The 254298-nt window shown below is 35.2% G+C and overlaps 6 protein-coding genes across 6 annotated transcripts; 2 read left to right on the top strand and 4 right to left on the bottom strand.

Annotated features, from left to right (window-relative positions):
* The first annotated feature begins 944 nt into the window (after positions 1 to 944).
* LOC129229949 (mitochondrial import receptor subunit TOM22 homolog) lies at positions 945 to 5998 on the top strand. The gene is given in 4 exon segments (XM_054864333.1): positions 945 to 992; positions 994 to 1062; positions 3642 to 3881; positions 5759 to 5998. Coding segments are annotated over 4 exon segments (444 nt in total). The 3' UTR covers positions 5846 to 5998.
* Positions 5999 to 11654: 5656 nt separating this feature from the next.
* Positions 11655 to 43343, bottom strand: LOC129229691 (folliculin-like). The gene is made up of 11 exons (XM_054864053.1): positions 43253 to 43343; positions 39830 to 40060; positions 37356 to 37502; positions 34598 to 34819; positions 28762 to 29026; positions 27412 to 27569; positions 24646 to 24759; positions 23145 to 23373; positions 20143 to 20245; positions 15610 to 15712; positions 11655 to 13777 (listed from the first exon to the last, which is right to left on the bottom strand). Exons 2-11 carry the CDS (start codon positions 40058 to 40060, stop codon positions 13676 to 13678), a joined length of 1674 nt encoding a protein of 557 aa, XP_054720028.1. The 5' UTR covers positions 43253 to 43343; the 3' UTR covers positions 11655 to 13675.
* A 10320-nt stretch (positions 43344 to 53663) lies between these two features.
* On the top strand, positions 53664 to 116667 carry LOC129229718 (sushi, von Willebrand factor type A, EGF and pentraxin domain-containing protein 1-like). The gene is made up of 19 exons (XM_054864082.1): positions 53664 to 53778; positions 55813 to 56019; positions 58658 to 58831; positions 59716 to 59889; positions 66460 to 66639; positions 68263 to 68351; positions 72474 to 72618; positions 82245 to 82418; positions 88541 to 88723; positions 92324 to 92503; positions 94898 to 95077; positions 95870 to 95967; positions 98351 to 98492; positions 101247 to 101636; positions 106764 to 106922; positions 108182 to 108319; positions 110097 to 110303; positions 113080 to 113289; positions 116438 to 116667. Exons 1-19 carry the CDS (start codon positions 53688 to 53690, stop codon positions 116635 to 116637), a joined length of 3321 nt encoding a protein of 1106 aa, XP_054720057.1. The 5' UTR covers positions 53664 to 53687; the 3' UTR covers positions 116638 to 116667.
* Positions 116668 to 119285: 2618 nt separating this feature from the next.
* LOC129229717 (sushi, von Willebrand factor type A, EGF and pentraxin domain-containing protein 1-like) lies at positions 119286 to 156684 on the bottom strand. Its single transcript, XM_054864081.1, has 9 exons — positions 156591 to 156684; positions 153429 to 153602; positions 149379 to 149747; positions 145865 to 146032; positions 140018 to 140146; positions 131741 to 131911; positions 127381 to 127557; positions 122920 to 123114; positions 119286 to 119738 (listed from the first exon to the last, which is right to left on the bottom strand). The coding sequence occupies exons 1-9, from the start codon at positions 156682 to 156684 to the stop codon at positions 119545 to 119547; spliced, it is 1671 nt and encodes a 556-aa protein (XP_054720056.1). The 3' UTR covers positions 119286 to 119544.
* Positions 156685 to 157345: 661 nt separating this feature from the next.
* Positions 157346 to 196876, bottom strand: LOC129229716 (complement factor H-like). The gene is made up of 7 exons (XM_054864080.1): positions 196797 to 196876; positions 190834 to 190979; positions 190040 to 190213; positions 183769 to 183945; positions 170708 to 170881; positions 160399 to 160478; positions 157346 to 157498 (listed from the first exon to the last, which is right to left on the bottom strand). Exons 2-7 carry the CDS (start codon positions 190949 to 190951, stop codon positions 157346 to 157348), a joined length of 876 nt encoding a protein of 291 aa, XP_054720055.1. The 5' UTR covers positions 190952 to 190979; positions 196797 to 196876.
* A 3273-nt stretch (positions 196877 to 200149) lies between these two features.
* LOC129229715 (protein lev-9-like) lies at positions 200150 to 228461 on the bottom strand. Its single transcript, XM_054864079.1, has 6 exons — positions 228344 to 228461; positions 218695 to 218883; positions 214317 to 214526; positions 211948 to 212121; positions 201657 to 201830; positions 200150 to 200367 (listed from the first exon to the last, which is right to left on the bottom strand). The coding sequence occupies exons 1-6, from the start codon at positions 228390 to 228392 to the stop codon at positions 200150 to 200152; spliced, it is 1014 nt and encodes a 337-aa protein (XP_054720054.1). The 5' UTR covers positions 228393 to 228461.
* Positions 228462 to 254298: the final 25837 nt, after the last annotated feature.

Raw genomic sequence — 254298 nt, 5'->3', positions numbered from 1 at the left:
CAAAAAGTACCATGCCTTTTAGTTCTTTTTTTTTTCTGCCCCCAACTTTTAAGCCCCAATCGCTGCCCTCTGCTCATTTAATTCCAATTCCCTTTTAATTCCAAGAAACAGTGATAAGGAAATGACGGGGGGGGGGGGGATATCAGTTGTGGAGGATGAAAAGTTTTGTAATGCAAGCAGTTACTAAGATATTCTGTGAAAAGAAAAAAAAAAACCAGAAGTGCTACGATCGCAAGGGAAATTTTTTGTGAAATAACTGTCCGTTATTCGGAGTGTCCGTTATTCAGAGTGAATTGCATGGAATGGCCTATATTGAGGGACTGGGACTTGCAAAAATGTCCGTTAATTAGAGGTGTCCGTTATTCAGGAGTGTCCGTTAAGGGAGGTTTCACTGTAATAAGTAAAAAACTATACTTACTGTATACAAGCTAAAAAAATTTAATAACACTCAAACATACATTTAAATCATAACTAAAAACATTACTAACATTGAATATAAAAAATATATGTAAAATCTAAAAGCGAACAATAACACAGTAGTTCGTTTAAAAAATGAAAAGAACTGCAGATAATTCGACCGCCGATAAGCAGTTTACTGTATCTGTAAAATGTACAAAACAGAATGATTTTTTGAGACAATTCTATTTGCGTTTTAAAATTAATTTTTGCAATGTGTCCTTCGAGTTATAGTCACATTGAGTTGGGGGGAAAAAAGCTCCAATGTTATCCAAACTTTACAGGTCAAACTGCGCATCTAGGGTCAGAAATCTAGGCATCATTGAATCTTTGGTCGCAAAAATGAGACTATAGACCACTTATTTATAACAGTAATATACTGCTAGTTATATGCTTATTTATAATAGTAATATACTATTGCTGCTAACCTGCATAATTGCTAGAGACAAATATACGTATTTCAACAATCTTGTTCTCTTATCCTTAGCATGCCTGTTATTGAAGAGATAGACAGCGGAATTGAAGCCACCAGTTCTTTCGAACAGCAGAGAAGATTCTCCAACATCATCCAGGAGAGAAACGGCAAGCATCATGGATGATGAGGATGTACGTAATTTAGAATTACAAATGTTTTTCTGGTTTTTAATTTAAAAAGAAAAAACAATCCATTGCTTAGAAGCTTGAAAGGTTTGTTTTCTCAAGCCTTTTGGCTGGGTTAAACTCGAGGTTTTTCAAAAGAAAAAAAAACTCCAAACTTTCCCTTTTTAAAGCTAGGGTTCATGAGTTTTGTAATGGAAAGTTTCTTTTTTTTTTCGAATGTTACTTGAATTTTTTTGTTTTTAAATCGGATTTTTCGTACTTTTTTAACACTAGGATTTTCGATATTAATTTATATTACACTAGCAGTACCCACATGGCTTTGCCCGTATTAGAAAATTAAAAGGTCATTTGGTTAGCCTGTATATGTACAAATAATGGATGATGACTTTCTCATCAATTTACTATGTTAATTTGCTCTCCGATTTTATGGTAATTTGCTCCTTCTTATTATGATAGTTTGCTTGTCCACGTTATGATAGTTTGCTCTGTAAAATGTTCTTAAAATTGGAATAGAAAGAGAACAAAATTGAATTTTTAAAAAATCGCTTCGAGATGCACACCCCCCATGCCACAAACTAGATCTGTTCCAAATTTCATGAAAATTGGGTCGAACGGTCTAATCACTATGCAAGTCACAGAGATTCAGACATTCAGCTTTATTATTAGTATAAAGATTTATGCAAAGGCCACCTATATAGGAGTTATTTTTGGCCGTTCTCCGTACAGCCCCGACCATTGAGATTTTAAGAAGGAATAGAAGGTAGGGAGAATGAAGCTAGGATCCCAAGTCACGTGGTATATTTGAAAGTAAAGAGTTGGAATCAGTTTTCTTTGACTCATTTAATGTAAAATGTGTCTCTTATTTGTCAAAGTTCAACCATGCGACTTGCGATCTTTGCCTCAGAATTTCCTAAACCAATGATTGGACTTGCCTCCTTCAGTTACTAATTCCTGCTTCAAGGCTCCAACCTCACTCCCAGTGACTTTAATTTGTTTGGGCATCGGAAGGAAACCTTTCCATGGTGCTCAATGGTACAACTGTGATGATGTGCTAAAAGAGTTTATTACCTCATGATTGACTACACAGGCTGCAACATTCTACGAAGAAAGTACACAAAATCTTGCACCATGCTGTGACAAATGCCTAAAAAATCACAGTAGCTCTGTTGAAAAATAGTGTAAGAATGGTAGATTTTTAACTTAATGAAAAATAATTTGACAAATATATTTAGGCCTTTTAGTTTTATTGGTAAATGAGAACTACAAATTTATTATAATAAAATACAATGAATTTGTTTTGAATAAATGATTTAAATCTTTCATTTTTTATATAAATAATACAGTCAAATTATATAATATTTCTGTGACATCATTGTCAAACAAACTGAAAATCAGTAACTTTTTATGTTGTCCAATTTTTTTCTCCACCCAGGACGTTTTACAAAAAAGGAAACGAAACAGCAACCCAGTTTTAGACATGTTTGAAAAAAAAAGTTTGAAAATACAGGGTTCATACTCAATTTCAGTAATAAAATGAAGGCGTTTTGGAGGAATTTTTTGAAGAAGTAAAATGAGATTTGAAGGAGTACTTATAGGCTGTCCTTAAATGATGCCACACATTTTTTCATCATATTTGACCCCCTTCCCTTTTGTCACAAAGTGTCAACTTACACTCTTACTTCATTTCACCTTACTACTCCTCTTATCACATGTCATATTTTTTATAAACATATTGTTTATAATAACTGTAATGTCACTTTCGTCACCCTCTCTCTTCCCCTTGTCACAATTTCCTGAACATGTCTCTGCCTCAAGGCATGACATCACTTGTGGAAGTGGATGACCCTTTTTACAATATCGTAACTGTGATTTACTTAAAATTGTTTTTTTTTTTTAATGCAACCACTTAATAGTGCATCTACTTATGTATTCTTAAATAGTTAAAGTTAAATAATGATTGGACAAACTGATTTTTGCTGCTGAGAATGTGGTGGAGGGAAAAGCAATATAATAAAACTTGAAAAAAATAACCAAGCACCATGTAAGCATATTTTACTTCATTTATGGGAATTTCTTAGTCATCTAATAATGTTTTCACCTTCAACTTTTTATGACTTCTATGCTCAATTTGTAAATCACATCTTCATGAAAAAAAAATAATTATATAAAATTACTGCATCAAAAAAGTCTTTATACCTTGCCCTAGTGACGATGTTAAGTTGTCGATTGAAGTATTTTAAGTCACTGTCATAGAGGAAAATTATGTAGTCTTGAACTAAAAAAGGAGTTTTGAAGGTGTTCAAACCAAAATGAAGGAGACTGAAGGAGCATACAAACCTTGCTAGAATAACATGTGAGGGCAGACCAACAAATTCAAATCTTCGGCTGAAAGCTAACTAGACAGGCCAGGGTAGTAGTCACTTTTAATGTAATTAGTTTAGCCAGTTTTTTAGACATTACACTAAATCTTTATGTATTGAAAAAGGTATTAGCATATGAGACCTGTCGTAATATTGCATATTTGCAAATATGTAGCTGATTAAATTGCCAGATAACTTTCGATTGTTTTTAAAATGCTCTTTTAGGACCTGGATGAGACTTTGTCTGAACGTTTATGGGGTCTGACTGAAATGTTTCCAGAAAGCCTGAGGAACTTAACAAATGCTGTGTGTCACGGATCCATAGCAGGTGTCAAGTCCATGTATAAATTCAGCCGATCTGCAATGTGGATCTTCTTCTCTTCTTCTGTTATCCTTGTTGCCCCAGTCATATTTGAAGTTGAAAGAATGCAGTTGGAAGAGGTTCAAAGACTACAACAGAGACAGGTAAACTGATAGTAAATAATTTTGTGGTAAATTTAGTTGAACACTGCTCCTAAATCAGTTTCCCAACCCACTTCAGTTGGCCCCTTTGTCTTTATTAGTCACAAAGGAGCCTGTTGCAACCTTGTCCTATAAAAATGATACCAGGTAAATGGTTAACATGAGTTTCAAGGATTGCATTCGACGTCCTCAACCGGGCGACCTGTTGGGAATTCCAAATAATATTATCAATAATTCACGTTTATTTTGATATATTTGGCTTTAATTAAATCCCTATTTTCTTTTATCTTGCAAAGTCACAAATGCTAATTTCTATGTATGTAACGTATTTCCCGATCTTAGACACGTGCATGCCTTACGTCATGAAATGACGAAGTTCCTTTTCCATTTGATTGGCCGCCGTCCTAACATCGGGAAATGCTCATTTCACATGCATGTCTTGAAATACATGCAAATGACTCTGGCTGACTGTATATGTTGCTTCTGTAGCTAAGTTTCTCTCTCTCTTTTAAGGTGCCGTATTTTAGTTTCATAGTCAGCCAAGTCGACTGTTTGCCGTCATGCTCTCGATTAGGCATTTTATAACTGTAAACTTTATATGAAAACCTTAATTCAAATTACTGAAACCTTGATTACTAAATTACTTAATTTGTCATAATGCAAATTTACAAATAATGGTTTTACATGTTTTACTAAGCTATCTATGCTTCGAGAGAACTTATTTTGAAATATCATATTTCATATGTAAATAGCTCGCCTAGGATATCACTGTATTATATCACCAAGGAGGAAATAAAGACATAATTTCAAATACAGGTATTGTTTTCCGAAAAGGACTCCAGTTACACTCTGCAACTAAAAAAGGGCACTAATTAAATTAGTCATCGGTGCGATAACTTCATTGATAAAACCTAATCGCACAATACGACCGATGGCCAACTGCAGTGTTCTATGAGAGCTACCGATGTCGTTCTATGAGCCTCACCGGTTGATCTACTGGTCAATCTCAACTTACTCTGGGTGATTTGTTGATTGAACCACATTACATTTTTGACCAATTATAAGTATTTTTCATCTGCTTGTTATTTATCTTGGCCATGTCTACGCAAGTAACGGGTGATCAACCAAAGCATTCGATGAAGCATTGGTTGTTGAGCAACCGGTTAGTACTGTCTGTCTTTCATGAGAAAAGCTCCCGCTGTTAAGTCTGAGTCTGTCTACTGCCATAGAAACGGACTTCGTTCATTTTCTGCGAGGGTTAGCAGGAGGGGGTTTTTGGCTGCATTTCACCATTCGTCCTCTCGCCTTTGTGCAGTCGTATGGGTTTTTCCAACATTAAGCTTCCCTTGGGAACATGAGACACGCCTCGTTGTTATCCCTTTAAGCCCCAGATTACACGATCGTGCGGGTCGAACATCATTCAAATTTTAGCTTCCTAGATCATTTTATGTAACAAACGCCGGAATCGGACGATCGTGCTGGTTAGCTAAAGATGTGTAGTATCAATTTTCTCAACAGATGGCGTCACTAGTATCTTTCCAGGCTTTAGGAGACAAGAAAACCGTTGCTTGCATGTGCTCTCAAGAAAATATTTCAGGTCTTAAAGGGTTATAGCAACAGACAGGCCAAGACATTTTGGCGGGGACTTTTTTCGTGATGACCGGACAGTAACCAGTAACGTAATAGCTGTCATGTGATCAACCGTGATCGTCGAACGTAAGCAAGGTGGAGGTCATAAAAATTTTGTAATTTTTTTTTTATGTTTGAAGGTACTAATGACAGGTTGAATCACATTGATATGCTCTGACAAAGGATTTTTCATCATGTGTGTAATCTTAAATTAAAAAATGGCTTTAGTGATTTGTATAATTATTTTTTAGATTCTGCTGGGACCTAGTGCGGCTGTTTCTAGCGGAGGAATACACAATTTAGGAGTGCCAATGCCACCTCAAATAGCACAACGATAAATTATAAAAGCAACATTTATTTAGGCCATACATTTGTGTAATTCCATAGTATTTGCTGAACATGTCGAAAGATACTTTTTCGATTGTTACTTTGTGATTCAGTCATTTCTTGTTAATTTGTAAACATAAATGCAATTAAAACGCATTGTTTTATATGAGTCTTCATTTAATTATTTGGAGAAGAATCTTTTATGTAAATGAAAGTTTAGTGCCTGCATATAATTTATTTTCTTACTGTTATCAAAAGTTATTTTTCAGTACTTCACTCACAATTAACAGTACAACTGGAGAAATCCAGCGAGACAAATAGTGAACTTGCAATGATACTTGTATAGGTATTTTAGAAATGCATGTCTATTTCTTTCGCTCTCAAAGTTTTGTACAACTGCATTTTTTCCCTCTTAGACTGTAAGTGTTGTCAAATGTAATCATTTGCAGTCGTGAAATGTTTAAACTTTTTAAAAGTATTGAATTGGTTATAGGCCTTAAAATAAAATCTTAATTTTTAGACTTTAAATCCATTACAGCGTTCTCAACCCACAGAAAAACCTAAAAGAAACGGAATTTTAAAAATTTCCTAAAAACCTAGAAAGCACATGGATTACTTTTTTTTTTTTTCAATTAAAGTTGCCAAAATCAGTGCCCAAATGTACTAACTGCTAAATAAATAAAAAATGTAATGATTATAAAAGTGAATAAATAAAATATAATTTTATTTCAAGAGGGTTTTCTTTTGAGTAAATTTTGAAATGTTGATCACAAAAGCAAAAATTTTGAATTTTTTTATTTGACCTGCATCTTGAACTTTATGCTAATTTAGACAGGGTGGGATTAGTCATCAATATTTATTGTTCAGCTTAACTTTTTCTTTTAAGGTTCAATTAATGAATGGTTAACGAGTCTTTACTTTCCCTTATTTTTATTTATTTATTTATTTTCTTCCCCGCGATGGAACCATGAAACTACCAGGGTATAAAAACCTTACTTTATCACTCACACTTTAGCTTTTAAGATTCAAAAATTGATATTAGGGGACATTTAATTAATTCAGTTGCCAAAAAATTGTGTTTCAAATATTTTTATGCTTAGGTTTGCCTTTAAACTTGCCTTGTTCCTATTTAAAAAAATCAAGCTCGAATTTAATGACACATAATGTGTAACAGTTTGAAAGAATGAGTTTGGTTCCTTCTTTTAAAAAATTTTCAATAAAAGCTAAATATTTTGGAATACATGAAATAGTTTGGATTCTAATCTGAAAAAGAAATACAACAATGTTGGAAACTGATGTTAATCAGAAAGTTCTTTTGCATCTACAAGAGCTTTTCATTTTACTTAGGTGTAGACACCTTTTCTTATAAATTAGTCACTATTGTGCATTCATGAGGAGGAGACAATTCGGAACGCCTTCCTGAAAGCAGAGCTAATTTTAACGCGGGGGTGATCGCTACCGCTTGTAATTGAGACAACCCTAATTTTGGCGGGCATTTAAATTTGCGAAAATGTCTTTGTGTTCTTTCCTTTCCTTTCTAGCTTCGCGTAATTGTCGTTTACGGGGAATCTTTACCTTTTAAACTGAAAATTTCAAAACTATAAATATTGTATTTACAAAAAAAAAGTAAGGTATTTTGTTTTCCGAATGAAACATTTCTATTAAGGATAGGCTTTCTGAATTTTGAATGATATCCTTTTAAACACTATAACATCCTATATTCGAAATTGCAAGTGCTGATGAAAAAAAGGGAGGGGGGGAGCAGGACAATTTCATTGCCACACAGACTGTGTCATTGAAATGCTTAAGGGTTGCATCCTTTTTGAAGACTTAGCATCTCTCTCTATTTCCCTCTCTCTTTTCTTGAGGGGGGGGAGGTGACTCAGCAGCTCTTAGCGGCTGGGTCTTTGATGCATCTGTATGGATTGTACAAAATTTCAGATCATATAGAGTGGATATACAGTCAGTAGATCTACAGTAGCAGCTATTTTTAAAAAATGCTAAAAACATTATTCGAACAAAAGTTGCCTCCCCCCCCCCCAAAAAAAAAAAAACCTAATTGAACCAAAGACGGGGACTGGTCAATTGTTCAAGAAAAGATTTACAAGTGAGAAATAAAAGTAAATGAGAAAACAATAAAAAATCAACCTGAAATTTATTAATGCAATTGACTATTAAAACCAAGATTATTTCTCTATGTATTGCATGAATGTTAAAGTTTAGAAATATGTAATAATTTTCGGTGCTGTATAAAAAGTGCCTTTGGTTGGAATACTGTTTTAAAATTATAGGTTCATCGGTAAGGCCGTCTTAAGAGATGACGACTACCCCCAGGGCAAGTATTTGCCAGCGCGGAGGGGGGGGGGGGGGCAGAAACGAAGTTAGTTATAACACTTCAGTACACAGTAGCTTAACCTCCACACGGATTGTCCATAAAGGATGTTACACTTCACCTTACCCTCTCCCTCGTCACATCTCATGCAATGTTCGATGAACATATTGCTATATCGAATGCTTTTATTTGAACCAAAATGTGTGAAGTCACATTTCTTGTAATCCCCTCCTTCCCCTTTGAGACTAACTGTCAAAAGTTCATGAACCTCGAACCCTCCCTCCCTACCCCTTTCAATCGTGACATTTGTGAACGGCTCCTTAGGTTTGCTCTAAGTCACCAAAATCGCACTAACAATTGTTTTAAGGGAAAAGACCGGCTCCCTCCCTCCCCCCTGGATAGCGCTAGTCACAATGTTTTTATGATCATGTATGTTTTTAACAAAGAATCATATTGCACCCCGGCAAGGAAAGTGACACAATTCAAAATTTGGGAAAACTGTACCGGCTATTGATTTAAAATCTAAATTTAATGCTCTTTCTCGACACAAAAATTGCAAAGTTAGCTCACCTAAATGGTGCGGGAGGGGGGGGGGGCACTGTGCGATATGTTGAACAACTGAATAGGTTGACTATAGCAACGTTTCTTGCTAAAAATTACGCCTTTTACATTCAGAGTCAAGGACAGATCCAGAGACTATTCAAGGAGGGGGCGATTGACTTCACACCTTTACCCTTTTATAGATTCGAAAACTCCCCCCCCCCCCTTTCCAAACACCATGAAAGATCGTCTCATTTCAGTTATTTTGGGAGGTGGGGTCTTCTTTTTCTACAAAATTGCGGAGGAGTGTACCAAACCCCATCCCTTACCTTAACGCCATCAAAGGTGTCCCATAATAGTTTCTCTTTTTAGGGGGGGAGACTTCAATTTTCGAAACTTTCCTGAGAAGAGCCCTTGAACATTATAATTCGATTTAATATCACTAAAATCGTCTAAAATTGAGTTTTTGGAACTTTGAAATACTTCCTGTATAAAGTTCGGATTCCTAATCACTTAAGTGTTAAGATATGTGCAACAATTTGATTTTCCAGACAGCAAGAGCTTCGTAAAACTATTGAAGATAGGCTAAAACAATTTTCAACTTCAGTATCAAAGACATGCCGTGGAAGAGTTCTGCATCTCGACTCAAGGAAGGGGCGATCACCCCATCGCCCCTCCCTTGTGTCCGTCCTTGTTCGGATCTGTATTAGAATACGGGCAACAAACTTTTGCCTATTTTATGATCCCCACACCCCACACGTAACGCTGTTCTGTAAAAGTACTGGAAGAACTGAATTACTTTTAGAGTAATCGAAAAAAATTAAAAAAAAAAAAGCATATATATTTTTTCGTATTTACAAAAATAAATAGGTCAAAACAGTAACATAAAACGTTGTTTCAGGCACTTATTCAAATATTCTGTAGATAACCATATTGGCATGTAAAAAGCTTTAATTTTTGTTTTATTCCTTTTTTTTCATATCTGAAGAATAAAAGCCATATTGAAAAAAAAAAAAAAAAGTATTAAAGTATTGAAATGTGTCACACAGAGTGCAACTTACCTACTGTGGCTTCCAAAATTGTTCGTACGCTTTAAATGTGTGGTTAAAAATGAAGTGCCTAGAAATTGAAACAGTAGTTCAATACTTTTTCATACTGTCTCTACATGATTACATCAACCCAATATTTTTTACAAAATATTGACTGTCTGAAATGGGCCGAAAATGAGGTGACAGAGAAATATTTTCAGAAAAATTCGAAATTAAAGTTGTCGTCTGTCGTTTTCTTTTTTTATTATTTTTTCAATGTAGTGATAGTTTAAAAATCGTTTGGTACAAATTTTTGCTTGTTTACTTCACAAATTCTACGTATTATTTTCAAAATGGCTCGAATTCGCAAAGTAACAACAAACGCAATTCGAAAATGTATTAATTCTTCATTATATGCGAAGTAAAACAGTTCGAAATATTGCAAAAGTAGTTCATTTATCCCATACTACTGTGTAACACTTAAAAAAACGCTTTAAAGAAGAAAATTGGATCGATAATGAGGTGAGAAATGGTTGACCAGCAAAGTTAACAAAATGCGATCAGAGATTTATAATTAGAAAGCGCGTGAAAAACCCACGTTTGAGTTCTGTGAAAGTTTCAGCATAACAGAATGAAACATTTTCGTTCCAATTTCACCTGTAACTGTTCACCGTGTTTGCAGAAAATGTTTAGTTAGTGTAAAAAACAGAAAGTTTAGGATTTCCTTTGCAAACTCAATGATAAATTAACCCGAAACGTATAGAAATACACTGCACATCTTAAAATACTTTTAAGTCGAACAATTGTCTTTGTAGCACACCTTTTTTTTTCGAGAGAGAAGGTGGGAGGTGATTTCTTAAAAAATTATACAACACTCGTCTTCTTCCAGCGCGATAACGATGGCCAACTGGCAACCTTTCTCAGTGTTGGTCTGAAGCCTCATCCTCAAAAGACGCATATAGAATCTTCCGATCCCACGTGTTGGGGGCGTGGTCAAGTCTCAACTGCTGAAAAACGGACAATAGTTAGGGATACAAAGCTTGTTGTCCTCTGCCAAGGTTGAAAAGAGAATTTTAATTCAGATTTACTGATGGGACATTATTTTTTTTTAATATTATTATTACTCTTTAGGTCACTCTTGCTAAATTAGTTTAACATGCTTCATGCTAATACATAGGCAGATTCAATTTTCAGAAAATTAACCATATTTTAAAAGAATTTCTACAAGCAGCTGAGTTGCTCAATTTCAAAGGTGATTACTTCTAATTTAGTTTTTTCTCAATTAGAAAACTCAATGTCTAGTTAACAGTTTTTTTAATTTGCACAATCCTCATATAAATAATAGCCGGTGATTGAGTAACCCGCATGATTCAACAATGAAACTCATGCCATGTCATGATAATTTGATAATGTGTTTTTGTAATGTTTAACATGCAGGGAAAGGCTTTATTGAGACAAGGCTGAACTAGATCCAGTGTCTCAACTGTTTTATCGGTATGACTGTGTCATTACAGGGGAATAAAGAAACGAAAAAGCTGGTGAACTATGAACGCTATCTACTGGAGTTTAGGGTTAATCCACTGGAGTTAGGATTACAATTTCAACTATCAAAATATCACCAAATGGGCAATTGCTTCGTTAAAATAGAAGAAGAGAAGCAATTTTCACCTGTCATATCTTGACGGGAGGACTTTCTAGTTTCTAATAATTAACAATTTTAACTGAATGTATTATGGATACATAGTTTCTCAAAACTTAAAATTGCTATTTCCACTTGATGTTTCAAGTATTTCAAGGAAAAAAAAGTATCAAAAGCAAAATTTTAAAGTGATACATTAATGGTCAATAAACAATGAACATGTCCAAAACAATGTAAAATAAGTTCTATATTTTATTTTCACACATTTCAAAACATATATATTTACACATAAAACATTCACTAATGCAGCATGTAAGAAATATTTACATAATAAATAATTATTGTATCAAATTTTTTATATAAGATTTACATTCCAGTAGAAAAGAAAAACCATAAAACTACCTTTTTAGGCACTTCTTTTTGGTGATTAAATTAAAGGTGCTCCTAAAGGGGTTGTGCCTCTATATAAAAAATATAAACCCTGACAAACTTAATTCATAGATATATTAAATTACTAAGAAAACATATTAATCTATGAAATAAAAGTTTTTATATTAGAATTTGAATTTATTTTTACAAAGCAGACAAGGCATTTTTAGAATTTTAATTTCATTTAGCATGGGTATTGCATGACCCATTGATGATATTTTCTATCAACACATTTCTGAGTGTTTTAGTTACTAGCAATAGAGACAAAAAGCAGCAGACATTAAGCAAGAGAAGACCTACAACTACCAGTGGATTGAAAATGATAAATATAAATGCATAAAGCAGAAAAAAAATGAGTTTGCCATATTGATAATTTTACTATGTTTCAGTTTAGAGCACATATAACCTTGACAGAATCTACAGATAAGCAAATCCAACTTCTGGAGGATTGATGAAAGACAAATCTTTCTTTTGATGGATTTCAGTCCTTTCAACTCTAGAATTATGGCAGTCTTTGTATACCTAATATTACGGTGCGGGTCATTTTGACCCTCTCGAAAGGAATTTGCATAGTTAGCAACATACAGTCGAATCTTGATAACTATAACTCGAATTTAGTTTATTCTCGAATATTTCTTTATCTCGAAGTTTTCATCAAGTCTCAAACTCTTGAAATTGTTGTGGAAACTTCCCATAACTCGAACGTTTTAGCCGCTCCCTTTGGAGTTCAAGTTATGGAGAGTTGACTAAAATATAGTGCTCCAACAGGAAGTTTTGAGTTTCTGCTCTGTTTCAGCATCAATAAGTATGTTTTTTCCTTAAAAGTGGTCAAAATGACAACTACCAACACTATTAAATATAACTCTTTAGTTGAGAATTTAAAAAAAAATACCATTTTCTTGAAAACTGTATACTATTACACAGCATGAAGATTTTGGAAAAGTCAAGGAAGTATTAAGCTTTTTATGAAAATACATAGGAATCAGTTAGCAAAAAGAAATTTGCTTGGGGTCAAAATGACCCCTTCCGCAATTCTAGTGCTAAAAGTTGTTTTGAAACAGAGTAAGACAGAACAAGATAAATTTTAATAAGTGCCAAATTATCTGTGAATGAACTATATCTCAGAATTCAGATAAACTAACTTTTCTAGTTAATTCGCAAGAGAAAACTGCTACTCACTTTATGATGAACAGTAGATTATTCTTAAATTTAACAAAATAATTTATTTTATTTCTTAGCAATCTTAATAACTCAAGTATAAAGATATCCTTTGTTTACTTGAACTTTAAAATAGATTTTGGGATATGTGCCTTTTTTATTAGAAACATTTCAGTCTTGAGTAGAATTTTTTCAGCTTTCGCCCCTGTAGCAGTTACTGTGTGAGCTTACAATAATGAAGCTAAAAAAAAAAAACTTAGTGTGATCTTAGTAGTATATAAGCTATGATTTGTGATATGCCAATTTCTACTTTTTAACAACAATTTTGCTACAATATTTTTCACCACAAAAAGAAAAGAAATATATGTATAACATATTTTTAAAAAAAATGTAATTGGACAATATTTTAACAGAACATAAAGTAACATGCTTTTGTACAAACTTTTATGAATAATGTATATTTGTTATGGACTTATATAAATATGGGGATATATATAATTTATCTCTATACATACATTTCAAAAATAGATTTCAATCATTACTCCATAAGGTAAAAGCAAGTGGCAACACATTCGAAAATTATTTTAAATACAAGTACTTATAAACCTTTTAATTAAAAAATGAAAAATTGCAATGAGATGCAAACTGTTTGAGGCAGTGTTCTTTATTAGAACTCTAGTTAAAATCCTTTCTGTTGAACCATGAGCAATGTTCATCACTTGTTTCTTGTATTCCCATGTATACCTTGTTGTACAGATGATGATAAGATTCTTGTTTTATACTGGGTACTCAAGCCTGTCATCCAAAACTTCAGAACCTATGAATAATAATAATAATAATAATAATAATAATTCAAAAATAAGGAAAAATTGAGTTTGTTGTAGAAAAAGAAAAAAAAAACTCGGTTAAAAATTGTTGAATCGACCGCATATCTCATTCCAGACTGGTTTTTTTGGTGCTTTGGATGAGTTTTTAAAAAATACTTGGAAGTTGCGTATTTTGGTGATTTTTATTGTATTACATGCTTTAAGATATTTTCTTTGGTTGCGAAGGAATTATTTGAATGAAATAAGAATCGATTTTTAGTAAGAAATTATCGGACATTTTTAACCATAAAAGTTTACATAGACTAAATTAAAAACTTACCTAAATCTTGAACAAGTATCTGAAAATGTTTTATTTGTAAATAAACAATATTTAATGAAATTTGCTTTTGTATGGTACATTTCAAATCACAAACCTGAATTTCAACCCCAATTCTATCACGTTTAATATAGTTATTTCTGCTTGGTGCTGCCATCTACATTTTTTTTAAAGTAAAAGGTTCGTAGAAATTATCTAAAAAGGCTAGAAACGTATATAACTTGTACTTTTATAGCTAAGAGAATAAAAAATTGACCCCGAGAGAATCTCAGGCTTAGTTAACTTCACCAAAAAAGGTCACCCCGAGTGACACTCGGGCAGACTTCAAAGTGTTAAATTTTAATGTTGTTCTTTTTTTTTTTTTTTTTTTCAAATGTTTTAAAGTTGATTACTCCAGGTTTTTAAAAGTTATCGTACTGCATAAATTTTGGTATATCTTTTCATTTATACCAAATATCATATAAATTATTTATAATATATTTATAAATCATTTATAATATATTTATATATCATTTATAATATATAAATCATTTATACCAAATATCATAAATACCATTTATACCAAATATCATACACAAAAACAGCAAAAAATGAATTATATATGCAGTAAGAAATATGAGCAAAGTGTTTTTTGAAATGCCAGTAGCAGAAATTGTGTGACGTGAGTGGCAGATTCTTGAGAATTTCTGCAGACTATTTCTTAGTTGGTGAGAAAAAATTAAAATATTTTGAAGGGGAGGGGGGGGGGGTCGGAATCTTTAAATTTCAGCTAATGAATATTCTATTGTATTTTCTGGGATATAACTCACAGGTAATATAATTGTATTAGCATCTCATCTTAAGCATTTCTCGATGCTAGTTCAATTTAATGATTAATCTAACTTTGATTTTTATTGCAAACGTTTTTTTAAATTTTTGATCTGAGTAGCCAGATTGCTCAAAAACAATTCTGCTACTGGGCATGAAAACAAAAGATACAGTTAAAATAATTGTAACATTAAACGAAAATGAGCATGAACTCCACAATATTATAGAAAGAGAAGATATTTAGTGCTCTTTCTCAATATGATTAGCACTAACATTAGCTGTATGCAACACTTTAGTCTAGGATTTAAGTTTGGAAATGTAATTAAGCTCTACCGAGTATTACCCTAGGACTATTTTGGAACTTTGCAATCCACTTGAAATTAAAAAATAACTTTTAAAGCAGCCATACTTTGTTGGAAATTTCAAAATGATTTCATTTCAATATAGGACAATGGGGAGATTCGGGAAAAGCTGTTCAATTTTAGAAGTAGGAACTACTCAGCAACAATATTTTTCATTCCCTTTAATTTGCTCAAAAGTATATTGAATATTGCTCATTATATCTAAATATAAAAAGATTATTTCTCTCTTTTTTTTTTTAAAGAGAGAACATCTACATTTCTGCATAAAAAGTAACGCACCTGGTTTTTGCACAAACATATTGTAAAGTAAAAAAGACAGAGAATCACAAATTGTTACCAGTTTATCATGTTCCTGTGCTCCAAGAACTGTCAATAATTTGTTTGTCTCATCTGGTCCATGCTGTCCACCACGAGAAAAGGCGAAGAGAACTTTCACTTTGCTAAAAACAGAATAACAGTATTTAAAAACAATACAATTTTTCAATACTTTTAACTTAAGAACTACTGTAAACTTTTTGAAATTCATAAAAAAGAGATAAGTACTATCACAAAGAGCACAGCATTTCTTAACCAGTGTTCAGTAAAGCAGGGGTTCTCAATCTTTTTGGTTTGCCACCTCCTTTGAGAACTGACAAGAGGTCAAACACCCCATCATATGTGGCTAATACAAGTGGTACAATAAAAATATAAAGCTGATTTGGATTGCTGAAACAGGTTAATAAGTAAAAATTCAGATACTTTCACACAAATTTTAACATTACTATGCAAAACTACAAAATGGGTGTTCTATAATCTTTGTTCATAAGAGTTACATCCAATAAATAAAATATTTGTTTTTGCATTAATAAGTGCAATATTTTCCCAGTTTCTATGATTCTATGAGGGTACTCATGAACTATTTCTTGGATGCTTACTATTTCCAAATTAAAACCATTTATTTCGGAATAATGCATGAAAATTCCAACAATATACAGTGAACACCGTTTATACGTTTTTGAAGCAACCAATTTAAAATAGCCCATAAAAGAAAAAACGTATAATAGGTATACGTTTAGGTATTAGACTCTGCAGGGGCCAATTTAAAAAACGTATAAGTATTAGAAACGTAAAAACGGTGTTTCATAGAATTTACAAATTTGATCAATGTTCTTTGAAAAACTTGTTCTTTGATACCCCAGCTCTATTATTCCTTTTAAATTCATTAAAATCATTTCTCTTATATACAAAAATACAGTCGAACCTCCATATATCGAACTTCCACATATCGAAATTTTCTATACATCAAAATCCCAGCATATTTCTATGGTCATTATATAGAAAAATTGTTTCTATATATCGAAAGAATCTCTATACATATCGACATTTTTTTCGAGACATTCGTAGGTTTTTTTCCCACTTTAGACTGTTTGTCTCGTGAAAAATGAAGGTTAGAGGAAAAAATTATGTTCACTAAAGGTTGTTACAGAACTCATAAGGAATCTGTGGTTGAAAGGTGTGTAGTTAAGTCGTTGTTCTGTTCTGAAGTTCTTACATTCCCTCAAGTTTATTTCAAATCTTAGTTGTAACCAGTAACGCTGTAAAACCAGTTTCAATTTATCCTTTTTGTCTGTTGATTATCATTCCTAGTCTTCTTAGCTTCAGTAAAAATCATCCAAGTAGAGTGATTTTTTACTTTTCTCTCAATCACATTGTTAAAACGAAAATCCCCTAATGTTGCAATCAAGTTAAATTGCCGAAGAATATAGATGTATGTTGGCGTAAAATTGTAATTTCTGTTAATTTTTTAATCATTAACTTTCATTTAATCCGATGCTTGCATAAATTAAAAATTGGGTTTCATACATGAAAATTAACTTTTATTTAAATGTTTTAGGATACTTTTATGATAAAATAAGATCGTTTAAATATATTGAAATTTCTATATATCGAATTTTTTTCCGGCAATTTGCTACTTTGATATATGGAGGTACGACGGTAGTAATTTAAAATGCAACAATTAAAACGAGTCTATAAAGAGCACTTATTGATCCCAAGTTATTCCCAAAATGCTGCATATCTCCTTTAAGGTACACAGCTTAGTTCTGAACCTTTTCAAAACAAATTTATTTATTCTGCTCATCATCTATCAGACGGGAAATGAAATAAGCTAAGAAGTTTCTTGGTTTTGGTCTAATAATTAGCAAGTAACTTCGTTTAATTTGCACTAACTCTCCGATGAGTCTAAATAATAAACTATTCTTTTGATTTAAAGAGTGCTATTTTAATTTTGTTATCAAGCTATTGACTTTCATTCTGGTTCAAATTTAATTTGAAAACAATCAATTTAAAAAATTATTTTAACGTACAGTATAACTTGGATTTAATGATACGAGATTTCCTCAATAATGATACGTTTCATTGGTCCGCATTTGATTGCATTAAAGGTCTATGTTCCTCTATTTAATGATACAGAATACTTTTTCCAGTCCCTTGACAATCGTTAAATTGAAGTTATACTACTACATTACTGGGTCTTTTCATAGTATTTTTCACATTTATGTAGAGTCCGTAACGTGATCTTTTTACTTCCTTTTACAAAAAAGGAAGTATTGTATTCGCGAAAAAATTTTCACTCAAAAATCGCCCTTAATTTCCATTTTGCTCACCCCCAAATGAATGTTGAGTTTTTTTTTCGATTCGACCACATGCGGAAAAGTGCCTAAGAATGTATAGACACGCGAAATATCCATTTTGACCATCACCGAGGTAATTACAACGACTTTTCTCGTGACGTCTGTATGTATGTGCGTATGTGTGTATGTGCGTATGTATCTCGCATAACTCAAAAATGGTATGTCCTAGAAAGTTGAAATTTGGTACATAGACTCGTAGTGGGGTCTAGTTGTGCACCTCCCCTTTTGGTTGCTTTCGGATGTTCCTAAGGGGGTCTTTTGCACCTTTTTGGGGGGAAATCATTGTTAATATCGATGCAAACTTAAGTGGTGTTATAATTTGGTAAACACTTGGTGATATATCGCCAGTCTTTTGATCGCCAAGTTTTGTCGCCAACTTGGTGACAAATTTGGCGATTTTTTTTTTTTTTTTTTTTTAAATCTGTTTCAACTTGGCCACTGTTGGTGATATTTAGAAGGTAAACTGTTGAATCACATTAAAGTTGCCAGTAATGGGGAAATGACATTAAATTGGAGTAAAAGGAAGTCATGTGATGCACACATCAGCTCGTTTTGCAATAAATTTTTAATTTACAATTTGATTTGAAAATTATTTTAATTTGAGTTGGTGTGTTGGTAGGAAAGCTCAAAATAAAATAATATGTAAATCAGACAATAAATTAAAAAGTTATGGCAAAAAAAATGGTAACATTGTGGACTCTACATAAATGTCTAAATTACCTTGAAATGATCCTAATGCATTCAGCTTTTATCATTATTTCTTTGACTAGGCAGCACCAGCTTGCTTTCACTAGCCAACCATCTACCTTGGTGCATCACAATATGAGCATTCTTTGATCATCCTTCTAATATCTAAATTTTGGTTCAATTTTTGCTCTTTTTGCTTAAAGCAGGGGTGCCCACATAGAGGGGGGGGGGGTGCAGACTGTGCCAGTGAAATTTTTAGAAGGGGTTGTTATGAGGTGTATTTTCCCCTTTTTATGGACTTATAGGGAGTTGGGCTCAATGCCTTTATTTTTGTTTCTTGAAGGATTTCACCAATATTGTTTTAAAAAAAAAAAAAAAAAGATTTAACTTACCTTTTGCCATTCCGGGAAAAACCTTGCACGGGAAATCCCATCCACCTGCCACTGACACTCAAATGTTTGAGTTTGAATCGGAAGTGTTCGGAAAAATTCGTGGCACGCTATGATTGGTTGCCGCCATTCGGCAGAAGTCGGTGAACTTCCGACAAAGCACATGTCGATCACATGAGATAACCATGTTGAGGTGTTGGGTGCTGAACGTCGAATTAAATAAGAGTTGTGCAACCTGCAAGCTGTGTTTTCCTGGGTTGAGCTGTTCTTGCAATATGCAAATAAGGTAACGTCACATTGTTACGAGCACGGTCGGATCTGGCCATAAATACGCAGACCAGCCATAGCTCGATCTCTCTCACTTGTCTTCTCGTTTTGTGTTGTTTGTGTATGTGTTCGTCCATGTCCTCATAAGTTTTTGCTACTGGCCTCTCAGGTGAGGTCTGATTTTTTCTGAATGATTCGTCATTGATGTCCTCAGTTTTGGAAGCGCGTGCTGTTATGGCGTTCATAAAAATGAAAAGTTATAGTCCAATTTAAGTGGGTTGTTTGGTCTTCAAAGCAAAGAAAAGGATCGAGTCCATCTTCGATATTTTCCTGGATATGGTGAATTTGACTCCTGAGGTATGAACTGACCTGCGTGCAATTATGGTGAACTTGCGATGCCGTCCTTCTACCTGTGGAGAATTCACTGTGGAACGCCGACAGAACTTTTGACATCTGCATGGACTTACTGTAAGATCCTTTTTGACCTAGCATAATTTAATATTTTTTGAGGACTGAACTATTGTAATGTAACTATTTTATAATATATGTTAAATAAATGTTTTCAATGTTAAAAAGTGATTCATGTTTTATTTTCTTTGGGCAGACCACTCCCTCAAAATTCAGTTGGAAATGAGTTGCCTAATTTTCAGCTTAGCTGTAGGCTATTAACTCTATAACATCTAAATATATCCAACAGATTAAGGGGGTGCGGCTTTCCTCTTGGGGGGGGGGGCACCCCTGCATAAAGTAATGCCAAAATACAACTCTGAATAAATACTTGGGTTGATTTCATAGAACAGAAAGAATCACTAAAGCTTGTCAGGAAGTCCGATATATAGAAATATATCAACTTACTTCATCCATATCTCTTTTGTGCTGAACAAGAAGCTATCAAGAGCAGTAGACGAAAAAGAAGCATCAGCGATTGCTCTTTCCATATCACATAGTACCTGTGGAGCTAAAAAGTAAGAGGGAAACATTATAAAAAATATTCTAAGCTAAAATATTACTTTTTGTTTTTTTTAACACAGTGCGGGTGGGTATATTTTGTCCAGCAGTGCCATAACTAGAAATAAAATTCGAAAGGGGATAGTCTGACCACCAATGATATGGAAAGGCAACATCTGGTTTATAGGCAGAATTGGATGCATCTATTAGTTTATAGGGGTGGTAGTTTGTTACAGATGTGTGCTTTTGCCTCTTAATTCTTTAGATGCCGTTTTGTAAAAACTACAATTTGTTCAGAGCAACATTTTTTTAAATCTAAACTATATTCGAACTACATTCCCACAACAAAAATTATTGGACTTATTTTTTTAGAACATAATTTTGAACTTACCATCTTGCTTTTTTACATTTTCGGACAAAATGAAAAAAGTTATTTTCTTTCTGTTGTTTCTGACGAAACTGTTTTTGTTTCCCCTCATTTTATGCAATAAATTAATAAGGTCCTAGTGAGATTATAAAACACATGCATCCAATCCCCCACTCTGATATATTTTCCTTTCTCCCCCACTAGATTCATTCAGATGAAATCATACAACTTGGCTGATTGACAAATTCCGTATTTCTTCTGGTCAGACCGTATTTTTTGTGTTTTTCTATCATCAAAAAACAAAAACTTCTGAGTTTTGGGGAGGGATACCTCCCTAATTCTCCTCCCGACTGGTTATGCCCCAATTCACAAGATTCAACAAGTTTTGTACAGTTGTAACTTTTATGCCACCTCCGATCTTTGAAATTTTCTTTAGCTCTGAAGGTTCATAGCCGTGACTGAATATTTTGGGCACAAAGTTCATCATGGTATACCAATTAATACATGACTGATCCACAAAATGTTAGAAAGAAAAATAATCATTAAACTAAAAGAAAAGGAATGAGTATATGCATATTTATACACACACATGAAAAATTTTTAAAATGAAAGGAAAAATGCCTATAAATAAAGATAAAAACACTGGATCTATTCTGTAGGACCAAAAGAACAGAGTCAGAATTTATATTTTACATCTTGCACTTTCCAATCTTGAGGCAGAGCATTGTGATTTTGGCATTAACGTTTTTAAAATATAGTGCAGCTCTGGTAAGTTGAGCTATGACATTGACAACGTTTACCTCTTTCTCGGGTAATGGGGAAGAGTTATTGTCGCTAAATCAAATAGGGTTACTTTTGAAGTAATTTTGCAAAAATATTCCTTCTCAAATCTGCAGCAACAACACCTCCTTTTTCACTAAACTCACCAAAAACAGGTTATCTTTGTCAAGGTCATAGCTGAACTCACCAGAGCAACACTATATACACATTCTGACAAACCAATACTAAAAATAAAATTTAGACCACAATTGAGTAGTTTTATATTTTTACTAGCTGTACCTGACGCGCGTTGCTATGCCAACAAAAAAATACATCATTATACTGATTTTCATGACAATCGGTTGAACGGGGCAGAAGTTGCTACTCTGCGGTGCCACCTGGTGGCGAGTGGCTTCAATGAGCATATTATGCACCTTCTCCGTGGAAAAATACATATATATAGCAATTTTCATAATAATCGGTCCAGGTATCAAGTGAAGCCGTGACTATACTCAAATTTTGTACTCACGCAGTTTGCGAGATCAATCAATCGCTAAAAATATCAAATAGAAAAAGTTTTAAATCCCCCCGTTGTATGAAAAGCCATAAAACAATAAAGAAAGAATTTATTAGTTCAAACTCAAGAAGAATTGCAACAGCTAACTTCTTATCAATGAGATCTTTCACGCGAATTAATTTCTGCAGCCGATAATTTTATTCGTATTTATCCAATGGATTGTGACTTAAATTGGAATAAAAAAGGAACTATCGATCGGATTTTTTTCAAACTGGTCTATAAACATTCCCAGTACCCCAAAAATAACAAACGGTGAAAGTTTCAGCCAAATCTGCCAGGTAGTTTTTGAGTTCATGGATGACATACAGACAAACATTCATTTTTATATATATAGATAACCAGGTACTGTGATTCAAAAATGAATTTTAGTTCTCAAGTTTTTGAGGAAAAAAAGAAAGGAATGAGAAGTTCTCATATTAGTAAGAATAGGAAACAAAACAGGCATAAAAGATTTTAAACCATTCATTTGGATTTTCTATTGAGTAAAATTGAAACACAACATTAGAGACATCATGATAAAAATTTCCGTTAAAACTGTGCAATTTAATAAGTTAAAGTTGAGTAACGAGTGTAGATTGAAAAAGTAGTGGTAATTTTTGAGTGTGCAACAAATTTAGGTACTTTTCCATCAAACTTTTAGCGACTTGTTTACTTTTTACCTTTGTGACAAGAGAAAAATTGCTTAAAGCGATTTGTGAAATCTAAAAGTAACCAAAATGGTAAACCAAGAATTTATAAATTGAAGTTTTTGAATGTCGCCGGCTACAAAATTTTTAGTTCACAATAACGATCAACAAATTAAAATCGCTAAAGAAAAAAAATGAGCCAAGGGGCATACTTTTAATAAAAAAGTACCTAAATTTATTAGTAACACAGCAAGGAACAAACTGAATGCAACAAATAAAACAGAAGTCTTTGAGATGTTTAATTCGAGATATAATCTACATTATTTTTAATTTCAGATTTTTTAAAGCAAGAGAACCCTGTCACAACTAAAAAACAGACAGTTTCGGAAGGGGGAAAAAAATTTTTTTGAAAAAGTATTAAGTTAAGAGACAGATTTATGTAACTTTTGCTTCAGTTGCATTCATAATGTTCCAAAAAATAACAACCATTCGTGATTTGTGTCACTATTCTTTTAGAGATGTATTTAATTAAAAAATTTAAATAAAATAAAATTACAATTGTTAGTAACTGCTAGCTTACTTTTTTCAGGGAGAGTAGCAGTAGTGTAGAACCTAATATCAAAATCTTCAAGGCTATTAGCTGGTTCTTCATTTTTGCTCATTATTTTGACCTGAATGTGCAACTCAGAAGAAGTTACATGATCAGGTATTTCTGTATTTAGTGAAATACCGAGAAAATTACATTTCCAGGAATCTTCATAAGTAGCTGAGTAGTGTATTGGATGATAGCAACCTTGAGGAAGCAAATCCTATGAAAATACATCATAGTGTGTTTTATAAATGAACTATATATTGACAGATATACAGTACAGTGGACTCCGGTTAATTGAATCAACCACTTTAATGAATCAAACCGTCAAAAACAAAACACAATCCACCTTTATTAAATTAGCCGCTTCATTGAATCAGCCGCTTTATGGAATCAAAACTTAGAACAAACGTGATTCATATAAGCGGCAGCCACTGTATTAAAAATCCTAAAAAAATGGCTTACTGTAAAAGCACTTATTTTCGATAGCCGTAATTTTTGCCAAAATGAAAATATAGATGATTTTGTGAGCTGAAAATTTCACGAATTTAAAATGAACAGAACTGATAGTTGAAAAACTTACTATGAAAAAATATTTCATGAGGCTATCTTCATGACAAGGACAGGCTCCTGAAATTCATAAAAGTTAAACATCGCAAAAATAAGTGCATTTACAGTACTTGTCATTCCAACTAGTAAATATGAAGATATCAAATCCCTTTTCTTTTGGAGCACAGTGGCTTAAGAAACTTCTAGATAGGAAATTATTTTACAAAGTAAGAATTTAATATTCATTAGGTTGTGAAAATTAAATTCAAAAAATTTATTTTTAAACACCAAAACTGCTTTTGAACATATTTTTTGACATTTATACAAAAGCAACAACTAGTTGTAGCCATGACTCAAGTGCAAATATAAGTTCAAAATCATATAGAGTTTGCAACAATCCCTTGTTCATTTAAATAGTATTCACAATAATGATACTAATACATTGCTAACAATTTATTACCATAATAGTAATGGTGATTGTTCATAATTTTGGGAAATTTTAGCAATAAATTTGCTTGCATAGAAAGGGTAATGGCGTAAAAAGGCGAACCAGCTGGTCGCCGCAGGTGGCTAGTTATTGATATTACTTTATTTATTTATTCAGCTCTTTTTTTGTTGAGCAAGTTTTTAATTCAAATACATTCTATTTTAAGTTTATTTTTGCATCTGCAGCAGTTGAAGAAAAAAAAAAAGAACAATGCATGAACTATATTACAAGAAAGTTTTTCAATGTGCTGGATAAGATGAAATACACACTATAAAACATTAATTAAACATTCAAGTATTTTTAACAAAACGCGGTACACAAATTAGGTATAAATATTTATGCTGTTTTTTTTTTTTTTTTAATGTACCACTTCTAGTATTTATTCACATGGAGACTTTTATAGTCAAAACTTATGGAGTTTTATTTAAAACATTTTTAAATGAAGAAAATAGATACCTTTAAGCAAGTAATCATTGATTTCATCAGATGTAAATAATTGGATTTTATAATTATTTGGTTTCCAATAATTGTATGGTAAGCAAGGCAATGGAATTTTTCTTTCCCGAGGATCTGGAAAATAATCATTGCATTATTACAACAAAAAATATAAACAGAAAATACAAAAATAAAAATTAATAAAGAAAATATTTAAAAGATGAACAAAATCAATTAATTCCTTTTGATAAAAAAAATACTTCAATACAGTTTAAATTGCGAATATGGAGGACATTCAGTGCAGAGTAGCAGCGCATTTAAAAAGAGATAGTTAACAAGTTTAGAACCCAGAATAAAAAATCCAAAAATATTTTTCACATAGCAGTATATTTGTTATCTCAGTAATTGGAAATTACAACTTTGAAAATGCATCATTTTTTTAAAATTAGGTATTCACTGCCAACCAGCAATATGGACTGTATAGTTCAAATCAGAAATAAATTACTGACATCAAATACATTTTATTTTGAACTAAAAACTAGTTTCAATCCAAACTATAATTCAATGCTCATAATAAGATAAAATTATAAAACACCATATGCCAACTGTTATACAGTGAATATTGGACATTCATTTCAGAAAAAGAAAATAAGCTACAAATCTTGAAAAGGCATCATCATCTCGCTAGTGTTTTTTCTTTTTTTTGATGAGGAGGAAGGCGTCTACTTAATGTTTACAATCTGCCTTTTTTGAGTAATCACATTGCTTATTGTTCTCATTTGACGTCCTATGATTTTATTTTTCCCCCGCCTCCTTCTGCAGCACCACTTTCGACCGGCCCCTCACGATGCTGCTCCTATAGCATACCTGCCAACCTCCGAGAAAAAAAATCCGGAAGATTTTTTAATTTTTATCCACAAGATTTTAACGCAAAATAAAATCAAACAGGACACCTACCCTCTTTACATTTAACAATATATTAGTTATGAATTTCATATCAATTGAAATTACTTTCGTTTAGTAAATATTACTTTAATTGCTTTCTTTAAAAGTTTGGAAGTAACATTTGTTACTCATCTTAAAAAAAGAACGAAGCAAAAACAGCTCGAATTGAGAGAATGAGAAGATAATTGGCGCCGAAATTGTGCCCCTAGTTGCCCGCCGCGACGCTTGCTTTGATTGGATCCCGATGAAGTCATGCGCTGTATCACTCAGTGACGTCATAATCTTGCCTCGCTTCTTCTCGTGCCATTCTCTTACGGCAACCTTTCCTTGGCTACTTGGCCTAAAACGCGGTGCCGCGTTCCACAAAAGCATCGTTAGCGCCAAAATTGGCGAGATAATTATTTTTCCTACAAAACGTGAAAAATCCGGAAGATTTTGCTCATAACCGGAAAAATGGAAAAGGACATAAAAATCCGTAAAACTTCCAGGAAATCCGGAAGGGTTGGCAGGTATGCTATAGCGAAAACCGTCTCCTGGTTGCGCCCATATCCTACACACAACTACTCACACACACACATACCCACACACTCATGCCTGCACACACACACAAACATACGCCTCATACACACACTTGTGATTGCGAAAAACATAATTTGAATTCCAGATGTCAAAATTCAAATTAATTTTATCTTTTTCTAAAATTCTTCTCTATTTTGTTAATTAAAACTTGAGAATCAATCTGTCTAATGACACTGATGTCTTCCTTAATCTTTTCTTATCACATGGTTTCTATCCCAAATAGCAATTTGGTATTTTCAGTAAGTTACCGCCCTATAGCCAGGGCTAAGGCAGAAATACATGAAGTTACTGAAAATACCACTGCCTTTTGCCTTCAATCTTTGATTTGAACCGAACCATTGTTTCAGTCACTCATCTGGTCAGTGCTAATTCTATATTAGCTATCAGTTTGCTTGGCACTCTAGCAAAGTTAAGAGGTTTTCCACCTCCAGCTCAGTCACTTCCTAAGTCGGGCTGATGAGTGCTAATAAGCACGAAATTGCAGTCCTCGCTGGAATGACTGAGCTGTTTTACAGTTTGAATGACATCAGTAACTTTGTTTTTTGTACATTTGGGTGAACCCAAGCATATGTCTTTCCACACTTCTCTGTGCTGTTTAAAGCTTTCCTTGTTTTACTCATTAGTTTCCAAGTTTTTGAAGCATAAAATACTCTGAATTAACACTTGCAACCAATAGTTAATTTAATGAAATAAAAGACTTAAATTTGCAAATTTTTGTTCTTTCTGTTATTCAGAGCAATAATTAGCTTAAAAACTTATTTTGATAACATGTATGTTATAACTGGGTTACTACTTCTTGATGTACACATTTTGCAGCTTAACAATTCTAAAATTGAGAATCAATTATTAAACTGAATACTAAAACGGAAGGACACATCTCCTTACTTTTAAACTGAAATATAAATGTATTTTGTGAAATTCTAAATATTGGTCACACTTGGAGTTATTAAAGGTGAAAGAAAATTAATTTGATGATTTTAACTGAGACAAATTAGAGCAAACAAGATTTCTCAAAAAAAAAAAAAAAAAAAAAAAAAATTTTTTTTAGAAGTCCCAAAAACTCTACTATGAAATACAAGGACCCATCCTGATTGGTGTTTCTAATGTTTTTGAATAAAATACATTTTCAAATTTTAAAACGTTGAAGAAAGTTCCGAAATAAAATGTTTTAGTACTGCTTATTCTTAGCAAACATTAGATTTTTTTTAATGCAAAACATTTTCACTAATAATTAGAAAACCATTAATAACTAAAGCCAGTTACCTGGTAAACTTCCCGGAGAGAAGCAAAATAAATAGATTCGTCACCATTTGCCCATTCAGAAATATGAGTATTATTTAGTTTATCACATAGTTCTTTGTTCAGAGTGTTTTGTTCTCCAGACTTAGTCAAATGTATTTTAATAAAACCTTCATCAGTCTCTGTGTAAAGAGAAAACATTATTGTAAATTTTTTAGATAAATTGTAGCTTTAAAAAGATAATACACAATCAAACTAAAAAATTGTTGCATTTGTTAAAAATATTTATTTTGTAAAACACATTTAATATAATTCTCTGCTACTTTAACAATAATTAATCATATTCATAAGAAAAAAAGTCTCATACTTTTGTTATAAACAGACTGTGATTTGACACTGTTAGTACATGAGTAAACATTCCAACAGAAATATTTAAAAAGGGAGTAAATTGAATTTTTCACAACTTAATCATAATTAATTTGAAAAATAAACAAGATAGAATACAAAATTGAGCTTTTGTTTAAAAGAAAAGCTCTCTTAATACACAAAATTAAGACAGACTGATTGAAAACAGTTTAAGGGAGTATTCTAGTCTAGAAATTCAAAAAAAATCAATTTTCCCCTCCTTCATATTCTTGAAGTTCAAACCTTTAAAAATAAGTTTCTAAGAGGATTTATGGAAATTCAAAATATTTTTGGAGTTATGGTTTTTTTTTTTTTTTTGTTACAATAAATTCTTTTGCTGAAATGAGACTGCAAACTTCAAACGCGTTTTTCTCGAAACTAGTTTTTTTAAATACGGTTGACAAGATATCTTAAGCCCTAATGCACTGATTACTTGAAATTTGGTACAGACTTTCTTAGTACGATCAAAATTATCCCCATGTAGGGGTTTTTGTAATTTTTGATTTTTATTATTTTTTAAAAAACACCCAAGTTCAAAAAGGAACCAAAACATGAACTTTTTTCAAAACAATGCCATTTTGTGCAAAAATTTTCATTTTCAAATCGGCTGGGTCCAGACAATTCTACATCTTTGTTTAATAAGAATTAACCTTAACTTTATATTTCAGATCACCTAGAGGATTCAAATCATGTCAACCAGAAGAGCCCCCTTTTTTTAGAGTCCTCACTTTGCCAGCCTCTAACAGACTTCAATTTTGAATTTGTTTTCAACAATTATACATTTTTATACTTTTAAAGTATCAATAAAAAACTGATAAAATGGATAGTGAAAACAACAACTATTTTTTTTTTCTATTACGCCCATAAAATCACCTTAAAATCAATCCTCTAGACTAGAATATCCACTTAAGGGGATGCAACTAATTAAAAGTTGAAGGAAAGTTTAAATTCGACTTCCAAATTCCTTACCTTCTTGTCTTTCTAAGTCTATAAAAGTATCTTCATTGGGAAAGCTTTCAACAAGTCTTTCGCTTATTCTCATAGCACCGACCCGTAAAATCCAGGTGAAGCCCAAGTGAAGGTATTTAAATATTTCTTTGTCACTTGTTAAATCAATCAAGGACCTTGCTTTGATATTGCCCCGCCTTCTACGAAAAGTGTCGATTGTCATTCTGGTCACGCTGTTCAAGCGAACAGCCCTGAGATTGGCTTCAGATTGTTCAGAGGAGTAAACCTGTTCATAATGAAAGCAGTTATTTACTTTTAAAATATGTAACACAAAATTATACATTGTTAAGATAATGCTGAAAATGGTATAGATAACAAAAAAAAATCTACCAATTTACAAGTTAAAAATTACAAACTGCTTAGAAATAATTTGGAATTAATGCAACTATTTTAAAACTAGAAATGCAATCGTGCCATAAGATTTTTTTTTCTATTGAAAAAGATTTTTTTTCTTTTCTTTTATTTTTTTTCTTCTGCCATATGATTTTTTTTTCTTTCGACTTCACTTTAAATTAATAGCAATGTAGTTTGCATTTAAATTTCATTCCTATAAAATGTGTGTATATATATTAGGGTGGTGCGAAGAAAACAAAATTTTCTTTTGGGAGTTGTATAGCACGGAAAAGTTGCGATTGGTGAAGACTTAAAAAATATTTTTTAAAATTATTCAAATCAGATAATATCTTCCAATCGTGCATTGAACCTGAAAATTTGGCAAAATGGAAAATTTTATGTTTTTTATGGACTTTTCAAAAATTATGCTTCAATGTTTTTTCAATGCTCTACGACAAAATAGCTGCAATTGGTGAAGCCTTGAGAAATCAAAAAGAAATATTGAAATTGAATAATGCCTCCTGATTCAAGAACAAGCCTGAAAAATCGAAAAGAACTGAGACTTTCATCTTTTCATTGTGGTTTTTTGTAAAAAAATGTTCTTATCATTTTTTCTTTCCCCCCCCCCCCCAACATTATAGGGAAAAGCCTTTTAAAAGTACTATATTATACATAAACATTACTTCTTTTATGGATTTTGAAGGTATCTTCTAATTATTGCATAACTCCCATTCTTTAAAACATTCAGCCATTTCCAGATAATAGAAGATTATCAAATATTTAGCAAAATTTCTACGATCCAGTACTCAAGTCCTATTGTTTTAAGTGTGACTTGTTGAATCTAATTTATCAGATTTTTTTTTTTTTTTTTGGAAAACTCGGGCAAAATTGATCTGGATTTCAATGTTGCTCTTATGTAGCCATCTCTTGATTTAAATCCGCGAACTTCAAGCAAAGCCACGTGCCTCCAAACTCCGGACCAGACAAAGACATAGTGAATAGCATTGTTTCATATCTAAATGAACAACGAATTTCACCATACGACTTAGACATCATAGATTATGATGGTACTAAAATTTATACCTGGTGGAAAAGGGGCTCAGTTCGTCAATTCAAAATTTATGTTGGAAGACCATTGCACAATGGGCTATTTGTTCATTTCATTTCATCGAGTTGTCTTATCGTCAATTTTTCACCATTTTAATGGTGAAACAACCAGTCCAAGTTCATTTTCTGGACCAATAGGAGAACCTCTCAGAGGTTGTGAAAAACTGCCGGCACTAGATTTTCAAGTAATTGACCGTACACCTATAGAAGTAAATAAAAAATGCTTGAGTAAGGGTCAAAGGTATCTTTTGTATATATCTCAAGCAACAAGCTTGCAGTTTTCCAAATGATTGCTCAAATCTTAACCCCGCCCCACTCTCACACTGCAGATGATTCACTTTTGCAAATAGAGTCCTTAAACTTTACGTAAATGTAACGACCATATCAGATGCGTCAAAAGATATTTTTACTTTCAGCTTGAACTGTTACAGGCCAATCTGGTTTGAAATAAAGAACTGCAAAAACTTCACAAACGGTCCCATTCATGTTTACAAAATAGTTCAAACCTGTGAATACTTACCTGAAACAAGTTGTTTAACCTGACAGTGAAAGAAACCGGCACTACTCCCGACTTGGAAGTAAAATTATTCCCCTGCCATTACGTAAGCCAGGGCTGTCCAACTGCAAAGAGCCCACGGGCCAGAATTCCGATCACTGATCACCTGGCGGGCCGCAGTTTGAAAAATTTGAACAATAAGTTCTTACCTCTTATACAATAACAATGAATAATAATTCTTAATGTATAAGAGGTAATTAATTATAAAACAATGAAACAGGAGGATTATAAAACAATTTGCTTAAATGTTAATTGGAAAATTGAGGCAGATCCGCCTTCTTTACAAGGGCAGGAGAACCAACCTCAATGTTTTTCGTTGCCAGCAGAAGAAGGTCTATCAATGAACTGTCAGAGAGAGAGCTCCTGTGATGATTCATGATAAAGTTCATTGTCGAAGAAGCACTTTCGCATAATAAATATGTGCTCCCAAACATGGAAGCGACGAGAGCAAATTCTCAATTTCTTTTTTGAAATCAACAAAGGCCGTAGAATCAGTAAGGGGGGTCTTTATTTTCAACCAATTGCAGGCAGGTTTTGGATTGCTTGACCTTGACCTGCAGGTGTCCTGTACCTTTTTCTCTCAAAACAATGAAAAGAGTATAAAAGGGCGATCAAGAGGAAACTTCGGGGACACCGGCTTGACCAAGAAGGGTAGTCTCGGATGTTTCTTGATACCGATAAATGTCGAAAACAGAAATAAGCTGAATAAGAAGTTGGCAGGCCGCCAGTTGGACAGCCCTGACGTAAGCCATTGAAAGATGCGTAAAACTAGTGGTGGTGACGGAAAAAAAAAATGCAAACTCGAAGTTTGCAAATTTAAATCAAGAGGGCTACATAAGAGCAACATTGAAACCCAGATCAATTTATGCCCAAATTTCCAAAAAACCTGATTATAAATTAGGTTCAACAAGTCACACTTAAAAACAATAAGACTTGTGTACTGGATGATAGAAACATTTCATGATCTTCTATTATCTGAAAATGGCTAATTACTGTAAAGAAAGGGACTTCTGCATGGTTAGAAGATAACTTAATAAATGAACATTTATGTGTAATATGGTGCGTTTTTAAAGGGTTTTTCCTATAATTACTAAAAAGAAAATGGGAGAAAAAAATTAGACCTTTTTTTTAATCACAAAGAAAAGCTGAAATTCTCAATTTTTTTCGATTTTTCATGCTTGTTCCTGAATCAGAATGTATTATTTATTTCAATATTTCTTTTTAATTTCTCAAGCCTTCACCAATCGCAACTTTTCCGACTTAGAGCATTAAAAAAAACATTAACTCAAAATTTTTTAAAAATTCGTAAAAAAATATAACATTTTCCATTTTCATGAATTTTTAATTGTAATCCAACCGACTGCCCCAGGTCACATGTGGCTTACCTATGCATATTTGTTGGTCTTTGCCTTTTTTGCTGGAAAAATATTTTAGTTTAACATTGGCAAAAAATCCTTTATACTTATTACTGCTTTAAGTTTTAACGTAACACTATTTAAGGTTTTTTTAAAATTATTATTAACTTTAATTATACTGACTTTGTTATTGGTTGGCTGGTGGGACTAGTTTTTAATAATTTTCGCAAAGAAAATGAATACTAATAGGCATTATAAAGGTTACTCTTGATAAAGTTAAGAAATTAATTTAACAGCAAAACTTAAGCAAGCATAGAGTGAAAATAACATTCAAAACCTAAAGGAAGGGGGGGGGCATAGATTTTAATTTATTCAACGGACTTCCTTTAAGTTTTTAGCATGGGCATCGCCGTGCGGGGAACTGCTGTTAATTTATCTGCATCAACAGAATTTAGTAATTCCCATATTTCTCCTGATGCCTACAATTGACTACCAAGACATTGCAAAATGGAAAAGGAACTTTTTTTAGTGAAAAATGAGTGTGTAATATCTACTAACTCAAACGTGGCATTAAAATTTTTGAAATTAGTTCTAGTGAGAATTTGCAGCAAATTTAACTGAATAAAATCATAATGCCTGTTTTGTTTTAGAGGAATATGGGCAAAAAATGTTTTTCATTTTTAACTTTTTAGTTTAATTAGGTCAGAAAAAGAAAAGTTTTAAACCATTATGTTAGATTATTTAATTTTAAATGAGAAAAGAAACTTAAATTAATAGGATAAGTTATTTTTTCAATAAGAACTAAAAATAAGGAGTAATTGCTAAAAATATTGTTTAACAGTATTGTTCGATTCTAATTCTATTTTACTAACTTCTACTTCAATTTATAGAGGGTGCAGTGTGCTTTCTTGTATAGAAGGATAATAAAAATGGCAATGTGGCTGAAAAAAAATCAATATTAGTGTGTCTTGTTTTAACACATGAAGAATTTTGGTTAGATTTTGTGTTCCTGGATATTTTTCCTTTGATGCAACGTACAAGTATTGTTAAGCATTTATAACCACAAATCAGTACTTTATGTACGTAGTGGTTTGAAAGTGGGCATACCCTATTTATTTTAAACATTATGCAAGTTATGGTTCTTTAATGTATGTTGTACACAGTCCATTTTAAAGTCTTAAAAATCATAAACATTGGTCAAGCACTACCCATGTTGCAACACAGCTGAATTCTGCGCCATTTTCCTGCAGATGTTTTGTAGAGTTTTGGAGTTGTTTTGGGCAAAACATCTGTGAGAACAATGGGCCGAGTTCAACTGTGTTACGACATGGCGGGTATTAAACCAATGTTTATGATTCTCAAAGGCTTCAAACAAGGGCCTATCAACTCAACAGTGGAAGGTGGGGGGGGGGGGGGGGGGAGCGGGGAGGGCAGATCAAAGGAGCCCTGATGGGAGGTCAGTGTGACCTCTCAAGATTTTTCTTATTCGGCACATTTTGTCTGGTGATTCGGAAAAAATGTCATCATTCGGCAAAATTTGGAGCTCTATTTGGCAAATTTATCATCATTCAGCAAAATTTGGAGTTCCATTTTTCAAATTGAGAGTTTCCACCCTCCCAAAAATTTAAGTTTGGGATGCCCCTGGGCAGGCCCATCATTTGGGCAATTAGGGAACTGGTCAATTAGGGGATTTAGGGAGCAATGTAATTCTAAAATGATAGTGGTACCAAACACAATTGGACCCAAACACAACTAAATCCCAATAACTTTCCCTTTTCAATGAGCTCCAAAAGAAGATGGAAACACTTTTAAACTCAGTGACAAAGTTACTACAGTTGAACTCATTGATAAATGGTCAATTAGGGGATTTAGGAAGCAATGTAATTCTAAAATGATAGTGGTACCAAACCCAATTGGACCCAAACACAACTAAATCCCAATAACTTTCCCTTTTCAATGAGCTCCAAAAGAAGATGGAAACACTTTTAAACTCAGTGACAAAGTTACTACAGTTGAACTCATTGATAAATGGTCAATTAGGGGATTTAGGGAGCAATGTAATTCTAAAATGATAGTGGTACCAAACCCACTTGGACCCAAACACAACTAAATCCCAATAACTTTCCCTTTTCAATGAGCTCCAAAAGAAGATGGAAACACTTTTAAACTCAGTGACAAAGTTACTACAGTTGAACTCATTGATAAATTTCGAAATCAAAGCAACCGTCAATGTAAAGTTCTTTTTTTGGAAAGGGAAGGGGGCGGGTGGCAGCTGCCATCTCTTGCCCCTCTGGTTATGCCGTTGACCTTCAAAGTAACTGTGTAAAACAAACACTGAACCATAACTTACATCATGTTGAAAATAAAAGGGGGTACCCCCACTCTCGGACCACCCTGTAGTATAAAGAAATGAGGAATGATACTAAAGTTGCCTGTAAGTGCTCACTTTGATGGCCTTTTCCTGCAACTCATGAATGATCCTTCGCATACTGTCAATAAGAAAATGCCAGGAATTCAAAAGCATAATTTTGTCTCGCATGACTATGATGATACTGTACCAACTCTGAAACCCTCTGGCTTGACTGTCTTTCAGAAAGAATGTATGACTTAAAACATGGCCTCTGTGATCATCTCCGTAGAATATGGGACCTTCCCTTCCAGGACATACCTTGCAAATTAAATAATGAGAGTGAGAAAAAAAGTCAAAACTGGATTCAAACTTTTTTGAAAACGTATTTTAATAAATGTATTCTAACCACCAATTCCAGAGGATTGTGACAATTGTTAGGGGCCCATTTTAAAACACAAAGATAGAAAAAAGACACGAGAAAGTGAATCAGAAAAGTTTAAATGACTTGATGTAAAAATCACTGAATAATTATCAACATAAAAAGGACACAAATTTAATGCTAAAATTCTATGTAAATAAAACACAAAATATATATATATGTGTGCATGTTTATATGTTCCCTATAGAAATCCACAGTTTACGCCAGATCTCGACCAAATTTGGCACGGAGGTACTCGGGCATCCGAGAAGGAATGTAGGGTGGTTTTTGAATGCCAGAAAATTACCGGCTGTTCGAATTTTAATTATAGAATCCAAAAATGGCATTAAATGGCTCTTTCTAAGCAAAATAATCATCCAATTTTTTTTTGTTTTAAAAAAGCCCGCAAAAATTACCCCTGCAGGTTGATTTACTTCCTTCGAATTTCAAAAAATCCGAGGTTGCATTTTTAAGCCTAATGGAACATCAATATCAAATCAGAAATATATCATTTGAAAACGAGATCAATTTAAATTAGCGTGAATAAAAGCATTGAGAAGAAAGATCTGTTGCCATTTGTTTAATTTATTCGTTACTTTTAGATTTGTCATCAACAAAATTTAAGAATTATCATTTCTACAGAAACTTTTACAGTATTCTTGTTGGTTTTCTTCTATAATTTAAGCCTAATTGTTGAACACACGTCACTTGACGTAACTTTTACTTTTGAGGTAGAAAGTGTATAGCCGAGCAAAGCAGCTAGCTTAAAATAAAAAAAAAAAGAATAGAATATTTTTTACTTTTATAAAACAGAACATCATTCCAGATGGAAATCATAGACAACCTCACATTTTAAAATGCAGCAGGTAAAAGGCTTTGACATAGAAAAACTTTTTGACATAGAAAACTTTTTTAATAAGGAAATGTAGTCCCAACTCAATATATTAAGGTTTTCAGTTTAATTTTTGGCACATTAAACCGAAACATAAAGGGTAGGGGAAACAAACTTAACACATTGTGGGCCTGTTTAAATAACCCTCACTTATACCTGTTCTTGATAATTTAAACAAGCATCTTTAAACTTATGCATGCAGCCCTCTGATTCTCGTGGCAAGTCCACAATGTGCTAATAGCAAAAGTGATAAAAATCATTAAAACTGACAAATATTTTATCTTTGATTAAAATTATGCAATGTATATGTATAAATATAAAAATTATGAATTGAAGAAGACAGTAGCCATTAGTCGTACTGAAAAAAAAATTCAGAAACAAACATTTGAACGCAGACACACCATAAATTAATTTTTTCTCACAAAAATGAGAATACTTGAATAAAATGAAAAGAACATTTACCTAACTGTGATAGAATTAATAAGTAACAATTTGAATTAATATTGTATTGTCAAACTTAGTTAACTACATTGTAACTTTCATTCAATGTATAAAAAGTGTGTTTGTTTACCAATTATTAATCATTAAAATTTATTGATGGGTTCCTGTATATCAAAGTTTTTGGTTGGTCTGACAAATATGCAGTATATACCAAATAACAACCAAATACAGTCGGACCTCCATATATCGAAGTAGCAAATTTCAGGAAAAAAATTCGATATATAGAAATTTCGATTTATAGAAACAATCTTATTTTATCATACAAATCTCCTAAAACACTAAAATTAAAGCTAAATTTCGTGTATAAAATCCAATTTCTAATTTATACGAGCATCGGTTTAAATAAAAGTTGAAAAATAAAAAAATAACAGAAATTACATTTTTGCGCCGTCATACATCTTCATTCTTCTGCAATTCACTTGATTCGCAACATTAGGGGGGTTTCGTTTTGACAGTGCAATCGAGAAAAAAGTAAAAAATCAATCTACTTAACTTGAAAGATTTTTACTGAAGCTAAAAAGACTAGGAACAATAATCAACAGACAAAAGGGATAGCTTGAAACTGAATTTACAGTATTACTTGTTACAACTTAGATTTGAAATAAACTTTAGGGAATTTAAGAAATCCAGAACGGAGCAACGACCTATCTACACAGCCCTCAACCCCAGATTCCTTATGAGATTCGTAGCAACCTTTAGTGAACATAATTTTCTCCCCTAATTTTCATTTTTCATGAGACAAACAGCCTGAAGTGGAAAAAAAATCTACGAATATCTCGAAATTTTTTTTCGATATATAGAGATTTTTTCGATATATAGAAACAATTTTTCTATGTAATGAACATAGAAATTTGCTGGGATTTTGATATATAGAAAATTTCGATATGTGGAAGTTCGATATATGGAGGTTCGACTGTATTCGGTGCATCTCTACAGAGTATGAAGTACCAAGCATGAATCTAAAATGCTCAATTATATCAGTTCATAAAAACACACAACTCCATATTCTTTTGAAATGATATTATTATCAATTTTATTCTTACTTCACAACTGAGACTACGAACACACGCTTGCCTCACAGCACTAAATACATCAGGATGTAATGGGTACTGACTGCTCACATAACTCACTCGGGCTTCATGGTCATTACTAATAAAACCTCGCTTTTTACTTGTCATTGAAGTACAACCCTAAGAAAGAGAGATTAAATTTTAGAAAATTAATAAAAATGGTCTAAAAAAGGAATTGAATCAGTAAACTTGCTTTTTTAAATCAACATTTTTCAGCAGTATTGCATAATAGTGATTTCAACATAAAACTATTTGGACATAAAAATACAATTCAAACTTTAGATACGTACATGGGCGGTTAGTGTACCAAAAAAAAGTGCAGGGGGAAAAGGTGGTTAGGTGGCTAGTGCCCATACAGCTGACTTTGTTTCATGAATTGAAGTTTAATGTTAATATTGATTACACGACCACTCAAAAATTCGGAATGCAAACACAAAAATCGGAATGCATAGCCACGGTCAACTTTTTTCTTCAGATTTAATGCTCCATTTTACTTTTTATGAAACACCTAATTACTTTGAAAAAATGTAAAATCTACAGTTATTAAGTCAATTCTTCTGTCTTTAAACATATGAATCAGTCAACTTTATCATTTTTTGATCAATCTTTAATTCTGAACTTAGAAAAGTGGAGGGGCATAGCCCCTTTACTTTTAAACCTGAGGAGGCAGTTGCCCTTTTGACTAACTGTACGAGACCTCTATGTAGTATATATAGTCAGCTTTTAAATTACCAAAGATAAATTTCCTTTTCTTTTCTTCGAAAATCAACTATTTTGAACATAAGTTGCTTGCAAAATGGTAAACAAACAACAATGTTTCATGAAGAAAACTTGTGGTACAGTTGTGATATACCCCCCCCCCCCCCCCCCCCATTTGGCGACATTCGGTTGTTAACACAAAATTGAAATATTTTTCTCGCCAATAAGGCGATAATCTTTTAAGCATGGCATCCCTGGCTAAACTAACCTGTGTTTGGCGACCCGAAGGCAATCTTAGATCTATTCAAACTTGTTCACTTGTAAGCGGTTCTCGTTAGATAATTCTTGTTTTTTTGTGCAATGTACCTTATAGGAATGCTTTTTAGATTCAGTAGTTGTGTTTTGATGAATGAATATTAGAAAATGCCAGTTTCTTTAAACTTGACCGTTAATTAAGAGTAAAATCCAACATGGGGTGTGACTTGGTATGGCGCATTGTTTCATATGTTGTGTTTCAGACTTCATTCTGTTCCTTTAGGTACTGAATTTCTGAAAATAAGTTGATTCTACGATTTTATAAAAATATGAAGGTGTTATTTCATGTAAATTATATAGATATTTTAAGTAGGTATTTTGAAAGCATTTTTGGATAGCAAAATAAATGTATGGTATTTTTGTATTATTTATGTTTGGGATGTTCTGTGAAGACATTTTTACTTTTAATACATCGAAATTTGAATAACTAAGCATTTTTTTTTTGGGGGGGGGGGGGGCTGAAATAGTTTTATTTTGGAGATGTGTTCTGCTTTAAACATTGCATATTGAATCGCTTTGCTCTTTTTTTAGTAAAGTATGAGAATTGTTTTTGTTCTATGAAATGCATGTTGGAAAATAGCTTTTATTTCTATTGGTACATATTTCTTTGGTGAGCTGTGATAGTAATTTGTTGATTTAAGCATTTAAAATACCTTCTAGTAATTTTTCTTTGTGTACAAAAACTTTATAGTTTCTGGTATTTTTGAAGCTAATATTCGAGATGTTTTTTGCTGTAGTTTTATGGTTTTTTATATATATTGTCTTCTGAAGTGCTTTGTTCATGTTTTTTATCTGAATTTTTCCAGCTGGCGCTAAAAAAGCATTGCTAAGAACGATGTATGACATTTGTCGTCATACATTGTTTTCTTGGTGACGCTTTCTTGGCACCAACAGGAAAAAGTCGCCAAGGGTGGGGTATATGACATTAGTTCCAAACTTGTTTTAGTAATGCTTGATATTAATTAGCAACCATGGCTTTTTTTATTTTCAATCAGCAAGGGTCTGACCAAGAACATTTGGGTTCGTTTGAGGATCCTTCACAAAATTCCAACAAGTTAAAAGGAGCCATTCACGAAATTTTGATTGAACTATAATCCAACTTTCAAACACTCTTTTATTAAAAGAGCAGTGCGCAAATCGGAAATATAATCTATATTGATAGATTACTTTTGATTTACATTTTGAAATTTCATAAAAAGATTTGATTTTTCACAATATTTTTTTTTTAACTTCACAAAAAAAGGACCCAGTGAAAAATCCTGGACAAGAACCCTGATCAGATTTGAAGTATATTCATAAGAAAAAAAAATGCCAACAACCATGAGGTCGACTATAATTGCTCACAAAGATGAAAAAAAAAATGCATAAAATTTATGTAGCAATGAATACATGGAAAGTTTATTAAACGATTCATAATTTCATCAAAGCTATACCTCACAAGTATCCGATTTCAGAGGTGGCACAGGGGAATCAGTACCAGACGCTCTCTGGGAGAAAAAAGAAGGACCATACCAGGATTTGGGCGTTGCATCTGATTTGAAGCTGTCCGTGTCAGTCACTTGAGCCCATTGAGTCTCTTCGTTGTCATGGAAAGCTTGCGTGCAAAAAAGAACACTAGGCCCATGCAACTCGCAGAAATTGCAGATTGCAATCACAGCATTCATCTGCAAATCAAATAATTGGTAGAAAACACAGAGAGAATATGATACAATAATAGTACAACATGAGAGGTTAATTTCTAAAAAAAAAAAAAACTTTTTTAAGATAATAGTTTTTTGACAAGAAAAAAGATGCAATAACTGGTTTGACGTGTGAAGACTATACTGTTTTAGAACAATGAATTCTGATCATGATGATGAAATTTTACAAATTAACTCTACATTTCCAGTCTTGGTAAACATTTTATTTTAATAAAATAGTTATTTTATAGTACAAGATGATACTACATATATTTATGTCAAAACATTTCTTCTGCAAGTTTCAACTATGGGTCCTGATTGGGATAAAACAAAGAAAGAAAAGGCTTGATTAAAATTATCAAAATAATGAGTAAATGGCAAATCAGAAACAGTAAAGATGACCAAATACATACAAATTAAACCTTAGGAAACAGACTCAACAGATTGAGGATATTTATTTTAAACTTTTTATAAATTAGCTTAATATCAACAGCATTAAAAATAAATTCAGAAAACATTTTATTAAGTTAATGATAATTCATAATTACTAGTCAATAACAATGAACTAGCAGAAAAAACAATGCTAAAATTCATGCTTTACATATGATTGCATGATTTAGCATCAAATGCTTTTTACGAGATACTCGGAATGTTTACATAAATTGCATTCAATAAGTGAGTTTTCCGCATACAGTAGCAGACCGTTATAACGCACACCTTGGGACCACAGCTTTTGCGTTATACAGGTTTTTGCGTTATATAGATTATTTCACAAATTTTGAAACTAATATTCAGAATATATCTCTATATTAGCACTTCATATTGAGTTTTATCTGCAATGAGTATTAAAGCACCAGTAGTACAATTAGTTATTCACAAATAAATATGTTTCACAATCAAAAGAAAGTGCATTAATCCTGCACTTCTGCTAGCTTCATGGCTTGCATAACAGCTGCATTTTCAACAACCATCTGGTATTTTCTGTTTACTATGAGTACAAATTTTAAATTTAAAAGCTTTGAATTAAGGTGGAAAGAGGAAAAACTTGCAAAATTTAATTTGCCTAACCATTTTTTATGTTTCCAAAGCAAAACAGGGATTTTTTAAGCTTCCAAAACCTACTGTTTACTTCTGAAAAGTTGTGCGTTTTATAGAGAATTGCGTTATATAGGTCGGCGTTACAATGGTCTTCTACTGTATTAATTTCGTACACTGATATAGCAAAGGTGCATAAAGATGAGCATGTTGGCTGCATTAGAGAAAACATAAATTCATTGCAGTGTTTCTTGTTACAGAAATTAAATGTTACTTATGAAATACTCGAATAAAATTACTTACTTTTAGCTTCAGATGAGCTTTTTTTTACTTGGTGTAAGCTGAAAAACCATATAAACGAATTTTATTACACTAAGAAATATGGGTAGAATTACGGTAACCGGGTCGCGGCGATAAATATTTCATTCTGTCAACCCGCTACCTTACCTTGGCGACAGAGTAATTTTGGTAACCCGACACCAAAGCTGATTTGCTACTCGTTTGGCCAATCAGCCATTTCAGAATTCACCCATAAAATTGTAATTTATTTGTCCAATAAATTTTTCTTTTTTTTTTCAATTCCATAGAATAATATTTTAAGTTTTCTCAAAGGTGATTTTTTCTCAGAATTGGCAACATATTGTGTTTTTTTAATTTTTAGATCTTTGAAACATTTTATGAAATTTTACATCGCGAAATGTTTGTCACTTTTAACTCTTTTAAGTTATAGATTTAAAAATTAGTTATTCATACCTTTTGGATAAGTTTTTGGAATGTGTTGGCAGTAAGTTATTTCCTTCATGTTTTATTATTCTATCTTAAATTTAAAATTTATTAATTATCATAATCACTTATTCAGTAAGTTAGAATTATGCTTTTAGTTATAACGTTCTCTGAATGGATATTCTGATGTGATTTAACTTATTTAGTAGATTGTTTTAGGTCTTAATTAAACGGCAAGTATTTTTAATGTCTTTTTCTAAGATTATTTCAGATTAATGTCGTGTTCTATCCAACTTTTGCTGTTGTAAAATTTCGGTAAAAATTTGTTTCATTTTAATGTTCCTTGGGAAATTAAACATGTTGATAGAAAGTGTAGCACCATGAAACTTTTCGTTCACATACATCATAATATTTTATTTCTTTTTCTACAGGAAAAAATGAGTTCAATATTACTGCAATGGGAACGTAAAGAGCAGTATCGGCAAATTTTATTTAAAAAATTTTTTTCGCATTTTCGTCATGGGTTGTACTTCAACTTTCTTGTACAAGCTTGCTTACTTGCTTTCCACTAAAAAAACAAAAAGCTCAAATTCCATCATTTCGCTATTGTTAGTATCGAATCCAAAACACGTTTCTTTTTATGTCTGAAACATTCATCTCTGTAGGTACTGCGTTTTATCTTTCCTCGTTTAAGTTAACATCTTGAAAAAAGTTACCTCTCATTTGTCTTTTCTGCAAACTTTATTTCAAAGTAAGAAAAATAATATAGTTCTATAAAAAAAAGAAAAAAAAAGGCTTAATCATTTGTTTCTTTCCATATTTTGCAATATTTTAAAAAGGAAAAAAGAATTTTAATGCTTTTTTTTTTCTTTACAGTTGCAATCAGAGAAAGAAAATGGTTAATAAACAGTTGTAGTTACCTAGGTGATAGTTTGAGCAATTCGGAGCTCCGCCCCTTGTCTTTGGGTCAACTCTCATTTGATGATTTCTTTTGTTTACATTGGAGTACTTGGTTTACATTGACTCGTAGATGCCAATTTGGCAGCTTTTGAAAAAATACGCCAACGCGACCCGGTTACCGTAATTCTACCGAAATATGTGTCTTATCATGCCCAACAACATTTTTTCATTCGGTTTAAAAGGTATACAAGAGAAATATTTCTTCTTTAATTTTTGATAAAGTGTAATAGAAGAGTTTTTAGAAGAAACAAGCATTGGGATGCACAAATTTTAATTTTAAGCTTACAAGAACAAAATTATTGCAGAAATTACACATGACACGCAAATTTTAATGTTAGATATGTATTCGGAAAAATTGTAAGACGAGAAAAAACAAGAACTTTAGGAATGTTTAAATGAAATAAAACAGAAAAACAAATCGTACTAACATTTTATTTTAAAAATTGTAAACTCACGTACTTCAAAGTATATAAAATCTTTCACCACCGATGAATCATAAACAATTAATCACATGGTACACATTTAAATGTACAAGAAAGTCAGAAATCCACTGGACACGAAAAACAAAATATAAACAATATTTATGTTGCCATTTCCAGACATTAAAACTACGATCCAAACCGCCGGACTTATATAACAAACTAGAGTGCCCTAAGCCGATCGTGCAATCACTGGTCTCCAGCAGTTTTTTTTTACTATGCTTTCTGTAAAATACTTCTAAGTTTTTTGTTCTTGATGAACCAATTATGTTCAGAAACCATGTTACTCTGAAGCCACCATTTGCCCACAGACCGGGTCCGAAGTTTTTTTTTTAATGCTTCCTAAGAATTTAATATTTTGTGGGACTCACCTTATGACCTCCTTGCAATTTGTCATTTGTAAATTCATCTAATACTATTAATTTCTGTGCCTGTCTGTTTGTGAGTCTGTAACCCAATCTTCCCCGGACTGACGACAATGTCTACCAGGTCAATACTGGTACCGTTGGCTGTGGGATATCTCGAGGAATCCATTTCGCCCTGTTTCACGCTTTTTAACCTTGATGGGCAAGAGATGAAGTGCCAGTCATCCATTGGGAAAAAATATCGTCAAATTTCACCAGACAGGCAGCACTGAGCAACCGCAAGTTTGGCGAGCGAAACGAGCTGGTGGCGGAGCCTCCTAGTATTTTAACAACAACCCCTCTGAGACCAGCAGAAGCTGAGACCTTATTCGTTTGAGGGGTACAGTGATGTCGTTGAAGCCAGGGGGATAGTGCTAACAGCTCACCAGTCCCTGGTATTTTGAAGCAAAGACTGGAAAACAGTAAATAAAAAAAGTTTTAAAAAATCAAAAGAAAAGGTTATGAAACATTCAACATTTAGCCCCCGAGACATTCATTTGAATTTTGACGTCTTGAACTGATATTATATGTTTTTTTGCAGTCATGAACTGCAATAAGGGTTCACCTCTTTTGGGTTTCTTGTTGCTAAAAATAAAATGGCTCCTATTGCAATCATACTTGCGAAAAACATAATTTGAATTCAAGACGTAAAAATTCAAATGAGTGCCAGGGGCTGTATGCTGTTTTGGTCTAAAGAGGATTTGGTGCGAAGTCAAGAGTAACGGGTATACAAAATCGATTTCGGAAGGCCATGGACCAATGTTTCTTTCAGGTATCTCTCCAAGGGGGGGGGGAGCACTTCCCTCTTGGGAGGAAGCCAACTTCCCCCTCCAGAAAACTTTGTTTTACACTACCATAAGAACTTTTCTTCTATTTATTTATTTTTTGTTTGAATGAAAAAATCTGGGAGGGAGGGGGTGGCCTCTATGGCTTTTCCATTTTGTCACTGTCAATGAAATGTCCTTCTTTGTCAACAAACTGTTAAAAGCAAATTTTTCTCCTGTCAAAATACGTTGACCTTAGGCAAGGTTGCCCACCTAGAGGGGAGGGGGGGGGGTCATAATGGCGCGGATTGAACCCCTGAAATTTTTAGGGGGGTTGTTTTGAGGGGGCCACCATTGGGTTATTTAGGGGGGTTGCGCCCTTGCTCTTAGGGGGAGAGGCATTCACGCCTTAGGACATGTACTTTGTGGGCATTTGCTACAATCTGGTTGGAAATCAAAAGTACCCAGGATAACAGGGTTAGTCTGAGTTAGAATCAAATCATCGCATGTAGGATGAGGGTATAGTGAGCTGTTTTGAGTCAGCTTTAGCAGGCTGTAATGGAAATGCCTATGTTCATTTCTCTTTTGCTTGAAGTTATAAAACTATTCTGTAGAGGGCTATTTTAAATTTATTTCTTGGAGAGGAGGGGGGGGGGGGGTTCGTGTCCCACTCCTGAAATACGCCCTTAACCCCTCTCCGAGCTCATTAAAGTGCCCCGCCCTCTTAAAAATGCCCTTGTCCCCAAAACTTTTAATCTATAGCTTTATATCTTTCAGGTATATTGATCTAAACGAGCTGTTGTGTGCATCACATGACTTCCTTTTACACCAATTCAATGTTATTTCCCCATCATTGCAATTTTAATTTGATTCAATAGTTAACTCTCTAAATATCACCAACAGTGGCCAAATTAAAACCTGTTTTTTTTTTTAAAAAATAATTTTTCTTTAAAAAAAAATCGTTAAATTTGTCGCCAAGTTGGCGACAAAACTTGGCAACCAAAAGATTGGCGATACATCACCAAGTGTCCACTAAATTTTAACACCACTTGAGTTTGCATCGAAATTAACAATGATTTCCCCCAAAAAGGTGCAAAAGACTCCTTTAGAAACACCCGAATGCAACCAAAGCAGGAGGTGCACAAATAGACCCCACTAGGAGTCTACGTATCAAATTTCAACTTTCTAGGACATACCGTTCTTGAGTTATGCGACATACATACGCACATAAGTACACAACGCACATACAGACGTCACGAGAAAACTCGTTGTAATTAACTCGGGAAATGTCAAAATGGATATTTCGGGCGTCTATACGTTCTTAGGTATATATATGCACGTGTGGTTGGGTCGAAAAAAAAAACTGAACATTCATTCGGGGGTGAGAAAAATGGAAATTAAGGTTGATTTTTGAATGAAAATTATTTTGCAAATACGATATAGTAAAACCCCTCCTAACGGACACCCCCTCTTATGCGAACAATTTTTCATTCTCTGATTCCAAGAGAAATAATATTATTAAACCCCTGTCCTGCGGACACCCTTCTATTGCGGAAAGAAACATTTGTCCCGTTAGTATGGGATTTTTAAGTAATCTCACTTTAGAAATCGCAACTATTGGATAATTTGATTTTCAAGTTGAATTTCTAACGTCTTAGGTTTACAATAAAATACAACGCGAAAATTTTATAAAAAGGAATCAATATTATAATCTCTGTTTAGGGGTTTTCCCTCCTTCCCATGAGGAAGGGGGATTTGAAAAAAATTAATAAATAAATAGTAAAAAAGGCGGAGTCGGAGTCGGACGTTTCAAAATCCAAAAGTCAGAGTCAGATTCGGAATTTTTTCTTCCGACTACACAGTCCTGGAAAAAAAAATCAATAAGAACTCATCTAAAGTTTTTAAATAATATATTTTTTAACCATTGCCTGGCCAATACTAATATATATTCTTTACAAACAAGTTTGAGCTTGTGTAGAATTTTTCATATCATTTTACTCAAATGCTTTGTATAATTTTTACATAAAATGAGTTTTTTTTTTTTTTTAATTTACTATTAGATGATTTTTACCAAACTTTCAGTAATGATGGAAGTATAGCACCACTCCACTGATGGAAGTAGAGCAGTTTGATCTTATAATATCTTAACTATTTTTCACAAACCGTTTTTACTTTCTTCTATATCTAACACGTAGAAATGTAATATTCAAGACAATAGGGAAGTTGCAACCTATTAAATGTTCATATTTTGGCTATTGGATATTGTTAATTGACCCTCAAAACTAAAAAATTGACCATCGCCGAATTTTAAAACACCGTGGTTGATTTTTAATGAATTTTTAAAAATCCACGCGCAAAAGTGCGCTCTTCTGAAACGTCACGAGCCTACGTCACAGGGCGCGAATGGGCAGCCTTCCGCCGAAGATCCCTTGTTTTCGCTAGGGACATTTTGAGCGCGCTGATATTTTTATTTTTTAGAAATTCAATAATCCTTTTGAACACACTATGGAGGCCGGATTCGTTAAAGCACAATCTAAATAATCTTCCTCAAATAATATCAATGGTGATATTCGAATATTTCCGAGAGGATGAGAGGTTTAATGTTCCAGAAACGCGAGGAGTTGAATACGAGGAGATAAGCCTTTTACGTTTCGTCTTCGAAGTCGAATGCACGTTCTTCGGTTCTCCCATTACATGGGAACCGGTTCGCTAGCGTTTCTCTCCTATCGGACGTCACTTCCTATGCCATTTGACGTCATAAGGGCTTGAATTTTAAAAATTAATTTAAAAAAAACTACTTATCGTATCGCAAAATTTTTTTCACCTATGATGTTCATACATGTTACTCTATCATATAAAAATAAAATTGAAAAATCGAAAACTTCCCTGGAAATATCAAATTCTGTGTATGTGTGTGTGACCGATTTTTGGTGGTTATCTGTATGCGTGTTTAGGACTTCAATTTCGAAAAGCTTTCAGAACACTACCTTATCACCATTAAAGACCGTTATAAATTTTGTTTTTAAGGCTCGATTTCGAAACAATTTCTGCGACAGAGCCGTGAATTTCTTTCTTCAATCTCACTATCTAAAATCATATACAATAGAGTTTTTAGAACCTCAATTTCAAAAAACTGCCTGTGGACGGCCGCTGAACCTCTCAGCTCATTAATATTCCCAAAAATCGCCTAAAACTGCCGTTTTCAAGATGCAAGTTTGAAAAATTTCTGATGAAGGTCCCTAACGTCCCCTCCTGTTCTCCGCAGTTATCGCAAACATCGTAAAAGTAGCCTTAAAATTACGTTTCTAGGGATTAATTTCTGAAATATGTCCAGAGAAAAGCTTCCGACCCCCCCCCTCCCCCTTTCACAACATCATGGAAGGTCGGCTAAAATTGCGTTTTTATAGCATCAATTTCGATAAACTGCCAAAAGATGGCATTAAATTGCGTTTTTAGCTCATAAACGCACCCCCCCCCAACATGACTGAACATTGAAGACAATTTTCAATTGCGTTTTTGAAGTTCCGATTTCGAAGAACTGCCACGGAAGAGTCAAGGAACTTCAACTCTGATGAACATATTACCAGAGCCCGTCTAAAACTGTTTAAAGAACTGCAATTTCAAAATAGTTCCAAGGAAGGACCCATGAGCTCCCTTCTCACTATCTAAACTTTCCTCTCTCTCTAACATTACTAAAGATGGCCAAAAACTGCATTTTTAGAACTACAATTTCGAAAAAATTCAAGGCCACAGCCACTGAACTCTCTTTTCCTGGCATAATCGAAGCAATCTGCAATTGCATTTCTAGAGCTTCAATTTCGGAAAATTTCCGTGGGAGAGCCACCAAGCTTTTCCTCACCTTAAACATTATCAAAGATCGTTTGAAACTACAATTTCAAAAATTTTCCGGGGGCGAAAACCCCAAGAAACTTTTTTTTCTGAGTTTATTTAATACTTATCGATAGGGTTCTTATCGCTTAGATCTAGTAAAGATTCTCTCCTAAAGCAAAAGCTGAATACACTCTATGTCTCTATTTTAAAACATATAAGGGGAAAACGTGGAATGAGCACTTGCTAAAGCACATACCTTTGTCTCTCTTAGTTGTTTGCATTTCACTGAGACAGGCAGCAAATAGAACGAATCTGGTAGTCGCCTCAAGCACCTGTAATTCTTGAATTTCCTTCAGATATTATCTTGAATAATTCAGAATATTATGTGAATTTAACTGGAAATTTAGGATTCTAAAAAGTGTTATGTTTAACCTAATTTAAAAATAAGAGAGTGAGGTTTTTTTTGGGGGGGGGGATTTTGTGCCATTGAGCTTGGGGGGGGGGATGGGTACACTTGACTGGGGGACTTTAAATATGCTCGTGGTCACAAAGTCCTCCAATTGAGAGGATACCTCTGGGGGTGCTGCACCAGGGATTGCTCGGGTTTCTGGTCTGGATAAAAAAAAATTCAGAGCTGTCTTTAGGGTTCAACTGGTTAAAACCACAAGTAGTGGTAGGTGGCTGCTTGAAATGAAAAAAGCTACTAGGAACGCGAAGGTGCCGCTTTTTGATGCTGAATACATTGAAATTACAGGAGGGGGGAGGGGGCCCACCAGAAAAATTGTGAAAGGAATGTTTATGTCTTTCTGCAACAGTTACAGAATTTTTGTAATTTATACAAAAAATACAAAAAAAGTCTAAATTTAAATGATGAGTCAAAAAATCACTCTTTTCTACACGTTGACACGAAATGTTACAGATTTTTTTTTTAAAGCCTGATTATGGAACGTGCATCAGTTGACACAACTTTTATTTTATTCCAAACAGGGAAGGTAGTTTACAATGCGTAGCTTTATTTAAAATTCTGGAGCACAAAAATCAGATTGAACAAACAGAAATCCATAGGTTAAAAAAAACAAAAAGAAAAAAAAATCAAACTTAAGTGTCGAATTTATGGGAAGAGTTAATTTGTTTTTACTGGCACAATTTTAACATAATAGGATTAATATTTGATAGCTAATTTAAAATATTAGGAGCAGCATGTTGACAGCTTTGGTGTTTAGTTTGGATTCTGAATTCGAATTCGATTGGGTAAGTTAAGGCAAATGGAAGAACACGCTTTGCTTTTCTAGCGAGAAAATGGTACTATTTGTATTCGAGACAAAGCCAGAAATGGGGGTAGGAAGAGAACGATAAAAACTGAATCAGTGGCAGGAAAAACGACGTTGTATGTAAGTTTTCAACTATTTATTTTTTCAATGGAAAAACGATGAGTATAGTAAATAGATTGAATCACCTGTATATTAAGTTCGTTTACAAGGTCAGAAAATGCGCTAGTTGGCATTGGCTTTGTAAATAAAATTTTTATAATTGATGGAAGAACGTTTGTATGTTACAAACTTGCTTCGGGGATTCCTTGCAATAGGAAGTGAGTAGGTAATTGAATGGAAAACCGTTGTATGTTGCTCTCAGTGGCCTGTTTAAAATATTGCACAAAGCAGATTCGTTTTTTGGCTCTAGTGAAAAGTTGTTGTTTTAAACATACAACCTTTTCCCGCCACCTATCCAACTGTAAAATTTTTAGATCGAGGTAAAAATTTTAGTCTCCAAATTATTTCTCAGAGTTTGTTCAAAAATTCAATGGAACATGATTTCGAAAATAATTAGTCACCAATGTGTTTTTTAGTTGACTGGGCCCTGACTAAAGAGATTTTTCAGACCCTAGAGGTAGATTTTAAGGCGTCGTTAGAAGTTCTGTCTATCGAACATTCATATTCTTATGACAACAAACTACTAACTTTGGTGAAACAGTCCGATTTTTGTTCCTGGAGATGTCGGGAAGTAATGCTCCAAGGACGACTCCATACTTCGAAAGTGAAAATTCTGGGACACTTATTATCTTGATCTTTCTTTCATGCATTCATCAATATATAATAGTTCAGACACCTACTATCATTTTAATGAAGTTTATTTTAGAGCCCAATAAAGAAAAAAATATCATTAGATAGAAATTACTTAATCTTGTAAAGTTTCAATGATTTCAGAACGTACCTTGGCCCCGAAAACATTGTAATGGGTGTCCCAAAATTAACGCAAGATTTGAATTTGCCGCCATTTTTGCAATAAATTGTGGGCAATCTTGAAAAAAGAACAATTTGGCAGCTGAGGGTCTAGGGTTATTACAAATGGAGCGTTTTCGATTCTATAATGCGTTTTCATTATCGAACAATTATTTGAAAAATAATGAAAATTTGGGCGGTGTTATTGGCGCTCGATATCGCAATTAGGTAATGCGCAGGTGGTTGTGGGATTGCTGACATAGACGTTTGACTTCAAATAACCCCATAGGGAGAAGTCTAATGATGTAAAATCACACGATCTAGGGTACAATTCATATCACCGAAACGAGAGGGTACACGAACAGGAAATTCCTTATGCAGTGATTGAATTGTTTCGCTGGCTGTATAATAGCATAACACTCCATTTTTACTAACCCGAAACTCCCAGCTATCAAATTGTTCCTTTTCCGTGGCTGCCAACAATTCACAGCAAAAATTGTGGCAAATTCAAGTCTTGCGTTAATTTTGGGACACTCTTTATGTCTCCCCAGCCTTCATAATTCTTTTAAATAATATTTCTGCTTTTTCATCTATATTTGAAAATATAAAAGGAACCCATATAATTATTAACACAGCTTTTTTTTAGCTCTCCATGTTCCTTTATTTCACATATTTTCACACTCATTTGCATTTCTTCATATTACGTGAAATTCAAACCAAAATAAATTAGAATCATCTATACTTTGAGACTCATTTTCATTAGTAGAACTAACGCATGTAATATTTTGGCAAAACGACTTTTGCTCATCAATAGATTCAATTTTTTTTTTTAACAATGACAATTGTTGTGTCCTGTTATGGCATGACCCACTATTGTCATCAGAATAGCCATCAATTTTTAAAATTTTGTATCTATATACATTTTTGTTTTAATACATTTATACACTTTATTTTCTCAACATTCCTTATAGACACGTTTTATGTCTAAGTATCCTAACTAAGAACAGTGTCCCAAATTTGGAGCGTATTTGCAATTTCTCAAATTTATGAATAAATAGTTAGGTGGAAATGAATTAGTCCAAATAAGACACAGGTACATAGCTGAGATGAAGTGTGAAACAAATTCAAACTAATGCCGCTCAGTTAGCGTAGGTAACAAAAGTTATTTCGATACTTAAAAATCGCATTTTCTTTTCGAAATTTTCAAAACCATAAAAATAACCCATGAGGCTGATGCATCAAAGTTCTACTCACGTAGCCTCATTAAGGTTACCATTCATTTATTCTGTAGCACCATTTATTTCTTACGAATGAAATACCAACAGTTGAACCAGCCCTCAAAACTAAATTGGGCAAAATGTCCCAAGTTAGAGTACTATCCCAAGTATGGGCACTTGACTGTTACGTACAATTTTTTTTTTGGCGTTTTATTTTTAAACGAGCTGATGTGTGCATCATATGACTTCCTTTTACTCCAATTTAATGTCATTTCCCCATTACTGGCAGTTTTAATGAGATTCAATAGTTTACTCTATAAATATCACCAACAATGGCCGAATTAAAACAGGTTTTTAAAAAAAATCGCCAAATTTGTCGCCGTTGGCGACAAAACTTGGCGACCAAAAGATTGCCAAAGATATCGCCAAGAGTATCGCCAAATTGTAACACCACTTGAGTTTACATCGAAATTAACAATGATTTCCCTCCAAAAGGGCAAAAGACCCCCTTAGAAACACCCGAATGCAACAGATAGGGGAGGTGCACAACTAGACCCCACTAGGAGTCTACGTACCAAATTTCAACTTTCTAGCACTTACCGTTCTTGAGTTATGCGATATACATTCGCACATACGCACATACATATTTACATACGTACATACAGACGTCACTAGAAAATTCGTTGAAATTAACTCGGGAATCGTCATTATGGATATTTCGCGTGTCTATACGTTCTTAGGCACCTATCTACGCGTAGTCGAGTCGAAAAAGAACTAAATGTTTATTCGGTAGTGAGTAAAATGGAAATTAAGGTCGATTTTTGAGTGAAAATTTTTTTGCGAATAAAATAGTAACCCTTCGTAATATCGCGCCTCGTTATATCGCTCATTCGGATATATCGCTCTTTTCTTCTGTCTCCCGAAATATTAAAGCCTAAAATAAGAAAAAAACTTTGCTTTAAATTTGAAACCATTTCTGAAAACATATGGTATTGCACAGAGAAGGTCTCTTTCTTCTCTATTTTGTCAATGAACAAAAGGAAGCAATTCTTCTGTATTCCCTGGAAAAGCAGCAGCAATTCCTGTCATCCAAATGTACATACCCGCACAGTATATTTCAGTTTAAGATGGTCTGTAAACTACTTGACATCTTCTTTTGTATTGATACATTGCCTTTACAAGGAGTGAGAGACATCAAGCAAGTGTCATAGTAGCCCATGTAGAAGAGAACATACGCCCTTCTTTTAGTACAGAAAAGATTTGTACTTGGTTGCATAAACCAGGATTTGCATCAAAGAAGGGAATAATGATCTGGACGGGTGAACTAGTTTCCTGGAAACAATCTGGTTTCTTTTACTTTTCACATCCTTTCTACAGCAAGTAAAACAGATTAGAAAACCTACTCGGAATAAGAGGGAATTGGAATGCTCATTCTTATCTCGCGGTAGCTCAGAAAGATCGTCTTCATTCGCCATTTGATGATTTTAACTTTCTGACGGTGAAAATTTACTTAAATTTCAATCTTGTTTAAATTTCAATAGGTGTGATAGTACCCACATCGAAACCATTAGAAACTAATGTCAAAAAGAACGAATGCCAATTTACTTGTATATTAGACATAACTGTTTTTAATGCCCTCCGTTATATCGCGCTTTCGGATATATCGCTCTTTTTCTTTGTCCCCCGAAAAGCGCGATATAACGAGGGCTTACTGTACTTCCTTTTTGTAAAAGGAAGTAAAAATGATTCAGATTTTGAAGCGACTTCGTTGAAAAAATTCAGCAGTCATAGGTTGAAGGTTAAATGACTACGACTTTCGTTTCAAATTGCAAATTATGCTCTGTTTTAATTTATTTAACCGAATTTGTCACAGAGAAATACTAGTATGATTTCATCACCCGGATATCCGTAACTGATAAGTTTTTCGAACTCTCAAATGAAAATCGAAGCTTGCTCACTCGGTAGGAAGATCTATTATGTATGAGATTTTTTTTCGTGATACAGGTCGAAATGCAGATACTGCATTTCGCTTTCATTGCAGCAGGAATATATTTTGTCTCTGCTGAGTTGAGTAAGTAAAGTGCTGTTTATTTTTTTGTAAGTTTAATGTTGGTGTGCAAATTTTTTCTAAGTTATGTTTCCATTAATCAAAATTGTTGAAAGTTAATTCTACAGGCTCGACGCGTCAAAGCATTTGTCATGATAAAAATACCAATTGTGTGTTTAAAATCATTCATTAAAAGAGTATTAAAATGTTTTACTTTTAATTTCACGTATTTAAGTTCATTTATGTATAAGTGAATGTTTCAACGTATTTACGTGTGTACAAGTATACATACGTAAGTTTATCTATAACTATGCATGAATTATACATTAAGTTTCAGATTTTAAACCAATGAGCAGTTTAAATCAACTTTGCGATGGCTCGCTTGACAACCTGGAGCAGAGACAAGGGGAGGGTCATGTGGGTCATGAACCCCCCCCCCTTAACCGTTGACAATAGTGACCGTCCACATTGTGTTCAAACAGTTTATGAACAAAATGTGAACGATTTTAGTACAGTCAAGTGCCCGTACTTGGGATAGTACCCTAACTTGAGACATTTTCCCTAATTTAGTTTCGAGGGGTGGTACATCTATCAGTGTTTCACCAGTAAGAAATAAATGGTGTTACAGAATAAATGAATAGTTATCATTTCAGGCTACGTGAGCTAAACTATGATGTTTTAACTATACGGGCTAGTTTAATGGTTTTGAAAATTTCGAAAACATATGCGATTTTTACTGTGCAAAGAACTTTGGTTACTTACGCTAACTGAGCAACATTAGTTTGAAATTGTTTCTCAATTCATCTCAGCTATGTACATGTGCCTTATTTGGGCTAACTCATTTCTACTTAACTAATTTATTCATAATTTTGAGAAATTGCAAATACGTCCAAACTTGGGACACTGTTCCAAGTTAGAATACTAAGGCATAAATAGTGTCTATAAAAATATTGTGGGAATAAAGTGTATAATTGTATTAAGAAAAAAGTATCGATACAAAAATTTTAAAATAATGACTATTCTGATGATCATAAATGTAAAATAATAAATACCAACGTCAAAAAGAACAAATTGCAGATTACTGCAGGCAAGTATTTCGGCGTTACAAGGAATGCCGAAATAAGATGACGCCATTTTCAATGCAAAAGAAATGAGCTTATGGAAGAAAAGACAGTCGAGACAAAAGCTTTTGCCACATCCTAAAAACAGAATACTTCGTTCAAATGGAAAACATATGATTAATACGTATGCTACTAAAGGTAAAACTTCAAAACTGTCCAAGTATGGGCACTTGTCTGTAATATTTTCAGTTCATTAATCATTTTTGAAATTGAATACTATTTGAAATACTAATTATTTTGATTGCTTATGAAATGAATTAGTAACGTTTTATGTCCTATTAGATGCCTTATTCCTGGCCAATTTGGTGCACTTTTATTTATTGACACCAAGCAATTCAGAGTTTTAACCCAAAACCGCAGGTTCGTTCATAGGGGGGTGAGGGGGTCGTTCCTCAACATAACCCCCCTAAAACGATAGTCTGTATCCGGCCTTCTTGATAATCAATGAAAATGTGTTATACCCTTGCGAACATAGTGCATTATAAGGCTTTCTACATTTCTATTGAAGCAAAACTACACTAAAATATATACAATCGTGAAAAGTTAACCAACTTGATTCAAAGTTAGCCTAAACGGTTCAACGCGTCCCGTGATTTAAACTTACCGAAGCTCCTTTTGCTTACTTTTGATAAAAAGAGATTTGATGAAAGATTTTGATCGCTAACCTTTGATAAACCTCATATTCAAGAGTGAATGAAAATAATAAGAATCAACAAGTGCGTGCCATAGTAGGTGCAGGGGCATGCACAGAAATTTTGGGGCCCGTTACAAATGACTTTTTCGCCCCCTTCATATTGTTTACCCCTATATTTTACGCCTAGTTTTAAAAATATTGGGCCCCCTTCAGGCTCGGGCCCGGGCCAACAGTTGTCCCTTAGCCCCCCCCCCTCCCTGTGCACGCCCCTGAGTAGGTGTTACATGTTTTCGTTTGTTCTAGATTTAGATGATCCAATCTGTGGTCCACCACTGGAAGTCGAGCATTCCCAACCAAACGTGACCAAAGATGACCATCCGGTGGGTTCAGAGATTTCCTACATTTGCGATTTTGGGTATCTTACGGAAGGAAATCTAAAGTCTTCTCGATGCGTTCTGGTGGAAAACGAGCAGCGGGCTGAGTGGACTGAGCCTAAAATTACATGCATGCGTAAGTTCTAAATTTCACTAACTTTCAAAGCATTGTGTTTCAATTTTATTTTCGTACCGTGGAAAAAACCCTAAGATTCTAATTTTATTGTTACTTAGTGGTCGAGACCGGTCTAAGTTCGGATAAAGTATAAGTTCAGATTATTGGAACTTACTTCAATTATACGCTTCAGACTACATGAAAAGGGATTTAACACTTAGTTTCAAAATAGAAAATATATTTTTTAATCGAATTTTGCTTAGGACCAGCCACTCCAGGCTTTGGACAGACAATTGTTGAAATTCTGTTTTCTTGACCTCGATTCTCTTATTTTCCGTACCCCTTATTCATTCATACTTGGAGAAATATTTTTGAGTCTGCTTGCTCAGTCGTAATAATATGAGAGGGAAAGGTATGTTCAGATGATTGGACGGTTCCTTTCATTGGAGTTTAGATAATTGTTGCTCTACAGCTTACAGTACTATGAAAAATAGAAAAGTATTGCAACTATTTGTAGGAACTCGGTGTCAAATTGGATACCCTATAAAACCACAAATCCAACTTTACTTAAACCCTCTGTTTCTATAGTGCAGTAGAAGATAGAGAAATTATATGTTTTTAATCGAAACAATTAGTAGTTATTCCAGCTGAAAATTTCATTACTTATTTTATCTAATTTTTGCCTTTGGTTAAACCCAAGAAATAATTTACATCATCGTGAACATTTTGTACTTAACTCCTGAGTATTTTTCTCTCCACAAACATTTTTAATAGGTAAGTTAAGTGTATTCACAGGCTTCTCTGGCAAATAGTTCGTGGTAACTCTTATTAAGCATAAGTCGCCTTAATGAAACATGAAGTCATGCAAGCCCATTTTGACTCCAAAACATCATTGATTACATCTACATTTTCTAACAGCTGTCTAAATATCATTGGTTGTAACACTCTCGTTAAACACAAACCATCTCGTTCATATTTCGATTTGAAATTAACAAAATTTTAACTAGTATAACAGCGAGAAAATGCAATGAATTCATGTTTTTTTTTGGTTGTTTTCCACCCCCAGCTCAGACACTTCCTATTCCGAACTGATGAGTGCTAATAAGCACGAAGCTGCAGTCCTCGGATGGAATGACTGAGCTGGCGGTGTATTTTGTGTAATTCATGTTTAGTTTGTCTATCCTTAAGAAAAGAATTACATGTCTACAAGAAATGTGCTGACGAACGAACTTCTTCGAACTAGGGGACAAGCATAAAGTTGAGAAAGTGAGCTTTTTCCGTTGCTCGGTTGAGGTCAAAACATCAAAATCTACGATTTAACATTCATGTAAAAATTATAACTATAGTGATTAATATTGGACAACACATTTCCATAAAATTTCTGCTTCCTAGAATCAATGTAGTTAAATTCAAATGAAAGCAAAGTGCTGAGCATGAATATGACAAAAAAAAAAAAAAAAAAAACTTCCTTAGGATTTAAGAAATTCATTGGACTTCCTTATTTACAGATTCAGGCAACACAAACACAAGGAAAGATTTACAGCACATGGAGGGAAAATAGCACAAATCAGGACACCGGTGAGAATCGAACCCATGACCACCGTCATACGAAGTGTAGCTTCTACCACAGCCAAACTCTGTTTCTTTCAATTAATGATTTTTTTTCAATCTTGGGGTTTCTGAAAAGCAGCTCAGCATTAGACCACACAAAAAAAAAGTTTCCTTAAATTTTCGCTACACATTTCACTGTTCATTAAAATAAAAGCATTCACTGCTCTTATTTCTTACTAGTGGCACCCGCACGGCTTCGCCCGTAATAGAAAAATTAAAGGTCTTTTGGTTCGCTTGTATATTTACAAATAATGTATGGTGAATTTTCTCGCCAATTGGCTTGTACCGACGTTACGGTTCCACGTTATGATAATTTCGTATCTCGCCAATTGGCTTGTGCCCATGTTACGGTTCCACGTTATGATAATTTCGTAATTTATGATAGTTTTTTTTTCTTAAAATTGGAATAAAAAAAGAACCACATCGAATTTTCGAAAAATCGCTTCGAGGTGCACACCCCCATGCTACATACTAACTTTGTGCCAAATTTCATGAAAATCGGCCGAACGGTTTAGGCGCTATGCGCGTCACAGACATCCAGACATTATACAGACATCCTACAGACATCCAGACATCCTCCGGACAGAGAGACTTTCTGCTTTATTATTAGTAAAGAATACTATGGAAAGAGAGAGACATAGAACGTGGCGGATAATTTAAAAAGACGCAAAGTGAGAACTTCAGTTCATGTCTTCTTGGTTATAGGGGCTTAAAACAGAGGCGCCCACCTAGGGGGATGGGAGGTCATGGCACAGACTGTGCCATTGGAATTTTTAAGAGGGTTGTTTAGAGGGGATATTTTTTACTTTTTTAGGAAGGGGGTCCTTTGCTTTCTTTTTTTTGGGGGGTAGGGTTGCGATATTTAGGGGGTACACCCTTGCCCTTAGGAGGTGGGAACCCCTGGCTTAAGGTTTCTCCGGTTGCATTCATTAAATACAAATTTTAAAATTTCTTCACAAAAGGAAATGTTTTAGCTCAAATTAAAGCAATAAATTTCACTATTGTATGGTTTATCCCGGACTAAACTTTTTTACCCTCCTGCTTTCAGCTCGATCATGCGGTGATCCCGGATTCGTTCCTAATGCACAACAAATTGGCTTTCTTTTCACTTTCCCCCACGAAGTTCAATTCCAGTGCGATGAAGGCTACAAACTGATTGGCCCAGACAAGAGGTTTTGCCTGGCTAGTGGGCAGTGGAGTGGGAAATTGCCATATTGCCAACGTGAGTATTTCAAAGTTTCTTTTTAACCGTAACGTCATATAATCACACAAGTATGGTAAGTCATTAAAAATATTTTAAACTAGTGGTACCTGCACGGCTTTGCCCATAGTAGAAAATTAAAAGGTCATTTGGTTCGCCTGAATATTTACAAATAATGGATGATGAATTTCTCGCCAATATGCTTTGCTAATTTGCTCGTCCATGTTATGGTAATTTGTTCGTCCATGTTATTGTAATTTACTCCTCCATGTTATGGTAATTTGCTGCTGCAGAGGAAGTAAATGCCCCTATGAGGTCTTAAAATTGATATAGAAAATGAACAAAATTGAATTTTCTACAAATCGCTTCGAGGTGCTCATCCCTGCCCTATGCAATGAACTAATTTTGTGCCAAACTTCATGAAAATCGGCCGAACGGTCTAGGCACTATGCGCATAACAGACATCCAGAGACACAGACTTTCAGGTTTATTATTAGTAAAGAGAAAGATAAAGAAAAGAAAATCCACAAAAATCTTAAAATAATCAGTTGATTCAATAACGCAAACGATCATATTTACCGTCCGAGTTGAACCTCACTTATATACCTGAACAGTCGATCGAACCAATTTCAGTTGGCGTTTTGCGTATAAGGTATTTACTATTTACTTTTGCTTCTTTTTATAGGATTGCGATTAAAGGCAGTTCTTTTAACATACAAAAAAAAAAAAAAAAAACTACACATTCTAATATAGCACGATTTTGTAATACAATATATTAAATTATGACAGGTCATAAATAGGTCCGGAATATGAAACTGAAGCATGAGCAGAATACATAAAATATCATATGTCATGCATCCTATTCTAAGTGAACTAGGGAATGCAACCATATGTCTTTGTTTCAGGAATTAACTGCAACCGTCCAAAAGATCCCGAAAATGGCCAAGCCGTGTATTCCTCCTTAGAATATGGATCTGTTTTACGTTATACATGCGACAAAGGTTACATTCTTTCGAACAAGGAACCCAGAACTTGCTCTGAAGATGGAACTTGGACCGGGTCCGAGGGGGCATGCAATGGTAAGTAGTGAAACCTGTATAAGTTGACCACTTGCGGTGCAGTACTTTGGTGGTCAACTTAGACAGGTGGTCAACTTATAAAGGGGGTAATTTTTTTTTTTTTTGTAATTCTTGCACCATGTATTCATTTTTTGACTAATTGACACCTACTCTTTCTGTTCAACTCACTTTCATTGTTTAGCATTACTTTGAAACAATAAGTTAAGATATTATTCAAATATTTTTTGAGATAATTTTCCCAGAATGACGTATAATGTGTCATGCAAATTTAAAATTTCAGTAAATTAATCAAAAAAAAGTCTTATTGTTTATGAAAAGTTACTCATTTTATATTAATAGTTCCTAAAAATTTATAGCTAATCAAAAATTACAAATTTTTCACTTAACAACAAAAGAAAAACAAGTTTGGAGAATAAAAGGGTTCTTAGTAGTTTTCCCATGTGGTTAAACTCAAAAGGAGATTTAGTTATGCTGCTGTTTCATTTAGTTGGTAAAATGCTGGTCTGGCATCAAAAATATTCTTGGAAAGCTATAAAAAAAATAATTTGCTAAATAAAATTTAAAAAAATAAACCAAGTGGTCAACTTACAAAGAGTTTTTTACAATACCCCAAACCAAACTTGGTGTTCATTAGTGGTCAAGATAGACAGGTGGTCAAGATAGAGAGGTGGTCAAGTTACAGAGGTTTTCCTTCATTATATAAGATAGGACTAATTCCGTTCCTGACAAAAGCGGTCAATATAGACAGGTGGTCAACTTAAAAAGGTGGTCAACTTTACAGGTTTTACTGTATTTCTAAAAGAACAGTTGAATCCTGTTTTTTCCTAATTCGTAGATCAGTCACTGTCATCCCAGTTTTTGATCATAACTATGTAAGCAAAGAAAAACTCTCTCTTTCTTTTTTTTAGAAAGTTTCTTTTTCTCCCAACTCACGTTTTTAGTTCTTTATGTAAAATACTTAAATTTTAGCCGCCTCAAACAATGTGTTAGGGACCATTCATTAATTACGTAAATGTCCCGAAGGAAGGGGGAGGGATTAGAAAAATCTCTACATACCCTTACTTTGGGGGGGGGGGGTCAAACCCATGTGAACGTAAGATTTTTCTAGTCTATATTTTATATTAGAAATTGCGCTGCCAAACCCTATTAGAGGTTTAGCAGGTATCATACTTCATTTGCGTCTGGAATGTAAACATATTAGGCTGAGCTGTTTTTATTTGTTTTACAAAGAATTAATGGTGTAAAATATAACAAAAGAATCGCTCTGTGTATGGCATGTTTTATTTTTAATTAATATCGCATCATATACAAAAAACTGTCGAAAAAACTTTCAGTCTGAGTTCCAACTTTTTAGTAAATATTTCTTTACGCAAAAGGTTTTCAAAATTTTTTTAATAAACGCTTCCAGTGATGTAAGATTTGTTGTTTTAGTATTCTGAAAAACGAAATGGAATCTTATGCAAGAATGGGGAAGGGAGTGAAAAATCTTACTTACCCTTACATGTGAGTAGGTTTTGGTCAAAAATTGCCAAAACCATCCTAACGTAATTAATGAATGTCCCCTTAGCCAGCTAAACTATTTATTTATTTATATATAAGCTAAACAGCTTCACATACATAGAGGACTGTGTACAAAGCGCCTTGCTTCCGGACGCACACAGGAAAGATTTACAACTCAAGAGAAGGAAATAACACCATGACCACCGGCGGGAAGTGAACCCACGACCTCCGGTTTAAGAAGATGAAGCTTCAGACGAAGCTAAAAAGACGAAGCATAGATTATTATACAGCTAATAATTTCCAGGGGCACAGAGCCTTGGATGCCCATGGAAATTATTAGTTATATTTATTATTATTTATTTTATTTATTATATTCGTCAATTTTCAACTTCCATTAATCAACTTTGACTTGAAATGGAACCATGTTTCTATCCTAAATTGGGATGGAGAAAGGTTCAGTGTCCCCGTGGCCGAACGGCGGAATACGTTTGCTCTGACAGCTGCCTGCAAGCGCAATAAAGTGTTCGGAGCCCACCTTAAGCTATAGGTCTCCCAGTAATCTGTTGGAACACCTCGTATTGCCTCTACTGTACACCCTCTATTTCAAACAAATCTAAGAAAGTTCTTCTGCCTTTATATAGGAGTTTAGTAAGACCTCATTTGGAGTATGCTGTTCAGTTTTGGTCGCCTTATCTGAAGAAAGATATTTTTGTATTGGAAAGGGTTCAAAGAAGGGTAACTAAATTAGTAAGGGGACTCTCAGATTTAGATTATGATACCAGACTTAATAGGCTTAACATGTATAGCCTGGAGCAAAGGAGAGTCAGAGGAGACATGATTCAGTTATTTAAATTTATCAAAATGAAAGATGTAAATGGATTAAATTTTTGCGGGGAAAGTAGGACAAGGGGTCATTGTTTTAAGCTATTTAAATCTCAGGCTAACTTGGAAATCCGGAAAAACTACTACTTTAGCAGGGTCGTGGGCACTTGGAATAGCTTACCGGAAGAGGCGGTAATGAGCAAGGGAGTGGATAGCTTTAAGAGGGCCATTGATCTTCATTGGGGACTAATTAATTGACTAGGACCAGCCTAGCTGGGCCCAGAGCCTGTTGCTGGTCGTCACATTTGTATTTGTATTCTGCCAGATGAGCCTGCAAAGTTCATTGAAAGATGTGTCAGTAGCAAGGCGCCTAAAATGCTGTCTACAAATGATATCATGCTTTGAGGGGGGGGGGGTCGTGAAAATGTGATAGTTTCTGACAAGAGGGAAGGAGGGGGTAACAAGAAGTGTAACATGACGATTTTTTAAGGAACATGTTTGAAAAAAAGTGTGACATGTGACAAACGTGGGAGGGGGTGAGGTGAAGTGTCACAAAAAGGGGGAGGGGGTCAAAAATGTTTAAAAAGTGTAACATAATCTATGAACAGCCCCTTTGCTGTATGATTTGTTTGTCGGCAGGAAACATCTGATCGATTCTAGTACCTTTTAGATCAACTTCGCCTAAATTGTTGACTCTGGATCAAGTGACAAATTTGATGTACTGGGGAATCCTGTGCGATTTTGTTCATGTGACTGGTCGAAAAAGACAAGGGAAGAAGACGATTACGAGAATTATGCGTGGAATGTTTGCTGTTTGCAACTGGAATAATGGCTACCTCTTGATTCGTTTAACAAGTAAACTTAGCCGGACAGTTTTAGAAATATGATTTCTTACGTAATCAAGATATGAGTGAAAAACTTATCCATGAAATATCGCTATATATATTTAAGTCTATACTTAAAAAAACACACCAGGAGATATATAGTACGAAATGCATTTACTATTTTGTTTTGTATTGTATTTTCAACTGTTTCGAGCAAATAAGTAAATTTAAGCTAATATTTTTCATTTTAGAACTAAATGTTATGTAAAACGTTACAGTAAAGGATATTTTAAAGAATGACTTATGAAGGTATGAATTGAATTCAAGGACCGTTGATTTCTCAAAGTTAATTCATAACTTTTTACTTCTGGGTACGTGTTTAAAATTCCTGAAAAGCAATAGCGAACAATAGCAGACTCTGTAAATCAATCGCCAATTGAAATCTTGATAAAGTTACTCGAAGTGTATGATAAAACATAAAAAGATTGTTTTCCATAATTAAACAGTTTGTCATTTACAGGATGTAGTTTTTTTCTCAATTCGAGAAACTGTTAGAATATTTACATATGTGGTGCAACAATTTTTCGAACCCTCATTCTTGAAATGAGTAAGATTAAGTTTCAGAATTTTGGAACTCAGTGTGTCAACAATGTCAACAGTTGCAGGAATCTTGATTATTATAATCTCAGAAATGACATTTTTTTTTGTGGGAAGTAGATGGTACACTCCGAAAATGGTGTAGTATCCAGAAAGTATGGTCACAAATGTCTTTGCAGGTAGTGCTGCTGACTGCTCCGAATGTATGATAAAAAATATATAAAACTTTCCTTAATCCTAAAGGTTGTTATTAAAGATCATCTGTACAACTCGAGAAACTACTGCATAAAAACTGCGACTTAGATAGCGGCATAGGACCGCCGCTAGTTTAGCCGAAGGTGGTTAATCTAGTTGCAATGGTGGCTAGTTATTGATTGAAAATTTGAATTTAGCGGTATAAATAATCGTGGCGTATCACTAAAATTTCGTAACTAAGAGCACTTTTCAAACTTTTAAAAGAGGCTTCCAGTATCAAAATGCGAGTACAATCCATTAAAAAATATGTATAAAGACCAAAAGCATTTTGCGCTGGGTCCACTTAATTTTTTCAAATTAATTTTTTTGCATAACCTTTGCTTAACGACTTGATTTTTGTCTTCTTGTTAAAAGTAGCAGTTTTGTCTACATTGCAACTACAGATAAAAATAATTTGAATCGAACTGGTTTTGAAATGAGTTGACCTTTTTCACTTTCCTCTCAAATTCAAATAAATTCGTGTAGTACCTCAATTTTATGGTCATATGTTTCCCATAAAACCAAAAATGTGAGTTCGTTAAACAATCGAAGGGTTGGGGGCAGAAATGTGACAAGCCACTAGGAGTGACTTTTCGATCAAAATTTTTGTTTCTCATAACTAAAATTGAAATAAACACGACAATGGATTATGTCATTTGGAGAGAAACATATCTGGTTTTAGTATTGCAGAATATCGAATGTGTAACACCTTTGAAAAATTCTGCATATGTTTTTATATGTTGGAAATTGGCCTATACTGAAAATTCACATCATGTGGCATATATCACATTCTTGCCCCGAGCCCTTCAATTCATTAACCAAAATTTGTCAAAATAAATTGTTTATCAAGCCAGCATGAATGATTGACGTTGAGGTGCTGATACAGTAGTTGAATTTGAGGTTTAGCGGCTCAAGGATTTAGATTCAAAACGAAATATTTTTGCTACTCAAAATTTTTAGTGTTTCAGTATACTTTTAATGTATTCCTGTTATTAATTTAAGATTTTGTGGTGGTTCTCCACTGCTTTGGTAAAAGCTGTGTGGAACAGCAATACAGGTATAGTCAAACCCAAAATGAAGATTTTTAACAATACATAAAATTTTTAACTTCGAAAATGGAAGAATTAAAATATTATGCTTGGATTGTAAAATCTCGAAGTTTGCAAAATAAAATAGAAGTTTTTAGAGGGAAAAACGACCAAGATTTAAATATATTAGATCTTGGATAAATTTCAGATTCGTTGTGACGATTCAGAAAGCTTGGAAAAGCAAAAAGGTTTTGTAAGAGGCATTACTTTGATCAATGGAATACAAGATGAATCGCTGTAACCCACAAAACACATGACCAGGGGTGCCCAAGAACTACAGTTTTTGCGAGAATCAAAATTCTGAATTTACGGAATGTAATTCGAATTTTTGCGAATGATAAACTAATAGCATTTCAAAAAAAAAAAAAAACGAATTTAAGAATTAAAATGTTGAAATACTGTTAATTAAATGTGCCAATTTAGGTAGTTTTTTGGTAGGTCACAGCTACATCCTGTGATCTCCCATAGTAGTGCTCCTGCACAAGTCACATGAAGGTACCTGTTAGTAAGTATTTTTTGCAAGAATACATTAATTCATTCAGGGAAAAGGAATTTGTAGAAAAGAATAGAAATGAAGCACGGAAGAGCCCCGAGACCTGAGGTACCGAGACGATATTTTTTTAATCTGTACGGTGTAAGCATCTGTCTGTGTGTCTGTAACTCTTTCTCTTCCGAACTGTAAATATCTCCTAGGCCAACCTTAAATACTGTTGAATACAGGACACTCAGATAAAGCCATAACCTCTAGTTGAGCATTATTTTCTGAAGAGGGCCCCTTAAATTTACTCGTGGAAACACTCCCTATGGATATTTTATGCAGAGCGTTCGGTCAACTGCAACCATTTTGCGTAGACAGTTGTTGATTCCTTAAATATTTCTGTTCTAGCAATTAATCTTTCAGAGTTTTCAAGGCAAATGTTCCAGAGCAGAGTTTGAAATACAAGATATACTAAAATAAGAATTACAACTGTTGGACACAAAATGGCAAATGCGCCATGTTATGTCCATGAGTGGCGAGTCGATATTCAATCACTCTGCAGAAAAGATCTCTGCCGCTGCCTTGTCTAGTGGTCAGAGAAGTCTGACTGTGACAGGAAGGTCCGAATCCTGGCTCATGCATGGACTTGCTTTCTCTATCCTGTTCTTGTCCTTTCTTTGAGCGAATACGTTGCTGTGCTGTGAACGGTTGCTTACCCTATAAACGGATCCTTATGGCATGTGTGTACTGTAGAAGTCAGACTTCACTCTCAATTATGATACAGTTGGAAAAGTGAAGCAGCGCACCCCAAATTGCCAACCTAGCTGGCACACGACGACAACAACAAAGGATCTCTAGTTCCACCTTGCTGTTGACTCCACCATTAGCTGGCTTGTATTGACAGTTCAATTTCAATTCATAATATATTTCATGCGATATATTTTCATGTCAACATTAGTCTTTACTTTGGTACTTCCTCCAACTTTTATGTGGATCGATACAGATTCTTTATTGTTGTACTTTGCAGAGGGTCGATGTGACTTTCCTCAGGCTCCTGCTTTCGGCTCCGTGGAGCTATTGGGTGCGGAGCCTAAAATCGGCAGCATCGCCGTCTATTCCTGTGACCCTGGACGCACTTTGAATGGAGCAGAGAAGGCAAAATGTCAGGAGACGGGGGAGTGGAATGTCGATGCACCCGAATGCCTAGGTAAGAAATAGCTTTCAACCTAAGGTTGGAAACATTTGCCTTGGCAACAATGCTTGGTCGAATCCAACAAAACATGTAGAAACAATGCCACACGCTTTAGTCCAGCTCAGGCCCGACTCCTGGGGTAGGCGAGCTAGGTGGTCGCCTAGGGTGGCAGATTTTAGGGGCGGTAAATTTCAAAGTTGAAATAGTTTCTTTTTTAAAGTATGGATATCAGTTTCAGCTAGATAAGTAAGATTCACTACTTCAATGCCAAAAAAAAAAGTAATAATAATAATAATTTAGACTGTATACCAGTGCTTGGACATGCAAAGTATAGTTCGGAATTTAACTAGAAATTCAATTTAATTATAGCGGTGGCAAATTGCGTGATTCAAAAGTCTTTAGAAAATATTACTTTTTGTTACAATGACATAAGTTGCACTACTTTAATGTTGAAAAAGATAACTTAAAGTGTGTACCAGTGCTTGGATATGCAAAACCCAGTGTGGAATTTAACTAGAAACTCACTTTAGTTTTTCTATTTCATTAATTTATTATTTTATATTATTATTATTCAATGGGGGTGGGGGGGCACTTGTCAATATCGCCCAGGGCGGCAGAACTACTTGAGCCCAGGTCCAGGTACGTTGTATATTCGGGAAGGGATGAGGGTGGGTCATTACGCTTGTTTGGATGGACAACGGTTTTTTATCCTTCGTTTTTAGGATAGCCTTTTACATTGTCTTCCTTTTTTTCATTTCGTATAGAAAAAGATTTGAAATACAGTCGGATCTCCATAACTTGAAGCTCATAACTCGAATATTCCTTTATCTCGAAGTTTTTATTGGGCCCAAACTCTTGAGACTGTTGTGAAAACTTTACATAACTCGAACTACCAATAACTCGAACGATTTAGCCGATCCCTTGGGACTTCGAGCTATCGAGAGTTGATTGGAGCTTTGAAGTTATCGTATGCAATTCCGTAAAATTATGAAATGATGGCGCATAACATCAATAATATTTCAATTTAACAGATTAATGAACTGCGTTTTCCGCTTTCTGGCATTAAAAACTGAGACATAAAAGGAGTTGTGGGAACTTGAGAATTACGAGAGTTTGCTGAGATATTAAGATTGTTTATTGATCTCACTGCAACTTCAGCCTGGTGTTTTAGGAGTAAAATATTGTCGTTGTGATAGATCAGACCAGTCACACGACTCCTTTGTTGAATGTAAAATCAAAAAATATTCACAAAACCTAAATTTTTAAGTCAAAACTCATCGAAGATTTAACTTTATTGTTTGACATAAAAAATTTAAAGTTCTGTCGAGCTTCAAGGATTTTTAAAAACTAAAAAACTTTCAAACTTTAACTCAAGAAAATTTCTGCCACGTCATTGAAGCAAAAATGAAACTTTCGTCTGACATCTTTTCAACTTAATCCATGCAATAATGCTTATTCAATCCAAGAACTGGATAAAAAAATCTGAAGAGGTAAACTAAAATTTAAGCAAAATTATAATACTCAGAAATTCGGGGTTATAACTTGGCTGCAATTCTCGATTGCGAAAACTAATTTGCCAGAAATGAATTCAAAAGCTTTTATTTTTCATACTAGATTTGTATATTCTTTTTCTTTCAGAACCATGTAAAGCCCTTCAAGTTGACCATGGTAGAATCGGTAGATACGTGCCTAGACGTAGATACTCAAATCAGCTAATATTTGAAAAGGTATGAAATTTTTTCATCAAATATATTATTTCTCAAAACTGGTTTTTGAGAGAATGCCAGAGCTTCGTTAATACTTTATCAAACCTCATACGTAAAGTATCATTTTAAAGCAGTGGTTCCCAACCTTTTTCACGTCGCGACCCCTTTTTCGGCAACTAAACAACCCGCGACCCCCTATGTGTCTTCCTCCAATATATATACTATACAGCCGATTCCCGCTACAACGCGATTCGACTTACGCGAAATGGCTATAACGCGAATTTTTCCCGAGCAACGAATTTTAGTGCTAACGCGAATTCCTCATCGACAACACGAATGTTTTAGGAAGAAAGTATCGGCTTCGTTTATTGGCTACTAAATATTGATGTCGTCTATGTTCTTACACCTTTTTAGTATCAATGACAGCAAAAGCTCTCACACCAAACTAGTCTACGCATCGCGTTGTTAATGCATCAAATAACCACTCAGCATCTTTCATTTATTTATTTTTTTTTCATTCTAATTATTAAAGTTGATAAAATATAATGACACTTTAGTGCACTCTTTTATCCGAAGTTTGAACATGGGAAGAAAAAGGAAGTTTCTGCCAAAATAAAAATAAAAAAGGTTAAGATTCTTGGTATGCTTGAACAACTACAAAACGTCAACGGTAGCACGACAATAAATATGAGTGAATCTTCCATACATACAATTAAAAGTCAAAACAAAAAGATACTAGTAAAAGTTCAGAATTTTGTTTCACACACACACAATATTGAAGCTTACAGAGTAGTGTAAGCAAAGTAAATATTTATTATGAAAAGGGAAGCTGCTCTTGTACTGTGAATTAAAGAGATCAGGAAGAGAGGCTTTTGCCGTAAATGGAAACGTTATAAAAGAAAAGACTAAGCAATCGTATTTAAAAATGTATTAAAAAAGAATAAGATCATGAAGCACAAATCATCACCATCTTTATTTTTCAACCCATAAATATCATTACTATATCTATTGTACAATACTATTATATAAATCATTTTATTATTACTATATACTATGCGTACCGTGCTGTTTTATTTTATGTCTTTCCCTCCCATCGATCATCCATTTTGTGCATCTTAAAGTATTTTGTGCTGAATAAAACAGCCTTTTTTTCATTTTTTAAATACAGTAAAAGCTCAATTCTTTATGTAAGAAATTGTAATGTATAGTTTAATAATGCTTTAAAACAGTTTAAGGGGTGTTTAACAATATATAGAAGAATTCGATATGTTTCTAAAAAAAATTGAATGCGTGCATTTTTCTACAACGCGAAATTTCGACTTACGCGAGGAATGTTGCAACGCATCTCTCGCGTAAGTCGGGACTCGACTGTATATCTCTGTGTGTGTATGTGTGTGTATCTGTGTGTGTTTGTATGAGTAGACATTGTGTATGTATATTTGACATAATAACTCAAGGAGCTTGAGGTATTTATTCTTTATGGGTAAAACACAATAGATTGTAAAAATTAAAAAAAAAAAAAGATAGTCACTACAATATTAAACATGCATTTTGACACTTTGAAAAATCTTGCGTCTTAGCAGAGGCGAATGCAGGATTTGCTGTTTGGAGGAGCTGAGCTCATGAAAATCTTACATAGTCTTAGTTTTCCAACTTTCATTGAAGTAAATGAAGGCAATTTCTTTCAACAAGGCCGTCGCGAGAACAAAAATTTGCGAGGAGGGGGTTTGATAGTCATCAATATTTTTCAAATTTTTGTATAGCAAGAGAGGGAGAAGGAGAGTCCAGAATTTTGCTTGGAGGGGTGAGAGTCATTACTAGCATATGAGCAATCAAATTAAGAGAATTGGGTTATAAAAGTGAAGAAATATACCTAATAATATGAACCTATAGTCGTAAATGTAACATACGCGAAGGTCTTAACCCGGAAAATGTTCGAAATTGAAGTTCTAAAATTGCAGTTTACACAAAATCTGGTGAAGTTAGGAGGAAAAGAAGAGGTTCAGAAATTTTTATGAACGGTTTAAGATCGAAGATTCTGCCTCTGAAATTTTTTGAAATTGAATTCCTAAAGATGAAGTTTTAAACAATTTTTCACCTTAGGGGAGGAGAATTTTATAATTTTTCAAAAATAAAAATAAATTGCCGTAATCATCTTTGTTAAAGTCAAGGGAAGGAAAGGCGTTTAGCCTACCTTCCCCGGAAATTTTTTTGAAATTTAGGTCCTAGAACCGCAATTACAGGCCATCTTCGCAAACATTAGAAAGAAGATTTGGAGCCTCGCCTCCGGAGTTCTTTCGAAATTGAAAATCCAAAAACGAAATTTTAGAAGAGTTTTAATGACATGGAGCGAGAAAGGATTGCGGAAATATTTCGAAATTTCAGTCAAAAAAAACTGAATATAAAATTATCTTTGAAAACAACAAAAAAAAAAAAAAAAAAGAGGGATTTTGTTTTTTAAATTTAAGGGCTTAAAGGGAAAATTAATGCGATGTTTAATGATGTGAAGGGGGACAATAGGCACTCCCTAGGAATTGTTTTCAAAATCAAAATCCTAAGAAACTATTTCTTGGCTATTTTTGATGAAGTTAGGGGTCGGATTGGGGTTCGGTGCACTTCCAAGGAATATTTCAAAGTTACGTCCTAAGAACGCAATTACAGGACATTTTTTAAGATAAGGTTTGGGGTGAAGAAAATCTCTCAAAGAAACTATTTAGAATGGCAGTTCCAAAAACGAAATTTTAGACAATTTTAGATGATGTTATAGAGGGAGAAATATTCGGTACTCTTTCGCGGAAGTTTTGCAGATATTGAAGTCCCTAAACCAAAATTTAAGATAATCGTAGAGGACGTTGACGATCAGCCACTCTAGTACAGGGAGGGGGGTGATACAGCCCCACAGTTCCTCTCCTAGATTCGCCACTGCGCTCAAGTATTGATGCTACTCCAAAATGATGCTATTTTTTTCTATGTATTTTAATTTTTACTTCCTTTTACAAAAAAGGAAGTATTGTATTCGCGAAAAAATTTTCACTAAAAATCGGCCTTAATTTCCATTTTGCTCACCCCCGAATGAATGTTGAGTTTATTTTTCAACCCGACAACACGTGGATATATGCCTAGGAACGTACAGACACCCGAAATATCCATTTTGACGATCCCCGAGTTAATTACAACGAGTTTTCTCGTGACATCTGTATGTACGTATGTATGTGCGTATGTGTGTGTATGTATGTCGCATAACTCAAGAACGGAATGTCCTAGAAAGTTGAAACTTGGTACTTAGACTCCTAGTGGAATCTAGTTGTGAATCTCCCTTTTTGGTTGCATTCGAATGCTCTAAAGGGGGTCTTTTGCCCATTTTTGGTGGAAATCATTGTTAATTTCTATGTAAACTCAAGTGGTGTTATAATTTGGCGGACACTTGGCAATATATTGCCAGTCTTTTGGTCGCCAAGTTTTGTCGCCAGCTTGGTGACAAATTTGGCGATTTTTATTTATTTATTTTTTAAAATCTGGTTTTAATTTGGCCGCTGTTGGTGATATTTAGAGAGTAAACTATTGAATCACATTAAAACTGCCAATAATGAGAAAATGACATTAAATTGGAGTAAAAGGAAGTCATGTGATGCACACATCAGCTCGTTAAACTATGCAATGATACATTTTTTAATTTAGGGATAATGTCGCGACCCCCTAAGAAATGCTTCGCGACCCCCTTAGGGACCGGGACCCACAGGTTGCGAACCCCTGCACTAAACCCCTCGTAAAAGTACTATCTCGATTGTAAGCGCCATGTATTCTCGGTACTATAACGCTTACTTTGGGTCAAAATGACTTTCCTGAGAAAGCCAAAGTGCAATAGCTTTGAATTCTCCAGATTTCTTCCCTTGTATCGTGCTCACTTCCAAATTTACATCTTGTATGGTTTGCATTTGAATGTCCATTTCTGATGAAATGAAATTAACAATTAAGTGCTGTGGTATTAATAAAAATGTTAAGCAAACATAATACGACAACGAAAGTGCTCTTTTTTATATGAAAATCTTCAAAAAAAATTTTAAGCAAAATATAACTAAAATTATTTTGCTTATAATTTAAAATTATAAGCAAAAGGTATATTTTAGATTTTGTTTGTTGTAGATAGCCATCGGAACGCTTTTAAAAGATGGAGAAAAACTGTTTCTTCATTGTGACTCAGGGTACGATCCGGCAGGCACAACAGACTGGCAGAAAATGTTTATTTGCAGAGAAGGACGGTGGTCCGACGATCCACGTTGCGAACCAGGTAATCTTTGCAACAAATATTTAAACATTTTGGATTCAGTCTGAAATTAATTACGAGGGCTGTCCGGAAAGTAAGTAACGTTGTGAAGTAAAGCACATCCGTCATTTTTTCTGAACAGAGTTTATTTTTACATGAAAGAACGTTTTAAACTATTTTCCAACTAAGTTGCCACTATTGTTCTGACATTTTTCGTGGTGGGAAACCAACTTTTCCACGTGATAGTCAAAAGTGGCGATTGTGTTGGTGTCACTCAAAACCCTATTCAAAAATTTAGTTTGAAAGAATTCTATTACTTACACCTTACAGCCTCGATCTTTCTCGCGCACCTCCTGACAACAGAATTCTTGATTTTGAAAACCGATTTTGGAGAGTCTCTTAGATAGCAAGGACCACACAAGAAATGGGAGTTTAACAATGGCTCTCGTCACTGTGGCCATCTTTCTATAAAGATAGCATAGAAAAACTGCTTTCCCTCTACGAAACATGTCCGAAGAATACAGTTTAAAGTATACTCTTTCATGCAAATCAAAGTTTGATTTGAAAAAAAAAAAAGTTTTCATTTGCTTCTCTTCAAATCTGTACTTACTTTACGGACAATCATCGTACTTCAGACTGCTCAGTTCAGTATCTTTTAAGCCAACAGCTGTCATCTTCATCTATCTGAATTGTGAAGATAAATTGACCAGACGTTCCGCTTTATATCCCATTATCCCTGGCTGAATACTCCACTTTCCTGTTTAACATCCAACATATTTGAAAAATATTATGAAACCAGATCTTTGCGCGACTTCAGTGCGCATTCACTGTCAAGAAAAGTAACGATATCTCGGGTAAATGCTCATTTGCTATTAAATTCAATTCTCGTTTTGTCTCGAATTGTCACAAAACTTAGGTTGAAAATTGTGTCTCCAATTGGTTGCTACATTTGAATATTTTTGAAATGAATATCGAAACTGACTGTTTTATGTTTTTATTTGAACATTTGTCAGATATTTCAGGGTGTTATGCTATCTATCAATCCACAGCATTTACTTTATAAGCACTCCCTCCTTAAATCAGTACCAAATTAGTTTGGAAAAATCACGTTGTAAGGACTCTTCCACCTATAATCACAGACCTGTAATCACATCTTTCTGATGAATTCATTAGAATGCAAACTGATACACTAATGGCAGTTTTTACAAAATGGGTCGTGGCTTAAGAGTGTGAGAACTCTGGAGTTTTGGAACTAATTTGATACTGTTTTAAAGAGGAATGAAGATAATGCTTTGCAAGTAAATGTTGTCAATTGACAGCATAGCAGTTTGAAACCTCTAAAAAATGCTTAAATAAAGTGGTAATTTCATCAGTAACAACGATCAGTATGAACGTAATTAAATGAGTCGCTGATTTTGAAAAGTGCGTATGTCACCAGTAATTGATTTTTAACCGACTTCAAAAAAGGATTTTATGATTTCGTATCGCGGCTTTTTATGTGTATTTTCGAATTATTCCAGCACTACTGGACCGATTTGAAATTTTTTTTTTGTTTGGAAGGGTATACTTCCCAGATGGTCCCATTGTAATTTATTCTGGATCTGATAAGGGGTCCCGGAGAAATCCAAGAAACTTTAAATTTCATTCGTCATGGTCACGTGGTGTTGCTGTGATCGGTGTATTTTCACACCTAAGGTTTTGGCTTTCTCTTGAACGATATTTAATTCTCGCGGCACATGGATGATTAATTTTCTCAACGCTGCGCCGCATGGTTATTTTTTATTATAGGTGTTACTAATGTATTTATTACTGCGTAGCAAAGCAGTAAATTAAATATATTTTGCTACTTTAATAGTTGAGTCAATTACCTTAATATTTTATTTACTAATAAATAACTTTATTTAGGCATTAAAATATAAAGTTCTTTATTTAATATTCCGATTTTTAAATATATTTAGTGTTCAATTGAGGGGGAATTGAATACAGAACACCCCTCCCCCACGATTTAATTTATATTCTTTAATAATATACATTACTAGCTGTACCCGACGCTCGTTGCTACACCAACAAAAAAAAAACATCATTATACTGATTTTCATGACAATCGGGTGAACGGGGCAGAAGTTGCTACTCTGCAGTGCCACCTGGTGGCGAGTGGCTTCAATGAGCATATTATGCACCGTCTCCGTGGAAAAATACATATATATATAACAATTTTCATAATAATCGGTCCAGGTATCAAGTGAAGCCATGACTATACTCAAAAATCGTACTCACGCAGTTTGCAAGATCAATCAATCGTTAAAAAATATCAAATAGAAAAAGTTTTAAATCCCCCCGTTGCATGAAAAGCCATAAAACAATAAAGAAGGAACTTATTTGTTCAAACTCAAGAAAAATGGCAACAGCTAACTTCTTATCAATGAGATCTTTCACGCGAATTAATTTCTGCAGCCGATAATTTTATTCGTATTTATCCAATGGATTGTGACTTAAATTGGAATAAAAAAGGAACTATCGATCGGATTTTTTTCGAACTGGTCTATAAACATTCCCAGTACTAAAAATAACAAACGGTGAAAGTTTCAGCCAAATCTGCCGGGTAGTTTTTGAGTTAATGGATGACATACAGACAAACATTCATTTATATATATATAGATAACTGTGTATGATTTCTGAAGTTTGACCAATATTCTGGAGTTACTATTTCACGATGCCGCCAGTTCAATTTGAAATTAGGTTTACATTAATTAGCAGGCTTGAAAAAAAGGAGGAGGTTCTGAACTCGTCGGATTTGTTTTTTCTTTGTACAATCTTCCATAAATACTAGAAGACACCTGTACCCAGGGGCGTGCACAGGGAGGGGGGAGGGACACCTGTTGGCCCGGGCCCGAGCCTGAAGGGGGACCAATATTTTTACAACTAAGGGTGAAATATAGGGGTAAACAGTATGGAGAGGGGCCCGGAAAAGTCATTTGTGATGGGCTCCAAAATTTCTGTGCACGCACCTGCCTGTACCGATAAGGAAAATCCTTTTTTTTTTGTTTGAAATGGTTTACTTCCTTGGTGGTCTAATGGTAATCAAGTTCAGGTCTGATGAAATTGAAGGAACTCTTCAAATATCCTACTCACATTTAAATCGATTTGTACTTTATTAACTTTTTGTATCGTCTCACTTAGTGAACCGGTTTTTATGGGTTTTTTTTTTTTTTTGATTAGTGGTGGTTTTGTTTAGGGGTGGTCTAACTTAGGTTCCAAATCTTTGATTCACCCTATTTGTTCTTTAGGGAAAAGTTAAAATAATAAATTTCATGCAATTTCCCGTACAAACGATTAAATATAAAACCCATTGATAAACAAAGGCATTAAAACAAAGGTATATACTTTCTTTACTTACAGTTAAAGAAAGTACTAAAAATATATATTATTAAGAGTAATGATAATGAACATTTTGAATTAAGGATTCTCTGAAGCAAGCGTAAAATTCATTCTAGTAGAATTTTTAATCTTTATCTATAGTGGGGTCATGTGAAGAAAATGCGACTTTTATCACGAGTTACATGACACATAAAAACATGCGAAACATAAATTACAATTTACAATATTACAATTCTAAAATTTACAATTTTACAAATTCATACTTAAAGCGATTTTTTTTTAATTAAGTGACTCGTGCATTTGCTTTTGGAAAGCGAACTTTGATAAAGTTGAACTAATGATGAACACAATTTTTTTTGTACACAGTTACGCATTTGAAAAAGCCTTTCTTCACAGTCGTGGGAAGTCTCCGAGATTCTCGCCGTGTTATATACACCACTAAAAAGTAAATAATAAATTACTTTTAAATTAAAAAAAAAACCCGCCTTCAAAAACTACCCAGAAACTAAAAGACAAAAAATAACTTATTACACTTACATTCTATTTCCTACCCAAACATTGAAATGAAATTTATTTTACAATTCCAGTACAAAAATCAACTAAACACCGAATTATAAAATAAACACTGATTTAAATTACTATACGATGAATTATTTTAAATACCTAACTTAATTATATACGATCTCTTAATTTTTAATAACCTTTTGAAGTCGGGGCCTCCTGTAAAGAACTACATAACGTAACTGACAACCCACCGAATCCTGAATTAAACACTAATTTAACTATACGCGAAATTAGTCTTTAAAACTTAACCTACTCAGTTACGTTAGGTAGTAGTTTATAGGAGGCTCCGACTTCAAAAAGTTATTAAAAATTAAGAGATCGTATATAATTAGTTAGGTATTTAAAATAATTCATCGTATTGTAATTTAAATCAGTGTTTATTTTATAATTCGGTGTTTAGTTTAGTTGATGTTTATATTGGAATTGTAAAATAAATTTCATTTTTATGTTTGGGTAGGAAATAGAATGTAAGTGTAATCAGTTATTTTTTTTTTCTTTTTATTTCCTGGTTATTTTTTGAAGGCTGTTTTTTTTTATTTAAAAGTAATTTATTAGAAAACTTGATAAAACCGTTATCTTAAGCTTTTGCATATGTTCAGTAAAGTCTTGGTTAATTTCCGAATTAATTTGGATCAAATACCGAATTTACAAATTAGATGACTTACGCCCTTTTCAAAACCAATCGGTTTTTGGCAATAAAAAATATTTTCTTTGCACTTATTTTAAAGATATTTTAGTTGTATAAATGTTACAAGTATACAACTAAATCAAACTAAAATAAAAAAAAACTAAAATAAACTATTATCAGTTGTATAAATGTTTCTAAATTACATTTCATTGTCGTCGCTGGCGTTGTCAGAAGCCGTCGTTTTCCAAGAGAGGATCCTTTTGTAAAATCCATGGTGTTACTCGGGTACGTGAGGGAGGACCTTTCTAATGTCAGTCAACTTCTTTTCATTGATGGGCACCAGATCAGTTTGCTGGCGTAGTTGGTAGATCGGGGATGTTCTTGACTTTCAAGAGTTTGTAACTGTTGTAGTTAAGACCTTCAGTTCGGTCAAAAGCAATAAGGATCCAGGTGTTGAAGAACAAAACACGTACATTTTGTTGGAACTGGCGGAGAATAAATCGCGATGATCACTCTTCTGGCCCGGGCGGGTTTTTTTTTCAAAGGGACGCAGGATTTCTTATAAAACTCTGGTCCCCATTGACTGAAATCTTTGACTTCTTTGGGGCGTAGCACTTTGACAGTGAAGAGATCCTTTCTGGTAGCCAGAATCATTGCATGATTCTGGCTACCAGAATCAGGGACGTAGACGTTTTCTCCACTGGAATAGTGGTACGTTTTCGTGGGAGATGATTTAATATGCTCCACCATTCGGTTGATTTCAATGGCGGAAATCTCAAAATTTGGTCGAGGATCTTGAACGCGCAGTTCTTTTAGAGTGTCTCCTCTTCTTAACAATCCATGTAAACGCCTTAGCTTCTTTTCGAGCACGCTGTGAAGACTGAGAAAAACCTTTTGACAAACAGGTACTTTTTGGGAGCCCTGCATGACATGATAGCTGAAAGTTGACTGCATCACTCGTGGTTCTCTCTTCTGGGACGATGTTTTTCGACTTCATGGTGATCAACGAAGGACTAAAAATAGACGTCTTGTATTGTCTTTGATTGCATAGAGTACAAATTAGCAAGGACACCGTCACATTTCTCTTCAGAAAGTGAATCAAAGCATGTTTCTGACTCCTTTTTTACGTTTTTTTCATCTACTTTGTCCATCATTAATGTTTAAAAAAATTAAGTAACCCAAAACAGCATAGATAATGACGATGCAATATTGGTAAAATGATGATGCAATATGGCAAAATACTGACGATTACCCACAACAGTTCATAAAACACTGTACCACAAGAGAAACAAAACACATTACCTTGCACAACCAGCCACATCTATTAGAATTGTCAATGAGTTTGAAATGGGCGTAAGTTCAATGACTAACGCTCTTTTCAAAGCCATCGCAAATTCCCCCCCTCCATTTTTATCAATCACTATTCATACAGACTTATGCCGTTTTTAATCTCATTTAGTAGGTTTACTAACACAGTACTGTTTCCCATTATTATCTCGATTTGTCAAAAGTGGTGACTTACGCCCTTTCCAAAATCAGCGATTCAAATGTCACTTCTAGTAAGGGACAGAAGAGTAAAGTATACCCTACCTTTAATCACTCAAACTAACCATTTACAACATACAGTCAAATCTCAAGAACTCCAAGTCCCAAGCAGGGTTGCCAGAATTAAAAACAGTAAATACGGGACAGGCTTCTAGGAGTAAAAACGGGGGGCGGGGGGATTATTAAGGCGTCTAGTCATGATAAATCTGAAAAATTCAATCGTAACAAAGCATTGGGGAGGGGGGGGGGAAGGTTTTGCAGTATTAAAAAAGTGGTTTTTCCTTTTTTATTTCGTCTTGTAATGAAGCATTTCAAAAATATATTCCCAAAATTTCAAGTCGTTTCGAGCAAAATTCTCAAAGTTTTCAAGCATTCAGTCTTCGCTCCTTCAAACTGTAGCTCCGACAGCTACCGAAGAATGCAGCTGTTCTGAAAGCTGCGGATGACGCTCAGAATGTCAGTGCTGCTTACTTGGGGTTAGTTAAATATAAAATAAATAAATAATGAAAGAAGAAAAGGCTAAGGAAATCGAAGCTGCTAGAGGGACTGTCTTCTATGGAGCTGGAATTGATGCCTTTTAGCTTCTAAAACTTTAAACACGTTTTTCTCAAAACCACTCTTTCAAAGTCGGTGTTCACTCCCATTTTAAAACCAACTGACCGATCAATTTTGTATACACATTCTTCCAAAAAAAAAATCTCCTCCATACTTTGAGTATGAGGTTTATTTATTTTTTTAATGCTTTTTTTACTAACAAAATAGCGGAATTTTTCGTGAAAAATAGCTCTTTCAATTTCAAACGGCCGCCAAAAATTTTAAAGTCAAACCAAAAAAGATCTGAGAACGTAGGGGGAGGATAAATTTATAATACTTTGACTAAATTCAAACAGAACTTGATTCCAGATAAATGTCAGCTGAGATACATTAAACACCGCAAATCATCTTTCTCCAAAGGTGATCTGTGAAAAGCCCTGTCACCGGCTTGTTCTGTGGATATTTTTTGATCAAAATTTATAGAATATTCTTCAAACGATACATAATAATGCACAAAAGGTTTTAATATATTTACCCAAACCATTTTCTTTGAAAAAATTCGTAAATAAAATGAATTTTTTGACGGTGAAAGCCTTTCTCCCCCCCCCCCTAAACCTCACAAAATGTCGCCTTTCAAAGTATAGACATCGTTTTCATTGCGATTGACGACGCGTGCGCAGAGATATATTTCCAACATTAGTCAATGAGTAAAGAAGAAGCAACCATTTGGTTCCTCATAGTTTGCCGCCAAAACAAAAACATACAAACCAAATCAAAAAGGAAGATGATTTTTGCATTTGCTGCCACGTGATTTTCTTATAGCTCATTATTGCACATTTTTTGTTTTACTTTATTTTTTTTCCCTTATATTAAAATAATGTCTCGTTCTGTAAAACATTGTTATCAGCTAGAATACGGGACTTTGGACGTCCCGTATGGAAGTTCCCCGGGACGCGGGACAATTATTCAAAATACGGGACTGTCCCTTGAAATCCGGGACGTCTGGCAACCCTGGTCCCAAGGTACCGGCTAAAATGTTCGAGTAATTGATAGTTCGAGTTATGGGAAGTTTCCACAACAGTTTTAAGAGTTTGGGACCCGATGCAAACTTCAAGATAAATGAATATTCGAGTTATAAGCTCCGAGTTATCGTGATTCGACTGTAGTAAATATTTGAGCTTTTGAAAAAAACAGAAAAAAGAACAAATGTAAAATGCCCCTCCCCTCGTCAGTGATATGTCCATGTCGTTTAGTTGGAATTACTCTGCCAAATTATGTAACACTTCTATCCTAAAATCTTACAAAAATAAAACACAAGTTGCGTTGCCCGGCTTTGCACGATCTACCTCGAAATAAAAAGCTGTGTTAATTGACGCGTATTCAATAATCAAGGCTTGAACAAAAAAAAAAAAAAAACTTATATTTCCCCACTGATCACGAAAAAATAGCCAAAAAGGAAATTTTTTTAATCCTCCGATTACAGGAAAAGTCTCAAAATAAAAGCAATAATTTATTTGTTCACAGTCGAGGAAAAAATGGCAACATATATTTCTTCTCAATGATTTTATTCACGCTAATTAAAATTGAGCTCGCGGCAGACGATAAATTTCCGATTTAATAGTGATATTCCTTCACTTAAAAATGCTTATACAATGATCTCTCGCTTATACGCGACCTCTGTTATATGCGTTTTTCACTTATGCGCGTTTTTCTCACGGGCCCGGCCAGCGATATAGGGAAAAAATGTTAACTCTTGTTCATTTATACGCGAAACCTAAAACGCACCTTTCACTTATGCACGATAAAAAAATTTCAAGTTTTAGTTAAATCGCCTATCCACGCTTTGCGTATCGGAAGATTTGTACCCTTCTTGATGTCTCTTGGAATGCTTTTACACACCTTTATTCCAATGTTCAAAATGTTTCCAAGAACGCATTTTTTTCGCGCAAGTGTGCAATTAGGGGTGCATTTAGTCTTGCGATTGACATCGAGAGGGCAGAACGGGTTACATGCGAAAAGGTTGACGTTCCTAAAAGTCGTGGTCAAGCGGAAAGCATCGACATACTGTATCGAGGATCTTTTGTATCCTCACAGACTATGACACTGATCACGCGACAGTTTTTAGGTTTTGTGGAATTCGCTTACATACTGTACAGTGTATAAAAAATGACAAAACGTACAACTTCAAATTTTATATTATTATTAAATTACAATGCATAAATGGAAACTATGAGCGTATTTATTCATTAGTATCAGTAGTGTACTATTAGTATTACTATAACTGTTGATAACTTACTGCATTTAAGCTTATTTTTGGGGGTTTTCACTTTTGCGTGAATCTCACTTGTGCGCGAAAATTTCGTTGTCCCCTTTGGTCGCGTATAAGTGAGAGGTCACTGTAACTTTTATCCTGGTGATTTTAAGACTTTGTAGTTTTAAAATCCGCAGCTCTGTCTACCTACTCTAAGGGTATTTTTCGATGGCTTTTCGAATGAGACTGAAATCAAGACAGTCAAATTATTATTTCGGGTAGAAAGAACTATTTAATGCCATTTTTGGGTCTTTAAATTAAAATTCGAACGTTCGGCACTTATTTGGCTTTCCGAAACTCCCCTGCCTTCTTTCGGGGTGTCCAAGTACTCCCCTGCCAATTTTGGTCGAGATCCAACGTTAACTGTGGATTTGTATAGGGAATATACATATATCTCTCCGTTGATAGAAAAGTGACACATTTAAAAAATTGCATTTAGTCGGTTAAGAGCAGTTTAAAAGTTTTCTAATGGAACAACGTGTTAATCAGAACAGCGCATATGAATAAAATACTTTTTTTTTCCTGTTATACTTTCAATTATAATGCATTCTTGAAAAAAATACTTTAATGAAAAGGCTTCAGGGTGCCTTTTCATTATATTAACTCTAAAATGCCAATATTTGAATTATGTCACTTTTCTATTAACAGAGCTATATATTCTCTGTTTTATTCAATTACATTTATTTTCAGCTGCATGTCGTGTGACGCCCCCTGGAACGAGAAACACAGCGGTGGTCAGCATCAACGAAACGCATGGTGGCAAAGTCACCTACATGTGTAAGGAAGATTTCGAGGAAGCGAAACCAGGAAACGTGTACTGTCATCTGGGTGAATGGAAAGGAAGTCCTCCAGCTTGCAGAGACAGTAAGCACTTCCGTTATTTTACACGAAATTTTCCAGAAAGAGAGATTTAAATGAATTAAAAATATGATTTGTAGAAAAAAACGATTTCCTTTAATGCCTAGTAAATAACCCAATATTTTAAACAACAAAAGATAAGTGGGTGTGTGTACTCAAGTACACGTGTTAGAAGTGCGTGGTACTTTTTTAATGAATTTTCAGTTTTTTTAAGGAAATCTTAGATGGTTTCATACATCTATAAAATAGAGCAACAAAGCAGTTGCAAATTTTAAAACATTTCATGTTTTTAAATTTGCTGGCGAGGATTTGAAATTGCAACAACGAACTTAAACGCGAACTTGCAGAATGGACAAAAATGTAAGGTCAAAGGGATTTGTATAAGGAGCATAAAAACTTATAAACGCTCCTGCATAGTCTTTTATAGATATACATTCCGGTACTACACATCAATATAGCAGTTTCAGAGCTGAGAAATAAGTAAATTTGAAAAGCAAAAGAAAAATCAGGAAATAATCGACACAGTATACTCATTGAAATGTCATGAAGCCTCTTTTTTGTATATATATTGTTACAAATTCTGTAAATAGTAATTATTGTAGGAACGTAACCTGTAAATAGTTTCCCGTAATGAATATACAACCCCTTTTTCATTCGGCTAAAGTATACGACCCCTATTTTCTTTCTTTTCGTTGATAACGGTCTACGCATTTCGCGAAGAGGTAAGAATGTTGTGGAAAATTCTTTTCGGTGTATAAAAGCCGTTAGCGATGGATAAACAGTTTAGTTTGGATTGATATTTCGAGCTGAGGGCATTTTGCTCTGTTTATAGCGAGGCATTTCGCTGTGTTGTTTTCGTATTTGGAAGTAAATACGTGTGTAAACGTTGAGTTTACGGTGTTGTGTGATAATTGCTTAATTGCTGATGAATAATTTAGCAGTTGTTGAAGATCTTTCCTGTACATAGTGTAAATAAATTTCCTGTGTTTTTATCAAGAACTGTGTCTTCATTTCAAGAAAGTGGAAGTCGCACCGAATCCGTTACAATTTGGCGCCCAACGTGGGGCTACTTCAGGACTTTCTTGCAGTAAGTGTGACTTTGGACATTTTTTCATAAAGACTTTTTAAATTTGGACTTTAATTTTATGGTGATTACTCGCGCAATGGATGAACAATTAAAACAACTGCTTGATGCAATCAACTCTGTGAAGAGTGATATGGCGGCTAATCAAGGACAATTAAAAAATGATATGGCGGCTAATCAAGAACAATTAAAAAATGATATGGCGGCTAATCAAGAACAATTAAAAAATGATATGGCGGCTAATCAAGAACAATGGAAAAGTGATTTAATGGTGCTGAAAAAGGATTTAGCTTCTAACCAAGAGGAAATTAAAAACGACCTTACTTCGGTAAAGACTGTGATGGAAAATAAATTCAATGAGATAGAGCATCGAGTTGATGCTTTTGATGAAAAATTTGAAACAGTAGAAAACCGTATCGCAACAGTTGAGAATCATGTGGATGAGAAAATTAAAGACATGGAAAGGAGATTGGCGACCGCGGAAAGCAGCTCTGTACAGTTTTGCGCTCCCACATCTGTTGCTCGACCGTCCATTAAACTGGCCACATTTGATGGGAAAAGTTCGTGGCAGGTGTACAAAACCCAATTCATGATAGTGGCGGAAGCGAACGGATGGGACTCTGCTACCAAGGCCTGCCATCTTGCAGCATCCCTGAGAGGTGACGCAGCGGACATTCTTCAGACCCTTCCGGACAGCCAGCGCCTGGATTTCGCCGTCCTCACATCTGCGTTGGAGCTTCGCTTCGGTGAGAAGTGCCAGAAAGAGTTCAGCCGACTCCAGTTGAAGTCCCGTTTCCAGAAAACCGGGGAAACCCTGCAAGAGCTAGCGGCGGACGTCGAGAGACTGTCTCATCTTGCTTTTTGCGACTGTCCTGCGGATGTTCGGGACAACCTGGCACTCAACTACTTCATCGACGGAGTTCGGAATCCTGAGATCCAGAAGGCCCTCCGGATGGCGAATGTAAACGACTTGAAATCCGCTTTGATGTATGCGATGAGATACGAGGCCGCCCAAGAAGCAACCCGTGTGGATCGCCATCTAATCCGGACTCAGGAAGCTGATGAGTCTGATTCCAGGTCGTCCCACCTCGCTGAACTTGAGAGACAACTCGGTGACTTGACAAGACATCTGAGCAGCATAACAGCCCAAAAGAAACAAGAGCAGAAGTGCTGGAAATGCGGTAGTGAAGGACACCTGCGAAGGAGTTGTCCGGCTCGCCAAACTACGCGAGGGAAGGAAATCACCACCACTAAAGCTCTGCAGATTTCCTCTTCTAGTAGTGGCAGTGATGGACTTTTCATTTACGCACATGTAAATGGGAACCCCTGCAGACTGATTGTTGACACTGGAGCCAATGTGACAATCATTAGGACAGATGTGGCTCGTGAATTTGGATTGAAACTGCTGTGGACATCGCCACGCGTAAGTCTCCAGACTGTGACAGGTGACAAGATCGAGATTGACGGTAAAGTGGACTTGGAAATAGTGTTTGGGAATGCCACCTACCATCATACGGCATTCGTCGCTAATATCACGGACCCCTTCATTCTCGGATTGGACTTTTTGAAGAAATATGACTTCACTCTCGACTTCAAGACTAACGAGCTGCACTCGATGAGAGAAGACATAGCCGTTTTCCCCGCAGAAAGTGATGTAAAATCCGCTCATCAAATAATAGCCCAAACAGATTTATCGATTCCCTCAAGGTCAGAATCATTAATACCTGGCTCTATTGAAGAAAGCAATAGTTTTCGATTTGGACTCGTTGAATACCCCAACCTAAACAATAACCTAAAAGGAGTGCTGGTAGCATCTACGCTTGTGGACCTTTCTAAGGATGTAATTCCTGTAAGAGTCGCCAACGTGAGTGAAAGGCCAAGGAATATTCGGAAAGGTGAAGTGTTAGCAACTTGTACTCCAGTAAACTGCATCATTAGAAGAATCAATTCCCCCGAGACTGTGTCTTCTGAGTCCTTGACATCGAAGTTAATTGGGAGTGCACCCTTATCGAAGGATCAAAGAACTGCTGCGGAACAATTGGTGGACGACTTCAAGCATCTGTTTTCATCTACATCGGAGGATGTTGGCCGTACGAATTTAACGCAGCATAGGATTTACACTGGAGAACACCCCCCTATTAAACAGCATCCAAGACGACTACCGTTCGCTAAAAAGGAAGAGGTTGAAACCCTTCTGAAAGAGATGAAGGAGAATGATGTAATCGAACCATCATCCAGTCCTTGGGCCTCTCCCATCGTCTTGGTCCGAAAGAAAGATGGCTCCACCAGATTTTGTGTCGATTACCGACGACTGAATGAAATCACCAAGAAAGACAGTTACCCTCTTCCACGGATAGACGACACCTTGGACACTCTTTCCGGACACAAGTGGTTTTCGACCCTGGACTTGAAGAGCGGCTACTGGCAGGTTGAGATACACCCTGAGGACCGAGAGAAGACAGCGTTTACAACTGGACAAGGCTTATGGCAGTTTAAAGTGATGCCCTTCGGCCTCTGCAATGCACCAGCTACGTTCGAGCGTCTTATGGAGACAGTGTTAAGAGGACTTTCCTACGAATCCTGTCTGGTCTACTTAGACGATATCATCATCGTGGGACGCAGTTACGAAGAACATCTGGCAAATCTTAGGAAGGTGCTGCAGAAGCTTAAGGAAGCCAATCTGAAGTTAAGCCCGTCCAAATGTAATTTGTTCCGCCGGGAAGTGAACTACCTTGGTCACATCATCTCTTCTGAGGGTGTACAAACCGATCCGGAAAAGGTATCCGCGGTCAAGAGTTGGAGTCGTCCCGAAAACATCCATCAGCTGCGAAGTTTCCTGGGGCTCTGCACGTACTACAGGAAGTTTGTAAAGGGTTTTTCCAACATTGCACGACCTTTGCATAAGCTGACGGAGAGCAAGCAAAAGTTTGAATGGTCCAAAGAATGCGAAGATGCATTTCTACGTGTGTAAACGTTGAGTTTACGGTGTTGTGTGATAATTGCTTAATTGCTGATGAATAATTTAGCAGTTGTTGAAGATCTTTCCTGTACATAGTGTAAATAAATTTCCTGTGTTTTTATCAAGAACTGTGTCTTCATTTCAAGAAAGTGGAAGTCGCACCGAATCCGTTACAATATATAAGGTTTTTTGGTGTTTTCTATAAGAATTCGACTAGCTGATTTCAAATCCGATGAGTACCAGACGCTAAACCTTGAGCATTTTTACCAAATTGGTAAAATTCAAGATGTCTGCCAAAAGAAATTCAAGGTTCTATTTCAGGGTGTTAATAGTCTTTTTTAATTATAAAGGCCATTAAAATAGAATGTTTAACCGAATATAATCATTACAATGATACAAAGGAAGCGTAAAAGTTTTGATTTAGCAAAACAATAAACTCAAAAGGAGGAAAAAGCTTAAAACATATCAGAAAACTTAAATAGTACCTATATGCGCTATGATCATGGGTCATCAGGTATTATTGGGAAACCACTAAATAAAACGACAACTGCTACTTTGACATTATTACTAGGAATTTTTAGTAGATTGAAAAACAATTTGAAATCAATGAAGAACGGTGAGGTACAAAACGCAGTCACTTTTCATGCCAAAGAGCGTCCCACTCGTATTGCTTCAGACACAAATGGCAGACATTCATGAAAAACTTTCCACTTTCATTGATGCATTAAATAACTCTGATCGCCCAGGGATGGGAGTGGTTAACATTTAATCTGGTATGATTATCAATGATACAATTTTAAATGTAGAAAACTTAAAATTGGTAAGCCACAGTGGCGTGCATATGAGAAACATTAGTTTGAAAAATTCCACCAGACATTAAGAAAGGCGGTTCAAACAATGGCTATATTCACCAAAAAAGATGGTAAAATCGGTGATTAACATCATACGCTGGATACAGGATTTATATATGCTAAAATAATTCGTTTAATAGTACCACCAAGGCACAGTCTCCTTGCAGAAAATATATAGTCATGAACTGGTTCTTCATCCTAATCCTTAATGTGATGATGATGGAAATATGAAAGATTATACGGCTTTCTAACCTGGACTAATACGGAAAAGTCAAATACGAGGGCAAGTCAAATGAAAGTGTGCCAATGCGACTATATGACAGAGTACTTTATTTGAAAGCGCTCTCCATGAACATTGATACATTTATCCCATTGAGAAACGAGCCACGTGATTCCGGTCTCATACAACTCTTTGGACTACTGATTCAAATAGTCTGCAACTGAGTAAAATAAATACCTTTGTGCGTAATAACAAATAACAACGTCAAATAGAACAGATTGCTGCAGACGCGTTACAAGGAACGTTGCGTTCAACCATGTGTCTGCGGTAATCTGCAATTTGTGCTATTTGACGTTGTTATTTCTTATTTTAGCCTGTAACTGACTCCTTCTCGACATTATCCAACACAAATGGTGCCTTTGAGATGTTTTTTCAAATTCCCGAAAGGTGGGAAAGTCGTAAGGCGACAAATCTGGGCAGTACGGAGGATGTTGCATTGTATTCCCACTTCAACTACGCCAGTTGTGGTTTGCAAGGTGGCCTTTGAATTGACTTTGCAACTTTCACGTCCCTACCTGAACCATTTGATCCAACGCTTTACAGTGTACAATGAGATGCAATGTTCACCGTAGACTAAACTAATTTCTTGTTCGGAAACACCTTCAGCTGTCAAAACCTTTACCGCACCACACTGTTCTTCTTTTGGAGCATTGTGTCACGCTACTGTCTTCAACCCAGTGTATGAGCGTCTTAAAGAACTTGAAACTCACACTTTTGCTTCACTTTCGTAAAAGAGGAATGTTTCTGCTCTACGCGCATGCATCGCAGGTGATGGAGCTAACCATTTTTGCTCAATAGGGTTGGCTCCATTTCATCTGACTCGCCCTTGTTTATTACTTGAAAGCTTATAGCTTTTATTTTTCCATTTCTAAGCATTTTCTACAGTGGTTCGACTTATTTGAACATTCCTCTACATACTTGAAGTTCCATTTTGTTTCTCTTTTTGATGAACAGCCCGGTGCTACCTGAAGGAACTGAGCTTCACCGGTCTGCTAAAAAGTGAACGAGTCTACCTTCGTTCTGGAGAGACGTTTGAGCCTGAATGCGCTGTTGGATTCAATCTTGCTCGAGCAGAGAATCATTTAGTGACATGCACCGGTGGAAAATGGCAGGGACACTTTCCACCGTGTGTTGTTGGTAAGAATTGCCATTTAATAACATTAGAGACAGACAAATTCAGTACAGTCATTAAAGGTAACTTTTGAGTCATGTGTAAAAAAAATTTAAAAAATTGAACTTTGACATCTTTAATACAAATTATGTTTTCCGCAATCACGTGTGTGCATGTAGACTTGTGAGTGTATGTAGGCGCGTGTGTGCGTGTATTGGCGTGTGTGTGTGCATGTAGGCGTGTGTGTGTGTATGTAGGCGTGTGTGTGTGTATGTAGGCGTGTATGTGTATGTAGGCGTGTATGTAGGTGTGTGTGGGTGTGAGTTTGTGTGCACGCGTGGAAGTGAGTAAGCGTGCGTGTGTAGGCGTTTCTACGTGCGTGTGTGTGTGTAGGCGTGTGTGAGTGTATATGGGTGTGTGAATAAAAAATATAAAAATCCATGTGGTCAATTTACACAAACTACGTTAAAATGTATTCTTAGTATTTGTATGTAGGTGTGTCTGTATGTATGTAGGTAAGTGTGTGTGTGTATGCAGGTGTGTGTGTAGGATATGGACGCAACATGCATGAGGAACAGCATCGGGAGAAGGCCGAAGTGTAGTCCGTCCAAGAATCAAAGGACGAACTCACGGACGTCTAAAACGGTCAGATAAAAACAATAAGCAATTCGTGTTTGCTTAAAAATCTAAGCTTTGAAGGTCAAGTCCTGCATTATCTTGGTAAGATTGTGAAATAAGTTTTCTTCTCTGTATGTTACAATAAAAAAGTAGGCAATTTGTACATAGCTGATTGTATCATTCAATAATCCTGAAGTTACCGCTTGAAAGCTATTTTTTTAAGTGGTTGAAATTGTTCTTTTGCTATTCCGTAGCAATATTACAAATGATAGAAATCTTGATGTTAGGAAGTAAAAATGAGGAGTTTTTAAATATTTAGAAAGTTTATTTTTTGCTTGAACCCTCTGATTGTTTAATTTTCTGTACCGAAGTATTTTTGTATGAGTAAAAATATAAAAATACATGTAGTCAATTTACAAAAACTACGTTAAAATTATACTTAGTATGATAAATCTCAAAACAAGGTTGATGAAGAAGTTCAACTTTGCTTTCGGGACACCGAATTTAAACTTCTTTACGATTCCCCCTCCCCCATATTTTACAAGCAACAAACAATACACTTTCAGTAAAACTCTTTGGGTAAAAATACTTCAGAACATACATTAGCGATATTTTTGAATGACGAAATAAGGGAATGAGGTTTTAAAAAATACGTCATGCACGTGGGTATCCAGGAAGAGCAAATATTGCTGCTTCTTTTAAGTAAGTAAGAGGGTTAAATGTGCACTACTTTAAAAAAAAAATATTTTGAATATCTTTTCCGAAGTTCTCAAAGGGGGGTTACCCTTATCTTAAATGTAAATGATACCTGATGCAGTAAATTGAAGGCAGTTTCAAATTAGAAGGAAGGCAAACGTGTTTAGAAGTATATAATAAGTAAAAGTTATTTATATTGTTCAAATAATTAATCCATTTCAATTCCAACAACATAACGACTAAGAAATAGCTATGTAGTCTAGGCTTTGCTTGTGTTAAAAATATATTGCTGTAGCAGGCAATGCAAGGGGGGAAAATTGTTCTACGTTCTGGGGGTAGGCTAGTTCGAAGTACGTGCACTGAAATGAGTAGTTGATAAGCGAAGTATATCTTATGAAAGGGCTTTCTTTTGATGTTTCTTTTTTAAACGTGCAGGTTACTATTGAAAAAGCCTTTCAGACTTGCTTTTTAAATGCTATCCTGTATACATATTACTTTCATTTTTAAAATTGCTTTTCATTTTTAGCCTACTTTCCCAGTAAAAGTCAGAAAAAGAAGAAAAAAGCATGAAAGAAGGCTTAATGCATCTTAAAAATATCGTGAAAAACAAAAAAAAGTCAAAAATAAATAAAATAATTAAATAAATATTGAAAAATTAAAAATTGGAAAGTAGGGTATTGAGATGGGGAAAAATGTCTGTCGGTTTGTCTGTCGGTCTGTCGGTCTGTCTGTCTGTCGGTCTGTCTGTCTGTCCCCCCCCCTAATAACTTTTGAATGAATAGTCCGATTCGAACAAACTTTTTTTTGTTCGAAAGATCTCGGCGAGGACACCTCATTCCCATATTTCACTTTTTGATTTGAACTATTTTTTGTTCAATTTTGAACAGTTCAAAAAAACTTAACATTAGCGCCTACGGGGAAATTCAAAGCAATTCCGAACTGTGAGGCGAATTTGCTTCAAACAAACTTTGTAGGAAAAAGCTTTTGATAAAAAACTTGTATATAAGATATCTTTTTGATTTGAACAATTTTCCGTTCAATTATGAACAGTTCAAATCCCTTAACATTAGCGCCTACGGGGAAACTGAAAGTCAATGTAGATTCCGTACTTGAAGGCGGATTTTCTTCAAACAAACTTTGTTGGAAATAGCTCTTGACGACCTACTCCCGACTCCGACTCCGAGAATTTAGGGGGACCTGACACCGACGCTGACTCCTGTTCCCGACAATTAATCGGACTCCGACTCCCCGACTTCGACTCTGACTTCGTAGCTTTGGCAAACATTTATACACGGAGGACAAATGACTGACTCCGATTCTTGGATATTCGACTCCGACTCTTTTATCCCAAAATGAGATTGACTCCGACTCCGACTCCGCTGCTGTGGTTTTAACTGTGAAATAATTATTGTTGATATGATTTGTTTTTATTTTCACGCTAAAGTTTTAATTTAGGTATTTAGTTTTCGGTGAATAAACTCGAAAAATATGCGCAGACGATTTTTTTTTTTTTGACAATGAAAATTATTTCTTTAAGTTGACAGTTTATTGTTTTTTTTTATTTTGGTAAGTTCATTAATTCGTTTAAAAAATTATTTTCGGCAACAGGGGAAAAAGAAACGATTTTTTTTTATATGATGTATTTATTTTAATGAACTTATTATTATTTTTTCGTTTTGAAAGCTGTTAAAAAATTTTTTTAATGGAAAGAAGTGTATTAGCTGCTTTGTTTAAAAGGTGCTGCTATTTTATTTATTCGTTTTTTTGAAGAAAAGTAAGGAATATTTTATTCCTAGAAATCAGCTTAAAATATTAAAAAAAATATGTTTGAAAAAATTTGCGATTTTAGCTATTTTTGAGAATATTGATCAGGTACTAGAAAGTAGTATGGGTATACGGGAAAGTAGGCTCGTCTAGTTCTAGACGGAACTTCTTGTTAAAATTACGGGTAAAACAAATAGAAGATAAATAAGTCTATTTTTAACATTATCTGTCCTGGAATATCACCATTTAAAATAGGCTGAATCTCAATAAATAGCCACTGATAAAACGTAAAAGACTTAGATGTAGATGAAAGAATGAAATTAAGCCTTTCATTTATCTTTTTGACAAAGAATTTAAAAAAAGCTAGGTAGAAGTAAAAATTATGTATTTACTTTAAAATATTTATGCATTAATTTTATACGTTGAACAAGGTAGTTCGCAGTTTGCATTTCATTCGTATAAAAGTTAAAACGGTACTATGTTTAGAACAATTTAGTTACTGGAAAATCACATATTAAGTGCGTACTTTTTTCTGTTCTTTTATTCAGCGCCCTGCTTACAGCAGCCCCCTTTGACTCCTCACGGTTCGGTCTCGAACCCGAAGCCTTCTTACTTACACAGCAGTCGACCGGTGTACGAGTGCGACGAATTCTATTTCGAGAAAGTGCCGTCGACCGTGCAATGCCTGTACGGGAATTGGACAGGAAGTCCTCCAAGCTGCTTGGATAGTAAGTGCACGTTTATCATCTTGTTTTTGAAACGATGACCACCGGATGTGATTTGATATTTTTCTACACATTCAGAAACTGTTATGAATAATACAGATTTATTTAAAACATTACATAGTGTGGCCCTTATGACAGAAAGCTTGACCTTGTAAGAGTCATAGAAGGAGAAATTCTTACATTGGCACAATAAGAACCATCGTAGTGCGCTATTGGCGAAACAAACTAGCTGTTTCCTCACCATTATTTTAAATAATGGAATTATTCAGTACTTCATCCATTGGAGTTGTAGTTATCAAAGCCAGGCTACTTTCAATGTCGAATGTGAAAGAAAGAAAAAAAAAACATGTGATTACATTGTATAACTAGAAAATCGCCCAAGATGTGAAAATTTCTCTTACATTTGAGCGAAGCCAATGCCAGTTTGGTGATATTTTCATAGTTGAAATTGTAACCCTAGCTCCAATGGATGAACCCTAAACTCCAATAGATAGCGTTCATTGTTTTCGTTTCTTCATTCCTCCTGAGAGTCTTACCAGTAAAACAGTTAAGTGACCGGATCGAGTTAAGCCTTGTCACAATAAAGCCTTTCCCGGCATATTAAACATTACCAAAACATATTATTAAATTATCATGCCGTGACGCGAGTTTCATTGTTGTGAAAATCGCGGGTTACTCCATCATCGTCCATTATATATATGAGGATTATAGATATAAATTACATTCTTCTGGTGACTGATTTTCCTTTCTCTTCACATATAAATCAACATCCAAATCCAACACCCCCTATGGGTAACTCAATACTTAGAGCAAGCAGTACTTGAATTTCCGTGCTATGTTAGCATTTATAGTTTCTGACTAAACAGTTCCGTCTCATTAAAAAAACTCTCAACTTCATACAAAGACACAAAGCCTGTTCTACTGTTCGGCATATCTTCAAACTTTTCTTAGAAATCCAGAATTCATTCGTCGGATTTCGCTCATTATAACTGAATAGATTCAGCCAACGCCAAATCCTGAGTTTCAAGCTTCTTAGTACTTACAGGTATGTAGGAGAAATAATTGCAAATCACAGTTGAGAAAAATTTTGTGCAAGAATCGTTGATTGCTTCCTTGAATTGAAAAACTGTCAATACCCTTGAACTAACAATTGCCTTGCACTATCATCAGGGCCCGATTACCAAATCGGCCAACTAAGCCGTAGCCTTAGGGCCCCTCAAATGACTGAAATTGTTTAAATTCTAAAATATCATAATCCGGTCTCTACTGATCTGATACTACATTTTATGAAGGGGGCTTCTTAAAATGTCATTGATGACTTCTTGAATTTCATGAGGATGCAAATCCATGCCCTTCAAAGAGATGTTACGAACAGAAGAACTATTTTCTTACTTTGAGCTTCATTGCCGAAATCTCAGGCATTTATGGATCTTTAGCGATAAACTTTTCTGCCCCGAGTATTTTTCTATCGTGATGTATGCTACCGTGTGCAGGTAAACGGTAGTACCTGCAGAAATGTTTCGAGGTTTTTGAAGAAATGCGTGGCGAATAACAATAGGAAAATGTTGAAATTAGACGTTTTTTTTTTTTTTTTTTTTTGCTTCTTTTTTCAGTGGAAACCAAATAAGCGAACTTGCACAATAAAGATAACGCACAAAATAGATGACAAAAATGAAAAAAAAAAAGGAAAATAAAAACATTTGCAATTACTGCCCTTTACCTGCACACGGCAGTATGTTTTTAAAAGTTTACGTGGGTTATTTTTACATTACGTTTTATTTTACACGTTAAACTAATAAACGCACGAAAGAAACGTACAGCAAGGGGATTAAAATTCCCTGATGTTAATTAAATTTGTAACCGGCAAGAAAGCACTTCGTATTGACCGCAATCAACAGATCTCATGAGCTTCAGTTTAAAAAAAAATAAAATAAAAAAAATATATAAAAGAATAAGAATAATACATCTTAGAGTTTAGAATCCTCGTCTAAAAGTTAAGAGATAGAAATAAGTTCAATTGTTTCAAAATACTTTTGACTGTGGAATAGCAGACGTTAATAATCACCATCAAAACGGAATGGGGAAATGATGAATTTACTTTATACTCCTAACAGGTAGCACGTTGTATGCCTGTTCTTTGTACTTACTCTACTTTACGGCTCTATACACCAGCCGAGTTGGACTTCAGTCAAACACCCGAACTGCAGATCGAAGCCCCCTAATTGTTTGAAGAAAGCTTCGATCCAAGATTCGAGCGTCGGACTATAGATCAACTTAGCTGGCAAATATGAGCGTTGATAGGTGTTTGGATATCCGACGCTCAGGTTAACGATATCTCATCATGCATGGGACAGTTTCCATTCATAAATTTTATGCACAATTGTTCTTAAATTTTAGGTAGCTGTTACATAGAAAATCTCAGAGAGAAAACAGGTGTTGACACGTCGACAGTTACAGTCACTCGATCGAGAGAACGCATAGTGGTTTGGTGCTTGGATGGGTACAGAATAAAGAGCAATGCACCTATCTGCATAAACGGGGAATGGAAAGAGGCTCAATCTTCTCCATGCAAAGAAAGTAAGTATGCCCACATGAGCTTACTGAGTCGTTGATGACTTTACTCGGGTAGGATAGTTCGACCAGTAAATTAATAGATCATATTGTTGCGTTGAAAGGACATATAAACTAATTCCAGAATGATACCAAGGTTAATGACAGCATGTATCTGATGATGAATAGAGAAATAAATATTTTGGAATTAGCAGGGACTCCAAGTTATCTTAGTACATTTTGACTTACTTGGTAAAAAAAGAAAATTCTTGTGCAAACCTATTCAGGAGACAAGAAAAATCAATGTATAAATTTTCATATCGTTGTAATAGCTTTGACAGGGTTTTGGTAGATGTCAGAGTTATTGACAGCAGTCAATCATTCATGAATTAAATGATTTAATAGTTCAAGACATCTATACGTATTTTAGCACCGATTTTTCTGTATATTTTTATATCTTTAAGTATCAATCTCTTTTTTTCTCTCTAAACTTCTATTTTTTTTTCACTTTTTTTCATACTGTTAATAAAGTAAACTCCATTAAAAATAAATAACCGCAATATTTCGGTTTTAAAACCTTTTATACGGTATGTTAACTTTTATGCTATAATTTAAAACAGTTGTACGCAAAAAAGAAACTATTTCTACAAAATATTGCATTGGTATTTGCGCGGCTTCAAATACTGTATTCTGAGTAGAAAAAACTACTGCGCAAAGCATAACACTCAGCAAAACGGCATTTGACGTAGAGCGCTCAAGCTGAAATAAATATTTGAATATTTCTACCATTTAGTTGAGATCTTTTTCTTTTAAAATTAGGTCCTTGTTTTGCTGAGACAGTAAGTAATGGCGCCTTAACCGAACAAGAAGTTGTCAGGGGTTTCCTCGGATGGTCCAGTAAGGTGGTTTTCAAAAAAGTAAGTTTTATGTCTTCTCCATAAATCTGAAACTGATCCAGTTATTAGAATTACGAAAAATGAGTGCTGAAGCTTTTATTTTGTTCTTTATGTGCGAGGTGAACTTTTATCAACTATTTTTCTTTTACAGATTTTTACCTTGATAGATTTTAAAATTTGATTTCACGGAACGAAAAATGTAACAATGACTGTAGACACTGATGAAAAAAATATAAAAACTTTTATTTTGAAGTGTCATTCCATACTTCTTTTCGTATTAGAGCTTCCTTTTGAAAGAGTATGACGAAACACTTATATGTCGTATAATACCTGTGAGCAGATCCGTCGTTTAACGTTTTTCCAGGGGGGGGGGGTCAAAGGGTATACAATTCATGCAGATTATATCGAAAAAGAGCAAAAACTGCGCCCACATATGAGACAGTGAGAAGAAGCAAAGGGATGTAAGTGGACATTTTCAAGTTTTGAGCAAAACGCGTTTAAAGATAACGTCCTAGGTAGGCTTCCGTTGAATTTTTTTTCTAAATCGTGCTATACAGCAGCACCTACCAGGGCTACTAGTACAATCTCTTGCCCCAAGACAGAGGAGAGGTTCACCTACCATGCGTACTGGTTATCTCCAAATTTTTAATTTTGCCACTTACATCCCTTTGCATCACTGCCTCATGTATGAAAATACATTGATTTCTCAAAGCCAGGAGGAGTGGCCAATTGCTCCTTTTTGACCCCGTTAAATGACGGTCATGTCTATGCGGTAACAAAAGTAGAGCTTTGTCGTAGAGTAAAGTAGAGCTTGCTTTTGTCGGATGTCTTTTCATCCATAAGCTCATTATTTTTTGCATTGAAAAAGGCGTTCCCTGTAACGCCGAAACACGTGTCTGCTGTTTTTTGCTTGTTGCCACTTGCATCCCTTTGCTTCTCACTACCTAATATATGGAAATATATTGATTTCCCAAAGACAGGAGGAGCGGTCAATTGCCTCCTTTTGACCCCGTTAAATGACGGTCAAGTCTATGTGGTAACAAAAGTAGAGTCATGTGTTTGCTTAACAATTAGTGTACGGTACATAAAATGTGATACAACTTACAAAGAATGAAAATATATGCAGTACGCGCATTAAAAATTAATTGTATTTTATGCACCAAAGCATATGTAAAAGCAGTAAAGAAAGTGAACGATGACGCCCAGGTAAGCTAATTGATTCGCCAAACTCTACCTCACTAGTCGAAGGGGCATGTAAAACAGAAGCAAAAAACTTTAAAATTTACGTTGTTTTGAAAAAATCCGTCATTTGTTTTTGTTTTTTGCACTTACAGATAATCCACACTGCGGATAATCCTTTCGCAGATAATCGGGAATTTACTGTAACTGCTTTCTGCGCTTGTAGTCCGTGGATGCTTCTCGACAAACGTTCACCTGTCAAGTCTCAGGCATCTTTAGAACACAAATGGCTGACATTTCGCTTGGCTTGTCTCGCCCTCCTTTAGAACGTAATGTCCAGGATGTTTTTGGCTGACGTTTTACCTGGCCTGCTTCACACTTGTTTAGAACATAAATGTCCAGAATATTCCAGGCAGACTTTTCGCTTGACATGTCTTAAGATTCTTTACAACTTAAATGTCCGGGTTGTTTGTGGCTGATGTTTCACCTGACCTGCCGCAAGCTTCACGCTTCTTTGGAACACAAATGTCTAAGATGGTTTTGAATGTCGTATCACCTAGTATGTCTTAGGATCCGTTAGAACAAATGTGTCCAAGATGTTTCTGGCTTACGTTTCACCTAGCATGTGTCAAACATTTTTAAATATAAATGTTCAGGATTTTTCAGGGTGACTTTTTTACTTTCTGTGATAAAAAATCAACAGTTGTAATAAATGCGCTATTTTTGACTTTGCTGATGTAAGCAAAATAAAATATCCCAACAAAACATAAATGTGCAAAAGGAACCAAGTTCAATCGAAATGATGTTCGAAGTAGACGATGTCACCAACAAAAGAGTTGGTGACAATAACTGGTACCAAGTTCCATTGCAATTCCTCGTAGATGTTGTACTGTCCTGCATGTTCTTTAATTCATTTAGAAAACAATTTTTTACTTTCTTTGATATTGGATTTCAAACTTGCGACAAGTTATAATTGTCAATAAAGTATTTTCAAAACATTTGACTACTCGAATTACAAAGTAACTTGGATCCATTAGGACCCAATGGATCCAAGTACAAGATTGCAATATGCCATTAAAAAAAAATCGAATAGCATATATTTCCTGGAGTTTAAAGAGAAAAAAAAATATCTCCATTAAACGTTAATATTTCATGATAGTTTTAATCTGTGATTCTTAGCTACTTGCTTAACTTAGATATCGGTCATAGTTTCCGTTAATTTTAGATGATGATCGGCAGTCCTCAACGAAAACCAGTGTTTCTGACTTGCGACAAAGGATATGGATTTCGTGGCCATCAAAGGGCAAATAACATCCCGTTGCAATGCCTTAAAGGAAAATGGCATCCGCAACCTGTATGTCTTACAAGTATGAGCTTTTTTATTTGCTAAATTAACTCTTTTTCTCTAACAGATATTAAAAATAAACTCTTCAAAAGAAAAAAAATCTTTATTGCAAATAATATAAATTTGGTTGTCTGTCCATGAGAGCGTCAGACCAGTAAAACCACACAGTTTGCATGTCGTTCAAGTCCAAGAGCCCATGACCTACGTCATAGTATGAATGAAAGGCCGAAACTTTTTTGCTTAAGGACATCAGAGCAGGTAAAAAAGGTTCGTTAATAATTAAGAGGAGTCTTGGATGGCTTTATGACGTGGGTCTGGAACTCATGGGATCTTACTCTATACTGTTCATGTGTTGAAATTTCAGGAAATGAAAGTATCCAACGATAACACTAGTAGCTCTGTGGTAAATACAGGATTCACATGACATCTGTTTGTATCTATTAAGTATCAAAAATTAAAGTATCGTGGCTTTCCATAAACAGATATGATTGTTCCAGGAAGGAGAGAGAGGGTTCAATCAAGATCAAGATTAGCTGCCACCATCTGCCACGTGGCGAGTAAGTAAAAGAATGCGGCTAAAAATATCGGTATCATTTGCCAGCCGGTCGCCCTCTCCCCTGTGTTATCATCGGTCCTTTCTGTATTCAGAAATTTTAACCCAGCAATATATCTTATCCACGAACAGTGCGGTGTCTGTATTGCTTTCACAAGAAAGATAGACAAGATGCAAACAAAGAAATGCACCATTTGACGAAGTCAATCACGTGTTTTCCTTGGCCAAGAACGAACTCGCATCAAGCATATATGAATACGAATACTATTGGTTTACTTTTTTTTATTCCAGAAAAAATCCCCAAAAAGTGGCTATAGTAGCAAACCTTCTAGCAACCTATTTGTTTACTTCTAGCGACATCTATGTCGATGTTTCGGAAACATCGATGTTTTTCTTTCGATGTTTTTGGACCATCGATGTTTTGGTTTCGATGTTTTTTCGATGTTGATGTTTTTGCATTTTAATTGAAAATTATCACAAAATTTACTCCAGTTCTCTCGCTAGGTAATTAAGTTTACTTATAGAGTTGCCAAATTAAAAAAAAAAATCTTTTTTTTTTTTTTTTTGGCTCCCATTTTATAAGATCAATTTTTCTGTGTAGAGGATGATTTTTGGCAAGATCACTACAAGATAGTAAAGGATTAACTAGAGAGTGAGGAAAAGGTCAAAGCTATTGGAAGAACCTAACACTGGTAGTCTGGTGCCAGAACTTGCAGTCTATTTCAAGGCCCCAGTTCTTAAACTAAAGGGATATCCTATACGTTACTAGGGTGAAAATTATAATTGGTAAGAGAGAGTTGGTAGAAGTTACTTTCAAGTGTTTGATAGTGATGGCAATTTCTGTTCCATTGGAAAGAGATGTTTCTCTGACTGGTGGGATAGTCTGCGAAAAGAGAAATGCGCTTTTGGGGAACAAAGTAAACAAACTTCTTTTTCTCCAACTGTCAACACCTATATTCAGGGTTACTTATCGACTTCCCCCAACAAGTCGTTCCTCTATTACTTACAATTTGTGTTTAATTAATAACTAACATTAAAACACATATTTCTTGCTCTTAAAAATAATTGTTAGAATTAATTTTGTATTTTTAAAATAATTAGCACAACTTTTTCTCATCATTAAACTGATGGTAAGTGCTATGATACATTTTTCTTAGATTCTTTTTCATGTAAATTTACTTTTAGTTTCATTCAGTTTGAAAGTATTTCCTTATTACTATAACTAGTTGTATTAATCGGTGCTTGTCTTATTAACAATTTTTGCCCTACTATAATACCAAGATGTTGCGAAATTATTCTTAGTAAATTATTTTCAATATATTCATTGGATACGTATTTTTTTGTATTGCTTAAATTAATGTAGTATATTCAAAATGTATGTTATACATTGATAAAAAGATCGATGTTTTGAAACATCGATGTTTGGAAACATCGATGTTTTTTGGTCGATGTATCAATACCATCGATGTTTTGAAACATCGATGTTTTGCCATCGATGTCGCACCACTATATCTGGTGTATCTTTTCAGTGAACGAAGGTTTCTTTTTTTGATGGTACTGTGTGGCTGTAGTGGTCTGATACTGTCCGGAATAAACGACCAAATTTATAAGGTTTGCAAACAACATTTTTTTTTTAATTTTATTCCTTAGATAATAAGTTATGAATGAGTAAGATTGAAAATGAAATTGGGTAAAATTTCCCGTCAACGAAAAGAGAAGAACAATTTTATGGCTCAAAAATTAAAATTTAGATCTCTTTGGATTTTTTTGAAATTCAAAAATTCAGTCGATGTTACTGATAGTCGTAAACATTCCGCTTCACGGATTTTTCGACAATAACTCCCGTATGTGAAACTCGGTCTAATCAGATTATTTCCTCAAAATTATTAGGAAAGATTACAAACTAGTCAAAGCGCCTCTCCTTTATCTGAAGTCAACTGTCAAAACTTGCTGTCCTGATTTTTTTAAAATTAATTTCCTTTTTTTTTTTTTCATTTCAGCAAGATTTTTGCTTTTCATTGTCCTATTTCATACTTTTTTTAAAATGCGTGCTGATAGGCTAAAAAGAATCTGAAATGAATATCTTGAATACAAAACAAATCACGGTAATATTTAATCAATATCCATCAAATACAAACAGCGAAATTCACGCTGTTTTATCAATCAGTCAAAAAAGTCGTTTTTTTTTTTTTTTTTTTCAATAACTGCATTTTATTCATTCAGTTGGCTCAAAATATGAAGAACCTACGACGCAGACTTTTCCATCTATCAGCGGCAGAAAACTGTCCACCTCCTCGGTTTTACGAAGTATCATGACAACCAGCACAACTTCAAAGCCAACATCCGTCTTCCAGGACACAGATTCCGAAAACAAGGATTTAGTCACAGCTCCCAGCTGCTTTTGTGAGTATCCGCTTGAGGACAAGGATGTGGTAGCCCATGCCGAAGACCAGCTACTGAAGTTTGGGAGTCTGGTGAGAAAAGGCAGTACGGTGTACTTCCACTGTCTAAATGTTGGATACTCCCGGCTTGTCGGTCCTACGAAGATAATTTGTGAAGATTGTGGAAAGTGGGAGGCGACGTCCCTGCCGTTTTGTCAAGATCCAAAGTCGGGTAAAAAATTATTTGTGTATGATCAGTATACAGGGTGTTCCCGTTTGACCTGCAAGACCTCTATTTTCGCAACCATTAGTCCTAGATGCAGTGGCGCACACAAGAATTTTGCAAGGGGAGGGTCCGAGATCGAAAGCCTCATTCTCATATCATACCCCAATTCGCTGTCAAGCATATTGACTTCATTTAATCGATTCCCGAGAAGGAAAAACAGTAAAAAATAAACTACTGAATAAATAATTAACATTATTTAATGAAATGTGCTTAAATAAATAACCAGAAAGCAAAATAATTTACGCTTTTACTTTTTTTATAACTAAAAAATGGATTCAAGTTCATAGAATGTAATTTTAATCTGTAATTACAAAACTAAAAATATGTTATTACATTGTATTCATTTATAACCCCCATTCTGCTTCTTAGAAACCATTCATTACAGGAAAAGTTCACAATATTTTTTTAATCTTTTAAAATGAGGATTTTATTTTTTCACTTATCATTGGAACTGAAAATAGTGTTTCCTTTGTTTGAAACTATTCTACGTACAAAATACATAAAATCGTAATCAATCGGGAAAAATATCAAGACTTATGGAAGGGGTCCGGACCCCCTGGACCCCTCCCTTGTGTGCGCCACTGCCTAGATGTATACTTCCAATTGCAAAAATGTTCAAAATCAGATGCTAAATTCAAATATTAGAAGTCCAAAGAGAAAAAAAAAATCAAAAAATATTAATTTTAACTTTTTACACCTGCCCTAGGTCCCCTAACTTATGTTTAGGAAAATAATCTCCGTTAAAAAATAATTCCAACACAAAAAGTTTGACAATAATATGACCAATCTTAACAGATATATGAAAAGCAGCGTTTTGTGACATACACCACTTTGCACTTGCCGACAGTTGCACTTTTTGGTGGGAAAAACAGCGGCAAATTAATGTTTAAAATTACATGTGTTCATTGAGTGTGTTTTTCACTTCGTACGAGCTTTTGTAGTGTGTTCTACGGTGTCATGGCGCAACATTTGCATTTATTTTTGAATAGCAATGAAAAAAATTTACTTTGTAACTTCGGACAAACTGTGATTCTTCTGAAAGGGCGATAAGGTTCCATCTTATCTTCTGCATGGTCCCTTAAAACTTTGAACTCGAATACCAGCTTGGTTTTGGTCTCACAAATGTCAATGAGTTTTTTGTGTTGGTATTATTTTTCAATGGAGATTATTTTCCTAAACATAAGTTAGGGGAGCTCAGGCCCGTATAAAAAATTAAATTTCGTATTTTTTGACTCTTTTTTTTCCCCTCAAACTTTCAATATCTTAACTCTGCATCTGATTTTGAACATTTTGCTATTGTAAGTATGCATCGGATGTGAAAATGAAGGTCTTGCAGATTCAACGGGAACATTCTGCATATATTGGCTCTAAAGTTTGACCACGAAAAGAAGGCGGATGACCTTGAAGCTAAACATCATTTGTAAAAGGCAGAATCTGCCAGAAAGCACCGAATAGTAAGAGGCATGGTCTCGGTAATCCTACCTATTCCAAAATAATAACAAACAACCTATTACAACTGATACAAATAATGTTTTTGCTTTAAGGTCATCCGCCTTCTTTTCGTGGTCAAGCTACAATAAGTTTAGCTATGATTTTGACAATGTTTATATGTTGCGGGAAATAAGAAGGGCAATTGGCGCGGAGTTGAGTTGGGTTGCTTTCGTAGTAGTTTTACAAAATTATTCCCACTCAAACCGCCGGCAATAACCCCACCCAAAATAGAGGTAAACAGAGGTGAAGTTGCATCATCATTGCATGTTTTGAAATGTGCTGAACCCATTTCAACCATTTTTGGGAAATGTCTGTCTGTGTGCGTGACCTATTTTTTGTGGCCGCTCAAAAACAAAAACAATGCATGAAATTGAACGAAATTTTTATACATATATACCTCCATGACCATTAGATTTAGTGTCAATTCATAGTCAGGGTTGCAGTCGGACTGTTTCTTCGTTATGCGTAACCACTATTTCTCAGAAAGTAACGAGCAGATTCAGACAGAAAAATATTTCGTAAGCTCGTAGATAGACCCCTGAAGGTACAGATCCTGTTTTTTTTTGGGGGGGGGGGGCAATAGCCTTAAATGGGAATGCAGCAATCAATTTTTTTTACTCGTTACTTGGTGACTGTTACATCTTCAGAAGTGAAACAAGGATTCAGACAAAAAATTGTCCACAGGGGGGATCGGCCTCAAAGGGTACATGAGTTGATTCGATTTAAGTGCCAATAACTCCAAGTAACGTAGAAAAATCGAACGTCCTTTCTTGTTCATTGCGCCTGCTCTATTATAAGAAGTAGTAATGTTTTGGTTTAGATAATATTTGGAATAGAAGCGAACCTACACGAAAACAGGCGCTGCTTCAACTTAAGCGGCAATCTCTTCTAAGGGAGCTGATTTTATCATCGTTTGTGCGAGTTATAACCAGCTTAATTTAATTAGCAATATAAAAGATAAATTACAATAAAATGTTTTCCTTGCGCTTGCTTCAAGAAAGCTTTTCATCGATTTAGTTGTTGACAGACGAAAAACTGAAGAAATTTCACTGATTTTAACTTTTTACCTGTCTTCATCTTCTATTTGTTAACAAATAAAATGTTAGTAATTAACTTAAACAAGGCTTTTTAAATATCTTTTGATTTTTGCTCTTGGTTCTACGTTTACGTAAAGCAAAACTTATAAGTAGTGGTTATGCGTAAGAGCAAAGAATTCATAATAAAGATATAAAAGAAAGGTTTATGACGATCATACCATACTAGTTTTTGTTTGGCGATTTCATTCCTATTGGATTTTTATACATTATTATTTTATTGACTAGAAAATCACCCGTCAAGGTATGATGAGTGAAAATTGCTTCAGCCTTTGAGGGTCATTTCACGGTATTTTTGACATTTATGTAGAGTCCGTAACGTGACCTTTTTTTTTGCCATAACTTTTTAATTTACTGTTTGATTTCCAAATTGTTTTAATTTTAGTTGGTGTGTTAGTAGGAAAAGCTCAAAATAAAATAATATGCTAATCAAACAGAAAATTAAAAAGTTATGGCAAAAAAATAAGGTTATGTTACGGACTCTACATAAATGTCAGAATTACCGTGAAATGACCCTTGAACGAAGCCATTGCCTGTTTCGTGATATATTGCTGGTTGAAATTTTGACCTTAACTCCATTGAATGAACCCTGAATTCCAGTGGAGCTTCAATTGATGACCCCTTCGCTTACGTTTCTTCATTCTCCTTAAATTACAGTTTTACCAGCAAGGGCGCCCATATGCAAAATAGAAAGGGGGAGCTCAGATATTTTCCCCATGGTTTAGCAGGATATTTTTTCATAGAAACCGATTTCAGTACAGATTACAGTTATTAAAATTCGATATTTTTAATAACTTATTCATTAACTGCTGGAGAAGAAATGTTTTTACATTTTCGCAAAGAAAAAAGAGTACTAAAAGCAAGGAAGTTCTAATTTCAAAGGGGGGCTTGAGCCCCCTCTTGCCCCCCTCCCCATATGGGCGCCCTTGCTTACCAGTAAAACAGTTAAGTTACCGGATCCAGTTCAACCTTGTCAAAATAAAGAATTTCCCTGCATTCCAAAAAAATATTATCAAATTATAAATCACTTACTGAATTTTTGGTGCTTCCACAATGAAACAATGCAGTCACTCATGCTGTGGCGTGAGTTTCATTGGTGAAAACGTCAAGAGCGTTACTCGATCAGGCTATTATACATATGTGAGGATTAGCTTTAAACATTTCAATGCGGCAATGAGGGAAATTTCTTTTTCATGTGCAATTCTTTTCCTTTAAAAGAAATAACTTGTTTATTTTGCATTTTACAATTTTTAAAGATTATCTTTTTTTTCATCGTTGCGCACCTTTCGTATTCATGGATCACTTATTTTTTGATTATTGCTTTATGTCTTATGGTATAACTTTCAGAATATAACTATTTATTACTGCTCTTTTTGTATGATACATAGCATTAGTAAAACCATTAAAAAAACAGACTGAAATTTATGCAAAATATAACTTCTTTAAACACGGAGCATGACCGCACTTGATTCTTACGGGCCTAGACGATTTATGACTTTTCTGTGCTAAACCGATACAGCTAGTAGCCTTAGATGATTTGCTCTTGAAATTCTCGAAAAATACGAAACTTCATGCGCTGATCCCAATCCTGTGTAGTGTATCCAACAGTCAATGGTCATTTTGATTGTAAGAAAGGAAAACAGGGATTGCCTATAACGCCCTCTTTGTTGCCATGAATTTCAGTGATTGTCACGGCCTATAGTGAATCAAGTGCGACTATACACGGAGTAATATAGCATGGCGGCAACCCTTGAATGCAAAAACTTAAATTGGTCAGAAAGAAATTGATTATTTATTTATTTATTTATTAAAAGCATTGCACACTACAGAAATAATCCAATTACAGTGGCAACATATAGAAAAAGCAATTAAAACAAACTATACATTTAAAATATTAAAACATAAAGATTTAAAATTGTAAAATGACAAGTTAAAAATATCTAAATCATGACAATAAATGTTAAAAAGTTCGTAAAATTTAAAAAGACAAAAATTATCAACATAATTCCGTCTGGTAAAAATATTTTTAAAAGAAGAATGACTCCTAAAAGTCCTATTTGGGACAGCAAGTTGTATCGAACTGACGATATCTGAGCAGTCAATTAAATTATGTAGAACCTTGTAGAAAAAAAGAAGACACAAAAGCTCACGGCGTGATTTAAGAGTGGGAACAATTATAAATATTACATAAATGAGAGTAAGAATAAGTTAAATTTTGATTATTAGTTCCGTAAGATAAGTAATAAAGAAATTTGGATTGAACCTGTTCAAGAGTTAGACTTATTATTGTAATAGGGATTTCAAATAAGACTGCAGTACTCGAGTTTAGATCGCACAAGACAAAAATAAAGCGTTTTAAGTACTTGCTCATTAAAAAACCTTTAGTTAATTAATTTAGTTAAAAAATTAAACTAAATTATTTTAGTTTAAGTTTTGCTTTTAGAATCGACATTTTCAACGGTAAATTTAAATTTCACTTTCCTTTCAGGAGACACTGAGATTGCATTTGCCAGAAATGTGCGAGTCACCCCTGAGGGCTACTTACAAATTCAGAAAGGGGATAGCGTGAGGTTTCATTGCTTACCTCATGGTGTTGCAGAATATCCCGTTTGGTCTGGTCCCAAAGGCGTCAGAGTAAGCGTTTTCAGTGAGTATGCATACATCTAGATTGTTTTGTACTCCGTTCACGGAAAAGATAGACTAGATGTAAATAAAGAAATACTCCGTGGCGTCAACCCCGTGTTTGACGTGGGCAGTAACGAAACTGCGCCAAACTGAGGGTGACTGTTGGTTTACTTTTTTAGTGCAGAGAAAATCCCTCAAAATTGGCAAACCTTTTGGCAACCTATTTGTTTACTTTCCTCTTATCTTTTCGCAGAACGGAGTATAGACATACATTGAATGGTAAGAATAGATTGGCGCTTTTGGCAACTTATTGTACTTTCTATTTTGGTTGAAAACCGATAAAAAAAAAATCGCTTATGTCAAGCGTTTCCATGCAGTTGTACAATGTGTCAACTAGAAATCCTTAGTTTCCAATAGCGATAAATCTGTTGTACACTTTAAGCTAACTGAGATAAGCAACGCTAAACCCATTAAGCTGAAAAGTTTAATGAAAAATTGTAATTTTAGATTTCTGTGATGGCTTTGATTCAAGCTTTATCACCAATTTGAGTGTCAACAGTGCTGCTTTCCCTCTAGGTTTGGAACAGCCAAGCGTGAAACAAAGGGGAGGGGCAATCGCCCCTCCCTTGAGGGACTCTGCACCGTCAGAATTGAAGTCCAATGGGCCATTTTTAGGACGTTCAGGAACGTAATGGGGTTTTAAACTCCCTCCCGGAAACTTCTCGGAATTGAAGTTTCAAAACAGCAGTTTTAGACTATATTTGATGATATTAGGAGGGGGAGAGCTTTAGAGTTATTTCCACTGACGTTTTGCAAAATTCAATTAGCAATAGTAGGTCGGTTGTAGAACATCTCAGGTAGTGTTGGGGAAGGGAATGGGATTCAGGATCTTTCCTCTGGAAATTGTTCGAAACTAAAGTTCCAAAAACGCAACTTTAGACAACCTTCAATGATGTAAGGGAAAGGGGGGGGGGGTTGAAACATTCCCCTTGAATTATAACGAAATTCAAGTTCTAAAAACCAAATTTTAGAGAACGGCAATGGAAAGGAAAGGGACCTCCTGCTTTCCCCTCTTTGACTAAATCACTATATTTTAATTGTCCCAAAAAATATGATGTGGCATCCCCCCGCCTCACGTATGAGTAAATCAGATACATAGTAAAAAATAAGTACTAAAACAAAATCGCCCTCACCTTGAAAATTTTCTGAATCCGCCTTTGTGAAAAGCAACATACAGAAAGCATGTACCAACAAATTTAATAAGTTCCTTGTTATTTCTAGATCAAGAGGTTTTGGTGAACGGATTATCTGTCCCTTCAACAAACTTGGACGTCCTGAATGCAAGTGCCGAACACGAGGGCACGTATTCCTGCAGAATCAAGCGATTTCAGCCAAACAACGTTACTCTTATCGTGACAGGTGTGTTGCTTTCAAGTATTTTTGTTGCCTAACGCAGATGGCAACAGTAACTTGTTGTCTAAAGCAGATTGGAATCAACAGCAGCTAACGTCTTTGGGCCGTGGTAGCCTGATCGGTAGGGCATTGGACTCGGGGCCGGAGGGGCTCGGGTTCGATCCCCGCTGGTCGAAGACCCACCGTCGTCATTAAAGGGAACTGGGCGACGTTAAATATGCTCGTGGTCTCAATGTCCTCCAAGTGAAACGATACCTCTGGGGGTGCTAGTACCAGGTAGCTATTAGCTCTTGGACTAGTTCTAAATTCTCATTAACTGTTCGATCCGGTGATGGTGCTGCCATCTATCGGTATATAAAATAATGGAGGCAAGGCACTAGTATGCAGACCTCGACATAAATACAGTTGTAGTCAGTTGTGACTCTTAAATAGAAATAGAAATAGCTAACGTCTTGTTCCTCAGAGTTTGCTCATGTCCAATCAGGCCCGCCGCTAGGCATCTGAGCGTCCGCGTGCAAGGCGAACTATATGGCGTCTTCTCTCTTTATATAGCTGGTTCACCAAAAAAAGGGGGTGCTAGGAGGGTTGCCCGTAAAGCTACTTTTTTGGGAGCGGGGGGCATAGGGCTATATTACTAGCTGGTAAAATACTGTCCACGGTTTTGGAGGGTTAATGACCTCCTGTATTCGCCCCTAGCTTGATAAGGTTTGCCTCTTTTTCGAGTATTAGGGAAGGGTAATTATTTGGCACAGGGGGCGCCAGAGCAATTTTTAAAGAATTTTCACTAGGCAATGCAAGTTCATCACCCTTCCCAATAATTTTCTCTTTTCTTAACAAACGTGTGTATAATCGTCGCCTGAAAGGAGCGTCAGGATATCTTAGTGCTGTTCCTGTAATTAGATGTCTAACTGTTGCTCTGAGGAGACTATATAGTTTATATATATATATATATATATATATATATATATATATATATATATATATATATATATATATATATATATATATATATAGAGAGAGAGAGAGAGAGAGAGAGAGAGAGATTCGTCGCGAAATCAAAAAAGTAGGAGGTAAAAGGAACTGGCGGCCCCTTAATTATTTCAAGCGAGCGTATCCTAAATATAGAGAAAGATAACAGTTTCAGCTTTTGGTTTAAGAAGAAGCCGTTAATAGTTCTAAATATTGGCTATGTGAAACTCACTGAAAGTGCAATATTTACTCTGAAAAAAGGAAGGATTGGGTTCGGGGACTTCTCCCCCGGAAAATTTTCGAGTTTGTAGACTTAAAAACGCATTTTATAGCATCTTTGGTAATGTAAGGGAAGGAGAGGATCGTTGCCGCTCCCCTGTCTATTTTTCGAAATTGTAGTTCTAAGAATGCAGTTTTAGACGATCTCTGATGATGTTAGAGGGAGTAGAGTTCTGAGGGTGCATCCTAGAAAATTTTCCTAACTTGTAATCTTAGAAATGCGTTCTGTCATTCGTAACAGTAAGGGGTCAGACGGCGACCCCCTCCCCCTGCCTGTTTCTCAAAATTGAAACCTTAAAAACGCAGAATTATCTCCAATTATGTTAAGAAAAGAGCAGTTCGGGGGATCTCTGTCGGATTTTCCCGCAATTTTAGAGCTAGAAACGCAATTTTTAATACGATATTTTTGTGATATTACGCTGAGAGATTCGAGAGCATAAACCAGGAAATTTTTCTAATTTGCATTTGAAGTTCATCAGCAAATATTGTTCGTAATCCAAACGTTTAAGAGTTTTATTTCTGCATTTTGTTTTAGATCTTGTAGGTAATACGCTGAATTCATCAGAAATAAACTGTGCCAAACTGGAAGAAGACGAGCTTTTAAGAATAACGTACTCTTTGGGACTATCGGTAAGCAGCAGGGCGGCGTTCCATTGCATCACAGGAGCCATCAGGAAGGGCGCAAGCTACGCCCTCTGTCAACCCAATGGAACGTGGTCACAAGCATTGCCCACTTGCGAAAGTAAGAGTTGTAGTATTTTTCAATCTTTTAAAATTAAGTCGACAAATCGTTTCATAACGAATTCATTGCTATAAAACGTTTTGTCGTTATTTATGTTAAAATCTGTGAAAGTATTTGAAGAGTGATTAAATAAAAATCAACAAGGGTAAAGGCCTAGAAATTAATAAAGGTTGGTTTTTAAAAGTGCTGATGCTAACTAAACTCAAGCAGTCGACACAAGTTAAAATTTCGTGTTCTAACAAATTTAAAAAGAGTAACTTATTTCTAGATTTTTTTGTATGAATGAATCAGTTCAATGAAGAAGATATTTAAGGAGGTACTAATCAAAACCGCACGTGTCCATTCTAAACAATTTTACGGAATTCCCGAAAAACGCGTTTCTAAATAACCTTTTACGGAAAAATGTATTGATATGAATTGTCTTTGTCTCAAGAATATTCTTAACGGAAAGCTTTCAAATATATTGAAGGACCAATAAACCTGTAATTAAATTCTTGAACTAGGACGCGTGCTCATTTCATTGGTTCTAATAGATATGTTTGTTTTTGAATGAATTAAGAATCAAAAACCTAATCTTCAACAGCAAGTTAGCGAAAACGTTGACAGTGTAGATCAGCTCCAGGTCACGTGACCAAAATGGAGGCCTTCTATTGGTTGAATGGACATATGGTCTATAACCATGTTCTTGTTTGATTTAGGACTGACAGTTTTAAAATAGAATTTAAATCGGGCATGATTTTCGTTGGCTGAAACTAACAATGCAGTGTTGTAGGAACTATAACGTCGTACAAACTAGGGAGGCTTTACCCGCTTTTTACTAATACATAATTCTATTTTTTTTACTGACCGTTAGAAAACTTCCAAATTGACTTTTTTTGTTTCTTTACGACGTCTAGAAACTTTTTACTTTATTGCTTTTCTATAAGATATTATTGTTTTGCTAGTAATTTTTCTAGGGGCGTCCAAACTGGACCGAATCTCCCCGATTGAGGGAAGTTTGAGTCGCAGAGATTAAAAGTTAGAAAAATGCTGCTGAAATAATTACATGTTTATAATCAAACGCTTTTTACAAGGCCGGCGATAATTACATCTACCATTCCAGGAAATACCATAAATTGCTAAAAGAATTAAATTTAAATCAGTAAAGATTATGATTATTAGAAATGTCACGGTCAAATTTGATTTTTAAAGCAATTCTTTTTGTGCTTCTACTTTACTGATCATTTAATGGGGGAGCTTAATGAGATATGCTTTGGACACTGTTGCAATATCTCTCCAAAACAGTTAAAACTCAAGCTACGTGCAACACATCTTCTAAAATCATTTGAAGACAACTCCTGTCCGTTTTATTTTATGGAGCAACCAATACAATGTAAGGAATTTTAGATGATTTTAAGTTTTACGAAAAAACTCTAATTTCAATGATACAACAGTTGTTTGGAAGTCTTTGAAATAATCACCTGCATCACTTGAGATGTAAAATTATTATGGTTCATATTCATTAACTGAAGACAAACCTAATTTTCACTTTTGTTTTTTTCATGATCTTTTTCGAAAAATCTTGAGACCTCTTTGTGTGCATCTTTTTAATATAATTTTTGGCTGAAAGATCTGAAAGTCTTTTATTTGGTACGTTTTCTACGATATTTGTTTTTTCCATGTCCTTATTTTACTACTTTTCATATTCTAAAATGAAAGGTACTTCAAATACAATAAAATAAAAGACTAGCTAATAATTGAAGAAAGTAGAGATTAATTGAGTATCGCGTAATAAGTTTGCTAACAAATGAGAAAAGCAAGTTTCAGTTGTGCTTAGTTTGATCAGAATAATGCACTGACAGGTAGTGCTTCAATTGGCTATCTAGGGACTGATTACACGGAAAGCCCATTTCTTTTTATATTAAAAACATTTATCTTCAAAACTAACATACAATGTTGTTTACAGTTTGCGAATTGTTACATCATCAATTCAGGCAGTGAGAAACAAAGGGATGTAAGTGGCAAAATTAAAAATTTGGAGATAACCAGTACAAATGGTAGGTGACCCTCTCCTCTGTCCTGGAGCAAGAGATGGTACTAGTGGTCCTGGTAGGTGCTGCTGTATAGCATGATTTAGAAAAAAAAATTCAATGAAAGCCTATCTACGACGTTATCTTTATAGTCGTTTTACTCAAAACTTGAAAATGTCCACTTACATCCCTTTGCTTCTCACTGCCTCATATTGAAAGTAAGTGGAGATTTTCGACCCTAGTTGGGGAAACCGTCCAGAATGATGCCAGTCAAATCTCCCTTAATAGCCATTTTAGCAAAAAAATCACATTCACTGCAAATATTCCATGCCTTGGACTTAATTAGACCTAAGGTTTAAGAGTAAAAATTCGAAAAATTATCCTATCAGTTGCCTGAAAAAAAGATAGAATTCGCGCTGAGTCACAGCTTAGTAAAATATCGCAAACAAGTCTGTATTTGATCTCTTAACAACTACAGTTTGACCACCGATTAGATGGAAAGGTTTACAGGCGAAATAGACGCATCTATTAGTTTTCAGGGATGCCAGTTTTCGTAGATGTATGTTGGCCTCTAATTTAAGCTGAGTCACACTCAAATGAGTGAAACACGTGCATTAAAATTTCACTTCCCCCTCATTCAGATACACTCGTCTTAACTGAACGTTTGCCAATTCCTTTTAATCTGTGGTCAAACTGTATCTGCTTTACTCATGTTTACAAAGAGTTTCAAGTTTTTACATTGAAAAATATGTATGAATCTTTGCTAGTCATGGCCCAGCAAAATATTGCAATGCAGCACTGCTCTTTGGATGACTTGCAGCGAGCACTTCCTCAAGGAGCCAATCACACAGCCGTCAATGACACTCTACCTGCCGGCTACTCGACGCTGATCACGTGTGAAGACAACTTGTTACTCTCTGGAAGACCTGAAGCCACTTGCTTGAAGAATGGAACTTGGGACTTTGACGATGTAGAATGTAAGTGCTTCTCTTGACTCAATCACTTAATTTTAGTTAAACGTTTTACAGTCGCATTCACTATGAACTGCCAATTGAAGTTTTCTTCGAACAATAGAAAAGCTTTAATCTGCTGTTCAGGTACCTGATGGTTATTGGAATCAGCTGATACAATAACCAATTTGTTTTATATGATCATACAGGGTCTGTATAAAAAGTAATGAGGCTGAGCTGTGTGCTAAGACTTTATTGCTGATATTAATACTCACATCTAAAATTCTTCAAAATAAGACCCCTTGGCCTTAGCATACACTTTTCCCAGCGAGTCTTCGAAGCTTCGTAGGCCGCTTTGTTGTCTGCTTCCAGAATGTCTTTTAAAAATCTTGTACTAGAGCTTTCACGGCATCCAGAGTTTCATGGTGATGCCCTTTTGGTGATGTTTTTATCTTCGGGAATAGAAAGAAGTCTGCTGGAGCTAAATAGTGGCTGTAGGCCGCCTGGGGAAGCATAGAGATACCATTATTGACCACGAAGTCTTGAAGGATGAAGCAGGTGTTTCCAGCATTTCTCAAATTTTCAGAGATGATGTTGTGAACTGTCATTTTATCAAGTCCAACTTCATCTGCAATCATTCTCACACAGGCGGTCCGAATTCAGCAAAAAGGGCACACGTTCTACATTTGCATATGTTCTGCTGGTTGACAGACACCCAGTTTGAGATTCATCCTCGACGCTCTCCCAGCCGTCTTTGAAACACTTGTGCCACGGAAACACATACGCTTTTGACAGGCACTTATCTCCGAACACTTGCTAACACATCTCTCAAGTCTCTTAGGCCGATTTACCAAGTTCCACACAACACTCAATTTCGTAACGCTGCTCAAATATTCTCTGCATTTTGGAACTGGAATCGACGTTAGCAAGAGGTACGCTATAACGACGATGCAGCCAGAACAAAGACTCCCAAGCGACTGCGGACAGGAGTGAGTCCCACCGGTAATCCTCACCACTGACCTAACCAGTTTGTGCGCACTTGTGAGGTACAGTCGCATTAGGAAAAAATGAGTCTCATTACTTATTATACAGACCCTTATTACAGAACTACTACTTATTAGCTAAGGATAAACTTAATCTTAAAAAAAAGGTGAGATAGTTTGTTAAAATTTTACTTCTTAAGCAATCAACGCAGTTCGGTGTCTATTTGTATCTTCTATTTTGGAAAACTTTTTCTAGAAAATTAGTGACTTATTTACAGGTTTGGGGACCCGTTGTAACGAGATTAGCGTGGACCCCTTAGAGATGAACTGAAGAACTCAAAATAATTTTCATATGTCTTTTAGATCCTCTTCCGGGTCCCTATGTCGTTCGGGGTCCTCGCAAGTGCAACATGATAAATCTACCGCTGAGAAAATAAGTATGAAGTTCCGTATTCACACACACACACACAATCCTTTTATTTACTTAAAAATTTATTTTTAAACACACTCCATTCTTATTTGAAATTTTTAAGTCTTGAGAAATTTTTTCCACTTTTAGCCGTGATCTCTTTGTCTATTAATTCCTATTGCCTTTTCTCAAATGTTTATAAATCAATAAAATTTTCTTACTAAATATTGAGCTTCGACTGGTTATCTAGGCAGCCAAGAAGCTCCTTAGATCGGTTCGGTTAAAAAATTTCCTAATTTTTTTTAAGTTGAGAGGTTGTGCTTGTTTAAGGGTTACCAGGTTTTAAATGCTGAACAATAACCATAAGAAACCACCTGAGTTTCTCAAGATAAATAAAAATCCCTCATTCTAGTTCTGAATGTACACGCATCTTCAGTAAAAAAACAGCTTATTTGAAACAGTCAAGCATAATTTTGTCCGAGCCAGTTTCATTTGATAAACTGGTGCATTCAGTGATTTGAAAATCAACTGAGTTTTAAATAACGGCGAAGTTTGATGCTGCAATGTGATTTTATATTTCTTATCAAGAGGTAAAGAAAACGAAATGAGCTGCTTTGCTTACTGTTTTGACTGCTTCTCTCCGTGTTTAAAGCAGAGTTTCTGAAGTAAGCAATTGGATCACCGGTTTGCTTAATCTACGCAGGGGTTTCAAAAAGTAAGGTAACAAGAGCTGTGATGGGTTTTCAGATTCTCTGTATGACTAAAAACCACATTGAAGATACGGCATTCAATTAGTACCGGTGGATGAAGTTGGCAAAATGTCAGTTAGAAGATGGCTGTGTTGACAGAAACAGGTTCCGCCAATGAAACAGGAAGTGTGATAAGGTTTTTATGTTGGGAGGTATTAAACCACCCTCCTTACAGTCCCGACCTCGCACAAAGTTATTTTCATCTTTTCGAAGCTTTAAAGAAACGCTGGGAGGTCCGGCATGGAAGAAATAATCGTCAAGAATTGAAATGCCATCAATATGGCTTGCTGAACCGCAGCATCTGTTCTAACCTGCTGATCTTCCAAGTTTTTTTTTTTTTTTTGCTGTCCAAATAGTTGGAAGACTTAGTGCGAGGTGACCGTAAGCTGGGTGGTCTAACACCCAAAAAAGCAAAAAAATCTTACCACATTTCTTGTTTCATTACTAGGCCATGTTTCCGTCAACGCAACCATTTTCAAACTGATATTTCGTCCTGTTAGTGGACATCCAGCTCCATTCACCGGTATCGTTTGAAAGCACTGATCATCTTTATCTTCATTTTGGTTTTTATTCATACAGAGAATGCTCATATTTGTCAGAACTCTTGTTACCTTACTTTTGAAACCCACTCGTAGTTGGCACAGGTTTAGCGTAGAGTAACTCGTTGGATGTTTTCCACGAGTAAAGCTTAGTTTACATCCACTTCGACCATCGACAACCACATCTCGCACTCCGTCACCCAGAACATGATAGTCAAATTGTAAAGTTTTCAACGCACTATCAACTTGAAATTTGATCGGTTAAATGTTTTACAAGCAATGGGTTGAGGAGTTCGGCGTTTGATTTACGGGTAGGGTAAACTTATCCCAACACTTGTGGCAAGAAGAAAAATCCTCCAATATGCGAAATTGTTTTTGCTTTGATTCCAGTTCTAGAATAACTTTTTCTCTCTAAACAGCGAGTTACTTTCAGCCGAAGGGTAACTCGAAATTGTTAGTGCGGATACATATAAATCAGATTTTTGGTTTCTGTAGGTATTTCTGGCTGTGCTCTTTTGGATATACCACAAGATTCAAAGATCATCATAGATCCTACGCAAGAAAACTACGAGGTCGGAGATTTAGTGACTTTCGACTGTCCAGCAGGACATGTGCTTACACCCAATATTGAACTAATGATGTGTTTAGAAAAAGGTTGGTCAAATATTAACATACCGGAATGTAAAATCTCGTAATAATTTTACATGTATATAATAAATGTACAAATGTAATGCTTCCCCCTCATTTCTGATAGTGCTTTAAACCATATTTTGTACATCAAATAAGTATTTTTTGTGAAGAGATTTGGAGCACAGAGAATAAGGTGGGGGTCAACCCACTCAATCTTTGGTTTTTGCCCTGTTACCAACCTTAGGATGGTGATACGTATACATGTCAAGCAGGGGTGAATTCGTGCCGGAACGCACCGTAATGGCGTTCGTGTATTGTTGGAAATATGGATGTCCTTTCACTCACTATTTGTCACAACTCGGAGTTCAATAGACCCTATTTACTTGACTGACTTCACTGCGGGTATTAAATGGCATTGTGGGTACTGTAGCAGACGAAAATTCGGCTCTGCGGCTTCTATTAACATTCGCTTTTATGCGACAAACTCTTCTTCCAATTGAAAAAATAAGAGTTTAGCTTAGAAACATTGTAAAGGAATGATGAACGATTCATTTGGTACGAAATACTCTTTTATAGTAGTATTTTCATGGTTTTAAGTCTCTTGGTTCCTCATCAGAAACGTAGTGAAAACTCATTTTCTTTTTATTTTCCCTTTTTCTCAGCAATTTTATGCAGTCATAAGTCTATATAAGCCCTACGCACGTTCATGATGTAAAGTCTACTGATCCTCATATAAATAATAGCCGATGATCGAATAACCCGCGTCTTTCAACAATGAAACTCGTGCCATGGCATGATCATTTGATAATATGTTTTGGTAATGTTCAACATGCAGGGAAAGGCTTTATTGTGACAAGGCTGAACTCGACCCGGCAACTTAACAGTTTTACTGGTAAGACTGCGTCATTTCAGGGGAATAAAGAAACGAGAAAATGGTCAACAATGAACGCTACCTACTGGAGTTTAGGGTTTATCACTTTAACTATCAAAATATCACTAAACAGGTTCGTTCAAATGTAGAAGAATAGAAGTAATTTTCACCCGTCATTCCTTGACAGGCCACTTTCTAGTTATTAAAAAAAATAATTTTTATGGCACTACTAACACTGAACACTGAACCAAAATACCCGCGGGCAAAAAGTTGAAGGGAACATTGCCAAACCGTAAATAGTGTTCATTAATTCTCTCTGGCGATCCAATTCTTAAAAATTTACGAAACCACTCATGATGTCTAGTCTGTTTTGACCAATCCCGTTAGTCATAACAAATGCTCCCTAGGAGCATTTGTTATGACTAACCTCCACAGAATTCCCTGGCTGTGCAAATGTACCACATAATTTGAATGTAAGGTTTACTACTCAAATTAAATATATATATTTGAAATTCTAGAGGATGTTTCGGACTATGGCTCGATTTCTTTTAGTAGTAATCTACTGTATTTTCAACACAGTAACCCCTCCAGAAAGAAAATGCATAACATAAAGCTTTCAATTTGCTGTTTTAATAATAGGATTTAAGGAGAAGAAAAAAATAAAATAAATCAGCAAGCTCTCATCAGCAAGAGGAAAGCAAACGAAAGGAAAGTACTGTGTTACTTTGTGTGATAACTTCAATGCTCACTAAGGATTTTTGTTCACCCTAACTAATTTTGTGAGCAAGATCGAGGATTCTGATAGCTTATGCGCCCTATTTTAAGTGTGTTTGATCATTGGTGCATCTGGTACAAATTATTCTTCACTTGGTTGAAATTATTAGCACAGACTGCTTTAAAAGTCAAAAAAAGCATTCATTCAGAGTAGAAAAGAAGCAAATAATTGCTAGTGATAAGCTTTTATTATGCCTACTGTGGTAAGATCAATAAATGTCATTTATCTCGAGCGAATCTCAATAGTTATAACTTTATTGAACTTGAATAAAATTTCATAAAAACTGTTTCACTTTAATTAAAAAAATGATATTTCTATGAACATTTAGAAAATATTATTCGACTAAAAATATTCTGCAAAAAGAAGTGAATTTCACTCATAGTAGTTGTAAAAGTTTATATAAAGACTTGAAATAATGTTTTTGCATATAGTCACGATGCAGATGTGTCTAAAATCTAATTTAGCTCCTCGCATTTGAAAAGAACTAAGCAGTCCTTAGATAGATATTTCAACACGTTTTTACGTACAAATTTACTCGGAGGGTTGAAAAAACATTGAATATTTTGTTGAATGACGATCTTAACTAGGGTATATTTTAGGGATAGGGCTTGTATTAGAACAAGAGTTTCTTAATTTCTTTGATATGTGGAACCCTTTTGGTGTCTAATTTTCATGGAACCTCTTGTGTTTTTTCGGTAGTATAAGTTAAATGTAGCATTCTAAAAGTGATTAGCTTGCAATAAAAGTAAAAATTATTTCCAATAACGCTTATTGTCCTCAAAAAGTAATTTCTAACGTTAACATTAGGCTTTACGTATGAAATTTGAATTCTCATCTCAGGTTTAGAATTATGTTTGTTTCGATGCTTATTTTTGTTGACTCAACACTTCATAACCAAGTTTCACACTATAACATATATCTGTAGATAGAAATGGTACAAGTTCCATTTAATCTCGCTTTAACAAAAGTTTCGTTCTCTGTACTAATATAATCAGAATGTCGTCCATTGAAAATAAAAGGCAAACAAATAATTCACAATTCCTTTTGATTATTTCTCTACTGTTCTATCTAAAATAATAATAATTTAAAGCTTTAATCAAAGCTCACTTTCATCAAACTTTTAAGTGCGTAATTTCAATTTTACAAAAATAATGCAAATTTCGCGGAACCCTTGAATTAGAATTCTAATTGCATTAGAAAAATCCAGAAAAATCATGCTACTGCTTATATTTGGATTAGGTCTTATTTTACGGTATATCTACTATGTTTATAAACTTGTTGATTTCCAGAGTGGTATCATTTTCTTTTTCGTTTGAAATTCGATGTTTACTGGCAGTGGGGGATATCAACTTCACTCCACTTCCCTCCAAAACACATGACCACTTCGATTTCTTTAGTCAGTTTAAGTCCAGGGGGGCAGGAGAGCAAGATTTGTTCCCCAAGGCGATAGAAGTCTTGTTGAGGTTCCACAATCACCACGGATCCAGAATCTTTAGCGAAAGGTCCGCAGCCAGAGATGCCTGAAGAGAAGAGAAAAGAAGAAAAAATTGACTCTCTGCACACCTATGGATCGAAAATGCACAGATGAAAAAGTTGAGGATTCTCCAAAGCATGACTCGGTGAGTCTTTTAATTTATCTGCTACTTATTTTACAGCGATTCATATTTTCAAGCGTGGTCGGATATGCTCATTTTGTGTAAAATCACTCTCTCCAAAAACAAAACAAAAAAAAGGAAAAATTAATTTGAACTTTGACGTCTTGAATTCAAATTATGTTTTTCGCAATCACGAGTGAGTGTGTTTATGTGTGTGTGGGGGGGGGGGTATGGGGTGTGTCTGAGTAGTTGTGTGTATGTGTGTTTATATGTGTGTATGTGTTTCTGTGTGTAGGTGTATGTGGGGTATGTGTGTGAGGGTAGTTGTGTGTGTGGGGGGGGGGGGTATGTGTATGTGTGGGTAGTTGTGTGTGTAGGTGTCTGTATGTATGCGTGTGTGTATTGTCTGTGTGTGTAGGTGTATGTGTGTGTAAGTGTATGTGTAAGTGTAGGCAAGTCAGTTGCTCAACCTGGAGACGGTTTTCGCTACAGGAGCAGCATCGTGATGCGGCCGGCCGGTCGACCGACCGTGGTGCTGCAGAGGGAGCAGGGGGGAAAATAAAATCATAGGAATTCAAAACTGTCAAATGAGAACAATAAGCAATCGTGATTGCTCTAAAAAAAAGATAGATTCATCTTTTTTTATAACTCATGTATTCCTTTTTGTAATGTGTTCGGTAAACGCGGGCTACTTTGGCCCTAGGGTTCTTCTTTGGCCCAAATGGAAAAAAAGATACAACGTCCTTTGTCAACCTTCAGGGTGCAATTATTTCAACATATTTTGGCTGATTCCACTAGAGAGCAACCGCAAGCACTGAATTATGCATACTAAGCAGTTCCATAAGCTCTGCTAAAGTAGCAGCACTAGTGGTTCTGCGTTTCTTGTGCTAACATATGCCTTCATTACCTCACAAACTTCTCTATGTAGAAGATGTTCTACATCAGCTAAGAGTTTTTTAAGTACCTATTTATGAGCACTTTTTAATACTCTATGCCATAGTATAATGGTACTTCTCACGTTGTCATCATTAAATTTAAAAAAAAAAAAAACCCTAAACAGAAATATTTCTAAAGCTAAAAATTACGACCAACTTCGGCCCAGCATAAAAACTTGAAAAAATCCACCGGATGGATTTGGAAAAGTAAAGAATAGCCAAAATTAAGACTATAAACAGGAAAAACAAAATAAACCTGGAATTCTCGGCAAAGAATAAGGAGAGAGGTTGCAGACTCAATTCATCAAAGCTCAGTTACATAGCTTTAATTGGAAGATGAAGAGGAATTAAAAGTTGCAGAAGGTTTAGAAAAAAGGCTTACCCAGTAGCATCTACTTACAAATATTGTTTTTTTTTTTTTTGGAAAGTTTATGGAATTTTTATTGCTGTAGACTCGAATGAGTTTAGGTTTTCAAAGATAGCCGTTCATGCGTGATAGCGTGGAACACACAAAAAAGTTTTGGAAGTGATCGAAAACTTAGAATCCCTTGTTTTAAGAATAGTGTTATCTTAATAAAGTAATTCAACCTCCAAAACTGATGAAAAGAGGTTTGTTCTCCGTCGGTAATTTTTGAGACAATAGCTAGGTATACACACACATTCAAAAAATAATTGTTATTAAAAAACAAAAAAAACGCGTAAAAACCAAAAAAGCTAAAAAGAAAAAAAATATAAGCTCAGTAGTTTAGAATGTTATTAAGTACAACTGAATAACTACCCCATTAAAATAGTTTTATGATCGATACACAACCAATTTTACGGGATTCCTTGATTGTTAAAAAAGGAATGGGCCCCGACTGCTGATCCTTCGATTCTGCTTTTGAATGTATGATGTGTCTTTGTGTGTATCGATTATAAAACTATTTCAATGGCGTAGTTATTCAGTAGTACTTAATAACATTCTAAACTACTGGGCTTATGTATGTATATATATATATATATATTAGCTTTTTGATTTTTACGCAGTTGGGGTTTTTATTTTTATTTAATATATTTTTTTATTTTACACTTTTTAGTTACTTTTTACTGACTTAGTGATGTTTATAAGACGGTAAATTTCGCAATATTGTCATTTTATTGAGAGTTTATATCGTGAGGATTATTATGCAACTTCCTGTGGTCAAAACTACTGATTATTAGTTAATCTAGAGACCTAACTCGGCTTAAAGCTACATATGCTTACATTTAGAAAAAACGCGCGAATTTAAGTCAACCACAGTTATATAAACAGCCTCGGAAACGACGTCAGTCAAATCTTTCTGGCAAAACTAAAAAAGCACGTCAAGAAAGTACACGTCGCGAAAACTCAGTCCTCTGAATACCGACAAAAACAAATGCAACATAACGGAGAGGAAAATTGAATTTGTAGACTTAGTAAACAAAAAATTCAGGCAGTGGAAACGCTACCTGCATTTGTCGCACGCAGTGTCTTCATCTTGATACGACAAAATGGCGACTTGTTGTTGATATGGTAAATTTTGATTACTGTTATGTGTTTAGTGACACTCCCAAGGTTAAGACAAATCGATTGGCGTAAGAATTATTAAAATTGGCCAAGGCATTTAGCCTCTATAACGCCACATAGGAACAAACTTACATACATAGACTCATAAACACATGACCCTCCTTTGCGTCGCGCACGCGCAGTCGGTTAGTAAGAATAATAATTTTCCTTAAAACAAATATGTGTGACTCAAACTTCTTGCAAAATGTATTTTTCTTTCAAATAAATATTTTTCTCCCTGAGAACACGTCTTTCTTTGGCTCTAGTTAGTTCTACAATGATTTTAAATACTAAAAACTTCTTTGGGCCAAAGTAACCCAAACGCAAGGGAACATTGGTCCAAATAAAAAGCACTAACGAAGGGTAAGAATACTTGGAAATAAACTGATCACTATTCAAAATTAAATTAAGAGATCTCCAGATGTGTAAAACAAGTTTCCACAGCTTGGAAATATGAATAGTAACAAAATAATTATAAGAAAAGAATGAGAAAAGTTCCAAAATCTGGGTCAAAGTAGCCCGCGTTTACGGTACTAGTACGAAAATACGGTTTTTTGTAGTTGGTACTATAATTTCTGTTTACTCAACACTTATTGGAAATACTCACAGGCTACACTTGGAACAGTCCACTTTCCGCCGACACCACAAATCGCCATAGCTGGTTGTGTGATTTGTCGGTTATCTTCGCATTTCAAAGTGAAATTTGACCCAAAGGAAACGGTATCCGAATCCACATTCTCCAATACGGGGTACACCAACTCGGGCATTAAGGATTGCAACTCATACACGGAACAGACGGGGACTGGAAAGAAATATATGGTACATACAAACAATACTCATGTAAACAACAAAGAAAAATAAATAAAATAACTAAAGCAGCAATCATCATACGTGAAATACACCGCCAGCTCAGTCATTTCCAGCCGAGGAGTGCAGTTTTGTGCTTATTAGCACTCATCAGTCCGGCATAGGAAAGTGACTGAGCTGGAGATGGAAAACCTCTTAAGGAAGCCAAGAGTGTGAAACAAACTGGTAGCTAATATAGAATTAGAAGACCAGTTGAACCGAACCATTGCTTCGGTCACTCGTCTGGACTGCTAATTCTATATTAGCTACCAGTTTGTTACGCACTCTTAGCCTCCTTAAGAGGTTTTCCATCTCCAGCTCAGTCACTTTCCTATGCCCTAACGAGGTACGGGGAGATATACCGTATCTCACGGTGAGCATGACCCACACATTAAGGGGTAAACACCCAGCTGAGCGGAAGCTCAGTATGGTGACCTTCCCCGGCGCAATAAGCACCAAGCCCGTCCGTAGCACAGACGACTATCGACCGCCGCACTCAGTCCCGCGGGGGGCCCGCTACGCGGACCCCCCGTGAGATGGAACCTAAGGCCCACGGCTAAGAGGTGGGGTGCGTGCGGAGAAAAGTCACTTTCCTATGCCGGGCTGATGAGTGCTAATAAGCACGAAACTGCACTCCTCGGCTGGAAATGACTGAGCTGGCGGTGTATTTCACGTATTTCTGCTTTAGCCCTGGCTAATGGGCGGTAATTTACTGAATACAGCAATCATCATATATATGTAGCTAGAAAGTCTCCCGTCAAGGTATGACGTTGGAAAGTTGCTTCTACTCTTCTACTTTCGAAGCCATTGCTTGTCTGGTGCTATTTTGATAGTTGACATTTTAACCCCAACTCCAGTGGATGAACCCTAAAATCCAGTAGATAGCGTTCATAGTTGACCATTTTTACGTTTCTTCATCACCCAAAAATGACAGTATTACCAGTAAAACAGTCCAGTTACTGGATCCAGTTCAGCTCTGTCAAAATAAAGCATTTCCCTGCATGTCAGATATTACCAAAAAATGTTATCAAATTATCACACCGTGGAGCGAGTTTCATTGTTGAAACACGCGGGTTACTCGATCATGGGCTATTATTTATATGAGGATAGCGGTAATGATCGAGTGACGCTGACGTCATTAACAATGAAACTCGCGTCACGACATGATATTTTTACAATATTTTTTGGTAATATTTGACATGCAGGGGAATGCTTTATTTTGACAGGGCTGAACTGGATCCAGTAACTTGACTGTTTCTCCTGACATGTCTCAGGCTTCTTCAGGGAACAAGTTTCCCATATCTGGCTGACGTTTCGCCTCGTGCTTTTTCAGAAGACAAACATTTACCATGTTTTTGGCTGACATTTTGTCTGAGATGACCTCAACCTACAAGCCCAGAAAGTATACTTTAAAAAAATAAATGATTGTAACTACAAGCACAGTTTGTGTTCAGTAATACTGAACAAATAAAAGTCTGTAAAACTACAATTTTAGTAAGTACGTTACGTACAATTAAAATAGTTGAAATATTTCCTTAACAAGTACATACATTTTACAGCTTTTTCCTTGTAAGTTTATCGCATAGAAAATATCAAATGATTGAAGTAATCTTTAGTGACTGCTTGTAGATTTCCTTTATTGCGCCAAACACCAATTCGTTATTTCAGTGGAAAACTGACCTGGTCTCAGACACCCTGAAATAACATGTTGTACATATTATCTAACGCGTCAATAATAATTAATTCATAAATTCAATGGAAAATTACCAACTCAAAATCATCCTGGAAAATATTATACTACAAGTATAAGGAATATAGGCAGAACCCGTGTGAAATCGGAAAGAGTCGGCGCAGAATGTTGCTATACAATGAAGTATTTGTTTGAAGGAAATAAATTTTCAGTACCGATTTAATCTCCAGTACATTGCTCGAATCCCGTTACAAAGAACAAACTTTTCAAGCATTTGAAGTTCGTTGTAGCAGGATTTCACTGTATCCCAAATAATGGCTGTTTTGTTGTCCGATAACAAGTTATGGCAAGTTATTGAAAAACTTTTCTCAAAACCAAAATATTTTCTTAAGAAATCAAAACATTGCAACTTTTCCAAAGAATTTCTTGACTCTTTTCGAAATTGTTGTTATGGGTGATTGTTTCGGAGTGCATCCGTGGTAGCGCTGGAGAGCTTTTCATCCCAAGAGCTTTCAATTCGGGGATAACATTGAATGGGTCAAAAAAAGAAAAAAAAATTATTAGTACAAGTGTGGTCGAACTACTTTTCACACCAAGGCAAGAAAAGTGTCACAACTCAAAATTTTGGGAAAACGACCAACTATTGATTTAAATTTAATTCTCTTTCTCGCCGTAAAACTCTCACAAAGTTAGCTTACATGACTGGTGCGCGGCGGCGTAGAAACGATGTATCAATAATGACACATGATTGAAAAGAAAAATTTTCGAGCTTAAAGCATGCATTATTCACTTAGACAGCAAAAACTACACTGAGAAAAATGAAGTTTCAAAAATGAGTACATTCATGTTTTAAATTTTCTTGAAACCTTTTATATTTCAAATATGAGTACGAGTTTTCTAACAGTACGCTGAATCATTTCATACTCAAAACGGAGTACATACATAACTCGGTTAATACTCAATTTGAAAATTTTTACATATTCAAAAATGAGCACAAACACCTCAAAAATGATCTTATGTTGGATTGAGTACTTGATAAGCGTTAGAATATTTCAAATTTGAATACGTACCACATAGTCGGAGCCAATTTGACTCGGCGATATTTTAAAATTTGAGTACTTTTTCGTCATTTTTGAAATTGTTGTTTTTAGAGTGTAACCACTAAGGTGGTTCAAAATAATGTAAAAAAAAAATATACTAGATAACAGGACACCACTCAATATTTTTAGACTTGTGGATAGTAATATACTAAAAGTAGTTTAGCTTCGTTTCAATTTAAAGAGAGTGCTCAACCGCTACCCCTTAAACTTCATCAGTATAGGGAGGGGTATTAAAAAAATACATTGAACTGAAAATCCAATGCTACATATTATAATTTTTACGAGTAATATGCATATACATTGCAATAAAATAATTATTTACAAAAACAGCTGGGTAAATTAAATGTTTCTAAATTTGTGGCATTTTCTATGCAACGGCTAACGTTAAATGAAGGGGTCATTGAGCACCCTCTTAAAATTTGAGTAAGAAGCTGAAAGTTTTACAGCATTATTCTATTAGTAAGTCTAAAAAAATAGAACCACCCTAGTAAACAGTGAACATCACATCATAACCTGTAGGTCATATTGTAATATTCGAGACTCAATCACTTAAAACAGCTATTGCGTGATACTTCGATTTTCTTCAAAGCCGTTTTCTTGGTTGGTTGTGTCACTTTCCCTGCCGAGGTGCGATATAAGGGGTCTAAGGACCTTTAAACTTCAAAATTTTCGATTCTCTGGAAAAAATATATGCTATGCACAGTTTAATTCTGAACAATTTGATACCTTATTTATTACTGTACGCCAAAAACTTTTCGAGTTATTGTAAAAATGCCTAAACTTTCCCCATAGAGATTTATGTTAACAGTAGCTGTTTAAGCCTCTTTTTCTCAGGTGCCGGTTTCTTCGGTTTTCTCGTTTTGCGCGCAGGATATCTCAGAAAGTTTCTTATATATATCCGTAAAACTTTTAATGTATGTCTATCTGGTTTATATTTATGACCTGAACCTAAATTTATTTATTTTTTTAAAATTATTTATTTATTTTTTTGAAATTTTGTAAGTTAATATCGAAAACTTCCAAAATTTTGGGTAAAAAATATTTATTTTTAAATAATAACTTTAAATTTTTAGTTGAAATTTAGGTTCAGATCGTTAAGATGTATCAGACAAACATGCATGAAAAGTTTTACGGTAATATATAACAAACTTTCTGAAATATCATGCGCGCAAAACGAGAAAACCGGAGAAATCGACACCTGAGAAAAAGAGGCTTAAACAGCTGCTGTTAACATAAATCTCTACGGGGAAAGTTTACGAATTTTTACAATAACTCGAAAAGTGTTTGGCGTATGGTAATAAATAAGGTATCAAATTGTTCAGAATAAAATTATGCATAACATATATTTTTTCCAGAAAATCAAAAATTCTGAAGATTAAAGGTCCTTAGACCCCTTAAAAATTTTTATAGAGTCAAAAGTTTGGCCACCTACGAACGCATGTTGGGGCTTCAGCAGACCATGTTCCATTTCTCAGGCATTCAAGGATCGCATTCCCTTTCAGCTGCTGAGGCGACACACAGTGGAAAGTAGCCTTGCTTCCTACTTTCTTACCGGCCGTTAAGAAGACAGTCAGATTGCCTCCTTCAATCAAATCTGGACACTCCAAATCTGAAATGAGAAAAAACGAAGTGATGCAGGGCAAGGGCGTTCATATGCAAAATTTTAAGGGGGGGGGGGCTCAGATATTTTCACCGTGGTTTAGCAGGATATTTTCCCCACAGAAACCGTTTTCAGTACAGATTAGAGTTATTAAAATTTGACATTTTTAATAACTTATTCGTTTATTGCTAGAGAAGAAATGTTTTTACATTTTTGCAATGAAAAAAGTACTAAAAGCAAGGAAGTTCTAATTTCAAAGGGGGAGGGTTTGAGCCTCCCCCTTGCCCCCTATATGGGCGCCCTCAATGCAGGGTGTACTAACCACTGAAGGAACATCCCCCCTCCATTCCCAGAAAATGAACAGTTCGTAATTTGTTTTTTAAAAATAATTTAGAAAGTTTATCTTTAATGAATCATCAATGGTAACTTTCCTCTTTAAAACTCCAAAAGTCTTCTAACGGAATTTTACAGCTGAAGTTCAAACTCCACCAATGCTTACTCTCATAATACTGTACCTCAGAGCCAGACTAACGTACATAATTCCAAAAATCGCCATTTTCATATTACTACGTAGAATCTTGTTTCGCATACAGTCAACACAACGTAATTCTATGGAAAAAAATCCTTTTATAGTTATTTACCAGCAAAAAAGAGCACGAGTCCCATCTTTTGTATGCACCAGACGAAATTTTAATTTTTTGCTTTCATGAAAAGTAGCAATATAATGTGACTTACTTTGCTCTGGCTTTGAGGTACAGAATAGAGAATGAAAAGCTGCTTGAAAAAATACTTTTAAATAGGAAAGAAAATATAGAAATTTATTGGCAAGCAGCAAGCCAAGACTAGTCTATCTGAATGAGGGTAAAAGGAAAAATGTGATGCTCTTGTTTCAGTCATTTCAATGCGACTGAGCTTAATTTAGAGGCTAACACACATCTGCAAAAGCTGACATCCCTGAAAGCTAATAGATGCGTCCATTTCCGCCTGTAAATCGAATATTTGCTTTTCCATCTCATTGATGCAGTGGTTACACAGTAGACATTGATAAGATCCTTGAATAAGACATTCAACACTAAGACGTTGATGAACAAATTTTACACTAACACGACTAGTACACAACTACCACAGGAAAACTATATGTTCTTCATCCTCATTTCGGCTTCCTCGCGTTTTCTTTTATTTTTTTTTTCGAGAATAATTTTAAAAGCTTTTCTTTGTAAAAAAAATAAAAGAGATAGAGAGAACGAAAGAAAGAAATAAAGTACCAAAGTTCTCTTTTTCTTTAAATTTCAATTCCCCCCCCCCCCCCTACCACGCCCAACCAGTCTCGTTGAAAGCCTTTTTTTTATTTTAAATAACTTGTCATTCAACATTTTGATACCTGATGTTGCTGAAATTTGAGTTTCAGTTTTCTAGAGTCCCAATAAATATTCATCTCATAATTTTCGCATTTTCTTACTTTATTTGATCACATTATATTATGTCAGAAGCCTGGTGTTTGGCTGAAACAGTGAGCTCTTCTAATTTAAAGTTATCAAAACTGGGCACTGATACTGACGATTTTTTTTACTTTCTTAATAAACCATTGGCTTTTACCTAAATCTGTTATGTTTACCTAAAACCATCTATCATGATTGTGTCTTTCGTAAATTGACAAAGTGTGTATAAGTAATCTTCTACAATCTACGGGTTAAGATGGGAAACATTTAAACCGGCAAAAATCTATAAAATAAAGAATGGTAGCTTACACTGTACCCTAGTCTTTCATGATTAAACGTGGAACACATAGGTATCTTCTTCTTCTAGCTAATCCTTACTGATCTGAAATCAGATCAGGTTCACGAGTCCATTCGCTCTCAATCTCTCCAACACCAGACCAGGTCTATCCAGTATGTCCTCATGCGACAAAGCAACACAACACAGCAGGTGCTCCGCAATGGCCTCACTTTCATTGTACGTCGTGCATCTCGAGAAAACCTTAAGTACCCTGGTAGTATTCTCGATGTTAAAAAGAAAGACTACATCCCAGAACATCTTAGACAACTGACCTTAGGAAAACCTGAACCACATTCCAAACAATGCCATTAAAATTTTTTCTGATGGTAGTTAAACTAATAACCTTGCAGTTAGGGGGCATATATATACAGACTCCTCATGCCAACTTGACTCTTTCTCATCGTAATCCCGATCACTGCTCCGTCTTCAGAAGTGAATTGATTGCAACAGACCTTGGACTAGAAGCTATTCTTTCTAAGGAGAATTACGGCGAATTATGGATCTTGTCTGACAGTCGTAATTCTCTCCACCAACTTACTAATTGGCTTCTTGTTGGCGACAAGACCATCAAATTAATCCTACTTAAATTGAAGCTCATGTTCATGTGCAATGGATACCCTCACATGTGAACATCCACCTGAACGAAATGGCCGATAATCTTGCTAAGAAGGGTTGCAGGATTCCAACAACTCCATCATTCATACTTACTTTTATGGAGCTATACTCCCGAGAAAAATCAAAAATCTTGGAGGAGTAGAAAACACCCCCCTCCCTCCCCCATGATTGGTACAAGGGATCAAAACCGGATTTGTCCCTTGGATTCCCGGGTAACAGACGTACCCGGACTGCTCTCTCAAGACTTGCTAGAGGTCACATCAAGTGCCTCACTTTCAACGAGGGCAAAAAATCTTTCGCCACCTGCACCAAGTGCCTAAGCCATCAGGCTTTTCCAATTCACATTTTAAATAGCATGGGACTCTCTAGGGAGGATCTCTTTAGCAATCCCATTTTGTTCGTCGACTTCCTTACAGTCAACAGGATAGTGGATCTTGCAGGATAAGCAACAACAACAGTATTTTAGAGACCTAAAGTGATCAGAAGCCAACCGATGCAAAGCTGTCTGGTCCTGCCGGTCCCCTCCAAAGTCCACAGCTCTGCCAGAGGCACGATGCCAAGGATGGAATGGCATATGTTTCCAGGAAATGTTAATAAGTGCCTTATTTTCGGAGAAATTTTCACGGAATGACAAAGGTTCAGCAGGACATTGCGGCAGGGATAAGTCCTTCTTATCCAGTCCATCTGCTACATCATTATACTTGAACACATAGGTATGAATCGGAGATGTAAAGACATAAAATGGACATAATTAGACAAATTGCTTAAGTCTTATGGGTTTGTAACCTAGTATAAAAGTACGCCATGTAGAGTTTAATTAAAGCTCGTACCTCGAAGTTATTTGTTACTCATTCTTGGTTAAGAAAATGTGTCAAAGCAAATGGCTTTGGAGGTTATGGGAGTCAACCTTCCGTAGTTTTGGGTGTTAATATATTGCCAATCGTAACGTGGTATTTCATATTCTGTTAAGGACCGCTGTGACAACTCTCCTTTTCCCCTCAGAGGGTAAATTCAGGTTGTGATAAAAGTGAAGATAGATGAATGGAACTTGTGTAAGTGGTAAAAGACCATCATTTGACTGGTTATGGTTGAAGAAACAAAATAGTCATCTACAAAACTTATATTGAATTGAAACTTTACTCTTTGGAAGAATTTAGCCTAAAAATATTGCAAATAAATTACTCTACAAACAAAGCTATAAGGGTTTGCGCTATCCAAACTGCATGACATAGTAAAGAATTTGCCATCAAGTACTAAATTACATTCTTGCAACCAGGTTTAAATAAAGAACATCTAACTTTTAATATGAAATTTAGAAAGACAATAGTTTTGAGTTTAAAATGAAGTCAACGTCAAGAGCATTAGTTTAAAAAGGAATTACAATTAAATAATTTCTATATAAAAAATTTTTATTTGAATATCATTGATTCTTTAAGAGATTTAATAAAATTTTTAATCGCGAATAAATGTTTATTGTTATTAACTGTAACAATGCAGTGCTACTTCCAAAGTATATTTAAAAACGTTACATAATTTATCTAAATGTTCAATACCGAAATAAAAAAAGGGAAAAGAATTACGTTTCGTCTAAAATTTAAAAATTCTTCATAAAATTTAGAAACAAGTTTTAAAAAAATTATGGAAAATCTACTAAGTCTCATGGTTTCAAATATTTTCAATAAACAGGTTAATTATTATATTTGCTCATCTAGTAAAAAGAAAGCATGACAACAGAATACTAACAAAAGCATGACAACAGAATACCAACAAATGAATTTCTTAAAAATAGTTAAAGAAATACCTATGCAATCAGGTGGCTCGGCAGACCAGTGGCCATTCGAATCGCACAGTAAAACGCTTGCTCCTCTCAGCTTTTGATTATCTTTTCTGCAATGAAAAGAGGCTCTGTCTTCCTCATAATGAACGAAATATTTTCCACTTCTTGAAAACAACGGGCAACTCTCTTTCGATTCTACAGGAGAAAAATTAACTTCTAAAAATATCATTTTTGCAAAATAATTTGCTTATTCAACTATACTTTTAAATACAATGGGGTTGTTTCCTTCAGTCAAAAGTAGTACTTTTAGTCACTGAAATTGATAGAATAAGCAAAAAAAAAAAAAAAAAAACATAGACCAAGAAAATATTTTCATTTTTCCCAACAGTTGTTTTTAGTTATTTTTTTTAAATGTCCGATTTTTCAAACAAGGCGTGGTCTTGATGACGTCACAAATGACGCATTTTAGCGCATCTTTCTACCACGGTTCCACGTTATGATAATCAGCAAGCGAATTTAAATTGCGCTCTACGCTTGCTATCAACGCATATCGTTGCCAATACACGTGAGTAAAGATGCGAATTAAATATTTTGGACCGTGAATGGCAACACTGAATGGCATTTCATCATTTGTGATGCATCGGGTAGAAACATGAATAATAAAAGCGCACCGATTTAAGTAATTTTTTAAAAATATTAAACTTAGTCAAATTATTTAAAAAATGGTCAGATCGTATGTTTTTAAGCATGTTCTTTCAAAAAAAAAAAAAAAAAAAAAACTTTTAAAATTTTGGAAACAACCTCATTCTGCCGTGAGCAGGTAAACGGTAGGTTCTGCAGAAATGAGTTTTAGAGTTATTTGAAGAAACCCGTTTTGGATTCCATTCAAACAATAAGAAAATGTTGGAATTTGACGTTTTTTTCGCGCTTTTTTTTCAGCAGAAACCAAATAACCAAGTTCGTGCAATGAAGCTAACGAAAAATAAATGACAAAATGCCAAAAAGTGGTCATTTTACAGATTCTGCCTTTTACCTGCCCCTTATGATAAAGTGTTGATTCATATTTTTTATGAAAATTTGGCTTCATAAGAAACTGCAGTCATGTGTCGGGGCTTCCAAATTTAGGGTACCTCTGTATTTTTTATTTATTCATTTATTTGTTTTCGACATCTACGGAGAATATCGGAACTAGTGCATTGAAGGATTGATGCTTTGTGTTGTGACCAGAAACTGTTGCTTGATTTGCAATGGGGTTGTTTCCTTCAGCCAAAAGTAGTACTTTTTGTCACTGAAATTGATAGAATAAGCAAAAAAATAACATGGACTCAGAAAGTACTTTCATTTTCCCAACAGTTATTTTTTAATGTCCGATTCTTTAAACAAGGCGTGGTCTTGATGACGTCACAAATGATGCACTATGGCGCAACTTTGTACCGCGTTTCCGCGTTGTGATAATTAAGAAGCGAATTAAATATTGCGCTCTACGCTTGCTATCGCCCATGTCGTTGCCAATACACATGAGTAAAGATGCGAATTAAATATTTTGGACCGTGAATGACAACACTAAGTGGCACTTCAGCATTTGTGATGTCATCGGCAGAAGCGTTAAACGATGAAAGAGCACCGATTTAAGTAATTTTTCAAAAACATTAAACTTAAAGAAATTATTTAAAAAATGGTCAGATTCTATGTTCTTAAGCATGCTCTTTCAGAAAAAAATACTTTTAAAATTTTGGAAACGACCCCATTGTGTAGGTTATAGGCCTGGTGAATTCCAGGAAAAAGGAGACATGACACTTGAATTTAAAAAAAAAATAATTTTCTGTCACTTGCCGTATACCATTCTCTTCAGAAATAAATGAGTTTCTTAAATCTTAACTTGTTTTTCCCGAATAGTTTGATGAATTTTAAAAAATCAAGTGTAAAATCAAATTTTCTCTTTGCGTTTCTACAGAGCAAAAAATCTCTTTTGTTACATACTGTAACTTCAATAAACTTGTTATCAGCATATAATATTTAGGTTAACTTTTATCTTTTGAATGTCTAGTTAAACTTTTTGGTACTCTTTTATTTTTTCAACTATGAAATAGGTCCATTACTAAGGTATCTATTTGATGTCCTTCCGTTACTAAAATACTACATCTCAGTTAGTTCACCAAGTACCTATTGGGTATAGAAACTAATGTTTTTTTTTTATGCAAAGCAGAATTATGTTCCTTGTCAAGGAGGCATAGTTAGAATTTTAACATAGGTATAATTTGTATGGTTTTTAATGGTAACGAAAGGACAAAAAAATGTGGTAATGGAAGGACATTTAACTATAAGCTGGTGCAGGCTAAACTTTTAGAATGCTAGTACAAAACAAACTATTGCATAAAGTTAGTAGGGTAAACCGACCAGTGGCTGAACACTTCCCAGTGAATGAACAAACTCGTAATATATTTTAAAAAATAAGCTTCCAAATTTTTCTTTTCAAATAAGTTCACTACAAAAAGCTTTTTTTTATTGATATTCTAAGCTGTCTGACTCCTAACTGGTTGCTTTCATCAAGTATTTTTTTCCTGAAAAAATATAGAATTTTTACTGCCGTGAATCACTTTTTTTCTCTTACAAAATTATAAGGCTGGTTTCGCGCATGCAACTATTTTGATAAATATTAATTGTATTTATAAATTTTATTTTTTAACTCTACGAAAGGTTAATTAAGTATACATATTTAGGCTATGGATTTAAATTGTTTCAGTCAATGCAGAATGCGTAAATTTTCAGGCAGAGGAGTGTTCAGCCAATGCGTACGAAAAAAATTTTTTGCGTACAAAATTTCTTTTGATTTAAAAATAAATTTGAAATTTCTTTGATATATTTTCATTTTCGTACTTTTTTGTAAGGCAGATAGCTTTATGTGTTTATTTATTTTTCTATTTCATTTGATATTTATTTATTTCATTACTTTTTTTCTTTCCAAACAATACATTTTTTAGCATACTATTGATTTTTTTTTCGTTTTCTTTAATTATTTCATATCATATTATATTGCATTACACAATTTTTTTATTTATTTATCTATCTATCTATATCTCTATCGATATGCCTAGCTACCTATATATTTCTGTCTATCTACCTACCTATCTATTTTTATCTATCTATATCTCTATGCATCTACCTACCTCTACCTATTTATATTTTTATCTATCTCTGTATCTACCTATGTATCTATCTACCTCTACCTATCTCTTTATCTATTTTTCCATCTGTCTGCATACATATCTTTCTACATATCTACAAGTATATCTACCTATCTATTTATTTACTAGTATACTTACCTACATATCTATCTCTACCTAAATATCTATCTAAATATGTACCTAGCTACCTGTACATCTATCTAAATATCTACCTATCTACCTGTACATCTATCTACCTATCTATTTATCTACCTCCCTGTTTATCTATTATATCTCTATCTTTCTATTTACCTACCTATATATCTATCTATATCTTTGTATCTATATGTACCTAATTACCTAAATATCTCTCTACCTACTTATTCATCTATCTAGTTACTTAACTACCTACAGATATATACATAGGTAGATAAAGAGATTAGTAAATAGATATGCAGGTATATAGATAGATATATATAGATATGTAGATTGATAGATATTTAAATAGGTAGATTGACAGATAGATAGCGAGAAGGGCGTATCGATAGATAAATAAGTAGCTAACTAGATAGATAGGTATATAGGTAGGTAAACAGATAAATAGATACGTATATAGATTTGTAGATAGATATATAGGTACATAAATTGATAGATAGAAACATACAGATAGAAAGATAGATAAATAAATAGATAAATACCGATAAGTAGGTAGATCGATAAATAGATAAATAGACAGATAGGAAGATAGATAGCTAGATATATAAGGATATACACAGATAGAGATATAGATATATAGATAGGTAGACATAAATATATGTGTAGATAGACAGATAGAGATATAGATTGGATAGATAAATAGGCATGTAGATTTGTAGATAGACTGATAGAGAGATGGACGGATATATATATTTGGTTGATAGATTGGTAGATAAATAGATTGTTAGACATATAGATAGACAGACAGATATCGATGTAGATAGATGAAGAGAGAGATAAATAGGTAGACAGATAGATATAGATGGGTAGACAGATAGATATAAAGATACAAATAGGTATGTAGATCGAAAAATAGATAAATAGACAGATAGATAGGAAGATAGGCAGATAGAGATATAGATATATAAATAAGTAGATAGATTGGTAGATAGACTGATAGAGAGATATATAGATAGACGGATATAGATAGGTAGGTCAGGTTGATATATTAGTATATAGATAGATAAGTAAGTAGGTAGACTGGTAGACAGATAGTGATATAGATGGATGTACAGAGATGGATAAATAGGTAGATTGAGATATATAGATGGGTAAATAGAAACGTAGATAGATATATATAAGTAGATAGATAGATAGGTAGATGGATAAGTAGATAGACAGGCAGACAGATGGATATATTGATATATAGGTACTGGTAAATAAGTAAATAGATAAAAGATAGATAGATTAGAATACAGATAAGAAGATAGATCGATGGATAGATTGACAGGGAGATAGATAAAGATATAGATAGATATATAGATAGATAAATAGGTATGTAGATAGGTAGATATACAGATAAAAAGATAGATGGATAGCGAATAGAGATACAGATAAATGGACAGACCGTGATATAGATAGATGGATAGAGATACAGAAAGATAGATAGGCAGATATATAGATAGGATTGATGAATAGATATATTGATAGATAGATAGATTGAGATAACGTAGATAGATAGAGCTAGGTGGATGGATAGATATATCTCAAAGGTACTTAATTGTTTTTAAATCAAAATTTATCGTGTTCATTCACTGGGTCATTGCATCATTTTTCTGTAAACACCTAAAAGAGTCGGAAGCGGTACTATTTAAGTGCTCGCAATTTTTTTTAGATATCAACATCGATCAATTAAAATGTTTTAGCTATCACGATCTGAACAGTATAGTACTTACAGTTACTAGGATTTTTTAAAAATGAAATTGTGCTTCAGTGTTCCTTCACTGGTCAGTTTACCCTAGTCACATTTAAAACATATATAAGTAATATATGTATGAAAATTGAGGGCTTTTATTTAAAAATTTAACTTTAGTTTAAAATTATTAAAAACTGTTTCGTGATTTTATTTCTTCTATTGCATGTGATGGAAATCATGAAAACTACACTTAAAAACTTCTAAGCATGTGAAAATCATTTTGGTATGATATGTTTGTTATATGACAAGTCAATTCATGCAGAAACATTTGTTTAAATTTGTTTTGGAACAATACAATATTGAAACTGCTTTCAGATTTGTTGCCACAAGTCACAGGAAAAGACTGTTGAGAGCATTGATTTAACCGTTAAACGTACTGCGAAGAGATCGGTAAATTCATAGATCAACTTTCAAAAAGATGGAGAAAAAAGGATCCAAAAACATCCATTCTCATCCTGACACACAAAATATGCGCTTTTTGAATCCTGTAACAAGTTATGTTATTGAATATAGTAAGTACTTCAACAAATTGAAGGAGATTTCACTCCAAAGTCAACAGACTGACTTTGAGAGTCAATAAATACTGTTGAAAATGAAGATACAGCTGATCAAAAACACCAAATCAAAATGCCAATGTATTTATTAACGTTCGGACAAGTTTTGCTAGTTGAATGGAAGGGAAAGAAATTAACAAAGAGCAATGTTGCACAAGTACTTCATATAGAAGAAGAAGAAATAGAAGTATCTTGTTTGAAAATGCGTAATAATGTGGGAATGATCTTAGTGTTTGCTGAGAAAGAATATAAATGTTCTATGAATTATGATAAAATTATTGAGTATTTAAAGAATTCAGAATTGCAACAGTTGGCTCAGGCATTAGATATTGTTTCATACTGCTGTATTAGCTGAATAAATGTTTGTAAGTTGAAATTTACCAAGTGTTTAATTATTTTGGACTTCTTGTCCTTCCGTTACCCTTAACAAATGCGTAATTCAAATGCTCAAAATAATTATTTTTAGAAACTAAAGGTGAAATTGTAATGATTGAACACATTGTATGTGCCCGAAATTTTACAGAATTTTCCCTTTTATAGTTTGGCTGAACTTTTGGGGAGAGCATGATAGTGTAAAAATCATGTCGCAAAAATGTTCTTCCGTTACCGTTTTTTTAAATTTGATTGAAAAAAAAAATTACTAACAAAACATTCTTGGCTTTGGCTTTTTTAGCAACTTACTGTGATGTGTATAAAAGTCTAAGCATCAGTTTTTGGAAAAATGTGTATTTTGATATGCTCACAGACAGAAATGTATCGATTTTTTTGTAAAACTGCCCTTTCGTTACCGCTGGAATTCATCAGGTTTGCTTGCTTTAAAGCTCCGATTTTTTACTTCCTTTTACAAAAAAGGAAGTATTGTATTCATGAAAAAAATTTCACTCAAAAATCGGCTTAAATTTCCACTTTGTTAACCCCCGAATGAATGTTGAGTTTTTTTTCCGAACCGACCACATGTGGATATATGCCTAGGAACGTACATACACTCGAAATACCCATTTTGACGATCCCGGAGTTAATTACAACGAGTTTTTTCGTGACGTCCGTATGTACGTATGTATCTCGCATAACTCAAAAACGGTATGTCCTAGAAAGTTGAAATTTGGTACGTAGACTCCTAGTGGGGTCTAGTTGTGCACTTCTCCTTTTGGTTGCATTCGGATGTTCCTAAGAGGGTCTTTTGCCCCTTTTGTGGGGAAATCATTGTTAATTTCAATGCTAACTCAAGTGGTGTTATAATTTGTCAAACTCTTGGCGATATCTCTTCAAACTTATGGCCGCCAAGTTTTGTCACCAACTTTTAAAAAAATCGCCAAATGTTTTTCCATTTATTTTATTTTTTATTTTTTAAATATGATTTTAATTCGGCCAATGTTGGTGATATTTAAAGAGTTAACCAATGAATCACATTTAAAATTGCCAATAATGGGGAAATAAATCTGTGTAAAACGTTTTTTTTGCTTCGGTTCGCAAGAAACTGGGGGTGAAAATATTAAATGTTTCCTTGTTTACTCCAAGGCGCTATTATCATTAAATTGGCGCAAAAGGAAATCCTGTGATGTGATGTGAAATGACACATCAGCTCGTTTTATATTGCTTTAGTAATCGGATTGGATCGCTCTAATACGTTGAAAATTAAAACTTTACTAGCAAAAACTGCTTCTGTGTTAAAATTAAGTACGCATTTTTTTTTTTTCAATATTTACTCAATTTCAAGAATAATTAATATATGTGATTAAAATTGAAAATCAGATTAGAAAAGCGCGCAAAATGTGATGGAGCACGATATCGAGTAAAATACGCAATTTGAAGCTAAGTATTTTTTCTTCTTCAGTTTGTAGATTAACACAGAATTAATAAGAAACCACAATCAAGAAACAAAACATGCTACTTCACCATAGCAGACGTTGGAAGAAAACATCGTTTTGCCCCAACATGGCGGACGTGTTGCTACTTTATTCCACGATTCATGGTTTTAGTATAAATAGATCATTTCTGATTTTTTTTTTGAAAATTTAAATTCGTAGCTAAAATTTTTGTTTTACACTTTTAAATTCATATGATCTTAATTCCAGAACCCTGAACAAATTTTTCTCTAAATTGTATTACTTTTTCTTAAGCATGTAGGTGACAAAAGACAAAAAGAACCCCATATTCCAAGCTTTTACCCTATTATTTCTCAATTTTGGATAACTAAGGAATACTTTAAGAGTTTCTCTTTAGTTTCTTTACAGGAACTAAACATATGTAATAGTAACAACTCAAGTGCATATATAATAGTACACTACTGAAATATGAGTGGCGCAGGTAAAAAAAATATCCTGCCATTGTAGCAGAAGTGCCTGATCTATAAAAACCTTGCAGAAATAAAAAATAAAAAAACTTGTCGTCTGATATAGTGATGATGATCACATTACTTAGTCTGGTAGATTTTATGCTTCTGTTATTTACATATAGTACATGCCTATTAGCATGTACTATACTTGGTATTTATTTTGGCATTTCTCTGTATACGATAAACTTTGAAGAAAATTGTAAGCTATTTCAACTTTCAAGCTTGGAAAATGTTACAGAAAAATGGTGTCAATACATTGTCACCTATGATTTAAAAAAAAAGGGAAAACGGTCTTACCTACAACACGTACATTTAAGAACGTAGGATTCAAATATTGTCCACCACAAGTGTACTGTCCTGAGTGCTGTTCACTGAGCGATGTGATATCCAAGATGGTGGTCAGGAAATGTTCGCTGCTATAGGAAACTAAAATACATACATATTGATCATGAATTCGTAATATGTTTAAAATCAATAATAGATTAATTTATTCACTTTGCTCATAGGCAGGGGGCCATTCATTAATTACGTAAGGGTCTCGAGGGGGAGGGGGTTGGAAAAATCTACATATCCTTACTCAAGGAGGAGGGAAAGGTCAGACCCATTCTTACGTAATATTTTCGATGTCGATATTTTATAATAGAAATTGCGCGGTCAAGTAATTTGGCAGGGATCATATTTCATTTGCTTCTGGGAGGTAAAAAAACGTATTAGGATGAGCTGTTTTTTACTTGTTTTTCAAAGAATGAATAATGTAAAATATAATAAAGGAATGTGTATAGCGTGTCTTATTCTTAATTAGTATCGCATCATATACAAAAATTATTTGTCGAAAAAACATTCAGTCTAGATTCCTTTTAGCAAATATTTCTTTGCACAAAAAGGTTTTGAAAAACATTAATAATAGTGAATTTAATATTGATTCAGGTGCAGTGGCGTAGCTATGCTTTCTGCCGCCCGGGGCGGTTCCTCAATTTGCCGCTCTTTTGATAGGAAATAGTTCATACATTAAAAGTCAAAAGTGTTTTTAAAAGATTTTAAGAAGGAAAAAAATATTTTTTTTCCTTCTTATTTTTCTTGCAGAAGAAAAAAAAAGAATTCAGAACTCCACCAAAAGCTCTAAAAGTGAAGTCAAAATTGCTAATTTAAGCAATTTTTGGTAACGGTTTATAGAAAAGAGGCTTTGAGCTCCCTCCAGATTTTTTTTTTTAAATCAGTTTTGTACTTTCTTTGGTGACGTTAGGAGTATTGGGAGTTCGCAAGGAAATTTTCCGAAATTGAAGTCTTAAAAAAGCAATTTTAGGCTATCTTTGGATACGTGAAGACATTGGGGAAGGTTCAGCGGCGCTGTCCGGAAAGCTTTTCAACTAAACTGAAAAGCACGTAAATGTAGGCTGTATCTAGTGGCGTAAGGGTCTCCCCTAACTCCAACAAAGTCTGGATTTTAATTCCTAAATATTTTCAAATTTGAAATCAATTTTAGTTTATCTTTGATGACGTTAAGGAGAATGGGGAACGTATACGCGATCTCTAGAGAAATTTTCCGATGCCGAAGTTTCAAAAACGGAATTGTAAGCTACCTTTCACGGCATAAATTTCTGACTATTTCCAAAAATTTTGGGAAGTCAGATGGTTTTCCTGTCTCCCTACGAAACGTTTTGAACATGACGTCCTAAAAACGCAACTTTAGCCGTTGTTAGACGGACAACGTCATGAGAGAGAGAGTTCGGAGGGGGATTTCCCACTCGAAATCTTTTTCGAAACAGTGGCTTATTTTAAGCTCTTCATCCCTGAGAAAAGAAGGCTTCCCTTAGAAATTTCTAAAAACGAAATTTGGAGCCAACTGTGATGACGTTAGGTTCGTGCACATTTGGGGTCCCAACCTTAAAATTTTTCTGAAATTTCAGTTTCAAAAACCCAACGTTAAGCTATTTTTGGGGACATTGGATGCAATAGGGATTTTAAAATACGAAGTTGATGTCCTTAATACAAATATTAGACTATCTTTAACCACGTTAAAGGAAGGGTCAAGGCTTGACCGCCCTCGGGAATTTGTTAGTATTGAAATTTTAAAAACTCAATATTAGGCTAAAAGATTAGATGTTAAGATATGGGGTGGGAGTTATCCTTTGGAAATGTTTCTTAAAACTGCACTTTTGGGCTGTTTGGTGACGTTAAGGGATAGGAAGACTCTTCCGGTTGCCCTTCCCGAAAAATGTGACACCGCCCTCAGTCTGTAGCTTCAGACGCAGGAAGAGAAAAAACAAACAATATAATCCTGAGATGTCCACAAAACCAACACGTGCTTTGTGTATTTGAGTAATTTTATTGTCAAAGTCGTACCACAACCTTAGACGCAAAAAATCTTTTTTTTTTGACTCAAAAAAAAAAAAAAAAAATCAAAAACATGATTTACTAATTGGGGAAACGCGTTAATTTTTTTCGCATCAAAAGTGTGAAATTGCCGCCCCCCCCCCAAAAGTGCCGCTCGGGGCGGACCGCCCCCTCCGCCCCTCCCTAGATACGCCACTGTTCAGGTGATCTCAGATGCGTTATTTATTATTTTGGAAAAAGAAATGGAATCTTACGTAAGATAGGGGGGAGGGGTTTGAAAAATCTTACTTACCCTTACATGGGGGGAGGGGGTGTCAAAAATTGCCGAAATCATCCTTACGTAATTAATGAATGGCCCCTAGGCTTGCTAGACGTCCCGGTTTTCATACGAAATTCCGGTGTCTCGGCCGGTTTACTTCACGTCCTGGAGAGTGATAAATTTGATTATAGATGACCAAAAAAGTACAAAAGTATTTAAATGTGAAGGATCATTTATGAATTCGGATAGTTACTTTGTCATTTGTAACATTAATATCGAATTAACTTGAGAAGGTTTTTACAACAATATTAAAAACAAAAGAGTTATAGCCAATGAAAGTACATGCAAATAGTACATGAAATACACCGCCCGCTCAATCATTTCCAGTCGAGGACTGCAGTTTCGTGCTTATTAGCACTCATCAGCCCGGCATAGGAAAGTGACAGAGCTGGAGATGGAAAACCTCTTAAGGAAGCCAAGAGTACCAAACAAACTGGTAGCTAATATAGAATTGAAGGCAAGGCATGGTATACCATGCCTTACCTTCAATCTTCGAGTTGGAACCGAACCATTGCTTCGGTCACTCGTCTGGTCTGTGCTAATTCTATATTAGCTACCAGTTTGTTTGGCCCTCTTGGCTTCCTTAAGAGGTTTTCCATCTCCAGCTCTGTCACTTTCCTATGCCGGGCTGATGAGTGCTAATAAGCACGAAACTGCAGTCCTCGGCTGGTAATGACTGAGTTGGCGGTGTATTTCATGTATTTCTGCTTTAGTCCTGGCTACTGGGCGGTAATTTACTGAATATACATGTAAATATTGTTCTTTTTTTTCCTCCATTCAATAGTTTCTACTTACTTCAAAAACTTGAAAATATTAACATGTAAGAAATAAAATGTTTAAACTTATCTGCTTGGGTCATGCATTATTACTCCTGGTTTTGGCTCACACTTTAGCAAATAGTTATTCATAGCATTGAGAACGAACTACCCTCTAAAATACTCTTAAAACCAGCCACGGGTGTGAACCCTTTTGAATACCCGTAACACTGTGGGGGAGGTTTCTCATCCGGTGTCCCGGTTGAAAATTTCAGAAATCTGGCAAGCCTACTCATAGGTCAAAACCATCATATGAGGTAGTGAGAAGCATAGGGATGTAAGCAGGGCCGCAGAGAGCCCCTAGTCAGTTTGTGGCGTAGAAGTTAGGCGTTGGCTTCTTACACCCAAGGTGTCGGGCTCAAACATGGCAACAATCGGTGGACTTTTCAAGATAAGGAAAGTCGTCAGTCATCATGGTTATGAGGCACGTTAAAAATCCCTTGAGTAACTGTTTGGCTGAGCAGTTTAGCATAGCAAGAGCCCATATGCCTTCACCTGGTGGGAAACTGGGCTTCAAAGTTCTCAGTGATTCGCCGATGATGACGTGGCATGAAAGTACGGATAGGGTGGTTCAAAAATACATGTAAAAAAAAGTTTCTTCTAGATACTAGGACACCCCTCAATATTTTTAGACTTGTGGATAGCAATATACTGGAAGAATTTTAGCTTGCTATTTCAACTGAAAGAGGGTGCTCAACCCCCCCCCCCCCAAACTTCATCGGTACGAGGAGGGGGGGGGGTAAAAAAGTACATTGAACTGAAAAAACAATGCTACATATTATAATATACACGAGTAATATGCATATACATTGCAATAAAATAATAATTTACAAAAAAAAAACAGCTGGGGAAATGAAATGTTTCTAAATTTGTGACATTTTTTATGCTATGACTAATGTTAAATTGAGAGGTCATTGAGCACTGTCTTAAAATTTGAGTAAGAAGCTAGAACTTTTACAACATAATACTGTTAGTAAGTCTAAAAAAAATTAGGGGGTGTCCTGTATTCTAGTTGAAAAAACTTTTTTTTTTTTTGAATCACCCTAATGCACCCCTTTCCGGGAATGCACTGGTTATGCAAATGGTGAAGAGCCGAAACACACACACACACACACATTAGAAACAAACAAGCATATACAGTCGGACCTCGATTTAACGAACCTCTATTTAACGAATTTCGGGATTTAGCAAATTTTTCTTTTTCTCCCGACTAAAATGAAGGCAAAACCATCAGATTTACCAAATAATAAACCCTGAAATAAAGAATTTTTTTAACAGCCATTTTTTTTGTCAGTTTCAGTTAGGAAATATTGTATTGTTTTCCAAATGGGACATCAATATTGTCCGAAGCAGAAACATACTTTTGTTGGAATCAGTAGTTTTTGACATGCAATGAACATTAATTCTGATGCTGAAAGCAATAGTGAAACTCCCATTAAAACTGCTACTTTTTCAAATGCTTTACACCGCCTGGAAACTTTAAAAACATATCTCGTGCAGCAGGCTGCAAAAGACACAGTATTTTCTTCTCTCCATAAAGTCAAAAGAGAACTATTTCGAGTCAAGTATCAAGGAAATTGTCCAAACATCTACAGCGACCGCCGCTTATATGAATCACGTTTGTTCTAAACAGTTCTGATTCCACAAATCGGCTGATTCGATAAAGCGGCTAATTCAATAAAGCTGGATTTTGTTCTGTTTTTGACGATTTGATTTATTAAAGTGGCTGATTCAATTTACCACAGATTCAATTAACCGGCGTCCACTGTATTACTCAGTAGTTTAAAATGTCAAATTAACTACTAGCGTGTAATAAGTCGTGGAATGCTGAATAAATAGTGTAAACTTTCTAATTATAGATACTTTTGCGCAGTTGCGTATTGGGGGTTTCAGATCAGGTAAGTGCATTTGTGTTAAAAAAAAATGCACACCCCGATATTACTAATAACCCCGATTTAGCGTATAAAAGTTTTGGTCTCGGCAAATTCGTTGAATAGGGAAGTTGCAACCTATTAAATGTTCATATTTTGGCTATTGGATATTGTTAATTGACCCTCAAAACTAAAAAAAAATCACCATCGCCGAATTTTAAAACACCGTGATGGATTTTTAATGAATTTTTAAAAATCCAAGCGCAAAAATGCGCTCTTCTGAAACGTCACGAGCTTACGTCACAGGGCACTAATGGGCAGCCTTCCGCCGAAGATCCCTTGTTTTCCCTACGGACATTTTGAGCGCGCTGATATTTTTATTTTTTAGAAATTCAATAATCCTTTTGAACACACTATGGAGGCCGGATTCGTTAAAGCACAATCTAATAATCTTCCTCAAGTAACATCAATGATGGTATTCGAATATTTCCGAGAGGATGAGAGGTTTAATGTTCCAGAAACGCGAGGAGGTAAGCCTTTTACGTTTCGTTTTTGAAGCCAACTGCACGTCCTTCGGCTTCTCCCGCGGCGGAAGAGCGCATGACGTCACTTCCTGTGCCATTTTACTTCACAATCGCTTGAACTTTAAAAATTAATTAAAAAAAACTACTTATCGTATTGCAAAAATTTTTTCATCTATGATGTTCATACACGTTACTCTATAATATAAAAATAAAATTGAAAAATCGAAAACTTTCCTATTGGGGTCCGACTGTAATAATGAAGTCAAAAGGTAAAAACTTACTTTCAGAGTTGACTTCAGACGGTGTCGTCCACTGTGGATAGCGGTGGTATGGGCGTATTCTGGATGTGAATGCATAACAGATAAATTTCATACTTCCTCCCTTTTTTACCTGTAACAGGTTGATTCCAACCACGCTGAAGTCTCCTCCATAAGTTACCACAGTATCACCTGTTAGTTCAACATACATTTGAATTACTTTTTATTACGTAGAAAATTTATCATAAATATTGCTATCGACGCCGCAAGAGAAACTTGGTGGGATAGACCGATCAGTGAATGATCCCTTAAGCGCAATTTTCTTTAAAAAAAATTCATAGTCTCGTTAAAAATCGTAGAATTTAGCACATGACAGTAAATATATAAGATGATATACGTATGAGGCAGTGAGAAGCAAAGGGATGTAAGTGGACATTTTCAAGTTTTGAGTAAAATGCGTTTAAAGATTAGCTCCTAGGTAGGCTTTCATTGATTTTTTTTTCTAAATGATGCTGTATAACAGCAACTACCAGGGCTACTAGAATTCTTGCCCCAAGACAGAGGAGAGGTTCACCTACCCCTTTGCTTCTCACTACCTCATATGTTATATTTCAGTCGCGCAAATTGGACAGTTGCAAAAAATTAGATCGTCCACTATCAGATTCAGTGCCCTCGATATACCACCGCCAGTGGCGCACACAAGGGAGGGGTCCAGGGGGTCCGGACCCCTCCCATAGGTCTTGCATTTATTTTTCCCCGATTGATTACGATTCTATGTGTATTGTTTACGTAAAATAATTTCAAACAAAGGTAATAATAATTTCAGTTCTAACAAGTGAAAAAATAAAATTCTCATGTTAAAAGATTTTCAAAAATACTGGGCACTTTTCCATGACGAATCGCTTGTAAGAAGCAGAATGTTGATTTTTAATGAATACACTATAATAAACATGTTTTTAGTTTTGTAGATGTATAAATTAAAATAAGATTCTATGAACTTCTATAACCATATAGTGCTTTACAACGATGAATTCGCTTTGTTGTTTCCATTTTTAAATTATGAGAAAAGTAAATGTGTCAATTTTTTGCCTTTAGGTAACTTAATTATTAAGTACTTGTTATTAATATTTTTTTTATTAATAATACTAATTATTTATTAAATAGATTATTTTTTGCTGTCTTTTGTTGTAGAAAATCTATAAAATCAAGTCAATATGTTCGATGGCGTGTTGGGGTATGATATGTGGGACTTTTGAACTTGGACCCTCCCCTTGCGAAATTCCTGTATTCGCCACTGACCACCGCTGACTATGAAGTTCGGTGAATCGTCCTGCTGCATTAAAATTAGAAGGCCATGGTGGTTCAAAAATACATGTAAAAAAAAGTTTCTCTTGGATAACAGAACACCCCTCAATATTTTTATACTTGTGGATAGTAACATTCTGGAAGAATTTTAGCTTCCTATTTCGACTGAAAGAGGATGCTCAACTCCCTCCACCCAAACCTCATAAGTATGGGGCGGGGGGTTAAAAAATACATTAAACTGAAAAAACTGTGGTACATATTATAATATACATTATAATGCTTTACACTGCCCGGAAACTGTAAAAACATATCTCGTGCAGCAGGCTGCAAAAGACACAGTATTTTCTTCTCTCCATAAAGTCGAACAAGAACTATTTCGAGTCAACTAGTAGTAGAATTACTTCGAGTCCACTAGTAATATGGATATACATTGCAATAAAATAATTATTTACAAGAAGACAGCTGGAGAAATCAAATGTTTCTAAATTTGTGGCTTTTTCTATGCTGCGGCTAATGTTAAATGAAGTTGTCATTGAGCACTCTCTTAAAATTTGAGTAAGAAGCTAAAACTTTTACAGCATAATACTATTAGTAAGTCTAAAAAATAGGGGGTGTCCTGGACTCTAGCTGAAAAAAAAGTTTTTTTGAACCACCCTGAGGAAGACGTTTGGAAGATTGAAATCTGGTGAGTTAGTGAGTGTTCAATCTACACCACCCATTTTCTTGCCAGGAACTGTTTGAACAGACTTCAAATTAATTCTTTTTCATTCACTTTTCTGTTCTCAGTTGAGAACCAAACAAACAGTTTAAAAAACAAGGAACACAAACGACGCTCAATTGAATAACAGTAGGATCACACTGTAAAAGAATTCCGAAACGTTACTGAGTATACATGAAATACACCGGCAGCTCAGTTATTCCTGCCGAGGACTGCAGTTTCGTGCTTATTAGCACTCATCAGCCCGGCATAGGAAGTGACTGAGCTGGATGTGGAAAACCTCTTGAGGAAGCCAAGAGGGCCAAACAAATTAGTAGCAATGCAGAATTAGCACTGACCAGACGAGTGACCAAAGCAATGGTTCGGTTCACCTCGAAGACTGAAGGCAAGGCAGTTTCATTTTCAGTAAGTTACCCATAGCTAGGGCTAAGGCCGAAATACTGGTCAGCGCTAATTCTATATTAACTAATAGTTTGTTTGGCACCCTTGGCTTCTTTAAGAGGTTTTTCACCTCCAGCTCAGTCACTTCCTATGCCGGGAAGATGAGTGCTAATAAGCACGAAACTACAGTTCTCGCCGGAGATTGACTGGGCTGGCGGTGCATTTCATGTATTTCCGCCTCAGCCCTGGCTTTAGGGCGGTAACTTACTGAAAAGGTTGCTGAGTATGTTCGCGTAACGTTTCGGCATGTCAATGCTTTTTATTCACATCTTGGAATAATCAAGTATCATGGTCAAAAAGTTTCCTGAATTGCTACAAATTGCACGAATGCAGATTTCTCATGGTTATGAAATATATTTCTAGCTCCCAGTTTAAAGATGGACGGAGCGTATTTATAAAGTGTATCGGCTTCAGATATATTACTGTCCCATCCAGATTGATTAAGCTCCCAAATGGAGCGAATAAGTCCAGGGACTACGTAGCTTTAGAAGAATTGCAAGTGAGTACAACTCCTGATACTTACTGGCAATTAAGCTTAGCTTAGGGCATGTTTGCGACACTGCTTTTGAAACTTTCTTGGTAAATCAGGAAGGTGCCAAGCTATTATATTATATCGGCTTAAGTAGTCTCTAAAGTTCCAGAGACACGACTGGTTTTAATCGGGAAGATTTCTGAGTTTTTCAGGAAGCTTCCAGAATAACTTCAGGAAGGTTACTGCATTTTAGCGGAAAACGTTCCTATTTTTTGCAAGACATGTCACTGGCAGAAATTAGGCACATTAGCTGCCCATTATTTTTCAGGAACGTTTCTGAATCGTTTTTACAGTGCAGACACTCAACACCTCAGCTACACAGACGCAGCGTTTTATTTTGCCAGTGCGAAGATTCCGACTTCATTCCCTGAACTTTATTGTCAGTGGTTGTAAATAAGTACCCTATTTCAATTTTTCTGGAAAAAAAAATCTTACCATCCCCTTGTAAGTACCAAATGCTGTAAAATGTTTTTACGAATTTGAGAAATTTAATAAGTTTAATAGGCTGTTTAATTTAATTTTGTTTGACAAACGTAACATACCTTCAACGGGCATATCACATCTTGGAACGTTGATTGGCTGCCCACAAGCTGCACATACATCTTCATGTTGACCAATCAGTTTAAGATACCCAAAACTTTGACAGCCAAAAGTCACAGTCGAGCCACGATTGATTTTGAATCCAGATTCAATTTTCCTCCCGCTGATGTACGCTAACAAGTTTGGGTCGTTAGTCGAATATTGACATGTGCATTCTGGATTTCGCTCGAGTATTTCAGTATTGGTAGGAGCAGCACTTGTTGAGGCTGGGCGAGCACGATCAGTACTTGTTGACACTGGTTGAGTGACGCGGTCATCAGGAAGGACAACTTTTTCCTTTTCTTTCGCCAAAGATGAAGTAGACGTTGTAACTGTTAAATACACATTTTTAAAAAATGAAGAAACACTGTTACAGGCGTCCCTCGTACAACACGGTTAATTCGTTCCGTGTAGTATCGAAACCATGTTATACGAGACCTTTTTGAAAATAACTTTTTAACTTATTCTTTACGCTAATTAATCATGTACATCGTAAAAATCATGTCAATACGTATCGTGTTATATCGAAACCGTGTTATACGAGACTTAGAAATAATGTCTTTTTTAAAAAATATTTTTTAAACTTATTTTTACGCTAATTAATCATGTACATCGTAAAAATCATGTCAATACGTATCGTGTTATATCGAAACCGTGTTATACGAGACTTAGAAATAATGTCTTTTTTAAAAAAATATTTTTTTAACTTATTTTTACGCTAATTAATCATGTACATCGTAAAAATCATGTCAATACGTATCGTGTTATATCGAAACCGTGTTATACGAGACTTAGAAATAATGTCTTTTTTAAAAAAATATTTTTTTAACTTATTTTTTACGCTAATTAATCATGTACATCGTAAAAATCATGTCAATACGTATCGTGTTATATCGAAACCGTGTTATACGAGACTTAGAAATAATGTCTTTTTTAAAAAAATAACTTTTAAACTTATTTTTTACGCTAATTAATCACGTACATAGTAAAAATCATGTCAATATGTATCGTGTTGTATCGAAGCCGTGTTTCGTGTTATATCGAAACCGTGTTATACCAGACTTAGAAATAATGTAAATCAAGGGATGTGTAACGTGTTGTATCGAAACCAAGTTCATAAAAACAAAGTAAAAACTTATTCGAGTTAGTATCAAACATTAACAAAAAGTATTAAGCAGAAATGACATTCCATATTTTTTAAAGATAACATTTGTGTTATATCAAAAACCATGAAGTATTAAATTCAAGTTTCGTACCGTGTAATATCGAAACCGTGTTATAATAATCACAAATTTGGAACCGTGTAATATCGAAACTGTGTTGTGCAAGAACCGTATTATACGAGGGACGCCTGTATTTGTTTATTTTTGAACATTTTTTTTAATTCAAAACTTTTAATATTCCAACTTCTAAAAATCGAAATGGTACCCATCTTTTACTCCCCTGTTATTATTTCGCACTTAGAAAGTTTGTTTTCTTTAAAAAGGATCACTGATATGGCCTTAGCTATTTTCGTGCATTCCACTCTTATAAAATACGTAGAAGAATGTTTCGCCAAAAACATTCTTCTACGTATTTTATAAGAGTGGATAAAAGGTTTAAGTAATGAGGATATGTGTTTTTTAGTGAAGAAATACTATTGTTTATATTTTTTAACATTTTTTTAAAAAGAAGTTAAACTGTCTAATATTCGAAACATTGAAAATCAAAATAGTACCACAAAGAGTTCTTACGCCTTACAACTTCTGAAGAGGACACAGATTTTGTGGTCCAAGAAAATCCCCAATTTACTAACATTTGCTAAAAAAGACTTTATTACAAGGGCGGATCCAGAAAATTTTCAAGGGGCGATCTTTTTTTATTCTTTGGAACTTCAATTTCTAAAAATTTTCGGAGGAGTAAACTGAACCCCATCGCTTACCAGTACGTAATCAAAGGTGTCTTACAGTTGTGCTTCTTTGGAAAAATGTTTAGGGAGAGCCCTCGAACCTATGTCTAATGTCATCTAAAACCGTCTAAAATTGAGGTTTTGGAACTGCAATTTCGAAAAAATTCCCGCGAAAAGTTCCAGTCCCTATCTCTAAAGATGGGCTACGATTTCGTTCGAGAATTCCGGGGAAGAGCTCCCTTTCTCTTAGTACCAATAACAATTAGCTAAAATCGCAGTAATTGACACTTTAATTTCAAAAATATACCCAAAGAAAGTTCTTGTACCTTGGTTCAAGATCTCCCCTACCACCCTTCCCTTGCATCCGTCCTTGCTTCATTGTTAATGCTCTTAAAATGAAAAAAAAAAGAAAAATCAATTTGAATTTTGATGTCTTGAATTCAAATTATGTTTTTCGCAGTCACGAGTGTGTGTATGTAGGCGTGTGTTTTTGTGTCTGTGTGCAGACATGAATGTGTGTGTGTGTGTTTGTGTATGTGTGTGTAGGTGTATGTATTGGTGTGTATGTGTGTGTAGGTGTATGTATTTGTGTGTGTATGTAGTTGTGTATGTGTGCGCGTGTGTGTAGGACATGGATGCAACCTGGAGACGGCTTCCGATAGAGGAGCATCAGCATCGTGGGGAGCCGGTCGATGGTGATGGTGCGGAGGGTGGGGGTGGGAAAATAAAATCAAAGGAACGCCAAAAACAGTCAAATAAAAGCAATAAGCAATCGTGATTGCTCAAAAAAAAAAAAAAAAACACATACTAACTACATGGCTACTATCTTGTGCTTAAACGATGATGAATATGTCATGATGAAGAATGTCACAATGAACTTTAGCTAAATGAAAACAGCCAAATAGCTGCTCGCTTCAAGAGTTTATATTACTGTCTGGCCACGGATTGTATGTAAAGACAAACATCCGTTTTACAGCCGGAAATGGACAAATCTATTATTTTTTAGTGATGCCAGCTTTTGCAGAAGCAGAGTCTCATTTAAATATGCGGAATACCGGCATCAAATTTTTACTTTCCCCCCTCATTCAGATAGATTCGTCTTATCTGGACGTTTGAAAATTCCATACTATCCGTGGTTGAACAGTAAATATTTTCAATTCTCAATCCAAACACATTTTCATTTCGATAAATTTATTCTTTTTTCAGTTCAGTTTTTTTTCCCGTCTTTCTTTTTTTTTCCGAATTTGTCAAATGATGTGTGAATATATACAATATAACTCCTATTTCACGATTGCCAAGGGACTGAAAAAAGTTATCCTTACTGTAAAAAAATTTCGAAACGTTACTAAGAATTTCCGTGTAACGTTTCGGGATTTTAATGGTTTTTACGCATTTTCTGGAAAAATCAAGTATCATCGTCAAAAGCTTTCCTGTATTGCTATAAGTCGCACGAATACAGACTGTTGTGAAAAATATTTTTAGCTCCTAGTTTAAAAATTAATTGAGCGTATTTATAAAGTGTATAGGCTTTGGTTCGACTACGGTCCGTCCATACTGATTAAGCTCCCAAAGGGAGCAAAAAAGCCTGTGGACAGCGTAGTCTTGCAAGAATTGTAGGCGAGTTATATTTTTGATACTTGCGTGCAGTTCCGTCTTAGCTTTGGTCATGTTTGCAATACTGCTTTTGGAACTTTCTTGGTAAATCAGGAAGGTGCCAAGCTATTATGTTATGACTACCTGGTTTTACTCTAAAATTCCAGAGACACGACTGGCTTTAAACGAGAAGATTTCTGAATTTTTCAGGTGGATTTCAGGATATTTTCAGGAAGGTTACTGAATTTTAGTGGAAAACGTTCCTATTTTTTGCACGATATGTTAATGGTAGAAATTAGGCACATGAGCTGCCTATTGTTTTCCAGGAACGTTTCTTAATTGTTTTTTACAGTGTAAATCAAGGATATCGTTAAATCGAGAAGCATACATTCAATGCTGTTAAATCCGGACCATTTAAATGTAACATTAAATTGAGGAAATCGTTAAATTGGGTATCGTTAAATCGAAATTAAAGTAATTTTGTTTTCATGTTATTGAAGAAAGAGGTGACTGATTAAAAAACACGACTTACTCCCTTGGCATACAGGGGTGATTCCTTCCCATTGGCCAAAAAGACAAGTGACATTGCCATGCTTCTTTTTTTCAAACTGATTATGACACCGGTAGGTGACAGTTCCTCCATGCTGACTGCTCTTGCGGGAAATAAACGCATTTTCGGCGGGAGGAGGATCTTCGCTACACCAGGCTGTAAGATGTGGATTGTATGGTTAATGTTTCCAACAAAACAAACAGTCCATAACTTTTATAGGATTATCAAAAGTTTTAAAAAATAACTTAAATGTCTTTGAACTACGTTCATTTTAAGTAACTCTGAACATGGCTCCACTAGATGGCGCTGACGTGTTGGTTTATTTTTGATTGGACTGCAAGAGGTGCTGAATGGAACCCTGGCCCTGGCGTAAGTCGTAAGTCAGGGGTCGAAATTGCACCAGCATGTTGGCAATCATGGACATAAATATGATGTTAATGTCCTTCGTGATTTACTTTTCCTGCATGTTAAACCTTACCAAAACACATTATCGAATTATCATGCCGTGGCGAGAGTTTCATTGTTGAAACACGCGGGTTACTCGATCATCGCCTATTATTTTTATGATGACTCAACAATGAACCATGACCCCACCAGATGGCGCTGACGCTTTACGGGCCTTGACAATTTATGACTTTTCCGTGTTAAACCGAATCAACTATGATCTGGCGAGGATTTGCTCTTGAAATTCTCGAAAGATTCGAAACTTCATACGTCGCCCATTTTGACCGCAAGAGGCGCTGAACGGAATCCTGTGCATCCATCAATATATGACAAGTTTCAAAGTTGGTTTATTTCTGATTGGACGTCACTCATTTTGACTGCAAGAGGCACCGAAACCATCCTGTACATCCAGCAATCAATGGCAACGTAATGGAAAACAGGGGTACCCTGTAGCGCCCTCTCTGTTGCCATGAGTTTCAACGATTGTCACGGCCTATAAACGTAAGCGAAATTTAGTGGAGCCATGCTCTGAACCATGCCAATTAAATTTGCACCACCTTATTTTTTTAATACATTTGAATTCAAAAAATAATGCAAAAGACGCAATGTTGCACTGAGCTGGTAGTACAGGGTGTCCCAAAAGACCTTAACACATTTTAAAATGATGAATGATATGCTGTATGGGAATATGCAATTTGTGTCATAATATTTCACAGGCTCACGATTTTTTAGGACATGGTGGAAGGGAAAAAATGTGTTTAAAGGTAACCGTCACAGCCAGCATGGACTGCGAAACAGTTTGTGCTACTTGTGTTATTTGTTCCTACACAATTTGACACACACAAAAAATAAATAAATAAATAAATAATAACAATAATAATGAAAAAAAAATCGGGAACTTGAGAAGCATTCTTGTGGACATGGGATGAACTTGAGTACCGTTTAGATGAACTCGACGAACACATTGAACTCGAGTAATTGCTTTCTAATTAATAAAATGATTAAACAACTCACATGACGTTTGTTTTTCTTTCTGTGAAAGGACTTGAAACACAATCATTTCTTTTTTTACTTCCTTTTACAAAAAAGGAAGTATTGTATTCGCGAAAAAAACTTCACTCAAAAATCGACCTTAATTTCCATTTTGCTCACCCCCGAATGAATGTTGAGTATTTTTTTTTTTTGACTCGACCACAGATGGATAAGTGCTTAAGAACATATAGACACGCGAAATAACCATTTTGACTACTCCCGAGCTAATTACAACGAGTTTTCTCGTGACGTCTGTATGTACATATGTATGTCGCATAACTAAAGAACGGTATGTCCTAGAAAGCTGAAATTTGGTACGTAGACTCCTTGTAGGGTGTAGTTGTGCTCATTCTCTTTTGGTTGCATTCGGGTCTAGATAAAGGGGTCTTTTGCATCTTTTTTGGGGGAAATCATTGTTAATTTCGATGTAAACTCAAGTGGTGAATAATTTAATGGGCACTTGGCGATATATCGCCAGTCTTTTGGTCGCCAAGTTTTGTCACCTACTTGGCGACAAATTTGGCGATTTTTTTTTTTTTTAACCTTGGTTTCAATTTGGCCACTGTCGGTGATATTTAGAAAGTTAACTATTGAATCACATTAAAATTGCAGTAATGGGAAAATAACATTAAATTGGAGTAGAACTAAGTCATATGATTCACACATCAACTCGTTTTTTTACGAAATCATAAAAAATTCGTGAGCCTGTGAAGAATTATGATGCAAGCCGCACAATTCACAGGACAAATATTTGCTTTTTTATTGAATTTTCGAAATGTGTCAAGCATTTTTTTAAATTCCCTGTATTTTCAATGCAATTTGAAAATAAAATTCGAATTAAAAACTCGTCGTCAACTTTTTTTGACGTTGATTACTATTGAGCTAAATATCTAAATGAATAGCCTTATGTATAAATAAATATTTCTTTCTTCTTACATTAGTGGTGAAATATTACATGATTTTTTTTTTTTTTAGTTCAGTAACCCCTCGTCATATTAAGCTTTTCGGAAGACAAAGAAAAAAGGGCGATATAAGCGAGGTCATTATAAATAGTTACTGTCCAGATTCACGAGAAAAGTCCTCGTCAAAACGTCTGTGCTTGTCTGTAGCTACAGCAACGAGGCGTATCTCATTTTTCCAAGGAGAGCTTAATGTTGGAAAAAACCCGTACGACTGCACAAAGGCGAGAAGACGAGTAGCGAAACGGCGCCAAAAAACCTCTCCTGCTAACCCTTGCAGAAAATGAACGAAGTCCGTTTCTATGGCTGTAGACGGGCTCAAACTTTACAGCGGGAGCTTTTCTTGCGAAGGACAGACAATACCCATCCAATTCACAAGTAGATTAGAATTCGTCCTTTTTTGACATGATTTTCAAATGGTTTCGATGTAATTCACGAATGTGCAATCACACGTACTAAAATTTAAACAAGATTGAAAGTTAAGTAAATTTTCAGCGTCAGAAAGGTATAAACATGGAAAGAAGATGATCTTTCTTAGTTACCGTGAGATAAAAGTGAGATTTCAACACCCTCTGATTCCCAAAAGACTATTCCTTTAGATCTACTGCAGAAAGGAAGTGAAAGCAAAAGTAACCATATTGCTTCCGGAAACCTCTGTCGGCCATCCAGATCATTCTTTCTTTGATACAAATCCCGATTTGTGCCTCACCAAGCACAAACCTTTTCACAAAAGCAGTCACAGAAGGGCGTGAGTTCTCTTCTACTTGGGCCAGTATGACACTTGCTTGCTGTCTCTCACTCATTCTAAGGTCTTAGTATAAATAAAAAAGAAAATCTCAAGTAGTTTCCAAACTATATCGTGAACTAAAATATTCTGCTGGTATGTACATTTGGATGACAGGAATCGCGGCTGATTTTCCAGAAAATTAAGAACAGAAGCATCTTCGTTTTGTTTTTTGACAACATCGAGAGGATGGGGAGCTTTTTCTGAGTGAGTTTTCACAGACGGCGGGGGGGGGGGGGGGGGGGAGTTCAAACTTAAAGCAAGTTTTTTGAGCAATCACATTGCTTATTGTTCTCATTTGACTGTTTTGATGATCTTATGGTTTATTTTTCCCCCGCCTCCCTCTGCAGCATCACCGACGGCCCCTTCCGATGCTGCTCCTCTAGTGAGCACCGTCTCCAGATTGCTTCCATATCCTACACACACACACACACATACACAAGCACACACACACACTCGTGATTGCGAAAAAACATAATTTGAATTCAAGACGTCAAAATTCAAATTAATTTCTTTCTTTTTTCTTTTTTTAGTCTTTAATCGGGAGACAGAAGAAAAGAGCGACAATAACGAGAGGCTACTATTTGCCTTTAGCAAAATTAAAAAATTTGGTAAAATTACTCTATTATGAAATTAGAAGGGTAAAACTCCGTGAAATTCTAATGATATTGTGAGATTTGTTACTTGCATGAAGCACATTCCAGAGATTCTGACAGCACTCCATCGATGCAGTAGAACCTGATCTCTTGACTTCTGCTTCCCGCCACGTGATAATTGTCGTAACATCGAAGATGATATTCCACACCACCGTACATCTCTTCTCCGCTGCGACTCTGAAAAAAGGAATTGTTTACAACCCTGCGTTATTTTCGTCGCTTTTCTAAGCAAGATAATGAATTTCACACCAAGGTTTCAAACCGAAACTTAACTGAAAACCAAAAAAAAAAAAGACCTACGACCCTTACTTCTTCCAATCAACTCTAATTTGAATTCTGAAACTTAGAATTCAAATTATGTTTTTCGCAAGACCCTACTCATTGGAGTTATTGTTTCTAGAAACGGCCGCTCCCCCCCCCCCCAAGCTTATCTCTCCTCCTTATCCTCCTCCTGGTTGGTAAGTGTGTAAAGTTGAGTGTGTGTGTAGGCTTACGTGTGTGTACGTAGGTGTGTGTATGTGTATGTGTGTATAGGCTTACGTGGGTGTACGTAGGTGTGTGTGTGTATGTGTGTAAAGGCCCGCGCGTGTGTGAGTGTGAATGTGTATGAGCATGTGTGTATAGGACATGGACAACACCGTCCAGCAGAAGTGGATTCTGGGGGACAGTACTCAGGACGAGAGGAGCCGCGCCGGTGGGCGGTGGTGCTTCAGAGACTCCTGGTCCAAGCTGAAAAAGGAACCACAACATCAAGGACTGTCAAGTGAGAACAATAAGCAATCGTGATTGCTCAAAAAAAAACATTTTATTTTCAGTAAGTTACCGCCCTATAGCCAGGGCTCAGGCAGAATTACAGGAAATACACCGTCAGCTCAGTCATTCTATCCGAGGACCGCAGTTTCGTGCTTATTGCACTCGTTAGCCTGGAAAACCTCTTAAGGAAGCCAAGAGTGCCAAACAAACTGGCAACTAATACAAAATTAGCACTGACCAGACGAGTGACCGAAGCATTGGTTCGGTTCAACTCGAAGATTGAAGGCAAGGCACAGGGCCCGATTAAGATATCGAGAGGCCCTAGGCAAAATACTCTTTTGGGGCCCCCTGTATTCAAACTATATAACTTTAGAAATTGATTGAAACAATTTTAGCCATAGACTAAAGTAATTTTAGCCATTTGGGGGCCCCAAACAATAGGGGGCCCTAGGCCACGGCCTAGTTGGCCTATTCAGTAATCAGGCCATGGAAGGCATGGTATTTTCAGTAAGTTACCTTCCTTAAGAGTTTTCCACCTCCGGCTCGGTCACTTCCTATTCCGGGCTGACGAGTGCTAATAAGCACGAAACTGCAGTCCCTAGATGGAATGAATGAGCTGGGGGTGTATTTCATGTATTCAAACGTTTTATTGATTAGAACGAAATTTGGAACTGAACTGAAGAAAAAAAAATATCGTTTATTTCGGTTCGATGTACCTTCAGTCATTTTGTTACTGCAATCAACTGATCAATATATTCTAATTTTGCGTCAATCACACTACCATACAGTTCATCTCCGTGGCGACTATGAAAGAAGGAATTGTTTGCAAATTTTGAGGCATTTTCACTTCTTTTCTAAACAGGATGATGAATTTCAATCCAGGGTCTTGAACCGGAACTGAACCGAAATTCGGAAAAAGAACCTGTTATATTGGTCGGAACGGTAATCGAAATTGAACTCAAGAAACAAAAACATCAGTCTTTTTCGGTTCAATGTTCAGTCATTTTGTTACTGTGACAACTGATCAATATTTTCTAATTTAGCGTCAATCACACCATCGTAGAGGAAGTGGTTTAAATGCGGACCATGGTCTAAATACGGGCCACCAGCTGAAAATGAGGGATGGGGTTTGTGCGCAGTCTCAAAAATGGTCCTGAATGAATCAACAGGAAGAGGCAAAAGCGTAGTGAGCAAATGAACTTGATAGCTTTATAAGAAAGACTCGCGTTTGAAGAACTCAAAACTTTTCGAAGCTTGTACAAGCTAATTTATATCTTTCTAATTTATACAGTAAAGTAAGTGGTTTTTATCCTAAAACAAAGTAGATTACATGGGCTTTCTTTCAGTGTACTTGATTTGAAATTTTTTTTTTTTAGTAATGGTTTACTACACCATAAACTTAAAGTACTGTGTGGTCTAAAAACGTCTTTCGACAGCCATTGGTAGCCCGTTTTTCGACTGCCATTGGTTGTCTGTTTTTAGACCACGCTGCTTTCGATACTTGAAAGTTTTGACTTAATGTAATGACTTAAAATCCCCACTATTGCAAAGAAAAAGAACAATTGTGGCCGCAAGAGTGCCACGACTTGCATCATCACTGGAGTACCTTACAAAGACCTCCTGGTCCCGTTTTTGTACCACCTCTTGAAAAATTTGATTTTGCCTTTTTTCGTAATCATGAAGTTTTAAAACACTTAAAACTGGCGTAATTGTTTTTTGAACCCTAAGATCATCTTCATGAATGTTTTTAAGAGTTATTGGGAGTAAAATTATCCCTTTAGCGTGAACAGGCAAATCAGTAGGTAGAATATGAAAGTGGTGGCCCGTTTTTGGACCACTTCCTCTACATATTTTCTCCATTGAGACTCTTGATTTCGAGCTCGTCGCAGTCGCTACGTGGTCAATAATGTGTTTTTAAAATCAAGTGTGGTCCTTTGGGTGTGGAAACTTACAAAAACCTTAAAATGTACTAAAATTTCAAAACTTCCCCAAACAAAACATTAATATTTAAAAATCACTGAATTACAGATCGTAACAAGGAATCCGATATCATTTACAAATTATAGGCCTGATAAGTTTTTTCACACAAAAGATATCTAATTTGTTTTGAAATCACATTCAGATTCAAAAAAAAAAGAAAAAGACATTTGACACGATTTGGAATTTAATCTTAACGGAACATTGACTGATAACCAATGTTACCGATTCAATGCTCTTGTACAGGAAAGTGAGCTTGTTTAGTTCTTGGCTAACTTTGCGCAATTATGGATTCCAAAGATAATAATCTGCACTTATTCAACTATCAATGCTGCACTACATCTTACCTTTTGGAACACCCGTTGACCATAGTTCGTAACGTAATTTCCAATTTCACCGTTAGAAATTCTTGGTACGCGGCAGATATCTGAAGAAAAAATTGAACATTAATTAACTCATTGATAACAAATTTCAAATGACATCATACTTGCTTTTTTTTCTCCCTTTTTCCCCCTTAGTATCCCAGTAAAAAAATATATTATTTGCATTTTAAAGTATTTCTTCACATCATTACCAAATGGTAACACGTAAAAGTAATTATGAGTGTCAGCCTTGTCAATACTTGAAAACATCTCTCAAATTCAGAACTAAGTACTATTATTTTCCCATAATATTTCTCCTTATTGTAATACCTCCCTTGGTATATACTGAGGCTCGCGCCAAGCCTGATGGACGCCGCCGTGAAAATGCCTTTTGAGCGCCTTTATGCAGTAACGTTTGAGTGAAATATAGTTAACCTGATGTGAGGTTTTGTAGACAAATGTAACTTGAAAAAATTACGTTTGGCGTTTAATTTATCAGAGGAAGAAAACAATCTGTACATTTTTACTTTCTTCTATATCTAATATATAGAAGAAAGTATTGGATTCGTGCAAAATTTTCGAATTTTGACGGATTCGATCGTTTTGAGGTGTGCTGAGTCCATTTCGACTATTTTTGGAAAATGTCTGTCTGTGTGTGTGTGTGTTACGTCTGTGTGTGACCAGTTTTTTGTGGCCGCTCTACAGCAAAAACTACCGCATGAAATCGAACGAAATTTGGTACACATATGTGCCCCTATGTGAAATTGTGTCCATTGGTTTTTGGCGCGAATTCCTAAAAGGGGGGTGCAATGGGACGTTTTTTGAGTTACGCGTGCTTGCTATTCCTCAGGAAGTAACTGGCAGAATAAAACAAAATTTAGTCCATATATTGCCATTAACAGGAACAGGTGCTGATTCAATTTTGGTGTCAATAACTCAAACGGGGGTTGAGCTATAGAACGTTTTTTCTCGTCAATTGTGACTGCTGTATCTCAAGAAATAAAGAACGGAATGAAAGAAAAATTTATCAGCAAGTAGCCCTTAGTGGGTATAAGAGCTGATTTTTATTTTGGTGTCAACAGCTAAAAAGGGGGTAGCGCAACCGCCCGTTCTTTTTTTCCATTGTGAGTGCCCTATCTCAAGAAGTAATGCTACGTTCTGGTTGAAATTTCGAATGTATGTGAATCCATATGTAAACAGGCTTTGGTTCAATTTTGACGCCAATCGCTCCAAGAGGTGTTGATTTTTTTTTTTTTTTTTTTTTTGCGAATAAAAATATTTTTATTAATGCAACAATAAGAAAGATAAATCGTCATAGATTGTCGTCTGCGTATTTCTCGTGATTTTAATTGTATGGAAATGATAGGAAATATTATCTCAATGATTTAAAATTTTTAACTGTTGCCATCTTATGTTTGTTAACAAATAAAATATTTGTAATTAATTCAAGCAAGGCTTTTAAAACAACTTTCAATTTTTGCTCTTTGCTTTGCTTTTGCAATAATTCAGACATTCGAATGGTCGTCAAGTTTTTGCATGTGTAATTTTGTTTTTGTTAGGAATATTGCTTCCTCGTCAAGCATGGGGAGGGATCAGAAAAAAAAAATTAAAAATTAATTTGAATTTTGACATTTGGAATTCATATTATGTTTTTCGCAATCACGAGTGTGTGTGTATAGGCGTGTGTGTTTGGGGGGGTATGTGTGTCTGTAGGCATGTGTGTTTGTGTCTGTGTGCAGGCATGGGTGTGTGGGTAGTTGTGTGTATGGGTGTTTGTGTGCGTGGGGGCGGGGTATGTGTATGTGTGTGTAGGCATATGTGTTTGTGTGTGTGTGCAGGCATGAACGTGTGGATAGTTGTGTTTGTGTGTGTGTATGTGTCTGTATGTATGCGTATGTGTATGTATGCGTGTGTGTTTGTGTGTGTGTGTGTCGTTGTGTGTGTATGCGCGTGTGTGTAGGACGTGGATGCAACCTGGAGACGGCTTTCGCTATAGGAGCAGCATCGTGAGGATCCGGTCGACGGTGATGCTGCAGAACGAGGCGGCGAGAAAATAAAATCAAAGGACATCAAAACAGTCAAGTGAGAACAATAAGCAATCGTGATTGCTCAAAAAAAATATATAGAAGAAAGTTTCGTGATGGCCACAACATACTAGTTAATTTTGGAACACAGTGTACGTTTTTACTTCATATCTCGATCGTAATTTCGAGTAAGGGCGGATGTAAGCGAGGGGCGCTCGAAAATAACTTTTGAAATCTGACTTTTTCTGTCGGAAACCTTATATTGAGCTGCTGTTAAAAAAAGAGCTGGCCAACTTCAGTTAATCAAAGCATTTTAAACCAACGATAAAAAAATCTTGGAATTTGATTGAAATAATTATTGCTTATTTTAGATTAATAAGTACTTCAAAAAAAAAAAAAGAAAGGAAACGACTATTGTGCAACTTAAATTTCTTATATTTGATACACAGTACAGAAAGCAAGATGTCTATTTCTGGACTTCGTATTGATCAATATTTAGATTCTTTCTGAAGAAAATGTTTCTAAACGTCGAAAACCCACTTCACCGAGATAGTGGGCTGACACAACAAATCAATAGTTTTTCCTTTTAGATTCTCAGCGAGACGAATTAATTGTTTCAATGAGTTGTATAATTTCATCACCGCCATTAGGTATAATGAATAATTCCTTTTCCTTTTTTTTTTGGTTAGAGTTTCCTCTCCATTTGGAGCATTTTTGATCGGTAGAGCACGGCGTCTTTTTGGCTTTAGCGCCGTCGTGCGTCACACGACCTCACACATAAGGACGGCGTGGCTCTGTATATAACAGATTAAAAAAAACTTGTCCAGCTTTAACTTGATTTTGAAAGGTGCGTTTGATTATTGCTGTGACAGAAAACTGTGCTGACCGCACTGACAGAAAATGTACTAAAATGTAGAATGTGCATTTGACAATGGAAAAAGACAATCACCCCAAAATGACCCGGTGATTGATCTGTCGAACGCGGCCGATATAATGCCCACACCTGCCCAGGCACTCCATTTTTAAGTTTTAGTTAAGAGCTAATGCAAATTCTAATTCATTAACGGATATGCTTTGGATCAATTTTATCAAAAAAGAAGGCCTGACGTAGAATGTGTAATTATATATATATATATATATATATATATATATATATATATATATATATATATATATATATATATATATATATATATATATATATATATATATATATATATATATATATATTAGGGTGGTCCTTATTTATATGGGAATTTTTTTTTTTCGGAATTCAACAAGTGAAGCCCCCTAGTTTTGTGACACTATAATAAAAAGTAATCGGTGCAAAATTTGAACTCGATCGGTCGATAATAACACGTGCCCCTAGGATGTTGAACTTTAACACTTTTGATAATTTTCTCACAAATCTTCGAGTTTTTACTTCAGACCCCGTACATCGTTTCGCCTATGTTTGCAAAATATTTTTACAGCGAGGTAGCACTAAAATTAATCTTTTTAATTACTTCATATCGTCTAAAGATTTTACATAGAATAAAAATGAAATAGTGCTTTAGAAACTTTACCTTAATCGTACGCTTTTCTCAATGTATCTCAATCGTGTGCATTTTTTTCCGATACTCTTGGACTGTCTGTAAAATACTAAATTGCTTTTGTGACTCATATTTGGTAAATTGATTGTGAAATTCTTCGATTAATTGTGCTCCTCTTTCAGTTGTATCATTCACAACTTTCAGCATTTTAACGATCTCTCTTCCCTTTAAATAGCGTCCTTCATTTTGCCATGAATCAGGATCAAATAGGAAAACATCTTTTGGTGTTTGTAACTCATCAAACAGTTTTATTGACTTGTAATTGATTCTATAAAGAGGAAGATCTTTACTAAGAAAGTATTCCAAATCATCTACTGTTATCTGAAATCTTTTATACAGTCATCAGACACGTCTTCCTATTCAGCAGGCATTTTTTTGAAGTAGTCTTTTCCTATCTTCAAAGTTAATTCCTTCATCCAATACGGACAAAGCTACTAGTTCATCCCCTAAGTACCATAAATGATTTATGAATTTTTCAATCACTGCTTCTGCTGCATGTTTGTCATCATTTTGTACGCTGCAGGGTTTTTAGACACTAGACTTAATATAAATTTAAAAGGCCTAGAATGGGTTGCTGCGAAAAACTATATCTTCATACAACATTTAACCGTAAAACAGCATTTACGGACATTCTCTTCATGTAAGGTCAATTTAAATTGTTTCCAAAATATATAAATATTCAAACAATAAATTCCTTTTGCCATCCATCTGGCTCACAGATAAGCTCCTGGTTGCCGAAAACATATCCCTGTAGGAGGGAGGACTTCACCAACAAATGTTATTACACGTTATGAGAATTCTCTGTAATATTTCTTAATTCCGCTTTCTACGAACAATAATATGTCATCAAATTCTTCTTTTAGAATTTAGGTGCTATGTGTACTTTTTGAATTTTGAAGCGCTTAAATAATGGAATATCGAGTCTAAAACTAAGAAAGGCAAGAACTTCTTTAAAGACACTCTGCAGTATGATTTCAAGTGCATGATGATAGCAATACAAATGCAATATATCTCCGTTCAGCTTTTGCTCTAAAATATTACATGCACAATTTATACGGCCGGTATTGTAAGCCGCTGTATAAAACACTACAGCTTAAACAGTTAGCAATAAAGAGCAATCATCTAAGATATCATATACTACTGAAGAAATATCTCAGAAATTCTGAGTAGCTGTTCAACATTGGGACCTGAAGCTATCATGGTAAGCCTATCGGCGTTTTTTCCCAGTTACATCTGGATGTAGCTTTGTATCCCACGGAATAACTAAAAAATCTTAATTTAAATTCATGAAATCTGATTTTACCTCTCAAAGATTTTCTCTTGCTCTCTTAAGGGATGTACGATTGATCATAAGGTTATTTGGATTTAAATTTACTGCATCTACATAGGTTATTAATAAATGAGCAGCATCTTTGTCCCTAATATGGCATTTGTCTAACATTGATGAAATGCGAGCAGATATTAATAGTTGTCAAGCTTTTTTGCGTTGTGGTAGACCAGATATAGAAAAAAGGTTCAAAGGTTAGGATAGATACCCATTTTGGTTTCTAAATCTTGTGAATTGTAAGAGGAATTTGATGATAATAAAGGACTATGTACTGAAATAGAAGATAGTATAAAGTATAGATTTTTACATTATTCCGATCTGGATTTTTTTTAAATTTATATTTCAGATGTGGAAAATAGAGTTTATTTTTATGGTAGGGTAATCGAGGATTTTTCAAAATTTAAATTACAAGAATGCATAAATATTTAAGTATATAACTAAAGAACAGCGAATTAAAAATATAATTGTTATTTATATTTATAACATGGAAGCCTAGTGACTCTATTTGCCACACCTATTACATACACAGAAAATTTTCTAAATCAACACCCCCCAAAGCCTGGAGGAGGCAATTTGTTGTTGTCAAAAATCATTCATTAATGGCCTGGGCCATTCATTAATGGCCTTTAGAATCCCTTGTGTCCATCTTGGTGGAAAGAAATGTTCCCCTGCCGCTTGGTTTGAAACGAGCGCGAATAGTGGTATGCCTGTCTCTAGGCCATTGGTGCACATGTACCCTATTTGATATGTAAAATTTTACAGAATGAAAGTGAGGAAAAACGGTTGGCCTGGAAGTAGCAACATCTATTGAGGTTCAAAATTACTTTAAATATGAAACCTAGGAATATTTTTACATAAAAATGAGAAAATCTGCAATTTTTTTCTTCGAAACTCAAAAAAGGGGGCCCTAGGGGCACGTATTAATATTCATGGATTGACTTTAAATTTTGCATGGATCATTTATTTGTATAATGGAACAAATTGAGGGGACGTCTTTTAAAATATCTACAACTTCAAAAATAAGGACCACCCTAATATATATATATATTATATAATATATATATATATATATATATATATATATATATATTATATTTTATATATATATATATATAATATAATATATATATATATATATATATATATATATATATATATATATATTATATATATATATAATATATATATATATATATATATATATATATATATATATATATATATATATATATATATATATATATATATATATATATATTTATATATATATATATATATATATATATATATATATATATATATATATATATATATATTTATATATATATATAATTATATATATATATATATATAATATATAATATATATATATATATATTATATTTAATATTATACATAATTATATATATATATAATTATACATATATATATATATATATATATATATATATATATATATATATATATATATATATATATATATATATATATATATATATATATATATCTTTCTTCTGTGCGTATGTTTGTCACAATAAGGATTTTAAACGGCTGGACCGATTTTGATCCAATTTTGTGTACGTAATTAAGTTGTGGCAAGCATGGTTTCGAAGCGCGATAGATCGAATCGGAAACGTTTTTGTTAATTAATTAATTTATTAATTAAAACATTGGATGGTAAAATCTCCCAAATGATTAACATTTATTTTAACCTATTGTTGAGCGAGAACTGAAATAAATAGTTAACCTGTTGCCAAAGGACAATAAGAAAGCCAGCTCTGCTTTTTATGATGAAACTTCCTACTGTAATATGTCAATTGGGAATGAATAAAACTTAGAAAGAGAGAGTGAAGCCTTCATTTCTCTTGAAAGGAGCGATTTTAGGTAACGTGATATATTTTAAAGTAAAGTACTGTAAGGTTCACGCAAAACGTGTATTCTGTCGTCGTAGTTGAACCATGTGACCGGATCGGTGCTTCAGGTTTTCCTTTCTAACCAAATGATCAGAAAGTACCGTACCTAGCAAAATTTGTTTCTCGGTTGAAATCCATCTGAGTTTTGGCACCAATTTCAAGAATACTTTAAGGATTATCTAACTAATCAGTACATTATTAAAGGAAAAGATGATAGAATTTAAAGACGAAAAAAATTTTCTTTTCGTCCAGATAAATTACAACAGGGTAGTTCTGTACACAAAAGATTAGTGCAGTGGAAAAATCTTTATCTTTGGCGGAAAGAACAAATCAGGCAATATATGAAACTTAAAAAAAAGTTTTGGTTCAAAAGATCGGACCGCTAATCGGTCGGAGTTGGCTTTTCTCACTGATCGGCTGGATTACAGTAATGTGGTGGCTTGGCGACTTTGGCTATAAACAACAGAGTTGCGCGATCATTTGTTTACATTTTAAAGATATTGTTAATGTAATTTTTTTATTTTTTGTTTATTTGGCGAAATATTCAAATTGCAAAGGATTGCTTTTCGTTTTTGAAGAGTTTTTAGTCATTTTATTTGAAGAATGTGTTTATTTTGCATCGGGAGGAGGGATTAGTGATTTTCGCTTATTCAGAGAACTGTTTATTACCTTTATCATTTTTCTAAACGATATCCTTTCGAGTGTTTTATTCTTTTTCATATGGGGGATGTTGCAGCGGGATTTCCCGTTTGTTCTAGATTTGTTGTTAAATTTTTTTCACTTAATATCTGAAGACGTTTTTTATCTTTTGAGTATGGCTGAAAGAAACAAACCATCAAGTACGAGAGAAAAAATAGTTAATAGAACAACTGCTCAATGGGCATTAGATAAATCAAGTTGTAATAAATATACGAATTCTGACACCATAGCAGCTTAAAACATTCTTTTTACTTCTTTTTTTTCAACAGAACGGTTCAAACACCTGATAGTTTATTGAAATTTTTTAACTTTTCAATTTGCAAAGTTTGAACAGAACAACGTCTGTCGGGTCCTCTAGTATATATATATATATATATATATATATATATATATATATATATATATATACAGATGGGGGACAAAATAATATGAACACCTGTGAAATAAGGAAAAATCTTTATTAATAGAGGGTTGGACCACCTTTTGATTGAAGAACAGATTGAATGCGACGGGGGATACATGCATAAAGGTCATGGACAACATTTAAAGTAATATTAAACCATTCCTCCTGCAGAATGGTCTCTAATTCCGAAAGTCCGGATGGAGGTGGAAATCGGGAACGAAGTTTGGACTCTAAATATCCCCATAAATGTTCAATAATATTTAAGTCCGGAGACTGAGGGGGCCAGGCGAGATGTTCAACTTCACTGTCATGCTCTTCGAACCATTCTTGGACACATCTGGCAGTGTGTATGGGGGCGTTGTCGTCTTGAAAGAGCGGTCGCTCTCCAGGGAACACAGCCTGGACAAACCGATGGACATGATCCTCTAGAATGCTCAGATAGTGATTAGATTTGACACGCCCATGCAGAATAACAAGTGGCCCAAGACCACGCCAAGATATCGCTCCCCCATACCATAATTGAGCCACCCGCATGCTTCACAGTCGGCAAGAGGCATTCAGGATTAAAGGCTTCTGAGGACGTTCGCCAGACATAAACGCGCCCGGTAGTCTGAAATAGGGTAAATGATGATTCATCTGACCATATTACCTGTTGCCACTGTGGGGATCAAACTTTGTGGTCTCTGCACCATTGGCGTCGCTTGAAAGCATAAGTTACTGTCACCAAGGGTTTTTGAATTGCCACTCTGCCATAAATGTTCGCAGCATGAACTTCCCTTTTGACAGTTTTTGTTGAAACGGGGTCCTGGAGATGGCTGTTCATTTCAGATGTTATTTCGGATAAGGATTGCTTGCGCTTTCGGGCTACTATGCGCTTCAAAGCTCTTCTATCCCTATCAGCAAGCTTTGACTTTCGGCAACTGTGGTGCTTTGAAGACGTCGTCTTACCTTCTTTCGTGTATGCTGTCATAACCTCTGACACCGTATCTCTTGCACACCCCAAAAGCTTTGCTGTTTCCGTAACCGATGCTCCACTTAAACGCGCCCCAACAATCATTCCTCTTTGGAACTCTGTAAGGTCTGACATCTCAACTTATTACAGAAATTTAGAACCAAACACGCAACATTTGTGACTACTGTTGAGACACTGATAGGTTCCTCTTCACACTCACCAGGTGGCAGACTTCTGTTGCAGGTGGCGTGGCTGTACTATAGATGTGAAATACGGCATACTTTTTCATAGGTGTTCATATTATTTTGTCCCCCATCTGTATATATATATATATATATGTGTGTGTGTGTGTGTGTGTGTGTGTGTGTGTGTGTGTGTGTGTGTGTGTGTGTGGTGTGTGTGTGGTGTGTGTGTGTGTGTGTGTGGGTGGGTGGGTGCATGCATGTATTTTTTACTTTTTTTTCCCAATTTCATTGTTAAAAAGATGCATTTTTTCAACAATCAAAAAATTTTAACATTAATGTCAACGGGAGAAATTCCCAAGTTTAAAAATCAATAGCACCAAAAATTTTATTTTAAAACTAAAAATAGGGGAACACCATAGAAATTCTGAATAAGTTTTTAATTCTTTGTATGAAATAGAAAAACATAATGAATAACATTCAAAAGTAATTTCTTTGTATGCTTAACATTGACGAAAATTGACTGCAGGATTAAAATTGCAAATTATTGGAACTCAACGAGCTTTCTTTTGAACATTAATTTTAATGATTAGTATTTTATATTTTTTGCTTTATTAGGCAACAGCGAAAAATAAAACTTCTTATTTTGGCATTAATCAAACAGTTTCAAACTCATATTTTGGCAGCAGTTAATTGCTTTTGTGAAGTATTGCATGAAAAAAATTATATTAATGTTTTTATTTAATCGTTTTTGAAATTTTTACACTAATAGGAACTCTTGCAACTGTTTAGCGCTAGATTTTATTTCTTTTGTACTCTCAAATGTAAAGTAATTATTCTTGTTATTCAATTTTTTCCAATTTCCAATTATTGTTTTTTTTTTTTTTTTTTTTTTCAAATTTATCGGAATATAATTCCTAGCATTTTGAAGTTTTGAATTTAATATCGCTTTTAAATACCTACAGCAAATAATTCTCTTTTTTCAAAAATGATCTGTATTTTATTATTAGGCATTTATTTATTTTAAGAAAACTCAGATAAGATAGCACTTACAAAAACAGATATTATTTAATTGCTTGTATTGAAACAGTAGGTACAACCTAATTTTTTAATCAGGGATTAAAATAATTAAAAAAATAAATAAATAAGTTCATCGATAGAGAACGTTAGAAAAATAAAGGCCAAGTCATCTTACTACTCACCAGTACTACAGGTGGGAGGATTTCCAACCCAGCCGCCATATTGGCATGTAACTGTCGAGTTGCCTTTTAATGTGAAGGGATGCTCGCAAATGTAGGTAACAGCGCATCCGTGGGTCCTGCATTTTGGAATTGCTCGTCCGTTGTTTATTCGTGGAGGATCGTTTCTGCAACTGGCTTGAAAAAAAAAGGATATCAAATATTATGTTTCAGTAGAAAAAGTAATACAGTAGACTTCTCTATCTGAACACTCACTAATGTGAACTACTCGATATTCTGAACACATTTTGACAGTCCCGGCGAAATTCCACAGACTTAACGTAGGCCGACATTTCTGTACTCCGAACATCCTGTAATCAGTGATGTTCCCATCGATTTTTTTGAGGGCATACTCACAGTATTCCATTACGCACAATATGTGTATGTGATCATATACATAATGTGTCATAATACAGGGTGTTTCAAAATGAATAGCGCGGTTTTAACATGTTATAATATTTATTACACCAAACTTACAGCCACAAGTGATATATCAAATGAAAGAGAAACTCAAACAGTTTTTTTGTTTGTTGGCATCAGTGCGCATGCGCGTGGAATGTTTCTGCTGCAATCCGCTAGAAAGCGCTTGTAGCAAAGATGGCGATTAAGGAACAGAAAGCGTTTTGTGTTTTATCTTTCAGCAAGATGGTGCGCCGCCTCACTGGCATAATGAGGTACGCGATTGGCTTAACCTAACTGTACCCGACCGCTGGATTGGCCGTAAGGGGCCTAATGACAGGGCTTGTTTCCCATGGCCTCCACGGTCACCCGACCTAACGCCGTGTGATTTCTATCTTTGGGGGTTTATTAAGGACCGTGTGTATGTGCCTCCTCTGCCAGCTGACCTTCCCGAATTAAGGAACAGGATTGAAACAGCTGTTGCAGCAATTACTAATGAGACACTCATCAAAGTTTGGGAAGAACTCGCATATCGTCTTGACGTGTGCCGAATGGTGCTCGCATTGAACACTTGTAGGCTATTATGTAAAACTATTTGAGTTTCTCTTTCATTTGATATATCACTTGTGGCTGTAAGTTTGGTGTAATAAATATTATAACATGTTAAAACCCCGCTATTCATTTTGAAACATGCAGTATGTAATTTTTTGAAACTTGAGGCCTTGAGGGTATACGCCATATGTCTAAGAAATGTTTGAGAGTATTAGGCGTATATGGAGTTATATACCCTATGGGAACACCACTGCCTGTAATATAAACACCCCAGAATTATGAATGGTATTTTAAACTTCCGACGCCCCAACACACAAAGGAAGGGGGTTATAAGTTTGACATATCTGTGTATCTGTCTGTGGCATTCTAGCGCCTAAACGGATGGACCGATTTTGAAAAAAAAAATGTTCAAAAGGAGAGTTGATTGAGAGTGTTCTTAGCTAGGTTGCATCTTTGGATGACCTTAATTAACGAAGATTTTAATTAAAACCCTCTAAAAGGTTTTTCGTGATTTTTGCAGTGAAACCATAGTTAAAAATTTTAAAATTTAATACCAAAATAAAGAGAATTTTTCCTTGCGTCTGATAGAATGTGTTTGGAACTTTCATGTTGCATAGAATTCAAATTATAGCGTTTTTTAGAGCAGACTTTAATAACGACTAAGCCTTTATCCACGCGATTGATAACCGAATTCATTGTTGGCCGACAAGGAAATAAAACGCAATGGTTTAAAATTTTTATCTGTTGCCAGTTTCTATTTAATTGCAAATAAAATACTTGGCATTGATTTTTAATAATATAAGGCTTTTAAAAGATTTTCAATTTTCCCTCTTGATTCTACAGTTGCGACTCAGTCCAAGGCCGACTAGAGCTGATAAAGGCCCCCTCAGTACGAGAAACCACGTGATGTTACGTCACGAAGAACGTCTGATTCGCCTTTCTTCAACGGTCATTCCTTTCATGGCATATGCTTAGTGTTTTCTCGTTATTTTATTTGTGTACAAACATGATTTAAACCTTATTGACAAAAAATAATAATCTTTCCTTTGTTTTTGTCAAAAAGAAATGCCTGATAAATGCTGTGTAACTGGATGCAAATCAAACTATGATAATTCTAATGAATACTTCTCGGTGTTTCGATTTCCTAAGGAGCCCGAACTTCGTGATATATGGATTCGAAAAATACCGCGAAAAAACTTTGTTCCTTCAGCTAGGAGTGTTGTGTGCGAAAAACATTTCGCAGATGAAGACGTTATTAAGTTTGACGAACTACCTAATAAAGATGGAACTGTAACGAAAATTCGAAGATCAATTCCAAAATTGAAAACTGGCGCTTATCCAAAAATATTCCTGAACTGTCCGAAATATTTAACAGAAAAGCAACTTCCATCAAGAGTAAGCAGAGATGACAAATTGGAGACTATTGACAAAATAACTTTAGATAAATTCATGTCAAGTGAACAGGTAAACAATTTTGCTGATTTTTCTTCTGAAATTTTTCAAAAAATTTGTAATTTTGCATGCTTTGAAAATATCGTGTGTCATAAAAGGCAAAACCGAATTTATTTATTTCTCTTTAGCTGGGAACCAATTCCCTTTTCAAACAAATCAATAAAAGTTAGTACCGATCTGACCGTAAGTGTTGTTTTTGAAAACAAACTTGTTGAATATTCGACGTTTAAACACATATTAAAGCAAGAAAAATTGTTACTATGGAGCGAATTAGAAAATCTATTATCTTTTGTGAAAAACTTGTCTGTAAAAAATATTGATCCCATGTCTAATTATGAGAAAACAATATTTCACTGGGAATCAGCAATAGAAGAGTCAAATGACCAAAATAATGATGAAGAAAATTATTGCGCTAGGAAATTTTTATTGGAGCAAATGCGTTTGTGCAATATTAATATTCATGGTAAAAGATATAGTAGCCATTTAATTGTATTTGCATTTTCTGTATATATTATATCTCCTTCAAATTATTCAACCATTTATAAAAGCCGGTTGCTATCAATACCGTCAATAAATCACTTAAAAAGACTGATTTCAGCTTTAAGTTTAACTGAAATGTCCACCAATAGCTCTTCCAATCTGAAGTATGTCCAACAAAAATGTAGCAAATTATCCAATAAAGACAAAGTGGTAAATTTAATTCTGGATGAAATTCACGTAAATAGCAAAATAACATATAAAGGGAAAACCTTACTAGGCTTCGCTCAAAATTCTCCAAATACAGAAGCTAGTTCAGTGCAAAGTTTTATGATAACTTCAATATTTTCAAATTTTAAGGAAATTATTGCATTAGTCCCAGTAAGTAGAATGACTGCTGACGATTTGCATTCCTTAACCCTTCAAGCTCTAAAGCTCCTTCATGAAGCAGGGTTTTCGGTGTTATGTCTCATATCTGACAATAATCGAGTCAACAGAAATATGTTTAAAAAGCTCTCAAACGGCGATGATTCAACGGGAAAAATTAAAAATCCAGTAAATCCCTCTGACGACTTATTTTTATTGTTTGATACTGTACATTTGCTGAAATCGATCAGAAATAATTGGATAAACCAAGCTGATGTTGAAAAAAAATTTCTTTGCCCTGATTTTGAAGATTTTAATGTAATTACACCTGTTCACTTTAATTTGCTTAGACTGATGTTTAAGACTGAAAAAGATTCAATAATAAAATATGCTTACAAACTAAATTATAAGTCTCTGTACCCTTCAAACTTAGAAAGGCAAAATGTAAATTTAGCATGCAAAATTTTTGACAAAAGCAATATTGCAGCCTTACAAAGATAGGGCGAGACAGATAGCAGATTTTTTAACTGGAAACATACTGCAAAATTTATTGAAATCATTAAATCTTGGTGGGATATTATGAATGTCAGCCATCCTCGAAAATGAATTTTTCAAAGAAATGCTAATAGTCATCCATTTAAATGTGTCAATGACAACATTGTTACTGTTGTAAAATATTGTTAAATGGTTAAATAACTGGAGAAATATCAAACAAAAACCAAGAAACGGATGTTTATCGGAAGAAACATTCTTCGCCTTAATTCAAACAACAGAAACCATGATTTTAGTAATTAAATGTTTATTGTCTAATGGAGCTCAATATGTCTTAACTACAAAATTTCAATCAGATAAATTAGAATCCAGATTTGGTATTTACCGCCAAATGAGTGGCGCAAATTATCACATTAGTGTGCAGCAAATTTTAGAATCTGAAAGGAAATTAAGATTAAATCAATTCTCCAGTTGCATTCAAACAAATATGGAAATATTCCATTGAAAACATTAATTAATGACATTTGTTCATCCACTGATGTCCATGTTGATCCCTCAGCTGAAGTTGACATAACAGAGTTTCAATTGATTGTAGATGATATTGATCTGGATTCTATAAAGTCTGCTGACATTGAAATTTTGACCTATATAGGTGGATATTGTGTCCACAAACTTCAGATAGTTTGCCCAACATGCCAATCATTTTTTGCCTCAGAAAAATGCCTAGAGACGGATAACACCGAAAACTCATTAAATCAAAAATATACCAACATCATAAGCAGAGGTGGTTTGAAATATCCCTCCAAAAATACCATGCTTGTTCTGTCAGTGACATATTTGATCGTTCAAAAATTAGTAAGTGAAGAGTATGAACAAATGTTCATAACAAGCCATATTCCACAGCACACACTACTAGTGCTATTGATTAGTTCGTTTCTAGTTGACTCAAAACTGTTTTCACCAAATGATGCTTGTGATGAATGTCACAAGCCATTTTATTCTGGTCTGAAAAAGATCATTGAAATGTTTTCAAACGTTTGTTTAAACAATTACACGAGGTGTCGCATCGACAAACGTTTGTGCACTTCCGAAGAAAGAAAGTTAAAGAAATTCAAGAAATGACCGACTTTTCTGGTGAGTGCATAATTCTTTTATCGTATTACGTAATATCTAAATAAATTTAAGTCTTAAATTTCGTAATCTTAGAAAACTTTTTAAAAATGCATCTCTTAGTTTCCTATGTACATAACTGAATGTCTGTGTATATGTATGGAGATAGAGATAGCTGAACAGATGGAATGATATAGTTACTTATATCCCATTCACCTGCATTATTCTATGCTATTTATTTAAAATGTCAATCACATTGGTAATTTAAAATATGGTACGAGCAGTGTGTTTGTACTTATTGTTTAAAAATGATAAAAACATTTCGAAAAATTGCACATTTGCTTGCAAAAAAATCTGAAACGATGTATATTCATGTGCATGTTTATATGCATTTATACATGTGCGTTTACATATATCCACACTTGTGCGTATTGTATTTGTATGGGGAACACAGCGAGAGTCAGATCAGAGGTGAAAAAGCTTAACACTCTCAGACGATTTTCGTGACGTCATTTCGGACTGAGGTGGCCTTTTCCCCCTCTAGTCGGCCTTGCTCAGTCGGGGTTTTTAAAATTTTTAAGTTTATCGCTGCTGTTAATTCCGTTCAGTTATTTCCTCTCTATTTACCGAACATGTTCCATTTTTACAATCGGTACTAGGGAATTCCTACGAATCAAAATGGAAAACCTGAAATGCATTCACAATTTTATCACTGACTGAAGGATATTAAAAGGAAGATGAAGAGAGAGAGAAAAACTATGTCTTGGACATTGCTGAATCACACAAAAGCTTTCAGCTGTGCAATATGAGCCTGCAGTTTGTGCCACTGAACTACACTGGTGTGCAAAAATTAAGGACGAAATCGAAAAATTAGCATATCAGCTGAACGAAGAGGCAGAGCGGACAGAAAGACCAATCAGGAGATTAAGTAAGGTGATGTACGGTAGCACATGCGCAGATATGCAGGCAGACGTAATGGGGGAGTGTCTGAGTAGTATGAAGCACGTTGTCGGTGTGAGATCAGATTTCTGGCAAAGAGATTGCACGCGGTATAGCAGTTAAAATCACACCGAGTTGCTGCCTCAGCGGGAAATGGCGAATAATCAATCTGTTAGACGACATCTATATGCTTTTACCCAAGGTCGAATCATTGGGAAGTTGGAGGAAGGCCGCAGTGTGGTTGCAGGGTTCGGAATTGCTCACAGCATCGTTTCACGACTTTGGAGACAATTTCAAACTACAGGAACAGCTATCCGGGGCTTCAGTAGTGGTCGTCCACGAGGAACCACACCCGCAGATGACCGGTATATTGTCTTACAGGCCAAAAGAAACAGGCGGCAGACAGCGGGAGAAATCGCTAGACACACGACACAGGCGACTTGACGACCGATATCGCGTTTTACCGTTGCCAGAAGACTGCACGATGGTGGTCTGTTTGCACGACACCCTATACGGTGTGTACCTCTAACGCCTGCCCATCGGAGAAGGCGTTCTCTGTGGTCCCGGGAACACCAGAATTGGAGAGACAATGAATGGGGACGAGTACTCTTTACAGAAGAGAGCAGATTTAGTCTGAGTAGCGATTCTCATCGCATACTCATCTGGAAAGAGCGGGGAAGCTGCAATCATCCCTCGAACATCATTGAAAGGAAAAGGTATGGAGGTCACGGTGTTCTCGTTTGGGGAGGCATCATGCTTGGTAGTCGTACAGACCTTCACATCTTCGACGCAGGTTCAGTCAACGGGACCCGTTATTGTAACGAGATTCTTCTTCCATATGTGCGTCGTTTTAGAGGCGCTATGGGTCCGCAGTTACTTTCCATGAACGACAATGCACCATGTCATCGCACAGTAGCTGCCGAGCAGCTCTTAGAGAGTGAGGATATTGAACGTATGGATTGGCCGGAACGATCTCCGGATCTCAATCCCATCGAACATGTATGGGATTTTCTAGGCAGACGCATGGCAGCTCGTACCTTACCACCAGTAACGATTCGGGAGCTTCGATTGGCGCTGCAAGACGAATGGGCAGCAATGCCTCAACAACTCATTAACACCTTTATTCTCAGCATGGACAGACGCTGTGAAACCTGCCTAGCAGTTGGGGGAGATCATATCCCCTACTAAAGACCGGATGTTTCTTGCTGGACACCCATCACAGGGATGATTCGGCCTTCAGTCGCATTGCGCTCCATGCTACTTTTTCAATAAAGCTTCTTTTTATCCCTCTGATTTCTCTTTTAGTAAGTGTTGCTTACATTACACATGTCCTTACGTCCGGGGATCTTACGGTGTTAAATGTGTCGATTTGGAAAGCTTTTGTACAAAGTTATATTGAAAAAACCGTCTCGTCCTTAATTTTTGCACACCAGTGTATATATCTAGAATCCATTCATTGCATTTAGTAGTATTCAAGACCTTCATAGTACGATTACCTTCAAGCAATCTGTGGCTGAGAATCACTCGGAAACCTTTTCACTTAAACAATTGGATGAAAACACGTCCTTGCACGAGAATACACAATGCAAAAATAAGATTAAAATTACCCTTTTCCACCATATCTCACACATTTTCTATGGGGTCAAAATCCGGGGTAGGTGGGAGACAGGGGAGGTTTTGAAAGTCAGACTGATGCTCAGCGAACCAACTTTCTACACTTCTGGAACGATGTATAGTTGCATTTTTGTCTATGAAATATCAGTTGCCATCAGGATAAAAAAACAACATTGCAGGGTGCACTTGATCTGCCATTTGTCAGTCTGTCTAGGCATCGCGTGGCTGTTCGTTTACCCTGGAGGAACACCAGGACACCACTACCATGTCAAAAGAACATGCTCCATATCTTAATACTCCATCCAGACCCTTGAACAGTGCGGGTAAGGCAAGAAGTTTCTATCAACGGTTTCTAATTCATTGGCCAGTGAGTGTATCATCTGAACTTTGGTTAGGAAACACAAAACAAAATTTGTCTGTTTAGATTTTTTTTCTACAACAATATTGTAATATTCTACTGTTGATTGTTAAATGTTATGTACAACTTTCTAACTTAAAAAAGAAAGAATGAAATCTAAGAGTTTAGGTCCTACTGAGTTAAATTAGACATTGCATTATCCACCATTGAAAAATTCAGCACCACTTTCTCAGTAACTGGTACAGTTCACTAGGGCAAAGTACTGAACATAGTCCATTAACGCTGCAAAATATATATTGCAAGAATTTCCAGTCTCATACATTGCATTATCAACCAATCAAAAATTCAGCACCTCTTTCTCAGTAACTGGTACAGCTCTCACTTAGGCAAAGTACTGAACATAGTCCATTAACGCTGCAAAATATATATTGCAAGAATTTCCAGTCTCAGACATTGCATTATCCACCAATCAAAAATTCAGCACCTCTTTCTCAGTAACTGGTACAGCTCTCACTTAGGCAAAGTACTGAACATAGTCCATTAACGCTGCAAAATATATATGCAAGAATTTCCAGTCTCCCTATGTAATGAACATCCCTATAATCTGAACACTTTTGATCGGTCCCATGACCGTTCAGAATACAGAGTGCCCACTGTATATCGTTCAGTTGGAAGTCATAAAAAGTAGCATTTCAATTGGAAAATATTTACCCCCATTTGTTTAGTGCCCGATTAGGATATCCAAGGCCCTAGGCCAAACACTTTTAAAGGCCTACATATAGTCTACCGTTACTATTTCAGCCATTTGATAAAATAGTTTTTGTCTTTTGGGAGCTCCAAGCCATAGCCTAGTTGGCCTACCCAGCAAAATCAGGCCCTGTCTGCTTGTTATCTAAATGCGTGCAATGGTTCAAAATTAAGATCATCCAGCAAGATAATTATATAAAGGAGGAAAGAATTGGTCACAATTGAACTCGCGAATCTTGAATTAAACGGGCAAAAGTATAGCCTACCAGAATGCAACACTGTTTGCATTCTACTGGCTAACGGCAAAAGTTGTTTGCGCGTTTGTGCTACGCAGCGCACATGTGCTGTTCAGACTTCTGCCCGTCTAATATTTTCCGTTTCCCATGAGAATGAACTTGACTCCTCTCTCGTCACGTGGTATCCGAAGATTCCATTTCGCTATTTTCGACAGAAATTATATTCAGATCATAACATTTTTTTGTGAAAGCAGCAGTTTTTGAAATGTAATAATAACTAAAATGACATCAGACAAGTGAAGCAAGTGATGTAAAGTACACTAAGACTTTTTTGCACATTAAAATGCACGCCAAGTTAAGGCTGTCTGGATATCTGGATGTCTCCTTTTGAAGCGCGTAGATTGCTTACCGATCACCCCCGCGTAAAATAGAACTCTGCGTTCGAGGAAGCTTGGCGAAGTGCCTTCTCGTAAAAAACAGACAATAGTTCGTATTCCGCCCGCCTTGTCATTTGTAATTCCGGCTCGGGCATGGGCATTCTCTTTCCTGTCCTTGTTCTTCGAGTGAATTTGTTGTTGTGCTGTGGATGTTTGCCTACCCTTTAAACGGGTCTTATGGCATACGTGTACTGTGGAAGTCGGACTTCACACTAAATTACGGTACAGTTGGAAAAGTGAAGTAGCGCACCCAAAATTACCAGCCTAGCTGGTATAAGACTATAACAACAACAATAGTTCGTCTCGGTTGCCCATGGAACCACTTTCTAGTTGTACATCTAGTTAATACTACATCTGTGCTTTTGATGCGATCTTGAAACTTGTCAATTTTACGTAATTTCAGGGGAACAGAGATGTACAACAACCCACCTCGGCGGCAACTTAATAGATAATTCTTGATCTTGATGCTTTCATTTTGAGGAATTGCATTTCCTGAACAAAATATAGATAATCACGTTTAACGTATTTTTCTGTGATTTTTAGGAATACAATATTTTACTTTGCAAGAAACGGACACTAATTCTGTACCAAAATCAAACCTCTCAAACAAATCACGACGCACATAAAACGAAACAGAACTTAAAATTCGAATGTGAATATGAATTAGAACTTAAACTGAAATATGAGCCAAAACAAATATAAACAGACGAATTTTGCTTAGTGTTTCCTAACCAAAATTCAGAAGATACACTCACTGGCCAGTGAATTAGAAACCTTTGAGAGAAACTTCTTGCCTTACTCGCACTGTTCAAGGGTCCGGATGGAGTATTAAGATATGGAGCATGTTCTGCTGACAAGGTAGTGGTGTCCTGGTGTTCCTCGAGAGTAAACTAACAGCCACGCGATACCTAGATAGACTTGCAAATGGCAAATCAAGTGCACCCTGCAATGTTACATTTTTATCCTGACGGCGACTGATACTTCATGGACAATAATGCAACTATACATTGTGCCATAAGTGTACAAAGTTGGTTCGCTGGGCATGAGTCTGACTTCCGAAACCTTCCCTGTCTCCCACCTAGCCCGGATTTTAACCCCATAGAAAATATGTGAGACATGGTGGAAGGGGCTTGCACAAGGGGGGGGGGGGGAGAAAAGACACCTGTTGGCCCGCTCCCGTGCTAGAAAAGAGGCCAACATTCTTTTAATTAGGGGTGAAATATAGGGGTACACAATATGGAGGGGGGCCGGAAATGTCATTTGTGACCGGCCTCAAAATTTCTGTGCACTTCCCTCTATGGTGGCAAGACGAATCCGACAGCACTCTCCTCTTCCATCTAATTAACAAGATCTAAAAGCTTCATAGCGAATGCATGGTATACTCTGGAAGCAAATGCACTCCATAAGCTTGTAGACTCGATGACCAAAAGAATTAGAACAGTTATCCGTGCAAATTTGTGGTCCAACAAAATGTTAATTTTGGGTTTCATTGACCAGTGAGTGTAACAGCAATGTATAATTGGACGGATTAGAATGATAGAGGTGAATTTAAAGCTTTAACAAATTAAGTTAAACATGAATTTCCGTTCTACGTACAAAAAAACAGTAAAATATATTGGTCACTAACTTGAACTGCAGTTCAGATGAGATGGGTAAGTCAGTTTCCATGCTACGAAATGGACTGACAGCCAGTACTTTATATTTGAAATTTGATAATTTCTGCATGTGTTTGACATTCACTCAGTAAACTCATCGTAAATGTAGAACGAAACTGGTGAAAGTCTTTTAAAGTTACTTTAAAAACAAGTTGCAAGAAACTTTTGATAAAAAATGAATTAAAAAAAAATGAACTTAACAATACAAATCCTACTCTTGCAGTTAAACTAACTTGGTTTCGATTTTTTTAACCCCCCCCCCCTCCCGTTATTTTTTTTTTTTTTTTTTTGCAGCTGTACTTATAAAACTTTTAAACTATGTTAGATATTATATGAGGATGCCTCACTCCAGTCTCATTGTAACGAAAGCTCTGAATGGTAGAATAAGTAACAAAATGGGGGGGGGGGGGGGTCCGCCATCTTGGGGCTAAACGATCCTATCTTCCTATGTCTGCTATAGTGTGAAGTAGCGTGTTTTGCTCCTTGTGGTTTCTGATTAACTCTTTGTTAACCCACAACTGAGAAGCAAAACATGCTGCTTTATCATAGCAGAGATAGGAAAAAAGTATCGTTTAGCCCCAAGATGGCGGACGTGTCGCTACTTAAGATACGATCAAGAGCTTTAATTCTAACCAGTATGCTGCAAAGTCGAAGTGGACTAACTCTGCGGTAAAAGAGTTGGAGGGGAGTCAAAAGTTTAAAATTCCTAGAGTCCAAAGGAAGAATCCTAAGTAATTGCTCATTTTCTCTCTGCAACTCTGCCAGGGCTAGGAGAGTCGAAGTCGGACTAATTTTGTGATAAAGGGGGTCAGATTCGTAATCGAAGGCTCTAGGATCCCAGATTCAATCCTAGCCGGTCGAAGATCCACGGTCTTTATTAATGGTGATTAGGGGTAGTTGAATATGCTCGTAGTCACAAAGTCCTCCAAGTGAAACAATACCTTTGGGTGTGCTGAACTCAAGGATTGCTCGGTTTCCGATCTAGATCAAAAAATCAGAGCTGTCTTCAGGGTCCCATCCAATTGGCTAAACCACAAATAGTGGTTGGTACGAGGGAACCAGGAGTAAAAAGTCGAAGGCTCTAAAATTCTTGGAGCGAAGTCTGAGCCGGTCATTTTCTCTCCGAATCCGCAACCCTGATTTTAACCATGACAAAAATTCATTGTGATTAACTTACTGGTTAATGAATGGTATCAACCTGAAATTACCTGGCTGACAAGGAGGGATGTATCTTATAGACTAATAATAAGAATAGACCGAGCTATGGCAATCCTTTTGCTGCTCATAAACCAAACCATGTGACTGGTGGATATCCTAGCAACAGCGGGCGTTGATCGTAGCAGACGATCAACGTCCGCGAGAAATAAAATAAATAGAATTGATGGAACACGGAAGAATGATCATTTATGGAGTCCGATTTGTAAATTTGTTATTCTAAGATGTAAATATTTTGTTAATATAGTGAGTTTTTCATTTAGATAGTACTGTGCACTTTCTTTAGTCAATTTCAATAACTCTTTTAGCAATTAAAGATGCAAGCGCCGAAAAAGAATCGGCTAACGGTAAGATTTTTACCTACAATTTCAATTTAAGATACCGATTAGTACATTTTTGCCTTGACGCAAAACGTTTACGCCATTACGTTTACGCCAACGCTGACGTAGCAGTTCCGAATGAAATAAAAGTTACTGAAAACTGCGATCAAAAACTAATTACTAATGTCAAAATAATGCATAACTAAAAAAAAAACAGTTCAATCTCTGCACTTGGAAAATTTTTTTTAATGAAAACACATTGTCTTAAAATACATGTCGAGTGTCAAACTATAGATAATGCTGCCATCTAGCAACCATGCTGCCAAAAGTCTTCGCCAAGCCCTTCCACTAGTCACGTGATACATCTATGAACCAATTTTCTTCATCAGCAAGAATGAAAAAGCTCGGTCTACTCTCATTATTAGTCTATGATGTATCCAGTCCAGTTTCCTTTTCTGCAAACTAGTTTGTTTGCAACCATCGACGTTTCGTATCCTGCTTAGCAAGAAGGATCGTAAGAGTGACCATTATAGTATATACGCGGTTAATCTTCTAAGCCTGGATCATTCAGCTCACTAACGAGACAAACTACTAACCACGACAAATTTCCTTGAGATTAACTTATTGTTTAATTAATGGTATCAATCTGAAATTACCTGGCTGACAAGGAGGGATGTGTCCAGTCCAGTTTCCATTTCTGCAAACTAGTTTGTTTGCAACCGTCGACGTTTCGTATCCTGCTTTGCAAGAGGGATCGTATGAGACACCATTCCAGTATATACGCAGTGAATCTTTTAAGCCTGGATCATTCAGCTCACTAACGAGACAATGCTCTGAAAAAGAAAATGATTGCGTGTCCAAAAGAAAAAAGGCGAAATATCGTTATAACAAATACCAATAAAACGCAATACCTTTTTGAACAAAATAAATTTTGAGTTTTGATTTAATTTCTATTACATTACCTAAATTCCATTACTACGAAATTCCCATTACAACGAACAAACTTTGCGCTTTCTTGCAGTTCGTTGTTACGGGAGCAAGGACGGATACAAGGGAGGGGCGATGGGGGCGATCGTCCCTCTCTTGAGGGACTCGAAATCGGCAAAGTTTCGAAATTGAAGTCCGAAAAACGCATCAAGAATACCTTTGGTAATGAAAAAGGAAAGTAAAAGGTTGACAAGCTTATCTCTCTCTCTCTCTCTCTTTAGTTAAACTCTATATTTCAGTTGTTTTGAATTACAACTATACAGCAGCCCTCCCCCTTCCACTCAAGTATGGGCAAATCATATATGTAGTAAGAGGCAAGTAAAAAAATCAATCGCCCCCTCCTTGAAACAATTCCGGATCCGTTCTTGTACGGGAATAACTTCAAAATTAATATTTTATCTCGAAAAGATTTCTAACCAAGATGTAAAAAGATTGATGAGTCTTTTATACACTGGTGGATAAAATTAAGAGATGGAAGGCATTTTCATATATTTCTCGGAAAATATCATAAAACCTGGACAGTTGGTTGTCATATAATGGCAGTATGGCGCTGGTGTCGCTAAGATAAGTTTATGTATTCTTGAATGCGTTGCTCAGGCAGCAAGAGGTATAAAAGTCTGCAGCCAGCTGCTCAGCTCATTCCACTGTACAACACAGTAGCCATTTGCATTGTGCTTCTTAAATATTGTTGTTGTTGTTGTTTTTGTGGATTTTTAGGTGAAATGAGTAAACATCATCGTTTAGACGAAGGTATGAGGTGGAAAAGTGTGGCTAAACTTGAGGCAGAACAGTCCCAAGCTCAGGTTGCGAGGGAATTGGGTGTAACTCCAAACTTTCTTTCAAATTTGTGGAGTTAGTTTAAAGACAGTGGGATAGTGTCCCGAAGACCAGGACAAGGTCGTCCACGAGCAACAACGCCCGATGAAGAGCGGTATTTGCTACTTACAGCCTTGCGCCATAGGACGAATACAGCGACACAACTGTCTAGGGATCTCGCTGCTGCCAGAGAAACATTAGTTTCAAGAAAGACCGTTGCTTGGAGGCTTGGTGAAAGAGGGTTGTAGGTCAGGAGGAGAACCATTTGCATCCCCCTCATTTCCTCCCACAAAAGAGAGCGTGTACAATGGTGCAGACAGCACCAACATCGGACACAGCTCCAATGGGCTAATGTTCTTTTCACAGATGAGTCCAGATTCAGTCTACTACCCGATTCTCGGCGAATATTCATATAGAAGGAACCTGGGACTCGATACCATCATCCCAGCAACATCATGAAGAGAGACCATTATGCAGGTTTAGGAATCCTGGTTTGGGCAGGGATCATGCAGGGTACCCGCTTATTAACAGCATGCATACTCGTTGCGCATGCGTCTATCTGTCAGAGGTGACCACACACCATACAAGTCTCACTTTGATTTCCCTTTTTCATGATGAAGTTGGCAATAACTCTTGCTAATGAATGGCACTTAAATTTTTGCTTTGCACACATTATTTTAGTACTATAAGTGTCATGCCAAATTTCATTTATTTTTGTCCAGTATTTCTCGAGATATTTTGGAAAATGCCTTCCGTCTCTTAATTTTGTCCACCAGTGTACTTGTGAGAGTCATAAGGTTTGCAATATTAAACATATCTGAGTTTTCTCAACGTGTACTGTAAATGAGCGTACATGGGTGTGGAGTGCGCAAAACCACCAACAAAGAGGCAGGGGTGTCCCCCTCCCCATCCCTCAAATAATAAAAAAAAGAGAGAGATCTCCGCTAGAAAAAAGAAAAATATGCCTTAAAACCCCCTTAAAAATTTCAAAGGCTCAATCTGCGTCATGGGTCCTCTTCTAGATGGGCGGCCCTGAATGAGTTCATATTTAGTCTTATTCATTAGCAGCGGTACCCGCATGGCTTTGCCCGTAGTAGAAAATTAAAAGGTCATTTGGTTCGCCTGTATCTTTACCTATAACGGATGATGAATTTCCGGCCAATTTGCTATGTTCATTTGCTCGCCCATGTTATAATAACTTGGTAATTTTCTCGTCCATCTTATGATAATTTTGCACGGGAAAATGTTCTTAGAATTGGAACAGAAAAAGAACAAATCGAATTTTCGAAAAATCTCTTCGAGGTGCACACCCTCATGCTACAAACTAATTTTGTACCAAATTTAATGAAAATTGGCCGAACGGTTTAGTCACTATGCGCGTCAAAGATAGACATCCGGACAGATATCCCGACAGAGACCCAGACAAACTTTGAGTTTTATTATTAGATACGAGGCATGCGAAATAACCGTATTAAAAATGAGCAGTCAAACTAAGTCAACGGAGAAAATTTTCTCTACCGAGTTAGATTATAACACAACCGATGCAACGCGAAGCACAGGCAATGCTAAAGGTGAGGGCTCTGCAGACGACATAACTGCAACAAAACAGTTATTATGAAATTAATATTAAATATTATGATGGATATAACTATCATAACAAATGCTATCGTTGTGGCATTGCAGAAGTGGATAAAAATTGGCTTAACCCATAGAGTAAAGAAATTTACATAGAGAGGCCCCGTCTATGGTAAAAAGAGGTTGAAATTGAAGTCGGAATTATGGGTTACAGTGGTGCAATGATAAGCGGAGTTATGGTAACATGATTGCTTCGCGAGAATAGTTTTCTCCAATCTTGAGAAGGGACCGAATAAAGTAGCAGGCGGATTGCTTTGCATCTTAATTCATGCAATTTCGAAAACGGCCTTCATAAACTTGCAACAATATCGAAGTTTAAATTGACAGCCAATTGAGATTCAGTAATGGAATGTTTTGAATCAAAATGTATCTCAAGATATTTAGCAACAAAAACTAAGCATCTTGGGATACAGCAGTGCAACTTCTGGCTTCAATTTCGTAGTATAACGGGCAGGGTTGGCAAAAACCCGGGTTTTTTTAAAAAAGCCCATGGACCCAGGGTTTTTTGGGTTTTTTTAAATAAACCCAAAAAAACCCAACTAAAGGGTTTTTAAAAAGAAATGTGGGTTTTTTTGTCTTTTTTTAGGGAAAATGTGGGGTACTTGTAGCATATTGTAGCATAAGTATATGAAAAAAGTGCAAAAATTGTCTTCGGGTAAAAAAAAGCTGGAAAACTAGTTAAAATCCAGCGTTTTCTGAAGAAAAGTATAAAAGATAAAAAAAACCCAAGAATGGTGAAGTTTTAGATTTTTTAATTTTCATTATTACCAACAGTTAAGGCAAAGTTACTTCTCGAGTGATAAAATCTATTGTTCGTTTTTAATTACTAATTTTTTTTTTTTTTCATTTTAATTTATTGTATTTCATTTTGTTATGCCAAACTACTGTAGAACCTCAAATCCCTTTTTACTGAATTATAGCTTAATCAAGACATTTCTTTGAATTTCATGTTGCCCGTTGTTCTATTTCTGTGTACAGAGTAAGAAATATTAAATTTTTTCGTAAGATAATGAAAATACTGTACCTGTTCTGTTTTCTGTCGACCGTTTGTAAAATCTGTTTATTTCTATAAAATATACCTTGTGTTTATTCGAGATTTGTGACGTGTTGGTTAGCAGAAAATAATTCACATGAAAGCCTTTTAACTAGATTAGTTTCCTCTGTACAATCTACAAATATTGAGAAAATCAAACGTGACAGGACTTGGTCGAGATAATTTGATTTATTTATTGACCAGTTAAAGAAAAAAGTTAAATATATTTATTTAAAATCTTTGAAGTATTTTTTTTATGCCGTTAAGAGTTAAGAAATACTACTAAAGTTCAAAATTCATTTCTTATGTTCATTGTCTGTGGTGAAGAACAAATAAAAAAGAAGTTTAAATTGTGAAAGTATTTAAATTATTTTTTTTTTTAAACTTCTCACAAAATTAAAAAAAAAACCCAAAAGTGGGCTAAATAATGGGTTTTTTTTTAGATGGGTTTTTTCAAAAAAAACCCATTGGGTCCAATTCGGCCAACCCTGATAGCGGGGCCTCCCTATGTAATTTCTTTACTCTATGACTTAACCTGAAGTAAACTCCAGGGCGGTCATTCCAAGCTCGTCTGCTTGCGAGATCGAGATTCTCGCTCTCGTGATCGGTTGTAACGTAGAAATGTCGCAATGTAGTATTCTAATCTACTCCAACCTAGCCGCAAGCTAAGTTCGAGTAGATTAAAATGCTACTTTGCGACATTTCTACGTCACAACCAATCATGTGAGCGAAATTCTCGATCTCGCAAGCTGACGAGCTTGGAATGACCGCCCAGTACTGTTTGACCACGGATGGCATGGAATTGGCAAACATCCAGTTAAGGCGACTTCATCTGAATGAGGGGAAAAATTAAAACTTTATGCGCGTGTTCCACTCATTTGAATGAGACTCTGTTTAATTTAGAGGCTTACATACATCTGCAAAATCTGACATCCCTGAAAACTAATAGATGCTTCCATTTCCGCGTGTAAACCGGATGTTTGCCTTTCCATACAATCCGTGGTTAGACAGTAGGTAGCGTTCATATTGCGGACCATTTTTTCGTTTCTTCATTTCCTGAAATGACAGTCTTACCAGTAAAACAGTTAAGTGACCGTATCGAGTTCAGCCTTGTCACAATAAAGCCTTTACCTGCATGTTAAACATTACCAAAACATATTATCGAATTGTCATGCCATGGCGCGACTTTCATTGTTGATGACGTTAGGAGCGATACTCGATCATCGGCTATTATATGTATGAGAATTTAACGATGAACCATGACCCCACTAGATGGCGCTGACGCTTTACGAGCCTTGACAATTTATGACTTTTCCGTGTTAAACAGAATCAACTATTATCTACCGAGGATCTGCTTTTGAAATTCTCGAAAGATTCGAAACTTCATATGTCGCCAATTTTGACCGCAAGAGGCACTGAACGGAATCCTGTGCACCCACCAATCAATAACAAGTTTCAAAGTTGGTTTATTTTTGATTGGACGTTGCTCATTTTGACCGCAAGAGGCACCGAACCTATCCTGTACATCTACCAACCAATGACAACGTTATGGAAAACAGGGATTCCCTGTAGCGCCCTCTTTGTTGCCATGAGTTTCAGCGATTGTCATGGTCTATAAGCGTAGGCGACATTTACTGGGGCCATGAATGAACATATTATGAACGTCGTTTATCCGACCTTCGCTTTTTCGTATCTTCTTTCATATTATCCCGATCAAATTTGTAGCTTTTAAAAGAAAAAAATATGTTGACGCAGATAATCCTCATATAAATACTAACCAATGATCGAGTAACCCGCGTGTTTCAACAATAAAACACGCGCCACGGCATGATCATTTGATAACATGTTTGGTAATGTTTAACCTGCAGGGAAAGGTTTCATTGTGACAAGGCTGAACTCGATCCAGTCACTTAACTGTTTTACTGGTAATATTCATTACTGTATCATTTCAGGGGAATGAAGAAACGATGAAATGGTCAACAATGAATACTGGAGTTAAAGGTTGATCCACTGGAGTTAGGGTTACAATTTAAACTATCAAAATATTACCAAACAGTCGATAGCTTCGTTCAAATGTAGAAGAGTTAGGAACCATTTTCACCCGTGTTGAAACTCGTTTGATATTTTGGCAACACTGTTTTTACTATAGCTATGTTTAAATGAACCTGGCAACGGAAAATGTTTAGAATTCCTTTCTTTTTGAATCGTCGTTATTATACGTCCTACGGTTCTAAGCTGATTATATACGATTATTATACGTTTAAGTTGCTCAATATGTTTAAGAATTATATCTTGTGTATGTCATGTCGTCTACAATAAATTGTATACCCGGGATTTACGAAGTTTCATTTGAGTAACAACAACCCGTCATGCCTTGACGGGCGACTTTCCAGTTTTAAATAATGATAGCAAAACCATAACTACAAGTAACTACAGTTCCTGTAAAGTCAACTTACTTTTTTCGCAGACTGGAGTGACGCCTTCCCATTGTCCGAAAAGACACGTAACGTTTCCAGATTTTACCTTCGAGAACAGGGTATTGCAGATATACGTAACAGTTCCGCCGTGAAAGTCCCTCTTTGTGTGAATGTTTCCGTTTTTCGTCGGAGGAGGATCTGTTGCACAGCCGGCTAAACCATGAAATACAAGAGAGTTTTACACTTTAACGGACACGATCAGTTATTCCATGAAATAACTAGGTATTCTATAAAATAACGGATTTCATACTTTAACGGTAGCACATACATAAAAATAAAATTATTTTAAAAAATAAGTAAATAATAGCTTTAAAAAATAAAAAATTTTTTAATAATTTGAATGTTTGTCGTCTTGAATTCAAATTATGTTTTTCGCAATCACGAGTGTGTGTGTGTATGAATGCGCGTGTGTTTGTGTAGGCGTTCGTGTGTGTGTGTGTGTGTGTGTGTGTGTGTGTGTGTGTGTGTATGTAGGCATATGTGTTTGTGTCTGTCTGCAGGCATGAGTGTGTGTTTGTGTCTGTGCGCAGGCATGAGTGTGTGTTTGTGTGTGTAGGCGTGTGTGTATGTATGCGTGTGTGTGTGTGTAGGATATTGACGCAACCTGGAGCCGGTTTTCGCAAGAGGAGCAGCATCGTGAGGCCGGTCGACGCGACGGTGGTGATCGTAGAGGGAGGTGGTGGGAAAATAAAATGATAGGAATTCAAAACAGTCAAATGAGAATAATAAGCAATCGTGATTGCTCAAAAAAAAGCAAGTTCTGAAAAACTTACATGATACGCAGGTGAAATCCTCTGACCATTTACCGTCCAAGCAAGAAACATCGTTCTCTTCAGTGGTCTTCCCCAGCGATAAAATAGCCCGGATCACATCGTAATATCTGTTCTTCATTTTCGATCACTCTGCTTCCGATGCGACTCTGAAAGATTTTCAAAGTTTTGTGTTCAGTCATCGAAAAGAGATGAAATAGTTACTAGTTACAGCTGTAAATTTAGCTTATCAAACAAAATTTTTGGATTTATCTCATTCAACCTGAGATGATTGTTTCGAAAAGACTTTTGATCGCATGTGGTCCGCTTAGCATTCGGAATGGTACCAAGTGGTCATCAGTAGTAAAAAGGACGAGAACCACTGTTTTAATTTATCAGTAATTTAGGGTAACCCAAAAAAAGTTTACACGGCAAATGAGAATGTATTTATTAACAATAGAAGCAAGATACAAATGGGAATCAAGAGGCACATCTGGCCTTCACTTTTCCATATACAGTAGAACCTCTCAATAAGGGACACTAAGGGGACCAAACATTTTGTCCCTTAAACAGAGGTGTCCCTTATTCGGAGGTGAATGAATTGATGCATGCCGTGTACTTAGTAGTATAATATCCCAATAAACATTAAACAATTATTATTAAATGCTGAAAATCTTACTACTATTATATATGCGAAAGTTTGTCTGTATGGATGTACGGATGTATGTATGGATGTTTGTTACTCTTTCACGCAAAAAATACTGAACGGATTTTCATAAAACTTTACAATAATATAGCTTATGCATCAGAATAACACATAGGGTAGTTTTCGTCGTGTTATGGGGGGGCAAAACCCCCTAAGGGGGGCAATAAAACACAATTTTGTATAAATTCTCTAATATTGGGATGAAAAAATACTTGCACATATTTACATTATATGTCCATCGAAAGCTCTGATTTTTCTGCTGAAGATGGCACCTGTTCGAAATTTCCAAGTAGAATAAAAAACGAGTTATGAGCTTTTTAGTTCCATGTTCGAAGGCTTTCCTCAACTCAATACAGTATTTAGTGTATCATCTCAACTCCCTGTCGATAGCGGCAATTGTTGTATTGTTGACTATCTTTGCTTTTCGTGACTGCTCAAGGCTTTTCTCAAGTCAAATCTTGAAGTAAGATTTTTGCACAAGATTGGCAAATAATACATGATTTGGCTGATGATTTTCCATTTAAAACGAAACTTTAATGTAATTAATGGTTTTTATTATTATTTATGCTGATTGAACGCTTACTCATTATCCAATCAACCAGCAGATCGCCAAAATTTTTGCAGAAAGATTTCCGTAGCTGATGCATTTGGCAGTTTTTTCAACGTCGCTGTTTTTGAAGCCGAAGACTACGTCATAATGTTTCTCATCTTTCACCATGTGAACAAAATATCGCCAATCAAAGAATTTTCAAAAGACTTTTTTTTTACTGTGTTAAATAATCCAGCAACTAAATTAGGCAAATCCATAAACAGCACAAAAACTTCCATTAATTTTCCTTTTTGCACAATTTCAAACAATCACAAGATTTTACAACTTATTTTGGAAATATTTCGGATGAAACTGTTTAGCGCCATTTTATGGTGACCAAAAGTATCTCAGAATCTGGCGACGATATCTCTGTAACGAAAATTGATATCATATCGTTTTACAAAGGAAGGAAAGAAGGGGGGAGAATCATCAAAGGTACCCCAAAACGACTCTCGCAAATTCGGTAAAATCGCACCAAGAGCCCACAATGATTGAAATTTCCCAAAATAGCTAAAGCAAGTATAAGGGGATTACGAGCGCAGCTACTTTTTTTAAATCACTTCGTACTTCATTAGCCATACAGAGAAGGTTTTAGACTCCATGTTAAAAAAAAAGTATCAACAGATTAATCTTTTTAAACATGAGAAGATTAATTTCATGTTTTGGAAATTTGTAATATGCTTAAATATAGTGCTTTCGTTTCTAAATCAATACTATTTTGTTCTTTATACTTATTGCTATTTTAGTTTTATGGGTAAGGAAGAAACTCGATTTTTAATCACGTCAAAAAGATGTGTTTTAAATTCTTTCACTTAAAACAGAAAACAAAAGCAAGTAACGATTTTTTCTCTTAATTATTACTGACCCAGGCAACGCCGGGTATTTTCACTAGTATTACATATATGCTAAATAAAATTCACAATTAATTCAAATTCCAAAGTTTATATTATTTTATTAATTACAATTTAATTAAAAATTTAGTAAAGACTAAGTTTTGTAGCATACAGAAATAATTTTGAAGAAATTCATTACATATATTTGTTTTATGGTATGTAATTTACAATGAAATACTATGTAAATTACAATTACTGTTCAAATTTTTTAAGTTTTATATACAAAGCTATTTAGTTGCTGTGCACTCTTCGTCGGCCCTAAGCCTACTTGAATAAATTGTTGAGAGGGCAAATTATATATGTTAATTTCCGCAAGTTTTTTTTCACAATACATTACTTTTTTCCTTCACATATGTTTATGTCAAACTTACCTCAATTAGTTTTTAGAGGAAAATTGAAACTTGAATTCCAGTAAATTCACTATTTCATATGCGCTTATACATTGTCTCTTGCATTTTTTTTCTGACTGTCCCTTAAACAGGGTCTCCCTTAATTAGAGGTAAATACATGGAGGTCCCTATTCAAAGGGACTGGGACCAGACAAAATGTCCCTTAAATAGAGGCGTCCCTTATTCGGAGGTGTCCCTTAATGGAGGTTCTACTGTAATCGCCAAACCTTTTTGTTTAGGCATTTATCAGAACGTTCGACCAACTTGTTTATTCCGGCTTGGTAGTAATCAGAGCCCTGCTCCTTGAGCCATTTCTCGGCAGCTGTTTTCACTGCATCGTCGGAGGGGAACCGTGTACCGGAAAAGTTTCGCTTCAAGTTCGGAAATACGACATAGTCATTGGGAGCCAAGTCGAGGCTGTGTGTGTGTGGGGGGGGGGGATGATTCCAGAGCTCCCACTTGAACCTTTGCAGTAATTCCTGAGTGTTGCGAGCTGTATGGGCCTGGCATTGTCATGCAGAAGAATGACGCATTTCGTTCGTAATCCAGGCCGTTTGCGGCGGATGGCTTTACCCATTCTTGGACAATAAGAATCGAATTACGGTTCGCACCTCTTTGCGAGACCATTTTTCTAGATAACTAGCGCCATACGTCAACCACCCTGAGTGGAATCATTCGTTCCACAATGTTAATGTTTCAAATGCTTTCGCTTGTAAACTTTTTTTTTTTTTTGGATCAACTTATGTATTTTCAAATCGTAATTGTTGAGTCATTAAGGGTTAATGTTCCTACGTTTACTTCAGGGAAAAGAGAAACCTCTTTCAGTTTGCATTGTTAAAAGAAATAATCTTGAAATAATCTGAAAATTTATCATATGAACGAGTTATCATATTAAATGACTAGGATAAAGTTATTCCTTGAAATTACAAACATCAATTTCATCAACTAGAAATACAATAACGAAATTTTTAAAAACGGGTTTCAAATTTAGAAAGTTTATGTACTAACTAGCAAAAATATCCGGCGTTGCCAGGCTCGGTAATAATTGTGAGAAACAATCGCAACTTTCATTTGTTTTCTGTTTTAACTGAAAGAACTCAAAACACCCGCTTTGATGTGATTCACCAATAAAAGTAAAATAGCAATAAGTATAAAGACCGAAATAGTATTCAGTCAGAAACGAAAGCACGACATTATGTTTTGGAAATTTGAAGAATTTCCAAAACATGAAATTTCACTTGTTTATTACGATTTATCAGGGTTTTTTTTTTGAAACCTAATCTAAAGCTTTTTCTATATGGTATTGAAACACTAACAATTTTAAAAAATGTAGCCGCCCGTAATCCCACTACACTTGCTTCAGTTCTTTTGGGAATTTTCAATTATTGTGGGTTCTTGGTGTGATTTAAAATGTTACTAAATTTGCGTTTCGGGATACCTTAGATAAAGTTCCCCCTCCCTACTTTGTAAAACTGTCTGTTGCTAATTTTCGTCAAAGAGATATTGTCGCCAAATACTGAGATATTTTTGGTTATCGTAAAATGATGTTAAATATTTTCTTCCGAAATAAGTAGCAAAACTTGGCCATTGTTTGAAATGGGGTTGTTTCCTTTAGTCAAAAGTATTGCGTTTTGTCACTGAAATTGACAGAATATGCAAAAAAAAAGAAAAAAAAACATGGATCCAGAAAATACTTTCATTTTCCCAACGGTTTTTTTTTTAATTAATTTTTTTAAGTGTCCGATTTTGGAAACAAGGCGTGGTCTTGATGACGTCACAAATGATGCACTTTGCCGCATCTTTCTACCGCGATTCCACGTTATGATAATCAAGAAGCGAATTAAAATTGCGCTCTAAGCTTGCTATCAACCATATCGTTGCCAATATACGTGAGTAAAGATGCGAATTAAATATTTTGCTCTGTCAATGGCAACACAAAATGGCATTTCATCATTTGTGATGTCATCGGACAGAAGCATAAACATTGAAAGCTCGCCGATTTAAGTAATTTTTTAAAAATATTAAGCTTAAACAAATTATTTAAAAAATATTCAGATCCTATGTTTTTAAGCATGCTCTTTCAGAAAAAAATGCTTTTAAAATTTTGGAAACGACCCCATTGTGAACAAAGACAAATTAATGGAAGTTTTTATGCTATTAATAGATTTGCCTAATTTAGTTAGCGGAATATTATACATTTTAACAAAAGTTTTAAAAATTATTTTAATTGCGATATTTTGGTTACATGATGAAATGACGAGAAACATTATTACGTAGTCTTTGGCTGCAAAAACAGCGCCAGTTGAAAGGATTGCCTTCCGTCATAATTGAGTCGTTAGGATTAATCATTACTATTTTTATGATATATATATATATATATATATATATATATATATATATATATATATATATATATATATATATTAGTAATTGATTTCCAACTGTATGTTTGATGCATAAACACGTTTGTAAGTGTAATTAAACTTACACATATTTTGAAAAGACTCTTTCTCTCAGAATAGGAAAAAATAGGTTTTTCTGCCTATATGTTAAAGCCCAATTGGTGAAAATATCTTTATGATTGAGAAAAATGGATGTCATACTTGAAATCGGCGCATCCAGTAGAATAAAAGTCACTCAATACCTGACAATCACTTTTTCATGACCGGAATTTTTCAGGCCTGTGTAATTTTTAACAATAAACACTTAATATTTTCCAACTTTTGCCAAAATCACTTGTCTTTTTATTTCGTTCCGTTATCGATTATTAGCATAGATGAGGATAAAAATCCTAAGAAAGCAATAAATTTCATGCTTGCTCCAGCCTTGATTCAAATTTTTTATTATGATAACTATTAATATTGCCGTTGTGAGGCAACGAATTTTTGTATATAACGACGGGATTTATATTTATTCATTTAATGGGGAAATTACATGTAATTTACTATTTCCCATCATAACTTTTTGAAACTAATTTTCTTAGAAATAAATTATAGCCTATGTTGCTTCCTGATAATGTAGCTATCTACGGAGAAAAAATGGTTAATATCGGGCCAGTAGTTTTGAAGCTTACCCCGGACATACATACAGAAGTGGCCATTTACGTATAAAGATGAAATGGGTTTTGAAGTTTTTTTCTTTCGTAATACTTGTATCTATTTGCAGTCAAACCTTCTAGTTGGATAAATTACAGATACGTCTGAACATCCGAAACTTCATGGAAAATAAGGCTAACCTCGTTAACTTTTATACAAAAATTTAATTTGCAGACCAGAGAGAGAAAAAATTCCTTGCACAGTAAGGTTAAAATATCAAATACTAAACTAATGTACATGTTAAATTACGTCACTATGATAAAAAAGTTTTTTTAAAGAGATAATTATCACTAATATCATAAAACTTAAACCTACTTTTTTAAATTGCAACCTCCATTTCTCTGTCACGTATTTTCCCATTGCACCATTGAAAATTCTTGAAACAGTACAAGGTACTAAAACGAAAAAAATTGCATATAATTTTTCATACACCGGTGCTCACGGTAGTGCATCTCCAAAATTTGTAAAATCATAATAACTATCAATTTAAAATCTAAATTTAATGCTTAATCAGGCCGCAATATTGGCACAAAATCAATTTGCATAACTGGTGCGTAGTAAAGAATAGACTGTATAATCAATTGTGACACATGTGTAAATTGTTGCAGTTGTTGTTACAAATACCACTCGGGTAACCGGGTTCGAGTAGCAATTGCAAGTCGATTCGCGGCAGAGAGGGAAGGCTTCCGTTATAACGAGCACCACTTAGGTGAACGTCCGAATTAGTTCAGACAGCACACGGCGTATGGAAGCGCCATCTATCAAAATTTAGAAATTAAGAACCAAACTGGGAGCCGAATAACTCCTGGCTCACCACCCCCAGAGGTACTGATTTACGTGGTGGACTTTATGATCACGACATACTTAACGAGCCCCACTCATCATCAGCGAACGCAGAGGATCTCTGATCCGGCTGGTGTCGAAGCCGGAACTCTCTAATTACAAGCCCGGCGCCACTCCGGCCCGTGTGAATTCTAACAATTTAGAAGAAAAACTTTGCAAACTTTAACTAAGCACTATTAATTCAGACTTCGAAAATCAACAGTTCTAGTAACAGATCAGATCCTTTCTGAAGCGTTCGGACTCATCCCTTGAAACTCCAAAGGAGACTCTCGCAAGAAAAATAAATCTAGCCGCGCTGGTGGCTATCACCCGTATAATAAAAAATCATTAAATAAAAACAAAAAACCCGACTGCGTAAAAACAAAGAAAAAAAAACTAAAAAAAAAAATGTATAAGCCCAGTAGTTTAGAATGTTATTAAGTACTACTGAATAACTACACCGCTGAAATAGTTTTATAACTGTATACACAGATAAGACAAATCATAAATTCAAAAGCAGAATAGAAGGATCAACAGTCGAGGCCCATTCCTTTCTGATTCAAAGAAACCCGTAAAATTTGAATGGGCCCCGACTGTTGATCCTTCTATTCTGCTTTTGAATTAATGATTTGTCTTATCTGTGTACGGTTATAAAACTATTTCAACGGTGTAGTTATTCAGTAGTACTTAATAACATTCTAAACTACTGGGCTTATACATTTTTCTTTATAGTTTTTTTGGTTTTTACGCTGTCGGGTTTTTTGTTTTTATTTAATATTTTTTTATTTGACACTTTTTAGTTAATTTTCATTGACTTAGTAATCATGATTATAAGACGGTACATTTCGCAACCTTGTCATTTCATAGGGATAGTTTGTTTCTATCGTGAGGTTTATTAAGTAACTTGCGGTGATCTAAACTACTGATAATTAGTCCCTCTAGAGACCTAACTCGACTTAAAGCTACATGTGCTTGACCTCCGTAAAAATGCGCGAACTTAAGTCAACCACAGCACAGCTATATAAACAGCCTGTATAACTCATGATGACGCGAAATCGGAAACGTCGTCAGTCAAATCTTTTTCGCAAAACTAAAAAGCCTCTCAAGAAAGTACACGTAGCGAAACTCAGTCCTTTGAATCAAGGCACAAACAAATGCAACATGTTAGAGATGAAATTCGAATTAGTAGACTCTCTTTCTTTTGGTGGTTATTGCACGGGTTTATTTTGATGAGGACTACAATCTGAGTGTCTTGCCTTCGTTACGCATAATTTATTTTTTATTACAGTACAGATTACATATAAAGAACACATGAAAGAATTTACATCAGAAAGAGGGGAAAATACATCTGGAGCGAGGGTGTCTTGACCCACCGCCTCAAGTGGGAGAAGCAATCGCTTAGACCACTCGGCCAATGAGATCCCAATTAGTACATTTAGTAAACAAAAAATTTCAGGCAGCGAAAACTACCTTCATTTGTCGCACGCAGGTAGCATGCGACACCCAGCGTGCGCCGATCCCAAACTGACAAAATATGGCAACTGGTTGTTGATATGGTGAATTTTGGTTACTGTCATGTGTTTTGAGACACTCTCAAGGTTAAGACAAATCGATTGACGTAAGAATTACCAAAATTGGCCAAGGCGTTCAGCCTGCAGAACGCCACATAGGAACAGACATACATACATAGACTTATAAACACATTACCCTTCTTTGTGTCGCGCACGCGCTGTCGGGTAAACAGCCACCGTCTTCCACAACTAAAACCATTCGTTTTATGTAATGGGAAGCAGTAGTGGTGATGATATTTCAAAGAAATGAGGATAGGTTGTTTAACTTGTTGTGTACCCTACGAGATCTTTTCGTCTTAAGAGATCAAGTTCGTCTTAAAGAGATCTCTAATGACTGTAAACGATATAGTATTAGATCATGATGTGCTCCACTGACAATTGTTCACACTCCCGTTAAAAACATCTTGCCTATCAGAATCATTTAATCCGGGTGATGTAACATGGACACAAAATTTTGCAGATAGGTAGCAAAACTATGCATTTTTCTCAACCACAGTTAATGCAATTTTCAAGGAAAGGTTTTTTGAATGCTTAACTGATGAAGGTTTTTTTTTTTATGTAACGTACATGATGAATGAATTTGTGACCGGGGGGGGGGACAAGAAGTGCGACACACTTTTTTACCAATAGGCTTATGAAAAATAGAATGGCATGTGACAAAAGAAGGGGGTAAAGTGAAGTGTGACACTTTGTGACAAAAGTGGGAAGGGGGGGGGGGCAAATATGTTGAAAAACGAGCTGATGTGTGCATCACATGACTTCCTTTAACGCCAAAGCGTTTGACAAATTATAACACCACTTGAGTTAGCATTGAAATTAACAACGATTTCCTCCCAAAAAGGTGTAAAAGAACCCCTTAGGAACATCCGAATGCAACCAAAAAGAAAGGTGCACAACTAGACCCCACTAGGAGTCTATGTACCAAATTTCACCTTTCTAGGACATACTGTTTTTGAGTCATGCGAGATGCATACACACATACGCCCATACATACGTACATACGAACGTCAAAAGAAAACTCGTTGTAATTAACTCGGGGATCGTCAAAATGGATATTTCGGGTGTCTGTACGTTTCTAGACATGTATCTACGTGTGGTCGGATCGAAAAAAAAATCTCAACATTCATCCGGGGGTGAGCAAAATGGAAATTAAGGCCGGTTTTTGAGTGAAAAATTTTTCGCGAATACAATACTTCCTTTTTTGTGAAAAGAAGTAAAAATATGGCATTTTCAGACAGCCTCTTATTCACTAATCTTGAAAGAAAACTTTTGAACTTAGAATCCGGAATCAGTAGGAATATATATATACTTGCCCACGCATCTAGGAGCTGGAAAGATCCACTCGCCATCAGCCGAACAGGTCGATCTGGCAGATCCAACAAGCGTCCTCCCTTCATCGCATGCATAGAGAACCAAACTTCCAGGTTTTAAGCCTTCGTCCAAGATCTGCATGGAACCATGATCGGGTGCAACAGGTGGATCACAAAACATTTCTAAAAAAAGAATCCATAATCTCTCAGTGCAAATCAAAATTAAGAAGGGAAATCAAAAATAAGAGTATCCTCTCAGTAGAAAATAAAAGTTGCATAATGATGACAGTAATATAGAAAGTAAAACAATTTTATTGATGCTTTAATTTTACTTGTTCTACCTCGGGAAATTCGTTTGATTGGTGGAACAAGCTCTTTAACAGATACCAAAAACAAAAATGAATATATCAATAATAAAGTTAACTGTTAATAAAGCTAACAAATTAATTTTAATCCTGAAGAAAAACAAGCACAGAAATAAGGATAATGGACACTTTAAACTTTACGAACTTTGAAAATATTCCAGGTAGTCGAGTTTTTTTTTTTTTTTTTGGATTTAGGTCATCAATTTTTTAAGTGCAGCTCTAAAAAGCTAAAGCATGCATGACCTTGAGAATGTTTACTTTTTTTGGGAGGCGGGGGTGGAATAGGGAAGTGTGAATGGAGCTGAGTTTAATTGAGGTACTTTTCGTGGTAGTTTTTTGCAAAGGTGTTTTAACTCACCAGCTAACTAACTCAACACATCCTTTTTTCACTAAAATCCCCAAAAAAGTAGTACACATTGTCAAGGTTGTGCCTCAGTTTATCATCAAAGTCATACTGTTAAATCTTTTTTCCCCATACTTAATGCATGAAGCTTCACAGAAGTCGAGAGAGCAACACTGAAAACGTACTCAATAAAGTTCGTTCCTGAATTGAATCCCACAACTAAAAACGGGTTGAATCTAGTGAGTTTAAAGACTCCAATGGTTTTTAAAATCTATCTAGTCGCTGACGTGATTTACTTAATTGATTGACAGCAACACTACATGTCTTTTGAATACATTCTGCAAATACTGACAACAATACAAACCTAAAACGAAAGAAAACTTTTTTTAAAAAAATCACTAAATAAAAACTAAATTTACCCTTGCTAAAGAATTCGTTTAAAATGGAAGACAAGCACGAGGAACAGAGGCAGAGGCACAACGAACTTAAATTTTTGGAAGGGCGGAAATTCCCAATTTGCCAAATGGAGCACAAATTTTGTCGAATGATAAAATAAGGGTATGAGCACAAAAGTACATTTAATGATGAAGGACATTCGGGGAGTTAAAAACTGCAATTATGTCTCCAAGTTTGTCGATAAGGAAACTTTTTGGAGATCACAGTGTCCTCTTGTAGCCTCCTGTCGGAGTGTCCTTGGACGTAGGACATTAAATTCCCAACAAGCAGGCAGTTTTTTAGAAATAAAAGGGACACCATTAACCAACCTGTGCAAATGGGTTCAATTCCGCTCCATTTTCCAGTCTTATCACACATTCTCTGTTCTTTCCTGTCGAGCCTGAACCCATTTTGACACTCGTATCTGAGTTCAGATCCATAATCTTCGGACGAGAAAATGGTCCTCCCATTAAGTGGTGACGCTGGTATGGGACAGCGGATTCCTGTGAATAAAAAAGAATAGTTTTCTTGTATCCATGTACGCATGTTTGGAACTATGCTTCTTAAATAAATTCATAGCTTTTTATTGAGCTTTTAGTTACAATAAGAGTCTTCAACATGCAAATGAAAGTTCTGCGCGCTATGTACAACACCCTGAATTTCATACACCAGTTGTTTTTGGTGTCTTGTGCCAGCTAGGCTGGGTATTTGGGTGGTGCTCTGCTTCACTTTTACAATTGTACCGTAACTTGAAGTCGGACACACTATACAGTACACACATGCCATAAGGACTCATCATACACCAGTTTCCGTTTATATAAAAGTTTTGTGAAGAAAAAATTTGAAAAAGCAGTGAAAAAGAATATTTGAAGAGATTCATTTAGCAGTCACAACATTTGTAAATGTTTTTTTTTTTTTTCTGCGGAGTTGAAGGGAAATTAACCGACTCCGCGAATTTTCGAACCTTTCGACTCTCAATTAATTTACCATAAAATCAGTCTGACTTCGAACATGCAAGCACTGACGGAGTGACGGACATAGAAAATGACAGACTCCGACTCTTGGAATTTTAAACCTTTGAGTCCCAACCTAAAATCCTTCTCCTTTACCCGAACCAGTTTTATCAGGTTGTCATTGATTTGTGACGTCTTTTCTGCTTTAATTCTCCCATTTTATGTTAAACTTTTATTTTTATCACGTCAAAATAAATATCACTTTGAAAAATTTATCCACTGCGTGTCGTTTATTGTAGTCGCCGATATTTGCAGATTTATTTATCGGGGAAAAGTGTCTGGGCCAAAAAGCAATTCCAAACGAAGTTGAAGGAATTTCTAACCAAAATAAATCAGCTTATTTTCCGGTGCATATTGCCAAATATACAGAGGCGTAGGAACTTTGTAGAATTAGGGGGAGCTGGGACACAGTATAAGAAGTGTCTGGAATCTAAGGGGCAGAAGCAGAGACGCAACCAGAAAATAATTTTTTTTTGGGGGGGGGGGGTAAGGGGGGCAGGCTTTTAAACGTTTTCCCCCATAAAAAATTGGCTTCGAAGCTTCCATCTCTTATTGAATATTGTATATATACAATTGTTTATGGAGAGAATGAGATGATTAAACTTCTGGTTTTGAAAAGGAGTCGGTTAGTACTCGAAGATGAGCACGTAGAAATAGAGGTGTTTCGGGGTCTCTCCCGGAAAATTTTCGAAATTCTTGTTCTAAAATCGAACTTATAGGTGATCTTTGATAATGTTAAGGGGAGAAAAGGTTCGAATACCCTCCCTGAAAAATTTTCGAAATTAATGTCTTAAAACGCGATTATATACCATATTGTTGTAGTGAAAATATGACTCGAAGGATTGTCCTCGATCGATTTTTCGAACGATTTACATCTCCATCCCAATATTTCGAATTGGAAGTCCTAAAAACGTAATTGTAGACAACCTTCAATGATGGCAGGGGAAAAGGCTGTACTAGGGCTCTACTTTGGAAATTTTTCAAAATTGAAGTCCTAATAGAGAACGTTTTTCAATGATGTAATCAGAAAAGGTTCAGAGGTTTCTTCTCCTTATATTTTTCGAAATTGTAGTTGCTGAAAAACGCGACTGTGGATCATATTTGTTGGCGTTAGGGGTCCAGCAATTTTTTTGAAATTGAAGTCCCAAAAACGAAATATTACATAATCTCCCATGTTGTTGGAAGGCAAGACATTCAAAGTACTCTCTTCCAGAAATTTTCAGGGAACTGAACCTTGAAAACAAAATTTGAGGCGCTCTGTAATAATTTTGGAGGAAAGGGGAGACTTCGACAGCGTAGCATTTAGAAGACTTTCTTATTTTCGGAGAACTAGAAAAAGGGGAATAGATGAAACAGGAGGGCGGAAAAACAGAACGTTGGATATGTGTTAAAATGAATTGTTCACTATATATTATATTGTTCAGATAAATTTTTAGTTTAAAGTCTTTGAGTCTTTGATAGAAACTATAAAATATTGTTGGCTTTTTTTCTGCAATAATAGATGAAAGGTAACAAATTTGGCATAAAAATATATCTCTAAGTGATGAAAAAAATCGTAATTTTGAGAAAGCAAAAAAAAAAAAAAAAAATTTGAATTTTGACATATGGAATTCAAATTATGTTTTTCGCAATCACGAGTGTGTGTGTGTATGTAGGCGTGTGTGTCTGTGTACAGGTATGAGTGTGTGGGTAGTTGTGTGTATGAGTGTGGTAGAGGGGGGGGGGAATGTGTATGTGTGTGTAGGAATGTAGGAATATGTGTTGTGTCTGTGTGCAGGCATGAGTGTGTGGGTAGTTGTGTGTATGAGTGTTTGTGGTAGGGGGGGGGGGAATGTGTATGTGTGTGTAGGCATATGTGTTTGTATCTGTGCGCAGGCATGAGTGTGTGGGTAGTTGTGTGTTGTGTTTATGTCCGTTTGTATGCGTGTGTGTGTATGTGTTTGTGTATGTGCGTGTAAGTGTAGTATATTGACGCTACCTGGAGATGGTTTTCGTTAGAGAAGCAGTATCGTGAGGCCGGTCGACGGTGGTGCTGCAGAGGGTGCTGGCGGCTGGCGGGAAAATAAAATGATAGCACATCAAAACAGTCAAATGAAAGCAATAAGCAATCGTGATTGCTCAAAAAACAAGAATAACTGTAACTTCGTAAAGTATAATCTGAGGGGTCAGATAACTTAAAAGGAGATACAGTGGCTCCCAAAAGTGTTCTTACACCTTGAAATTTTGTAGTAAAATCAAAATAACGCAAAACTGAATTCGAATATGAAGCCCTTTTTTTTTTTCACACCATTCCTATGCCATTCTGAATAAAACCCAGTAGTTTTTTTCAAAATATTGCCAGATTTTATTTTTGAAATTTGTCAAAAGACGAAGGGTCAGAGAAAAAAATACGCCACAAAAGTCATCGCACACTGAAATATTTTCGAATAAATTCATGATTAAAATTATAAGTTGTTTTTTTTTTATTATTTTTGCATTGTGATGACACACTGTAAAGTAATTTGGCTTTAATTTTTTGTTTATTTATGCCCTAATATTCTGATTATTATTTTAAAATGGCAGCTATGCGCAATAAACCAAAAACACTATTCTAAATTTGATCTTTTTTTCTCTCTCAGTAGCAGTAAATTGGTTTGAAATGTCTCTAAATTAGTTAATTTATAACATTCTATAGTGAAGTGCTTGATAAAATGCTTTAAGGACAAGAATCGGATAGAAAACAAGGTAAGAAAATGTCAAATGCAAAGTTAACAAAGCGTGATTGGAGATTTACAGTTAAAAAAATTATGAAAAATACACCTTTGAGTGATGAAAAAATTTCTGCAGAATTGAATGAAACATTTTCGTTTAATTTTCCCCTAAAATTATTCGCCAAGTTCTCTGATTACCTGGATTAAATGGGACCTCTTCCTGCAGAAATTTTCTTGTTCGTGCGAAAAACAGAAAGCTTACGTTTTCCGCCGTAAAATCAATGATAAATAAGCTCAAAAGATTTTGGAACAACGTCTTATTTAAAAATAAAAATAAATTCAACATTTTGGGTTAAATTGTTGCATAATTGTAAATAGAAAAATAATGAGAAATCAAATCTTAAGAACTTAGTTGGGATCAGTTAATCAGGACGGTGAAGGTGTTCTTGTGTGAGGGTGCAAGACTTGGAAGTTTGAAATATTTCAATGAATCATGCTGTTCAGTGAAATATTTTTAAATTTTTTTTTTAAATTATTAGCCCAAAATTTGGCAATCGGAAACAACTTCTTTTTTTAAATCAAGATAACGATAAGAAGCACACGTTTGCGTTTGGTGCCTCAAATATTGTCATTAAGCTTAGAAATATCTCCTCAATCGCCAGATTTAAACTTAATAGAACATATTTGGAGATATCTGGTGGATATATTACGAAAATACGCTATTGAAACGGAAAACGAATTAGAAACAGTAAGACTCGAAGTGCGGCTGAACACTTACTCAAAAATTGCCCCCCCCCCCCCAAAAAAAAAAAAAATCAATGAAATCTATTCCCAGACGTTTAAAAGCTGTTGCTGATACTGCATGATATTCTACTAAATAATAACTTAGTAAAAAGTTAGATTATTTACTAGTTTTTTGACATTTTTTCAAAGTGTACGAAGACTTTTGTGAGGTTAAGTTTCTGGCACTTTTTGATTATTGATTTCTTTAAAAATCAAGTTTTATTATGTTATTAACAATTTTCATGTAGTTTTGTTAAAAAATAAATCATAGATCTTATAATTAAATATCCGTTCCAAAATATTAATTTTAACGAATCGATAATGGCGTATTTCATTGAAAATCGTAAGTGTACGAATACTTTTGGGAGCCACTGTAAGTTTTTGGAAAGTTGAAATTATTTGAACAAGTTCAACATTATTTGAACAAGTACAAACAACCTTAGTAACCTTTTTTCAGTCATGTCTGGAGCACCTTCCATGTTATTCATATTTAAATGCCAAACTGGCTCATTATTATCTCTTTTTGTGATCATTGGACTAATGGCGAATCCAGGGGGGGGGGGACGGATATGAGGCTGAAGCCACCCCCATACCAGAAATAAATTCTTTCACCCTCTGTCTATGCATTTTAATGTTAAAATATATATATATATATAATTTCCTACATCCATTCTATCTTTATCAATTAATTTGTTTTCGCTCTTCATAAGGTTGATATACAAATTTGCGATAGTAACAGAAGTGTTAGTTTTCCGAAATTTCCCTTCAAATTTCTGAACTTCTTCCCTACCTGTTCCAAATATTTATACATTTACTCACTGAAAGAAGGAGAGGAGAAAAAAGTGTAGATATAATAGCTACTTGTTTTTCTTTCTTTCTCTCTCTTTAATTTTCGTGTTTAATATCAATTCATAAAATTTTGTCTTCTTTCTCGCTGTTTTTCACTATTTGTTTAACATCTTTCAGCTTTTCTTTCTTCTATTTCATTTACATCACCTTGTCAGCGTAATTGTTTTGCATCCTTAACAAGAATTGAAAATTTTGATTTCAAATTGCATAACAAATATGTCTAAGCGAATGAAAAAACTTTGAATATACATTTAAAATTTAGAATTTTAACACTGAATACAAAATTTTAGATAATTTCCAATGTAACTCAGAAAGATTCATTAGTCATTAACACCCCTAGATAGCAGATAATGATACAGAACACTTTCGTTTACATCGATAAATTTTGGTAATGACAAGGAGACCTCAGCAAGAATTTTAACTACCTCAGCCGCCCCCAGAACAAAATTCTGAATTCGCCACCGCATTGGACAAAAAAAACCGCATGCAAAACTAATAAGAATATGAACTGAACTGCAATACCGCTCTCGAAAGCCGAAATACGAGCTCAAGGTGGGGAGCAAATCCATATTGGTACTGGGTACTGATTTTCGCAGGCCGCGGAGTAGAGCTCACTTTTCCGCATTTCTGGAATCAAGAGATGTTTTAACAGTAAAAAAAGGGTGAAGGTGAATTCAAGTGCACTGACCACTCCGTCTGTCCCCTGCTTTTGTTGCTTATTGGGTGGAAATTCCGAAATTCCTAGAAAAGGCAGATCACATTTTTGAAATCATGTTTGAGGAAATTAATGTACGGCAATAAGCTGCAGTGCTAGAATTTTCCGGGGGAGCTGAGCCGGTTTGAAATATTCCAGGGGGAGCTCAAGCTCCCCCAGCTCCCCCGGTTCCGACGCCTATGCAAATATAAAAACTCCCACGTGTTCTGCTTTTAGTTCATTTCTCACTATAGTAAGAGCTCTCGAGAATGAATTTTGCATTTTGGATAGGACTCGTTTCTGACCAACACTACCATTGTGGAATCCTTATAACATTGGCTCTCTGAAACGTCTCCTGAATATGCCAAACGAAAAGCACTTACAGCCATTACGAGAAGAAATGACAACTTCTAGAAACACAAAGTTAATAGATGGCTTCCAGAAACATAAGGTTAGCCAAGCAGCTTCTAGAAACATTAACGCATAGCTTCTAGAAATACTGGTACTGGTAAAAAGACAGCTTCAAGAAATAATGGTAAACAGACAGCGTCTTGAAATACTGGTAAAAAGACAGTTAACAAATAGCTTCTAGAAAAATAAGGTTAGCACAAGCAGCTTCTGGAAACTCTAACGCGTTGCTTCTAGAAAGGCTTGTAAACAGACAACTTCTAAAAGCACTAGCTCAACACACTGCTTTAAGAAACAGCAGGTTAATAAACAGCTTCTGAAAACACAAAGTTAGCTTTTTGCTATACCTACCGAATAAATGAACTGGTAATTCATTTATTAGCAAAACGTAACATAAAAATAACAGAGCCAGTGTACATGTTTTCGCAGCTAGATTCACATATTTTGTTTAGCAATTTTGAGTTAAAAACTGATCATTTTCAACAGAACTAACATCTAGTTTTTGTTTATGTATTTCGAGCAGTTAGACATATCGTACCCCGGCAAGGAAAGTGACACAACCCAAACTTCGGGGAATACGTATCAGCTATTGACATGCATTTTGAATTCTATGCTCTTTCTTGCCACAAAACTGGTACAAAGTTAGCTTATCATAACTGGTAAGTAGTGGCGTAGAAACAATATAATCAATAGTGACACATAATTAAAATTTAAAATTTTTTAATTTAGAAAAAAAATTCGAACTTTAAGTACGCATCATTGATTTAGACATAAAAGACTAACCAGTCAACATCATATTGCAATTTTCTACGCGCACTGTAATATTTGCGACCAAATCGCTTAAAACTACTATTGCATACAACCACGATCTTCTCCAATAGCAGGTTTTTTTATTTGTGTCGCGTTCCTTGTAGTGATGTGCCGGATCGTTAAAAAAGTAGATCCGCGGATACGGATGCGGATCCGGATCTTTAGTGTCAAGATCCGCGGATACGGATACGGATCTCAAAGTTTTTTTGCCTAATTCAACTATCCAAGTTTAAAATTTATTACGGAAGGTATTCCCGCATAATAATAACACTGTTTCTTCAAAAAATGTCATCTCCCGCGAAAATATAATAGAGACTATGATTTACTCTTCAACGAAATCTCCGTTAAAATTGTGGGAGAGTTGGAAGGAATGGGTCAGCGCTGCATTAATGCTTAAATAGAAGGTGAAAAATTATTTCTAGCTTGCTCGGTAGATGTAGGATACAGGATCAAGAGTATAAAGCTGCTACTGGATAGGATAGAAATAATTTTTCGCATTTTATTTCAGCATAAATGCAACGCTGACCCATTCCACCCAGATTACTCCGACCGAAAACGACGGAATAACAGAGCCAGGAACACCTTTACAAACAGTAAATAGATAATTTTGTCTCACTTTTTTTGAAGGACGCCGAGAAAAACCAAAATGAAGAATAACAGAAACCCCAAATCAATATCAAAAACTAATAATAAACTAAAAATTAAAAAAAAAAAGTCTCAGACGGCCGTTGGCGTCTGAAATGATACCTTATAATTTAAATAGGGGAATAAAACCTAATTTAAACGGAATTTAAGAGTCTTTTATTCAAATATTTAAGAGTTTTTAGAATAGAAAAGATCCGTTTAAGATCCGTGAAAAAAGTAACGGATCCGGATCCGGATACAGATCTTTACTTTTCCCCAGATATCCGCGGATACGGATACGGATATCCGGAACATCACTAGTTCCTTGTCAAGTACCAATGTTGTCGAGGGGGGCTTTTTTTTTCTTTAGCAAGTGAACAAATGGATAGTTCCAAAGTCAACCACAGGAAAAATAATCCTTTCTTTTATTCAAACTTTTTTGACCGTCTGCAGGGCAAATGTTCGAATTTATTTGTGTTTCTGAATTTCCGTCTTCAACAGTATTTATCATATGGCATTTTTGACAAACGAGCTGATATGTGTGTGCATCACAGAACTTCTTTTTACGCTAATTTAATGATAATAGTGTCTTGGACTACTCGACGTTAAATCCCGGTTATCACAAATTTGCCATTTCAACTGCGCTTGCGCACGGACTTAACTGATTTCAAAAATCTTGCTAAAATTAATTACAAACGTTTTGAATTTGGTAATAAATATGAGATAGCAACAGATAGAAATTAGAAATCACAAAGTTTTCTCTGATTTAGTTTTTAGGCCTCGGTAAAGATTGAATTTTGCGTCTTAATGATTAATGGATTCGGTGTCTCATTTTTTGTATCTTTTCAGGACCAAATTTTTAACCCAAGAAGAGCGTACTAGAATTACAGCATCACTTCTAATACAAAGCCGAACCCTCAACCAAAATAAAAATGTATAATACTAAGTTGTTTACGCCTAACGTAAAATATCCGCAAAAGACGGATTTCTGTATGAATAATTCCAATTATTTTTGAAGTACACAACGTGTTTTACGTTTATGTTAAATAAATATTTAAAAACCAATAAATATTGAAGTGTCATTTTTCTCTTAATATTATCAGTTATTCATATCCGTAGTTTCATATAATATAACACGAAATCGCTGTGAAAATATTCTAATCGCATTCATTAATTTGGTGGGACTCTCCCTCAGCCTAAATATAAACAAGCAACACGAAATCTTAAAACAAAAAGCTAAGTCCGTGCGCAAGCGCAGTTGAAATGGCAAATTTGTGATAACCGGGATTTAACGTCTAGTTCTTGGACTTGGAGTAAGCAAAGAAACACTTCAAATATTTTCAGCCCAAGTTTGTTGCGAACCGAAGCAAAAAAAAAAATCGTTTTATACAGATTAATACTCCTAATATCGTCAGTTTTATTGAGTTTCAATGGTTAACTCTCTAAATATCGCCAATAATGGGCAAATTAAAACAGGATTTTAAAAAAATACGCAAAATGTGTTTCCAAGTTGGCGACAAAACTTGGTGACCAAAAGCTTGGCGATAGATTACCAAGTGTTTGCCAAATATAATACCACTTGAGTTTGCATTGAAATTAACAATGATCTCCCCCCCCCCAAAATGCGTGAAAGACCCCCTTTGGAGCATCCGAATGCAACCAAAAAGAGAGGTACTCAACTAGACCTCACTACGACTATATATACCAAATTTCTACTTTCTAGGACAGACCGTTTTTGAGTTATGGGAGATACATACATACAAACGCACATACGGACGTCACGAGAAAACTCCGGGTACCACTCGTTTAGAATATTTGACTTAAAATTCAATGCACTTCAGCTGAAGCAAAACCTGCTTTCTTGTGTATCAAATGAAGATATTATTCCCTTAAATTCAAAAATATATGAACAAAACTCAAAATTTTCTAAGATTTTTGATTTTATTGCTAAATCTAAAACTATTGACTCTTCAACCAATAACGAGCAAGGTATTGGAAAAATTGAACTATGTGATATTGAAACAAATACTGAGTTGTTTGATGTAATAACAGCATTAGTATGTGTAAAATTGAAATTAACGAGCTGATGTGTGCATCACATTACTTCCTTTTACTCCAATTTAATGTCATTTTCTCATTATTGGCAGTTTTAATATGATTCAATAGTTTACTCTCTGAATATCACCAACAGTGGCCAAATTAAAACCAGATTTAAAAAAAAAATTTCAAAAAATCGCCAAATTTGTCACCAAGTTGGCGAAAAAAGTTGGCGACCAAAAGACTGGCGACATATCGCCAAGTGTCCGCCAAATTATAACACCACTTGAGTTTACATCGAAATTAACAATGATTTCCCCCCCAAAAAGGAGCAAAAGACCCCCTTTGGAGCATCCGAATGCAACCAAAAAGAAAGGTGCACAACTAGACCCCACTAGGAGTCTACGTACCAAATTTCAACTTTCTCGGACATTCCGTTCTTGAGTTATGCGAGATACATACGCACATACGTACATACAGACTTCACGAGAAAACTCGTTGTAATTACGTTGTTGACTCGGGGATCGTCAAAATGGATATTTCGGGTGTTTATATGTTCTTAGGCATATATCCAGGTATGGTTGGATTGAAAAAAATCTCAATATTCATTCGGTGGCGAGCAAAATGGAAATTTAGGCCAATTTTTTGAATTTTTTTTTCGCGAATACAATTTTGGTAAAAGGGAAGTAAAAAGAATAAGTTTTTTACTCACTTTGGCACGTGGCTAGCGATCCGCTCCATTCTCCATTTGCCTGGCAAATTCTCGACATGTGTCCTCTTCGCTCGTAGCCCTCATCGCACTCGATGGTAACGTTATGAGGGAACGTGAAAAGAGATCCTACGACTCGACCGTCGGGCACGTACCCAGGATCTCCACAAGAACGAGCTAAAAGGATGAATAAATAATTATGAAGGGATAAGGTTTCAAAAATCGTTTTACTTGCTGGCGAGAGTCCAAGAAAGCCTTAAAACTTGTATTGTTTGAAAAGTTTTAAAATCCACAAATCTAATCATGCTTAAGTTCAACTTTGCAATCGATCGCGTTGCTTCGGGTCATTTTTTCGGCATTTTAATGATGCAGACTACACACACTGGTCTTTCTTTCTCTTCACTAAAGGAACGTAACACACCCTTTTGTTGAAATAAAAGGTGCGCTACGTCTAAGATTTTTTGGTGGTACCACATCAGTTAGCTTCTTCCAACTTTGCCCACTGATTTCTTGATCAAATGTAAATGGGATGACCTTATATGGAGGCCTGACAATATTTCAAAACTAAGACCATACCGAAATCAGTTTTGAATACAGTGGTGTCTCGAAAATGAGAACATGTAGAGTCACTTTTTAGAACAAAAATGTCTCACACAAGCACAGGCTGTATTATTTCTAAGTATAGGGTTGTTTCAAAAATGAGAACGAGTTGAATTGGTTTGAGAATTTAAATGCCTCAAAAATAAGCACATGTGCATCGTTCTTGAGCTGAGAGATTGCTCAAAAATGAGACCAGTGAATCATTTTTGATAAAATGGTACATTTCAAAACTAAGAACTTTTGCTTTTTACAATAAATTTAGACTAAACATTCCAACTAAGCATGAATATTTAAAACTGCACTTGAAAGAAGCGATATTAAGAGGAGAAGCATCGGAAATGCGTGTTTCTTGCCTCTTTACTTAAAACATTTTGAAACTGGCCCCATCGCCATTCAGGCACTACTCATTTTTATCTTATCACTTTTCTTTTTATTGAGCAATCACGATTGCTTATTGTTCTCATTTGGCTGTTTTGAACTCCTATCATTTTATTTTCCCACAACCTCCCTCTGCCAGCACCACCGTCGACCGGCTCTTCACGATGCTGCTCCTATAGCAAAAACCGTCTCCAGGTTGCGTCCATATCCTAAACACACACGCATACATACGCACACACGCTCGTGACTGCGAAAAACATAATTTGAATTCAAGATGCCAAAAATTCAAATTAATATAATTTTTATTTTACTTTTATTTTTCATTAGTATGATAGCACAAGAGTTAACAGTAAAATTACAGGGACATCACTGCGAGTAACAGTCACAAAATGACAGAATTATAACGGCGCACAGGAGTCACAATTAGTGACACATTTCATGTGACTTCGCTCAGAAGTCGCTGCGACGATTAATTTGTGACCTGTCACTTTGAGACTTTATGAAAACTTGACTTAAAGTAATTCTAAGGTCCTGCAACCTGCTGATAAACTTACAGTGACTGCTCGTGATCGTCACGTGACTCTCTCATAATGGTCCCATTTCAGTCATCGCACTATTGGAGATCACGTCACCGACTTCACGATTCTGTCATAGTTACGATGAATAAAATAATGAACACAAAAATTGAAATTACAATGAAGCACTGAAATTATAATTTTAAGCAAGGTTATTTACAAAAGCTTGAGCCTACGAGTGACCAGAAGCTCCCCGAAATTAAAATTTTTAAGAGGATGGAAATTTGCCGAATAGAACTCCAAATTTTGCCAAATGATGATGATTTTGCCGAATGGAACTCTAAATTTCGTCGAATGCTAATAATTTTACCGAATAGAGCTCCAAATTTTACCGAATGAGTATAATTTTGCCAAATGGAACTCCAAATGTTGCCGAAAAGAGCTCCAAATTTCGCCAATTGATGATAATTTTGCCAAATGTAACTCCAAATTTTGCCGAAAGGAACTCTAAATTTCCACGAATGATGATGGTTTTGCCAAATGGAAATCTAAATTTCGCCGAATGAAGATAATTTTGCAGAACAGAATTCCAAACTTCGCTTAATGATAATAATGTTGTCAAATGAAACTTCCAACTTTCGCTGAATGATGATGATTTTGCCGAATGGAACTCCAACCAAACATCATCGAATGATGATAATTTTACCGAATAGAACTGCAAATTTTGCCAAATGATGATAATTTTGTCGAACTGTCGGTCAAAATTTTCCGAATAAGGAATTTTTTGGTAGGTCATAGTGACCTCTAGTGATCTGCCATTGGGGTGCCCCTGCAAGTAATTGCAGTGATCAGAAATAAAGAATCAAATCAATGACTCACGGCTGCATTTCAGCTGCACTGCTGTCCATTCTGCTTGTTGCGTTGCACTTGAGACGTGACAGTTGGTCGATCGCTTAGATCCAGATGCCACGTAGCCAAACTCACAGGTGTAGGTGACCACACTTCCGACGGGGAAAGAGTTCTGTCTTGAGTCAAAAGGGACGGTATTCTCAACAAATGGCGGAGTTCCACAAGCTCTGTCACCTAAAACTAGAAGAACCACAACGGGGTACTTTCCATCAGTCAAAAGTACTACTTTTAGTCACTGAAATTGATAAAATAAGCGAAAAAAATAACATGGAAAGAGAAAAACTTACATTTTCCTAACGTTTAATTTTTAATTAATTTTTTTTAAATGTCCGATTTTGAAAATAAGGCGTGATCTTTATGACGTCACAAATGATGTCTTTTATCGCATATTTCGCCTCAGAGCAATTGTAAGATTTCTTAGTGTTATTTCTGGGATTAGATATCTTACCGTTACTCTGAAGCGACGATATGTATGCCGCGTTACCACGTTATGATAATCAAGAAGCGAACTAAATATTGTGCTCTACGCTTGCTATCAACCATATAGTTGCCAGTACACGCGAGTAAAGAAGCGAATTAAATATTGTGTTCTGTGAATGGCAACAGTGAATGGTATTTCATCATTTATGATGTCATTGGCAGAAGCGTAAACAATGAAAGCGCACGGATTAAAATATTTTTTTTAAAAAATTCGTCATTATTCTTAGTCAAATTATTTAAAAAATAGTCAGATCCTATGTTTTTAAGCCATGCTCCTTCAGAAAAGAATACTTTTAAAATTTTGGAAACGACCCCATTGTCCAAATCAAACCACACTGTTAAAACAAATTTCTTAAAATTGAGACAAAATAGCTTATTTTTGAGAACATCACTTACTCGAAATGGCTCCGATACAATTTAGCTTAGAAGTGAAAAGCACGAGCTCTAATTTATGAAATATACCCTCTTCTCAAAAACGATTCACCATGTTCTCATTTTTGAAATACCGTTCTACTCAAAAATAAGCAGACGGCATCATTTCTGAGTATAGGGCTGCTTCAAAAATGAGCGAACATGTCGAATTGGTTTGAGAATACGAATTTCTCAAAAATAAGCACATTTTGCTCGCCTGTAATTCTAGCAAAGCTTAGTAGTCTATGGACTTATTCGCTCCTTTTGGGAGCTTTATCAGTCTGGACGGACCGTAATCGAACTGAAGCCGATGCAATTCATAAATACTCTCAGTTAATCTACAAACTGGGAGCTAAAAAAATTTTCATAACAGTGAGAAGTCTGCAACGAGAAACAGTGTGAAATTCAACTCCGGCTTTCCTCCCTGCGGTATTTTTAAGATGATCTGCTGCTTACTTGAATTTAAATTTGACATTTGCTTATTTATAAGTCAAAACTGCTTGGAAAAAATGAGAAGAGAAATGTTTTCATTTCTAAGCAGATGATTTTTAATAGTGGCATGATTTTTACCATTAGTTATCGAAATTTAATTATGTTCTGATTTTATAAAGAAACTTAATTACAGTTAAATTTTTATAAAGCCACGGAAAAGCAGCTAATTTGTCCTGCACGTGATGGCTTATTTATTTCACTAGCTGCGTTGTTCGTCGCTGCACGGTCTACCTCGAATACAAAAGCTGTGTCAAGTGACGCATGTTTAACAATCAGGTTTAAATAAAAGAAAAAGAAACAGTGTAAAATTGTCTGTTAACGTATAGAAAAGAGCAATTGAAGGGCTAGGGGCAGAAATGTGATGGCCACAAGGCGTGACTTTTCGATCAAAACGTTTGTTTCTCAAATTTAAAATTGAAATAAACATGACAATGGTTTATGTTATTTGGAGAAAAACAAATCTGGTTTTAATACTGCAGAATATAGAATGTATAATACCTTTGAAATATTCTACAAATATTTTTTATGTGTAGGTAATTGGCCTTCGGTAATTTCACATCTTGCGGCATATCACATTCTTGCCCCGAGTCCTTTAATTGTATGACTCCAAATTTAAATTTAGAACACTTAAGGCTTTTTTTTTTAATTCGGAAATTTCAATCTTTTGCATTAATAGGCGTGACCATACTGTTTCACGGATTTTCTGGCAAAAAACCCCTCTATGTGAATTCTCGAGCATCAAAAGACCTCTGAAAAATTTGGTCAAGATCTAACGTAAATTTCATCATTAACACGCTTTTATTAGCTTCACCTGTATGTATGTATGTATCTTGTAACGGAATCTTGCAGCTCAAATTTCTCCCACTTCCTGCGATCGGATTCTTTTGAAATTTGGCACGCGACCTCAGACCCGATGACAATGCAATATTCTATAATCAAATTAATTAATTAACTCTTTTAATTGTTAGTTTCCTCCAATTTTAATCAATATTTTGGCATAAATCCAACAATGGGAAAAAGGAAAAAATAAAAAAAAATGCATTAAAAAATGCTCGCAAAAATTATTTAAAAATATCTACAAAAACCTTTAATTTTTCTGCATCAGACAAAATTTGTTCCAATGTTCCAAGGTAATTAGAACATGAAATATCATTGTTTTCAACTAATTTCATGCCAAAATTTAGGTGAGAATTCAATTGGAAATTCATTGCTGATCAGACCATTGTTGAACAAAACTTTTACTCAAATGCATCTCATGTAGATATGATTTCCGCACACATACATCGATGATTGAGATGGATTAGCTGGATTAGAGAATTACTCCACAGGCAATTTATCAGCGAAGTTGAATGTTTTTAGAGCTCGGCTATTACACTTTAAGGGGTACAGTTGCTCTTTTCGGAGTTCGAGAGACCACGTTTCGAATGCCACCCGACACTTTTAGTCGCTTTTGTGGGGGGCGAAAATTTCATGAATATAAAAGATTTTGAACAATGTTGAAAAGAATATTTTTTCGTAAAACAAGTTAAACTAAAAAGAAGAAAATAAAATAATAGTTTAAAAACTTAAAAAACACGATTTCGTAGCAAAATGAACTAAAAAGTGAAAAATAATCTTTGGGTGATAGTAGTTGACCAATGACTTAATTTTAATGTAATACAAAAAAGCGTGGGGGGCTTCTTATCAGTTGTCTTGAATTTCTTTCATTTGTTGTCCATGCAAAAATGTAAATAGACAGCACCCCACGGTTTTTTGTATTACATTAAAATTAAGTGATTGGTCAACTACTATCATCCAAAAATTATTTTTCACCCTTTAGCGAGTTTTTTTTTTTTTTTTTTTAAATTGTTCAACGGACTTCCTTTAACTTCTTAGCACTGGCATCGCCGTGCGGATACTGCTAGTCATGTACAATTTAATAGAAATAATTTTGCAACCTACGTGTGAAAATGAGATCTGCAATTGAGAACTACAGGGCTTCAGTACTTCTTTTGTCAGACATTAATTCCTTCAGTACATAGTATAAGGGGTATGGCATTGATGTCAATGTTTCCGAGAGTTTAATGTTTTTGGGCCAATTTACAGATACCATCGGTTTTTTGTTTTCATTTTGAAGAGCGATGTTTTGAAACACTGATGTATTTCAATCGATATCGCTTCTCGATGAGAAATCTTACTACCGTATTACCCCGCATTAGCCGGCATGCCACAAAATTCGGAGGTCACCAAATTTTTAATAACACTTGCCTGATCATTTCCGGAATGCCGGAAAAACTGAGATTAGGGGAGAAAATTAATACTATAAAAATATATATGTTCAGTTTAGAAAATGATATAAGTTCTATGTATATCGTATTAGTATTAATAAACAGTTTTAATTTTGTAAAAATATTTACTAACAATCATTTGTTATTAAATATTATTAAATAACGAATAATTTCATAAAAAATAAATTAAAACTTAGCAAACATTTAAGCAATAAGTTACCGTCCCTAAGAATTTACCATAGCAATTCAATAAATAAAAATTAAACTCACCTCTCTAAAAAAAGAACCTAAAATAATTTCTTTAAAAAAAATATGAACGAATCACAGTAGCAATAATTGTTTCGGGATTGATTACTTTATTGGCATATAATTAAATCCGTTATAATGACCTACCATAAATAACAAGCTCATATTATATGCAATACACAGTTGGAACTGAATGGAGAAAAACTTGCTTTTGTTCTGTTGCAAATAAACCTCGAATTATCAGGCATGCTGGAAAATTCGAATTTCCCGGCATGCTGGTCAACTCCGGCATGCCAGCTTATGCGGGGTAACGCTAAAAACATCAACATCGAACCCAAAATATCGATGTTCCAAAAACACCGATGTTAAAAACATCGATGTTTCCAAAACATCGACATCGATGTCGCACTCCTAAAGCCAACTTATTGTTTACACTAAAACTGGAATCATACTTTCTTCATGTTTTCTTTTGCCTCCTTTCAAATCTTCCAAACCAATATTTTTAACATCCTCTGTGTTCTCCTCTCTTTCGGCTAAAGCAGTTTCAGAATCAGAAAGGAAACCAGTACTTTCTTCGGTCTCATTGAATGGCAGTTCTGTCGCATTCCATGGCAAATTGGTTTCTTCTGAGACTTCTAGGGCTGAAACAATATCTTTATAAGTCCATGGTTAAAGAATGAGCGAACAATGAGAAATGCAAATTACAATGGCCGCCAAAATTGTGGACACTTTTAGGAAGAAAACTTCAAAACTTTGTTATGCTGGTAGAAAATGCTAAGTTTCGCAAAATGTAAACTCGTACATGTCATTTTAAAATACACTGGTCTCAAAAAGTTAAGGTACAACCGGTTTTTGTGTCTAATTTGCAAATGAATGAATGTAGCAGCAAAAAAGTTGGAGGATATGTGCATTATGTGGTTTTTATTGAATGCGTCATAGAAATTTGTATAAGTGTAAAGCAAAAACGATTTATAACAAAAAAAGCAATCATTGCGGAAAATCCCAGTTTTGAAGGAAACAGAACATCACAGTGTTATGTAGAAAAATGTCATAGAAGCAATGCAAAAATGGGTTCTAATAAGGAATGTGGTCCCCTCTAACTTGAATTCATTGGCGGCATCGATTTTCCATGCTGCTTAGTAAGTTGTCAAACACCGGAATAGGAAGCCAAGACCCAGACACAGAGTAAGCCTTAAACCAGCCCATGCAACGACCTTGGAGGAGGATTTAAAGCATCAACCTGTCTGCCGAGATAGTCCCAGATAAGTTCTATCAGATTCAGGTCTGGAGATCGAGCTGGCCATTCCATTCGTTCCAAACTGTGATCCTCAAGATACTCCTGAACAATCCAAGCTCAGTGAGGTCGTGCATTATAATCCATCAGAATGAAGTCATTACTAATAGCACCAGCGTATGGACGGACATATGGAAACAAGGATCTCATCCCGATATCTCAAACCAGTCAGAGTTCCTCCATGGAACACATGCATGTCAGTGTGACCACCGAGCGAGATCCCTGTCCAAACCATGATTCCACCTCCTCTAGAACTGTGGTCTTTCAACAGTGTTAGATTGATGGTATCTAGTGTGCTGTTCTCTCCAGATCATGTTCTTTTGCCCAGCATAGGCGGATCCTTCGCTGTGGTACGTTGAGGGGAACACACACAACTGGTCGTCTTGCATAGAGACCTGCATTGTGAAGACGATTTCGCACCGTAGTAACAGATATTCTTCTTCCTGATGCTACAAAAAAATCTGCAACGAGCTGCGGCACAGTAGTGGTTCTTCTTCTATGGACCGAAAGAACTGGAAAACGGTCCTCTGTAGATGTTGTAGTTCGTGGTGGGCTTGGAACAGGTCTTCTGGACACAGAATCTTCAGATTGGTATCGATCCCAAAGTCGCTGAACAATACTACGAGACACACTGAGACGTCTAGCAGCATAGGCCTGCGACAATCCCAATTCCATCGGTGTAATTGCCCTCCACCTTAACGAATTGGGTAAACGACGTCTGTGAGACATTTTCTAAACTCTATTGACTATTGTCTCCGAAACTGCCAACAACAGTTGAAAATCAACACAACTTACACACAAAAGTATGAAAGTTTGATATTTGCATATTTTTTTTCCTCACTCTTTAAAAATATGTTCTTTTCTATAAAATAAAATTGGCAGCTTTCGTTTTTTTATAAATGGTTTTAAAGTTCGTTAATATCATTCATGCAAACTATGCATTTTATTTTTGTTGCAGTTTTTTTAATTTTGAGCTTTGAAAAATATGTTCTATCTTAACTTTTTGAGACCAGTGTAATTCAAAATTCAAAAAAAAAAAAAAAGCAGAATTCATGCATTCACAGTGTCAAAAAATAAAGTTGAGAAATACAAATTGAAATTCAAAGATATCATTTTAAAGATACTTTAATTCTAAACTGATTTAATTAAGAACTTGGGGAGAGTAAGATTGCACCCCTCAATAGTAAAAGCTATTTTTGTCATTATATTTTCATTTTCTGAAAACGAATCTATGTAAATATTCACTTCGTTGGGGGGACAAATGATCATAAATTTAGATTGATCAATTTTCGTATCATTTATTGTGTAATTATATGTTGGAGGGCTTCAAAACATGTATCTTAGAAGATGTCCGAAGAAACAAAAGTAAGCACAATGGTTAATAATTTGGATAACTTTTGCTACGAAGGAATTACATTCTGATTCAGAGGTAGGCAATGGCGGACTGCGTTCCTGCTCCGAACTACGGAAGGCAGGGGTGTCCACCCCCCTAAGAGGAAGGGCGCATCTCTTCTAAATATCTCGAACACCCACCCCCGAAGAGCAAGAGCCACCCTCCCCCACCCAAAAAAAAAAATTCACTGGCGCAATCTGCGCCATGACCCCGCGCCACCTCCTAGGTCGGCACCCCAGCGGACGGTACAACCTGGACTAGCAAAAAGTTTTTGAAAGTATAAATAACTCAAATATTTCTGCAAATGACAATGGTATGGTAAAAAAGCCTATAAGTGAAGGTCGAATGATTGAAAGCTTTTCACAAGAAAATATTTAACTCTCTTCTAATAAAAATTCACGTTTCTGCCAAACGAAGCGTTTTGCAATTAATAATCAGCTATAACAAAATGAGAAATTAAATTGTGATCTGATACAAATCATGTCTTTGATTTCGGTCGCAAGCTGAATATTTTTGATAAAAACATTGCAAGTCGAGACTTTATTCATTTCCCAACAATTTCTGGATGTAAAAATTAATTTTGATATAGATCAATTGTCGGAAGTAGCGCGCTTAGAAGTAGCGACGTTACTGTAGTAGCTACATCTTTAGCAGTTTATAGTGTAGCGCCCTACTTTTTTAAAAAAGTAGAGTAGCGAGTAGTTTGATACAAAAAAAGTAGTTTGAAGCGATGTCTAGAAACTACTTTTTAATTAAGTTTAAAAAAAAAATTTAAAATTATCAGTAGCGTAAGAAAGGGAATGGAGTCGAGATCCAGACCCCTAGCTTGAAGTTCAAAAATAATTAGATCCTACCAAGTATAAGTTGCTGTAAAATTAATTCTGATATAGAAAATTAAAGTTTTTTTCCTCTTTAAAATATGTTTCCCCCATCTAATCAATTTTATGTATATCGTCGCCTCAGAGCAACAGTAGGATATCTTAACGTTATTTCTGGGACTAGATGTCTTAGTGTTGCTCTGAGGCAATTGTATGTGAGCTGATCTAAAATTTAAATCAAATTATGACGGCTTCTGTTTATATTTTTCAAATAGCCGAATTGTAAAAATGTCAACTTTTTAATCGTATCTTGTAGCGAATATTCGTGAAACTGATTTGAAATGAAAAGAAAGAAATGATAACTCTAAGTAATTCTAAGTAATTTCATGTTCAAATGAACAAATATATTAATCTGAGCAACTTTTCGAATTTTTTCGTTCAATCCTCAAACGGTGTGTGTCTATCCTTTTTATTTACATATTTTAGTAGCGAAGTAGTAACTACATCTAAAAAGTAGTTTGTTGTCGCTACATTAAAAAAAAGTAGCTGTAGTAAACTAAATTTGTAATAAAGTAGTTGTAGTTCGCTACAAAAAAAAAGGTAGTTTTTCCAACCACTGATGTAGACATTGAAGTATTTTCCAATTTTATGCCAAATCTTAAAAGTTAATTGGCAGCAAGATTTCGAGACTTTAGGGGGATAGAAAAGTTGTCAGAAAAAATCTTTTCCCGCCTTTCACAGCTTTTTCTTAAAATGGAGATAGTACACTTGCAGGTAGACATATTCTCGTAAATGTATAACAATGCATTCGCCGAAGAATTTTGGAGTAATCAATCATGTCCCGAAAAATATGGAAATTGTGAAATATTAACCATTTAACTAGACGTCTAGATTAACGTTCGTGTGAACCTACACTGTTAAAAATTTTCCGGAAAATTTACGGTAATTGTTACTGGCATCCATGTTGCCAGTAACTAGTACCGTAAAAATCAAATGTTACTGTAAAATTTTACGGTTTCCTCGGTAGGCCACAGCAATCAGTTGGCGCTGGGATCGCTTATTTCTCCGGTATAAATTACCGTAAAAGTCAGCGATGCGTTAGCGATGCAATTTTACAGTAACAATTACCAGAAAATCTTCCTGAATTTTTAACAGTGTACCTATAAAAAAACAGCCTCAAAACCTTAAATGTGATTTATCCCATACTGTACCCCATTGATTTTTAAATACAAATATGTCCAGCTATCAATGGCGCAGCGAAGGGAGGGTTTTAGGGGTGAAAACACCCCCCAGAGCCGTTGGTTTTAACAGTTTTAACATAAATGCAAATTCTGATACAGTAGTTTATGCATATGTAAGGGCTGTTTTGAGTTTTAAAAAAAACCTTCATTTTCATAAAAATCCTATTTTTCATCAAAAACCCCCTAAAAAAGGTATTTTTCATCAAAAAGAAACCCCTCCAAAAGGTATATTTGATCAAAAAAAAAACCTCCAGATTATATTTCTGGCTGTGCTAGTGCCAGCTATTGTACATATATCACGTTATTTTGTGAACTGAAATTAAAATAAAAACCAGTAAACCAGGAATATGAGGGGGATTATTCTGGACCTTGATCTTCAAAATTATTCGAAACTCACCGAACATTATTTTCCCTGTTCTAAATTGTTAACATCATGCAGTATAAAATAATAATGAAGTTCCTGTGTAAATTCTATTAATAAATGTAGGTGTAAACTAAACTTCTTTTAGTTGTATAATAGATCCATAATTCGTATTGCTCTTAGCATCTTAAAAAATATGCATTTTGTGTTTGTAGCATTAAACCGATACAAGTATTTGAAAATTTTTTGAAGCATGAAATGTGTCTCAAAAATTAACAGAGAATTGTGGCTTGAAACAGTTAGCAAGCAAAATTTTATTTTCCAATTGTTTGTATACATGAAAAAAGATATTACACAAATGTGTCTTGAATTTCACGTTGTCTATCGACAGTAAAGCTGAGTTAATTGTGTAATTAACAGAGAACTTGAGGATTTTACTCTCATCCAAAAACGATGAAAAATGTTATGTAGTTACGTCCAATACTTCTAAAATTATTTTCACTCACTACCTATTCTGTTCCTGCAAACATTGCCTCATCGACCATATTTTGTTTTTGTCATTTTGTGGTGAATTAGCTTCTCTAATTTTAAATTTTAGGATTTAGTCCTCAACGAAAGCCTTAAACTTTTTTGTTTGGAGTCTTTAACCATCTCCTAGACACGTTTTCTTTTTTTTTTACTTAAAGCTCTGGAAGTGACACTTCCTATTTCAGCAGTATTATACATACAAACTAGTAGGTAAGGGCATTTAAAACCAGGAAAGCCCCTCCCCTCTCCCCCCCCCTGTAACCCATTTTTCACAACCCCCTTTTTTATTTTGTAACTATCTTTTTATAAATTTATTTTTTGTTAAATATTTTTATTTTTTTACTTTTTTATTTAATTTTAATTATTATCATTTCTATTATTTGATTAGAAAAGTTCTGTGCATCGCCAATGACATACACACACAGACAAACGCACAAACTAAATAAATTAATGAAATAAAATATAAATAGAAAAAAATAATATAAATAATTTAAATTGAAAATGAATCAATAAATAAATTTAAATAAATGGGTTAAAAAATAAAAAAGTCCCCCCTCCCCTAAATTTAGATGGCACAACTTGAGCCATAATCCCCCCCCCCCTCGCGGCACCCCTGTTCAAAACAATCATTTCATCACTCAGAAGCACATTTAAATTTTGTTTTAATTGGTCTTTAACTGTTAAAAACTTCGATTCTTTTAACGTCGCAACTCCTTGATTTTCTCTTTTAAATATTTCTTGCTATTAAAGCCATCAAATAATGACTTAGGAATTGTTACATTTTTAATCAGTTCTCTTTAAGTTATTATTATTTTTTTATTCTGTGGAACTTTCTTAAGCCCCTTTTCTACAAGGTTCACGGCAGCTACGTCCTGCTTTTATTCAGGCTCTCAGCAAATTAAAATACAGCCTTCTCTAAGGTAAAATCGCCAATAGTTTACATTGCACTAGCAGCAGTGGCAGCTCGTGGGAGGGGTCGGAGAGTGCCTGGGCCCCCTCACTATTTTTAGACAATAATTTATATTTCTATTTATATCCTCTCTTTTTACTTCCTTTTACAAACGAGCTGATGTGTGCATCACATGACTTCCTTTTACTCCAATTTAATGTCATTTCCCCATTATTCGCTATTTTAATGTGATTCAATATTTATTCTCTAAATATCACCAACAATGGCCAAATTGAAACCAAAAAAAAAAAAAACTCCGCCAAATTTGTCGCCAAGTTGGCGACAAAACTTGGCGACCAAAAGACTGGCGATATATCGCCAAGTGTCCGACAAATTATAACGCCACTTGAGTTTACATCGAAATTAACAATGATTTCCCCCCAAAAAGGTGCAAAAGACCCCCTTAGGAACATCCTTTTTTGTAAAAGGAAGTAAAAAGGAAGTATTGTATTCGCGAAAAAATTTTCACTCAAAAATCGCCCTTAATTTCCATTTTGCTCACCCCCAAATGAATGTTGAGTTTTTTTTTTTCGATTCGACCACATGCGGAAAAGTGCCTAAGAATGTATAGACACGCGAAATATCCATTTTGACCATCACCGAGGTAATTACAACGACTTTTCTCGTGACGTCTGTATGTATGTGCGTATGTGCGTATGTGCGTATGTATCTCGCATAACTCAAAAATGGTATGTCCTAGAAAGTTGAAATTTGGTACATAGACTCGTAGTGGGGTCTAGTTGTGCACCTCCCCTTTTGGTTGCTTTCGGATGTTCCTAAGGGGGTCTTTTGCACCTTTTTGGGGGGAAATCATTGTTAATTTCGATGTAAACTCAAGTGGCGTTATAATTTGTCGGACACTTGGCGATATATCGCCAGTCTTTTGGTCGCCAAGTTTTGTCGCCAACTTGGCGACAAATTTGGCGGAGTTTTTTTTTTTTTTTTTTTTGGTTTCAATTTGGCCATTGTTGGTGATATTTAGAGAATAAATATTGAATCACATTAAAATAGCGAATAATGGGGAAATGACATTAAATTGGAGTAAAAGGAAGTCATGTGATGCACACATCAGCTCGTTTTTTTGTGCGCACGTGCTTGAAATTTAAAAAAGAAAAAGGATTTTAGTCTTTCCCTGTGCATAATCCACGGATTATCTGTTAAAAAAATTGTACAATTAATGAGGTTTGGCTTCTACGCTGCCGCGGATTATATGTTCTTTTTTCTCCCTCAACACCAACGCATTGAACCTCAATATTTACGGCAGGATTCGCAGAGACAGTTACCCAGCCTGTATGCTGTTTTTTTTACATAGCTTGAATGTTCCGGCTATGTAAAATAAGCAACATACAGTAAAGGATGAAGCCTTCATTTGCACAAGGTTAGATCGTTTGCTCCTTTCTTGACCCTTTGTCTTCAAGTGATTAGCGTACTATAATTACAATTTAGAGTTTAAAATTAATTTCATCTACTTAACATAAATATTTTAACACAAATAATTATTTTGAGAAAGTTTAAATATTAAAAATATATTTAAACAAAAAAAATCTTATTTCTTTCAAAAACCGGGGGAGGGTGTGAGTGCACCCATGATCTGGACCCCTCACTTTTTCAAGGCACGAGCTGCCACTGACTAGCAGTTGAATATTTTGATGAAAAAACAAATTAGCAATAGTAAAATTAATGACAAAGGATGAGCCAAAAATAAGCTGAAATGCAAGCGTTGTAGATTTAAACACAATTTTATAATTTTGTCATTTTTGCTCATTTTTATAATTTATCTTGTTAATTTACTTTTTCTTTAAGTGTCAACTACTAGCGCGGTGCAGAAGAGCCCCGATGGGAGGTCACAGAAGATCGACGTGACCTTCCAAAATTACAATCTTAAGCGAATAAATGGAATCAAGTTGAAAATTTTTAATTTTCGAATTTTTTAGGTTGTTCAATCTTTTTCTAACGGCTGTTTATCCAACCAGATTATTAGGCGCTATAACCTCACGTTTTTTTGAGCAATCACGATTGCTTATTGCTTTCATTTGACTGTTTTTGACGTTTCTACCATTTTTCCCACCGCCACCCTCCGCAGCATCACCGTCGACCGGGTCCTCACGATGCTGCACCTCTAGCGAAAACCGTCTCCAGGTTTCGTCAATATCCTACACTTACACGCATACATACACGCACCTACACACATATACATATATACACCTACACACATACACAAACACACACATACACACACGCACCTACACACATATACATATATACACCTACACACATACACAAACACACACATACACACACTCACATACACACAACTACCCACATACACATACCCCCCCACACACACCTACACACAACTACCCACACACTCATGCCTGCACATAGACACAAACACACATGCCTACACACACACACATACCCTCCACACACAAACACACACGCTTACATATACACACACACTCGTGATTGCGAAAAACATAATTTGAATTCAAGATGCCAAATTTTAATTTTTTTTTTGTCATAAATATTGTGTTTTGTTTAAGTGTTATAAATTTCTATATTATATTTCCTGTTTTTTCTCAATCCGGTCACTTTTTATCTTTTTGTTAGCCATGGATACTTCTCCACGGAAGAGGCAGAGCATTGTGACATAGAATGAAAATCTGATTGCACTACAAAAGAAACAAGCCGATGTGTGCATCACATGACTTACTTTTACGCCAATTTAATGATAATAGCGCCTTGGAGTAAGCAAGGAAACACTAAATAATTTTCACCTCTAGTTTCTTGTGAACCGAAGCAAAAAAAAAAAAAAAGTTTTACACAGATTTATTTCCCAATTATTGGCAATTTTAATGTGATTCAAAATTCCATTAATGCGCACAAGGGTGTAATCTTATTTGGCAGTCCGACGATTCGACAAATTTGGTTGCATAATTGTAACATTTCAAATATATCCCTTATCATTAACTAATTATGTGTGCATGCCCGTATATTATTATTCGGAAAAATTTGCAGTTTTATTCCAGGGTGCCACACCCCCCCCTAATAGCAAGGGCACCCCCCTAAGTATCGCGAAAACCCCCCAAAAGCAAGGGCCATCCCACAAAAAATGAGAAAAATACCCGTTAACCCCCCCCCCCCCCCGGCCCTAAAATTTCAATGGCGCAGTCTGCGCCATGACACCCCCCCTCTCAAAAGTGGACACCCCTGTCTATTCGGCTAATTGGGAATTTCTGCCTTCCGAAAAGTTTAAGTTCGGGTTGCCTCTGGTGCAGTGTGCGTGTGATCTACTATATATAGTAGGTCACACGCACACTGTGAACGCACCAACTATAGTTGGGCAAACCTAACCTGGCAGCATCGTAATGCTGTGATTAGAATTTGCGTAGCCTTTACAATGCTGCCCGGTTAGGTTTGCTTTGGATGTAATGCAGTGTCAACTGCACGTGGTTTTTCCTTAAATAAAGCGCAAAATATGAAATTGTATTTCAGAAATAATCTTAAAATTACTCACCTGCTATTGCTTGCCAACATATTAGCAAATGCATCAACACAAAACGCATGTTTTTCTTTATGAACTGAAACGTTTCTTACAACGCAATGCCTAAAGCATTGTTACTACACTTCTCACCAATTAACAACCCCACTTGTACACAAAAACCAATCCCAACACTCAGGAACTTTGCATATCAAACGTATTTTCTGAGTAGAAGATCTCACCAATTAACAACCACAATTGTACACAAAAACCAATCAGCATTCAGGAACTTTGCATATCAAACGTATTTTCTGAGTGGAAGTGGAAGTTCGTTTTCGATTATTTCACTTCCAAGAAATACAAAAATGAAACTATCAACAGATCAGATTGGGGCCTACGTCGTTAACATCTCGTAATAAACATGGCGGAATGACATTCAGTTGCTCTTCAAGGTCGATAACTGAACAACTTTTGATGAAATGATTTGTGTGTGTGTGTGTGTGTGTTTGAAATTTTCTCCTCTGATATCTCTTAAATCTTCTTCTCAGCTGACTCGAATAATGATAGCATTTGAGAGAAAGCGCCCGGAAATAACCGATGAAATGTGAACCATCTACTCTGTGGCACCCGGGAGCGGAAATTGGCAAGGGCACGCCTATTGGAGGTTACGGGAGGTCACAGAAACCCTCCATAAATTTCCTTATTTGGCAAATTTGGAGACTGCATTGCAAAATTGCAATTAAAAAAAATATATGATGATGCAACCCTTATATTTTATCACTAGAAAATCGCCCGTCATAGTGTGACGGGTGCCAAATGCTCCTTTATTAGAAAGATTTCCCGTAAATTTTAACGTGTTTCAATAGATACGTATGAGAGAGAAATGTTTAACATTGATAGGGAAAAAATTACATTCATCATGGTCATAGTGACATTAACTTAAAACGGACCGTTAAGTTGTATTTATTCAATGTCTGACCAACAAAACAGTTGCTTATTGGATTTAGTTTTGCCTTGTTTCAACAATCTCTTATCTGCTTCTCAAACGCTCCCAAAAATTATTTTCTAATTTTACTAATAATAAAGCTGAAAGTCTCTCTGTCTGTCAGGATCTCTGTGACGCGCATAGCGCCTAGACCGTTCGGCCGATTTTCATGAAATTTGGCACAAAGTTAGTTTGTAGCATGGGGGTGTGCACCTCGAAGCGATTTTTCGAAAATTCGATGTGGTTCTTTTTCTATTCCAATTTTAAGAACAAAAATATCATAAGATGGACGAGGAAATTACGAAATTATCATAACGTGGGAACCGTAACATGGGCAAAAGCCAATTGGCGAGATATGAAACTATCATACACTGTAAAAAATCTCGGAAAACTCTCTGAATATATAAAAAAGTTTTCCGTAATACACAGATTCGTACGCCCTCCGCAGTTTTCTGCTATAATCAAAAACGTTTCCCGTATAGCAAGAAAGTAAGAGTCGACGCATGCGCAGCTCACAATTTTATAGTCCAGCAGAAAATCTAAACTGAAACTTTCGAAAGCACGCAATGAAAACAAGTGCTGACCCATGTATGCGAAGTAACACTCATCAAGGGGATTAGTAGAAGTTTTGTTCCTCGCATGAATTCACTGAAGATAATTCTAAAGTCTTATATTTTCTTGCATATGTATCGTCATAAGATTGAATTTGAAGCTATGTCACTTATTTTTAAGTACGAAGTGCAAATTCTCGACGCATGCTCGCGGAAGGAATACAAACTGAAATTGAAAACCAAATAACTACCGAGAGGACGCCATGTAAATTCATTGCGTCGCATAACTTGTGTAGGTAATTTACTTTTTTCTTGGATACTTTTCTTCTTTCTACCAAATGGGTAATTTTTGTTGGCAGAATTTTATTCTGTCATAAAAATCACCTTTTTGGTGACCAAAGCCTGCAAAAGACCACCACCGACAATTAGGTAAGTCGCTTTGCAACTCTATTACTTTAAAGAGATTTAGTTCATATAAATCTCGTTAAAAAAAACTATTTTCTTCAGTATTATTTTTTCGTTGTGAACTATTGCAATTTGAAAATATTTTACATTACATAGAACACATATTTAAAGTGCAAGTGTGTCTAGTTTTATTCTGTAAAATTTATGAATTGAAGATTATAAAAAAATTTAAATATGTGTTATTGTGTACTTTGTTTTTATGTGTCAATCTCAGTTAATATTTGGCTATGTATCAAGCATTATGAATTAAATGTTATAATATGCAAATTGTCAGGTTTGATAGTTCGTCTTTAAGGTTGCATGTTTTCATTCTCTTGTAAACAGTGTAGCTAGATTGTATGAAGTAAAAAAAAAAAAAAACTATCTCTTGTAATTAGGAACATAGTGCTTCAGTATTATCTAAATGACGATATCTCTTTTAATATTTGCATTAGCGAAACGCTTTAAATTAGTTAAATGTGTATTAATTTATTTAACAAATAGATACATATATGTATTTAAAAGTGTCTTCATTTTTTTCGTTTTACGAGCCTCAATTTTACCAAAAGCAAAAAAAAAAAAAAGAAAAAAAAAAAAGACTTAATAAAATAATTTTGTATTTTTACACCATATTAAAGTATTTGACTTATAATTTATATGATACTTTGATTTATAATGTATGTGATACTTTGATTTATAATGTATATGATGTTGCTTTTTCAAGGGGGGGGGGGCGCTTCATAACATTTTATGGGTGCACCATCACTTTTATGGTGGGGGAGGGGTTATTCTCGTATATATGAAATGGAATAATCATGTAATAGAGTTCAATGTTTTAATAAATAAAATATATAATGCATTTTGCGCACACTGTAAAAATAAAATCAGTAACCTATTTTGAATAAGTATTTATATTTGTGATGAGCTGGAAAAGGGCAAGAACAGAAGAATCAACCCGAATGGTTCCAGCAGGGGGACTTGGTGTCATATTTAAATTCATCAATTTCTCTGTTGGTACTTTTCGGTACACTTTGTTCGTCAGAGAAATTGACTTGAGGTGAACGAATTCCGGAACGCGAAGGGTAGGTAAGTCCTGTCAAATTTTATCCGAAGATAAAAGCTATCAAGTTTGATACAAGATATGTTTTTAAGTTCTGCATTAAAAATACAATATGTTGATAGTTTTGTCTTGAAAATATTGAGAGAAAAACTGAAGTTTAAGATTGTTTAACAAACAATCCCCACTTTTCAGAAGGTACCCCCACTCCAATTCCCCGACGATTTTGTGATTAGGAATGAAACTACTAGATTATTTCATAATTTTTCAAAAATTTATAACTGTGCATATGTTATGCTGTTAACCATGCTATTTGTCATTAGAAATTCCAAAAAAAAAAAAAAAAAATCCACGAATGATTCTAAAATTGCTTGTATTATTGCTCTTAGATATGAAAGAATTGAAACTGATATGGTATGCAATACTATAATAAAGAATTATATTTTAGAAAAAATCACGGAAAAAGGATTACGAAATTCTCGGAAACGTTTTTGAAAATTGTTTGGAGAATTCCGAAATACTCGGAAACGTTTTCGAAACTTTCATGAACCACAGCTGCACAGAATACTCAGAAACATTTCTGGAAATTACGGAAAGAGGATTCCGAAATACTCAGAAACGTTTCTGAAAATTACAGAAAGAGGATTCCGAAATACTCAGACACGTTTCTGGACATTACAGAAAGAGGATTCCGAAATACTCAGACACGTTTCTGGACATTACAGAAAGAGGATTCCGAAATACTCAGAAACGTTCTTGAAACTTTTATGAACCACAGCTGCACGATATACTCAGAAACGTTTCCGGATTTTTTTTACAGTGTAACGTGGAACCGTAACATGGGTACAAGCCAATTGGCGAGAAAATTCACCATACATTGTTTGTAAATATACAGGCGAACCAAAAGATCTTTTAATTTTTCTATTACGGACAAAGCCGCGCGGGTACCACTAATAGTTATAAATAAAATTACTGAATTTTAAGTGATGCAACAATGAAGTTATGCCGTCTAGCAAGCTATCGGTTTCATTGTTGGTGACGTCAGCGTTACTCGATTAGCTAATTGGCTATTATATTTCTGTGAATTCGGTAAAATTCGGAGTTTCATTCAGCTAATCGAAATTCCCCCCCCCCCCTCCCCTCCAAAAAAAATTAAGTTTGGAGTGATTATGCATATTGATCGTGTCATCCATGGAAACGGTTAAAACAAAAAGTTAAAACAAAACGGTTAAAATAAAAACATGAAGCGGCTACCCATAAATGGTGTCACACGCTTTTACACCAAATTTAACCCTCCTTCCACCCTTGTCACAAATATCACACTTCACCTTGCACTCCCCCTGTCACAAGTCAAGCTATATTCAGAGGCGCCCCGAAACTAAATTTTTGGGAGGCCGGAAATTCTCGATTTGCCGAGTGAAACTCCAAATTTTGCCGGAATGGAACTTCAAATTTCGCTGAATGATGATAAATTTGCCGAATGAAACTCCAAATTTTGCCGAATAGAACTCCTAATTTCGCCCAATGATGATGATTTTGCCGAATCGTTAGACAAAAATTCCCGAATAAGGAAATTTTTGGGAGGTCACGGTGATGAGGGCCCTGGCTATATTGCACAAATATATTTTTACTTCCTTTTACAAAAAAAGGAAGTATTGAATTCGCGAAAAAATTTTCACCCAAAAATCGGCCTTAATTTCCACTTTGCTCACCCACATTTTTTTTTTTTTTTTTTTTTTTTCAACCCGACCACACGTGGATATGTGCCTAGGAACATACAGACACCCGAAATATCCATTTTGATAATCCCCGAGTTAATTACAACGAGTTTTCTCGTGACGTCTGTATGTAGGTGCGTATGTGTGTACGTATCTCGCATAACTCAAGAACAGAATGTCCTAGAAAGATGAACTTTGGTACGTAGACTCCTAGTGGGGTCTAGTTGTGCACCTTCATGGTTGCATTCGAATGCGCCAAATGGGCACTTTTGCCCCTTTTTGGGAGGAAATCATTGTTAATTTCGATGTAAACTCAAGTGGTGTTATAATTTGGCGGACACTTGGCGATGTATTGCCAGTCTTTTTGGTCGACAAGTTTTGTCGCCAACTTCGCGACAAATAAGGCGATTTTTTTTAATCTGTTTCAATTTGGCCACTGTTGGTGATATTTAGAGGGTAAACTATTGAATCCCATTAAAACTGCCAATAATGAGAAAATGACATTAAATTGGAGTAAAAGGAAGTCATGTGATGCACACATCAGCTCGTTACGTAAGACTTTTTATTTCAAGCTAAAGGTGTAAAAACCATAGACTAATAATAAGAGTAGACCGTTTTCGTTTAGATAGTATTGTGCATTCTCTTTAGTCAATTTCACTAACTCTCTAAGCAATAAAAGATGCAAGCGACCAAGAAGAATCAGCAAACGGTAAGATTTTTACCTACAGTTTCAATTTAAGATACCGATTAGTACATTTTTGCCTTAACGCAAAACGTTTACGCCATTTCGTTCACGCCAACGCTGACAGCTCCAAATGAAATAAAAGTTACCGAAAACTGATCAAAAACTGTTACTAATGTCAAAATAATGCATAACTAAAAGAAAAACAGTTCAATCTCTGCACCTGGAAAAAAAAATTATAATGCAAACACATTACGTCTTAAAATACATGTCGAGTGCCAAACTGTAGATAATGCTGCCATCTAGCAACCATGCTGCCAAAGTCTTCGCCAAGCCCTTCCACTAGTCACATGATACATCTATGAACCAATTTTCTTCATCAGCAAGAATGAGAAAGCTCGGTCTACTCTTATTATTAGTCTATGGTAAAAACACATTTCTTTTGGTACTCTTTTCCTCCCCCTTTTCACAAACAATAATTCTTTCACGACCCTTCCCTCTCCCTAAAAATATGACATCATTTATAGACGACAGGGTCGACGAGAGCACATGTCAGCCGAGTTGTAAACTAAGGGCCCTGCTAGGCATCGGAGTAGTATAAATTTCATAAGGGGGGGGGGGCGGAGCTGACAACCAAACTATTCGAAGTAAATTTTACCACAATCCAGAATTTTTTACCTTTGAGTTGATACTTTAGTTTTTGTTTCACGTAATGCAAAAATAGCAAAGTTGTACGTTTTGAAATTACGTTCCTTTTTTTTTTTTTTATTGTTGAGTAATGCTGAATTAATGCATTTTTTTTAAATTGTTATGTTATACTGAATTTATGCATTTTTATTTTTAATTATTCACTTTTATTGTTACATTTATGACTCCCAGTGACATTTTTCAAATGATATTCAGTGTGATTCTGGACATTTGGATCACAGTAAAAGAAATCTGAGTATGTAAAAAAAACTTTGACGCAAATCATTTGAAATCAGAACTAAAAGATATATCGTTGTTAATTTCATTGTAACCTCAAGTAGGGGAATGTGGGGCAAAATGAAATAGTTAAGATGACTGGGCTTTTCCAAAGGGACCAAATTGAAATTTTGTTTTAAAACTTGCAGTACGTAAAGAACATTTTATTTTTTAATAAAACTTACATTGAAACATTATTTTTTATTTTTGGCAGTAAAATTGCGACTTCCGAAAAAAAAATGGTGAAAAACAAATGAGTGAATAAAATAGAGAATGAATAAGCAAATAAGTGAATAAAGGAATCAATAAGTGAATTCTTTACTAATAATAAAGCTGGCAATCTCCCTGTCTGGATGTCCGGAGTATGTCTGGATGTCAGTAGGATGTCTGGATGTCTGTAGGATGTCTGGATCTCTGTGACGCGCATAGCGCCTAGACCGTTCGGCCGATTTTCACGAAATTCGACACAGAATTAGTTTGTAGCATGAGGGTGTGCACCTCGAAGCGATTTTTCGAAAATTCGATTTTGTTCTTTTTCTATTCCAATTTTAAGAACAAAATTATCGTAAGATGGACGAGTAAATTCCGAAATTATCATAACGTGGAGCCGTAACATGGGTACAAGCCAATTGGCGAGAAAATTCACCATACATTATTTGTAAATAAACAGGCGAACCAAAAAACCTTTTAATTTTTCTATTACGGGCAAAGCCGTGTGAGTACCACTAGTATTAAATAAAGGAATGCAAACTAAACATTTAATGAATGAAAACGTCAGTGATTTAGTAACTGAACGAATTAGTAAAAAAAGGAACTATTTCACTTTGTCCCGCATAAACTTGCCTAATTGTGAAAAATATTTAAAATGCAAATAAGCTGAATATTAACTAAATAAATGCTGCACCAACTATTTGAAGGTTCCAATTAATGCTTAAAATGTTAATAAGAAGATCCTTATCATTTGATAATATCAAAATAATTTTTAGCTTGCAACAAAATATTAACAATACTAGTATCCATTTTTGAAAATTGCTTGTATTATCATATTTTTTTATTTTTAGAGTTATTTTTTTTCTTCACTGTAGAGGTCTACACATGTAACTACAAAGTTAAAATATTACTTAGTAAGTGGCGCTAAAAGCGGAGTAAATACTTCACCATTTCACTTTGCCCACCATTCCCCTACTACGCTGAATTCGGTTTCAATGCTTCTGTCAACTCAGGAGACCTTTCAGACTTGATTACATTTCCTTTCTTGATTTTGTTTCTATTATTCCAAGAGAAAAGATAATTACAGTGAAACCTGTGACACCTGTCACTAGATTTAACTTTTATAATATACAATGTGAAACCTTAGTGACGTCGTTCACAGCTCCGCCGTAATCAGAATAATACATTTCCTCTTACGTTTGTCTTCGAAAGTTGTTTTCCAAGTAATGTGAAAAACTTTCCAATCCGAAAGATTTTATTCCAACAAAACTGAATCAAAATTGTCATCGTTGCGAGTGGCAATTTTTACTTTATATATTCTACATCTAACATAAAAGAATATTTACATCTAACATATAAAAGAAAGTTTTAAACCCTTGAAAATTTTCGAATTTCGAAGGAATTTCCATGTTTTGAGGTGCGCTGAGTCCATTATGACAATTTGTGGTAAATGTATATCTGTGTGTGTGTGGTCGGCTTTATGTGATCGCTCTAGGGTAAAAACTACTGCATGAACTTGAACGAATTTTGGTACACATATCACATATGTACCCGAAGTTAATTTAAACCCATTACTTTTTGGCGCCAATTCCTCTCGGGGGGGGGGGGTGAATCAATAGAACGTTTTCTCAGTTGAGAACGTCTGCACTATCTGAGGAAGTAACGGGCGAAATGAAACAAAATTTGGTTCATATGTTCCAAGGCTTATGAAATGTTTTTGAACTTTTACTATTTGATTCTGCCTCTTCGGGTATATTTCGATGATTCTGAAATTGCTACTGTCGTCAAATTTTTACGTAAATAATTTTATTTTAGAAACCCTATTGTTTTTACAGTAACCTAATGCAAATAGATATTTCTCTAATCTTTGTGTACATGTGCAAAGGAGAAACGTTCCTCGCGCAAGTACTGGTGCCAAAAATTTAACGGAATGAATTGAGATCACTAATTTCTCAATTATCGAAATCTTCCCGCTTTTGCGAATAGTAGAGTTTAGTAGTACCGATTACATTAGTAGTTATACGTTGGATCCAAGAATTCATAATATAGATGCAGAGGAATCCGCTTAGTTGGACCACCGTTTATTCGGACCAGCCGCTTATTCGAACCAAATCTTAAAGAACCAAAACAAATCCCATTACACAAGCCTAATATAATTCGCTTATTGGGACTGAAAATCCGTTTAATCGAACCAAGGAACTTGAGGACAAATTGAAAAAAAAAAATTAGAAATCGCCCGCTGGAAGCGAGTTTCAAGTGGGTCAATGAACTTAATAGTTAGTTGCAATAAAAATTAATAATTGTTCCCTGTAACTTTCAATAAAACCCAACTATATTTACAGAAAAATGGTTCTATCTCATGACGGCACTGTTCCAGCAGAAATCAAAATTTCAGTGAAATTTCTTTCAATTTAGTTAGCACGTTCAATAATGTGTAATTCTTTTCAAAAAAAAAAAGTTTAGTTGTAAAATACTTAATTGGAAATTTTTAATGACCGATTAGTACTTCTCAGCACTTATTTTTTCACTTTCACATTTTTAGTTACTTCTGAATCCATACTAACTGGAATTTTTACTTAGACCCTATCGGTCTGGGACGATTGTAAAAAGATTATTCGCTTCACTTTAATTTATTTTTTAATGGAAAAATTTCGTAAACAGTCTTTTTCTTTTTTGTACAAAGATTATTCGCTTCACTTTAATTTATTTTTTAATGGAAAAATTTCTTAAACAGCCTTTTTTTTTTTTTTTTTTTTTGTACAAAGATTATTCGCTTCACTTTAATTTATTTTTTAATGGAAAAATTTCGTAAACAGTCTTTTTCTTTTTTGTACAAAGATTATTCGCTTCACTTTAATTTATTTTTTAATGGAAAAATTTCGTAAACAGCCTTTTTCTTTTTTGTACGCTTACTATACATAAGGTGCTCGCAGTAATCATAAGGGCATTTATCTGTTTTGTGTATGGATGCTCTGTCAAGCTACACAGGTCCTGTTCACTTAATTCGCAACTCCAATAAACTATAGGGGGCGCTACAGCCACCGTCTAATGGCGGATGAAAAGGGTAAAACAAACAAATGCCGTAACTTATAACTTGCTTTGACGCTTAGTGAATGACAGAAATTTTCCATCGTGTTTGTGGGAAGCTTTCTTTTCTATTCTTCTGAAATTACATTACATCACAAACTGTCTGAAGCCTGTAATTTACCCCAAAGAAAACACGTGGAATGGACTGTTTTACCTTTTTCTTTAGCATTGTTAATCACAGAAAGGTAGCGTATTCAGCAAGGTAGCGTATTCAAGCTCTGGAGTTGCGAATCGGACCAGCTGGTTATTAGGACCAAAACCGACAGTATAGTAGAAATTTCGTGATGGCCACACAGTATTAGTTTTAATAAGGTAATACAAGAAATTAAGTTTTGTCATTCTTGAAACAGAGTGACTAATTAACAAGACTTGATCGTGTAAAACCAAAAAGCCTTGCGTTTTCATCATAGGCGGAACTTTGTGTGTAAATACAGACCTTTCGAATTTCTAAGTTTAAGGAAAGTATTTTTTACTAGGCACAGGTCTGTACAACAGTCTACCATATTAAAATTTACAAATTATTCAAACTGCGTCCAAAAAAGGTGAAAATTTTCTCACGATATCATAGGATTAGGATTTACGGGGTGTATTGGAGCAGTAGTTTTCATTGCGAAATTCTTTCTGTGGATAATTGTGATGTTTTATTCAACCACACATCAATATTTTCACGGTATAGGATGAAAAAATATGCATGTAGGCATCAACGAGGGTAAGGGGTAGGTTAAGCCCCACAGAAACTTTGGATTTAAGCCATATTGCCAATCCTTGTGTTTTAGCCTATATGCATTTATGGGTCTGTTTTACTCCTTCCGGCAGAAGAAACGTGCAGGTTGCATGAGTATTTTTATGAATGGTTAACCAAAGTCTTGGTCAAAATTTTTAAACGGACAAAAAAAAAAAGAAAAGAACAGAAGAAGAAACAAAAAAAAAAAAAAAAAATTAATTTGAATTTTTGGCATTTTGAATTCAAATTATGTTTTTCGCAATCATGAGCGTGTGTGTTTGTGTAGGCGCATGTGTGTGGGTGCGTAAGTGTATGCATGCATGTGTGTGAGTGAATGTTGTGTACATGCGTGTGCGTGTAGGTGTTCGTGTGTGTGTGTAGGCGTTCGTGTGTGTGTGTAGGCGTTCGTGTGTGTGTGTGCAGGCGTTCGTGTGTGTGTGTGTGTGCAGGCGTTCGTGTGTGTGTGTGCAGGCGTTCGTGTGTGTGTGTGTAGGCGTTCGTGTGTGTGTGTAGGCGTTCGTGTGTGTGTGTGTGTAGGCGTTCGTGTGTGTGGGACATGGACGCCACCGCCCAGCAAAAGTGGATTCCGGGGGACAGTGGTCAGGAGCAGCCGCGCCGCCGCCGGTGGACGGTGGTGCTGCAGCCCTGGTCCAAGCTGAAAAAGGAACCGGAACATCAAGGACTGTCAAGTGAGAACAATAAGCAATCGTGATTGCTCAAAAAACAATAATAATAATTCAGAAAATCGTCGTTTGAAACCTTCAACTCCCTTCATTCCATTTAAAAGATCGACGAAGAGTTCCCATACAGTGCTGGTAAAAAAAATTGCATCACCCTCGCATTTTCACAACAATGGGATTATGGTTGAAGTTTTGGTCTACCGATGAACGATGAATGTATGTGAAATTCTGCAAAACTTATGCAATAAACATTTAACAGTAGGAATCCGATAATTGTTTACGTAGATCGGGGCTGTTTCCGGGCCAAGGCAGACTGCTGACCCCATGCTCATTTTTCCATTTTTGAACCTGCGTGTGAGTTTAGGGAAAAAAAATTACTTAACCACATGTCAATTTAAGTCTAATGGCACGATAAAGGTTTTTAAATTGTTACTTACCAGTTTTGTTCTATGGCACGGAGCAGAATCATCCTGGAAAATGACATTTGGAACTGAAGTAAAGTGATCCCGGATAGCACACGCACACACACACAGGAAGCAATTTCTCCTCCAAAATGCCAATAACCTGAGCCTTTCTGTTCCTTGTACTAAGTGTAGCCCACCAACTCCTTGATCAGAAATACATCATCAAATCATCTGGGATACGGGATGTTTGACTGTGTGTTGAATGCATTCAGGATGATATTCCTCTCCTTTGCGGCGCGGGAGACGCAATTTTTTTTACCACCACTGTATGAGACAGTGAGTGGGATGTAACTGGCAAAATTAAAAATTTGGAGATAACCAGCACAAATGATAGGTGAACCCCTCCTCTCTCTTGGGGCAAGAGATAGTACTAGTAGCCCTGGTAGGTGCTGCTGTATATCATGATTTAGGGGGAAATATCGATTAAAATCTACCTAAGGACCTTATCTTGAAACCTATACTCAAAACTTGAAAATGTCCACATACATCCCTTTGATCCTAACGGCCTCATATAGTCTACAACTTCTGAAGAATACACAGATTATTGAATCTCAGAAAATCCCCACCTGCCAAACGCATTTATTCTAAAAATCATTCTTATTAAAGTTCTTGGGGAAAAGAAACTCACTGCGACTCTACGTACTAAATCCTGTAACCAAACAGTGATGAACATGGGCCATTCCACCATCACGTGCGAGAAAAAAAGACGCTTAAATTTCATCCACATTTTTTCATATCTCTTAGTATTTTAATGAAAAGGGGTAAGCAAATTTTTAATCTTTACATTTGATACAAAGAGATACTCCTGACACAAATTTTTATTAAACTATTTTGCTACTTAAAATTTAATTTGTTTGCATTCGTCACGTGCGGGACATCTTAAGTCAACCTCTTGTTACTTGCTTATGAGTTAATATTTTTGCTCTATTAATATATTAATGTTAAAATAAATTGTAGATTTAGAGAGCAAAGGCTTCAATGTTGTTGAGAAACTCATTTGTTGAGAAATAATAGTTTAAAACCGTTGAAAAAAAATGTATTGGGCCATTCCATTAAAAAGGAATCACTTTGTCCCGCACGTGACAGTTCATATAACTCATTAAAACGTGATAATTTAAAAAAAGTAATGAAGAAATCTTTCGCTTAAGGACTTGCACATGGGTTTGTAATTTGTCGCGCAATTTAATTTTTATCATTACCCTTTTAAATTATTGTTTTTAATGAAATATATGAAACGTCAAGTGAGGGACAAAATTACGGTTTTCCGTGGAATGGCCCATATATGGTAAAAAATGGTGTCCAATACCTATTAAGAAAATGAGGAGGAGGCAGTGTTCTTTTCCGAAGATGTCGCAAAGAAACTTAAGCCAAAGGAACATCCGAATTTCTGCTCGTTTCAAAGACATGATAAGTTTTATAAAGGACATGCAGGATTAAATTTGTATTAAATCTTTATGTTTCTCGATTCAAGCATATTTTCCTTTAGATAAACTCTAATCCATACTGGAGTTTTAAGTTTTTTCTTTTTTTTTTTCGAATTTGACAAATCATACTTTCAATTGTATAAAAAAATAAAGATTTTGTTTGAAAGTAACAACCTATTTATTTACGCCCTTCCCCATCATTATTACTTATTTTTACTAACTCTATTAAAGGTTGAACCGTCACAAATAAAAATTTTAACATGTGTTTTGATTCACCCCTTTCTGCGGGGTGATTCGGTACAACGCTAAAAAAAACTATACGCATAAAAATTATTCTTGCTTTATTTTTTGCTTAAAATTTCAAAAACAAAAAACAAGACCGACATTTGTATCCAAAAAGCAAACTTAAAAATAATGTTTAATTACAGTCAAGTGCCTATACTTGGGACAGTTTTGATTTTTTTAATTTAGTAGCATATTAGTCATATGTTTTCCATTCAAACGAAGTGTTCTAATTTTAGGATGTGTCTTTGTACTTCACCTCAGGCAGGTATAGATGTGTGTCCCTTTTAAAATGAAACAAAGAAAAATATTCAGTGCCCCAAGTTAAGGATCCCCCTTCCTAAATTGGGACACTTATTATTTTGATCTTTCTTTCACGTTTTCAGTAACAAATAACAGTTTGGGACACCAACTATCATTTTAAGGAAGTTTTTTTTTACAACCCAATAAAGGAAAAAATATCATTAGATAGAAATTATACAATCTTGAAAAACTTTCAATTTTGATTTCAGAATGTACTCTTGCCCCTGAAAACATTGAATGTCTTCCCAGCCTTATTAATTCTATTGAATGTAATAATTCTGCTTTCCTCTCTGTATTTGGAAGCATAAAAGCAATTAGTGGACCCAAATAATTATTAACACAGCTTCTTTTTAGCTCTCCATGTTCCTTATTTCACATCTTTTCACATTGATTTTCATTCCTTACTTGAAATTCACTACAAATAAAGTACTCTTATCTATACTTTGAGACTCATTTACATTAGTGGAACTAATATATGTAATATTTTGGCAAAAAGTCTTTTGCTCATCAATAGATTAAATTTTTTTTAAACAATGACAACTGTTATGTCTTGTTATGGTATGACACATTTATTGACGTCAAAATAGCCCTCAATTTATCAAATTTTGTATCTATACTTTTCTTACTGCAGTTATACACTTTATTTCCTCAATATTCCTTGTAGACACTTTTCATGCCTTATTATCCTAACTTGGAACAGTGTCCCAAGTTTGGAACGTATTTGCAATTTCTCAAAGTTATGAATAAATAAGTTCAACTGAATTAGTCGAGTGAAAATGAATCTGCCCAAATAAGGCACAAGTACATAGCCGAGAAGAATCTTACTAATAATATATATGCGAAAGTTTGTCTGTATGGATGTATGGATGTATGGATGTTTGTTACTCTTTCACGCAAAAACTACTGAACGGATTTTGATGAAACTTTACAATAATATAGCTTATGCATCAGAATAACACATAGGGTAGTTTTCGTCCCGTTATGGGGGGCAAAACCCCCTTAGGGGAGCAATAAAATACAATTTTCGTATACATTCTCTAATATAGGGATGAAAAAATACTTGCACATATTTACATTATATGTCCATCAAAAGCTCTGATTTTTCTGCTGAAGATGGCACCTATTCGAAATTTCTAAGTAGAATAAAAAATGAGTTATGAGCTTTTTAGTTCCATGTTCGAAGGCTTTCCTAAACTCAATACAGTATTTAGCGTATCATCTCAACTCCCTGTCGATAGCGACAATTGTTGTATTGTTGACTATCATTGCTTTTCGTGACTGTTCAAGGCTTTTCTCAAGTCAAATCTTGAAGTAAGATTTTTGCACAAGATTGGCAAATAATATATGATTTGACTGATCATTTTCCATTTAAACGGAACTTTAATGTAATTAATGGTTTTTATTATTATTTATGCTGATTGAGCTCTTACTCATTATCCAATCAACCAGCAGATCGCCAAAACTTTTGCAGAAAGATTTCCGTAGCTGATGCATTTGGCAGTTTTTTTTCAACGTCGCTGTTTTTGAAGCCGAAGACTACGTCATAATGTTTCTCAGCTTTCACCATGTAAACAAAATATCGCCAATCAAAGACTCTTTAAAAAACTTTTTTTCTTGTGTTAAATAATCCAGCAACTAAATTAAGCAAATCCATAAACAGCACAAACACTTCCATTAATTTTCCTTTTTGCACAATTTCAAACAATCGCCAAATTTTACTACTTATTTTGGAAACATTTCGGATGAAACTCTTTAGCGCCATTTTATGGTGACCAAAAGTATCTCAGCACCTGGCGATAATATCTCTGTAACGAAATATCATATTACATCATATCGTATCGATATGATATATCATTAATATCATATCGTTTTACAAAGTAAGGAAAGAAGGAGGGAGCATCATCGAAGGTATCCCAAAACGATTCCCGCAAATTCGGTAAAATCGCACCAAGAGCCCACAATGTTTGAAATTTCCCAAAATAACTGAAGCAAGTATAAGGGGATTACGAGCGCGGCTATATATATATATTTTTTTAAACTTCGTACTTCAATAGCAATACAGAGAAGGTTTTAGACTCCATGTTAAAAAAAAAAAAGTATCAACAGATTAATCTTTTTAAACATGATAAAATTAATTTCATGTTTTGGAAATTTGTACATGCTTAAATATAGTGCTTTCGTTTCTAAATCAATACTATTTTGTTCTTTATACTTATTGCTATTTTACTTTTATGGGTAAGGAAGAAACTCGATTTTTAATGAAGTCAAAAAGATGTGTTTTAAATTCTTTCACTTAAACCAGAAAACAAAAGCAAGTAACGATTTTTTCTCATAATTATTACTGACCCAGGCAACGCCGGGTATTTTTGCTAGTTGTGAAATAAATTCATTACAATGCTCCTTAGTCAGCGTAGGCAACCAAAGTTTCCATACTTAAAAATCGCATATTTGTTCGAAATTTACAAAATCATAAAAATGATCCATAAAGCTGATACATCAAAGTTCAATTCACATAGCCTTATAAGATAACTATTAATTTATTCTGTAAAATCATTTATTTCTTACTGGTGAAATACCAACAGGTGTACCAGCCCTCAAAACTGAATTCGGCAAAATGTCCCAAGTTAGGGTACTGTCCCAAGTACCCTTAACTGTACTTTTTTTTTTATCTTCACGATTAAAAGGTGTTCCAATACACTTCATTTTGCGACGGTATTTGACGAAATGGCTTTGCGAAAGATGCTCCGATCAAACTTTTCGTCAAAAATTGACGAAAGTTTCGTGAGATTTGAGCATCAGTTTCTGATCCAGCGGTGAAAGAATTGTCTTTAATGTTGTAATCTGTTTAACGATTGCAGAATCCTCGAAAATGAGTGGTGCATTTCAGCGAGTGCAAACATTTTGTTCCCTAAGTCGGTAGCAGGAAAGGTATGTTCTGAAAAGTAGTTAAAATAGTAAGTGGTCTTATACAGTGCAATTATCACTACAGACGGGGGGCAGGATCTTCAAGTATTTTGAAAGAATATGAAGTATGATCTGAAAAGTAGCTGAAGTAGTACCGGTGGTCTTAAATAACAGTTATCACTGCTGGGGAAAAGGAAATCTCCAACATGAAAGTAACACCATCATATATTCATAATAAAACAATTAACAAATAAGCAAGGGTGCCATTATTTTTGGAAGGATACGCGCCCCCTCCTTCATCCTGCAAAAGGGGAGGGAAACGTTGCAAATGTGGAACGAGATGCTTTCATTCCAAATCACTGCGCATAGCCCTCGTGATAAACTGATTCTATGTGCATGTGTAATAAGGAGGGGCGCTCCGATGGGAGGTCACTGTGACCTCCCAAAATTTCCTTATTCTGCAAAATTTGGAGTTCGCTTCGGCAGAAGTATCATCGTTCGGCAAAATTGGAAGTTCCATTTGGCAAAATGAGAATTTTCGCCCTCCCAAAAAATGCGACTTCGGGGCGCCCCTGGTAATATGCTGAGAAATCTAAGTTGTTAATGAGGGAAAGTGACCTTTGATGATTTCTTGGAACCGTTTCTATCTATTTACAACATCGTAACTGGTGAAATATTTTAACCTTCAGTGGCTACTACTAGATGTGTGTGAAACAGTTATTTCAGGGGGGGGGGAAAGCAATGTGGGTGCAAAAACAATACAGTTCAATATCAGTCATGATTTGTAATCAAAGTGCATTCCAAGTATCCCTTTTAAACCAATGCGGTGCATTCAGAGGTAAAAGTCACGTGGTCTAATCTTATTCGGAAAACCCGCGGTCGACGTGAATGAGGACAGAACAACAAAAGCGAGAGCAATTTTCCTGTTTCAGACGTCACTCGATTTTCACTCCAAATTGGCTTTACGGACAGATATCCCCTCCTCTACTCCGACCACCTGTTCAAGGTCTGGGTCGATGGTCACTCAAGCATATTCGTGCATTAATGGCACAAGTCGAATAGAGGTTACCTTAAAAATGTTCAAGTTTCCTCACTTGCGTTACAGAGATCGACAAGAACTAAAATCTTTGGAGGCAGGAAAACAATTTAAGCTTCGATTCCCACACGTTGCCCCTGGATGTAACTTCCTTCTCTGTGCTGTTAATTCTGTCCTACACTATGTTCCTGTATTGTGCTGTCATAATGGACGTGAGTTCATAAACGGGTCCTGTGTGAGTGACCAAGTACACGAACTCGAAATGTACGTTCTCAATAAACCAATAAACAATTTAAGCGTCAAACATATCATTGCTTAGCGTTAACAGAAGAATTCAGTGTAACATAGCATCTGAAAGACATATATATATATATATATATATATATATATATATATATATATATCACTAGCGCAGCCAGAAATACCTTCTAAACGGGATTTTTTGATCAAAAATAGCTTCTGAAGGGGGATTTTTGATGAAAACAGCCCATTCATATGCATCAACTATTGTATTAGAAATTGCATTTATGTTAAAACCAATTGCTCTGGGGGGTGTTTTCAACCTCAACCCCCCTTCGCTGCGCCATTAATATATCTATCTATCTATCTATCTATATATATATATATATATATATATATATATTTATTTATATGAACAGAGACAGAGAGAGATTGGGCAATTACCGATTATTCAGCGAAAGATAATCGGCTGATGCCAAATAATTATAATGATTTTTAATACCAGAATTTTCCAAGAAACTTTTTTTTTTTCAATTACAGCTTCTGCACTTCAGAATTTGTTTCTATCTGTGAGAATTGATTCACTTTTTTTTTTCATTTTAAGAATTTTTCATAAAAATATTGTTTCAAAATTTTATTCAAGTTATGTTCAATCATATTACTGCTCATAAAATGATATTCTGTCGTGAGCAAGACATGAAAGTTTAAATGTTTAGTTAATAAACTGTTGCCTATTGACACGTTCAGTTTTTTACTGTTTGTCACCATTTAAAATGCAGGTCTTTTATCTTTACGAAATGTATTAGATAATCTGAAAACATGTGAAGTTAGTGTTTGGAGAAATTGACACATGAATATTGACATATAAGGTGTATGTATACCACATTGTATAGACGATAGATGCGCATATTAATATTAACTAGAAACATGAAAGTTAAAAAATTAACATTGCTTCTAGAAAATGAAAATATATATTAAATAATGCTAAATTTTTTATTGAATGAAACAGTCTGTGATTTTTTTTAATGTATGTTGTAACTGTATACGTAAAGTGAATACAATAACTGAATAACAAAATGTAAAGGTTGAATATTTGGAGTATACCCTCACATGTTTTGGGGAAGAGTTGGAACTGACAGATACATATATAAGTATCCATCGCATAACTTCCCACGTTTTAAAAAAATCTCCATTAATTCAATAAACCAATTTTTAAATAAATGATATAAGCTTTTTAAATTCTATACTTTTATAAAGCAGAAAATTACATTTATGTATTGTTTCATTTAGCATAGCTTCTGATTCTGGCTAGTCAAAGTAATTTGAAGTTTTAAAATATCGGTTGATTAATCGTTGAAAATCGGCCGATTATGGCCGATTAAGCGGTGCATCTTTAATATTTATAATTATTTATAGGCAGTGAGAAGGAAAGGGATGTAAATGGATTTTATAAAGTTTGAGTTTAACACGCTTAAAGTTCAGATTCTTGGCAGGCTTCTATTGATTTTTCTTTCTAAATCATACTCTATAGCCAGGAATACTAGTACTATCTCTGGCCCTAAAGCAAAAGAGAGGTAATCCTACCATTTGTACTGGTTATCCAAGGGGGCCCACCCCCCTAAGGGCTAGGGCGCAGCCCCTAAATATCCCAAATCGAGACCCCCCCCCCAAAAAAAGTGAAAAATACCCCTTAAAACACCCTTTTAAAAGTTTCAATAGCGCAGTCTGCGCCATGACCCCCCCCCCCCCCAGGTGGGCACCCGTGGGTTATCTACATTTTTTAAATTTTGGTATTTACGTCACTTTGCTTCTCGCTGCCTCAAAATGATTTCTGCGTGTGTGTGCAAGGATGTAATCAAAATTACCACTCGCACTTTTGTTTCAGAAAAAGGTTTGCAAATTGGGATGGGGATCAAAATCTTTACTAATAATAAAGCTGAAAGTCCCTCTGTTTGTCAGGATCTCTGTGACGCGCATAGCGCCTAGACCGTTCTGCCGATTTTCATGAAATTTGGCACAAAGTTAGTTTGTAGCATAGGGGTGTGCACCTCGAAGCGATTTTTGGAAAATTCGATTTGGTTCTTTTTCTATTCCAATTTTAAGAACATAACTATCATAAGATGGACGAGTAAATTACGAAATTATCAATACGTGGAACTGTAACATGGGCATAAGCCAATTGGCGAGAAAATTCACCATACATTATTTGTAAATATACAGGCGAACCAAAAGGTCTTTCAATTTTCTCTTTTGGGCAAAGCCGTGCATGTACCACTAGCAAGAAATATAAGTATTTAATATTGCGGTACCATGTTATTGCTTCAACTATGTACAGTTGAAGATGTACAGAAAAGTATGTACAGAAAAGCCCTCGTATAACACGGTTAATTCGTTCCGCGTAGAATCGAAACCAGGTTATACGAGACTTTTTTTAAAGTTACATTTTTACTTATTTTTAATACTAATTATGTATGTGCATGAGAAAAATCAGGTTAAGATGTATCGTGTTACATCGAAACCGTGTTCCGTGTTATATCGAAACCGTGTCATACGGGACTTAGAGATAACGTAAATCAAGGGATGTGTACCGTGTTACATCGAAACCAAGTTTCGCAAAACCAAAGCAAAAACCTATTAGAGTTATCAACCGTTAACAGAATGTATTAAACAAAAATGAAATTCCATCCTTTTCAAACATTACTCCCGTGTTATATCAAAACCTTGTAGTATTAAATTCAAGTTTCGTACTGTGCAGTATGGATACCTACCGTGTTATAATAATTTCAAATTTGGTACCGTGTAATATCGAAACCGTGCTGTAGAAGTACTGTGTTATATGAAGGACGCTTGTATTTTAAAAATTCGCAATAGGCAAGTGTGTTACGTCGAAAAGCTTCAAAAAAAAAAAATTTGTCGCCCTTCCTATTATTATTATTACTTATTGACTTTCAGTGGGAAAAGTGAATGGCAGTGCGAATGCTATAGTGGTTCTTCCGATAATGAAAATGGTTTATGATTTGACTTCATAAACTAAAACTTATTTTGCATAAAAATCATACAGAAAGTGTTTTTTTTTTTTTTTTTCAGAAATTGTAATCGACGTTTGTGCTTTTTAATATTTTATGATACATACTCTACTTATGAATCAAGTAGCAAAAAATGCATCAATAGTAATACAGCTGGGTCAAAATGATGCACCCCGACCAAAAAAAATGTGGCACAGCTCAAAATTTGGGGAAAGCATACCAGCTATTGATTTAAAATCTGAATTTAATCCTCGTCTTGACACAAAAATCGCACCAAGTTAGCTTACATAACTGGTGCGTGGAGGTGTAAAACAATATCATCAATAGTGACACATCATTAAAATGTCTTAATTTCAGGGCCTGATTACTGAATAGGCCAACTAGGCCGTGGCCTAGGGCCCCCGCTCCTCAGGGGCCCCCAAATGGCTAAAACTGTTTTTACGCAATGGCTAAAATTGTAAGGTTTAATTACAAAGGGGCCCCGAAAAAAACCGTTTGGCCTAGGGCCCCCTGACATATTAATCGGGTCCTGCTTAATTTAGAAGAAAAACTTTCAAACTTTAAGTATGAATAATTAACAAAGACAAAAAAAAAAAAAAATAACCAACAAAAATCACATTATAAATTTGTTGAGCGTGTTGTAATACAATCGCTTAAAACTACTATTGCGTAAAACCTTTTCTCCGCTGTTCCGCTGTTGATTTGTTTTGAGCTGTTCCCGCTTTCTTAGCCGGAGTGCAATCTTTTCTTTACTATAATAATAAAGCTGAAAGTCTGTGTCTCTGGATCTCTGTATGTCTGTTACGCGCATAACGCCTAGACCGTTCTGCCGATTTTCATGAAATTTGGCACAGAATAATTTCGTAGCATAGGGTTGAGAACTTCGAAGCGATTTTTCGAAAATCCAATTTTGTTCTTTTTCTATTCCAATTTTAAGAACATTTTCCCGGGCAAAACTATCATAAGATGGACGAGTAAATTACCAAGTTATCATAACGTGAAACCGTAACATATGAGAGCAAATGAACATAGTAAATTGACTAGAAATTCATCATCCATTATTTGTATATATACAGGCGATCCAAATGACCTTTCAATTTTTTTACTACGGGCAAAAACCGTGCGGGTACCACTAGTAAGTAATAAAACAGAAAAATATATATACATAAATATTGCAAACTACATCTTCTATGGCCCCCCTTTCCCTTTTATGGCGATTTCGCATAAACTTGTAATCTTTTTAAAACGCAGATATATTTTAAATCCATGTTTGAGAATTAAGGAACTAACACTTTCTTTAATAATTTTCATTTCAAAGTAAAAATCATTCTTATGAATGTAATTTTTTTAACTAAGTAAATTATAACTTACGCCCATTTCCTATTTCTCTAACAGAAGTTGAAAGAACTCTTGCTTCCGTCGACAACGTTCAGCAATGTTTGTTGCCGTGTTTCGAATCAGAAACTGTTGCCAAACACCGAAAGAACCCATAAAAGACACCAGTTTGACTTGGACGACTTTTCCTCACACTGGTTTGCGAAACAACACACCTTTAGAGATGACAGGTACTTTCTCCGTCCTTACGAAAGACCGGATTTTTTTTTTATTACCTGTTGAATAACTTTCACCCGTTGACCTAGGTCTGGCCGGAACTTCTGGAGAAGAAGCTTGAAAACCTTTTTTAAAAGAGAGCAGACGATATTTTTCGCTGCATTTCAACGCTGTTGTGGTTAAAAGTGAACTCGGCAGTCTAGGGATATATAAAGGGCCGTAATGGTCTTGGAAAACCATTAAATTATTTCACTTTCATTACTTTCATTGTTGGATTTTTATTATCCTTTGTTTATACACAGAAATGAAGTTCAAATCACTTCCTCTGTTTTTACGTAAGTAATTTTTAGTTTTTCATTTGTACTGAACACATGCATATTTTGAATACAGTAATGAGCTTAAGCTACATTTTATGTAGTGTTAGCTATTTGTGGAAACTATCAAGTCGTTTTCTTTACTATTTTTTAATAAACGAAAAGATGTAAATATTACAATGATTTGTGAAGCTGTAAATATAACTGTTTTAAAGCAGATTCAATTTTTAAATTCAATTGTGTTTTTGTCTTGCACCATAGTTATTTTTTTCCCATTATAATACAGTCAAGTCTCGATAACTCGAAGTCCCAAGGGACCGGCTAGAACGGTCGAGTTATTGGTAGTTCGAGTTATGGGAAATTTCCAGAACATTCTCAAGAGTGAGGGACCTGCGAAAGCTTCGAGATGAAGAAATATTCGAGTTATAAACTTCGAGCTATCGAGATTCGACAATAATTATTATAACGGAATATCAAATATAGTGGAGGCTTTTAAAAATCAATACAAAACGTTTTAAGGTTAAAACATACGTAAGTGTATCATATTTGAATGAAACTGATAAAAGGTTTCGTAATTTGAATCAATCCTTTTTCTTACTTACAGTGGCGCACACAAGGGAGGCGTCCAGGGGGTCCGACCCCTCCCATAGGACTTGCTCTTTAACCCGATTGATTACGATTCTATTAATTTTGTACTCAGATTAATTTCAAACAAAGGTAACAATAATTTAAGATCTAATAAAAAAATTAAAATCGTCATGCTAAAAGATTTTTTAAAATATTGCGTACTTTTCCTATAACGAATTGCATTTAAAGGAGCGGAATGGTGTGGTTGCAAATGACTGTAATAACCATGTTTTTAGTTTTCTAATTACAGATTAAAATGAGATTCTAAGATTTTGAATTCCTTTTTTAATTATGAGAAAAGTGAAAGCGTAAATTATTCTGCTTTCTCGTTATTTATTTCAGGGGTGCGCATCCCCCTTAAGAGCAAAGTCACCTTCCCCCCTAAATATCGCGAAGACTCCAACCCCAAAGCAAGGGCTCCCCCCGAAAATAATAGAAAAACACCCCCTTCCCCCAATTTTAATGACGCAGTTTGCGCCATAGCGGGAATCGATAAAATCAAATCAATATGTTTGATCGAGCATTGGAGTATGATATGAGATAAAGGCTTTCGATTTGGAACCTCCCCTTGCAAAATTCCTGCGTGTGCCACTGGTGTAGTATAAAGTCTCGAATCGGGTATCAAGAATTTGCTGTACAAGATTAACTTACAAATTTTCATATGCCGTTTCTGAAACACACTCTAAACGCTTTTGGAAGGTTTTCAACTGGTTAATAAGTGTGGAAAGAGATTTTTTAAAAATGTTACATTGACTAAAATCAGGTGCTAAGTTACTGATGTCTAGGGGCAAATTTGGACCACTATTGCATTGCCTTGATTTAAAGAGAGGGTACGAGGTTTGTGACTGTAAGTGTAACATTGCACCATTAATGTTATACACAAACATTCTACGTTTTGAGAAGAAAACTGACAACATAAGTTCCAGTACTGTTCAAAATTTATGTTTTATATCACATTTCATTTATGTATATACATATATTTTCTCAATAATGTTCTTAAATTTATATGCTAAGTTCAAAAGTAAACATACTGGCAAATGCTATACTATACACACTCATTTGCTACACTGTAAACAAATTTTTGACTACTTAAATACACCGCTAGCTCAGTTATTCCATCCGAGGACTGCAGTTTCGTGCTTTTTAGCACTCATCAGCCCGGAATAGGAACCACATGAGCTGAGGCGAAAAAATCTCTTAAGGGAGCCAAGAAAGCCAAACAAACTGGTAGCTAATGCAGAATTAGCACACCAGATGAGTGACCGCAGCAATGGTGCAGTTCAACTCAAAGATTGATGGCAAAGCATGGTATTTTGTAGTAAGTTCCCGCCCTAAAGCCAGGACTAAGGCAGAAACACTTTAATACACCGCCGGCTCAGTTATTCCACCCGAGGATGAACACATGAGCTGGAGGCGAAAATTGATTCCTATTCCGGGCTGATGAGTGCTAAAAAGCACGAAACTGCAGTCCTCGGATGGAATAACTGAGATGGCGGTGTATTTAAGTGTTTCTGACTTAACTCTGGCTTAGGGCGTTAATTTACTACAAAATTTTTGATTAATTTGTAAAATACATTCAACAAATGCTTCCTCATCTTGTAATGAAAAGACTGTGGGCTCTCCGGGGTTTTGTGCACTTTTATCTTTTAATTACCATGTTTTTATTAACTTGTTTTGGTCTGTTCAGGTGAATTCTTGCAACTCAATTTTCAACAACTTCCTGCGATTGGATTCTTTTGAAATTTTGTATGAGATCCCAGATGACAATGCAATATTCAATATTCAAATTGATTGATTAACTATTAATTATAAGTTGACTTCAATTTTAATCACCATTTTTGCATAAATCCACTAATATGAGGAAGAAAAAATGTTCGCATCAAATTAAAATTAAATATCCAGAGAAACCCCTGTTTTTTCTGCATCGAATAAATTTTTTTCCAACATTCCGAGGTAATTAGAATGTGAATTATGACTGTTTTTAATTGATTTCATGCTGAAATGTAGGCGTGCCTTAGGGTGGTTCAAAAAAACTTTTTTTCAGCTAGAGTCCAGGACACACCCTACTTTTTTACACTTAATAATAGTATTAATCTGTAAAAGTTTTAGCTTCTTACTCAATTTTTAAGAGGTGCTCAATAACCCTTTAATTTAACATTAGCCGTACCATAGAAAATGTCACAAATTTAGAAGCATTAAATTTCCCCAGCTGTTTTTTTTTTTTTTTTTTTTGTAAATAGTAAAAAAAAAATTTTGCAATGTATAATATGCATATTACTTAGCTTTTTTTTTTTTTTTTTGAGCAATCACGATTGCTTATTGCTTTCATTTGACTGTTTTGATGTGCTATCATTTTATTTTCCCGCCAGCACCCTCTGCAGCATCACCGTCGACCGGCCGCCTCACGATGCTGCTCCTCTAGCGAAAACCGTCTCCAGGTTGCGTCAATATCCTACACTTACACGCATACATACACGCACGTACACACACACACATACATACAACAACACCCACATACACACGCAAACACAAACACATACACACACATACATACACCAACACCCACATACACACGCAAACACAAACACAAACATACATACACCAACACCCACATACACAAACACATACACACGCAAACACATACACACACACAAACACATACACACACATACACCTACACACACATACAAACACATATACACAAACACATACAAACACA

Source organism: Uloborus diversus, chromosome 9 (assembly GCF_026930045.1).
Source record: "Uloborus diversus isolate 005 chromosome 9, Udiv.v.3.1, whole genome shotgun sequence".
Lineage (NCBI taxonomy): Eukaryota > Metazoa > Arthropoda > Arachnida > Araneae > Uloboridae > Uloborus > Uloborus diversus.
This window is presented reverse-complemented; position numbering and strand designations above follow the sequence as displayed.

What these genes read in the sequence shown, in the direction of transcription:
- LOC129229691 (XM_054864053.1), bottom strand. Translation starts at nt 40,060, where the DNA reads ATGAATGCTGTGATTGCAATCTGCAATTTCTGCGAGTTGCATGGGCCT. An exon ending in TGCAGGAAAAGGCCATCAAA is followed by an intron (nt 29,027 to 34,597) that starts GTGAGCACTTAC and finishes CATTATGAACAG; the next exon opens with GTTTACTCCTCTGAACAATC. An exon ending in TGCTACTCTCCCTGAAAAAA is followed by an intron (nt 20,246 to 23,144) that starts GTAAGCTAGCAG and finishes CTTACTTTTTAG; the next exon opens with CTCCACAGGTACTATGTGAT.
- LOC129229718 (XM_054864082.1), top strand. Translation starts at nt 53,688, where the DNA reads ATGAGATTTTTTTTCGTGATACAGGTCGAAATGCAGATACTGCATTTC. An exon ending in GCCTAAAATTACATGCATGC is followed by an intron (nt 56,020 to 58,657) that starts GTAAGTTCTAAA and finishes TCCTGCTTTCAG; the next exon opens with CTCGATCATGCGGTGATCCC. An exon ending in GGACTTTGACGATGTAGAAT is followed by an intron (nt 113,290 to 116,437) that starts GTAAGTGCTTCT and finishes TGGTTTCTGTAG; the next exon opens with GTATTTCTGGCTGTGCTCTT.
- LOC129229717 (XM_054864081.1), bottom strand. Translation starts at nt 156,684, where the DNA reads ATGAGTGAGAGACAGCAAGCAAGTGTCATACTGGCCCAAGTAGAAGAG. An exon ending in ATGTGATATGCCCGTTGAAG is followed by an intron (nt 146,033 to 149,378) that starts GTATGTTACGTT and finishes TTGAACTAACAG; the next exon opens with GTGATACTGTGGTAACTTAT. An exon ending in TGAAGCCCCAACATGCGTTC is followed by an intron (nt 123,115 to 127,380) that starts GTAGGTGGCCAA and finishes ATTTCTTTCCAG; the next exon opens with TCCCCGTCTGTTCCGTGTAT.
- LOC129229716 (XM_054864080.1), bottom strand. Translation starts at nt 190,951, where the DNA reads ATGAAGAACAGATATTACGATGTGATCCGGGCTATTTTATCGCTGGGG. An exon ending in CATCCCTCCTTGTCAGCCAG is followed by an intron (nt 170,882 to 183,768) that starts GTAATTTCAGAT and finishes TTTTTTTTCAAG; the next exon opens with CCAGTTGCAGAAACGATCCT. An exon ending in GTCAACGGGTGTTCCAAAAG is followed by an intron (nt 157,499 to 160,398) that starts GTAAGATGTAGT and finishes TCCTTTTTTCAG; the next exon opens with AGTCGCAGCGGAGAAGAGAT.
- LOC129229715 (XM_054864079.1), bottom strand. Translation starts at nt 228,392, where the DNA reads ATGCGTTTTGTGTTGATGCATTTGCTAATATGTTGGCAAGCAATAGCA. An exon ending in ATGTTGGCAAGCAATAGCAG is followed by an intron (nt 218,884 to 228,343) that starts GTGAGTAATTTT and finishes ATATTGTTTCAG; the next exon opens with CCCTAGAAGTCTCAGAAGAA. An exon ending in ATCGCTAGCCACGTGCCAAA is followed by an intron (nt 201,831 to 211,947) that starts GTGAGTAAAAAA and finishes TTTTATTCACAG; the next exon opens with GAATCCGCTGTCCCATACCA.